At 53.8% G+C, this 277990-nt stretch overlaps 12 protein-coding genes across 27 annotated transcripts; 3 read left to right on the top strand and 9 right to left on the bottom strand.

The window, feature by feature from the left end:
* Nucleotides 1–24450: 24450 nt before the first annotated feature.
* SLC4A3 (solute carrier family 4 member 3) lies at nt 24451–38070 on the bottom strand. Of its 2 annotated transcripts, XM_069466891.1 has the most exons (23): nt 37954–38070; nt 37644–37787; nt 37105–37270; nt 36244–36521; nt 35991–36106; nt 35373–35572; nt 33651–33799; nt 33313–33493; nt 32744–32879; nt 32288–32471; nt 31795–31894; nt 31146–31330; nt 30251–30476; nt 29812–30030; nt 29276–29424; nt 28908–29102; nt 28186–28416; nt 27751–27840; nt 27118–27284; nt 26280–26533; nt 25742–25911; nt 25384–25557; nt 24451–24766 (listed from the first exon to the last, which is right to left on the bottom strand). In XM_069466891.1, the coding sequence occupies exons 2-23, from the start codon at nt 37692–37694 to the stop codon at nt 24689–24691; spliced, it is 3699 nt and encodes a 1232-aa protein (XP_069322992.1). In that variant the 5' UTR covers nt 37695–37787; nt 37954–38070; the 3' UTR covers nt 24451–24688. The 2 variants fall into 2 exon arrangements, with proteins under 2 accessions (XP_069322992.1, XP_069322991.1); XM_069466890.1 differs by lacking the exon at nt 37954–38070 and having other exon boundaries at nt 24551–24766; nt 35373–35653; nt 37644–37694.
* Nucleotides 38071–47003: 8933 nt separating this feature from the next.
* STK11IP (serine/threonine kinase 11 interacting protein) lies at nt 47004–66384 on the bottom strand. The gene is made up of 26 exons (XM_069474733.1): nt 66355–66384; nt 66083–66168; nt 63427–63632; nt 63159–63233; nt 62792–62887; nt 62297–62404; nt 62094–62165; nt 57830–57919; nt 56676–56802; nt 56355–56458; nt 56125–56220; nt 55888–55929; nt 55563–55709; nt 55283–55367; nt 54361–54720; nt 53971–54176; nt 53517–53633; nt 53215–53392; nt 51242–51472; nt 51021–51124; nt 49829–49926; nt 49553–49731; nt 49245–49326; nt 48931–49001; nt 48125–48372; nt 47004–47428 (listed from the first exon to the last, which is right to left on the bottom strand). The coding sequence occupies exons 2-26, from the start codon at nt 66141–66143 to the stop codon at nt 47279–47281; spliced, it is 3333 nt and encodes a 1110-aa protein (XP_069330834.1). The 5' UTR covers nt 66144–66168; nt 66355–66384; the 3' UTR covers nt 47004–47278.
* A 15693-nt stretch (nt 66385–82077) lies between these two features.
* Nucleotides 82078–84814, bottom strand: INHA (inhibin subunit alpha). The gene is made up of 2 exons (XM_069466893.1): nt 84479–84814; nt 82078–83109 (listed from the first exon to the last, which is right to left on the bottom strand). The coding sequence occupies exons 1-2, from the start codon at nt 84747–84749 to the stop codon at nt 82274–82276; spliced, it is 1107 nt and encodes a 368-aa protein (XP_069322994.1). The 5' UTR covers nt 84750–84814; the 3' UTR covers nt 82078–82273.
* A 725-nt stretch (nt 84815–85539) lies between these two features.
* OBSL1 (obscurin like cytoskeletal adaptor 1) lies at nt 85540–104705 on the top strand. 2 transcript variants are annotated; one of them, XM_069466894.1, is made up of 21 exons: nt 85540–86871; nt 88254–88523; nt 88611–88862; nt 89006–89308; nt 89487–89783; nt 90737–91009; nt 92040–92312; nt 93048–93320; nt 96039–96311; nt 97089–97364; nt 97438–97725; nt 97910–98185; nt 98815–99084; nt 99247–99519; nt 100505–100771; nt 101727–101839; nt 102372–102528; nt 102690–102851; nt 103187–103291; nt 103600–103869; nt 104573–104705. In XM_069466894.1, the coding sequence occupies exons 1-21, from the start codon at nt 85854–85856 to the stop codon at nt 104578–104580; spliced, it is 5697 nt and encodes a 1898-aa protein (XP_069322995.1). In that variant the 5' UTR covers nt 85540–85853; the 3' UTR covers nt 104581–104705. The 2 variants fall into 2 exon arrangements, with proteins under 2 accessions (XP_069322995.1, XP_069322996.1); XM_069466895.1 differs by lacking the exons at nt 96039–96311; nt 97089–97364; nt 97438–97725; ... (8 more) ...; nt 103600–103869; nt 104573–104705 and adding an exon at nt 93689–93970.
* A 134-nt stretch (nt 104706–104839) lies between these two features.
* Nucleotides 104840–111778, bottom strand: TMEM198 (transmembrane protein 198). Of its 2 annotated transcripts, XM_069475047.1 has the most exons (6): nt 111429–111778; nt 111063–111294; nt 110540–110709; nt 107389–107964; nt 106079–106281; nt 104840–105728 (listed from the first exon to the last, which is right to left on the bottom strand). In XM_069475047.1, exons 3-6 carry the CDS (start codon nt 110703–110705, stop codon nt 105591–105593), a joined length of 1083 nt encoding a protein of 360 aa, XP_069331148.1. In that variant the 5' UTR covers nt 110706–110709; nt 111063–111294; nt 111429–111778; the 3' UTR covers nt 104840–105590. The 2 variants fall into 2 exon arrangements, with proteins under 2 accessions (XP_069331148.1, XP_069331071.1); XM_069474970.1 differs by having other exon boundaries at nt 110540–110744; nt 111063–111514.
* On the top strand, nt 111631–116874 carry CHPF (chondroitin polymerizing factor). 2 transcript variants are annotated; one of them, XM_069474845.1, is made up of 4 exons: nt 111631–112207; nt 113224–113797; nt 114643–114822; nt 115169–116874. In XM_069474845.1, exons 1-4 carry the CDS (start codon nt 111903–111905, stop codon nt 116426–116428), a joined length of 2319 nt encoding a protein of 772 aa, XP_069330946.1. In that variant the 5' UTR covers nt 111631–111902; the 3' UTR covers nt 116429–116874. The 2 variants fall into 2 exon arrangements, with proteins under 2 accessions (XP_069330946.1, XP_069330969.1); XM_069474868.1 differs by lacking the exon at nt 111631–112207 and adding an exon at nt 112233–112518.
* A 174-nt stretch (nt 116875–117048) lies between these two features.
* Nucleotides 117049–139523, bottom strand: ASIC4 (acid sensing ion channel subunit family member 4). Of its 2 annotated transcripts, XM_069466896.1 has the most exons (10): nt 138698–139523; nt 122804–122948; nt 122578–122705; nt 122225–122387; nt 121693–121749; nt 119715–119868; nt 118570–118661; nt 118404–118483; nt 118032–118136; nt 117049–117882 (listed from the first exon to the last, which is right to left on the bottom strand). In XM_069466896.1, the coding sequence occupies exons 1-10, from the start codon at nt 139277–139279 to the stop codon at nt 117769–117771; spliced, it is 1620 nt and encodes a 539-aa protein (XP_069322997.1). In that variant the 5' UTR covers nt 139280–139523; the 3' UTR covers nt 117049–117768. The 2 variants fall into 2 exon arrangements, with proteins under 2 accessions (XP_069322997.1, XP_069322998.1); XM_069466897.1 differs by lacking the exon at nt 121693–121749.
* A 7298-nt stretch (nt 139524–146821) lies between these two features.
* Nucleotides 146822–154189, bottom strand: GMPPA (GDP-mannose pyrophosphorylase A). Of its 2 annotated transcripts, none has more exons than XM_069466898.1 (13): nt 154147–154189; nt 153245–153305; nt 153042–153139; nt 151711–151814; nt 151260–151446; nt 150874–150933; nt 149622–149752; nt 148473–148607; nt 148238–148335; nt 148024–148070; nt 147735–147827; nt 147373–147541; nt 146822–147109 (listed from the first exon to the last, which is right to left on the bottom strand). In XM_069466898.1, the coding sequence occupies exons 2-13, from the start codon at nt 153282–153284 to the stop codon at nt 147009–147011; spliced, it is 1263 nt and encodes a 420-aa protein (XP_069322999.1). In that variant the 5' UTR covers nt 153285–153305; nt 154147–154189; the 3' UTR covers nt 146822–147008. The 2 variants fall into 2 exon arrangements, with proteins under 2 accessions (XP_069322999.1, XP_069323000.1); XM_069466899.1 differs by lacking the exon at nt 154147–154189 and adding an exon at nt 153847–154140.
* Nucleotides 154190–154885: 696 nt separating this feature from the next.
* On the bottom strand, nt 154886–156623 carry SPEGNB (SPEG neighbor). Its single transcript, XM_069466900.1, is given in 4 exon segments — nt 154886–155025; nt 155213–155353; nt 155883–156190; nt 156496–156623. Coding segments are annotated over 4 exon segments (717 nt in total).
* A 3239-nt stretch (nt 156624–159862) lies between these two features.
* SPEG (striated muscle enriched protein kinase) lies at nt 159863–215446 on the bottom strand. Its single transcript, XM_069466901.1, has 41 exons — nt 215053–215446; nt 206062–206151; nt 205641–205977; nt 201583–202883; nt 199584–199727; nt 199056–199238; nt 190032–190207; nt 189718–189806; nt 188634–188809; nt 185937–186197; nt 184663–184821; nt 184361–184550; nt 184028–184251; nt 181186–181305; nt 180869–180973; nt 180118–180324; nt 179613–179736; nt 179329–179504; nt 176588–176700; nt 176167–176335; nt 175824–175920; nt 175502–175702; nt 174456–174513; nt 173842–173919; nt 173577–173755; nt 172997–173023; nt 171885–172037; nt 171661–171703; nt 170570–170638; nt 168380–170354; nt 168014–168145; nt 164367–164483; nt 164009–164176; nt 163781–163903; nt 163452–163619; nt 162723–163326; nt 162032–162271; nt 161728–161951; nt 160804–160879; nt 160408–160557; nt 159863–160055 (listed from the first exon to the last, which is right to left on the bottom strand). Exons 1-41 carry the CDS (start codon nt 215444–215446, stop codon nt 159863–159865), a joined length of 9813 nt encoding a protein of 3270 aa, XP_069323002.1.
* A 6775-nt stretch (nt 215447–222221) lies between these two features.
* On the bottom strand, nt 222222–229295 carry DES (desmin). 7 transcript variants are annotated; one of them, XM_069466903.1, is made up of 9 exons: nt 228635–229295; nt 227547–227604; nt 227352–227447; nt 227047–227208; nt 226739–226864; nt 226093–226313; nt 224827–224870; nt 223198–223280; nt 222222–222997 (listed from the first exon to the last, which is right to left on the bottom strand). In XM_069466903.1, the coding sequence occupies exons 1-9, from the start codon at nt 229210–229212 to the stop codon at nt 222956–222958; spliced, it is 1410 nt and encodes a 469-aa protein (XP_069323004.1). In that variant the 5' UTR covers nt 229213–229295; the 3' UTR covers nt 222222–222955. The 7 variants fall into 7 exon arrangements, with proteins under 7 accessions (XP_069323004.1, XP_069323016.1, XP_069323009.1 ...); XM_069466915.1 differs by having other exon boundaries at nt 226093–226244; nt 227544–227604; XM_069466908.1 differs by having other exon boundaries at nt 226093–226292; nt 227544–227604.
* Nucleotides 229296–244254: 14959 nt separating this feature from the next.
* On the top strand, nt 244255–262744 carry DNPEP (aspartyl aminopeptidase). Of its 4 annotated transcripts, none has more exons than XM_069475166.1 (15): nt 244255–244314; nt 251841–251934; nt 252022–252110; nt 252225–252338; nt 252556–252681; nt 252869–252999; nt 253287–253362; nt 253478–253585; nt 254305–254382; nt 255376–255459; nt 256430–256590; nt 256964–257003; nt 257125–257226; nt 261962–262129; nt 262431–262744. In XM_069475166.1, the coding sequence occupies exons 1-15, from the start codon at nt 244255–244257 to the stop codon at nt 262479–262481; spliced, it is 1482 nt and encodes a 493-aa protein (XP_069331267.1). In that variant the 3' UTR covers nt 262482–262744. The 4 variants fall into 4 exon arrangements, with proteins under 4 accessions (XP_069331267.1, XP_069331429.1, XP_069331346.1 ...); XM_069475245.1 differs by lacking the exon at nt 244255–244314 and adding an exon at nt 251149–251245; XM_069475328.1 differs by lacking the exon at nt 253478–253585.
* Nucleotides 262745–277990: the final 15246 nt, after the last annotated feature.

The raw sequence follows: 277990 nt of genomic DNA on the forward strand, positions 1-277990 counted from the left end.
TAGGTTTCCTCTATAATCCTGTGTATTATAAAAGATGTCCCTGGGCTCCATCAGACACACAAAGCAGATGAAACTACCTTCTACCCACTCTCTTAGGTGAAAGAGCTATACAATGCTGGAAATTTTATCATCTTTATGCTATTTTACTTTACATGTTTGTGTCTTATTTCCCCCAAATAAATTACCAGTTCTTTAGAGCATAAACTGGGTCATATAGTTCTTTGTTTCCTCCATAGGCCCTTAAAGAGAGTAGTCACTCAACCACTGTTTATTGATTGACTGGCCGATAGAAATCCTTCAAGTTTCAGTGGTTAAACCCAGTATCATATTCAATGACTGGGAAACAAACAATATGGATGAGGAAAGGTCTTGAGATCAGACCTTCAGGATGGTTGGCAAATCTGTGGATGGAGTGCTGGAGCTTGCTTCTTAGAGACTAAGTATAGCTGTAGGAAAAATGGTCCATTGGAATTTTCCATCAAGACTGTTAGGGGAGGTAGGGCAGAGTGCCCAAATGCCATGGGAACCGAAGCAGACTCCAAGCTGGGAAAACAGTCCTGGCCATGATGGCGTCATTTTTGTATGCACTGGAAGCCTTATGAAATAACGTCAGATGGCCTGGGATCCCAGTTTCTTGCAAAGAACTCCACTCCACCCAGAACATCACTCCACTCCTGACTCTCTGGCACTAAGGAGCTAAAGAGAGTTTCAGGACCCTCAGTTATAGTTGATATCAAGGAACTGTTCCTGCCATCTTTGTTGTATAACAAGCACCCAGGATTTTGTGGCATAAAACAAGCACCATTTTATTTTGCTCTCAAATTCTATGGGAATTCAGGCACAGTGGGATGGTTCTTCTCCTCTCTGTGATGTCTTGGGCTTTCAATGTGGCTTCTACACTCACATGTCTGGTACCTGGGCTGAGATGGCTGAAGAACTGGCCAGACCACCTATATTTGGCCTCTCCATGTTGGTTGGGCTTCTCACAAGATGGCAGTTGGATTCCGAGAGAAGGCTGTCTAAGAAGGAGTCTCTGGAGAGCAAGCATTGGAGGACACCAAATGGAAACCACATGGCCTTTTCTGACATAGCTCTTCCACCATACCCTATTGGGCAAAGCAGTCACAATCTGCCCAGAAGTAAGACAAAGGGTCATAGACCCCACCCGTTGATAGGAAGAGTGCCAAAGAATTTTGGAGCCACACTTTACAACCACCACACTGACCAAGTGAGCATTATTGTTTCCAAGCTTGGAGATGATATCTAGGAGGCTAGATATGGGCTGGTCTCTGACCTGGGTGGGAGAAGATGGGGTAGGGGTGGCCCCAGCAAACTCCCTGGGGTTGTCTCTCCGGAATATGTCCACCCTGCCCCACAAGAGGTGCCCCAGAGGAGTCTCAGCCGCTGGCAACCCTCGAAAATTCAGAGAAAATGCAGAGCCCTCTTGTCGCTATTCCTCCCACCCCACCTTCATTGCTATTCCTCCAGAACACCTCTTCACCTCCAAATTACTCTCCAGCAAAAAATCTCAGCATGCTGCTGCATCTCATTGTTCCTCTATTAAGACACATCATTCCAAAACACTACGTTTTTTAAAAGATACCCTCAGCTGTCACTTACATAACAGAACTTGGCAAAAACAGATGGAACACTCCAGCGGCGTCTTTGCCTGGGGCAGTATATGCTAATATCTTGGCACAGGCACCTTGAGCTGCTTTGTTCCCCAGCAAAGTTCCCTCAGCTGGAAAGTTCGAAGGTGTGAGCAAGATCATGGAAAAGTGAGTAGAGGAAGCTGTTCCTTTTTTCTTCCAATGGTTGGAGAAATCTGTAGTTACTCCCTAAAATTACCAAGAGAGAGGAAGCTCAATGCTATCTAAAGAAAGATAACTACGCCCAGAAAGAAAGGACATGCTATCCAGGATGTAGGAGAAAGGGGCATTTCCAAGAGAGGGGATGGCAGGTACAAAGATGGGGAGGCAGGAATCTGTCTTGTTCCCTGAGCATCGAGATAGCTGGTCTACCCTGAGTGAAGAGTCTGGGTTTGGGAGTTGTAGGGGCCATTTGTGATTTTGCCTGTCCAAAACGACACCCCTTTCTCATTTGGGAAACAGCTCCATCCCATTTGGTTCACCATAGCCCTGGGATGGGCAAGTGGCACAGGCCAGGCTGATCCTAGGGACTGTCCCTTTGACATTGGTGACTGGTGCAAGGATAGGCAAATGACCAGGCCAGGGCGACCAGAGCCCACTCTCAGGAATATGTCCAACTGGAGAGGCCGGAGAATGTACAGGGGCTAAGAGACTGAGCTCTTCAGTCAGAATGACTCGAAATCCCAAATCTCTTTCCTGGATTTTCAAGCTTGGGAAGGTTCCTCACCAAGAGCTCCATTTCCTCATCTGTAAAATGGAGATAACCATACCCACCTCATAGGTTCACACTAAGGATTAAATGAGATAAGCAATTCACATGCCTCAAATAATGCCTGGCACTTACGGAGAGCTCAATCGAGGGTTGTTCTTACTTTAAAGACGGCAGTCCAGAGCTGCTGACATCATGGCAACCTCAGGGGACTGGCCAAGCTGAGAGTTCAGTCAGTCCTCAAAGGAAGCAAGGATGAGAGTAAATTGAGCACCAGTAAATTGAACGACAACCCAGCCTTCCTACGGCTTGGTTCTAGGAGTCAATAAATTCTCCTTTTTAAAATTTAAGCTGGCTTAATTTTGATCTCTGTTAATGGCACCTGAAAAGTGCTTGAGCTGCATTTTTTTAAATGCAAAAATATACTTAGACTATATCCATAATGTATTTCCTTAATTATAAAAGCAACCCATTGAAATGATGCTAGAGTTTTTGACCATTTTCTTTTTGTTGTTCCTGTCCCCTAAAATCACTTGCTAAGCTCCCAAGGATGCAAGGCAAGCGGGAGGAGGAGTCAGGATGGGGCAGGGATGTGGGTTGTAGATGTGGAGAGGAGGATTAAGCAGCCACCAGCCTTGTGGGCCCCAAATCCTAAGGACCCCTGTCCCCCCCGACCTCCACTCCCCAGAACCAATGAAAGCCCAACTCAGAATTCGGGTTCCCTATCACAAATCGCCACCAAAACCAGAGGAGCAGAATCCTCATAAGAAACCAAATGGAAAACCCAAGCAGATGAGAAAACGCTTACCCTCACCATTTCTGTGGGAGAACAATGAAAATATTATAATTATTTGCAATTGGTTTCAACTCTACACCTGGAAAACCAAAGAGAATTGAATTAAAACAAAAAAAAAAACCTATTAAAATCAATAGGCAAATTCAATAAGATGGCTGGCTATAAAAATGTATATATGAAAATCAATAGCTTGCTACCTACACACAACCAATTTGAAAATATAATAAAAGAAAAAAATTCCATATAAATAGCAGCTATCCAAAAAAGTAAAAAGAAAAAAAAAAAGCTAAGTATAAACCTAATAAGCAATGTGCAGAACCTATATGAAGAAAAATGTTTAAATTCTAATGAGAGCCTTACATAAATTTTTAAAGGCCCAGATGGTAAGGCAGAGTGGGAGAATAGACATGGTACCAGAGAACAGAGATCAGAGGAACCAGGTAAAAGAGCAGCACGGAAGAGAAGGAAGGCAAAGCCGAGGTTCTGCCCGGGCCAATGAGAGTGTGGCTGCGTGTGCCTTCCTGGGGGCCATGGCCTGGGCACGGGTGGGGAGGCACTGACCTGCGCCTGCTCACCACCCAGCTCTGAGGCACCCCTCCTCCCCTGGGGTCATGCTGCACTCCAGGTTCCCAAGATTTAGGGGCAGACTGGGGACTGAGCAAGCCAGCAAAGATGGACACCGGACAGCACAGGCATCACTGTTAGAAGTGACACCCACCCCGGCCGAATGAAAACCAGAACCCCCATCTCAGCTCCCCAGTGCACAGAGCATTTTCACTTTCATGAGCCTGTATCTTGCTCCCAACTTCCCTGAGAGAGAAGAAACCTGGGCCAAATATCCCTGTGCCCGGTTTCCTGAAGATCAGTTTGGATAAACTAATTACCCAGGTCACAAGTGGCACACTGGGGTGAATCCTTTCAAAGGAATAATTTTATAACTCTCAACCATACACATACTGCTTGAATATCAAGTTGTGTTAAATGTAAGCAAGACAAGAATTCGAATCTTCCGGTCCATGGCAGTTTCTCCTCCACTGCATTCAGTAGATGCCTTGATAAATACATATCTGCTTGTTTGATATGAAGGCTATGAGGAGTAGAGGGGAGGATGATCTCCCATCCTGATCCAGGTGCTGAAAATCTCTGCCTTCTCTGCCTTAGCTCATCCCTTTGGGCTGAAAGCACTGAAGTCCTCCTTTAAAATGCAAATATCATCTAGGAAGGCTGACACATAAATCATTGTCTTTCATTAATCTCACAGACCAGAGCAGTTTATCAATCACTAATTTTTCTCCATGCTATTCAGAAAACGCTAACTCGAGACGTGTCTAGACTAACTGAGTAGGATGAGGGTTGGGGCAGGCAGCACACCTGTGTTCTGGCCTCAGTATTTTCACCTGCAAAGGAAGGAGGGACAGATTTGATTATCTATAAAATCCTGAGGGTCAATACCCCCAATGTGTCCCCCCAAACTTCATGTGTTGAAACTTAATCACCAATGTGACTGTGTTAAGAGGTAGGGCCTGTTTAGGAGGTGACTAAGTCATGAGGGCAGAGCTCTCATGAATGGGATTAGTGCCCTTATGAAAGAGGTATGAGAGAGCTGTTTGCACTTCCCTTGATCTTGGACTTCTCAGCCTCCAGAATGGTGAGAAATAAATTTCTGTTGTTTATAAATTACCCAGCCCAAAGTATTTTTTTGTAGCAGCCCAAAGGTCATAAAAGACCCCCGCTGCCATCAGAGGGTAAACTCTACCTTGGACATGCATCTTTAGAATCCTGGCACAACAGAGTCCCACCCCAGTCCCATCTCTGTTTGGCATTTTAGTCCAAATCTCTTTGTTCTGTTAGGCAGCTGTTTAGGGCTTTTTACTCATTTGACAGGTGGATCTTTTTGAAGTTCTCATTTAAAATAATTTGATATTCAAGCTGTATGTGTGTGGTTGAAAGTCATAAAATTATTCATCAGAAAGACCTCTCCTTTTCTCTCAGATACCAACTGAAGTGTGTAGCAGTTCCCCCGAGCAAAGCTGGCTGCCTGGAAAGCCCTTTTGCAGCAAGGCTCTGCCACCATCACTAAATTGAGTTATTTCAACAGCCTTTGATGCTCTGGGTTTTTTTTTTTTTTTCCTAAGTGTGCATATGAAAGCCGAACAGCAGCATAATTTAATTCTTCAAGATTTACTTTTTAATCACCAGGGTGATTCTTGTGGGGTACAGAGAGTTGACCCCATTTTCTCAAGTTAAAATTGATTTAGGTCAAATAATTCTTAGAATTTGAATTAGGTATTTTTCTCCTTATTGGCATGAACTTCAAGCTTCATCTTCCAGCAGCTGGGAACATCTGTGCTACCTATGAATCACAGATGACTTAAGGAAACTAAATGTGGGCAAAGAAGGTATTCACAACTCACTGAATCCTATCGGCAGAATTCTTCATGATGATCTGAATGACTGTCAAGGTACAATTGTGTTAGGTGTCTGAATTTCTTTTACGAAAGGGAAATGAGATAATTACCAGGGACTAAGAATGTAATCACAATAACACAACCATTTTACTGTTGAATAAGAAATCTTTCTGTAAACACTATGGCATATTATTCCAGAATAGAAATATTTACCACAAGGGGATTCTATTGAAAACTGTGTCATGGAAAGTTAAGAGCCTTCTTCCCCGCAAATCAAATGTGCACCCATAGCATTATTGTCTGATCATTTATTCAATGAGCAAGGAACAAATATATCTATCTACAATAAAGCAGCCCACTTACATCAGTGTATTTATTCACACAGGGATTGAGTTTGAGTACGCAAATATTTCCACATGGTTTGTCAATTACCTTTCATAATAAAAATACCAATTTATGTTCTCCCAATAAAAAAGTATTCTCTGAAAAGCCAACTGATTAAAGAAAGCAAACAGGGGATAGATTAACTTAAAAATCAAAGACCTAAGGCGAAACATCTCTGGTGAGCCAACAGCAGCTCCGCCCCTTGGCTGGCTGTAGACTCAGGCCTTCATTTATTTGAACATCTGGACACTCTGTGAATTAAACTCCATGGCTGCCCAGTTCTCCTCTCATACTCCCACTTTGGGATTCTCTAGGACAGGGAAGGGCTGGGGTGTATGACAGACCTAAGCCCCATGCGGATGTCAGTTTCAGGGAAGTTGGAGTCCAACTGGACCAGGGTCTCAGGAGAGCTGTACTCTCCCCACCAAGCCAATAAAAACATCACCAGTAGGAGAGAAAAGACTGGGACACCCTTATACTAATTCAGTAAACATTTCCTGAGCACCAATGATGTGCCCAGCACTGTGCCTGACCCTACAAGGAACCCAGATCAAGGATTCAGGCTCAGGGGGTGACACAGGTCACGTTCCAACACATGTCAGGCACTTGATATTTATTAAATGAAGAATTGGCTGAAGAGGAGGGCAGTGAGAACACAAAGAATGAACAGAAAGACACTGAACATTTGGGGAGTTAATACCTGGTAAGGCGGAGAAATGAAAGAGAAGGGAAACTGCACCCCCAAAGATTTCTAACCCTGGGACCAATGTAACAGGAATACCATGGATGCAAATAGGGGAGTGGAAGGAAGAAGGACACTCTAGTGGAGACGTCACCTGTCTGTCCGTGGGACTAGTCCAGAGCTGGCACAAACCGCCCAGGATGGATCCCCAAGGCAGCCCCAGGGAAGGATTCTTGAGGTCCAAGGTACAGAATTACAGAAACAGGGTTGAGGGGGTTATTAAAAGCCTTTATTTCAACCACTCATGTGATCCATTAATTTATGGCTCATGTTACCCAGGTCTTCCTTACATGGACCTCGAATCTGCCTTTCTGTAGTAACTCGGTGAGATAGAAACTTCCAGAGTTTGACATTCCCATCTGTTTCAATCTATTTGCCCATGGTGCCTAAAAACCCACGTTCTGCAGGTTTTTCTGCTTCCTCCAACTGCACCCAGTCTCCTCCCTCGGTGGAAACAGCCAAGGATCATTCGCTTTGCCTTCCTGAGACTCGGAGGATCTGCTTTCATTCTCGTGTAGGAGATGTGAGTCTGGAGCCCGGAAAGGGAAGCCGTGGGTTCACCCTAACCAAACTGATCCGAGATCACAATTCTCTAAATGACCTAAACCGATCTAACGTCCTGCGACTTCCCAGATGCCACGCACGGATAGCAGTCTGCCTGTTTCCCCCCGGAACCTCCATCCTGCAGGGAGACAGCTGCGGGATCGGGCGGTGGGCAGGATGTGGGCATGGGATGGGCAGTCGGGACTGACCCAGTCACGCATGCCTGTGGCCGTGCCCAGATGGAAGGGCAGAAGGAAGCCAGGCGGGAGCCAGAGGAAGCTTCTCACTGGCGCTCCCTCAGCTGAGTGTAAAATGCCCAAATGTATCCTCAATCTAAAGATGCCTGTGCGGGAAGTTCCTTCAGGTGGGATCACTAGACTACTGCTTCCCGAACTCCTGCCACCTGTATCCACCCTGAGAATGTTTGTCTTCTTCATTTTGCACTTGTATCTACCATTTTCTTGATATTTTTGCTTAAATCAATTCACATTTTATTTAGATAAAATTACTCTTTTAAAAACAATATGTCACTGTTATAAAGCGAAAACAAGTCTCATTTGCCATATAAGTGTGACATGTGAAGTAACCATAAAATAAACGCAATGAAAAGCAGTGTGATTACACTCTAGCTAGCTCTCAAGAACTAACCCCTGCTCCCTGTTAAAAGGAGATGAGTGAGCGCTAAGAGAGGTTGTTGAAGACACATTAGCACCAAACTGAGACCTTCTCTTCAATAAGTCAGAACCCCTGAAGGCGAATTTGTCACCATAACACGAAACACCTATACAGCACCGTGTGCCAGGCACAGTTCCGTGACAACCCCAAAAGGCAGGTATCGATCACATTACCTTGAAAAATGTGGAAACTGAGGCACAAAGAGATTAAGAAACTTCCCCAAGGTCACGTACCTAGTAAACGGTGAGGCCAGGATTCAAATAGCCAGTCTGACTCTGAACAGAATCCCTTCCTCGTGATGTTGCTGAAGGTTGTGCATCTGTTGCTTAAAACCCCGACCCTCTAGCAGCCAAGAGCGGCCTGAATCAGAAGAGAGACACACCAGGCCACGGTCACACATTTAGAGTCAGGACTAGTTAGTATTCACTACACCGTGACCTTGGTAAAAACAAACCCTCGCTCTTAAGCTCAATCTGCTTTATTAACTTGTTACCTTCAGCAAGTATTTCTTTCACAACTCACTCGTCATTTCCGCTTCTAGGTGAACTCTGCCTGTTGCTCTGCTTCTTGTTCAACTAGCACGGTCCTGCTTAAAAATACTGGACACATTTCAAGAAACTTAAACATTTAACACTTAATGTGACCAGGTGTGGGGGCTCAAACCTGTAATCCCAGAGCTTTGGGAGGCCTAGGCAGGAGGATTGCTTGAGGCCAGGAGTGCAAGACCAGCTTCTGGTAACACAGGGAGCCCCCATCTCTACAAAAAATAAAATAAAATAAATTAACTGGGCATGGTCGTGTGCACCTGTAGTCCCAGCTACTCAGGAGGCTGAGGTGGGAGGATCGCTTGAGCCCAGGAGTTCAAGGTTACAGTGAGCTACGACTGCACCACTGCACTCCAGCATGGGTGACACAGCAAGACCCCGTCTCAAAAAAAAAAAACCACTTATCTTCACTGTTTAAATCTTCAGCTTTACCATATTCAGGCTTCAAACCTTATCACATCAAAGGGGGAGACATCTCACCCAAGCCCCTGCAATTCCTTCAGGAAAAACATGAGAGAGGCAGAAAAAAAGGAAACCCAGCCTCCCAAGCTTGAACTCTGATGAAAGAGGCGGCAGCAGTTCCAACCATTTTAGAATTATTGACTGAAGAGGAGGCTCGGGTAATTGCTCAGGCTGGGGCTGGCAACTTAATATACTCGTGTTTGGATTAGTTAATAGTTCAATTCCAAGAGGTTATGATTGTAAATCCCAGGACTGCTGGCTTAGCGCCAACGTGAAGTTCAGGACTATCTGTGAAGTTGCCATTTACAGTCAATTTTCTCTGAGACAGAGGGAGAAGAAAATGGGAAAAGGGAATACTTGAATATCAAGTGAGTGATTTTAATGGCCTATGTTAGCCCCTGGAGAATCACAGTGAAGTTGACAGTAGACACGCTGGGACCACGTGTCACCACCTTTGGAGAGGCACATTCACTCTTTAGAATCCAGTAGGTCATGACGATAGAAAATACATGCGCCTGATACACCCTCCCCACCCTCAACTCCCCGCATCACCCCTCAACCCCTCGCCCCCAGGTGCCTCCCCCAGCACCTGGTTTGTCTCTGCCCCTCCTGACTGAAGCCATCCTGTCTGACCCTCTCCATTAATGTTTCTAAAGCTACCTTAATGGTGTCCCTCTTTAAGGACAGGCCAAAGCCAGTTTCTGGCATAGCCCTGGTGGCCCAAATGGGGATCTGGGGAAAGATTTGTTTATAGGAGTTCATATTTAGCTTTGCTGCCCACTAAATTACTTACATAAAAGGCCAGATCATGGCTGAGGCTGAAGCCAGGTCACTCCCTGATTGGACTGTGTTTACAAAATTCATGCGGAAACAAGCTAAAATAAGTACAAAGGGGAAGGAGTTGGGTCATCTCCTGCAGGGGATGACAGCCTGTCCCTTGGAGCCCAGCCAGGAAGATGCCAGCTCCTCCTTTGTCAGGCAGTTCACATGTCTCAATTCTCAGTTTAGAGCAGTGGGGTCCTAACTTTGGACTCAAACACTGCAGAGCCCTCTACCCACCACCTTGCATTTAATGGGCCACTGTTTTCCTAAATGAGACACGATGGTGTTTTCTTACCCTTTCCAAGCCGGAGTGATAGAAGGGCCACCCCAAGGCTTTGGTGAGGTGGGAAAAAGAGATTTGAGGACTATATTAATGTGCTTGACTTTTGCTCTAAGTGGGGCTCAGTGTTGGCAACAGAAAGAGACTTGTCTTGTAGACTTTCACGCTGGGATGGCCAGAAAAGCCAGGCCAGGGTTTCTAGGAAGCTAATGAGGCCCCCTCCAAAGCCCTGGGTCTGGGGAGGGTGTGACTCACACGGTCAATGGTTTTGTAAAATTTGCAAAAGTAAGACATTTTTGTATTCTTTTTCCTAAAGAAGTCTCCTAAGATAGTATTAACTTTCAGCCCCACAAAATCCGAATCTACCCCTGCCAGACCTGGGACTATGCCCGTAGCCTCCTGCCCCTATTTGCATAACATGATGCTTTGCCACCAACACTAACTGGCTGACACACTGACCACAGAAACCAGAGGGTAAAGGAGGGAGGGGTGGGCCCCTCCTCACTCACCAAGAGGGCCTCCCAGGGAACAGGTGAGGAGCAAGGCAGAGAACTGCTTCCAAGGTCCTTTGGACTCAGCACAGTAGAGCCTCTCTGGAGTAGTAGAGCAGGCTGCCTAGGTTCCATATAAGCTCCCCCCCTCACTGCTGGGTGACCTTAGGCAAAGTACTTGAACTCTCTGTGCCACAGTCTCCTCCTCAGTCAAATAGTAAGAGTAGCTACTTCACTGGATTGTGAGGATGGAATGAGTGCATGCATGTAAAATGCTTAGACCAGTGTGTGGTATATAGAAAGTGCTAGATGGTGACAATACCGTCCTGCTCTCTCAAACATGGAATGCATAGCTAAGGTATTCTATATGGAATGCCAAGACCACTGGACAATTTGTCACTCCAATCACCTTCCAAACAATAACACGATCCTCCTTAAAATCATCCAGAGACCAGCCCCCTCAGCTACTGAGTGTTTCCTGCACCAGCGTTGGAGACCCGTGCCAGGCAGGGCCACTCCGCCTCCCAGCACCCCCCACTTCCTCTCACACAATGGCCCTCTCTGGCTGGGGGCTGCCCTCTCTCTCCCGAGTCGAGCCCTGCTCCTGCCAGCCTCAAAGCTTTGCTTTCCCCTACCAGGACTACCTTTCACCCTCCTTCCAGATCCCAATCTCTGAACTCCTGTGACACTCACGTATTTCCTTCTCCTTCATTCTTCCACTTAATGATCGCCCTCTGGCTCCACCAAGAAAGCACTGCTTTGTGTTGACGCTCATAATCACCCGAGTTTCCCCCAGAGAATGAGACATAAAAAGAGAACCAGCACTGGAGGGGAGGCAGCTTTTACACATGTCCCCTCATTTATTCAAGCAGTGGTCATCGGGTGCCCACGGCGTGCGTGGGTCCTGTGCGGGGACACAGCGCTGTAGAACAGTGAGCGTCAGAATCCCCTGCGGGCCTGTGAAGACAGACTCCCAGGTGTGGGGCTGACCCCATGAACTGACGTTTCTCACAAGCCCCCTGGCGATGCGATGCTGCTGGTTCAAGACTACACTGTGAGTAGCACTGCCGCAGAAGGCAGCCCCCACTTGGTGACCAATCCGTGAGGATTCACAATGCACGGTCATCTCCGGACAGTACTCACTCACCCATTCATGCGTTCCTGGCTGCATCCGGGTCTCTGCACCTGCTCTTTCCCCCTGTAACACTGCGCAGTCCCTCCCTGCAAGCCGGTCCCTCCAGCATTTCTTACATAGCTTGCTGGTCTGCATCAGAGTCTCCCCGCCCTGATACGCACGCACATACATGCACACGATATTCTCTATTCCACTCCCGATTTGCTTCTTTCATAGAACTTTCCAGAATTTGCATGAGGTATTTGTCTCTACTAGAATAAAAACTCCATTTCTATTTTATTTTTCTATGTATCCCCAGTGTCTAGCACAGAGCCTGGAAAACAGCAGGTGCCCAATAAATGTGTTGATCATTAACTAATTCCTTTGACAATGTTCATTGAGTACCTACTCTGTGCCCAGCACTGTTCCAGATGCTGGGGATGCAAGAGTGGATAAAACTGAGGAAACACCTCTATTCTTGGCGCCCACATTTTCACAGGGTGGCACTGATCGCAATCAATGAGTATAAAAATATATTGTATGATATGCTGTAAGCTGTTCAGTGCCATGGAAAACACTGAGCAGAGTAAGGGAGCAGGAATGTGTGCAGCAGGGGGAGCTGGGTTGTGGGCTGAGATTTTAAACGGAGCGGTCAAAGGGGTCCTTGTGGAGACAGTGACAACTGAGCAAAGACTCAGGAGCTGAGGGAGTTTACCATGTGGCCATTTTTGGAGCAAGCTCTCCAGCCAGTGTAAAGTCCCTAAAGCAGTAGAACTGTACAGTAGAACTTTCTGGGGTAATGGAAATGTATTCTACCTGTGCTGTCCAATACAACAGCCCCTGGCCCCCGGGGTGGGGGATGAGCTCAGAAAGGTAAAATAGGATGGGGAAGGACCTCATTAGGCATCTCCAAGGGCTCCAGCTTTTATTCCGAGTGAGATGGGCACCATTAGAGGGTGCTGAGGAGAGCAGTGATATGACATGTTTTCTGTTTGCAAAGGATTCCCTTAGCTGCTATGTTGAGAGTAAACCGTAGGAGCCAGGGGTAAACACAGAGAGACCAGGTGGGAGGCTGGTGCAGGCAGTCGGGTGAAAGACGACACAGGATCAGACCAGGAGAGTAGCAGTGAAGGAGATGCTAAGTGTCAGGCTCGAGATAGATTTTGAAGGTTGAGCCCACAGGATTTCCTGAAGGGTGCTGATTAAGACATATATTAAGCTCCTAATATATGCCAAGCACTAGCTATGAACTACTTCTGAGCCAGACTTGCCAGAGAAATGTCACCCAGGCTTTGACTGGTATCAGCTATTCCTAAGACAGATTGCACCGCGGGGCATTTCTCACTCTCAGTGTCCTACAATTTGGTCTTCAAACATTGCCTCTTCACATCAGAGCCAATATCGCCTGCTGGCACTGTGGAATTTGTTGTTATTCATATTATTATTCACCCAGCACCACTCCATGGTATCTACATTAAGAAAACAGATGACTCGAGTTCTCCATAAATCCTTCATCCTCCTGTTTTATTTCCCTGTCCATCACCTCCTCATTTATTCTTAATATTCAGGTTTTTGCATTCAAGGCCAGGCCAGCTCTCTCGAGGACTTCCATCTTCCTCCTCGTGCGTCTGCCCTGTCCTCCTGAGACTCACACAGCCTGCGGATGGGAAATGTAGTCATCTGTCTTCTGTAACCATATGGATAAGATGTAGTCATTACCGTTGTCGGCATTGTTGTGCTTTGGAAGCTAATTAAGACAATTAGCTATTAAATACCAAAAACAATTAAGCTAATTGAAATAAACCATATGCACTGTACACCCTTGCGTAGACAAAAAATTAACATGTGGCTGAATGGTGGCACTACAGACATTCTGATGCCAAAATAAATCAGGGAATACGGGAGCCGAAGACGGAGGTGTCTTAACACCCAATCAGTTTACCACCACAAAATGATTCTCAAGAACATTTGGCTTGATTTTTGGAGGTTTCGTCTATACTGAAAAAAAAAGTGAATTCCTGTCCAAATGTTTCTTTCAGGCTATAAAACAGCAGAATTGTGCTGTTACCCTGCCTCTGACTCAACTCCATGGCTGGATGCAGCATCCAAAAGAGCTCAGAGGAGAGAAGCAGCCCTCTCAGGGGACCTCTGAGGCTCATCTTTATGATAACCAGATCTCTAGGCGGAATGGAAGTATGCCATGGTTTCAGGTGGTAACTGGCAATTTTAGACCACATATATAATTTCCAAAATGAAGGATTTATGGAGAACTCAGGCCAGAGGAGGAAAAAGAAGCTGTATAGAGCAGGGGAGGCTCTGTAAGGAAAGGGTGTTTATCTGGAATTTTTTCAGCTGCACGTGCCAAAAAACTCAACTAGAATTTGCTTAAGCCAAAAATGGAATTTGCTAGGAAGGACACGCTGCAGGGACCAGGAGCTCAGGGGCTCCCAGGGACTCAACCCCAAAAGCACTGTCTGCCTGCCTGTCTGTCTGTCTGTCTCTCCTCTCTGCCTAGCTCTGTGTTAGCCACACTCTGGCTGCAGAGAGGCCCTCTCTGTGTGAGAAGGACCACGGATGCTGCCAGAGACAGTTTAGCAACCCTAGTGGATGAAAATAACTCCTTATACCCAATGTCCATGTATCCCCTTGTCTATGCATACCCACAGACAATCCCCACGACTGCAGTACAGGGTAGGATGGCGGTCAGATTCCGTCCAAAGGCCCACATCTTCCCACTCCCACACCATCTGTGGCCAAACAGAGAGGCACCGGAGGGAGCAGCTTACGCAAGAGCGAAGCTAATAGCTGCGTGGTCCCTAGATCAGGGTGCTAAGGAAAGGACGGGAATGTGAAGGGGAGAGAGTAGACACAACAGTGCCTAGGGAAAAGTGTAGCGAGATCTGAGCATCCTTAAGTCTTCATTTGCTTTTGTAGTTTCACCCTCCTACCATTTCTGTGCTGAATATTCAAATAATGAGATTGTAAACAGCCAGGATTCCATTGTCCCAGCGCCTGCCTCAACTGCAGTCCACAACAGCCTTGAATAAGGTGAGAGTAGCTCTAAGATTGAAAGGAAATAGCCTCAGGAAGCGCCAGCTTCTTCCTCCCCTCGTAACTAACCCAAGACCTTATCCATTTTTTGATGAACATTGTTATTGGGGGGTCACCCATTATCTAAACCCACTTCCTATGTTGGCGAACTTCCCTGCCTTGTAAGCAGTGGTGTCCTGGCAAAAGTTTAGCAACCTACTATGAAAGGAGCAGGGATCTAATTTGCAGCGTCTGCTCACTTCTGGGGTGTAAATACTCTCAGTATAGCCAATTTCAGACTGTCAGTGTGATGTCACTGAGTGCAGAAAGGGGAGCACATTATGGTGGAATATTTCCACCACACAGATACAACAGGCATAAATAGTAATAGCTTCAAAAGTACAGACAACAGTAAAAGTAATAAAATAATTGGAATGTAATGAATTTTGTATATTTAATACCTTTGTTTTCAACATGATTTACCTGTGAGTTTATACAATTATGTTTACTTTTTTAAATTAGCATTTTTTATTTATTGGACTATATGGCCCACTATAATTTCTCGGACATATAGTAATTGCATGTTTAGGTTTTTAAGAAATTGCCAAACTGTTTTCCAGAGTGGCTCTCCCATTTTACCTTCCTGCTAGTAACAGATGAGGAATTCAGTTTTTCTACATCCTCACCAGTGTTTGGTGATGTCACTATTTTTTCATTTTTCTTTTTTTTCCTTTTTGTTTTTGCCATCCTGACAGGTGTGTGGTGATATCTCATTGAGGTTTTGTTTTATCTTATTTTATTTTATTTTAAGACAAGGTCTCACTCTGTTGTCCAGGCTACAGTGCAGTGGCACAATCATGGCTCACTGCAACCTCAAGCTCTGGGGCTCAAGGGCTCCTCCTGCCTCAGCCTCCTGAGTAGCTGGAGCTACAGGTGTGCACTCACACCCAGCTCATTTTTGTTTTGTTTGGTAGAGATGAGGTCTCCCTGTTGCTCAGGCTGGTCTTGAACTCCTCCCAAAGTGCTAGGATTATAGGCATGAGCTACCACACCCAGCCTCATTGTGGTTTTAATTTGCATTTCCTTGATGGCTAATTAGGTTGAACATCTTTTCATGTGCTTATTTGCCTCTTCAGTGAAATGTTTCTTCATGCTTTTTGTCTGTTTTTTGACTGGATTGTTTGGTCTTTTGATGTTGAGTTTGGGGAGCTTAGATTATTGGTTTGAGATACTTCCCTTTTCTAATGCATGCATTTAATGCATAAATTTACTGCTTAGCACTGCTTTAGCTGTGTCCCACAAATTTTAACATGTTATATTTTTGTTTTCATTCAGTTCAATAACTTTTATTATTTTCCTTGAGACTTCCTTTTTGATTCATGGATTATTTAAAATATATTGTTTAGATTACAAGTGTTTGAAGATTTTTCTATTATTTTTCTATTGCTGATTTATAGTTTGATTTCATCATGGTCAGAGAACAAACTCTGTATTATTTCAATTCTCTTAAATTTGTTGCAATTTGCTTTATGGCCCAGGATATGATCTATCTTGGTATATGTTTCATGACCACGTGAAAGAATGTGTGCTTTGATGTTTTGGGATTAGTGTTTTATAAATGTCAATTTAATCCTGTTGGTTAATGTTGTTGTTAAATTCTTCTATATCCTTGCTGATTTTACCTATCAATTGTTCTAGCAATTGTTGAGAGGGGGGTATTGAAGTCTCCAGTTATAATTGTAATTTGTTTCTCCTTTCAGTTCAGTCGGTTTTTGCTTCTCATATTTTGCAACCCTACTGTGTGGTACATATACATTTAGTATTGCTATGTCTTCTTGGTGGATTGATTCTTATCAATATACCGTGTCCCGCTCTGTCTCTTACTGCTGAGTAATAGGGAAGTTCAGACTCTCTGCCAGGCCTCCTCTGACACCATCCCATGGGGAGGAGGAAGGCTGCGTCATTACTTCCAGGTGGGGCCAGAAACCCAGGATCTACTTGACCTTCTACAACACCATCCCATCATAAGTGCTGAGCTGCCTTGACACAGTTTCTCAGGGTTGGAAGTCCAGGCTTCCAATTTACCCTCTGTTGGCCTGAAATGGAGATGGGGACACAGTTTTTCTGTGGTGTTTGGTGGTTATCATCTGAGAGTTTTCTGTCTTGCTATGTTGCTTCTTTTCTCCTTTTTTGGCAAGAAAAAGCAGATTTTTGCTGGGGCTTTTGTTGTTGTTGTTGTTGTCTGCACCTATTAGCATTTCTGGGTTGCCAATTTCTTCAGCTCCAAATCTGGGAAATATTTGGCAAGAAGAAAACTCAAGAAACTGACTGATGTGAGTTCCAAGACCCCTGGCTGGTCTGGCTTCTTCTCTCCTCTTTTCAGAGTCTTATGTTTCTTTTATACTTTGCAGAAGGAATAGGAACAAGTACATCTACTGTAATTTACTTTTTAATAATGGCTGTGTTTGACAACCACCTCACAAGTCCCTGAAATTTGTACAAGCAGCTCTGGTAAACTGGCTCCAACACACTACCAGTACGAGTCTCAGAGTCAGAGCCCGCCTCCCACCACAGAAGCTGAAATGCCACACACCTCTTCCGCAGCCTCCCTGGCAGCTTGGGCACAGGCACGTGGCATAGGCTTGGCGAGTCAGGTGCACTCACCTGAGACCTTGAATCAAGCACTAGTGATGGACAGATGCAAAGAAGCAGGATTGTGGAGAATCCTCCTGGTGGCCATTCCACAGGCAGCAGCGGCAATGATACCAGGCAGGGGCGACACCCATCACCAGGGGCTCAGCAGTGGCATCTCATGTTCAGTGGCAACAGCAGCATTCTCGCCAGACTTTCTGTGGCGTACCTTTGACCGTGGTTCTGACCGACATTCCTTCTGGGTTGGATCCTCTTATACCTTCCCAGCGATTCTGTGAGTGGCTTTTCAACAGCCCTGTTTCTGCCTAAATCGGCTAGAGCTGGCTTCTGCTGGGTGCAAATAAAAATTCTGAGTGATACATACTCCTGCTAGCTCTCCGCAGCAAATCCCCCGGGGAAACAAAAACCTCAGCGTCTACCACGGAATGTCCTTATTCTTGCTCAGAGGAAATTATTTGAGGACTAACTAACAGCAAACAGAACAGTAGAACTCAACTTAGAAGGGCTCGCTGAAAGGGACTGCTGAGAGCCCAAAGCCATCACGACTTAACCTGCTCTCTGAGTTGCCAAATGCCCTCCTCAGCAATTCTGACTCTCCCATGCAGTGAGCATGCATTTAATTATAGTCTCTCCTGTGAGATGAGCAATTTGGCACTGGGGAGAAGACACTCTCTAGCCTGACCTTGGGAACAAGACAATCCGACAGCACTAAAATCTTATTTTCCCTCCTCCACGTCCCTCCCTCCTCCTGCACTGCTGAAGACTCTCTGGTTAGGAAAGTGTCTTATGCCCTTGAGGGTGGCTTTTGTGCACTGAAAAGACCATTCTGAGGTTTACTTGGTGTTTGACAACTAGTATTTGATTTATTAAATTTATAGATTTAGAAATGTATAGCTCTTCCTTAAGCTTTTAAAATCAGCTTAGGAATCTTATTATCTTATTTATAAGTCTGGCAAATATTAGCAGTCACTTTGAGAAGGCTTTTGATTAATGCTTAGTCCCATTTACACATTTAGTTAATTAAACCTCTTTACCATTTTAAATGGCATTTTAAAAATTTAATATGTTCGTTGCTTTTTAAGTACTTCATCTGACAAACCTTCCCAAGTACAAAAGTGATTCTTATACATTTAATAAATTCAGCATATAAGACATGGTGAACCTTAAATTCTCTTAAATATCCAAACTATATGTAAACTTAGAAATATTTCAACTTAAAATCACAAATCTCATTCAATTATTCAAGCACAAATATTAATGTTAAAGGTGATCTAGTATTCCAAGAGGCCAAATTGGTTTTTGTTTGTTTGGTTTTTGTTTTTGTTTTTGTTTTTTAAGAAACAAGTTCTCACTCTGTCACTCAGGCTGGAGGACAGTGGCCCGATCATAGCTCACTGTAACTTTGAACTCCTGGGCTCAAGTGATCCTCCTACCTCAGCCTCCTGAGTAACTGGGACTACAGGCATGAGCCACCATGCCCAAATTCTCTTTAAAATTGTGCGTACATAAACTATTATATATATGCACAAATTCTTTAACTTGAAAATATTAAAACTACAGTTTGATTCCCTTAAACAATTGTGTGTTTAATCTTAAATTTTTCCAGAGCTACTAAAATGTCTACCCACAAGGGAGATCATTTCCTTCTCAGCTGAGGTTGCTAACCAGCCAGAGGTCGTGGGTGGGATGCTGACTGGATGGAGATGGCGACCCTATGGCCTGTCAAGCCCTACTTCCAGTCTCCTGACTTTCCAACTTAAAGACAGAGGTGGCCTAGTAGGCCAGTCCCTTGGATGCGGCTGGCTGATTACTAACCGTCAAGCCAGAGTCGAGGCCATGACTCCCACCCAGGCCCTACACCTGATTTTGTGTTGATTTGCTCCTTAAGGCTGCAGCCCCCAACTCCCAGGCCACAGCCTGGTAGGAAACAGGCCTCCCAGCACGGCCTGAGCTCCACACCACCCCCCACCAGCCCACTCCAGCCCCAGTCTGTGGAAAAATTGCCTTCCATGAAACCAGTCGGTCCCTGGCGCCAAAATGGTTGGGGACCGCCACCCTAAAGTATGTAACTATATATTTGTCCATCTGCCTCTAAAGAATCCTGCGTTCTTTTCATATGCTTCTTATCTCATAGCACCACACAACTCGAACAGATGCTAACTGTTTCTCTAGCTGAGTTCTGGTTGATCTCTCACAGCTTTGTCTGAGACCCTGAGATCATTCCCCAAGGTCACTGCTCAGTCCCGCCCCCTCACCCTGCCTACCCCACCGCCTTCTGTGGTCCCTGAATTCCTGATTCCCCCGAGAATGAAAAAGTGGGCTTTCCCAGGATCTATGCTCCCTTCAAACTGGCAAGACTAAAGGAAAAGGTTTCTAAGCCTAGTAACTCTGCCGAGAGGTTGTTAGGGGTTCCCAGGGCACTACAGCCTCTGCCTGCGCTCCTTCCTGAGCAAGCACTGCCATGGCCAAGGTCTGCTGGAAGAACAAGGTCTACGCAGGAGGCACTAGAGCCAGATTCTTAACCCCTCAGAGGATGAGGTGACATAAGCAAAGTAACTGGCTACTGCCTGAGCTGAGACTAGAACCCAAGACTGCTGACTCCCTATCCCCATGTTCTAGCCACTCAACTGCGATGCCATCAACAACAAAACCAGCAGAGCAAGGGAGGCGCTCACAGTCACAGCCCCAACCAACCAGCCCAAACATTAGAATGTGCTGCATACAGCCCTTTCTGTTGCTTGATAAATGGAAACAGGCATGGTTCCTGCCCTCAAGCTTACTTTCTAAAATAAATATGCATACTGTGTATTTGTATTTCCATGCCAAGGAGAAGCAATGATAAGAAATAACTTTCAACTACAGTGGGAATGGTGGTGGAAGTCATCCATGGAAAAGAATATATTGGTTTGGGACAATGGTTTCAACTCTGACTCTATAGTAGAATCTCCAGGGGTTTAAGAGGAAGGTGGAGGGAGGGGATGTTTTTAAAAAAATACCAGTGTGGGCTGGTTAGAGCCCAGGAGTTGGCAATTTCATCAAGTTCCTCAGGTGACTCAAAGCCAGGACATCCCACAAAATGCTGCCCTAGAGCAAGGGGTAGGGCTAGGCCCCCGAAGGCAGAGACTGCAGGAGAGAAGACTGGGCATAAGGACAGCCTCCCCAGACCCCCCACCAAAGTGCCTACAATGCCCTGTACCTGGCAGGCCCTCCAAACATCAAAACAAAGAAGGTGCCCTAGTCCCTCTGTCGTTAGTATTTTAAGGAGCACAGGTGGAGTAGGAACTGGACAGCTAAGATGGACCACGGGACTCTCCTGCTGGCTCGAGCCCCAGAGCCAGCTCTCAGGCAGGGCAGCTCCCCATACACCCCCCCATCTTAACTCCTGCAGTTCCTGGGGTCGATGGTGGCACTGTCTCTTCCCCACACCCCACCGCCACTGTCAACTCATCACCCTGGTATGCAGGATGTAACATTGCCAACACCTCTCCCTCCAGCTGGCCAGGAAAGAAACCAACAACGCCTCTTTGGGTTTTAAGGATATTATTACCAGCAGCCACATAGAAAGTGACAGCTGTGATGGAAACCAATAAACATGAGAATCAAAACGTTTTCAGAATTCTTTAAAAGGTCTACTGGTTGTCACTTTTGGCCTTCACTGGATCCTAAATGGGACAGAGTCTGCAACCTCTGGGTCCTTCCTCCTCTGTCACTGCTCACTCCCACGCCCTCCACACACTCCATGGCCAGGCACCTGGGAGGCACTGGGGTACAAAAGGCTCAGGCAAGGCCTCTGCCCATCTCGGAGCCTAGGCTGGGTGTGCAGCAAGAGAGGGATGTGGCAAGGTATGCTAATGACCCTCGAGTGAACATCTGGTTTGGGCCCTCCTAGGTGCTCCCCCACCGTCCTTCCACCAGCTGTGAGTTCCCAGCCCCACCCCCAACTCCAGCTGTGCCCCACCTCTGTGTCCCACACCTCCCATGGTCCTGAGCCCTGTGCCAGGAACCTTGGTCATTAAGGAGCTCCCAGCTCCTCCTCCACGTCCCCCAAATCCAACCATGACTCATCCACCACCCAGAGAACATCCCAATGGCTGTCTGCTTAGTCGGCACTTAACAAAGCATTGTCCAATAAAAAGACACAGTTGCAACAAAATTAAAAGTAATCCCAGCAGCAGTCTCAAATATTAAATCTTCCTTCCAGAACATAAATTCTACAAATATTGGAATCTGCTCTTTGCACAAGTGGTGAGTCACAACTACATAATTTATTTATCTGGAAACCAAATTCCTCACTTTGCATGTCCTCATTTGCAATATTGGATTCAATCCACCATTCAGTGCTTGCCCAGAACCTGCTTTATTGTTGTTTTCGGCGATAGCTTCCTCGCCAGCTGCACGGACAGTGCCTGGCGCAAGTGCCCTTGAGTTCTGTTTCACCTTTCCTTTGCTGCTCAGAATTCCCTTTGAGAGCTCCAAGTGTCAACAGACATGATCATTATTTGAGTCACCTGATACGATACAAGAAGAGATGTCACACAGGCTGCCAAACGGGACACATTATTGCCACATCCTGTGCCCTAAAGGAGGGGCCCAGGGCAACCCGAGCAGATGGTCTATGAGCTCTGTGACAGCCAGAAGCTGTCATGAGGATATCAGACATCTTGAGTGAGCTAAATCCGCAGCATGAACAAGGAAATGATAGCCGCCCTCTTTGCCCAAAGTAAAAGAATGAGCTAGCACTCCTCTGGGCCTGAAGTGGGCTCCAACTTGTCTGGGGACAATGAAAGCTTTGGGCAGCCATGACCCGGCACAGAAAGCCACAAAGGGAGGGGAAAAAATGGTGATGGGCTGGATGTCTTTATCAGAAGGGTCCCCAGCCACCTTGCACATGCCCACCCCACAAGCCACTTCCAGTTCAGAACGGATGGCAGTGGGCTAGCAGTTCAAAAATATCATGGCCTTTGTCCCCTTTATCGTAATTGTGCTGGCACATCCCCCAGAGCTGTGCCATCAGGGCGGGCAGCTGCTACTGTCTGCTGACTCCTCGAAACACTTTGAAGAAGGCCTTGATCAAGGGGCACAGCCCTCCAAGAGGATAAGGCTAGAGGCCCGGTGAAGAGAAAGCCAGAGGAAACACAGGGGCTACACAGGCTTCAGGACAAACTCTGAATGTCCCCAGACGACATACTCTCTGATCACCAGGCCCCAGGCCAGGCCTGGCTGCCTTTCTATGAGTTTGCTGTGTGTTTTGTCATCCCACCTCTCTTTCCTCTCCTATCCCTCCAGGTACCCATCCTGGCAGCCTTTTGGGTCGCTGCAGCCCCCTGGGTCTTCTCAAACCCTGATCCTCGGGGTGTGTTCTGGGCCAGCTCCGGCTCCCGCACTTCCTAACCCGCAGCTGCCCTTCCTTGGCGGGGGTGATGGTAAAGAGGTTTCTAAAGCTCCAGGCTCTCAGGCCTTGCTCACTTCTCTCCTCACTGGGTGACACGCGTTTTTTTTTCTGGCTCTTTGAGTTTTTTCAACCACTGCTCCGAGGCCTCAGAACCTAGTTTTACTGGAGGCCACGGACCCATCAGCCAGGACCAAAACTCATGCCCTGCTTCAAAAGCCCCCGCCTCTCACACCCACGGTCCTCAGCTATTTGCCAAGCAGAGATGATTGACACAGCCTGCGTCCAATGAAGAGTCAAGCCTTCTGGGCTCAGATTGCCATTTTCTTGCAGGGGCTTGGCAAAGAGCAGGTTCCTTTTTGTGGGGTGTAGCAAACCCCCCGACCAAACAGGGGAGCCCACGACATCGAGGCCCAGAGCGGGAGCAGGGCTCGGGGAAGGAGCCGGGCTCCCACGTGCAAAGCCTCTCAGCCCGCGGGTCTGTGAGCGGCCCCTGCCATCTGTGTTGGGAATCTGCTCTGCACACGTCTCTGTTCTAGGTTTTGCATCTGACTGTGGCTTTGTTTCTTGGCGAAGTCCTTTTGAAATTCCACCCCGCCTTGGCCACTCTAAGGGAAAGGGGATCTTGTCCTCACATAGGCCAGGGGAGTCAGTTAGAGGCCACCATGGCGCCAGAGACCAAGGGGCAGGCTGGAATGAAATGCTGAAACCTGGGTGGTAATCCGGGACAGCTGGAAGGGCTCGTCTCTTCCTTAGGAACACAACAAACAGCCTCACAGTAGTCTGTCCCTTCCCTCCTGACCAGCTTCGGGGCACTAGCTGATGGCCTGACACCTGGGAGAAAAACGGGTAAAAGATAAGGAAGGAGCAGGGCCAGCTGCGGAGGAAACGGCCGATGTGGGGCTGAGGGATCCCCGGCTCGCGGTGTTCAGGCTGCTCAGAGCCGCCCGGGCTGCAGAACAACACGGAACCTCCCGGATCCAGCTTGTCTCCCCAGGAGGGACTGAATGCCCGCGAACGGGAGCTCTGATCGCAGCGGACCCACCAGGTGGCAGTGCTGTTGCTCCTCAGTCGCGACGGAGCCTGCAGGCCGCGGGCGCGGCCACGAGAGGGCAGCACAAGGACGACCAGTTCCACACGCAGCTGGTTGCCTAGCAACTGTGACGCAAGGGGCTCCTTTTTCCACCCTCCTCTAGGCTTCCAGGTTATTTCTAGCAAAACAGAGACTGTTGCACAAGGAGTGGCTCAGGAATCCTAGAACTGCCTCTTTTAAGCCAGGAGAATCTAAAATGGTCCAGGGACCCCAAATCTAGCACCATGCTGGCGTCTAGGGGATTGGGCTGTCTCTGCCCGTCCGAATACCAGGGATCAAGAAAAGAAGTAAAACATTTTCCATTCCCCTCTGTAGCCCCACAACCATTGGAGAAGCTCTGATTTCCCTAGTAGCTAAAATGGAGCAACTTGCCCCCTCTTCCCTCTCCTTTCTAAGCAGGGTCTAGATTAGCTGGCACATGACCTTGAGCAGACCTTGAGTGTCCGGGCCCTGAAGCTGTACTCAAGGGGGTGGGAGGGGCGGTGGATGATAAGGCCCAGCTCTGACCTTCTGTGGTCCTGATTCTCTCTTTCCCCCAAGGACTCTTTCCTTGACTCAAACCTCTCCCTGGTTTTGATGACCCTGAAAATAGAATTCTTCCAATTCCAATGGGTAAGTATGCCCTGAGAAACCAGAGATGGAACCAAGAAAGTGAGGCAGACACACGACAAGGAGTGTGGTTATAATGAGCTGAAAGCCTGTGCCGGTCTGGTCTGTGAAAGGTTAGACGAGGTCAATGCCCGGGGCAGAAGTCAGGGGACCGCTCTAGCCGTGGCATCAGAAGTGGTTCCAGGCACATCTCTGGGTCATGAGGAGCCCCCTGGCCCTGGGGCTGGGCTCTGCCTGGGGCTCAGGAGTTGATCCCTAAGGTGTTGGGGTCTCTAAGGGGCACCATCTTCAAGGATCACACGGGCATGTGCAGTTCGTTGTACTCATCCTGGCCATCCTCATCGAAGTTTGGTTCAGCGTCTTCCGAGTCCAGCTGCAGAAGGGAACAGAACGTTGGCAGTGGCAGGGAAGTGGACTCATCCCCTCCTGTTCCCAGATTCCTCCTCTGACCAGCAGCCCTCCCTGTATGCAGCAACTATGACCCCAGGGGAGCATTTCCCTTGGCCAAAACCTTCAAGTCACCCTCCATACATCTGGCTTAATAATAACATTAATAATGAGCAGCTACCACATATGAAGCTCTTTCCTACAGCAATTTCTAGTTGCTGCGCTACCTTTGTATACCATGTTTGAGTATGGATAAATTGCAAAAAGATGTCTTTTCCCAAGCTGACAAAAACAGGGCTCAGGGTGGGTTTCAGTGCCACCTCACTCCCTTTTGGTCAGGATACAACCTGCACAGCTGTCTGCAGCAGCCCTGTGCTTCCTCTTGTACCACGCCATCACCCTAAGCCCTTTACCTGGATGCGTAATCCCCCCGACACACCTATAAGGTAGAATATATTATTGCCCCCATCATACAAATGAAAATAAGATTTTAGAAGGTGAAATAACTTGCCTAAGGTCACATGACTAGCAGATGGCCCAGCAGAGACTGAAACCCAGTGCCCATCCGCCCCAATCCTGCTGCCACAAGCCACCACCCCTTACCGCCTGCAGCTCCCTGTCCTGGAAGAACCGGGGCAGAAGGCAATGCCTCAGAGGCACAGTGAGCAGCAGCAGGAAGGGAAAGGCGAGTGAGGCCGCCGTGGACTTGACCACCCAGAGCAATGCGATGCAGCCCAGCTGGATGCAGGTGAACAGGTGCATCCGCCACGTCTTCACCTGGGGAAACGGCCACCCAGCCTCACCACACAGCACCCCAGCTCCCACCCACATCTTTGGGACCTTGGCTCCCCAGGTCCCAACTTAATTCTTCATATTCTTCCTGTCCACCTCTGGCCCAGGGACCCCTCTGGGTCCCCTCCCCATTACATCATCACCCCATCTCCATGCTTCCTGGCCTTACCTTGGTCACATAGGGCTGCTCAGGATGGTGTTTTGCTGGCATGAGGATGAGCAACAGACGCTGGGACAGCTGGATCCCAGACAGCGATGTGATCCCCATGTACAGGAAGATCCCAAAGAGCACGGCCAATGGGATCCGACGCAGCACAGCCCCCATGACAATGGACAGGCCTGGAGAGGTGACACAGACCCACCTGAACCCCTGGGCAGCCCCCATGAGGATGGACAGCCCTGGAGGAGGTGACACAGGCCCACCTGCCCCCTCAGGCAGCCTCTGTAAGGATGGACAGGCCTGGTGGTGGGGGGACACGGACCCATCAGACTGATCAGCTTGGCCTCATCCCCATGAACAAGAGAAGAGGGAGCCGGACAGAGCAGGAAAGGGCTCAGGAAAGAAGTAGGTTTGGGGGTCAGAGCGAAAACTAGACCTGACACGCTGGGGGATTCAGAAGGGACCTGGGTCAAGCTTGGGATGGAGAGAGGATCTAGGGCTGTGGGGTCCCAGACACCAGGTGTGCAGCCGGAGGCCGGGCTCTCACCCACGAGGCTGGCAATGAGCACCCCGGTGACCCGTTGCTCCCGCACCTCCTGGATCTGGGGCTTTTCGCCAGGTGCGATGGCAGTGCGCATCACCGTCAGCGCATTGACGTGGGTGACTGAGCGGACAGTGGCGGCTGTGAGCCAGGGCAACCCAAACAGCCCACAGAGCCCCCCCAGGGAGCCAATCAGAAGCAGGTCCAGGTGGAAGCCGGAGCCTTTGAGCAGCCTCCGCGCCTTCTGGCTGACGATGAGCCTGCAGGGATAAGGTGGGTGGTGGGGTGGCCGGCGGCAGGACAGGCACAGGGACAGGCACACATTCGGGGATGGGGTGGTGGGGGCTGGGGGAGGATACCCAGCCAACAGTTCTCCCAGGGCCTGCCAGCTTCCTCTTTTAAGTTCCCAAATTGAAGTTCTCACATTGAAGCAAATTTGAGCCAGATTCTCATACTGTGAATATTTAAAGCACCACAAAAGCCAGATGCCAGATCTCACCACGTTCTTGTGGTTTAACCAAAATGAGACAGACGCATGTGAGCATCCCTGGGTGAGAGAAACACTGCCAGAGAGTTCTGAGGACTGTCAAGAGCCACCCTGCAAACGGTGGCAGCGACAGACATACACCATGTCAACCCAGCACAGGGAGACCATGCCCGTGCCCCACCCCACTGCCCTCCGCTCCTCCCCCAGCTCCTTCCCCAACACACCTATCCTTCCTCAAGGCCTGCAGCAGGCTCCCGCCCACCCAGCACCCCCATACTAATAATGACTTCCCTGCTGTCACCCTGGAACCAAGCCAAGGAGCCAGGGAGCCAGCCTCCCCGCCCCCAGCCCTCTCACGCCGTGATCTGGGTCTCCATGAAGATCAAGATGAGGACCAGGAGGGCAGGGACAGCGGCTGCCACCATCATCCAGGGCGGGAAAGGACGGGCACTGCCCAGGGGTGGGATGAACCATGTGCGCTTATCGGGAGAGGTCACTGAGAGCCCCGTGGGCACTGTCAGCTTCTGCAGGCAGGAAGGAAGACTGGGCTCAGGGACAAAGCCTCCCCACACTAGGGAGCCCCTGCAGCAGCTGCTCCCACCACGCTGTGTCCCCAGGACCAGGACTTTGGGGGATTTGGGTGTGAATAGGTTCGGGAAAAATTAGTTTTGCATCCTTCAAAACCTCACTGTCCCTACAGGGGTCTGATAGAGGGCAGGGAAATGAGCGCCTTCCCCCTGAGCCCCTGAGCTTCAGGGCACCTGTTGCAGGGAGACCTGTCATTCTGCCCCCAGCCCCACACCTGCTCCTCCTGGATTCTTCACTCGGGATCACAGGTGGCTCAGACTCCCAGAGGAGCCCCTCAGCTGGGAACCCCCAGCATGGCCACTCCACTAGGAGAGCCGGATTCCTGCCCTGATCTTGATTTCGTGGGCTCCCGCTTCTGGCCCTGGGGGAAGAACCCGCTGCCACGGGCTTGGGCTCACTCACCTGTGTGTAGGTGTCTGTGATGGAGTAATCCACCAGGACCATCACCAGGATGGAGATGGGGATGCCAAAATCCCCGATGATGCGGCGAGCCTTGAGTGCGCCCGGTCAGGGCAAGGAGGCGAGGTCAGCAGACTCACAGGGGACTTGCCACCCCCAACCCTTCCTGGCCCAAGCTGGAGCCAGAAGGCCCCCCACCAGCCTCTCAAACTGCCCCCCACCAGGGTGCCAGAGCAGCCTGGGAGGGTGTTCTTGTCTTAATTAGACTCTCTAAGCGGAGCGAGAAGACCCTGGGAGGAGGCCTCTCTCCAGTGGGGGCTGCCCAGATGTGGTTCTGGCCCACGGGCTGCCGGGGAGGGAGCAGCCTCTCTGTGAGCAGAGCCGGCAGTGACAGCAGGACTCGGGACCCATGGGGGCTCCACGCCCGGAGCCACGCACCTTGCCACCCAGGAAGCGGCTGTTCCTGAACTTGCGCAGGAAGAAGGCGATGAAGAAGGTCCCGAGCATGAGGATCAGGGACAGCAGAGCCGTATTGGGCTGGTTCCTCGGGCCCCGCGGTCCCTCAGTGGGGGGCAGGGCACTGCCATTCAGCTCCGGACCAGCCTCCAACGCTCCCTCCGGGGCCCCCTCTGGGGGGTAGAACGGCAGCAGTGGGTGCTCTGTGAACACCTGTGTGTGGGTAACAAGGTCGCCTTAGCACTCACCTGGGCAAGTGACCCGACTGCACCATCATCATCGATACGTCTGTGGGGGGGGGGGGTGGCCCTCACATACCTGAACAGGCAACAGTGACACACAGATATCCAGCTACACCACACACACACACACACACACACACACACATAGCCCTCTACGAAAGGTGACCCAAGGACCCCCAACACCAACTCTGACAGTTCAGCACTGACAGCACCCCCAACTCCATCACATACCTGTGCAGGTGTGTCCTCATCTCCACACCTCCACCCAGGTGCCTGGGGCCTTGGCCTGGTGCCCTCTGGGCCTTGACCCCTTCCCTTCAGCTCAGACCTGGCCCGGGCTGTCCCCAACCCCCAACACCCACACCCAGCCAAGCCCCCTCCTTGTCCCCTCCACCCCGATATTCCACACCTCTCCCTCCCAGCCCCCATCTCGCCCACCCCAAGACCCTCTGGACCCTCCACCTTGTAGAGCTTGTGGAAGGTCTCGTAGATGAAAATGAGTGAGATGAGGAAGGCAAAGATCTCCTGGGTGAAAGGCGAGATGTAGCGGACCAGGAAGCTGCCTTCGGCGGCCACCAGGGCAAGGACAAAGACCACCAGCCAGAGGCCAACCCACACCCGGCCAGTGAGGTACTCCAGGTCCTGGGCTCGGCAGAACTGGAGGCGGGGAGGGGGTGGTTACCCACGGGCGGTCTGCCCTGGGGTCCGTGCCCTGTGGGATGGGCAGCGGTGAACTCCGATGGGGAGATGGGTCGGGGGCGACTGCAGGGACCCATCCCCTGGGCAAGGAAGAGCTCAGGGCAGGAGGGCTGGGCAGGGCAGGGCTTCACCTTGAAGAAGGCTTCCTCGAAGACAAGCAGTGGCCCCGAGAAGCCGACCACAAGCAGCGGCTGGGCCCCCAGCAGTGAGAAGAGGACACCGAGCACAGCCGTTGACACGATCAGCTCAGACACGCCCATCAGCCCCTCGGTCTTCTCTCCTGGAGCGGGCAAGCCAGCAGGATGGCTCTATCTGCCCCCTTCCTCATCCTGGGGCCCCCAGTGAGAGCAGAGCAGCCCCCCAGAGCAAGATGGGCCCTCTCCCCACCCTACTCCTCCCAGCCCCTCCCCACTAACCCCCAAGGCGATCACAGGGTCCCCCACCCCTTGCACCTCTCCCACCTCCTCTCACTTGTAGCCCCCCAAAAATGATCCTGAGATCTCCTGCCCCAGCAGCTCCCTGAGTGTTCACACCTTCCCTAGCCCCTCTAACCACTGGCCCCCTGAGGTGATCACCGGGACACCCTCACCCAGAAACTCTGCAGGTGACACTGGGCCCCCAGACTGACCGCAGGAGCCCCTCAACTCCCCGAGCCCTTGCGCCTCACCTAGCAGCCCCCCAAAGGTGATGGCAGGGCTGAGGGCCGCGAAGTAGATGAAGAGTACGGCGGCCACGCACTGGGAGTGCAGGGCGTCCCGCAGGTCGCTGGGGTAGTGCGGGTACCGGCGCCTCACATCCCGCACAAGCCCCCCAAACACTGAGCCCGTCCGCAGCAGGGGGTCATCTTCAGGGGTCGCCTCAGAGCCCCCCAACTCCAAAGACAGCTCTGGGGGAACAAGAGGCTGCTGGAACACGACCCTCCCTACTTCACAGAAGCCCCGGGCTCAGCCCCCTACAGCCTGGGACACGGTGCTGAGACCCAGGGTCAAGGATGCAGCAACACACAAAGGACTTGGGGAGTCAGGACGGGGCCAGGGTCACAGCCTTAGGGCCTGGGATGGGGGAGTGTGTGTGTGTTGGGGGGACTTGGCCCCAAAGGGTCTGACCTTTCCCAGGAGCTGCATAGCCGCCCTGGGTGGTCATCTCAACTTTGGTCTGTTCGCGCTCCCGCCGCTTTCTCAGCAGCTCGCGCTGGAAGGCAGCCACGGAGCGCAGCAGGTCACGGCCCTCCACCTCGGACGGGGGGATCACGATGCTGCCGTCCAGGAACTCGCTGATGGCACTCAGGAGGTCCTGACGGTCATCGGCTTGGTAGGCAGCCTCATGAAACAGCTGGGGGCAACAGAAGGGCCACGACTCTCAGGGATGGAACGAGGGAGGCTCTGGGCAGAGGGCTTCAGGGAGGAGGTGTCGGGTCACAGAGCTAGAGGCAGGGTGGACGTTCAGCCATATATACCGGTGCAGCCCAGCATGATAGGTGGTCAAAATGCTGACACTTTCCTGCAGGCCCACAAGCAGCCACTGTCCTGAACCCCAGGATGCCCTTTGTGCCCCAGAAGACTCCAGACCTTTTCCCATACAGAAACTAAAGGGTAACACCGGGCATAACAGGTGCCTCCAGAACCTTCTGATTGGACAGTGCCCACACCTATAGGTTGATAAATCTTTTGAACATTGCCCCTGGCTAGATGACCCTCCTGTCCAATCCCAGGAGGAGCCACAGCAAAGACCAGCATATCCGGCCCTCCCGTTCAAGTCTTATGTTACATCCAAAGCTTGGGGTCTGGGCTTCTCCACCCCCCATGTCACCCACAGCCCCAGCCCAAGGCTCCCTCTTCTCCCCTGGGCCAACAGCTCCCCACCACCCCCCAGGGCAGGGCCTCCACCCAGAGGGGGTCCCTAGCACCCGCGCCTCCCTGGGCACCACTGTGGGCAATGAGAGGGACAGGGAACAAGCAGGGTGCAGGGAAACAGGCCTAGAGAGCACAGCCCAAGTCCAACCTTGTCAGACATAAGGGTGGCGATGGAGCGGCCGAGCTCGTGATAGTCGGTGCTGGTGTGGCTGGGCCCCAGCATCACGAAGAGGAAGCGGACGGGCACAGGAACCTCAAGCACAGACTCCAAGAGCACAGCCTCACTCAGCCGCACGAAGGCTGCCGCCGGCTGCTCCAAGAAAGGCACACAGCCTGCAGAAAGAGCAAGACATAGGGCACTGGGCACAGGGGAGCAGTCAAGCCAGGCTCTAGAGGACCCCAGGGATGTCTGGGGCTATCATGAACAGTTAAGCAGCTTGTGCACTGCACAAGGAAATCCCTATCTAAAGGGATTTAAGTATGTGTTTATGTACGTATTACAATTTACCAACAGACAGAAATGAAGGGTATTAAAGAAGGATTGCTTTTTTCTAATTCTAGCAATGGTGCTATATGGACTAGCATCAATCCAAGACCACAGAACTCTGGACAGGAAGCAGGCAGGGGACTGGGAAAGAAAGGGCTGGGGATACGACAGGTTGTGAGGGAGAGCAGGGCAAGGCAGGGGCCTGGCTGGAGATGGAAGAGGCAGCCTCCAGGCCAGAGCTCCAGACGAGCAGGCCACCAGCAGAGGCACACACTCCGCAGACCCTGCCCCAGCGCCCGGCCCTCCTCACCCACAAGGACAACGGTGGCCTCGGCATCTTCAGGGATCTTCTCCAGCAGCTTCAGGCTTTTCCCCCGGTGACCGTCTCCCCCCGGCATGTGCAGGGGCTTCTGAGGACGCAGAACTGGAATAGGGCTGGGACCCAGACTGGAGGCCGTGGCAGGCCCTCCCGCCCCTGCTCCAGACCTGGATCGGGCCCTGCTCTCCCCCAGCCTGGTCAGGCTGTCGGTATCGTAGCCCCACATTGGGAGGGACGAGCTCGAGATCTGGACCCCTCCTCTATGCCCCCCACTACCACCTCGGCCTCATCTTGGTGTTTAGATGCCCCACAAGGGTCTGCCCCACCATGGCATTCACACCTCCCCTGTGTCCTATAGGACCCCCACGTGCCCAGCACGTGCCAGGCATCCCACCTTCCAGACCACTGAATAAAGTCATCCAGGACCTTGACTAAAACCGGATGCCCACTCAGTCCCCCGACCCAAGTCAGCAAGGCCACTAACCTCCTTGGCATCGGGGTCATGGGGCCAGAGCGGGGCTGGCTCCCCCAGGTCGTCAGCCATGGTAGGCACCACGCCGTCAGGGCCGTGGCTGGGGGCTGGGTGATGATTCCCCAGGACTGAGTTCACACTGGAGCTCGATGGGTTTCGGGGAAAGAAGCTGTTGTCCTTGTCATCGTTGGGATGGCTAGAGAGGAGAAGAGCAGGGCAAGGTGGGTTAGGAGGAGAGGCCCGTGGTAGATAGAGGTCATGAGGAGGTGACAGTGGAGGGTCAAGACCTCTATCCCTTCTGCTTCAGTGTAAGAAAGAACTTTCTAGTGATCGGAGCTGTTGAAGGTGGGAGAGAAATGAGCCCCCCGTCACTATTGAAGCAGAGGCTGGGAGCCACTCAGCAGAGGTGGTGCTCCTGGAAGGGCAGCTGAACCAGGCAGGCCCCTCCTGGGTGCCCCACCCCGGCACCTGTGTTTCAGTAGCAGGGTACGCAGGACGCTGGCCCTGTCCTCTGGCCGGATCTGGTCGGACACGATCATGGTCTCCACCACGAGGTGCGCGATGCCTGGCAGAGTGGTTTGCTCCAGATCCAGGAGGGCAGCTCCTAGGGGCACAGTCGGGGGAGGGGCACAGTCCTCCATGCTGCCCTGCCCCCCAGGGCCAGGCAAACATGCCGGGTGAGCAAAGCGCCCCAATGCACCAGGCAGATACACGGCTCCCCACTGCCAAGGCCAGCCAGGGAGAGAGGGACGAGAACAGAGCATAGAGCGGGGGCACGGCCCCACCTCGCCAAGGAAGGGGAAGTCATTTGTTCATTTACTCAATGTGTGCTGAGCGCCCACACGTGCCAGGGCCAGTACTAGGTGCCAGTGCACAGCCCTGCCCTTCAGAGCTTCTGGGCTGCTTAGGCAACTGGACTCCACGGTTCCCAGGGGGCGGCTGGATCTGGAATAGTCCCCGGGAGCTGAGCAGCCTGCCACAGGCTGAGCTCTGCGGCCCTGAAGGTGTGCAGCCCAGGCCAGGCCTGAGGGCCCTACCGTGGGCGATGGTCCTCCTGAGCTCAAGAAGGCTGCGGAAGGAGAGCGAGGCCACGTGGGGCTTCCCCCAGCGCTCGGTCTCCTCCTCCACGTCCTCCTCAAACTTGATCCATCGGGCAGTCTCCCGCCAGTGGGGCTCCTGGCTGCGGTCCAGCATCAGCTCGTTCAGCTCCACAAACACCTGCGGTGGGTGCCAAGGGTGAGGGCCTGGGGGGCGCCAGGTGGGACAGGCGGGCGTGGGGGACATTGCAATGGGGCCAGGCTGGGAGGAGGGGAGAAGGGGGCTCCGGGCCAAGGGGTGTGAGGAAGCCACTGGCCCACCCCCCAGCGTCCTGGACCTCGTGAGGCCTCCGGTCCAGCTTCTTCTTCTTCTTCTTCCTGCGCAGGATGGGGGCCAGGCCACTGGGGCTGCTCCTCCCGCCCTGGGTCCGGGACGGCTTCTTCACTAAGTGCCGGCGCACTCCAGGGTTGTCCTCCAGCCGGTGACCTGTGGAGAAGGTGGGCTTGACAGTCCCAGAGGTCTGGTTGGGGCCTCAAGGCCATGGCCCAGCCTCTCCAGCCCCCTGCTCTGCCCAACCTGTCTAACTGGTGATGGCCACAGTCACCAGGGGGCCACACCAATGGGACTGCATAATCCAACATGGCCATTTCATTGACAAGAAGAGTGAATGAAGCTCAGAAAGGGGGACCAGCCCAAAGTCACACAGGGACCACTGGCCAAGATGCAATAAAAAGGCAGAGCCTAACTCAGTCCACAGCCCCAACCAGACCCTCTAGCATCTGCTATGGCCACTGCCCCTGCTCTGGGGCCCATGACTGACACCAAGTCCCCAGGCACTTAGCCTCCAACACTTTCCCTGTGACCCTCTTGGCACCCATGTCCCCATCCCGTGGGTATGCAGCCCAGCAGACTCGGGCAGGGCTTCTCTCCCTTGGCCTGCTGCCCCTCCCCAGGCCGGCAGCTGGGGAAAGGCCGACCCCATTACTCACAAGCTGCTGCCTCTGCTGTGGGGCTCAGCTGGCCCCTGATGGACTCCCACAGGCCCCAGTCCTCAAAGTCCAGCACAAACATCTCCAAGTCCTCTGAGGCCAGCGAGTCTCGAGGGCTGGGGGCTGGATCCCTCCCAGGGCCCTGGCCTTCTGCGTCTCCGGGCCCAGGGCTCAGCGCCCCATTGGGCTCTGTGACCTCCTCCAGCGGGCTCATTCCCGCAATTGCCAAGGCCTCAGCCCCTGCTCCTTCCCACACCCTGGCTCCCCTGCCAGGTGGGAGCCTGGACAGGGGTGGTCTCTGTCCAACCAGAGCTGGAGGTGGCTAGAGGTGGCAGGCCTCCCAGCTGTGATTCCCTAGTCCCCAAGCCTGCTCCCTGCTGCTTCCAGCCCCAACCCTGGGCCTGTAAACACGCCCTCCCCCGACCCCCCCATCCTGCTGCTGCTGCTGCCATCGGATTGTTCCTGTCCCTGTCCTCAGGCCCTGGCAACTTTCCATGACGTACTGAGCTCAAAGCCCTCCCCTCCCCCCACCCCGCCCACACACTGTGGCTCCGAGAAGGAGGAGGGCAGATCAGTGATGCCCCTGGCCTGGGCACAGAGCCCCACGAGTGATGACAGGTGGCATAGAAACCAGGGCACTGATAAGATGGAAGGAATGTGCCGAGATCGCAGCCAGGCCCGGCCAAGGGTGGTGGGACGGGAGTGAGGGGCCCTGACACAGAGAGAAGGCAGGCCTAGAGGAGCAGCTCAGACTCAGGGGCTGGTTTGGGGGTACTAAAGAGCCAGGGGACAAGAAGAGTTTGCCCTGAGAAGAGGGGCCTTCAGGAGGGGGATATAATGACGTGGGAAGTGGAGCTGCCTTATTCTAAGGGTGACTCAGGGGACAGAATCAGGACCCAAGGGTGGAGGTCAGAAAGGAAAATCTCAGCTCTGACAACCAGAGAGGTGGCTTGGTAAGGTAGTGAGTTCCCTGTCACTGGCCACATTCCAGCAGACAGGGATACTGCAAAGGGAACTCAGCCCTGGGTGGGGGAGAGCTCGGAGTGGGCCACAGGGGCTGCCACACTCACTCTTCATGTCGTCCAGGTCCGCAGAGCCCAGCATCTGGGCCTCCGCCTCATCAGTGGGCACCTGCTGCTCCGGACCACCGGGGTGGCCCAGGGCACTGCCAGGGCACAGTCGCTCCCGCAGGTCATAACTGGCCGATGGGCTCCAGGGCCGGCTCTTCTCCCCAGCCACTCGGGAGACCCGGGCCCGGGGGCTGGGGGAGCTGGGGAGGCAACACGGCAGCCTTGGACTTGACAGGCCCAGACTAGAGGGTTCCCTTACCTTCCCCCAGCCGGGGGAGGGCCTGAAGTGGGCCCCTAAGCACAGGACACAGGACCCTCCTGGGCTGTCCCTCCCCATCCTGTCCCACAGGTCCCTCCGTCTGGCCTTCTCCCCTTTCTCCTCTTCAGTCTGCCAGTCTCTCCTGAAAAACTCCTAACTTCTTCACTCTGCGCTCTTTCTCCCCTCGTTCTCTCCTCCTTGTAAATCATGTGGATGGGAAGCCCCCTCCCCCATCCTCTTCTCTCTGGTCAGAGCTGGGGACACTCCTCAGGGTTGGGATCGAGGTGACTGCCGGGAGCCTTGGGCCCCACGGCTATGGGCTGGGCTGGGCCCTGCAGAATGGGTGCTGGGGCTGGTACCTGACCGAGTGCTGGGGGCTCTTGTCAGAGCATGGGCCCACGGAGGGCAGGGGCTTGCTGAAGGCAGCCCTCCCCGCAAGGCCTGGACTGTCATCCTCGTCACTTCCAATGGAGAACTGCAGGTAAACAGAATGTGCCCTAGACCCCAGCCCCGACCTACCACTCAGCCCTTAACCCCCCAACCCAGCCTCATCCAGGCCCCCTCCCACATCCTCCTCTCTCCCCTCTGCACGTCCAAGGCGCAGAGCCCTACCTTTGCTTTCTGTGGGGACCTGGAGGGTGGAGGCTCCACAGGTTCTGCCTCAGATTCCCCTTCCTCTTCCTCCTCTTCCTCCTCCTCTTCATCCGCTCCGGCTCCCCCCTCCTCCTGGATAGGAGGGGTCCCCTCGGAGGGTGGGGCAGAGGTTTTCTCCTTCTTCCTCTTCCTCCTGGTATGCCGGGCAGAGGTGGGGGGCAGCCGCCGCAGCTTGTGGGGTGGAGGCAGGCGCGCCGAGAGCGGGTGGTGGGTGTGGTGGGATGTGTGCCGGTGAACTGAGGGTGCAGGAGAGCCGGTTGGGGCCCCCGCAGCAGAAGGGGGCCCCTCCCTGCCCAAGGGACACACACCTTATTCTAGCTCAAGGCCTCAAACAAGGGCACCCTAGGCCTTCCTCCAGGGCCAGGCCCCCCCCAACACCTGTGTCCACACGCCTGTCATTGGTGAGGCTGGGCAGAGTTGGGGGGAAGTGATGGAGGGGGAAGGTCATGAGAGGGTCTAGGGGGGATGATGTGACACAGCAGGAAAGGGAAAGGCAGAGTTGGAGGAGCTGAGGAGAGCCAAGGTGGCAGAGAAGAGAGAGTGAGCAGGGACAAGGGTGAAGATGAAGGTCACCAAGGGCGGGCCCAGGCCCATCTCCCTAGATCCCCCTGGTCTGGGGCCCGGCTCCCCTGGCAGGCGGACAGGCGATGGGTGAGGGAGGCAGGATGACTTAACATGGCATGGTGGCCCAGCAGAGTCCAGCGCAGTGTCCAGCACAGGACGGCACTGGGTGACCAAGCTGGAAGTGAGCGCAGTGATGGTGGCGATGAAAGTGATGGTAGTGAAGGCGGCCACACTAGGGGTCCCCAGGCTACCCACACTCAAAGTCCCGCTCGCTGTAGCTGCGGCTGGGCTTCTCAGGGTCCCAGGCCGGGGGCTTGCTGATGAGGTCCCCAAACCTGCTCACAGCCAAGGTCTTGCCCAAGTCATCGTCCTCCTCCTCCACGTCTGGACCCAGAGGGGGCTCCTCCAAGGGCACCCGGACCTGCAGGCAGAGACAGCCTCTCCTAAGGACCCCCGACCTGTGAGCACCCCACACCCGTTCCAACCCCAAGCCCTAGCTGGGGGTGGGGACCCAGCAGTCTCCATCATCATCCAGCCCCTTCCTCTGTGCCCCCATCCCAGCCTGGGTCAGCATCCCAGGAACCACCTTCTCTAGGCCCCAGGGCTGGGCAAGGAGAGGAGGCCACAGATCTGAAATATACCAACAGAGACCCCCTCTTTTTCCATGTTCCCCAGCCAAGCTCCATCCCCAAATCTAGGGGTGTCCCAGGGTCGACCAGAGGTCGCCTCTCCCTCCTTAGGGTCACTCCTCCTCCTCTTCCCCCAGATCCTTCACCCCCGCACGCATCAGTCACCTGGGGAAGGGGGGAGGCGCCCCCGGGCGGCGGGATCACTCCGTTGGCCATGGTCGGGGAGGCGGCTTGGGTGGTTCTTGCTCATCAAGGGCCCAGAGCGCCGGATGAGAAGCAGGGGCCGCTGCGGAGGCCTAGCGGGGAGCCCTGGGGGGTGGAGGGAGTGCGGGGTCACGATCCTCGCACTAGCACCCCCCACCCCGGAGCCGATCCCCGCGCTCGGCCCGAGCGCGCTCCGAGGCCCAGCCACGCCCGCCCGGGGCAGCCCGGGGCCCACGCCCTGCCTGGTGCGCCGCGCCCCGCCCCGCGGTACCTCGGGGCTCCGGAGCCTGCGGGGACCGGGTGGGCTGCCGCGCCCCATGTCCTTCCCGGCTCGCTCCGTAGCGCGGCCACCAGGCTCCCGCCCGCCCCTCGTCGCGCAGAGCCCGGCCAGTGGGGCAGACGCAGGCGCCGGAGCCCGCACCCCGCGGCTCCACCTCCTCGCTCCGCACCTCCGCCGCCGCCGCCGCCGGGCCGCACAATGGGAGCGGGCGGGCCGTGACTCACCCCGCCCCGGCCGGCGCGGCCCCCACGCGCGGGCCCCGCAGGACCCCCCCTGCCCACACGCCCCTTCTCCAGGCGCCCCACGCTTTGGGGCGGGTGCATGGCCCTAAGTTCCCACAATCCCACAAATTCACTCACTCCCCCACTCTGCTCTCAGCCTCCCCTCCACTCAAGAGCCGTGGTGGCGACCCCTTCCGCAGACGCAAGCCCCTCTGGCCTTGGGAAGGAAGCTCACAGACACGTGGAAGCCCCCGCCACCTCCCCCTTCAGTTCCAATACAGCTTGTTCCCCTCAGAGGCCTGGCTTCTACTGCCCAGCACCACCCAACATTTGACCTTGGCACATTACCTCCCCTCCCTGGGCCTCAGTTTCCCCATCTGTGGCCAGAGGGGCCTGCAATAGGGGGGTTTCAAAGTTCATCCAACTCTAAGATTCTGTGGCTCAGTTTCCACATTTCCTCCCCCCTCTCCCACCACCACTTGAGGTCACGTCTCATTTTCCAAGGGCAAAGGTCTTTGAGAGGAGCCACTGGACCCCCAATCAGACCCTGCCCTGGTATCACTGAAACTGGGCACCTAGCACAACGCCATGCCCATAACAGCCCCTCCACACACATCTGTTGAAGCCACAGTCCTGAATCCTCAGCACAAACCTAAGAGGCTGAAAGCTGGGGATGGAGCCCATGGGCAGAAGGTGGAATGGGCAGGAGGGGAGGCTAATGCGGGAGAGTGGACAGGAAGGAAGGAGGGACAGGGCCATGTCCTTGGGTACTTTACCCTCTGTGACCTCTGTTCTCAACTGGATGTCAGTTCAAGCCAAAGAAAGATGTCCTACATGCAGAGCCTTGCTAGGAGGGGCCGGGGAGGGAGCTAGGATCTGCTGGACATGCACGGCTGCTTTGTGCTCCCAGCCTGTGCTGGGGGTCTCTCTCTGTGCCTCATCTCAGACATAGTAATGGGGGCAGCTATTATCATGGAGATTCAGGGAGGCCCTTTAACCTGCCTTGGGCACAGCGGGAAGTAGACTGCTGACAGATCTGGGCATCATGATGGGTGTATGGAAGGTGACTGTCTCAGCCACAGCCACTGAACCGCTCCAGGCCTCTTTCACTGAAAGGGGTGTGCTGTCCTCCCAGTCTCACAGGGCGAGTCCCAGCATGGGAGTCAGCTGTTCATAGACAGAGCATGTGACGCATGCCCCAGGACTCAGAATGTGAGACCCATCTGTTAGGGGTTGAATTGTGTTCCCCCAAATTCCTATGTTGAAATCCTGACTGCCCCCCACCTCAGAGCGTGCCCTTATTTGGCAAGAGTATCCTTGCAGATGTTAAGATAAGGCCACAGTGGAGCAAGGTGGAACCCTTATCCAGTACGACTGATGTTCTTACAAAAACACAGAGGCATACACTCAGGGAGGACCCCTTGTGAAGACTAGAGTCATGCTGCCGCAAGGCCTGGAACAAATCCTTCCCTAGTGTCTTCAAAGGCAGCTGGGCTCTGCAGACAGCTTTATGTCAGATTTCCAGAGCTTCCAGAACTATGACATGGTAAATTTGTTGTAAGTCACTCAGTTTGTGGCCCTGTATTGCAGCAGCCCTGGAAAACACACACCATCCCAATCCTGAGCCCGGTGACTTGGTCCCAAGTCTCTACCGTGAGTGATCTTTTCGTGGATCCTTTGCTTCCTTACTGATACACAAGTGCCTTGGAGCCTCTCGCAGTCGGGAGCACTGCAGGAGGGCTCTCTGGTCTTCAGTCTACTCTCTGCGTGGTCTCAGCCCGTCTTCTAGCCTGTAGAGTCAGACAGCAGCTACTTCAATATGGAGACAGCCCAAGGAAATTCTTGCCAACCAGGGACCCCAGTATACTGGGCCCTATACATCCTGTACACTGAGATGCCACAAGGGTATCACAGGACTTGTCCCTCTGAGGCCCCACCCACCCCAGGGAGGATGCTGAGCACAGGTCCTCATCTTCCGGGAGCCCTTGGACTCCCATCCTCTTTCAGTTGGAGGCTTCCCCACCCAGAGTCAGCGGCTTTGGTCTCTACCCTCTCAAGCACCTTCCTCTATCTTCCACCCCTCTGGGATGGTGGAGTAAAATCTCTCCTTGAAGGGCCTTTAGCAACCATGTCCATCTCTCCTTCTAGGGGCAGGGGAAGAGCTGACACCTACCAGTTGTTTCCTACCAGCTCATCCTATTAGGCATAAATGCATGCTGTCATGATGCCCACTCAGACCTCCTGACAGCCTGCCTCCAGCACACCTGTAATTGTCAGTTCCCTACAGCGTGTTCCCGATGGGGTCTTAGTTCCTGTGACAAAAGAGCGCCCCTTGCATGCACAAAGGACAGCCATTCCGGTTGTGTGTCAGCTCCTAGCTCAGAGCCTGTGGACGTTCAAATGGTGACAGCAAAGGTGACAGCAAAGGCAGAAGCCAGCGACAGGCCACCTTGAAGCAGCAGCCACCCCTCATGCCCTTCCCCACAGTCCAGTCTGACTGGAACTTCCCTGCCCTGCATGCCGACACCCCAGGATGTCTGGCACATGCAGCATTGCCACAGCCTGTCCCCCACATCCGAGGGAGCAGGAGCCATCTGCTATGCCACCAGATTTGGAGACACGAGCACACAAGCCAGGAGCCCTCTGGGGTGGATTCCTCTCAAAGTCATTTCCTGGAATCACTGTCTGGGGGTCCCACATGTTGGGAACTAGACCAGTATAGCAGATATGTGTCATCTGTGGCCACCCAAATCTTTGAAAACCCACTTTTACATTTTGGGCATTTCCTACATTGTAAATCCTCTCTTGCCAAGGTAGAAGCCAGAAACTCACATGCCCAGACTCCCTTGCAGCCAGGGCACAGCCACTGACCCGGGTTCCACCAGTCAGACTCGTCTGCACAAGACCTGATTTCAGAAGTGAGCTCTGTGCACAGGAGGCTTGAACTTCTGTGAGCAGTGGAGGGTGGGCAGAACCAAGTGGCTCTTTGAGGGGGCAGCAGTGGCAGAGATTTTGGTGTCATTGATAGCAGTGTTTCTGCTGGAGAAGCTCTCATGTTGTGCCTGGTCATCATTCGCAGCTCTTTTGCTCTCAGAATACTCCCTCATATTCACTATTTTCTTCTTTCCAGCTTAAAGTAGCTGCTGTTTGCAATGAGGTGTCCTAACTGATAGAATCAGGGAAATGGGCTCTGAGTTCGGGTCATGGGTTGAGGAGGCTCCAGACGTTAGTGCTGCCAACATCAGGGAGCTGGCAGACAGGATGTGGCCTGGGTAGCCCCTGCCTTTCTTATGATTACTTTGTCATTCCTCATCATCTACATCCTTTACTCTTAAGGATAACAACAGTGATAACTTCATTACCTTAAATTTAGGAGCTGCCTTCCAGCTTACAAGCCACTTTGGTATTCATAGTCTCATCATTTCCTCACAACAACCCTCTGAGGTAGACCATCTTAATCCCAGTTGACAGGTGAGAAAATGAAGGCTCACAAAATGTAAGCGGCTTGCCCAAGGTCCCAGGCTCCGAGGCAGCCTGGCCAAGCAGTGGCCCAAGGGCTTCCCGCACACCACAGTGTGCCACCCCCTCCCACAGCCATGTCTCATGCCCTCTAGCAGCTGTTAAGCTTTCCATGTCATGTGCACAAACTGCGATATACCCCTAACCTCCCAGACACAGTTTTCAAGGAGACAGCATCTTTGCTACCAAAGTCTGTATAGGGGAGTAGTAAGCGTGAGACTTCCACAGCCAAGTGGCCAGAGTTCACAGCCCAGCTCTTCCACTTGCTAACTGCATGACCTTGAGCAAGTTATTTACCCTCTCTGGGACTCAGATTCCCCATCTGTAAAATGGCGACAAGGTTGTTGAGAGGATGAAATGAGTTCATCCGCAGAAAGCACTTAGAATGGTGACCGGCACATACTAAGTGCTCAACAAATGTTAGCTAGTTTCAATACTACTACAAATCTAAAAGACACAAGTTCCAGAAAGTCCTCAAACACACTCATGAAATGTATACACATGAAGTAAGTGAAAGTTAGCTTATACTTACAAAATTAATAAGTCTTACACCAAATTAAAGATGCCAAACATGTAAACTCAAAGAGGGCGTGGAAATCCACAATGGCTTTTACTCCCACCAAAGTAGATTCTAACACTCCTTGGCCAACGGACCGATCTTTGCCTTGGCAACCCTAACTTATCAGGCTAAAGAGTTTCTGGAATATGGTAGAGTGTGGGCTCCGCTATCCCCAGGTGGTCACTTAGATTCTTACCAGAAGTATCTCCCTACTCTCTAGAGCACAGCACCCACTGTCATTTGCTGTTGACTGGCCTTACGTTGAGTGAGATCTTATTTTTACGTAAGCGGTAATGTAGCACTGAGAAAGAGCCCGGAGTCTGGAGCTACATGTGCCATATGCAAAATTCCAGTTCAATGCTTGGCCCAGAATAGGTGCTCAATAAACATCATTCTTATTATTTACTGTTTTTGTTACTCTGCAGTGTTTTATTCCATCATAATCCACACGTTGCTCAGTAAACCTGGACTCAGTCTCAGGACAGAGCCACTGTCCCTGGCATTTCCCTCACCCCTGCAGAATCCACCTCCCAGCTTCAACTGCCTTATGTGTGGCTCGGACAGCATGTTGAGATATGCATCTGTGCCCTTTCACGCCCCTCCCCAACCCCTACCCGAGCAGGTAGCCTGCTTTGAATCCTGTTGTTTGTGGGGAATGAGTAGGACAGAATGCAGAAATAGCCTACAAGCCTTTCTGCCTTTTGTTCTTCCAGAGCCAAAGCCTTAGGAAACCAAGGGAGATTTGTGAAGGAAGAAAGAGGAGGAGGATTATCAAAAGGGACACAGTATCTTGGCCAGAAGCTGGGAGGGGGTAGAGGACCCTTTGCCCTCCCCACCAGCAAAGCAGGTTCCCAAAGTTGCAGAGGGCAGAGAGAGTGAGGTCAGTGAGTCCTGCCAACCCCATGGGATGGAGGTTTGAAAGAAAAGTTAGGCTGTTTTGCAAATGTTGCAAAATAACATTTCATGCACCAAGTGTGTAAACTGAGACTCACACACGCACTCTACACTCCGTGCCAGGTATAGGGTGTACATTGGTGAAAAGAAACTGGCATGATCCCTGCCCTTGGGCATCTTACAGACAAAAAACAAGCAAACATAATCTATTATGAAACGTGGTACATGTCATGAAGGGAAAGCCCAGTTACAGAGAACATTCAGGAGGCAGGGTAAGAGACATCCTTTGTAAAGAGGTGACATTAAGCAAAGACCTGAAGGATACAACAGAATTAGCCCTGTGGTGCAGGGGAGGTTGGGGAAGTGGGGGAAGGGAGGACATTCCAGGCAGAAGGAAGAGCCCAGGAAAGGCCTTGCAGCAGGAAAGAAAGGACTGCCCAGATATCTGCATGATCTGGTTGGTGCTTCTCTGGAAGGATGTGGTATCCCTGGAAGTTGGTGCCACAAAGGGACACATATAAATGAACTAGAGGGTGAACCAGGGTGGGTGTTCTAGAAGGCCTAAGGGGCAATACGGTTTAGGTGGAAGAGCACAAGTTCTGCAGACAGAGGGCCTGAGTTTGACACCTGGCATCCCCTCGGTGAGAATCCCTGTACTTAACCTGAGCCTCACCTTCCTCCCTGTGAAATGGAGATCGCGCTTTTCCTTCAGGGAGGCCAGACTGAGGGAGATAATGTGAATGAAATGATTAGAGCAAAGATCTGCACGAAGTAGGTGCTCAGAAACTGCCATTATCACAGACCTTCACGACCGGCTCCGAGCGCCCTTCCGCACGCCCTCCCTGGACTGGAAGCTCCCTGAAAGCAGGCGTTTGTCTGACTCATCCTCGTGTCCCTGCGCCCACCCTCTCACAGAGAGCCGGGCACATTTCAAGAGCTCAATAAATGTCTGTGGAATTGAAGGCAAGTGCACAAGTAATTATAGTAACTAATAAACTAAAGAATGTTTCTGTGCAGGATGGAGAAGTCAGAGTCCAAAACTATCCGATGACAAATGGATGGGCCAAAAAAAAAAAAAAAAAAAACAAAAAACATGCCACGGCTCGCTTCTATCCCCGGAAGTATGTGAGGTTCCCTCCGAAGTGCACTGGGGAAGTGTCCACGCATGACACGTGGCAGCAACAGGCAGGCTTTCCCTCTCTGATTACAAAGGGCACTCCCAGCAACAAAGCAGCCTGCAACAGCTAACAGGCAGGTTTCCAAAGCAGCGGGGACGTAGAGCTCTCTAGTTCACATGGCACTGCATATGCATGATGCCCCTCCATCCTGAGAACTAGGTGAGTTACTGATTAGTCTCATGCTCATGCTGTAGATGAGGGAACGAGGAGGAGCTGTTTGCCTGTGGTGAAACAGTGAGCAAAAAACTAAGGCACAATCCTGGCTCTTTCAGATGGAAATCCACTGTGCCTCTTCCCATACCGCAGCCACACCACACCAGCCCCTGACTAGGGGATGTGACATACCGCGTGAGCTCAGGGACAGGCAAAGCACCACACACACGACCGTGGCTCCATTTCCACCCGCAGCTAAGCGATCTGGACAGGGTCTTCCCGGAAGATACCGCAGCATCTTGGCAAGGTGGAGGGGGGATGTCATCCCTCCCCACACGTGAAATGACTCATCAGCAAAGACAGACCCTCTCCTTTCGAGACGGAGAAAGATGGTCCATGGAGCTGGCCTGCCCCCTTCCGAAGTCCTAGGCGTCAGTGTTTCCACCACTCAGCTCGGCTACGGACCCCCACAGGGCCTCATGTGAATTTTTAAATATAATTCTTGAATCTATAGTATATTCAGAGGGTTTTTAATGTTTTTAAAAAGTAAAAAAAAAAATCCCTCAATACCACCCTGGTATCCTTTCTGCTTCATTCTCGCCTTCATCCTCCACCACCGCCTTGTTTATCCCTTGGGATTTATTTGTACAAATACAAGCAAACTTCAATTTATATTCTAGCCTCTCTCACTGGCTTTCTACAGTGAATGTAGCGGTGTTGTGAGGTGGTTTCGGGTGAGCGAATCCTTTCTGTCCATTGCTTTCCAGGAGCTGGGAGGCCTCTGCTCGTCCTTCATGCCCGCAAGGCCAAGGCCAGACAGAGGCCGGGTAATCAATACGCACTTGCTGGAGGGAAAAGCCAGGCTGAATGGAGGAATCGATCTCTGGGAGCAGTCCAGGGTGTGTGTAAGGCAAGTACTTGGCTGACACCTGTGCTGAGCGTCGGTGGCAAAGCAGTCACCTTCACACACAGTGGGTCTGGGCCACCTGCTCCTGGTGGCACAGAGTGAAAGGGCGGATGCCTCCAGGAGCAGCAATGGCCTCACCCTCAACCACACCACTCAACCTGCAGGACACCAGCACCTCTGTCTTCTAGGCCACCAAAGAAAGCCACCTTTGCACAAAGGCTGCAGAGAACTCCACTGCTTTGTTAAAGAAAACAATGTTAAGCACAAAGAAATTAAGAAACTCCTCTTTCAACTTCCCTGGCCTCACACACTTCTTTGCAAATCACTCAGAATGACTGGAGATTATTCTGCAGCCTCTGCACCAGGAGCTGCCCCTGCTCCTGGGGAAGTGCTTGCAAATGGGTCTGGTGGTGAAGGGTAGCTTCTGGCCAGAGGCTAGGAAAGCCTTCCTCAGGACCAGCACTGGCTCCTGCTCGCAGACAGTACAAAATCACTGACCAGGAAGAGGGCATCCACATAGCCAAGAAAGTGGACTAATATTTTTGGGAAGTTTTAATTTGCTTCCATTAAAAATTTAGGGCAGCTCTGAGCAGAACAGAAGTAGGTGAATTTATTTTCTGAGCTCCTGCACAGGCTTTTCTGGGCCCCCCACCCTCTGCAGGCCTGCCACCAGGGGCCACTGCTCTACCCTAGCCAGCCTCCCTCAACTGGCGGTTCCAAGGCTCATACCAGTCCCTCCCCAATCTCTCACCAGACTGGGCCAGGGCCCTGCTAGGGAGAAACTAATCTTAGAAATCAATCTCTCCAGGGAGTTGAGCGGCTTAAATAATTACCCTTTTCTGGGGAATACGTGTACATGAAAGTGTACATGCATTGAAATTTCTGGACAGGAAAACAGGTAAGAATGCTTGACTCAGGGGCTCCAAAGACGTCCCCGGGATTTGGTCCTGCTCTCTCCACCTCCCCTCTGTCTTCCTCTCTCTCACAGCCCCTTTCAGGAAAGCTCTCCCCTCATGCCAGCAGTTCCAGGCTTGTCCTTCCAGCAACCCCAGGGAGGAAGTTGGCCTCTTTCTTGGTTCCTCCAGTCAAAGGCCGGGGCTGGCCTTGGTAGGCCAAACCAGGTCCCATGAGCATTCCCAAAGCAAGCGCCGTGGCTGCAGATGTGTAGACAGGCAAGGGAGTGGGGTCGACGCCCCCCACACCTCCAGGCTGGGTGAGGCAGTGCTGTGAGAGGAGGGCAGGAGCAGAAAGCACCACGTCCTCCACAGCCCAGCTCCAAACACCCTCTGCAGTGGCCTGAGGGCCTCGCTGCTTCCCAACTGAGATTCCACAGGGTGAGAATCTAAGTGGCCTGGCTATTTGCACGGCAGCGATTCCAGGCCAGACCACATCACAGGTCGCTGCCAGCTTGAGGACTGGGTGCCCGTGGGTCAGGAGTCCTATTTGTTCCACAAGCTGGGGCCACAGCAGGTTGGAGACAGGTTCTCACAGTACAAACGAGGCTGCTTGGAGCTGCCCATTCAGGAAGAGCTATGGGCAGGGCATTTCTGTTCAAAGACGTTAGGGGAATGACAGGCCTTGAGTGACACATCTAAATACCACCCACAATATCTGGAATGGAAACAGCTTTATTAATACCTGAGAAAAAGTGCAAGAAACACATTCCTCCTGACCACTTAGCCTGTTCCCTTAGGCCAGGTCATGCAGAGGCCAGACTGTTTCTCTCGCCCTTCCCTTAAGCCATGGGTCATCTGGGGCCTCCCTGGCTAGCGCCCAAAGGCTGGAGGAGTCTGCAGCCAGAGTCTGGAAGCCAGACCCAGAGACCAGGAGAGGGAACATCTGCAGCATGGCCCCCAAGGTCATGGCCAAGGTTGGCGTGGAAGCCTCAACGGTCAAGGTCCAGAGCCTCTTGGGTCACAGTCCGGAGTCCAATGGAAAACAACTCCTCCCAGGGCTCCCGGATCCAGGCCAGCAGGGCTGTCAGCTGCTCCCGACACACAACACGGAGCGCCCAGAAGCTCTCCAGCCGAGACACCTGGCAGACCGAGCAGTTAGCAAGGTGAGGATCACAGGGCCACACCAGGGCATGCACAGGGAGGACTCCGGGGAGGACTCACGGTCCTTCTTGGCTCATCTTCCCTTCCCCTAGCCTGGGCCACTCCCCATTAAAGAGCCTGACTCTGAGCTTTGAAAACAAAATTCAATCAACACTTAGACTGAAAGCCTCCAGCGGCCTTTTATGTTTACTATCTTGTCTCCCTAATCCTCCCTGTCGTATAGAATGGAAGTTCTGGATTCAATTCCTGGCTTTATCTCTTGTGACCTGGGCAAGTTGGTTAACATCCCCAAACCTCAGTTTCCTCATCTGTAAAAGAGCACCAATAATAGTACTTCCTCACTTGGTTGTCATGAAGATCAATGGCTAAACCACAGCGAGCCCAATCCCACCAACTCAAAGCAGCAAGGCACCTCATTAAAGACCACCTGGCCAATAAATGGCCGGGCCCCAAGTCCAGGGTGTTTCCCCTGCCTGCAGCTGCCTCCCTCTCTACTTGCTGCTCTGCCAAACCCAGAGCCCCCAGAGCCCCCCACGTTCCTCCCAGATTAATTCTGTGTTCCTTCATCATGACTGCCCACCCCAAGTTCTTCCCTGTCCTCAATTCCCAGCCTTCCTAGACCCACTTCTACACTACCCTGCCCTCTCCCATCCCCCACACACACGTGCGCGCACCTCGTCATAGAAGACTAGCCGCAAATCCTCCGGGGCCACGCGGTAGAGCAGCACTGAGCTCAGGCTGCTGAGTGGCTGCTGCTCCCGGACACGCACGGAGGGGTCTGGCCTCAAGGGAGGGGCCTTCTCAGAGGCTTCCCCAGATGCTGCCGGAAGAGGGGGCTCTGCCTGGGACCCAGCAGGGTCCTCCTCTAACAGGTACAGGGTAGACAGAGTCAGCAACAGGGACACAGGACAGGTAGAAGGGCCTGGAGGGAAAGAAGCAGGGTGAGGCCCAGAGTGGAAGGCCATGGAGGGGCCCGGACACTGGGGGCCCAGCATCCCAGTGCTGCTTGGGAGAAGAGGCTGAACCACACCCTGAGGTGGGCTACAAAGCAGCTTCTGCTCCAGGGGCCACGAACCTCCCTTCCCCAAACTCCAGGAATCTCTAGCCTCCAAAACCTCTGAGGCCCAAGACAAAGGGAACGACCACCCACCCCACTCAGAAACAAGGACCACCCTCGCATCCTCTGACAGTTCAGGTAGAGCAGACCCAGCGATCCACTCCACTTCAGAGAAAGCCTGGATTCGAAAGCACAGGTCTCTGCACAACTGAGGATCCCAGGCGCCTCCGGACCACACCCAGAGAGGCAGGGAACATGGAGGCTGTCACGTAGGCCCGCGAGTGACAGGAAGCCCAGATTCCAGGAATTGACAGCGCTACTGCAGTGCTACAGTAGCAGTGCAGAGGTGCTGGGGGCCGGGCCAGTGACCTGGGACAAGACAGGGTACAGCGACCGGGGCATGATCTGCAGCAGAGGCCTCACCTTCAACCAGGAACACTCGAAGGTAGAAGAACTGAGGAGCCTCCAAGGATGAGTCTTTTTCCAGCAGTGGCCTGGGGGGAAGAGGCAGACACAGAAAGACCAGCTAGGGCACCGGAGGTGCTTTGCAGGAGGGGAGTGGGAAGAAAGCAGTGCAGGGGTGGCGGGGGGTGTTGGAGGAGACACTGGGGTGTGGGGAGGTACAGGCATGAGGACAGGCAGCAAGCCCGGGGCCTGCCCAGCACAGGGCGGCGTCTGCAGCTCTGCAGGGAGAGGGCCTGGGCACCAGCCCCCAGCCTCGACTCCTATGGACTCACCAGAGCCGGTGCTGCGGGGTCACCGCCTCCTCCGTGGCACGGACACAGTTTTTCCAGGCGGGCGGCAGAGACTGCAAGACATCTGGACAGAGGCAGCAGGGACAGGGAAGCCTCAGAAGGTTCTCTCTCCTCTATCCCACCATTCTACCTCCCAACACCTTCCCAATCCCCACATTTCGAGATTTCAGAAACTTCTACAAGGGATGAGTCCCATTACCTCTCTGTCTCCACTGCTGGGCACCAGACTTGGGGGAGCCCAGCCCTCAGGGGCCCACCCCACCCTCCTGCCTTCGCCTCTCCTCTCTCACCAATGAGCTCCTCTAGGAAGGCCCGGCAACGCCTGGCGTCTCGGGGCAGCAGCATGAAGCTGCCTGCCCCCGCCGCCCACTCCAGCCGCAGGCTCTGCCCTGCCAGGCCCAGCTCTATGCCGCTCAGATCCTGCAGGGGAATGGCCAGGGTCAGCTGGAGCCAGCTAGCCAGAGGCTCACTGTGGAGAGAGGGGACAGAGCGGCAGAAAAGAGTAAGGGTGGAGTGAAAGTGACAGGGGCCCTGCCCCTGCCCTGGCCATGCCCCGGCTCACTCACCGGATCTCCCCTGTCACCTTTAACAGGTAAAGCCTGTGGTCAGACACCACCACAAGGCACGGAAATTCCCCAGCATGGCCTGCCAACACCACTGGCACCTGAGGGGAAGAGGAAGTTGGTGCGAGACCAGAAAAGAAGGCCAGGGATGCAATGCCAGACCGAAAGCCCAGTTACTTGAAACAGCATCCTCAGCCTAACCCTCCCCACCACCCACCTATCGGTCTGCCCACATTCCCCACAGCTTGACGGCCGCTCCACCCACCACCGCACTCCACCCCGCAGGCCCTGCCCCTCAAAGCCTCAGCAGTCTCTCGGCAGGCTCCCCTGCCTGTCACCTTGCCCCTCCAACTCCCCTCCACCCTGCCAGACCAGCTGTTCTGAAGCACAAAACTGACCGTCATTCCCCTGCTTCAAATCCTTCAGTGGCTCCCAGTGGCCCTCAGGACCAAGGCTGAACCCCTTGGCAGACACAGGGGGCTGCTCCTGAACTGGCCTCTGCCTGCCACTCAGACCCTCTTGGGACATGTGCCCTTACCCTGCGCATCCTGGTTGCTCTCGTCCTGGGCGGTTCTCCCAACTGGCGACACTCTCAGGCCTCCATGCATTTGCTGCTTCCTTTACCCACGATTTCCTTTTCCTCCCTACTCCTCAACTCATCCTTCAAGCCTCCACTTAGACATCACCTCCCAGGGCGGCTCCCTTACCCACTGGGGCAGGTTTAGATGCCCCTTCTAGGACCTTAGCCTGATGACGGCACCCACGTACCGCATGATGGCTGCCAGTTCCTCACACCGCACTGTAAGATTGAGGCCAAGACTGACAGACTGTAGAGCCTTTGTGTCTAGCATACAACAGGTGCTCGACAAAGGTCTGTTAACACTGCGTATCTGTAATAATGCCAGGAGGCCCCCTTGCTATGCAACGCCAGGTGCTGCGCCGGCAGCCTACAGACAGCAGCTCTGACTATAAGCCACTCTGTAAGGGAGGTGTCATTATCTCCATCGCAGTGAGGTGACAACTGAGACTCAAATACCAAGGGCCGTGTCCACAGTCACACAGCAGGTAACTGCTGAGTCGAAACTGGAAGCCAGACCTGGCGGTTGTGGAGCGGCTGACCTGACCTGAGTGGCTGTGAAGGAAACCAGTGGGCACCAGGTCAGCTAGGGGCAGGCAGTGCCAGCGCAGCACAGACCTTGAAGCAGCACTGGAACTCCTCCTGGGCATCGCTGAACACCTCGACGTCCAGGAAGAGCCGGAGCCGGTGATCCACAGAGCGCAGGCCATGGTGCTCCGGGGCTGGGAGCAACCAGGGGCGGTCAGCCTGCCCCAGCGGCCCCGGGCTCCGTCTTCCCCTCCCCATCAGTGCCCCTTCCCTCCCCAAAACCCGCCCTGTCTTATTTTGCCTGTACTCACGGGGACTGAGGCTCCAACTATTGTCATCACGGGCAATCGGTGCCTGAGGTGGGATGCTCTCAGCCCTACTGTGGTGGTCATTGAGGCCAGCAGGGTCACAGCCAGGGCTGGTGCATTGAGAGAGAGCTGGCGATTGCTCCCCCTGTTTCTGCTCCCTGTTGGGGGTTCCCCCAGACTGAGCCAGGAGAACCACATGGTCACTACCACAGTTTGGACACACAGCGGGAGATTCTGGAGGGAGAGATGGACACCATGAGCCTCCCCGACACAGCACCACAACCCCCAACCACGCTCATGATGATGATATGAGCCGCCCACTCTCGGGGCGTCCCTGAGCCCACATGTCCAGCTTCATACATGACCACCGTGCCCCACACCCACTCCCACCTCCAGGCACAGCTACTGACTGATCACGCCCCATCCCAGGGAGGGACAAGCTAACCCATGGCCCACACCTCCTCAAAATACACCCCACCTTCTAATTTCAGACCCTCTCATATTAGGCCAAACACAACTAGGCCCTGCTTTGGTCCCCTCCCACAGATTGGGCTGATCAAGTACTTCAGTGCTCGCCTAACAAGGTCTGCGAGACCAAAAGCAACTGACTGGGAAAGGCAGGGAGAACTCTGGCACCGCAGGCAAGTCATCTAAGCTCCCTTGAGCCTGGTTCCTGTCTGTGAAATAGGGATGATGACAGCGTCTGTCTTACTCATCCTCGGCGTCAGGATGACTGAACAGAAGCAGTAAAGAATCTAGAACATGGCTCAGCAATGAGAAGGAGAAACACTACAGTGTTTCCACGTGCTGGGCACGTGCTAGATCCTATACAGCATGATCATATTTCATCCTCACCAAAACTCTCCCTAGCCCATTTTGCAAATGAGGAAAGAAAAGACTAAATAATTTACATACCCTGCCCAACACCCTGTAGCTAAGGGTAACAACAGCAGCTACCATTTACAGGGGACCTTTGCTTTGTGCCTGGCACTATGCCTGGTGCCTCACTGTCACATTTAAATCTCACACAGCAGCACCCTTGAGTGAGTTCATTCTCTTCTTTGTTCAGATGAGGCAACTAAGGCACAGATAAAAGGAGAATGTAGCACACAGTAAGGTTCGTTAATAATGCCACCACAGAAGGGACCCCAGAGGCCACAGGACCCCGGGGACCAGAGCCAGGGTCTGAGAGGGGCTGGCAGCTGCTTCTGTTGCACATGTGCTGCGGGCCTGCAGCCACCTGGACAGGTGCAGGGGAGGGCGGGGAAGGGAGCGGCGCTCCATTTTCTGAATACCATTTAAACCCCTGCTCCAGCTGTGCCAAGAAGAGAAAAGAGGCTAATAAAAATCATGCAATTCCACACGGCTGTTAGCAAGAATATTTTTTTCTTCTTCAATGTCTTCTTCAAAGACATTGTCTTCTGACTGGTCTACAATGGAAAAAAATCTTGTTTTAAAAAAACGGAATATGAAGAGATGCCACGAGGCATCATTTGATATCAGTAGCTTACAAGGCCAGTCAGGGAAGGACAAACCAAGCCAACTCGCAAAGCATCTTACTCAAGAGCTAAACATGCTCAGAGGGGCAGCACCATCACGCGATACTGCAGGGAGCACTCAGGTTTTATGTAGTTCCTGAAATATTAGCCAAAAAAAAAAAAAAAACGAAACCACAAAAAGCCCTCAAGTTATGAAAAAATAATGAGTATATTTAAGCATAGTTGCACAGATTGCATTTCCTGACTTTTAGAGGAAAAGAAAAAAACAGGATATAGTTTCTTCTTCTCTTTTTTTTGTTTTGTTTTCCTTTTTGTAAATGTAGTACACAGGCAGTTTTATTCTTTCTCCGGAATGGCCGGTCCCCACTCCCTTACTCCTTTCTCCCAGGGGTTCCCCTCCACACTCCCCAACTCAAAGCCGCCTTCCCTGCGATGGGAGAGGCCTGTGGGCAGGAAAGCCAAGTGCACGGCTTATACCTGTGTTTTGGAACAGAGGCCTCCAGCCTTCCTCACTGTCCAATCCCAGCCTGGGCTCCTCTGGCTTGAACACACGGCCACAGCGTAGACACTGGAATCTGCCCCCCAGCAGGTCCCTGGCTTCCCCGAGCTGGTGTTGAGCCGCGGTGGTGAACGGGGCCAACACAGCAAGCAGCTCCTGACAGAGGATGGGGCGGAGGCAGCTGTGAACGGACGGCCCCCAGCCCTCAGCTGGAGCTCCTTGCTCTGGCTCTCCCGGTCTCCCACACAGCCTCCCGGGCATCCGCGCGAGGCCCTGTCACCTGGACAGCTGTGTGCGCATCAGGCTCCAGAACCACATAGCGACGCGACTGCCGGTCAGGGCAAAGGTAGGAGAAGCGCAGAACAAGGACAGGGGCTCCAGGGAGCAGTTCTGAGCCCTGTGCAGGAAGAGGGGGACCCGGTGAAAAACAGCAGTGAGAGTAAGGAAGGTGAGAGGGATTAGGGTTACACTAAGAGCATGGAGAAAAACAATAGCTCTGGACCCCGATCAAACACTTGTGCTGACGTCCAAGCTCCAGCAAGCGATCTCCACCTCAGCCAGCCTCCCGAGCTGCCTGTAACCGTGCTCGGCCCCGAGGCCCCCTCCTCATCTCCAAGCGCCAGAGAGAGTGTGGGAAACGCCAGCCCAGTGCCTGGCACACAACAGCCACGTTCTCAGAGCTGGCTCCTGGAAACGCCTAGCACCTCTTCCGGAACCCCCCCACCCACACTCACCTTGGGCACCGGTTCTCTCTGAGTTCGGGTCTCGGGCTCTATCTCAGCTGCCTCCAGACTCTGGAGCTCGAGCCGTTCCAGAGTTCGAGCAGCTTGGAGTTCCACCTCAAACAAGTGGGCCGAAGTGACCCGGAGAAAGCATTCCCTGCCCCGAACGCCCTCAGGCCCCTCCAGGGGACACACCAACATGGGGCGACAGAGCTCCGCTGTGGAGAGACCAAGAGAAGAGCCCTGCAGGGAAGGAAAAGCACCAGGCTCTGTCCTCCCGTGGGGTGTCCTCCACCCAAAGGGAGTCAGCCCCACCCCCAGGTCTGGTCTGGGCCTTCCTTACTCTCCCAGATATTCCAGCCGCACTTGGCCCCAGCTCCCCCAAGGCCACGGCGTGCTCACCTTCCACTTCCTTCTGTTCCTGCTCCTCTTCCTCCTCCTGTTCCTCCTTTCCTCCCTCCTCTCTCTCCTGTTCCTCCAGCTCTTCTTCCTGTGGCTCCGGCTCCACTCCGACCTCCTCTGCCATCTTCTGTGGTGACTCCCCAGGGCCTCTGGCTTCCTCCTCTGGGGGCGAAGGGCTGAGGGGAGCATCCGTGCCCAGAGAGTCCGGAGGAGATGTGCTGACGGCAGGAGTCTTGGAGGTGGCCAAAAGGGGGCTCCCAGAGGTCTCCAGGTGGTTCCTGTACTGCAGCCAGTCACAGCCAAACCGCTCCCGGAAGCTGTTCATGAGCTCAAGTTCCCGATGTTGTTGTACAAACCGTCCTGGGCAAGGAGAGGGGCGCAGAGCTGAGCAAACCCACACCCCCGAGATGGTCCAGCCTCTTTCTATACGTGGTCCCCAGTGTGCAGCAATGGGGTATGTTTGGGGAGAGCCAAGGGAAGAGACTCGTCCCCTCAGCAGCATCCCCAAGTGTGTTCTATGGAAATTGGTCACATGCAATCCAGAACTGCACTTCACATGCTACTTTTGGAAATTAACAATACATGGTAGTACTTTGAAGGTCCAGAGATGGCCTGCAAGGAAGACACCTATTTAACTTTGTATAACCTAGCATTTCCCCAACTTCTCTGGCCACAATCTTTTATTATATGACCTCTTGACACCTAGAGATTAATGTTCCTTGAAAAACTTTGGGAAAGGCTGCCCAGCAGCAGTTTCTGCTTCTTTCTCTAAACTAAAAACAAAGAGAAAAGACTAAGGGACCCTCTACAATGCTCCACCCCACCAAAAAATAAAATTTTCCCTACCAGATCTTCATAATAACTTAAAAGATTAGAGAGAACTGGACTGGCGAGAGGGATGAGTCGGGTGAGGCTGACTCACCAGCTGGGGAGGGGTGCAGAGTTCGGGGCTCCGGGTCTGTATCGCTGGGTTCAGAGATGCTTGCCCGCCTCACACGGACTCGGCTCTGCAGTCAGGTAGAGGGACAAAGTTCTGTGAAAACCAGGGCTTCCTGCCCTGCCATCCATGGCCACCTGCCCAACCTACCAGAAAAAACCCCAACTACAAGCAAGTATAAGGCCATACTATTCCACACCAACAACCCGGAGGCCCCAGAAAGACACCTAACCCCAGGCACAAGGCAGCCAAGGACACCGCTTACCTTAACCTTATGAAGCAGGGGCTGGATCACAGGGCCCCCTGAGGAAAGGCTGTCACTTATGTCAGGGCCACCTGAGGTTTCAGTGGTACTCCCCACTGGCCAGGACAGAGGCGGGGCCATGGGGCCAACTCCCAAGGATGAGGGGATCTGGCATGTGACAATAGGAAAAAGAAAGAGGTCAGAGCCAGAGGAATACCTCTGCCTTGCCCAAGCTAGCCAGGAGGCAGGACTCCACTGTCCACTAGTCAGGAAGACCCTTCTACTGGCCACCCCTCTGACTCCCTTCATGTCTTCCCCCATCCCTGCCCCCCAGCACCACACTGACCTGTAAATCTGTCAGCGACAAGACTTTACCATCAAGAAGGAACTGAGCAAAGACAAAAAGGGAGGGGGAGTGTTCTTGGTAGGGCCCGTCCCCAGTGAATTCCAGGGATTAACAACATAATAAGCAAGGGGTCTAGGTCCTCGACCTCTCGCCCAGGCATGACAAGAGGGTGCAGGGGTGGGTTAGGACTGGGCAGGAAAGAGACACAGAGTGGACACAGGACAATCAATCACTCACACGAGAAGCAGCATCCCTGGCACGGGGTGACAAGTGCTGGGCAGTGGCTGCTCGGTGCGCAGGGTGGAACCACAAAGGGTTCCCCTCCAGGTAGAGCTGAGGGGCAGGAAGAGGAGAATGAGACGGCCCTCAGCCACCTCATTCCAGTGTGAAGAAGGCACTGACCAAATTAGCACAGGATGGTGGGGCACAATGGTGGCTCCCAGGCCCTCAAAGCACCCACGTCTCACTTTGCGGAGCTCTGCCAACAGCCACAGTGGCGACAGCTCCCTGTGTCCTTCCAGCAGGTTATATGCCACGTCCAGGTGCCGCAGGTTCCTCAGCTGCTCCAGGCCTGGGGTGGAGGCAAGAACAGAAGGGTGAGAGCAGGTGGGTGCGAGTGTGATAGTACCTGTGTTGGGGGAGGGTGCGGTAGAAAGACGGACAGGATTGCCTCAGCCCTGCCCATAAGTCCTCATAAGGCTCTAGAGGCACGTGGTCCCAAGGCCACCCCGAGTCTCACACTTCCCCCATTCCCCTCCATGTCTGCCACAACACACGCCCCTACTCACCACGCAAGCTCTGAAGCTCATTGCCTCGCAGTATCAAGACCCCCAGAGCAGCCCCTGAGGGTCCCATCCTCGGCACCAAATGCAGGCGGTTATAGGAAATGTCCAGATGGTAAAGCTCACACAAATCCTGGCGGGGGGCCGGGGGAAGGACAAAGATTCTCTCCTTGACCAAACTCTAGTCAAGGTCCTCTGAGCCCTCTTCAGAACCAGGCCTCAGGCCGGGCGCGGTGGCTCACACCTGTAACCCTAGCACTTTGGGAGGCCAAGGCGGGAGGATCGCTTGAGGTCAGGAGTTCAAGACCAGCCTGAGCAAGAGCCAGACCCCATCTCTACTAAAAAAAATAGAAAGAAATTAGCTGGACAGCTAAAAATATATATAGAAAAAAATTAGCCGGGCATGGTGGCACATGCCTGTAGTCCCAGCTACTCGGGAGTTTGAGGTTGCTGCGAGCTAGGCTGACGCCATGGCACTCTAACCTGGGCAACAGAGCGAGACTCTGTCTCAGGAAAAAAAAAAAAAAAAAAAAAAGAACCAGGCCTCAATCTTGACCTATAAAAACTGCACACTCTCAGCACAAATGATTTTGTCCACATCCACCCCTACCACCATATTAAAAATCTTGAGCAAACATTAGCATAGTTCCCGACGGCTCAAGGTTATATCCCTAGGATGGCAACTTCAGCCCCCTTAAGTTCCTATCTGGGAACACTCAAAGTTGCCTAAGGAATTTATTGTTTGTTTCAACCAACCCCTGAAGATAGGGCCCGTCTCCCAGTCTCTGTGGGAGGACAGGGGCCTAACTTTGATAAGTGCCACTCAGTTAGCAATCCCAGATGAGTTTCACATGGATCAACCTCCACTTCATTTACTTTTTGTAAATTTTCATTTCCCTAACTAAGCTCAAGCCTCCACCGTTCCCCCTGTCCACTCCTTCATTCTCTCTTTACAATGTCCCGTCACCTCTGCACAAAAGTGGAGTTCATGCTAGAACCTCTTCCTTATTGTAATAGTTTATTACAGATTAAAATCTGTCCTTACCGCTCTAAATAGTGTCTGGCTTTACCTGTGACAGCTATCTGGTACTGTGACTCAAGTGGGATCAGATTAATTGGTGGATCCTCTGAACCTCTCACCCAGGACCCCAGGAGTGTACCTTTGATGCCTTTGTCCTCACTCCCAACTGATCAATGGGGAAGCCACTGGTGAGTCTAACTCCCAAACCAGTGCTTGGGACGAACGTCCACTCAAACACAGTTGAGGGCAGATTTTGATTCTTTTGACTCTAAGTATGTGCTGTGAAGCTAGGTTGGAGTCCCACGCTCTGTCTGAAAGGTACTTCCTGGGTTGGAAGTTCTTCTCCTCACTCTTTGCTTCCAGCAGGGATTCACTCCCTGACTCCTGGGCTGGTCTTCTTCCTGGTTCTTTGTTCTGAGTCCTCTCTGTTCTCCTTACTTGATCTGCTCCTTCCATGGGAACTTCCCAGTTGACTGAAATCCTCTTCTCAAACCCCTGCTGACTATATGTGTCACCACTATGACACTAGCTCTGTCCATTTCCTTTCTCATTGGCATGACTTTACTAAGGATAATCTGGAACTTCAATGGCTTCTTTGGGAAACTTAAGATCTCCCTAAACTGGCTCCTCTAAGACCACTCCATTCCCTCCATCCCTGCTCCCCTTCCTCCTTTTACTGCCTTCCATCCTTCCTTCTGCTCCCTCACTCCTCTGATAGGTCCCCTCCCCTCCTTGTCACTCCTGCCAGACCTTTCCCTCCCCACTCCAGTCCCTCAACTACCTACAGTCACTCAAACTTTAGGTCCCTGCCCCCACTGGGGCTCTCAAGGGACACAGAGACCTCCAAAGCTAATTAGAAATAGGCCCATTTAACTCCTTTGTCCTCCACAGAGTTACTGTTTTACCCTGATATCTTCCTAAAAGCTAGAGGCCAGAGTACCTGTCTTAACAAAAAAGAGCTATCACAGAGACTCGTGGAAAATGACCGTGCCAGGCACTCCGGGGCACAGGCTTCTGATGGCATTACTTAAATAACTGTGAGATCATACCACTGGACCAAGTCAGGACTTCCAAAACGCTAAAGAAAAAGCCGATGGATTCATAAAACTGCTAACCCAAGATCAAGGAGAACAAAAAATGAATTATATAAGACTGAATGAACTGCTGAAAAATGATTATGTTTTTTATGGCTTTTGATTAAAATATTGCTGGTTCTTTAATGTTCTATTTCTGGATATGATATAAGGAATCCCTTTCCCTCTTATGCTATCTATATCTCAAAACAATTTAATAAATTAAACATCTATAAACAAAAATGAAACATTTTTCTCCCTGCCTGATCCCCCCAGAATTTGGAAACTTCCACTGAGTGTTCTTATTTACATGGCAATATAATTATCTGCATAGGCTCAATAAGCATTTGCCTTCCTTATAACAGGATGTAATTGTGAAAATTGATTATGTAACCGAGCTTAGCCTGGAATGTCATATTTTAAAATAATGCATAAAATCAGATACGGCCAGACAGTTTTAAGGAACTAAAAAAGCTGACTCTATGGAGCCAATGTTTACAAAACCCTCTTCGAAAAAATGGCATGCTATCTGGCTTACAGGGTTCCCAGCCTTGCATATGAGCGAGAAAGGTTACTTCCCGGCAGGTCCAGAAACCTTAGGATATTTGGGGGAAACCTCAAGAAGAGATGAATTCACCAATCCGCAGGCACCACAGAGGAAGACTGGTGGCAAGCTCTTGGCCTGGCTTCCTGGCCTCAAGAGGCTTTTAAAAGTATTGTCTGAGATTCCTTATAAAAAGTTCCAGCAAAGCAAACTCAAAAAGGCCTATGTGGTCAATTAGTATTCTCACTGCTCTTATGTAAATAAGCAGGCCAAATCTAAGGAGATCAGCCTTATTTTGCAAACAAGAATAATCTTACTTTCATTTTTATTGTCTTTACTCAAAAAGGGAGGGCAGGAGCAACTTTAGAGAAAAATTTTATAATTCAAAGAAAAAACTATTAATACACCATTGTAGATTACCAGATTCTAGTCCTGTTCATCTTCTTTGAGGTTTTATCTACCTGTAAATTGGACTAGGTCCTGCTGTCTTACAAATTTTGTCAGCCCTTACCAAATTCTCAAGTCTTCTAGTTTCCTTCCATATTTGGCCACAATTCTTCAAACTAATGTTTCCAGTTTTTCTCCCTCTCTCCTGACCTGGCATCATTGAGAACTAAAACCTAACTGCCCTGAAACTGGGCATGGTGGCTTGCATCTATAATCCCAGCTCAGGAGGCTGAGACAGGAGTATGGCTAGAAGCCAGGAGTTCGAGACCAGACTGGGCAACACACCGAGCCATTGTTTCTAAAAAAACTTAAAAAATAAAACTCGACTGCTAACTGTCCATATCCTTATCTGAACTCTAGGTTACTTGTAGCTGCCCTTTTCCCCAGGATCTAAAAAAATCCCTGTGAGCTGAAGCTAGACTACTTGATATAATAAAATCCATCATATAACAGTTCATGTATGGACAATCTACATGCCCAGAGCTGCTGGGACATGGGCCACTCAGGAAGTCCACTGATATTCTTGTATCTTCCACGCTCTGCTCTGGGAAATAACCATGACTAGGACACTGATGTCTATGCCATCACCACAAATATTCAAACTACAAATCAAGAAATCCATCAGACTGCCACTGCCATACTCACTCCACTATCTAAAGACACTTAGAGCTCAACATCTAGATATCTTCTCAACTGGCTGCCTTCTGGACTCAGAAAATGGATTTATAGTCTGCTCCAACCATTAATCTTTGTTTTTATTTATGTTTCCATAGAAATACCCCCCACTTCTATGGAAATCACTTGAACCATCCACCAAAAATCCTCTACTACCCAGTCTCAATAGATGGTTCAGTTGGTCCTTAATGAACAAAAGGTGATCAAGGAAGAAATGGGTTTACATTGCTTTGAGAAAATATGAATGTCTCTTCTTTCCTTGAACAAGAGGAGGGACTGACAAAGATTCTCACCTTGACCAAACAAAACTCTAGCCCTCTTTTTGACTAAGCTTCAACCTTGGCCTATAAGAATCGCAGATTATTCAGCACAAGTTCAACAAAATCCAGCACAGATGATTTTTTTTGACTCCCCCATGGCCCACATTAAAAATCTTGATCAGCCAGGTTTGCATAGTAAAAAAATTAAAAATTAAAAAATTAAATTAAATTTAAAAATCCTGGACAAACACTAGCACAGTTCCTAAAAGCTCAAGGCCACATGCCTAAAGTGATGACTCTAGCCCCCTTCAGTTCCTGCCTGGGAAAACTCAAGATTGCCAAAAGAATTTGTTTGTTCCAGCCATCACCTAAAGATAGGGCCCCTGTCTCCCAGTCTGTGTGGGAGGGTAGGAGCCTAACTTTGATAAGTGCCACTTAATTAGCAATCCCAGATGAGTCTCACATGGACCAACCTCCTCTTTATTTACTGTTTGTAAATTTCCATTTCCCTGACTAGGCTCAAGCCTCCACCATTCCCTCTACCTACTCCCCCATTCTCTCTTTACAATGTCCAGTCACCTCTACACAAAAGTGGGGTTCATGCTGGAACCTCTTCCCTATTGCAATAGTTCATTACCGATTAAAATCTGTCCTTCCTTTAACTAGTGTTTGGCTTTGTTTATCTTTCACACAGGGACACGGGAGAAAGGTTCATCATCATCACAAAAGCTACCAGTTTCTGAGGTAGGCACTAGACTAAGTAACACTGGATACTCTTCCTAATCACTTTAATACTAAAAAGCAGGACTGCTATGATTTCTACTTTACAGGTGAAGAAACCAAGAGGAGGCCTGGCGTGGTGGCTGACGCCTGTAATCCTAGCACTTTGGGAGGCTGAGGCGGGAGGACGGTTTGAGCTCAGGAGTTCAAGACCAGCCTAAGCAAGAGCGAGACCCCGTCTCTACTAAAACAATAGGAAGAAATTATCTGGACAACTAAAAACATATAGAAAAAATCAGCCGGGCATGGTGGCACATGTCTGTAATCCCAGCTACTCAGGAGGCTGAGGCAGGAGGATCGCTTGAGCCCAAGAGTTTGAGGTTGCTATGAGCTAAGCTGATGCCACGGCACTCTAGCCTAGGCAACAGAGTGAGACTCTGTCTCAAAAAAAAAAAAAAAGAAACCAAGAGGTTAACTAATTTACTCCAAGTCATACAGGTATCAGAAGTTGAGATTTGAACTCCAGTTTGTCTTACGCTACAGCCCGAGCCCCAAACAGTTCCACCTCCAGGATATGGCTCCACCCAGGTGGCAAGAGCAAGGTGGGAGGAAAAGCAGGCCCAGGAGAAAGGGTGAGCACAGAGCAATCAAAGGCTTGAGATGCCCCAGCCTGCTCATACTCACCATCAGGAAGCCCTTGCAGTCCTGGACTTGATTGTGGCTCAGGTTCAGGAAGCGCAGAGATGACAAGAGGCGCTGAGAGGGATGAGAAGAGGATGCAGAGAGTCGGTCTTTGCTACGAGGATACCTTGTCAACCAGCTGGCCCTCCTCCCTAAAGGCCCATCCCTGCCCTTCTTCAAAACCCTCTTCCCTCTGAGGCACTCACCAGGGAGCTGTCTAAGGAGGTCAGTGTGTTGTAGCTGAAGTCAGCAGAAAGCAGAGCCAGCCAGGGCAGGGCAGAGCAGAGGTCGCCGCCGCAGGCTGAGAGGAGCTCCTGAGAGGACAGATGGATGCTTCATTACTCCACCCTGAACATTTTCCCCATGCCAAGGTCATACTCTAACACTCATTCTATCATTCTTTATACATGGGGCTCCATCTGGAGATACAGACTTAAAAGAAAGCCCAGGTCCCTGTCTCCAAGGAGCTCACTGTGGGGAGAGTGGGGAGGCAGATGCTAAACTATTTAACACAATATGGTAGGTGTGACTATAAATATATGGATAGGTACAGAGTGCTATAGGAGCATGGGGAGTGAGCAAGGACACTGTCTAGAGGGAAGCAGGAAGCAGGGAAGGCTGCAGAGAAGGGAGAAGATCAGAGCTTGGTCCTCTATGTCTCTCAGGTCAAGGCATCCAAGCCCACCCATCACCCTCCTTACCTCTAATGCCTGGATGCTCCTGCTGCAAATCAAGGTCTCCAGCTGGGAATAGATGCCCCGGAGGCCATGCAGGCAGTGGAGGGGGACACCTCGGAGCTAGGGAAAGGAAGATGGAGGAAGGCAGAACTTCACAGAAGACAAAGACCTCATCCCCACCTACCCTGGTGGGGAGGAAGCAGAAGATGAAAAAGCCCAACGATGGTTCAGGGAAGTGTTAAATGGAAGAGATTGGATGATGCATTACTGCAGAACAATGGGTACACTCAGGCCTGGCCTCCCCACCAAAAGAGGCCACGTCTCTTAACCGTTCCAAAGTGGCTGCCTCAAGTTGGGTGTTGTACCCCAACATCCCCCAGTGCCCCCATACCTCCAGCTGCCGAAGGGACTTGAAGGGAAAAATCTTGATGGGCCCTGGGAGACCAGAACCAGGGACATGGACCAGCTAAAAGAAAAACACTCCAGTTATTGAGCATGGCAAATCTCCCTTTCCTCAGCATCCCTTCTTTAGCACAACCTGTATCTCTGACACACTCTGGATCTTGACCCCTGCAGACTTTTTGTACCCCTCCCCCACCCCACCCTCCCTCATTCTCCTGGGCCCTTTGCACATCCTGCTCCATCCCCACCCCCAGAACCTTGAGAGAAAGCGTTTTCTGCAGCACATCGAAGAGGAACTGAAGCTGGAGGATGATGGGGGAGTCGGCGGGGTGGGAAGGCAGAGCCACAAAGCCTGTCTGGCCAGGGCCCCATGGCCCCAGGTGCAGCTCAAATACGTGGTTCAGCTGCTGCAGTGTGCTAGTCAGCAGACTCAGTGTGCTACAGCCAGACAGGACCACATCCCCTGCAGGGAGAAGGGAAGACAGGAGGGAGGACATAATGAAAGCGTTTTTCCCTTTATTCTAAAACTGTGTGACCCCCAAAATACATTCACTCCAAACAATACTGCAAGTCTTCCACTGTAGGATCAAATTTTCTACCTTCTCCTCAACTCAAAAGCTTTCAATGGCTCCTCCCAGCTTCAAAAGAAAGTTGTAACTCTCCAGCCTGACACATGAGACTGCTTCACTACATGACTCCAACCAATTTTTCCAAATTTTCTTTCACCTTGTGCTCAAAAGAACCTGGCCTACTCACAGTGCTGGAAATACAGCCAGCTTGGTTCACAACTCTCCCTGAGACATCCCCTTCCACCACCCAGCTTGAGGCCAGCCTCCTCCAGGAAGCCTTCTCAAGAAGTAACACTGCTGGCTTTCACACTGTAGTCACTCATTTTTACATAAAAGTGAATTGGCTATTTTAACTTTATTTCCTTTTCTGAGTGAAAAAGTAATATGCACATATAGAGAACCTTTCAAACAATACTAAAATGCATGTCATAGAAAGAATAACCATTCACTATAGCACAAAGGTATTGTTATTGCTCTCTATATTAAAACTGCTCTAATGAAACTGTCATCCTTGAGGGCATATTTTAGTCACTTTGGTATTCATGATTGCACCTAAAAAAGTGCAGTTACAAGATAGGCATGGAAGAATATTGTTAAACTTTTTTTATTAAATAAGAATAGAATCAAGGCCGGGCGCGGTGGCTCACGCCTGTAATCCTAACACTCTGGGAGGCCGAGGCGGGTGGATCGCTCGAGGTCAGGAGTTCGAGACCAGCCTGAGCAAGAGCGAGACCCCGTCTCTACTAAAAATAGAAAGAAATTATATGGACAACTAAAAATCTATATAGAAAAAATTAGCCGGGCATAGTGGCGCATGCCTGTAGTCCCAGCTACTCGGGAGGCTGAGACAGGAGGATCGCTTGAGCCCAGGAGTTTGAGGTTGCTGTGAGCTAAGCTGATGCCACGGCACTCACTCTAGCCTGGGCAACAAAGTGAGACTCTGTCTCAACCAAAAAATAAATAAATAAATAAATAAGAATAGAATCAAAAAGAAAAAAGAATATAATCAAAAGATATTGCAGAAATACTACACAGAGATACCCCCTTTTTACCCAGTTTCCTCCAATGGTTACATTTTATATAACTATAGTACAATACCTAAATCAGGAAATTGATATTAGTAGAACATGCGTATATAGTTCTAAGTCATTTATGTAGATTCCTGTAACCACCACCACAATCAAGATGCAAAACTATTCCATCACCAAAAAAGATCTTCCTCCTGCTACCCCTTTATAGTTGCATACTCACATACCCACCATCCCTAATCCCTGGAACCATAGCAGATTTTTGCTGAATAAATTAACAAATCATGCAACGATATGGACATGGTTCAAGGACTCTTCCCATCCTCAAAGAGCTCCCTAGTCTTCTCCTCTCAGAAGAGGAGGTAAGACATTTGCAGTTATTAATATAAGCCACAAAATAAAACTGCTAGAAAGAGAGATTCTACAGATACCATCGATGTGAGTGCAGAGTGATGGAGGGCAACTAACATCAACTGGGTAATATGTGCCAGATGACTGCTACCTCATTTAAACCTCATCAGAATCTCCCAATGAGAAGCACCATTAACCCCATCTTACAGATATGAAAATTAAGGTTCAGTGAAGTTAAGAACCTTGATTGAGATCATATACCCAGTAGGAAGTTGCTATTTCTATATGATCTCAAAGCCAAGGCTTTTTCTACCACAACTAATGCCAACCACATACTGAACAAATACTGTGGCTCCCTCGTGCCTGGCACAGTACCAGGCACTGAGGGAAGCAATTATAACAATAGCTACTGTTGAGCACTTACTATATGTGCAAACATTGTATTAAATGCCTTACATTAATTAAAATTAATCCCTAGAACTACCGTTGAGTAGAATCATTATGCCATTCTGCTTGTGAGGAAAACTGAGGCTCAGGAAACAATCTGGGCCCGTTTGAAAGAGGGTTGAGATTCCAACCCAGGTAAGACTGACTCCAAATCTCATGCTTTTAACTACACCATATTTAGTACTTTGCTATACAACAGTGATTATTATTAATATCAGTTCCTGGTCTCCAGGGGCTTTTAGGCAAGTAATGATCACTTTCCTCTGAAAGTATCAGAGAACGCATGGAACAAGTGGTACTGGAGTTTGGCCTCGATGGATGGCCAGGATTTACACTGTCAAAAGCAAAGGTCACTGATGGCAACAGCACTAGAGCAAACAAACCCGGGAAGAGTAAAAAAATTGAACTCTGACATCTCGTGACCCCACCAGCCGTAACTCGGTGACTCTTAAGGCGTGTCTCCGGAAGGCAGCACCCCCACCTTGCCCGAGGCCGAGTTCAGCCGGAAGTCCACTCACCGGACTCCCGCAGCAGCCCCGCGAGCTTCCACACCAGGGAGTCCTGGGGAGCGGTCGTCATGGCCACGGGACGCTGGAGGCGGAGCCTGAGGAAAAAGGAAGCGGAAGAGCCTCAGGTGGGCGGTAGTGCCAAAAGCCCAGGACGTCGGCGCAAGCAGAGGCGTCGCGTGGAGAAAAGAGCAAGAAAAAGGAGCGAGAAAGAACGTCCTCTTAGGCAGCGAGGAATGTAAGGCCTGATCGGCCATACCGAACCTCCCGACTAGGCCTCTTACCAGCTCCGCAGCCGTGCGCCTATCAGTGATGGACGGGAAGTCCCGCCCCGGAAGGAAGACGAGCTGAGGGACGACCAGAAAGCACGCCTCTGGGGCCTGACGCCACTCCGTAAGCCGTTTAAACGCGTTGCTTGCGGGGCGGGGCGGGCTTGTTCGAGCGGGGCGGTCCCTCCGCAGCTGTGGCTGCTGGGACCAGCCCGGTCCCCGACTTGGACCCCGATCACCCGCCGCTCCGCACAGCCTGGGACTCCCTCTTGGTTTGCGGTGACCCCCCGCTACCCGCCCCGAGCCCACTGAGGAGAACTTGACTCGTTTTTTTGCAGACTGGGCGGGGAAGCAAAGTTTGAAAAAATGGAATTTTCTGTTAGAGAAAATCTCGTCGAAAGCGAGTACTCGTTTTCTGATTAAAGGAGAGCGTGTCCTCCATAGGATGGAATTATCTGTGTGAAAGAGCTGAGGTTCTTCCTTGATTAGATCTCTGTAGTACAGCGTGGCAGGGGCCTGGTTTGGTGAAACATTATTGTTCTTATTTTAAGCAAGTGAAGTTGCAATATGAAATGTGACTGGCTCTTTTTCTATCTAGTTGGAGACTATAGGTGGAGCAGATTGCCATTTTATGATTTTGAACAATCTCCTTTTTGTTGTATAAATAGTAGGAACATTGGGATTCATAGAGGATTCAATATTATTCTGGCTTTATAGCTGTCATGAAAGGGCTCATATGTGTACCCTGTGGGAAGCTGACCGTGAAAGAATGAGTCTGGAATGAGAATTTAGACCTAGTCCTACGTGTAGAGTACGTAAGGCGAGGCTGTCACTTTTGGGGGTCCTTTTGCCTCCTCCTTAGTCTCCCTCCAAACTCACTTATCTTTTTTCCTTCAGCAGTGTCAGGCTCTCACGTTAGCCATTGGTAACACTCCACGTGAACCAAGTCCATTGTTCTTATGTGTTTCGTCTCATGATATCAGAATAGAAAAGTTATCTTGAGTTTGAAAATGAGAAAACAAGGTCACAGAGGCTAGGTTACTTGTGAAGGTCGTTCAGTTAGTAACCAGTAGGTCCAAGACTGCCGAAGTTTCTTGGTTCCGAGTTCTCATTGTAGCTTTCACCAGGCTCCCAGTCTAAGGTTGATGTCAACTACCAAACTAGACTGATAGATTAAGTAAAGAAAAATGCATTTTAACATAATTTCTGGTTTGGGAGGAGGGTTTCTTTTACGAAGTGCCCCTTTCTATAGAGGAAAAATGAATTGTGAGCCAGTTGAGAGTAGGAACAGGGTCGTAGCCATTGTTATCCCAAGTTGCCAAATTTGGAAGATCTTGTTTTCTAAAGACAAAATATTTGAAATGGCAACGTATGCCCCTAACCCACCCAATTTTATATTCATAGCATACTATGTGTGCTCTGAGCCAAAAGCCTAAAAAGTAGCTAGGTGAAATATGTGGAAATACATCATGAACAGTGTTGGGGCTTAGAAAACAATACCCCAAAATAAAGTGCTTTGGCATGGTTATTACTTTGAACTAAAGGAGACTGGAAGACCTCAGAAGTGGTCTCTCTCTGACCTCCTATCTCCCACCCTTCTTTCTCCCCCAGTGCAAGCCATTGAAACCAGACTTCCTCTTCCTCAAGGTAGGGTCATAGACACTAGAACCCCTCTCCCCTAAAAGCCAGCCATAATACCTAAAAATATCATTCTAACCTTCCCCTTCCTTTCTGTGTAAGAGCTGGCTATAAAGAGATTCTGTGACCTCCCTTGAAGTACAGGTTCCCATACTTTAACTTCCAACTCTACCTCTCTTAGGCAAGAAACAGATTCTTTTGAAGTTCCTAACATTGCAATGCCTTGAAATCTGTTTCAAAGGTGCCTCCTTGGCCCAGTTATTTTCTGAGAATTGCTCCATTCATACGAGTAGCCCCATAGCCAAGTTTTTTCTACATCCCCTTGCTTCCCAGAAATGTGAAAGAGGGACAAAGAAAGGGAGAAGCAAAGAAAACTGAACTGCAAAGGGAGAGAAAAATAGATCGCCTCATAGAAGCAGCAACAGGAAACTAGTTCTTGTTTCCATTCCCCTTGCGAGGCCCAATCTCCTTTCTGCCCTTGGCTTGCAGGGGAGGCCCTGGCCACCTTCCAAAGCATTCTCCCCTGCCTTTTTTTTTTTTTTTTTGCCTAAGGTAGTTTGAATGTATTTCTGTAAATCACTACCATAAGAACCTTGACTAAGACAAAACTTTAAAAAAAGATTAAAGTAAAATGGAAAAAAATTCCCATTCACCATAGCAGCCAAAATATATATAGCGCCTAGAACATTTTGAGAAATAAGCCAGATCTATATGAAGAAAACAAGAGAACTTTAAGGACATTAATAATGACATAAACAAGCTAGGTGTGGTAGCTCCTGCCTGTAGTCTCAGCCACTCTGTGGTTGAGGCAGGAGGATCACTGGAGCCCAGAAGTTCAAGGCTGCAGTGCACTCTGGTCCTGCCTGTGAATAGCCACCGCACTACAGCCTGGGCAACATAGTTATTACCGAAAGCTCAGCCATTTGTCCATGAAGCCAAATCAGAAGAACGAGGACAAGCGGTTTGAGGAAGAAGGAAAGAGAGTCTGCTTTGCCAGCAAAGGAGGAAATAACGGTAGACCTTCTCCTCTCAAAATCCCAAATTTCCTGAACACAGGCAGAAATAAAGAGCTTTTAAAGGGAGGGTTCTGGGCTTCCAGCAATTACTGTGGCTAACTATTCTAATGGTCCCAGCTCTGCCAAAAACAAAGCCTGTGAACTCTGCCAGCCGCCCACCTGGGGGGCTGGCGCCACTTGAGAGTTTTAACAAAAGGCTTAACCTGCCTCAGGGATGCAGGCCAGGCTGCAAATTCCCCAAAGAGTGGAGGAAGTTTTAAAGACACAGAACATCTTTTTGCTGATTTTTTTTCCTCAGGCCATTCCCTCTGTTACATATTCCCCATTCTCAATATTTCCTTTCCTTATCTATGGGAGGTGGGTGACATCTTTTGCCCTTTTTTCCCCCAGGCCATTCCTTCTGTTACATAGTGAGACCTTGACTCTAAAATTAAAGAAAAAAAAGGAAGAAAAAAATGAAAAGATACGTTTCTGATGGGAAGATTCAGTATTATAATGATGTCAGTTTAATGCAATTTCAGTCAAAACCCTAATAGGAAGATTTTGGAATTGATGAGTTGATTCTAATAAGGAAAACCCCCCCATCTATTACCTGGCACATCAGCCACCTGAGACCCGGCACCCTTCAGAAGACCCTCATCAACATAATACTAACCTGTTACCTGGCACATTAGCCACCTAAGACCCCACCCCTCGGACCACCCCAACCTAATAAAAGTGGGAAAAATCAAGTAGATGGGGCTCAGAATTTGGTGGTGAGACCCCTCTGAACCTGCTAGCAGATAAACCTTGATTCTCCGACTCTCCATGTGCCGCTCGGTTTGTCCTTGGAACCACCCGCTGTAACACTTGCTGTAACAATTCTAAAATTCATCTGGAAAACTAAACACATGAGCACTGCCAAATTTTGAGGTGGGGGACGGAGAAGCAAGAGGCACTAATAGGGGCTTTGCCCTACCAGATAATAAAATGTCCTATAAAGTCTCAGTAACCATAGCAGCATGGTACTGACAAAGAGAGAGACAAATATTGACAGGTCGATGAATCACATTACGGAAACAACCATGATCACATGGGAATTTTGTTAATATACATGATAAAATTGACTTTAAATTAATGGGATGAATAATGAGTTATTCAATAGTTTGGAACAACTGTAACAGAGTAGTCACCCCTCCTCCCATAGATAGGGAAGGGAAATATTCTTTATTTATATATTTTTTTATTTTCTTTATTTCACAGCACCATCTTCCAGTCTGAAGGAAGGGAAATATTGAGAATGGGGAATATGTAACAAAGGGAATGGCCTGAGAGGAAAAAAAATCGGCAAAAAGATTTTCTGTGTCTTTAAAACTTCCCCCACTCTTTGGGGAACTTGCAGCCTGGCCTGCATCCCTGAGGCAGGTTAAGCCTTTTGTTAAAAACTCCCAGGTGGCGCCAGCCCCCCAGGAGGGCTGGCAGAGTCCACAGGCTTTGCCTTTGGCAGAGATGGGAGGATTAGAGTAGTTAACCGCAGATACTGCCCGAAGCTGAGAACCCTCCCTTTAAAAGCTCTGAATTTCTGCTTATGTTCAGGAAAAATCTGGATTTTGGGATGATAGTCTCCAGTTTTCTTCCCTTTGCCAGCAAAGGAATAAAAATGTCTCTTTCCTTCCTCCTCCCACCACTTGTCCTTGTTCTTCTGATTCAGACTTGTGGACAAGTTACCGAGCTTTCGGTAACACAACTAGCTGTCCATCTGGAAAAAACTAAGTTCCTTTCCCTACACCCTGCACATTAGGTTCCAGAAGGATTAAGGAGCTAAACATTTTTTTTAAAAATTAAGCACTCTTTAAAATTTGAAGTTCAAATTCACTTCTTAAAGAATTGTCTTTATTAAAAAAGCATGCAATGCCGGTTTTTTTAATTTTGTCATTAGAAAGCATAACATGTATGGGCTGCTGGTGCATAATTTCATATGCCCATGAATGAAATTGTTTCTCAAAGAAATGCTTTGATATTACACGCTGAATTTGTAAACACTCTTCTAAGTTTTAATCCCCAGGAGTAACGCTCCACATAAAATCAGATATGTGTTAGCTGGCCCTTCCAAACACATGACCAAGAGCTCCCAGCAGAGCAGTGGGTCTGGTACTAGAGAGGTGCAAGTCATCTGCCTCGGGATCCACCCACATGTTACTGTGTGAAGAGAGAGCTGCTGCTCTTACCTTCCCTGGCACCCCTGAGTTCCCTGTTGTAGCCTCTGCAAAATGCTTATAATAAAAGGGGATAAGGAAAGGTGTGCTGGTTACTAGCTTAGGCTGCAGGGATGAAAAGAAGGGAGAAAAGGGCAACTTCGTATAAGAATGACAAAGTCAGCTACAGGAGAATACAGACCTCAGATACTGATCCAAAGCCTGCTTGTTTCTGATATATTGGACCACAGGGAACTAGAAGTCATAGGTCATGTTTAGGACATGAGCCCCTATCCTGGTCTGGACCTCCCTGCTCTGATGCTACAGCCTCCCACAGCAGATCGGATGACTGAGACCTCAGGATCCCTCCAAAAGGAAAATTTCACACTTGGATTGAGGGTGGTGAATTGGATGATGTATTTGTTTCATTAACTTGGTATCTCAGTGGAGCAGAAAAGGGGGACAGATGGAAGAGAAGGAAGAGGTGTGAATATTATCTCAGAAATAGAGTTTGGGCACAACAGTTTGTACTAGACAGGAGTCCATGTACCTAGCACCCGCAGGATTGAGTGGTCAGAGGTAATTCTTTCCACATAAGTGACCACATTGTGTCCCTTGGTTCTGCTGCCAGACATGGCCACAAAAGAGTTCACCAGAAATTGGCCCAGTCACCGAAGTCAAACATTCAGGACTCATCAGCAGCATTGGAGGAGGTCTGGCATGAGAACTCTGCGTTAGAGCCTGGTTCTGGGAGAGGCTGAACTTGAGGCACACAGAGGAAAAGCCAGAGAAGCAGACGCCAAGTTCACTGCGACATCAGAGAAGCCGGGGCCTGAGAATGGCTGACTGAAAAGAAACAACAAAAGAACAATATTCCAGTGACCCAGCAGCAGCTCTGGTCACCTGCCTGAGCGGACTTTGCAGTTCTGCACAAAATGAACTGAAGGATTCCATGAGTAGCTTCATAGCCAACCTGAGGCAGCCTGAGAGTGCCTTTAATTCTTTTCATTGTTTGTCCTGGAAACCCATGGAATCGGCCAAGAGGGGGGTTAGGAGGGGGTATCAGGAAGACCAGGACTGTGTGCTTGATTCAAGACACAGAAAAGAAAAGGAGGGTTGAAGACTACAGTACCCATCCAGATTGGTATAACCTGCAGAAGGCCCGTTGGCAAAATCAGGTACATATGTGACACATGTTTTGCATCTCAATGCTCCTGCTCACAGGCCCAGAAACAGGTGGGGAGTGGTCCACAGCAAGGGAGGAAACAATACACGCAATTGCAATAAGACCTGCAGCATGAAACATGGGTGAATGGGGAAAAGGAAACAATAGAAAACTGAGATCACAGGGCTTAGGTCTCCAGGGCGGTGGGAAGGGAAAAGGTAAAAGCTGCTTTGGAATCTCAGAGTGCCCGAAGAACCACAGAGTTAGAGCATCTTTCATTCTTTTGTTCATTCAGCAGGTATTTACCGAGCCCTGACTATGTGCCAGATCCTGCATTAGATTCTGGGTAAGTAAGGAGACAAAGGTGTGGCTTTTGTTCTCAAGAAGCTGCGGGATGTAGTGGAAGAGGCAGATGCCATCAATGATGTGACAACATTGTATTAGTTTCCTATTGCTGCTGTAACAAGTTATACCAAATTTTGTTGTTTGAAACAACAAGTGTACTATCTTATAGTTCTGGTCAGAGTCCAAAATGGGTCTCGCTGGGCTAAAATTAAGGTGTCAGACGGGTTATGTTCCTTTCTGGAGGCTCCAGAAGAGAATCTGTATTCTTGCCTTTTCCAGCTTCTAAAGGCTGCTGGCTTCCCTAGCTTGTGGCCTCCTTCCATCTTCAAAGCCACCCGTGGCTGCCTGCTTCTTTCCCCCTCACATCACTCTGATGCTAACTCTTCAACATTTAAAGACCCTTGTAATTACATTGGGCCTACCTAGACAAGCCAGGATAATCTCCCTATTTTAAGGTTAGATGATTAGCAACCTTAATTTCCATCTGCTATCTTAATTCTCCATTGCCATGTAACATAACATATTCACAGGTTCTAGATATTAAGCTGTGGACGCCTTCGGGAAAGAGGGCCATCCTTCTGCCTACCACAAACATGAGGCATGTTATGGCAGAGAGAGCACTATAGGAGATGGTCTCAGTCCAAGACTGCAAACAGAATACATGCTGCAGCTTCTCCCTCGCACCCCAGATGCTTAGAAATACAGTAGTTCTCCCTCGCCCCCAGGGGATAGTTTCTAAGACCCCCCAATGTGTTAGATCCGGTTCCCCTCGGTCCCAGGAACAGAGAGGCAGAGTCACCGAGGCTGCAAAAAGGCAAAGGAGTTTATTGGCTAGTTCGAGCTAGGGTCCAAATTCCAGAGCACCAACGGCAGTGGCCTCTCCATGAACTAGGACCCCGCCCTGGGGTAAAGGTTAAGCTTTTATACTTTTCTGTATGCTAGTTTTCACACGACACATTAGTCTGCACACGACACGTTAGTCTGCACACGACATACTAGTCTGCACATCATCCCCCTTCAGTTTATTTGTTCCTTTTTTTAGAAGTGGCTGATCGCGTTGGCTTCTGGTTTGTTGACTCTAAGCTTCGGGCTTTTCGCTCTGGCACCAGTTGTAGTTAACGTCATCCAGGGGAAGAGGAGGGTCTCCGACGGGGAGGGAGCTATTGTTGCATACCTTCTAGTTTTGGGTTACAAGCGATACTGGGAACACACGCCCTGCACAAGCCGTTCATGCGCTGATCATGTCTTGCCCTTCTTATCTACTTAGTTGGTTGGAGGCCCCTGGACTCTCCAGCCCTTTATCAGGAAGTAACTTGCGGTTACCTCCCCGGGGCTTTGTTTTCCTTTACTCTAGTGAAGCCTGCCATGGCTCCACTTACGCTAAGCACCAAGCCAGCAAGCCATATATACAGAAGCAGAACTAGGCTTCTCACATCCAGGAAGCCTAGCCTATCATGGAGTTACCTTTGCTCTTATCCCTGTTTTTCATTCTGATTAACTATATTTATCAAACAACTAAAAGCAAGCATAGTCACAGAAGCAAATAGCATCAGTTAGAATCAAAGAGAGCACACATTTTCCTACTATCAATTCCTGTTCTTCAAATGGATGCCTGAAACTGGGGCTAGTACTGAACTCTATATATATCATGTTCATTCCTATATACACAGACCTATGATAAAGTCTAATTTATGAATTATTCACAGTAAGAGATTAACAATAATTAATAATAAAATAGAACAATTATAACAATATGCTATAATAAAAGTTATGTGAACGTGGTCTCTCTCTCTCAAAATATCTTATTGTACTGCACTCACCTATTTTCAGACCTCAGTTGACCCTCAGATAACTGAAACCACAGAAAGTGAAACCTCAGATAAGGGGGGACTACTGTAACAGAAAAAGCTATAAATAAATAAATACATAAATTCATAATCACAGCACACAACAAGGAGAGCCATTGATGGATCAGAAATCATGAGGACTCCCTGAAAGATGTACAGCAGATGAGAACTGAAGAAAACCATGGCCCAAAATGTACATGGCAATAGACTGTCCCAAGAGTAGAAAACAGCACCAAGAGTGCTTCATGCCCAAAGCGGTGAATCCTGGGAGAGGAAAGGACGTGAAGCAACCGACAAGGCACGGATTATTCAGGATGCTGTGGCAGGTACCATCAAGCATGTCAACCACTCCACACCCCTCTTCTTGCTGCTTGTTTCTTGCAAGAAACTCCAGTAGGATCATCTGTCTCCAGGCAGGAGCGGTGGATATGAGATCATTAAGTGGAGAGAAAGGACAGTGTTCCTGGTGGCAGGTGACACTTTCAGAAGACCAGCTGCCAAAGTGCCCCACCCAGCAGTATATCCCACCCCTGCTGGACAATTGCAGACCACAGACTGTGACCCGCACCAGTGGCGTAATCTCATACCCCAGTCACTCAGGATTACACAAACAGAGAGGGCAAGCAATCTCACAGAGAATCTCAGATGAAAGATAAGCGTCCAGCCAATAATTACCAAAAATATTTGAGGAAAGTCAACATCTTGAAAGAGAAATATTAAATCCAATATATCGAAGAGTTTTCACCCAATAAAACTGCTCATGGAACATGAACAGCACTTTCGAATGAGTATGAAAGGATATCACATTTATCTTTTAAAAATCAACTGAAAGATCAAACGTGATTTTATTTTTATTTTATTTTTTTATTTTTATTTATTTATTTTTTTTTGAGACAGAGTGTCGCTTTGTTGCCCTGGCTAGAGTGAGTGCCGTGGCGTCAGCCTAGCTCACAGCAACCTCAAACTCCTGGGCTTAAGCGATCCTACTGCCTCAGCCTCCCGAGTAGCTGGGACTACAGGCATGTGCCACCATGCCCGGCTCATTTTTTCTATATATATTTTAGTTGTCCATATAATTTCTTTCTATTTTTAGTAGAGACGGGGTCTCGCTCTTGCTCAGGCTGGTCTCGAACTCCTGACCTTGAGCGATCCACCCACCTCAGCCTCCCAGAGTGCTAGGATTACAGGCGTGAGCCACTGCGCCCGGCCCAAACGTGATTATGAAACAACAAAAGCCCTCAAGAAAATGATCAGAATGGGAACGTTCACATGTGACCTGGAGAACTAAGCAAATACATTTTTCTAGCACATAGCACAAGACAAGATATGGAAAGTGTTCATTAAGGAAAAAAATAGCTAAAATAGAGGATGGACCTAAAACTTTTGATGTCAGCTAGTAAAATTTCTGAAGTAGAAAATAGAATGTGAGAGGGAGTTACATTCAAATAAATAAAAGAAAATATCCCAGAATTGAAGAAAACCATGATTCTTCACTACAAAATGGCCCACCAAATGACAATCAGGATCCACTTTTAAAATTAAAATGGGTAGCTCTGTTGTGCAATTTCAGATACCATCACAGTAAGGCGAAAATCCTGAAAACTTACAAGGAGGGGAAAAAATAGATGAGGTACAAAGGCATGAGAATCATTTTGACACTAAGTCTCTCATTGAAGAACAGGATGCAAAAAAAAAAAGGGAGAGAAGTTTTCAAAATTCAGAGGGAAAATGTGTTTGAATCTAGAATTATACATACAGCTCAACCATGATTCGAATATGAAAATCAAAATTTTTTCAGGGACTCAGAAAATTTGTCACCTATAAACCGACACTGAAATAAATAATAAAAATATGTCAGCCTGAAGAAAAATGAATCCACGAGGAAGAGTAAAAGGCAAAAAGCAGTGGTGAACAAAGTCTTTAGTAAATTTAGTAAGTTAGAATAAGACAAGAATAGGACAAAATAGATCCAAAAAAGGGAGCAGAGAGAAACGCTAAAAGGAGGAGAAATGTCAGAGATTAAAAGTGACTACCATCTCCAGAGCCATCCTGGGGCTGGATGGCCTCCTCAGAGACGGACACAGTGGTTTCGTCTCCTCAGAGAGCGTGCTTGAGGAACAGAGGAGAGGTGATGTGGTATAGCAGTGGATGCAGACTTGAGTCAGACTTCTGGAGTCCAAATCATAGCTCCACCACTTACTTAGGGCTGTGACTCTGTGTAAATTATTTAATCTCTCTGTGCCTTGGTTTCCTCATCTGTGCAATGGGTATAATATCAGTGCCTAACTCATACGGTTGTTACAAAGATTACATGAATTTTAGTTGTACATGTGTCTGGCACATAGAGCTGTTTAAGTGTTTGTTGTATAAATAACAAAATTAACAAAAGAATCTTATTTCTTGGAGGGGAGGGAATGTGATTGCTAAGCAAACAATGTAATAGACCGGAAAATAAAGTCAAAGAAAACTCTTAGAATGTAAAGTAAAATAGTTGCAGCCCAATACATATGCTAGCATTTGTGTAGGGAAAAAGACTTTTTCTGCAAGATACATATATGCAGGTAAACCCAGACACGTCTGGCAGCATTTTACCTCTGTGGAGGGGACGGGAATTGGGAGTTACAATCACGGGGAGCTTCAGCTTTATCTTTAATATTTGAATTTTTGCTGTGAGCATGTGTCTATTTGTTACTTATGAAATCAAAAACAAGTAACTTTTTTTTTTTTTTTTTGAGACAGGGGCTTTCTCTGTTGCCCAGGCTGGAGTGCAGTGGCATCATCATAGCTCACTGCAACCTCAAACTCCTCAGCCGATCCTCCTGTCTCTGCCTCCCAAGTAGCTGGGACTACAAACTTGAGCCACCACATCTGGCTAAATTTTTCTATTTTTTGCAGAGCCTGGGTCTCGCTATGTTGCCCAGACTGGTCTTGAGCTCCTGGCCTCAAGTGATCCTCCCACCTTGGCCTCCCAAAGAGCTGGGATTACCAGCATGAGCCCTGGCCAAAACCAAGTGACATTTTTTTAAAAATAAAAATTAAAAAACAGAGTGCTCAGGAAGCAGTGAAGGAGTGAAAAGTTTTGCCATTTGGGAGTTAGGCAAGAGTCACAGAAAAGATAACATCAGAATTGGATCTTAAAGGCGGCATTGCTAAAGACACGGCAGCTTGAGAAGAACATGCAGGCAGTCCCCGGGTTACAGACAACTCGACTGACGGCGTTCCATACTTACCACGAGGCTCCCCCCATAAGGATAATTTATGATTAAAAATTTAAATTAATAATTTGGGAGCTAGTTTCTTCTGAGCATGTAAACAAACCCACAAGGCGTAAGCAGTTCATTGGGGTAGCACATTTACCTCAGCAGTTAGTCTCATAGATAGAAAAGCAGCTGATAAGAAACACAAGAACATGAAGAATCAGAAGATCTAGAGCCAAGAAAGAATGAGCTGAAGGCTTTCATCTCATTGAAGCAGGATTTGCTACGTTTGAGGAACAAGATCCTAACGTTGAGTGGTTTACAAAGGTTTACCATGCAGCTAGTGAGAACATCAGCTGCTACAAGGCCATTTATGATGAAAAAGTGAAAAAGCCTGTACAAACAACTCTAGATACCTTTTTTAAGAAACTGACTTCAGTGGTCAGCTTCCCTCCTGCAGCAACAGAATCCAATCCTGATCCTCCAGCACCCACTCCCTCCTCTCCGGCACCATCTCTGTCAGCATCTTCTGATTAATGTCAGCTACCTTCTTGCCTCAGAAATGGCCCTTCCAGTAAGCAAGACATTGGTGCAACATTAGGTGAACATTAACCTTTAATGTTCTTTTTTAAAATTTCTCGTCTTTTCTATCTAAACTTTATGAGTTTGCTTTTATGTTGTTTGTTTGAATTAAAAGAAAGCACCATAGTTTCTTTAACTTATTACAGAACAGGAGTATTATTATTTTTACGCTATTACACTGTATTATTATTAGTACATATAAGCCATTATAGTATCATTAGTAGTAGTAGTATTACCATATATGTGCTATTTTTCAGGGATCCGAGTTACATACAAATCAGACCTAAAGAGGTTCTTAGGAATGTATCTGGGGGCCGGACGCGGTAGCTCACGCCTAAAATCCTGGCACTCTGGGAGGCTGAGGCGGGAGGATCCCTCAAGGTCAGGAGTTCGAGACCAGCCTGAGCAAAAGTGAGTCCCTGTCTCTACTAAAAAAAAAAAAAAAATAGAAAGAAATTAGCAGAGCTACTAAAAATATATAGGAAACAAATTAACCAGGCATGGTGGCATATGCCTGTAGTCCCAGCTACTCGAGAAGCTGAGGCAGAAGAATTGCTTGAGCCCAGGAGTTTGAGGTTGCTGTGAGCTAGGCTGACGCCACGGCACTCTAGCCTGGGCAAGAGAGCAAGACTCGGTCTCAAAAAAAAAAAAAAAGGAATGTATCTGGGCCATAGACGGGGGGGGGGGGGGGGGGGGGGGGGGGGGGGGGGCTGCCTGTACTTGAGGAATGACCAGAATTTGTGTCAAGAGAGTTTGGGTGTGTATGGTTGAGTGGGGAGAAGAAAGGAGGAATGGGTAGATCAGGCTGCTAGAATAGTTTTAGGGTCAATTGTCTAGGGCTTTTAGACCATACAAAGAAGGTTGAACTTTGTGTAGACAATTGTTTAAGCCACCCTAAGTAACTTGATCACATCGGAAGGATCCCTTGGCAGCCCTGTGGAGGATGGATGGAAGGTCAGGGAGTGACCGGTTAAGGAGGCTGCTGAATTGCCCAATCAAGAATTGCGAAATAGCATCTATATAGGAAGAGAGAAAGCGGCTTGATTTGAGAGATAATTAGGGGGAAGAACCAACCGTGCTTGCTTCTCAGCACCTACTCTGTCTCTTTGTGTTTGTTAACTGTTCCCTGCTTTGGGGATACCACCTTTTTACACCTTTAGCCTTTGTGCTTTAGGCTCTAGCCTCCAGGCTCCGGGGATAGGACACAGGATCTGGGCTAAGGCGTTAACTCAGGCCACCACTCCTAGAGGAGCATGTGACCTTAATCAGTCCAATCAGGCCATCAAGACTTGTTCTGGGACTTTTGTAAATGAACTCCCACCTGCTGGACCAAGTTATGTGACAATGGGAGCCTGAGGGGCCCAGAGCCACCATGGATGGGGAAGTAGGGCCTATAGATGGATCCTGGTGGCATATTTTGAGACCAGAATTGAGCCATACCTTGTACCCGTGGATTTGTCATGAGCCAAAGAGCCAGTGTTAGTGGGTTTTTAAAAAGTTTTTTTGGTCTAAGCCAGTTTGATTTCGGTTTTCTCTTTCAACTGACTCCAAATTAAGAGTATTTACAGAATGTCCCTGATGGTTAGCACTGGGAACAGGGAGCACCTCTATAGTCCGTTGCTATTGGGTTGGTCTCCTGATGAGGATCGAGGACAAAAAGATGTCCTTGACCACTGTTGGGCCCCTCTTAGGGAGGGGTGGATATTCTTCCTGACTTGCTACATTAGCAGAATCTGAAGTCTTAGAGACCCTGGAAAGGGAGGCCCAGCCCAGTGACTCTCAGACTTTGGGATTTCTCAGATTTCACAGAGCAGCAAAATTCGGAAGAAAAATCTTAGGGTTCAAACTAAAATTGCCAGGTTTTAATTTTGTTAAGTAAAAACTTAACAAATGAAAATTCATTGCCTTCTACCATCTTCATAACATCATGAAAGAAATAACTCTTTCTCACAAACACACACGTATACATAAGCAGAAAGGATAATAACTTCAGAATAAAGGACAGTCCTTTAAAATGGATGTTTGGCTTTGTGAAAGACTCATACTCACTTTTCTCACTTTGTCTCAGACATGTGAAAACTTTTTACTTGCAACACCAATCTGCTAACTGGCCTCATGGAGAATCCTGTGCCTCTCAGTAGACTGTCCCCAGCACTGAGAGCTCAACCACATCCTGGAGACAGGGAACATCTAGATAACACAGGGTCCTAGGGAGCCCCAGCAGGATGAATGAGGAGCTAAGCCTACTAGGAAAACTGAAGATCCCAGGGAAAGGCTTCACTGTTTGGGCAGGGAAGCCAGACAGGGACAGATAGAATACAGGCACCACTGGCCAAGCCCAAGCAGCCCTCTCCCCAGTCTACAGCCTGAGTAGGGACCTGCCGAGCCCTGAGCACAGAGTGGCTCCAATGCCTGATGGAGAAGAAGGTGCTGGCAAAGACTGTGAACAGACAGGTTTCCCCTCCAGGGCAGCGGGAGCCTCCTGGGGGACTCAGTGTCAACAGACTGGGGCTTGTGCAGGAGCCTGTACGTGGGCTCCGAAGGGCTCCTGTGCTGCAGGGAACAGTAGCTCATTCAGTTCAGCTCAAGTCGGGGCAAAGAGCCTTAGCGTAAGTGTGACAGGATGCTGGGGCAGGCGTTTACGCACCCACCCCATCGGGCTGGGCTGGAAGAAGGGTGTCTTTGACAAGTCAGAGACTCTGTTAGGATAAACACATAGTGGAGTTGTGCAGACGATAACAGAAAGTGCTCTCAAGTTTGGTTTGATGGCCTTGAACATTCCAGCCCCACCCCACCCCACCGTTGGAGACTGGATGGAAGAAATAGGGGGAAAGCCAGGAGCCTGGAGTGGGACAGAAGGATAAGGAGACCCAGGGGATAATGAGGAGAGTGAAAAAAGGGGGGAGGAGGTTCAGAGAAGAGGGCTTCCCAATGCCCAATTCTGAAGGCAGAATGGACTGACAGGAAACGCAATGGGAAAAGAAAGGACTGTTTTGCACCATGCCCTGCACACACAAACTCACAAACGAGCACATTTCTTTCTGGCAGTGACTCTGTCCACTGTCCCAACAATGTTAAGCACTGAGTTAAGCAGTTATGTAAATGTATACAGTGGGCATCAAGGGATTTCAGGGACTGGAATCCCAGTACAGCGAAGCCTCACAGAGTCTGCATTGAGACAGATTCAATGAAGTCCCATGGCAAATTGAAATCCTCAGGTTTTCCTTCTGGTCATCTGACCTTAACAGAGCACCAGCTCTCTGCCCTTGTCAACTTCTTTCTGATCCTGCCAACTCATACATCTTTCCCTTATTTCCCAAGAGATCCCAAGATCTGACCAGCTCCAAATGATTATCTCAGTGGAACTCCAAAAGCCAAAATCTCTAGCCAGGGTACAAATTGTTCGACCTTGGGCTAAGTGTCCACCAGCTAGAGCAGAGAATGGCAGGGGAGAGGGCTTACGGCTGCCTTGGATGTAGACACTATGAATGCAGCAGTCTCCTTTACGTGTGGAGGGCAGAAGCCTGAGTGACATGTCAGGTTCCGCCTGCAGGAGGGCTGGTTCCATCTCCAGAGTGTCTGTCTGAGGAGCTTGGAGTACATCTGTGTCATCCCCCAGTGTTGCAGAGTCCCGACAGATATACGTCCAATTACAGCTTTTGACCCCAGATAAACACGGTCAAATGTAGCTGCGTGACCTGAGATCCCACAATCCCATGCTCCCGGGGCCCAGACCTCCCCAAGACCATATCAGAGAAGGCCGAGAATGCATGCCAAGTCATATGCACTGTGTTCTTTATTGTCACATGTTACCCATGGGACAGGGGTGAGATGGGGAGGGGAGCCCTCAGGCAGAAAAGTGGAAAGAGACGGGAATGGGAACCATCTATTTTCCAAGCTCTGCTCTTCCTCCCAGCTGATGATGGTGGGGGCTTGGTCACCGGCCACGGGATAAGGAAGTAGGACCCCCTTAGATACAAGCACAGTGCTGCGTGAGAAGGTTGGGCACCGTCTCATACTTGAAAGAGTAACCTCCATCTGAGGTGGTGCGGACACGTAGGGGCCTCATGGTCCCTGGGAGGGCAGCACAGCAGGGCTGGGCCCCTGGCACCAAGGAAAGGGGCTGGACAGGGGTAGGAGGAGCCCCAGAGATGGGCAGGGGCAAGTCCGGTGGGGCGGGCAGCCCGCAGCCACCGTGACAGTAGTGGAAGATGAAACTGGGAGGATGCACGATCCACCGATCCCAGCCCAACTCCTGGAAGGAAATGTTGAGTGCTGCTCTGTGGCAGTTGGCGTGGGCAGCCAGTTCCTCCGGAGGCCTCTGTAGCAGGCGCAGAGCAGCAGGAGACCAAGGCCAGGGCATCGGGGGAGTTGAGCGCCGGGCTCTGTCCCCTCCACTGGGTGGTCTGGCCCTGGTATGGGCCACCAGGAAGGGTGTGGCCTCAGGCCGTGCTGAGCAGGAACACAGGGGACAGCGCAGCAGCAGCACCAGGACAGGTTGGGCGAGCAGAGGAAGGGCAGAGGCAGCCAGGTGCAGCACGGCCCAGCGAGGGGGGGCCTGGCCCAAGGACATGGGCACAGCCATGGGCCCCCCAGATGACAGTGCCAGAAGGCCTAACAGAGGCCCAGAGCTATTGGAGGCCGCTGCTGTACCCTGCCTGTCCAGCCCTGTATGGAACCACAGCTGGGCTGAAGTCACCTGGCGGCTACGTGTGTGCTGGGATGGCCGGAACACATATGTGAAGAGTCCCTCCTCATCCTCCCGGGCCAGCTTTCCAGCACCTGGCTCGTCCTCACAGCTGGCACCTGCAGGAGACAGAAGGGAAGGAAGAGGGCAGCCCTACTAGCAGGACCTGGGACCCCTCCGCACCAGGAGGGATGTGGCTGCCATTCACGAGCGCTGGTGATGGGCCAGGCACTCAGCTGAGTCCCCTCCCAGACAAGGACTCTCCCGAGTCTTGGGGGGAACTTCCATAGGCTCCCCATTTTTTATTTCATCATTAAAGGGCTTTAAAAAAAGACATTGCCAATTCTCTCTGAAGTGGTTTTACCAATTAATATTCCCGTTAGCAATGTGTAAAAGGCCCTGTCACTCTCCACCCTCAACAACATCAAGAACTGTTAAACGTTTGTTCACCAAATAATGTGAAATGGTATCTTGAATGGTGTGTACATGGGTGTTTATTATATTATTCTTTATATCTTTTAGCATGTCAGGAACATTGTATAATAAATTCTTTAAAATAATTCCATTTAAAAAAGACAGGTTAACACCAAATTAAAAAGAAAAGGGGAGGGGGGAAAAGGAGAAGGAAAAGGAGAAGGAGGAGGAAGAGAAGGAAGAGGGATGTAACTCAGAATAGAAAGCAGTATGGCTGGCGTCCTTACCCTGACATACGCATAGACTATACCAAATAATCATGGACCAGCACGAGTCAAAGGACTGGCAATGGGGGCTATACCATTACATGGCTTCTCTCATTGTAAAGTCACAACTGACCCATTTTGCAGATAATGAAACTGAGGTGAAGTGACATTCAACTCCTAAGTGGCCAGGCTGGGATTCTGCCTGATCCCAAAGCCATACTTTCCACCCACTGTGCTGCAAGGAGGCTGAAGCGAGGGAGGCAGGGGTCCTCTGTAGGAGAAAGGAGGGCCAGATGACAAGCAAGCCCACCCAGAAGAGGGCTTTATTTGTTCTAAGAATGGAATGTGGGGACACACATAAAGGAACTCCAGAGAAGGCAGACTGGTTTCCAGGGAGAGTTTCCCAGCTCGTCTTTTTCCTGCATCCCTGTTATCTTCTCAAGTCTCAGTTACCTGTGGCTAAAGAAACAGGATTTGGGGCAGGGAACAGAGGCAGAGATAGGAGAAAAGATGGCAAGAAGGGGCCCAAGCCCAGACATCTCTCTCTAGAGACCCTTGGTCTCCTAGACGCATACCTCCCAAATGCTTCCTATGTGCCATGAACTCTAAATTCACCGTCTCACTTAATCCTGAGAGGCGGTGTTACAGATGAGGAGACAGAGGCTCAGAGAGGTTTAGTAAGTGGTCTATTGTGGCAAAGTTACTGAGTGGCAGGGCTGGGATTCAAACCCAAGTGTGCCTGGCTCCCGAGCCACGCTGTACCATGCTGCTTCTCAAAGTCACCCTGCCGGTTCCCCACCCTCGTTACCTGTGGCTGGGAAAAGGATGGCCTGGGAAACATCCTCCTCCTTGGGCTCAGAGCCCCTTCGAATGAAGCCCCCTAGGGCATGTCTTCGGGGCAGACGCCTGACTCCAGGATCCCCACCTTCCCCGGTCACTGCCGGGGGCCCCAAGGCATCCAGGAACAGGGCCCTCACCTTGGCCAGGACTAGCTCCCGGTCCAGTTCTGGCTCGTGGCAGCCGGGCCTGCCCTGTGGGGCCAGCAGCAAGAGCAGCAGCAACGGCAGCTCGGGCACCATAGCTCACCTGGCCCTGCCAGCGGGGAACCCACACCCTGCCCTGTACCCCTTCTGTGAGGGTCTGCCCAGGGCCTCCCCACTCTCCCCTCCCCATCCCATACCCGCCCTCTTCTACCCTTCTCACCCGTCTTGCCCAGGCCTTCCCACGCCCCACTGTCTGACTTGCCCCTGCCCATGGCATTGAGACCTCCTATCTCTGACGCAGATGTCTGTGGCCCTGAGCCTTATCTCCCACTCCCGCCAGGAATGCAGGAGAGGGGGCTGAGGAGGGTTTTCACCCCAAATGACCTGACCTACACATACAAACACGCAACCCCCCTCCCCCTACACACACGTGCACATGCACACAGTGTGTGGGTCTCACATCCCAGTACCCAGCACAGAGGTGACATTAGGTGGGACAGGAGCCTGGAAGCTGGGGTCGACCAGCCCCTGAAAGTGTCATTTGTCAGGGAGACAGAGTGCACCAGCCCCTCAGGCCTTCTGGGGCCCCTTTCAGTCAAGCAGCTGCTGGGACAGCCATGGGGGGAAGGGCTGTGGCTGGGGCAAGAACTGGGGCTAGGGCGGGGGGCAGGTGGTCCTGCCTGCTCTATACTTAGCCCAAAGAGCCAGTCTGGGCTCTTGTCCTCCAGCTGTGTCATCAGAGAATATTTTTGGGATTGGCAGCTGCAGGCGCCTCTGCCACTCAGGCCCAAGCCTGGCGGGCGGTTGGGGACCTGGCGGCTGGAGGTGGGAGGGAGGAGGGGAAAGAGGCCCAGGCTGTGGGAGGGGGCTGGGAAGAGAGGCTCCTAAGAGCAGGAAGCTAGGCCACGGGCGGAGGAGGCTGCGGGGCCCCTCACTGCAAAGGCAGACAGGAAGGACTGCCCCCTGGGCTCTAGGCTCCGGCCCGGAAACCGCCGCCGCCACCGCAGAGCTGCGGTTCGGGCCGAGGGTAAGGAGGCGAGCCGGGAGCGGGCGGCCAGGGGAGAGCTCCGCTGGTCCCCGCGCCGGGTCCCCGACGCGCCCCGCCTCAGGGCTCTCGCCGCGGATCCCGGCCTAGGCGCGCCCGCCGCCCGCCCGCCCGCCTTTCCCCCGCGCCGCTGCGGGCCGTGTGCGGCCGCCGCGATGAAGGCGGGCTCGGGGGATCAGGGGAGCCCCCCGTGCTTCCTGCGCTTCCCGCGGCCTGTGCGGGTGGTAAGTGGCGCCGAGGCCGAGCTTAAGTGCGTGGTCCTGGGGGAGCCGCCGCCCACTGTCGTGTGGGAGAAGGGCGGGCAGCAGCTGGCGGCGTCGGAGCGCCTGAGCTTCCCCGCGGATGGCGCCGAGCACGGCCTGCTGCTGAGCGGCGCGCTGCCCACCGATGCGGGGGTCTACGTGTGTCGCGCCCGCAACGCGGCGGGCGAGGCCTACGCGGCGGCCGCAGTCACCGTGCTGGAGCCGCCGCCCCCCGAGCCGGAGCTCCAGCCCGCCGAGCGCCCGCTGCCGCCGCCGCCGCCGGGGGCCGGGGAGGGCGCCCCAGTGTTCCTGACCGGGCCGCGGTCCCAGTGGGTGCTGCGGGGGGAGGAGGTGGTGCTGACGTGCCAGGTGGGGGGCCTCCCTGAGCCCACGCTGTACTGGGAGAAGGACGGGATGGCCCTGGACGAAGTGTGGGACAGCAGCCACTTCGCGCTCGAGCCAGGCCGCGCCGAGGGTGGCCCGGGCGCGAGCCTGGCGCTGCGCATCCTGGCGGCGCGGCTGCCCGACTCGGGCGTCTACGTGTGCCACGCCCGCAACGCGCACGGCCACGCGCAGGCCGGCGCGCTGCTCCAGGTGCACCAGCCCCCCGAGAGCCCGCCCGAGGACCCCGAGGAGGCCCCGGCGCCCGTGGTGGAGCCGCTCAAGTGCGCGCCCAAGACCTTCTGGGTGAACGAGGGCAAACACGCCAAGTTCCGCTGCTATGTGATGGGCAAGCCCGAGCCCGAGATCGAATGGCACTGGGAGGGCCGCCCGCTGCTCCCCGACCGCCGCCGCCTCATGTACCGAGACCGCGATGGCGGCTTCGTGCTCAAGGTGCTCTACTGCCAGGCCAAGGACCGCGGGCTCTACGTGTGCGCGGCGCGCAACTCGGCGGGACAGACGCTCAGTGCAGTGCAGCTGCATGTCAAAGGTACCCCAGCGGCCCAGGTGCCCAGAGGACTGCCCAGAAGACTGGAGGTGGGGAGGGTTTGCAAGAATATTAAAATACCGTTTCTTGCTGCTTCCCACCCTGCAGGGATCCGGATTTAGTAGGTCTCCAAGGTACCAGGAACTTCTTAACAAACTCCCCAAGTGATTCTGAGGGAGATGGTGGAAAACCACTAAGGGAGTGGCTGATACACAAACCTTGAGGGCCCTAGAACTCTTCTCAGTCTTCTCATTGATACTTTAACCCAGCTTCCCCAACTGCATTCACATCTGGAGCCCCAATATATGAGACAGATTTTGTGGGTGTAAATTGCTAAGTCTGAATTGATAACATGCGTACAAAGCTTATCAGTGAGAACGGGGCTGTTTTATTGAATACACACATTTGTAGTGGAGGCTGCATTCATAGCAGGTCTAGTCTTTGAAGCCTGTGGGGAAGGCCCTGCTGCAAACATTACCGTGAGAAACAACTGTTTCACTGGAAAGGCAGACTTGAGGAGAACAAGTGTCCTGCAATTTCTGACTATTCTTTTATTAAGCTGCTCCCCAGATTTGAAAGAAGAGGAAGGTGAAGGAGAGAAAATTTATATTTCAAAGTTGAATCACCAGCAATATCTAATAAATGCTTACATTACTTATAAACAGAAAATTCAAAGAGAAAAAAAATCCCAAACTCACACTAGAAGTTAAAACTCCATAATAGGGATTCATCACAACTCAAGAGATTACACCTTCACTAATTATTACCCAACTTTTCCCTCAGAGAAAAAAGAGTTGGCAATTTCTCCTGAGCCCTGCCTGGCACAAAATCAAACTTGTAGCACCTGGGCTGCAGTGCTGACCTCACTGGTACAGTTCGATTTGCACAAACTGTCCAGGCCACTGCTGAGCTGGAGCCCCATTGGGAAGAAAAGCTCAGCGGACAGGCAAGAGGAGCTTACCAGAGCTCCACAAAAAACTTGCTTCTCCAGCAACCCATGTTAATGTTCTGGTTGTTTCTAACAATTTTTTTTTTTGAAATACAGTTTTGAAAAGAGCTAAAATACTTTCAAATCAACTCAGACCCTTGCAGAATATATGGGGTGCCTCTGAGGGACAGTTTGGAAATCACTGTTCTGCTCCATCCTCTTCCTTCCCTTTCCCCGGTTTACAAGTAAGGAAACTGCGGCCCAGCAGTATTCCAATGGACTTGCTCAAGGTGATGTGCTCAGTGAGTGCAGGGCTAGTTGAGAATTTAGGCCATCTGACTTCCCCTGTGGTGGTTTTCCTGTGATTCCACATGCCTGCTGGCCCTAGGCAAATAGGAGTCCTCCTCCCAGACTGGCCCCTCGACAGAGCCTTCTCTTGTCTCTCCCGTCTCTGCAGAGCCCCGCCTCCGGTTCACGAGGCCCCTGCAGGATGTGGAGGGCAGGGAGCATGGGATTGCTGTGCTGGAGTGTAAAGTACCCAACGCCCGCATCCCCACGGCCTGGTTCCGTGAGGACCAACGGCTGCTGCCCTGCCACAAGTACGAGCAGATTGAAGAGGGCACCGTCCGGCGCCTCATCATCCACAGGCTGAAGGCTGACGACGACGGTGTCTACCTGTGCGAGATGCGGAGCCGGGTGCGCACCGTGGCCAACGTGACGGTCAAAGGTCGGCTGGCCAGTGGAGAGGAGGCCGAGGCCGAGGCTGAGGGAGGTGCTCAGAGTCCCAGCTGATGGATTCCTGTCCACATCTCAGGGCCCATCCTGAAGCGGCTGCCGCGGAAGCTCGACGTCCTGGAGGGAGAGAACGCAGTGCTGCTGGTGGAGACGCGAGAGGCTGGGGTTGAGGGGCACTGGAGCCGAGATGGCGAGGAGCTGCCAGCCACCTGCCAGAGCAGCTCCGGCCACATGCATGCCCTGGTCCTTCCAGGAGTCACCCGAGAAGATGCCGGAGAGGTCACCTTTAGCGTGGGCAACTCCCGTACCACCACCCTACTGAGAGTCAAATGTGAGGGCAGGAAGGCCTCTGGACAGGAGGGTCAGGGTGGGAGGGTGACCGGATGCCAGAGCCGAGTTGGTGAAGTGGATTTAAGGTGGAAGGGCTGTGGAGGCCTGAGCAAGGCTGGAACACAATCCCTGCCTTGGTCTCAGGCGTCAAGCACAGTCCCCCGGGACCCCCCGTGTTGGCAGAGATGTTCAAGGGCCACAAGAACACGGTCCTGTTGACTTGGAAGCCTCCCGAGCCAGCTCCCGAGACCCCTTTCATCTACCGGCTGGAGCGGCAGGAGGTGGGCTCCGAAGACTGGATCCAGTGCTTCAGCATTGAGAAGGCCGGAGCCGTGGAGGTGCCGGGGGACTGTGTGCCCTCTGAGGGTGACTACCGCTTCCGCGTCTGCACGGTCAGCGAACACGGCCGCAGTCCCCACGTTGTGTTCCATGGTTCTGCTCACCTCGGTGAGTCGGCCCCGCCAGACCCTGCCCGTCGGTGGCCACACCCCAAGTTGTGTCCCCCATCACCCCTCTTCCCTTACTGTGCCCTCAGTGCCTGTCTTCTCCTACGCCTTCCATCTGCGAGCCTCTGCCCTCTGCCATCCCTTCTCATTCTGATGGCTACACTCTGTCCCTGCCTCAGTGCCCACAGCTCGCCTGGTGGCAGGTCTGGAGGATGTGCAGGTATACGACGGGGAAGATGCCGTCTTCTCCCTTGATCTCTCCACCATCATCCAGGGCACCTGGTTCCTTAATGGGGAAGAGCTCAAGAGTAATGAGCCAGAGGGCCAGGTGGCCCCTGGGGCCCTGCGGTACCGTGTGGAGCAGAAGGGACTACAGCACAGACTGATCCTACAAGCAGTCAAGCACCAGGACAGTGGGGCCCTGGTGGGCTTCAGCTGCCCTGGTGTGCAGGACTCAGCCGCCCTCACCATCCAAGGTTGGTGCTGGTAGGGACCTGGGTGGGCAGATAGGGTCGCGACACCAAAGTCTGATGCTATTCCTGTTTCTCACATCTGTAAGGAGCATCCATCCTCGATGGGTTCAGATTGAGGGCTCAGGTCCAGAAGGCCGATTTCAACCCCTGTGTACAAGCTTGTCAGCATCGTATCTCAATTCTCTGACGTGCATTGTGGCTTACAGAATTCTGTCACATGTGTCATTTCATTTGAGAGAGACAGACCCTGGCCACTAGTCCCTGACAGCCCACCTGCCCTATTATCTAATAGCTGCCATTGTCATAGCAACTTCCTACATGCCAGGCAGTCCTAATCACTTTACAAAGATTAACACAATCCTCTCAGTAGCCTTGCAAGGTAGGTTGTTTTGTCATCCGCCTTTTCTAGATAGAAAAGTGAGGCACAGAGAGGTTAAGTGTTTTGGCCAAAGTCACAAAGCTAATGAGCAATGGTGCTGGATTATGAACCCAGGCAGTCTGGCTCCAAATCCTATTATGCCACCTGCTGAAACAGGGAAGGAGAGGAAATGAGGCTTCTCTCCGGGACGATGGGGGATGAGGGGCTGAAAGTTCAAGGAACATGCATTTGCCATCTGACCATTGCTGCAGTCTGTAAGGCCAGTCAAGGAATCCGTTGGCGCCCAAGCACAGGGCCCTGAGGTGATAGCTTCCAGCGCTGCAGGCAGAGGGCAACCAGAGCAGCATTCCCAAAATGTGATCTGGGTCCGGACATCAAAATTATGCGGGGAGGGGGTGGGGGGAGGCTGCACGATTGGGGGTCTAAGAATTCTGCATTTTTAGCAGGCTCCCTAGGAATTCTTATGCACAGCAAAACCACTGCTCTTAAGAGTTGGTGCGTAAGCCCAAACCATGCATCCACCACTACACCGAGCACAGCTGGAGAGGGGTGCTTATCTGTGCTTCTCCCCACGCAGAGAGCCCAGTGCACATCCTGAGCCCCCAGGACAAGGTGTCATTGACCTTCACGACCCCGGAGAGGGTGGTGCTGACCTGTGAGCTCTCACGGGCAGACTTCCCAGCCACCTGGTACAAGGATGGGCAGAAGGTGGAGGAAAGCGAGTCACTGGTGCTGAAGGTGGATGGGCGCAAACACCGCCTGATCCTGCCCGAGGCCGAGGTGCGGGACAGCGGCGAGTTTGAGTGCAGAACGGAAGGGGTCTCAGCCTTCTTCGATGTCACCGTCCGAGGTCAGGAACCATGCTAGCCTGGACTCCTCCAGTGGAGGCTGTTTCTGGGGGCCGTGCAAGCCCTACCCCTGGGTCTGCCTGCTGGAGGGGAGGTGCCTTCCAGGGAGAGCCTAGTGAGGCCGGGGACGTGTTTCAGCACCGAAACCTTCTAGCACACTTGCTCTCCACATACCCTCTGCTGGGTTGGGTGGGGAACAAGATGCAATTATGAGGGGGAGAGATGGGAGCTGACATTGCCTGGGCAGCTCCTCTGAGCCAAGTACTAGGCTAAGTATGTCCAATATACACTTTGATTTCATCTTCACAACTAGATGAGGGGCAATATAATTTGCAGTTCACAGATAAAGAAACTGAGGCTCTAAGAGGTTGTGTGACCTCCCACTCATTGTCATACAGCCAGCAAACATCATAGCTCCGAGTCACACCTGGGCTCTTGCTTCTCCAGCTACCCTAGGTGGTCAAATTCAACAGAAGCGTTAAGTGCAGTGGTCCCGTGGTTCTCACGAGACAGACCATGGTATGTTACAAATGCATATGCCCAGGTCACCACCTGGACTGTCCACAGCCAGAATCTCCAGGGTGGAGCCTTGGGGTCCTTGTTCACCAAGTGCCGACTCTGGGAGGGCAGTCTGAGAGCCACGGAGCCCACTCATCTTCTCACTTTGAGTGGAAGTCCTATTTCCAGCACCATTGCCAGGAGGTCTGTGGCCCTACCCGAATTTACCTGGTGACAGGGAACAAACTACATATAGGGAACAGCTGTCCCACTGTTGCCATTTATTAGGTCATTCTCTACCTCCTGCCCATCCTGGGGGCTTCCTTGCAATAGAAGCAGGAAGCATGGCCCTATGTGGCTTGTGATAGTCACCTCCCTTCAGCCCGGACAAACTGTGGCTGCCACTGTACCAATTCTCTGAGCCTCCCTCCCTCCATGTCCCCACCCAGCCACCTGTGATCACACAGCCTATTTGAGCTCATGTCCTGTGTGGGGGGGGGTGTCTCTGTGACCCCACCTCTGCTCCCCACCCAGATCCCCCAGTGCACATTGTGGACCCCCGGGAGCATGTGTTTGTACATGCCATCACCTCTGAGTGCGTCATGCTGACGTGTGAGGTGGACCGAGAGGACGCCCCAGTGCGCTGGTACAAGGACGGGCAGGAGGTGGAGCAGAGCGACTTAATGATGCTGGAAAGTGAAGGGCCCCATCACCGCCTGGTGCTGCCTGCCGCCCAGCCCTCAGACGGGGGCGAGTTCCAGTGCGTCGCTGGAGAGGAGCGTGCCTACTTCACCGTCACCATTACAGGTGGGGGACCAGGCAGGTGGGTCACGGTGGGACAGGGCAACTGTCACAGGCCACAGTGGGACAGACCTACTGGGGCAGCTGTCACACTTTCACTCCTGGGCCACTGCTCCCACTGCTGCCCTTACCCTAGCTGATCGGATCTCCTCTCTTGCTCCTCCACCCAAGATCTAGTCAGACTCAGGAAATGGTTGCCATGAGCACATCGGTCATGGCTACACCTGGGGGGAAGCCCTGCCTTCTCCGCTCCTGAAGACCCCTGCCAAGGGGAACTTCGGAGATGCAAATCTGGTGCAGGGCAGGGTCTAGGGCAGGTGGTACCAGGCATGAGCCGGGTCAGAAGATCTCAGAGGCCTGCAGGAGACCCCAGCTGCACGTGAGGACCCAACTCCTCCCCGGTTTTACCCTTCATACTATCCCTGTCCTAACCCAGAGAATGTGGAGTGTTTCTATAGCTGAGGCTGTCACCATGGTCCCCACTGTGCTGCACAGCACAATGTCTGATGTGCTTTGGTGACTGTGGGTGTGTCTCGCTGGCTGTGACGGCTGTATTCAGGGGACTGTGTGTCTCCAGCTGTAACTGCCTAAGCTGCTGTGAGCCACAGTCCAAAGGAGGTCCCTCTTCTTTAGCACGTAGCCTAGCTTCCATGAGTAGGGACAGGACCTGGATCAGGGAGGGCAGCAGAGCACTGCAGGCCCAGCCCCTCATGCCCAGCAGTGGCTGTCCCTGTCCTCCAGACGTGTCCTCGTGGATCGTGTACCCCAGCGGCAAGGTGTATGTGGCAGCCGTGCGCCTGGAGCGCGTGGTGCTGACCTGCGAGCTGTGCCGGCCGTGGGCTGAGGTGCGCTGGACCAAGGACGGCGAGGAAGTGGTGGAGAGTCCTGCTCTTCTCCTGCAGAAGGAGGACACCGTGCGCCGCCTAGTGCTGCCCGCTGTCCAGCTCGAGGACTCCGGCGAGTACTTGTGTGAAATCGATGATGAGTCGGCCTCCTTCACTGTCACTGTCACAGGTGTGGGTCCACCCGAACTCTTCAGGGTCACCAGAGGACAGCCCCAAGCCCTAGGGGAGCTGGCCACACATCCCCTGCTAGCACACTGGGGAGAGGGCGGTGTGGGCTGTGGGTGCATGTGCCGGGGTTCCTGCCAGGAAGAGCCCAAGGCCCCTCCCTGATGCCCAAGGCCAGGACTGGCCATGTGCCACCAGCTCATTTACTGAGCACTTTCTCTGGGCCAGGCGGTGGGCGTCACTGGTGAGTAACGCAGACAATTCCAGTTCTCAGCTGCCAGTCTAGCGGGGAGGCAGCTGTTAGCCAGGGGTCGCAAACGGGCAGTCCCGGGGCCCCACGCAGCCCGTACATGTGCTTTGTTTGGCCTGCAGAGTCTTACCAAAGTCAGGACAGTTCAAATAACAATCCGGAGTTATGCGTCCTCTTGAAAAAGCCGAAGACCCGGCGGCTCTGGTCACGCTTCCCCCCGTGGCGACGAACGGCTGGCACTGAGTAGCAGCGCCCCGTAACCGGGGCCCACATTCCTCTTCGCGCCTCCCCGCCATTCCTTTATGCCTCACCTCGACCCTTCAGCCACTGACCTGACCGACCTGGTCTCTGCGGGCATTTGAGTTTGCGACCCCTGTGTTAAACTAATAAATGTGCAAATAAATACAGTGACACCTGGTGATAAGTGCTGTGAGGGCAGAGGGCTCAAGAGAGCAGAGCAGGCGGATCAGGGAGGGCCTTGGAGAAAGCCACCATTCCACACACAAGAGCCAGCAGCACGCAGACAGACAGGGTCTCAGGGTGTGGGTTGCTGAGGGCCACCATAGAGAGCCGGAGGCTGGGGGCTGCTGTCCTGGTGGGGCTGAGCAGGAAGTTCCTTCAAAGCTGTTACTGGAGCAGGAGCTGAGCTGAGTGGGGTGGGTGTGGCCAGGAGGTTGGAAGGGAATGTTCAAGGCGGGGGTGGGGGAAAGCACAGGACGACTGCAGAAGTGACTCTGGGGCTAGGGCTTAATGGCGCCAATCTCAGTGTGTGTGTGGGGTCAGGGGTCGTAGGGCCGCCTAGGCAGCTCTGGTGGCACAGAAGATGGCTGCGATGGAGTGCTCATCCTACTGCTGGGACAGACCTGCCATCCTTTTTCCTTCCCTGCCCCAGCCCAGGCTGAGCTGCTTAGGGCTCCCCCTCCCTGCACCCCAGATAGTACAGCCTGGCACACATAAGCCACAATGCCAGAGAGGCCTTCTGCATGTGTTCTGTCCTGTAGCCAGTCACCTTCACCCTCTCCCACCCCCAGTCCTGGCCAGACATCATGGCCACAGCCACACAAATTCCAGCCTATACCAGACTCCTCATAGGGAAGTTCACACAAACACCACCTCTCCTCCAGGCCAGAGCAAACCAAGTCTGATGCCAGGCTGAAGTCCCAGGGCCATGCAGGCACCCAAGCCACCATCACTGCACCCTGTGCTCACCCACCACCCCCTCCCCTCCCCCAATCCTTGGGCAGCTGACTCTGCAATCTCCTGGCCTTGCTGGGCCCTGGAAAACCAGCCTGCATCCTCCAGCCTCTTAGAGCAAGCCCATTTGGGGAAGGTGGGTTGTGTGGGCCCAGGGCAGGAGTCCCCATGAAGGCGGAAGGCTGAGTGCCTGCTTGTGGGTGCATCTGCTCACGCACTCCCTACAAAACCGGGAAGCTAGCAGTTCCTCAGCCCAGCCACAAGGGGGCCAAACGCTAAAGGAGCACTAAAGTCCCCTGGAAACTTGGAAGATTCTGGGGGTCCACTCCAGCATGAGTGTGTGGGCAGGCCTGGGCTAAAGGCACTGGTCACCTCCAATATTGACAACGGCTCCCTTTCTGTGGAGGAGTGAGCAGCACTTGGAGATGAGCTCCCAGAACCAGCATTTAGCATCCCTGGGGAACTCTCAGACAGGTGTTGGCAACTCTCATGCACAGATGCAGAAAGCATTACCGAGTTCCTGCAAACCTTGGCTTAGAATTCCTACCACTGCCTGCAGAGTCTGAGCCTGCCTTTAACAGATGGCAATTCTTCCTCCTGCCCTAGAGTAGATGTAGCCAGCTGCGACCTCAAGGAAGTTAATCACTCTGTGCCTGGGTTCCCTCACCTGGAAAATGGGAGATGACGCAATACCCACCTCCTGGGATTGCTGTGAGGGTTATTAAGTCTAGCGCTTAGGACTGTCTCCTGCAACCTCAGGAAGCAGTGCGTAAATGTTCGCTATTAGAGATCCACCCTCCTGTATCCACAATTCTGAAATTCAAAAAACTCTCAAAATTAAAAAGTTTTTTTTTACAAGTTTGGTATTCAAAGTCATTTCAGGAAAACCTGGGCTTGACCACTGTGTAGCTGTTTCTACTCTTTATCCTGCTTAGGGTGAATAGAGCTCTATCTTTATATGTATAAGATGGACATATCTTTTAATGTATCCTGCCTAGAGTGAATGTAACATGTTATTCCGCAGAAGTGTCAATGTGACCGATGATGGGGGGTACCCCAGTGGGGGCTGAGGGAGGCACGTGGTATATGATAAACGCATCTTTCTGGAATCCAAAGCATTCCAGATTGTGTAACACCTCTGGCCCCAGGGATTTCAGAGAACAGAGTGTGGACCTATTGTTGTTTATTATAATTACACTTTTTACCCTAACTATCATGTGGGTGACAGAAAGGCTGACGGTGAGTTTGTGACAGCCTGTGGTTGCACCCACTCTGCAGAGCCCCCGGTGCGGATCATATACCCCCAGGATGAGGTGACCTTGATTGCCGTGACCTTGGAGTGTGTGGTGCTGATGTGTGAGCTGTCCCGGGAGGATGCTCCTGTGCGCTGGTACAAGGACGGGCTCGAGGTGGAGGAGAGTGAGGCCCTGGTGCTGGAGAGGGACGGGCCACGATGCCGCCTAGTGCTGCCGGCAGCCCTGCCCGAAGATGGGGGCGAGTTTGTGTGTGACGCCGGAGACGACTCAGCCTTCTTCACTGTCACTGTCACAGGTGGGCAGTCTTTGGGGCACCCCAGGGAGGTAGAGAGGCAAGGGGCTGAGGGACAGGCACCCAATTAGCCCTACTCCTCACCCCCACACCCCTTTCCCCTTCTCTAGTCCCCTTATTCTTAGCCTCAGAGAGTCCTGCTTGCCCAAATCAGGTTGGGACAGTGACCAGAGGCCTGGTGGGAGGGGACCCAGCATTTATGACCATTCATTCATTCATTCATTCAGCAAATACTTACTGAGTAACTACTATATGCTTGCAGTGTTCTAGATGCTGGGGATATAGTAGTGAACCAATAAGGCAAAACCTCCTGCCTTCGTGGAACTTGCACTCTAGTGAGGGTGGACAGACAAAAATAAGCAAAATAGATGGTTTGTCAGGAAGTGATAAATGCGTTGCAGGCAAAGCAGGGAAAGGGTATAGGAAGTGGGAGTGGGTGTAGAGTGGGGTTTGCATTGGGTCAAGTGGATCCGGGTGTGAGTCCAGGTCTGCCTCTTTCTGTGTGATCTTGGTAAGTCAATTTCCTCTAAAGAGGCCTCAGGCCCTCATCTGTAAAGTGCAGCTGACGGCTCCACACCTCCTGGGGGGCGGTCGGGGTAAGTGAGAACAGAACTGCAGTGTGCTTAGCACCGTGCCTGGCACACGGCAGGTGCCCCAGGGATTGCACCTGGCACCATTCCCTAGAGCTGTGCTGCAAGGGGAGAGGGCTGAGAATCTGGCAGGTGAGGCAGGAGAGGTCAGCTGGTCGAGCCCATGTGCCCCTCTCTCTGTCCCCACCAGCCCCACCAGAGAGGATTGTGCACCCAGCAGCCCGCTGCCTGGATCTACAGTTCGGGACACCAGGGCGTGTGGAACTGCGCTGTGAGGTGGCTCCAGCTGGGTCCCAGGTGCGCTGGTACAAGGATGGGCTGGAGGTGGAGGCATCAGAAGCCCTGCTGTTGGGTGCTGAGGGGCCCGCCCGCACCTTGACCCTGCCACATGCCCAGCCTGAGGACGCTGGGGAGTATGTGTGTGAGACCCGTGATGAAGCCATCACCTTCAACGTCAGCCTGGCTGGTGAGTGTTCCTGGCCAGCCCAGGGCAGGGAGGCAGGGCAAGCACAGGCTGACACCCTCCTCTCTCTGTCTAGAGTCACCAGTGCACTTCCTTGCCCCAGAGGCAGCCCCTAGCCCACTCTGTGTGGCCCCTGGGGAGCCAGTGGTGCTGAGCTGTGAACTATCCCGGGCTGGTGCCCCTGTGTTCTGGAGCCACAATGGGAGGCCTGTGCAGGAGGGCGAGGGCCTGGAGCTCCACGCTGAGGGCCCTCGCCGTGTCCTCCGCATCCGGGCTGCAGGCCTTGCCCACGCAGGCCTCTACACCTGCCAGTCCGGGGCAGCCCCTGGAGCCCCGAGCGTCAGCTTCACTGTCCAGGTGGCCGGTGAGTATAGTCTGGGCAGAATGCCTGAGAGAAGCACCCCAACACCCATAGGTTTCCCCGCTTTTGAGCACACCTTGTCCAACCCTTGCCCCACCTCCCTCAGTGCCTTCCCCCTTTTGCCTGCCACTGCCCCCTCATAGCCTCCAGCCTCTCCTCCCAGTGACCCCCAGCTCTGACCCCACAGAGCCCCCTGTGCGGGTGGTGGCCCCCGAGGCAGCCCAGACGAGGGTTCGAAGCACCCCAGGCGGGGACCTAGAGCTGGTGGTGCACCTCTCTGGGCCGGGGGGCCCTGTGCGCTGGTACAAGGACGGGGAGCGACTGGCGAGCCAGGGGCGGGTGCAGCTGGAGCAGGCCGGGGCCAGGCAGGTGCTGCGGGTGCGGGGGGCACGGAGCGGGGACGCTGGGGAGTACCTGTGCGACGCACCCCAGGACAGCCGCATCTTCCTCGTCAGCGTGGAAGGTAATAGTGCACCCCTCACACCGTGTGGGTCCTGGCACCCCAGGGGCCACCCCCCACCGTTCTAGGGCCCAGTCATCCTCCACCCCTGCCTCGCTGCCTCTGGTTCCACCCAATGCATGCGTGACTATTACGTGGATGAGGGCTTGGGGGCTCCCTTTTCCAGAAACCCTCAGATAGGAGGAGACATAGCCCACCCAGTGGTTAAAAGCAGGGGCTCTGGAGTCGACCCCCCAGGTTCTAACCTGGATTCTGTGCCCCAGTAGTTGTGTGACACTGGCCAAGTTTTTTCACCTCTCTGAGCCCCAGCTCTGGAATGAGGGGTCGGTGCTGGTCGTATAGGCCCGTCATGACAAGCAAATGCTATAAATAGGGTCCATGGCCAATGATCTGCTATTACTAGGGAGTCAGAGAGGTGGGGTGCCAGGCCAGGGTTGACAGGAGCTGGCCAAAAGGAGTGGCAGGGAGTTGGCATCTTGTGTTTTGAGACACCCCCATGGCTGACGCACAGTAGTTCCTCACGAAAGGGTTGTTAAATAGCTGGGGAATGAGGGCCCATACCCTGAGGAGGGGGTGAAAAGGAGGGAGGGAGACAGACCCAGCCCAGCTCACTGCCTGGCCCCACCCTCCAGAGCCACCACCGGTGAAGCTGGTCTCAGAGCTGACACCACTAACTGTCCATGAGGGCGATGATGCCACATTCCGGTGTGAAGTCTCCCCACCAGATGCCGATGTCACCTGGCTGCGCAGTGGGGCCGTTGTCACTCCAGGGCCCCAGCTGGAGATGGCCCAGAATGGCTCAAGCCGCACCCTGACGTTACGAAGCTGCCAGCTGGGGGACTCGGGGACCGTGACTGTACAGGCTGGGAGCACAGCCACTAGTGCCCGGCTCCACGTTCGAGGTTTGGTCCTGATGAAGACGAAATGCTCTATTCCCTGTACCCGTACTCCCAGCCCTGACTCCAACAGCCTTGCCCTTCTGCTAGGGACAGGCCAATAGGGTGGCGCAGGGGCCAGCCTCCAGCCCCCACCAGGCTCCAAGCCTCCTCCCTCTTCCCCGCCAGAGACGGAGCTGCTGTTCCTGCGGCGGCTGCAGGACGTGCGGGCAGAGGAAGGCCAGGACATCTGCCTCGAGGTGGAGACAGGCCGAGTGGGTGCAGCCGGGGCCGTGCGCTGGGTGCGAGGTGGGGAGCCCCTGCCCCAAGACTCTCGCCTGTCCATGGCCCAGGATGGCCACATCCACCGCCTCTTCATCCACGGTGTCATACTGGCTGACCAGGGCACCTACGGCTGTGAGAGCCACCACGATCGCACCCTGGCCAGGCTCAGCGTGAGGCGTGAGTGCCCTGTCCTGTCCTAACACATCACCTGCCCCACAGCACAGCCCTTCCTGGCTGTCCCAGAGCCCTTCAGACCCCCACCAAAGTGCCCCTCACCACTGAGGAACCTGCAGCAGCCTGCCCAAAGCAAACCTTTTCTTTTTCTAATATTTTCTAGTTACCTTAGAAATCCATGTGGATTTTGCATTCCATTTCATATTTCCAAGTTGGATTTGCTATAAACATAAATATTATATTCCAGAAAGACTTGCCGCACTTATCCTTCAGTCACGTGCCCCAGGGATACACGTGCCCATTTAAGAGCAGGGATGGCTGGCAAATAGCACCCGCACTGCCCGTGCCAAGCTCAAGCCCTCTATTACCTGGATAACCTCGTGCAAGTTACCTAACTTCTCTGGGCCAAGTCTCCTTAAAAATGGGGCTTATCCCTTCCTCGAGGGTCTTTGGGCACATTAACTGTGATAACATGAAAAATGTCTACACAGAGCTTGGTGAAGGGTTGTCATTGGTGATACATATTCTCTCCTAATTTATTTCATTCATGTCATTGTCACGATAAACCCATGTCCCAATGCTATTTACTTTGTACAATTGGGACAACTAGAGCCTAGAGAGGTCAAGCAGTTTGCCAAAGATCACACAGCACACCAACTATGTGGTAGAGCTAGGTTCCAATCCCCGTGTGTCTGACTCCAAATTCCATGCTCCTTCTGGTGTCACAGCACCCCTCACCCAGACTCCAAAACTCCCTAACCATACTCACCCCTTTCCTGTGTCCTCCTCTCCTAACCCCAATATGGCGCCTGCACCAAGTCTGGCTGGCTGTGCTCCCTTCTACCTGCACTCTGGTTCTGAACTCCTTTTGCCAGGGCCTTAGGTGGGGTGTTGGGAAGTGCAGGCAGGGCCGGGGGTGGGTGAGCCCCTGCAGCCTCTGCCGGAGCTAGAGGCCTCATCCTCCCTCTCTCCCACCTCCTCCCACCAGCAAGGCAGCTGAAGGTGCTGCGGCCTCTGGAAGATGTGACTGTCAGTGAGGGGGGCAGTGCCACCTTCCAGCTGGAGCTGTCCCAGGAGGGTGTGACTGGGGAGTGGGCCCGAGGTGGAATCCGGCTGCAGCCGGGACCCAAGTGCCACATTCATGCGGAGGGCCACACTCACTGTCTGGTACTGAATGGACTGGGCTTGGCCGACTCGGGCTGCGTCTCCTTCACGGCGGATTCCCTGCGCTGTGCAGCCAGACTCACTGTGAGAGGTGTGGCCTCGAAGACTACAACCTGCCTGGTGATCCGTGTGGCCCTATTGACCCCCTGGGTGTGACTACTGACCCCTCTACACGTGTGGCCCCCACTGACCATGCTTGTCCCAATGTGGCCCTTACTGACCTCCCTGCAAGAGTGTGGCTCCCCTGACCCTTTGGCCCTGTGTGGCCCCAGACTGCACTGCCTGAGTGTGGTTCCTCTGACCACTCCAGTCCCATGTAGACCCTGACTGCCCCATGCCCTGCAAACCACTGACCATGCCACTGTGAGCATGGCTATGCCAGTGTGGTCTCTACTGTCTACCTGCCTACATGTGGCCCCACCGACCACTCAGTAATCCCATGTGACCCCCCCCCCGCCTGCCTGAGTGTGTCCTGTGACCACTCCGGTCCCTCCAGCCCACTGAGTGTGCCTGTCTAAGGGTGACTACACTAACAACTCTGCCTAACTGTCCCTCATTTTTGTTTTAAGTCCCAGCATGTTCCCCACTGACCATGCCTGCTCTAGGGCCCCCCATGGCTTCCCTGAATTCATTGCGCCCCCCACTGACCAGTGTCTCCTACTGTCCACTCCATCCAAGCATGACTCACTGACCATGCCCACCTGTGGGTGCCTCCACTCACATCTCTGCTCTAGTTTTCCAATTCCCCCCTAGCCTCCAGCATGTCCCCCACTAACCACCTCTAAGTGTGACTTTCAGCTGGCTGCTCCTGCCTCACTGACTCTCTGGCCCTTCTGTGTCCCCCACTGACCAGTATCCTTAGCATCCTTCTTGGATGATTTGTCCCAGCACATCCCTCACTCACAATGGCCTCCACTGATCACCTTGTCTAGATGTGTCCACCATTGACTGCTTGTGCCTAAGTGTGTCCTTGTCCCTGCAAGCTGGGTCCCCATCCTGCCCTTACCCTTGCTTCCTCTGCATTGTCCTCCCTCTCCCACTCCCAGAGGTCCCAGTGACCATTGTGCGGGGGCCGCAGGACCTAGAGGTGACAGAGGGCGACACAGCTACATTTGAGTGGGAGCTTTCCCAAACCTTGGCTGATGTTACCTGGGAGAAGGTCAGAACCCAGCCCAAACCACTTCAGCATAATAACAATAATAATGCCCCAAACAGAAACAACTAACACGCATGGAGTGGATGTGTGCCAAGATTGACGTTACATTTAATCCTTTAATCCTTACAAGCCTAGGAGGCAGGTCTTGTTATCATCTATGAAGAAACTGACGCTCAGTGGGGAGAAGTTACCTGCCCAATGGCAGACAAAAGGGGTAGCCCATATTTGAGTCCAGGTTTGCCTAAGTCCAGAATCCGCGCCCATACCCTGTGTGGTCGGTATCTGGCCCTGGGCTTCCTGAGCCTGTGGTGCCCCTTCGTGGCACTAACGTCCCCAAAGGGTGACATCTTCTCTAAGAAGTTCCTGGGGCGGCCCCAAAGGCGTGGGACAGCTGGACCCAGCCTGGGGAACATGAGACACACATCAATGCGCCTAGAGACCACTTGGTATCAACAGAGGGCGCCGCCGCCTTCCGCGGCCGGGCCGTCTGTGCCCAGCCCGGCTCGCCTCGACCCTCTGCAACTCTCGCCTCTAGGACGGGCGCGCGCTCACCCCCAGCCCTCGGCTCCGGCTCCAGGCCCTCGGCACGCGCCGCCTTCTTCAGCTGCGGCGTTGCAGCCCCTCGGACGCCGGGACCTACAGCTGCGCGGTGGGAACGGCCTGCGTCGGGCCTGTCCGCCTGACAGTGCGCGGTGGGTATGGGGCAATACTGGGGCAGGGCACTGCTTGGGACACCGGAGTCGCGGACCGGTTCTTTCCCGGGGGCTGATCCTGGGTGCTTCCACAGACTGGGGGAGTGGGCGTGGTCTGTCCCGCCCCGCCCCCACCTCAAGCCCCGGACTCCGCCCCCCAGAGCGCGCAGTGGCTGTACTCTCGGAGCTCCGGTCGGTGAGCGCCCGCGAAGGTGACGGCGCCACGTTCGAGTGCACCGTGTCGGATGCCGAGACCACGGGGCGCTGGGAGCTCGGAGGCCGCCCCCTGAGACCTGGAGGCCGCGTCCGCATCCGACAGGAAGGTCTGGCCGCCTTTCCACCACCCTCTCTAGCCCCTTGCTGTCCTGACCCAGGCTCAGACAGACCCCGCCCCACCAGGATAAGCCCCGCCTCCGGCCAGAACGGACCCCGCCCCGCGATCCCCGCCTCCCGGCCCTTCTCCCGCCCCCCGGTCTTTCTCCCGCCCCCAGCTCTGAGTCCTGGACCGCCGCTCTTCCCCCTCCGCATCCCGGTGCCGCCCACCCTAGCGCACATTTAAGGCGTCCGAACCGACCCAGGGGCTTTCTCCGGCACTACCCACATCCCCGAACCCTCCTCAGAGGCGGCTTCAGCCTCGCTAGCGCCCCCCTCACCCCAGGGAAGAAACATATTCTCGTGCTGAGCGAGTTGCGCACGGAGGACGCCGGTGAAGTCCGCTTCCAGGCGGGACCCGCCCAGTCCTTGGCTCTACTGGAGGTGGAGGGTAAGCAACTGGGGTTAAGGCGACAGGGAAGGGGACATCATCTCTTGCCCTGGGACTGACGGACTAGCGGCTGGTCCTAGGAATGCTCCCTCCCTCCCATCCCCTTTCCTCGTGGGACTCTCCTGGGGCAGGTCACGGAGGGCAGCGTGTTTCCTGGGGAAGGGACTTTGGGTTGGGGGTACAGAAAACAGACCGGTGGCATGGAGGGCTGAGGCCAGGAGTGGAGGCCGCAGGGAGGGAAGCTGCGTCTCTCCTCCTGGAGGCCATGAGTGTCCCTATTAACTTAAGCCCCCGCCCCTCATCCCCAGCATTGCCTCTCCAGATGTGCCGCCGCCCCCCTCTCGAGAAGACAGTTCTGGTGGGCCGCCGGGCGGTGCTAGAGGTGACTGTGTCCCGCTTGGGGGGCCACGTGTGCTGGTTGCGGGAGGGGGTTGAGCTGTGCCCAGGAGACAAGTATGAGATGCGCAGCCACGGCCCCACCCACAGCCTGGTCATCCATGACGTGCGACCTGAGGACCAGGGCGCTTACTGCTGCCAGGCCGGCCAGGACAGTGCCCACACACGGCTGCTGGTAGAGGGTGAGTAAAGCCAACTGGGCAGAGGTCAGAGGGGCAGGAGGGGGCGCCTGGGAGCTGGTGGGCTAAGACACACCTATGGGAGGCTTTCCAGGACTTCAGGTAGCAGTCGGTTCTGGGATGTGTTGGGCTGAGGATTGGAGGGGACCCTGAGTTCTCAACAGGAACCTCTTGGTTCAAGTCAGCTGTTCCCACTTTTCCACACCCCTTGCCCCTTCCTGTCTGGGCATCTCACTCCCTGCTGCCTCTGGACCATATTTGTCTCTCCTGAACACCACCATTTCTGTTAGTTCCTCTCCTTCCCACCTATCCATCCCTGGTCTGTGCCCCCCTTCCCCCCCCCCCCACTCCCCACCTCCCATCCCCCACCCTACTCTCTGCTGCGCAACTGGCCTCTGCCCATCTCAGCAAGTTCAACATCAGCCTGGGCAGAGCGCTCCTAAGCTAGTCCCATGTCTTTCCTCTTCCACACAGGAGATGCCCCACCCTTTACCCCAAATCCCTGCATTCCCTTCAGATGCCATGCTTTGCCCCACCCCTAACTGACCCCCATCTTCCTGCCCCCACAGCCCTGACAGAGGCCCAGAAAGGGTAGGGCAGAGGCTAAGGGCCCAACTCTTCCTGTGTGGGTACCCAGGCTCTGCCAGAGGAGAGGAAGGTGGTACCCACTCTCTCCCCAGCCCCACATGGAGTCATTCCTCTGCAGGTAACTAGGAGGATGGAACCAGGCCAGGCAGGTGTCCTTGGACAGCTTGGAAGGCGTGTGCCCTTACCCTGGGCACAGGTGGGGAGACAGGGAAACCAGAAGTGTCAGGAAACAATAAAAGTGCTACAGCTCATTTCCCTGTCTCTCTGTGTGACAGTGGGAGGGCAGACCTTGCCTGGAGCCCCTGTGTAATGAGTGATACAGGAGACCAAGCGTTGCAGTGCTTCCAGCTTGGCTCATGGAAGTGCCAGCCACTGAAGACCACCATTCCTGGCAGAGGCCATGCAGTTTGGCACATTTATAAAAGATGTAAAACAGAGAGTGGGGTTGGGGGAGACAGAAGCATGAGGTGTCCAGAGTGGCATGACAGACACCAGACATGCACCGTGCATTTACGCCCCCCAACCCCCTCCCCAACCCAGCCCAGAGCAGCACCCCCCACCCCCATCCCCTGCCTCTGCCCTCAGGCTGGTGGCTTTGCAGAGGCCAGGGGACCAGGCTGAGGGGTGCTGCGGTTTGCCTCGAGGACTAGGACAAGAAACCTTAGATGAGTCTGGTTGGGAGGTGGAGTGATGGGAGAGGAAGGCAGATCTCCTCCACTTAGACATGCAGGTGAGTGGCCCATGGGACCCCAGCAGTGGGAGAGGAGGTGGGGCCAACCCTGGAGAAGCCCTACCAATCAGAAATCTAAGGCAAGGGTCCTAGTGTCCCCTCCAAGCCTACCCCCCATACACACACACATGAACACACAGGCAACAGACTCACAACCCTGAGCACACTCCAATGGGGCTTATACCCCAAGTCCCTCAGGCCCCCTTTGGAGCTTGGGAGGGGGCTTTCCCCTCAGGCCAGGCCTAGCCTGAGACAGAGCCTCCCTCTAGTGGCTAGGCCAGCCCTCTCCAGGGAGGGGAGAGAGACAGCCAAAGGCCACAGGGCCTAGGGGCTGGGTGGTGACCTGGCAGGCCTCCCCAAGCTGGCAGAGCTGGTGACTGCAGAGTCTAGATAGGCAGGGATACTGCTATACCCGCACAGGGGGGCCTGAGCAGGCTGTCAGTGGCCCCCGGGACCCGTACTCATAGTCCGCGTCTGTGGGCGAGGCCATGAAGGAGCTCAGTGAGCTGCCCGTCTGCCGGTCTCGGAAGCTCTGGATGTAGCTCTGTGCGGGAGTAAATGTAGGTGTGAGAGTTCCATTGCAGACTGCTGCCCTGAAAGCCACCTCTTCCTATACCCCCAAAAGCCTGACACTCCACCAGACTGCCATAGACCTAGGACATCACCACACCCAGCATTTCTACCACATACCACATCCCACTTAAAATTCATACTCAGGACATCTTTCCCCCAATCCCAAAGCTGGGCCCACCGGGCCCCTGGTACAGGGGATCCAGTGGGTGGTCAAACAGGTCTTCTAGATAGTGACCAGCTCCTGGGGAAAGCCCAGCCCTGCTTAGAGGAGTCTGCACTTTCTTCTCCCCCATCTGGGCTGGAGGGGCTCAGGGTGCTCACCGGGGAGAGGACATCCCCATTGAAGCGTTTGATGGGCACTGGCCTGCGCCGATAAGCAGGGTCAGGGGGCCCGGGCCTTGGAGGAGCCCGGGGACCTCTGGGGGGAGCCCGAGGGGGTCTCTTTTTCCGCCGTTTCTCCTTGCGCTCTTCCTGCTGCCGAATCCGCATCAGCTGCACACGTCGTCGCTGCCGGCTGATGACCACTGTGGAAGGATGCACAGAGAAGGGTCTCTGAGGCCCATGTGCCTCATTACCCCCAAGCCCTCCCTCTCTCTTCAAACCTGGGGGCTCTAGGCTTCCAGATTCCCCTTGTCCCTAACCCCTGCCCCCACCCCATCACTTCCTTTCTTGGTCCCCCACCTCTCAGATGGGACTTCCTGCTGTTGTTCTTTTCTTCCAAAGGTCTTTATGGAAGATTCCTAGACTTCTAGGTATCCCCTCCCTGCTGTCACCCCTCTCCCAATCCTGAGCCATAGGTGGCTCACCTAGGCCAGCACCATCATCTTTGCATTGGACAACCACAGCTGCTTCTTCACTGGTTTCCCCCTCTGTGCTAGCCTCCCTCCAGTGCTTTTGACACTCAGCAGCAGAATGAGCACTCCAAGAGCGAAATTACAATCTATCCTCCGCTCCTTTAAACTTTCCAATGGCATCTCATTGTCCTAATAAAATGCAGAGTCCTCATCATGGCCCAGAGGCCCTGCATGATCAGCCTGACTCCCAAACCTCACCTACTGCACTCCAGCCCCACTTCCTCAAACAAGCCAAGCTCATTCCTTCCCAGGGCCCTCCCCTCACTATCCCTCTTCTCTAGCTCTTTGCATGCCTGGCCCCTTATCCTTCAAGTCTCTGCTTACATGTCACCTCCTTCAGCAGCCTTCTTTGGCCACCATAATTATAATAGCCTCCATAGGTCACTCTTTCACATTATACTATGTATCTCTTTCTTATCACTCTGCACAATGAATTACCTTGATTGTTTACGTGTCTTTTATCTGTCTCCTGCCCACCCTGGATGTATACCCATAAGGGCAGGGACCTTTTCCGTTTTATCTCTGCTGTATGTATCCTCAGTGCCTGGAATGAGGTTAGCACAGAGCTCATACATTATTCCATACATTGTTGTGGAATCAATGGTGGAGCTTGGGTCCTATCCTCCCAGACCCTGAACAAGTCAGTTCTCTAACCCCATAGAGGCCTTCTGCTGCTGGTGTGTACAGCTTCTGTCCCCTAATCCCTAGGCTCTCAGCCCCTTACCCACCCCTGGCCATCCACGCCTATCATGCCCACCTTGGCCTCTGTCTTCTCACCTTCTGTGTGGGAGTCCCCCTCGGCCGTCACCCGCCACTGCACCAGAACACCCATCAGGCTGAGCAGGGGCCAGAGTGCGAGCAGGGCCCAGCTCCGCCAGCAGAGGGCGGGGACGGGGGCCGCCCGTAGACGCTCCACCACGTAGCGCCCCAGCAGTAGCAGCTCGGCAAAGTAGTCGGCGGCGGTGGCGATGAGCGCAGCACCAGTCACGGCGGTGGCCAGGGTGGTGAGTGGGCGGGGCCAGCGCAGAGTGAGCAGGGCACAGAGCAGGCCGCCCCCCAGCAGCAGCCCCAGAGGGCCCCACACAGAGCCCGGCTGGTAGTAGGGTGCGGAGCCCAGTAGGGCCGCAGCGGCGAGCAGCAGCCCGAGCAGCAGCCCCACCAGAAAGAGGCCCACGCTGCGCACCAGCATGGCCACCAGCCCGCAGAGCAGCCCGATGCCCAGCGCAATGCCCGCGCTCGCCCCAGCGCTCAGCTGTGTCTCCAGCACCCGCTCTCGGTAGCACAGGAGGAAGATGACCACTGAGCCAAACAGCAACCCAGTGAGGAAGAGCACTGCCTTGAAGCAGCGGTAACCTAGAGGGGAACAGGGGCTAGTGAGGGGCCAAAATGAGGTCATCAGGCTGGAGGGGGGAGGTCAGAGGGGTCAGGGACATAGGATCACAAGGGAACCAAAAACAAGGATACTAAGATCAGAGAATTGGGGGTCACTGGGTCATGAGGGCATTAGTGATAGGGCCACTGAGGTCAGGGGAGGTCAGAGAGATATGGCCATTGGGGGTCACTGGAAAAACAGGCATAATCATGGAGATAATGATTTGGGGTCTTCGAGGATCACAGGAGTCAGGATAGATCATTGGAGTCAAGAGTCAATCAATAATGGAGCATTGGAGTCTTTGAGACCACAGGAGTCACAGGGAGATCAGCAAAAAAGTCGCTGGGAGGCTGGGCATGGTGTCTCATGCCTGTAATCCAAGTGCTTTGGGAGGCTGAGGCAGGAGGATCACTTGAGGCAAGGAGTTTGAGACCAGTCTAGGGAACATAGCAAGACCCTGTCACTGCAAAATATCTTTTAAAATTAGCTGGGTGTGGTGGCACATGCCTGTAATCCCAGCTACTCAGGAGGCTGAGGCAGGAGGATCACTTGAGCCCAGGAGTTTGAGGCTACAATGAGCTATGATTGCACCACTGCACTCCAGCCTGGGTGACAGAGTAAGACCCTGTCTCGAAAGAACAAAAAAAGAGTCATTGGGTACTTTGGGGAGGGATTATTCAGAGACAGGAGGTCTTTGGAAATCAGAAAGAACTTGAGTGATGGAGGTTACACAGATTCAGAAAGATGAGGTGTTTGAGGCATTACAGGGCTTCAGAGATACAGCATCATTGGAAAGTTACAAAAGACAGAGTCGCAGGGTTATTGGGGAGGAGTTCCAGGTCTTTGCAAGTCAGGAGGGTTGACAGAAATGGAATAATTGAGAGTATTAAAGGGTTTCTGAGAGAGAGGAACACTGAGGTAAAAAGAATGGGATTACTGAGATCACAGTATGGGGAGGGGTGATCAGATGATGAGGCAATGGGGATCAGAGATAGGAGTAATAGCGGGAGTCAGAGGAATGGAAGGTAATGAGGTAGTGGGGATCATGGAGGTCACTAGGGCTTAAATGGGGTGATAGGGAATCAAAGAAGGGGAAATAGTGGTTGTGGAGTTTCAGGAATAAGGAAGTTATAGGCCCACTAGGCCCATTAGAGATACCTGAAAGGGTGAGGGAGGTGTAGACCCTGAACAGTTGGGAAGATGGAAGTCAGAGATGGAGGTTCAAGGAGTCAGGGAGAGTCAAAGAGAAAGAAAATAAAGATGAGATTCTGTTCGAGGAATGAGGGGAAGTGTCAGAGTCCAGGAGGCTCTGAGGTAAGAGAGAGGAGTAGGGCATGGACAAGGTCTCAAAGTCTAAGAGCCTGGGAATAGTGGCATCCAAGAGAGGCAGGATGTCAGGCAAGCCCAGGAGAGGAAATATGAGGCTGTACTGAGCAACATGCAGAGAGAGTGGGTATGGATAGTGGAGGGGGTGAGATGATACAGACTCCTTGGAGGCCCAGAACGTGTCCTGAACCCTTGTGGCAGGCACTTCTCTCTGCCTACTCTGCAGTTGTTCAGCTCAGAGTTTGGGGGAGGAATGGGTGGGACCATCTGGTTCCCATCTACCCACCCATTCTAGGGGGAGGTATGGAGGTTGCAGAGCACACATCTTGCACTACCTCTGCCCAGCCTGGAACCCAACCCCCCTGGCCTCCTTTGCCCCACTGATTCCAGTTACCTATAACCCTCCTCCTGGAGGCTTTCCTTGGGCCCCCAGCCCGTAATGCTCCCTTTCCTCTCTGAGGTTCTGTAACTCTTGCTGTAGAGTCAGTGGACACTTACTCCATGCTGCCACTAGCCCATATGACACCTTTGTGCAAATTACAAAAAGGGGTGCCTTTCTCTAGGCAAAGCAGCCTTGTGCCAAGGACTAGAATTTGTCAAGTAGACCATGAGCTGGATTTCAGCCCTCATTTGCCTATTCAACTGAGCTCCCTGTGCAGTACCCATCCTGTACAACAGTTTACAGCAGCCCTTATTACCAGAGCCTTCCTTGTAGGTGATCTCCATATGTGTGACTACCATTCAGCCCACTCTAATATGTCTCATAGGTGTGAATGTTAAGGAGTCTCTCTTCCCCATCAGACAATATGCCCTGTGGTAAGGGACCATGTTTAATAACCCCACTAAGTGTTTTCAGTGCCTACCTAGCACAGGGACCCAACACATCTTCACCACAATAGCTACTATTTATTGAGGGCCTATTAATTCTTATAACAACCCTATGTGAGACAAATATAATTGTTCATATGACAAAACTGAGGTTCAGACAAGTTAATGTACCCAAAGCATCAAAATTAGTAAGTGCAGAGCTAGGTTCAAACACAAGCATGTTTAATTTAAAAACCTGTGTTCTCTAGAATCTAGAGTAAAGATGATCTATGAACATGAATGGGATGAAAAAAGGAGAAAAGAAAGATAGTTATTAATGATGGTGGGGGGTTCAGAGAAGATTTGGGGGGGCCAGAAAAAGAACTTGGGGAGCCCAGGTGAGGGATGAGATGGGGATCTCACCGAAGAAGCAGTAGACGACTCCAAACAAACAGCACATGATGCAGACGAGGGCCGGCAGTGCCTGGTACCTGCGCTCCAGGGGCTGTTCACAAGGTGCACCCCAGAAAGTGTCATCTGGCTCAGGGGGCAGCAGCTGGAACCGCAGTGTTGCCACAGTGCCCGGCATAGTGCTGGGAATGGAAGGGAGTCAACCTCCCAGGTTAACCTGACAGAGGAGAAGTTGGTGTCAAGGAGGAGTCCCGGGTCCTCACCAGGATGGGGGTGGGAGTGGGAGTGGGAGAACTCAGCAAGGACACAGTGGACAAAGGAGTGGTGCCCACATCATGCAGCTCTGGAAGCATCCCTGGGGTGGAGGGCAGAGACAAAGGGAGACAAAAGTGCCTGGCTAGAGGGGCCTGGGATGAAGTTAAAAGGGGCACAGGAAGAGGGGTTGAGGGCAGTGTGTTGCCGGTGAGCCGGTGAGAAGGAGGTAGCCAAGAGACTCATCTGTGGGCGGATAAATCTGGGATTGTCCAAGATTTACCTGGGCTGGAGGCGACCTGAGCTTCTGAGCGAAAGAGGCTGTGCAGGGGCCGGAGGGGCTGGGGTTTTGGGGCTCCAGAGGCTCCAGCTGACTGGGGTCCGGGGAAAGTCCGCCGTGTGGGGAAGGGGGCCGCTGGGCCGGAGAGAACAGTCTCTGCGCGGCGGCGGCGCCGCTCCACCTCCAACACCGACTGGCACTCCAGTCCCGCGGCGTCGGGGGACTCGGACTGGGTCTGGGGAAGGAAAAGGAGCACGAGCAGGGGCTCAGGCCGCCCCAGAGCCGCGGCCCCATGCCCTGAGCCCGCCCGCGGCCTTTGGTGCTGATGGACAGCTCCGGCCTCTGCTTCTGACGTCACTCAGGGCGCACCATCCAGGCAGGGGCGGGCTGCTTCTGACGTCACTCGGGACGCACCAACCACGCCAGGGGGAGGCAGGGGACTCCGCCCCCGGCGTCTCCCTCTCTCGCACTGAGGAGGGGGCACTTCCGGGGGTCCTTCCCCTTTAACCTCCCCCTTCTCCTCCCTCTCCGGTAGCTAGAACCTTAGACCCCACCCCGGGGGCGGGGCCCTCGCAGTGACACGTCGGACAGCGGCGGCAGCGGCTGGGGCTCCGGCGACGAGCGCAGCAACCCCGCACAGTACCGAGCAGCGGCTGGAGGGGGATCCGAGCGCGGCGCAGGGGATTCGGCTCAGGCCGCTGGCTCTACTCGGCTGGGAGGGAGCGGGTCCGCCCGCTGGGCCCGGGCCCTCCGGATCCGCCCCCTCCCCGGTCCCGCCCCCTCGAAGCCTCCTCTGGCTGCTCTGGGGCTTCGCCCGGGCCCGGGGCCCGCGGTCCGGGCGCCATGCGGGCATCGCTGCTGCTGTCTGTGCTACGGCCCGCAGGGCCGGTGGCCGTGGGCATCTCCCTGGGCTTCACTCTGAGCCTGCTCAGTGTCACCTGGGTGGAGGAGCCGTGCGGCCCAGGCCCGCCCCAATCTGGAGACTCTGAGCTGCCGCCGCGCGGCAACACGAACGCGGCGCGCCGGCCCAACTCGGTGCAGCCCGGAGCGGAGCGCGAGAGGCCCGGGGCCGGCGCGGAGAACTGGGAGCCGCGTGTCTTGCCCTACCACCCCGCACAGCCCGGCCAGGCCGCCAAAAAGGCCGTCAGGTAGTGATCCGCTACGCCCCCTCCACCCTCTTGGGCACCGGCCGGGACGCGCGCGCAGGGCGGCTGGAGGCCGGATCGGGCTCCGGAAGGAAGGGGCTGGCAGGCCAGGAAGTCTTTGGGCCGCGATAACTTCCGATGGCCCTGCTTTCCCGGGAGCCGTGGGGCCAATCTGACCTTTTTCTGGACCCCATCCCGGCCTGGGCTGAACTTGCCAGCCTCTGTCCTAAACCAGCTCGATCTGATAGTCCCCCAAAGATCCTCTTAGCTACTTGGCTGGGCCGCTGGGGCTAGAGAAGTGACTGGTATATAGAGTCAGTGTATAGAGAGAGGAAAGGAGAAAGGAAGAACTAGGATTTACCTGTATCTCGTTCCTGAGTGGGTTACAAGCGCCAGCTCAGGGTGCAGTTGGGGAAGGAGGAATGCACTCATCTATGTCTCTGCTGATGACTTGAAATAATTTCTAAGTAACACAGGATTCAAATTCCAGTTTTGCAACTTACCTTCTGCCTGGTAAAGGTAAGTTACTAGAACCCCTGAGTCCCAGTTTGCCTCCCCCAAACATACTCATTCCTATGCCATACATTCTGTTGTATCATGTATGTGAGATATTTGTGACACGGTGGCATATTTATACAGAAATAAGTACATGGTGTGTCAAGCATTTGGCTAGGTGCTTTAAATAGACACAACCAGTCGCATTTTACAGATGGCTCAGGTTAAATAACATGTTCAAGGACACAACTACTAACTAGTGAAACCGGGAATCAGACCCACAATTTCATCTCTCGTATCTGTATGGATAGTGCCATCTTCCAAATGCGAAGCACTGTGTAGGTAAGACCAATATTTCACGTAAATCCTTATGACCCCAGGGAGAGAGGTTTTGTTTTTATCCTATTCATACGTGAGAAAAAAGACTCAGAGAAGACATGACCTGCCGGAGCCGGAATCTGTGTGTGCAGACCCTTGCCCGCCCTGTTTTCTCTTAGATAACCTTGTGCCTTCCTCTCCCCCAGGACCCGCTACATCAGCACGGAGCTGGGCATCAGGCAGAGGCTGCTTGTGGCAGTGCTGACCTCACAGGCCACGTTGCCCACGCTGGGTGTGGCCGTGAACCGCACGCTGGGGCACCGACTAGAGCGTGTGGTGTTCCTGACAGGCGCACGGGGTCGCCGGGCACCACCTGGCATGGCTGTGGTGACCCTGGGCGAGGAGCGTCCCATCGGGCACCTGCACCTGGCGCTGCGCCACCTACTGGAGCAGCACGGCGATGACTTTGACTGGTTCTTCCTGGTACCTGACGCCACCTACACCGAGGCACACGGACTGGCACGCCTAACTGGCCGTCTCAGCCTGGCCTCCGCTGCCCATCTTTATCTGGGCCGGCCCCAGGACTTCATTGGCGGAGAGCCCACGCCAGGCCGTTACTGCCACGGTGGCTTTGGGGTGCTGCTATCGCGCACGCTGCTGCAGCAGCTGCGCCCCCACCTGGAAGGCTGCCGCAACGACATCGTCAGTGCCCACCCCGACGAGTGGCTGGGACGCTGCATTCTGGATGCCACGGGGGTGGGCTGCACTGGCGACCATGAGGTGGGATGATAAGCCACCCCACTGGTGCCTCGTATCTGAGCTTGTGCACTTCCCCCTGAGAGGCAAAGGAGAGGTGGTGGAGTTACAGGCCTGGGTTTCCATGCCAGTTCTGTCATTTTCTATCCCTGTCACCCTGGGTAAATTACTAAATCTCCTGAGCACCAGTGTCCTCATCCATGCCAAAGGAAGTAATTATCGCTCAGAGTTGTTATAAGGATTAGAGAAAATAAGGGAGGCTTACACAGAGTAGGCATTCAATGTTAGTTGTTATTTTATTTGAGTCCCTGGACAGATCTGAAACAGGATGCATGCCATTTCACGGGTGAGCTAGCAGACGCTTGCCCAAGGTCGCACAAACTCACAACTGGTTGAGGTAGACTTTTTTTTTTTTTTGAGACAGAGTCACTCTGTTGCCCAGGCTAGAGTGCCATGGCGTCAGCCTAGCTCACAGCAACCTCAAACTCCTGAGCTCAAGCGATCCTCCTGCCTCAGCCTCCCAAGTAGCTGGGACTACAGGCATGTGCCACTATGCCCAGCAAATTTTTATATATATATATTTTTTGCTGTCCAAATCATTTCTTTCTATTTTTAGTAGAGACGAGGTCTCTCTCTTGCTCAGACTGGTCTCAAACTCCTGACCTCAAGTGATCCTCCCGCTTCGGCCTCCCAGAGTGCTAGGATTACAGGCGTGAGCCACCGCACCCAGCCTGGTTGAGGTAGACTTAAACCTGCAGAAATCTGACTCCCAAGTCCACCACAGGTCATAGGAACAGGAGATACTCACTGTGAGACAAGGGGGAAGGCAATCCCATCCCATTGTGGACCCCTTCCCTTCCTCTCCCCAGGGGGTGCACTATAGCTATCTGGAGCTGAGCCCTGGGGAGCCCGTGCAGGAGGGGGACCCTCGTTTCCGCAGTGCCCTGACAGCCTACCCTGTGCGTGACCCTGTGCACATGTACCAGCTGCACAAGGCTTTTGCCCGAGCTGAGCTGGAACGCACGTACCAGGAGATCCAGGAGTTACAGGTATGGTCTGGGCCTGGGAGTGGGGGGCAGGGAAGAGGTGGTGAGGGGAACAGGATATGAGAGGTCTCAGAGATCCCAGAGAAAGAAAAAAGTTAGTGCCAAAATCACAGGACAAAACGACTTCCCAGCCCCTGTTTCCACATTCTCTGAGGACCCTCCAGAAATTTCCGTTTAACTCTTAGGCTGCCTCCATCTGGGGAAAGGAAGGGTAGGGGGTCTGGGTGGGCAGAGGTTGGCAGGGGACTGGAGACCCATCCTGAGTGGCACCTGGGGCCTACCTCCTCCCCCAGCTGTGTGCTGGCCTCTCTGGTCTCTCCCTTGCTCATGGCCTGTTTCTCTGACCCAGCGGGAGATACAAAACACCAGCCGTCTAGCCGCTGACGGGGAGCGGGCAGCTGCCTGGCCTGTGGGCATCCCGGCACCATCCCGCCCGGCCTCCCGCTTCGAGGTGCTGCGCTGGGACTACTTCACAGAGCAGCATGCTTTCTCCTGCGCTGATGGCTCGCCTCGCTGCCCACTGCGTGGGGCTGACCAGGCTGACGTGGCCGATGTTCTCGGGGCAGCCCTGGAGGAGCTCAACCGCCGCTACCACCCGGCCCTGCGGCTCCAGAAGCAGCAGCTGGTCAATGGGTACCGACGCTTTGATCCAGCCCGCGGTATGGAGTACACGCTGGACCTGCAGCTGGAAGCCCTGACCCCCCAGGGTGGCCGGCGGCCCCTCACCCGCCGGGTGCAGCTGCTCCGGCCGCTGAGCCGCGTGGAGATCTTGCCTGTACCCTATGTCACTGAGGCCTCACGTCTCACTGTGCTGCTGCCTCTGGCTGCTGCTGAGCGTGACCTGGCCCCTGGCTTCCTGGAGGCCTTTGCCACTGCAGCACTAGAGCCAGGTGATGCTGCGGCAGCCCTGACCCTGCTGCTACTGTATGAGCCACGCCAGGCCCAGCGGGCGGCACATGCAGATGTCTTTGCACCTGTCAAAGCCCACGTGGCAGAGCTGGAGCGGCGTTTTCCTGGTGCCCGGGTGCCATGGCTCAGTGTGCAGACAGCCGCACCCTCACCTCTGCGCCTCATGGATCTACTCTCCAAGAAGCACCCGCTGGACACATTGTTCCTGCTGGCCGGGCCAGACACGGTGCTCACGCCTGACTTCCTGAACCGCTGCCGCATGCATGCCATCTCCGGTTGGCAGGCCTTCTTCCCCATGCACTTCCAAGCCTTCCACCCAGCTGTGGCCCCACCACAAGGGCCTGGGCCACCGGAGCTGGGCCGAGACACAGGCCACTTTGATCGCCAGGCGGCCAGCGAGGCCTGCTTCTACAACTCCGACTATGTGGCAGCCCGAGGCCGGCTAGCAGCAGCCTCGGAGCAGGAGGAGGAGCTGCTGGAGAGCCTGGATGTGTATGAGCTGTTCCTGCGCTTCTCTGGCCTGCACGTGCTGCGGGCAGTGGAGCCAGCACTGCTGCAGCGCTACCGGGCCCAGACATGCAGCGCACGGCTCAGTGAGGACTTGTATCACCGCTGCCGCCAGAGCATGCTCGAGGGCCTCGGCTCCCGAACCCAGCTGGCCATGCTGCTCTTTGAGCAGGAGCAGGGCAATAGCACTTGATCCTGCCCTGTGCCCCTGAGCCCTGGCACAGCCACACCCCACCCCACTCCTCCCCAACAACCAGAGCCACTTGCCAGTCTCGCCGGACAGGGCTGGCCATAGCCTCAGCCCCCAGGGCAGCCCACTGGTCCCCTCTTTCTGGCTTTGTGGGTCCTTGGGCTCAGGACAAGCCCTGGGGGAGGCACCCCCAGAACCACCCCCTTTTCACCCCATACCAAATCTCCCTGCCCCCTTGACACTGCTGATTCGGGCTGTGGCCTCCGTATATTTATGCAGTACAGTCTGCCTGACACCAGCCCCGCCTCAGGGGTCGGGCCCTGGGGGCTGGGCTGTAGATGAGTTGTTGAGGAAGGGGGAGCTGAGGGAGGAGGGGGGGCATCTCCCAACTTTTCTGTTCTGGGCCCCTGATGAAGCTGCCTGCCTTTAATAAACCGGCTGAGCGTGGACTAGTGATTGTGAGGCTGTAAAAGTGAGCGTGGTGGAGGGAGGGTCGACTGCGCATGGAGGCTTCCCTTGTCCCTGCTGGGGCCTGCATCTCCTTGCACCCCAGACCAAGTCATGCATGTGCCCAGCCCCTCCCTAGCCCCCGGCACGTCGTGCTTGGTCACACATACACAGAATTCTTTATGCCTCTTTATTCGCAATTTTGTCAGCACTTTATAAAATCAGACTGGAGAGAGAGAGGCCTGAGAAGGTTCCCTTCCCACCCTCCAGCTTAGCCAAGGTCTGAAAGGTCTGCCAGCTCCCTGTGGAGGGACTCTGGGGCCGGGGTTGGTGCAGGGGGAACTGGGAGCTGGGCCAGGCCTGCTGGGCTACCCTCTCCCCCTGCCAAGAGGGGAGCTGGGCTGGAAAGGGGCAGGAAGTAGGACCAGCCCAGCACTCCTGAGTCCTGGGGGCTCCCCGTCTCCTGCTGACATTTGGGCTAGGACCCTGGCTGTGCCTGAATCACCCACCCTTGTAGCCCCACCCACCTTCTACATCAGTATCCCACCCCCACCCAGTCCTCCCTAAATATATACAAATGTACAGAGGGTCCCACCCCTGCTAGGGTGGACTCTATCCTCCACCTCCTCTCTCCTTCCCTCCCTTCCCCTCCACAGGGAACCATGGTCTGGTCTCCAGCCCTCCCTGGGCACCAGCCTGGGGGTGGGGGATAACAAGAAGGACCCTTGTGCAAAGCAGCTGACACCAGGGTAGGATGAGAGCAGAAACTGAGTCCTGGCCCTCCCAGGGAGCACCGCCTCCTCCCCTCAGCCTCTGTCTCAGGAGCAGGAGGAGAATTTGCTGGGGATCTGGGGAGGGGTCCCAGATTCCTGGGTCCTCTCGGACACAGCACCATTCTAGCAAGCGAAGTCTTCAAAGAGGCCTCCTGGGGGGCCGTGGGGGTGGTGGTGGTTGGGGAGCAGGCTGCTGGCCCCCCCGCCCTCAGCACAGCCCCGGCCTGGGCAGGGACTCTGCAAGATGAAGGGAGAGCTCAGCCAGCCTTTCCTTGACCCCAGGGCAGAGGCTCCTGGAGCCCCTGGAGACCTAGTCCGGAAACAATGGGGTTACCCTGCCCCAGGGAGAGGGTGCTGGCTCCACACTCCGCAGAGCTTGTCCTCACCTGCTCCTTCAGCTCCTGCAGCCCCAAGGTGGAGATGCCCCCAGCCGAGGTCCGCAGGGGGGTCTTGGGTCGCCGCCATGCCCGCTTCAGTCTGTCCCAGGACACCTTGGGTTCAGAGTGAGGGACAGCAGTGGGCTCAGGAAATTTGATTGAGAAGGAAGGGCCTTCCCAGGCCCAGCTCAGAGGACTCGCTACCACAGCAAACCCCCAGTAACCCTCCTGCCTGCTCATCCCCTTCTGGCTCCTCAGGGCCCTCAGGCCTTCCCAGCAGTCAGGGCAGCCAGACCAGCCCCAGCAGGGTGCCCATGCCGCCCCCTCAGCCGCCCCCCTCTGCTTCTCCCACAGCCCCACCCCCCTGGCTGGAGCCCTTGCCTCATAGATGTAGTCAAGGATCTCCAACAGCGTGAGGACGCTGGCCCCGATGAACAGCCCCATCTGTCCCCCGAGGTCTCCTGGGGACAGGAGAGCAGGGTCAGAGGAAGCAGGCCAGGCCGGCCCACCCCGCACACGCTGCAGGCAGGCAGGGTCCGTGTCTCACCCAGCAGGGCCGACAGGCCATAGGCTGCTCGCTGCTCCACGGCTTCAGAGGTTAGGGCCTCGAAAAAGACGTCTAGCACCAAGAAGTTCTCCCTGTGGAGACAGGAAGCAGTATATCCCTGTGGGGCTGCTCGGGGCGCTCCTCCTAGGAGGCAGCTGGTGGGCATCCTGATCTGAGACCCCCTGCCCTGAGAAGCTGTGGCCACGCCCTGGGTTCCCAAGGCTGTGAAGGGAGGCAGTCCCGGGTGTGTGTTGGCTTCATATTTTGAGGGGTAGGTAGCAAAGGGCCTGGACAGCAAAATGGAACTCCTGAAGGATTCCCTCCTGCCACCACTGAAGCAGCAGATAGTGTTCACTTTGCCTCATCCTTATGCCTCTCTAGAACCTTCAGTGGCTCCCCATTGCCCATCAGTCCACTCCAAAATTCCTCACTTTCAAAGCCACCTGTGACCTGTCCCACTGTGCCATCTTATCCAAGCTGCTTTCTTTCTTGCCACTCTCCAACGACCTCCTGCCCAGACTGCACCATCCCACAGGTCTCTAACTGGGATGCTTCCCCTGTCTCCTCCTCTTAGGGGCCCAAACCCAGGGTCCTCAGAGGCCCAGCCCACGCTCCCCTTGTTTGTGCTCCCTGACCATGGCCTGAGAATCTGTATTGCACCATCAAACGTGGGCTCATTCACAAATCGTGCTGTGGGTTTTGTGTTGTAATCATCTGTCTCCATGGGATCCAGCACTGGGCTCTGTTGAATGGCTGCAAGGTGTCAGACCAAGGCTCAGCATGCCCCCTCCTGCCTCCGCCTGCAGGACCGGTGCCCCTCCCACCCCATCCTGTGCCTTCCCTCCACACCGCACACTCACTACCAAACATTTAATGGCTCCCAGGTTGCTGGGGAGAAAGACACATAAACAAAGGCATCTAAAACAATGGGGCATATGGAGTGACAGAGATATATACAGGGTGCTGTGGGAACTCAGATGAGGTGTTTAGACTGGGAAGTGCTCTCTGGAGGTGGAGACACAGGATGTGACTTGAACGATGGGTGGGGGTTAGTTAGAAGAAAGGAGTGCAGAAAGCTCATCCTGAACAAAGATGCAGCTCAATTCCAGTCTCCACCATGCCCAGGCACGCGAGCACACACACACCGTATGTAGGTCTCGTTGCGGTTGTACTTCCTTGCCAGGTACCGGGCTGAGCCTCTGTTGGGGATCTTGACCATGGAGATTTCCTTCCCGTAGCGTGTCAGGTTGCAGGGGGTAGGGCAGAAACACGGGCCTTCGGAGCCCCCACCCAGGGAGTCTGCAACACAGAGGCACCAACTGCAGTGGGAATAGGGCGGGGGGGGGGGCGTCCAAAGGCCCAGGAGCTTCAGGGAGGAGGCACAGGCACGTCCACACAAAGGCCTTTATTGGCCAGCCATAGCACTTCCTAGAGGAGACTGGCTGGAGGTCCCCTCCTGGATCAGCTTCAGACAACCCAAAAAAGCAGATGTAGGCAGAACTCCCCAGCCCCCTCCCAGTCCCCTAGGACAAGGAGGTCCTCATGGCTCAGAGGGAAGGCAGAGCCCATGCACTGGAGCTAATCGACTACATGAAGCCTCAGACACACAAGGAGGCGTGGAAAGGATGCTGGGATGGATGGGTGGATGGACAGATCGATGAGCAAATGGACAGAAGAACAAATGGACAGACAGGATTCACATGCTTGGTGTGCTAGGTTTTCTCTGCTTGCCCCTTCAGATTCACTCTGCTCCCTCCTCCATCTTGCTCTGGGCCCCAGATCAGGAGCCCGATCTCTGCCAAGTGCATCATCTAGACTCCCTTGTCCTCTGGCTTTGGGTCAGGTTTGGGAGACCCCAGCAGGATCAGAGGGTGGCAGGGGAAAGACGCCAGAATATTTCTTCCCTCAGCTTCCTCACTGCATTCCTCCAGCCATGCTGCTGTTAGCTGGCCCTCTCAGATGCCACAGGTCTCTCTTTGGGTTGCACAGAGCCCCCCTTCTCTACCCCTGCAGGCCTGGGGGCACAGGGGTGAAGGATCCCTGGTGTTGCTAGCTCTGTGGACTCTCACCATGCTCTGTGGTCCCCATACCCTTGTTCACATCCATTCCCTCATTCAACACTCTTCAATCACTTCTCTGACAGATGCAGGTGGCACGGGAAACAGAGAAGGTCTGGATGTGGGATTCTGCTTCCCAGTTTCTCAAACCCATCCCAGGGCCCCAGCACATCTGGATTACTGCAGTGAGCACCCGGCCAGTCCCCGGCTTCAAGTCCTCCTTCCCTCCTATACCATTCCCCACCTCTCATCAGACTCACTTTCTTGCCTGAGGCCCCTCCTCCACTCTTTCCACTCCCTCCCTGTTCTCTGCCCTCCAGCCACACTGACCTATCAGTGCCCCAGACCCAGCACACTCTCTCTGGCCACAAAGTCTTTAGCACATGTCCTCCTTTGCACCTGGCTGACTCTTATGCACCCTTCAAGCCTCAGCTAGTATGTCACTTCCTCTGGGAATCTTCCCTGCTCTCCCAGGTTGGGGTCTTGTAGCACCCCTGAGGTTCCCCTATCCAAGAGCTGACACACTGTGTCATAATGCCTGTCCACAGCCCTGCTGCGCTGTGAGCTCTGCAAGGGTAGCACTCTTGCTCCCACTCTCACCTTCTCACCTCCAGCACCCAGCACAGGCTGCAAAGGTCTGGATGAACGAGTCAATGAATGGATGGAAGGATGGATGAATTGGAGATCGGGTGAGACCTGTGGGCAGATGGGGTTTGCCTTACCCACACCCATAGCCACCAATGCATTTTTCCTGAGACCAAGAGAGAAGTCATTTCATTCTTTCTGCAAGGGTGAGCTCATTAGCTGAACCAAGATGAGCAGCCCAGCCCTTCACTCCCAGTCCTGGCTTCTCTGCAATCCCCCACCCTGCTATCTCCACTTACCCATTGTCTGCACCTGCAGAAGTCCTCAGACCACCCCCCTACTGAAGTATGGGATAAGGCTCAACCCCCAGGAAGAACCCTCCAGGGAGAGATTGGGAGGAGAGGAGCCAAGAGAGCAAGGAGGTGGACAGAGACAGGCAGAGGGCGCTGGAGAGGCAGGGAAGGGGGAGGGCAGCACGGACCCAGGATGTGGTCGGCACACTCGATGTAGATATTTGGCGGGCAGATGGTCTCATTGCCTGAAAGGAGAGAAAATTATTCCTGGAATCTACAATCCTTTCTCTCTCCTCCACCACGTACCCAATGCACACAAATATGCATGTTTGCACATACAGATGAATTTATACACACTCATATATATATAAGCATGAAAATGCATATATGCACAAAAACATATGCACACTTGTATGCACACACACGTTTGTATACATGTGTTTGAGCAAATGCACACAAAGCCTGACAAATATACAAGCACAGATGCACATGAGCACATGCACACACAAACACATATTAACATGCACACAAGCATATGCGTGCCTGCATTCCCAATGCATATGTGAAAACATATAAAATCCCAAACACTCACACAGATGTAGACACACACGCATGTTGTACACATGCACCCTGCCTGTGCACATGAGCAGCGCCCTGCCTCTGGAGGCTCTGGAGTCTGGCAGGGTGGCACGGAGAGCTGGCTGGGGGTGGGGTGCCCACCTGGCATGTGCACCATCCGGCAGTGGCAGCGCTGAAGTACGGCCTCCTTCTCACAGCGCAGCCGGCAGGCAGACACACTGTAGGCCGAGTAGCCCTGAAGCTCGGGCTCCCTGAGTTCGCTCTCTGCCCGGCAGTTGCCCCAGGGCTGGGGCAGATAGGTCAGCTGCAGAGGTGGGGCACGATGAGGTCAGGCCCAGGAGTCCCGCCCAGCCCTTCAGTGTCCGCAGCCCCAGCAAAGTCCACGCAGCTAGCTGGTGGGCTGTGAGCTTCTGGGGGCAGGTCTGGTCAGCATCCCCTCTGAGCCCTAAGGCGCGGCTCTGTGCCCAACCCAGGGTCCAGCTGGAGGTGCTCACCCGCTGTTCCTGGCAGGACACAAAGGTCTGGAAGCCTGGGGATACCCCAAATCCCAGCTGGTGGATGTAGGGTGGCTCCTCCTGGCTGTGGATCTGCACCCGGATGCCTGCCTCGAACGACGTCTCATCTGCACAGCAGAGATGAGGACCTTTGAAAACCCATCCTGGGCAGAGGGCCCAGGCCGGAGTCCCCAGGTTGGCCCTTGTCCCTTTCCCGCCTGCGTACTTGTCTCCCTCCAGATGGGCAGGTATTCCTCCTGCTGAATGTCCAGCATGATCTCCAGGCCACTGCCCATGCCTCCCGCCCGGCTGGGCAGCGGACTCTGCGGGTCGGCGTTGAAGGTGTAACACTTCCCATAACGAGTATAGACCTGGGGTGGGAGTGAGAGCAGGAGGGGAGATGGAAGGAGAGGCTAAGACAACTCCAAGTTTTCCTGTCCTCCCTGAGGGCCACTGAACCTGCCTGGACATCCTTGTCCCATATCCCAGCAACCAATTTACAGCCCTACCTCTCCCCTGAGTTCCATCTTTTCTACTGACATCCTCCCTTAGACGATGCAAAGCCATCTCCGACTGAACAACACACCAATAGCAGAACTCTTGATACCCATCCAAATTATGTCCCCCCACCCCTGCCACCATTCTCCTCCTCTGAGTAAAGTGTCTACCCCGTTTCTCAAGTCAGAATCCCTGAAATCTCCCTCTTCCTCACCCCACATCCAATCCAATAGCTAGTCCTGGGCTAATTCTGAAATACATTTAGACTCCACCCCCTTTCCTCAAGCCTCCATCGAGCCCCCTCTCACCATCACCTCCTCCTAAGGGTCCCCAGTCCTCCCCCTCCCCCCACAGCAGTCGCAGTGCTTAGAGACAATCATGCCATTCCCCTGGCTTAAAACCCAACAATGGCTTCCTATTTCCCCGAGAATGAAGTCATACTCCTTCCCTAGCCTGAAAGTCGCCCTGTGACGTGACCCTTGCCTGCCTTTCCTGCCACACCCCCCACCCTGCCTTCCAAATCTGTGACAAATTGAAACATCTGGACTCCTTTTCTCCTCGGGCTCCTATTGCTGTTGTACCCTCTTCTGGAAGGCCCCCCTTCACACACAAGCTCTTGGCATGGATAGCTGTCCATTTTTGTAGCCACAGCTTAAGTGTTACACTCATGCACCACACACCCACGTTCACAGTGTCACCCTCCACCCCCCCCCCACGTGTTTACTGGTTTGCTCAAAGTACTTATCAAGACCTGAGATGATCTTGACCATCTACGTGCCTCCTGTCCATTGTCCCTCTTCCCCCACCAGAGTGTCTGCTGCACAGGAGCAGTCAGTGAGCCTGTCTGGCGTCCCCAGCACCTGGCCCAGTGTGGGGCACAAGCTGAAGCCCAGTGCCCCTTCCTCTGCAGGGAGTTCCCTGCGTGGACAGCAGATGGCGCTGAAGCCCCGGAGGTGGAAGCCGAGGCTCTGGCCGGGGATTTAGCGGCCACCAGGAGTTGCGCAGCGGCAGGGGTGGGGAAGAGGTTGCGGGAGAGGCGGGTTCTAGTTCCCCCCTACCAGGCTCACCCCACAGAGACGAGCCCCCGGGTCAAACCCATCACAGGCAGCACCTTCCCTGGGGGCGCGGGGTCGGCGCACTCAATCACTCTCGCGCGCTCCCCCGCCCCTCTCCTTGGGAACATTTCCACACTGGTAAAAGCTGGGCGAGATGGCTTGAGGCGGTGTTAAAGGGAAAAGATATCCTGGCTGCCTGGCTTCGGAGGGATCGTGTGGCAGGGAGAGGCCGGGTTGAGGGTAGCGAACGTGCAGAGTTCTGAGAGCCCAGGGTCCTCCTGAGACATCTGATGGAACAAGGTTCAGTCCGCTGTCGCCTTCTGGGTTGACCATCCTGCCGCAGTGCTCCAGGGACTGCAGCCCTGATCCTTCCCTCACACAGTTCTTCTGTCACCCAACTACCCTGCCTTGGAATCCTAAGACAAAGACACGTGCATAACAAAGAAAGTACCTTGGAGTTTACAGAACCGGGGGCATCTGCTACCCCATTTCATCCACTCAGCAACTCAGGTATCAGGTAGGTTTAGTTACCCCAGTTATTAAAAAAGAGGAAACTGCAACTCAGAGAGGTGAAGTAACTTACCCAAAGTCACACAGCTAGGGAGTGGGAGAGGTGGAACTCTTCCAGATGCAAGGTTCAAGCTGTTCCCACCACCCATGGCTGGCATCCCCCACCCCAAGCCTACCCCACCTCAGGACCCAGCTGTCACCCCAGCCCGGCCCAGATGAAATGAGACAGGAATGTACTCCAGTCCCTTTCTTTTCCCCTATTTCTCCTTCCCTTTTGCTCCATTTCTCTGTGCCTTCCTTTCCCTTCCTTCTCTATATCTGCTGCCTATTTTTTTGTTGTTGTTGGTTTGTTTGTTTTTTAATTTTTTTGAGACAGGACCTCACTCTGTTGCCTGGCTGGAGTACAGTGGCATGATCTTAGCTCATTACAGCCTCAGACTCCTGAGCTCAAGTGATCCTCCTGCCTCAGCCTCCCCAGTAGCTGGGACTATAGGTGCACACCACCATGCCCAGCTATTTTTTGTAAGTTTTCGTAGAGATAGAGACTCACTATGTTGCCCAGGCTGGTCTCAAACTCCTGGCCTCAAGTGAACCTCCTACCTTGGCCTCCCAAAGTGCTGGGATTACAGGTATAAACCACCGCACCTGGCCATCTATTGCCTCTTAACTCCTCATCTGTCCCTTCCCTCCTCTCCTTCCCCCCACACCTCCCACCTGTCTGTATTACCCCTGCCCCACTCCCTGCTGTGTGCACATCTCTGGAGCAGGAGTGGGTGCTACCTACAGTTCAGAAGCACTCAATATGCCCCAGGCACTGCTTAACATGCTCTATCTAGTCAATCCTCACAACTACCCTATGAGGTAGGTTTTATTATCTCCCCATTCTACAGATGAGGAAATTGAGGTTCAGAGATTTCGGCTGATTTGCCAAGGTCTCCAAGATCAGAGCTTCTCAAACTTTAATGTACACACATTAAAGTTAAAAGATGAGGGCCGGGCGCGGTGGCTCACGCCTGTAATCCTAGCACTCTGGGAGGCCGAGGCGGGTGGATTGCTCAAGGTCAGGAGTTCGAGACCAGCCTGAGCGAGACCCCGTCTCTACTAAAAATAGAAAGACATTATATGGACAACTAAAAATCTATATAGAAAAAATTAGCCGGGCATAGTGGCGCATGCCTGTAGTCCCAGCTACTTGGGAGGCTGAGGCAGTAGGATCGCTTAAGCCCAGGAGTCTGAGGTTGCTGTGAGCTAAGCTGACGCCACGGCACTCACTCTAGCCTGGGCAACAAAGTGAGACTCTGTCTCAACAAAAAAAAAAAAAAAAAAAAAAAAAAAAAAAAAAGATGAGGGACTTTTTAAAGAAAAGATTCTGATTTAATAGATGCAGGTGGCGGGGCGGGGGTGGACAGGGTTGAGAGCCTGTGTTTCTAACTATCTGCTGGTCCTTGGACCACTTTGAGTAGAAAGATGCTAGATGCAGGGGCAAGAGTCCCGCAAGACAGCCTGATTCTAGACCCGTGCTGTGATATGCCACTGGAAGTGGGGGAACCCTGAAGTGGGCTGGGTGCAAAATTCCTGGGTCCCCGGTGGTGTGGGAAAGGCAGATAGGAGGAATGTATAAGTATTTGCAGAAATCTGAAAGTACCCAACCTTTTCCTATTTCGAGCCAAGAAGATGCTGGAATCAGCTCTTGCTGACGCAGCCAGTTTTGCGTGTACGCTCTAGTTGAGAGGCTAAACAAGGCCTGGGCTGCATGGGGGGCCGGGTTATGAGATGCTCACTCGTGTACCTCAGCACCACCTCGGCAGAGCCCTGACTGCCAGGCAGCGTCATGAGACTGTGAACTCCCTGAGGCTGGGAGTCCTGTTTCCCTCTAGGCACCCCCAGAACCCAGCGAGACGTGCAGAAGGAGGCGTGCGGTGGGGGGAAGGAGAGTGAACACTAACAAACGTCCCCACTTTGTACCAAGTCTGTGATCGGTGCTTTTGATCTCCTTTCTCCTTTGAGCCTCCAAGAAACCCACATGAGGTAAGTATTGTTTTCCCCATCTAATGATGAGATAATGGAAGTTCAGAGAAGAAAAGTGACTTGGCTAAGGGCACCCAGCAAGTAAATGACAGCCGAGATTCAAACAGAACTGAGCCCCATGTCAAAGCACAGAAGGTGCTTATAAAACACTAGGTGGGTGTTTAGTGAACAGCTGACTCTTGGCGGCTCCTGACCCTGGGGGGGCTGGGGCAACCTCCCTACCTGGCACCTCTAACATACAAACACAGACACGTGCTGCATGGCCTTGAGCCCAGCCCCATACAGGACAAAGTGAATACCTGGCTGGGGAGGGAGGGATTACCTGGCACTCAAGTCCTTGAAGTGGTTGTGCAGAGTGGGGGTGACGAAGGGAGGTAGGTGGTGGAATTGTCCGGGTCTGACGGATACGCTGCAGAGAAAGGACAGGCCACACTGGCAGAACCTGGCTACCTGCACAGCCCGGGTCAGGCCCAACTGCTGGGCAGAGCACAGTGTTGCCCAGGAGACGGTCCTTGGGCCAAGCAGCTCCTAAGTGGCAGAACTCCGGTGTCGGCACAGCCTAGAGCTTCTTCCATGGAGACGGCACGGCAGCTCAGCCACAAGGTCCCACTGGCCAGCCACTGCTCCTTCCCCACGGACTGGCCCAGAAGGAGGGTGTGTGCACAGGAGTTGGGAGTCCAGGACCCAGTCAAGGAAAAGGGAAGGTCCTGGGCCAAGGAGTGCCCTGATGGCAGAAGGGCTATCTCCAGATCCCCCACCACTGGCCCTGTCCCCGTCTCAAACCTCCTCCTTTGGTCTGGCCCTCGCTCACTCTCCGCCTGAGCTCTCAGGCCCACCCTCCCAGCCCTTGCCAGACCATGGGGCCTGCGGAGCCCCTGTGGACCCTAGCTGGCCAGCTCCAAGATAGGACCACATACTGCATGCAGACCCTCGGACCCCTCCACCACTTTCTTTCTGGCCAGCCTCTGCCCGTCCTGCTCTGACCACCTCCCCTGTAGTGTTGGCCTGGACCCCGGCCTGGGTCTATCTGGCTCCCTCACCTCTGCTTGCTGATCTCAGTGCTTCTCTCAAGTTCTCCTGCACCTCCCTGGCCTATCTGCCCCTAGCACCTGCTCAACTGCCCACTGGACTCTGTTTCTCTGTCCCCTGCCCTCTGTCAGCCCATCCATCCCCTGGCCAGTCTTTCTCGCCTGTAGGCCTGAAAGCCCCCTGGCCTTTCTGACCCTCACCCTCTGCGTCTCTATCCATTTGCTTTCTTCTCCGGCCACCCCTTCATCTGGCTGTCATCTTTGTCTCTTGCCCTCCTCCTAGACTTTTCCCTGGGCCTAAGATCCCCACCACCACCAGCCACTGTGTCAGGAACCCCTCTCCAGGTACCCTCCTCCCTCCTTCTCCCTGGCGTCTCTCTGGGTGTGCATGAGACCCTGATCAATGGTCAGGAGACATCTGTCCAGAGCTTGCTCCTCTGAGTGGGCAGCACTGGTTTCTCTCAGACCTCAAAGCTCCATCTATCCACAGCAACCATTTCTCCAGAAAGCTCTCCCTGGCTGGCTGGCTTGCATTTTCCCCCAGCTCTCCCCACCCCTTCATCCTCCCTGCGCTCACAGAGCCCACAGGGTTAACAGGCAATTAGCAGGGCCAGGGCTCAGAGCTGTGGGGGGAGATGGCCCTGGGCCTCTAGGAGATAAGAAAGCAGCCAGGAGCTGCGAGGCCAAGCTAATCCCAGAGCTAATCTGCGGCCTGGGTGTTATCTCCACTGCCTTCTGGGCACCCTGCCTCTGGTCCTGGCACCTCCCCCCTCAACTTTTCCATTGTTGCTCCATCCCCCAGATTCCAACAGCCCTCCCCTTTGGGGTCCATCTCTCACTTGGGCACCCCCCAATGAACTCCTCTTAACCCCTGCAGTGCCCTGGGGTCCAGAGTGGGGAGTGGAAGGGGTGCATATTCATCTACGCTGGACTGTGATTATCGGCCTGCTGGAACAGCTCCCAGGCCCTGGTTTTATTCAGGGGTGGCCCAGTATTCAGGTTCAAGGCCTCCTCCTCCTCCACTATCCTCTCCAGGGGCAGAGAAAGAAAGATGGCATCAACCCAAAACACCAGGGGTGTCTGTGCTGGTCAGAACTTCAAGGTCACAGTCGAACCCCTCATTGTACAAAGGCAGAGACACAAGGTACATATCCGAGGGCACATAGAAAACGGGCAAATTCAGAAGTGGAACCCAGCTGGGTTCACTAGCCTCCGTCACCTCCCTGGGCGTCAGTAGATGGTAGTCTCAGCTCCAGCTCCACCACTGACAGCCTGTGTGACTTTGGTTAGCAAAGTGATTTATCAACTTCTCTGGACCTCAGTTTCCTCATCTGTCAAGTAGGGACAGAAATTCCTGCCTGACTTATTTCACAGGGTACCTGTAAGTCTCAAAAGAGATGAAGTATGTGAAAGGCATTTACAAAGTGAAATCATTACACGAGGCCTCCATATTAGCAATAAAGGTGTTGTGGAGACTGACATGAACCAAGCTAGGGCAGAGATTGTTGTATGTGGTGCTAGAAATGGATACACAGAAGCCCCATAACATGGGGAAAGGGGCATGTATTTTGGAGCCTGACAGGGTTCAAATCCCGCCTCTTCCACCAGCCTTGGACAAACAACCTTGGGCATGTATGTGATTTAAACTCTCTGAGCCTTGGTTTGCTCTCCGTAAAAGGGAACTGATAATGCCTCCTGCTAAGGGTATGTGTGAGGATTAGAGATAAGTTCAGAGTGATGCATGGTAGGTGATCAGAGAGCAGGGAGGCCACTGGAGCAATGGAGCTTCTTGCCAAGATGGTGCAGCTGCTTCAAGGATGGAGCTGTCAGAGCGAACCCCTCAGGCTCTCCCACCAGATGGAAAGCCCAACCTAGTTTACGTCCCGGCCTTGCCCTTAGTTAAGTCTGTGGGATTCAGATTTAGTCAATTAACCTCTCTGATGCTCCATTTTTCATCTGTAAAACGGAAATAACAACAGGCGCCCTTCAGAGTGTTATGAGGAAAGAGATACTGTGCATGACAGCACCAGCTAACATTTACTTACTCCACGCCAGGCACAGTTCTAAGCACTTTATATAAATTAACTCCTTAATCCCCACAAAAATCCTCTACTGGAGGTACTCCTATCATCCCCATTTTACAGATAGGATAATGGAGGCACAGGGAGGGTAAGGAACCTGCCAGGGACCAGGCAGTCTGGCCTAGAGTCTGTATGCAGCCACCGTGTGATACACACCTGGCACACAGCACCTTCAAATAGTAGGTGCTCAAGAACTGATGGATGTTCAGACAACACTTATTTGTTCAACACTGTTTGTTGAGCCTATACGATGTATCAGGCTCTGTGCTTGGTGCTGGGGATGCAACAGAACAAAACCGTCTCTGCCCTCAAGCAGTTTGCTGTCTCCTTGTGTGTGCTGAGCACCTACACCAGGCACCAGGCATGTCCTAAGTGTCAGGTCTACAGCAGGGAAAAAAACACACAAATCCAACAATCGCAGGAATAGAGATCATTACTAATTGTGATCCATTATAACGGGGTGACCCAGCCAAGGCCACAATGGTAGAATAGGAGTTCAATTTGGCTTGGAGGGTCAGGGAAAATGCCTTTGATCAAGCCAACTGTCCCACCCAGGAAGGGCATCAGATCACGTCACAGCCAAGACAGAGGAGGGGGAGTACACTATCCCCCTCAGCAGGCCTGGCTTTACACCTGCGTGCAGGGGCCCGCTCCCCTACCATGTGGTCAACACACCTCCACTGTCTCCACTGCCACCGGAGGCTTTTCAGGGCCGCTTCCTCCTCAAGGTGGATCCGGGAGGCAACACTCCATAGTGTTTGTACCAATGTAAATGTGTGAGCAGAGGTGAAAGGGAAGGGGGCTGAGGCCCAGCCCCCGAAGCCAGGGAGGGCTAGGGGCCCGGGAAGAGCGCTGTGGTCCCAGGTGTGCGCCGCGTTTCCACAGGACAGAAAGCAGGCCTCCAGGACCCAGGTAAACCGTCAAACCTGTTTTTCAGCCAGCGGCCGCTTAGGCCTTAAAACCTAGAAAGTCAATTTTGCAGGCGGCGATATTTTTAATTGGTAACTAAGTCCTTCCCTGACATTCCCGCCCCTCGATGCAGTTATTCGTTAAGAGTTTTGCTTACCCCGTGGAGCACACACCCACGGCCGGGCGGGAGTTGAGGCGACCAGGCTGAGAAGGCAGGGTGGGGCGGAGGGCGGGTGGGTGCGCGCCCGCCAGGATCCCCGGCCCCGGCCCCGCCCCCTCCCGCACACGCAGCTTGGCCGCCCAGGCCTGGCCCACCCGCACTCAGGGGCCGCACCCACCGGCTCGCGCGCCTCGCCGCCCCCCGCTCCCTCCCGCGGGGCAGGCATCCATCACGGCGCCCGAGCGCCCTCCCCGCCGTCTCCTCCGGGCTCCTCCGCTCTCCTCCCTGGGTTTGCCTCATTTGCATTCCCTCGGCTCCCGGCTCCTCGGCAAAGTGACCTCCGCACACAGCAGCGCCAGAGGCTTCCACCGCGGAGGGAGACACCGCCGCCCGCCGCTGCCGTGGAGGGGGACGAGGGGGGCGGGAGCCGGACAGCCGGGCGGGGGTCCCGGGGAGACGGCTGCGGAGCCAGGGTGGCTGGCGGGCCTGAGGCAGCTTAAAGGCCTGGTGCCCAGGGCCGCTGAGTGGGATTTGAACCCGCGACCTCAGATCCCCAGCCGAGCGGGAGTGAGACGTGGAGATCAGCACGAGGCCCAGGAAGCTGCGCCCCAGAAACGGAACACTCTTGCTGGGAACCCGGGGCTCCAAAGACCCCGTTTCCCTCCCCGGCTCACCCCCGCTGTGGAGGAACCAGCCCCACTGGGCAGTTGCCCAGGGGTCCCCAGCCCTCCCAGGGGGCCTGCCCAGCCCCCCGTCCCCGCTCACCCCCGCTCCCCTGGCCCGCCGAGCGCCTCCCCTCCCCCCGTTTGGTATTTACACCTTTCACACATTTGTAAGCTATTATCCTGTCCACGCTTAGTCACCGCTGAGCCAAGCGCCACGGATTTAGCTCCTTTAATCTTTCCTCCTAAATCAATCCTCCATTTCCCCTTAATCATCCCGTGGCTCCTCTCTGAACTCTCGCTGCTGCCTCGGCTGCTGCAGACTCTGCCTATCTCTCTGGAACTGCTCCCCCTCCACCCCAACACCAACGGTGTCCCAAGGGCATGGTGAACATTTGGGGGGTGGGTTGGATTTCCAGCACTGCCAGCCCCCAGCCTGGGAGCCAAGGGAGGAAGCACAGAGATCCCCCCCCCTTCCTGGAAAACACACAGCGTCTGAACCTTTCTGTCTCCACTGTCAGGCTTGTCCCTGTCCTCTTTCCTCCCTCTCCCCCAATCTAGGATGGCTCTGCAGACCCTGTCTCCAACACGATTTGCCCCCCAAAACCCTGAAACCCTGGCAGGTCTTCTCCCCTCAGGCCTCCTGCCCCTGGTACTGGCTGTCCCCACCTTCTCTGCCCAGCTGCCCGAAAGAGGTGGGGTGCAGGGAGAGCGTGGAATGGCAGGGAGCACTGATAATGCGCCAGCCTGAGCCTGCCCTCTCATCCCCTCCTCCAGAGTGGCTGCCCCTCTCTCCGTGACCACCCTCAGGCTCCACCCCCCATTCACTCCCTACCAACTGCCCAGTAGGATCCACTGACTCAGGGGCCTCAACCTGAGAAGCCGTGAGGTTCGGCATTGCCAGTGCTCCTGGCGTGCTCCTGCCCGCGCGTTCCTGATCCTTTCTGCCCCAGACTGGACCTCGCAGAGGCAGCCCTGCCGCCAGCCACAAGAGGGAGCAGATTCCTTCCAGGAAGCAGAAGGGCAGGGGTGGGGGCTCAGAAAGCAGCACGGGTTGGGGAGAAAGAGGGAGGATCGGAGGGGGACAGGACGAGGGGCCATTTCTTCAAATGCTAATCAGCATCTTCCGGCAGTGCCATGAGAAGCTGAGCTGATAATGAGCCCAGCTCGGGGCTGATTCCTGATTAATGAAGAGGCCACAGGGCTGCTGAGTGGGGCTGGGTGGGGCACGTCCCTCATGCCCTCCCCACTGCCTTTGCAGACCAGCCCCCTGTGACAGTAACAGTCCCTGCCCATCCCTGCTGGGCCAAGCCATTTAAATTCCCTTTTATTAACTCCACCGCCAAAGCAGCCAGGCCGAGAGCGCCCCCTCCAGGAGGGCCTGGGGGGCAGCAGCCAGTGTCCGGGAGGGAGGTGGGGACCACGGGTACACCAGGTTCTGCAATCTGTGAGTTGTAAGCAGTCTCCAGTATTTTTAAAATCAGTTAAAGTTTTCTTAAAGTAATCAACATTTGGAGCTTCTTTTGACAAAAGGCAACAGGGCTGCTTTTGCCAGGTCCAGGCTGGGGGGCATAAAGGATCAGGAATGGGGAGCTGCTTTTGACAAAACCCACCAACACTGACTCCCTCGCATAGGGCGACAGGTAGCTGGAGCCGCACAGCGGCTGCCCCCTGCAAGCCTGAGTGATCCTCAGTTCCCCTCGCACCCTACTGTGTGCCCTCGCTGACCTGACCCACCCACTCCTGAAGGCAGGATCAACCCTGAACTAGATGTTGAACTAAATGTGCTTGAGAATCATGCCTCAGGAGAAGATGGGACCAGAGGGGACACAGGGCCGGACAGGGGGTGGGGGCCAGAGTTAAGCTCATCCGGTAGATAAGAGGCTTGGACCAACCCCTTTCCTTCCAGAGCCAAGGGGGCAAGGGGCAGCCTTAGACCCTCTGACCCAGTGGCAAAGGTATGGAGTTGGGCTGGAGTGTGGAGCAGCTCTTCCCATGGCCAAGGGCAGGGGGTGGAGGGTCAGAGACTGTCGGTGTTGGCCTGACCACACCAGGGAAGAGAAAGGGCTAAGGAGAAAACTGGGATGGAAGGAGGGGGTGCTGGGGCCCCCAGATTAAGGGCCGGGACAGCCAAAGAGTGATAGAGGGCTTGCATGCTGTTCCCCTTGCCTGGGAGCTGTCCTGGCTGACGGCTGGGTGGAGCTGGCAGAGGAGGGAGGAGGGCAGGGAGGGGGACTGCCCAGCTGGAAGAGGCCTTGTCTAATTGTGCCTGATTAGTAGAGAGGAAGAGAACAGGGCGAGTGATTAATAGTCACGGCAGTCACCAGCGTGTGGGGAAGAAGGGTCGGGAGGGGGAGGGAAGCCTGAGAGCCCAGAGGGGATGTGAGGCACCCACAGGGCCCTCCAGGGGCTGTCTGGACCCTTGAGGACCCCATGGAGAGCGGCTGGGTCCTACCCCAGCCTCTTCAGGGATTCTCCACCTCCCCCATGCCTCAAGTTTACAGACAGTAGAATATAAACAACCAAGGTCATGTCCTGCACCTGGAAAGAAAGGTACCATTGCTCACATGGTGTTTCCAGACACCCCAGTGACCCCAGCCCCCAGACTCAGGCCCTGACCTCAGCTCAACCTGAGACCTCAGGCCCGAGAGTAGACAGCCTGACTTCTAATCACAGCCTGCAGCCATCATCTTATATCCTTTGGTCCCCGTTGTAATTCCCAGCCTGGCCCTACCCAGGCAGTCTAAACCTCATTCCTAGGGCTATGGAGAGCTGTGCTGTCCAAGACAGCAGCCTCTAGCCACACGTGGCTATTTGAATTACAATTCATTTCCTGTCACACTAATCACATTTCAGTCGCTCACTAGCCACAGCCACATGTGGCTAGTGACTACCATGCTGGACAGCACAGACACAGAGCACTTCTGTCATCACAGAGTATTCTCTTGGCCAGCACTGACCTAGACCGTGTGTACACACTCCTGCACCTGTACACACGTGTGTGCATATTTGGGCGGGCTGAATAGAATGGGGATGCTAGAACAGGGCAGAGGAGGGTGTGGGCCAGAGGGTCAAAAGCAGGGGAAGACTAGGTGACAGATGGTAGCAGTAATGCCAGTGCATGGGTCAGAAACCAGTAGGTAGTGCTGGGGACTGTCAGGTTAAAGACAGCCAGGAGTTGAGGTAGTGGCTTTTTTTTTTTTTTTTTGAGACAGAGTCTTGCTCTGTTGCCTAGGCTAGAGTGCCATGGCGTCAGCCTAGCTCACAGCAACCTCAAACTCCTGGGCTCAAGCGATCCTCCTGCCTCAGCCTCCCAAGTAGCTGGGACTACAGGCGTGCACCACCACGCCCGTCTAATTTTTTCTATTTTTAGTAGTTTCTAGCTAATTATTTCTACTTTTAGTAGAGACGGGGTCTTGCTCGTACTCGGGCTGGGCTCGAACTCCTGACCTCAAGCGATCCTCCTGCCTTGGCCTCCAGAGTGCTAGGATTACAGGCGTGAGCCACTGCGCCCGGCCAGGGTGCTGGCATTCTAACAGCTGACACTTACAGGGTGCGTACCGTGTGCGCGCCAAGCAGTGTGCTAAGGTCTTTGCAAGCATCTCTTGATTCCTCACAACAACCCCAAATTTTTAGTTTCTAATATCCTATTTAACAAATACACAGACATGCTCATGGAGGTTTTTTTTTGCTTCCCCAAGGCCACATAGCTTAATGGGCAGAATGGAGGTTCAAATCTAGGGGGTCAGGCGGCTCCAGAACCCACACAGTGGGCCACTCCAGCGTACAGTCCCTAGCTGAGAGATGCTGAATGTGAGAACCACACTTGCATTTTACAGCTCAAGAAACAAGCCTAAGGAGAAAGTGCTTTCTGCCTCCTAGTAAGAGGGCAGGCTAAGCGCAAGCTACAGTGGGGAGATTATGGCTGAGCTTGGAGCATGGGGGTGAGGGGGCAGACGGTGGTAGGAAACAGGGAGGAAGGGAGAGCCAGCTACAAGGCTGGGGTGGGGGACAGAGAGGTGGTGGTAAAAGTAGGAGGCATAGGTGGGAGTGGCTCCGTATGAGACTGAGTAAGAAGGGGAGAGGGAAAGGGAAGGGCTGAGGTGAGCTAGCTGGAGCTAGCAGGGGTGGAGAGGGAGACACCGCCCCCCACCATCACCCAGGGCCCTCTCCCCTCTTCCGTCCCCTCCTCTGCTGACTGTCTCATCCCTTAGGCCTTTCCAGCGCACCTCAGCCCAGAGTGTCCTCTCTCTCTGAACTTGGGCTCTTCCTATCCCTGCACCTTGTCTGGCAATTGATCCTGACACCTGATGACACTGCTTGCATGGCTGATTAACTCTTGCATGGTTGCTTAAGCTTTTGAGTGTCCCTGTGCCCGCACCACCACAAGACTATAGGCTGCTTGAGGACAGGGACTGAGGACAGGGCTTCCCTTCTTCGCTGTCCCCCACAGCTCCGAGCAGGGAGCCCAACACACAGTAGGCACACAGAACCCCATGTGGATCGATCGGCTGACTGATTGGGAGTAGACGAGGGGATATTAGTGAGCATGGGGGGAAAGCGATTGCAGTGGTAACAGAAGCAAGAGCAGCAGCAGAGGGGACTGGGGGAGGGTGCATTACCCGGAGTAAAAATAGGCTGGAAAATGTGACATTTATTAACTTGGATTCCGGAGGAAAGGTCACAGCGGAGTGGGGAGTGGGAGGGAGGAAACAGGGAAAGCAACAGAAAACACAAACCAGCCCCTTACTGAAGCCTGGCCTATCACTGACCATCTCACCACCCTGGTGGGCTCCCACCAACTGGTTCACGTACCCATCTCCCCACCGTAGACCCCATCATGGACTCCATGTCCTCACTACAGTGGATTATGGACCTCAAGTCCTCATGAGAGACCCCATGTGTTCATCTGCATGCCCCTTCTCCGCCTTGCCCCACAATACACCCCACTTTCCCCATTGCCATGGATCACGGGCCCCCATCCCAACCCATAATTCCAGACCCTGGTGAATTTGCTGCAGACTTAGCCCGAGAATGCCAGGCACAAGGGAGCATTCCACTCAGCAGATGGGGAAGGTGTGGACAGAGGTACCAGACTGGGCTGGGGACGTGGAGAGCAGGGACCCCGCAGGGGAATTCGTGCCTCTGGTGCTGGCTTTGCCCTCCTCCCCTCACTGTCCTGCCCTAGCCGAGCTGTGAGCCACAGCCTTCTACACTCCTCCTCTCTCCAGCCCCAGGGTACCCAAGGTACTGTGGGAAATCCACCCTCACTCCTCCCAGCCATCCCCAGGATTCCAAGGGACTCCCTGTTCTTGTATCTTGCAGGTCCCTCCTGCTCTCCTGGAGGCCAGGGAACGCTTTGCCTCCCCCTGTACTTCCGCACCCCTTCATCCCTTCCTCCCCTTCCCTCTCACTCAGGTCACATCACCCTTCCCCTTTCCTGCCCACCCCCAACCAGGGCCTGAGACACAAACTCTCACTCAGGGACACAAAGGCCCCATTGATGTCTGCCCCAACAGCACCTGCTGAGACTGGGCTCTGCCCAGCCCCCAATACAAGTAGGACAGAGGAGCCCCATGGATCCCAAAGGCCACACTCAGACCCCACATCCCACCTCCTTCTTGGGGACTCTCTCAACCCTGGCTTTGGGGAGCAGTGATTTTTTCCTAGGAGGAGTACATCTGGACAATAGACCAATGCCCTCTGGGACTCTTGTCCCTGGACAATCCTCTCCTCCCTGTCCCTGTATTTCTAACTAACTCCTCCACCCAATGGCAGGAAGCCCCAGACACTGCAGGCATGGTGGGGGCCTGGAGCCTAGTTGGAGCATGTTCCCTGGTGACACTGAGGTGGCACGGGAGTGAGAACCTGGCAGGGTTCCCCATCACTGGGGCTGGCTGCTGCAGGCTGGGCTGGAGTGGGGCACCATGTTGACACCGTGCATTTGCATATGCACTGGGCAGTGGTAACAAGGATGAAAACACACACACACACACACACACACACACACAATGCTGGGAGCAGACCGTGGATGGGGGGCAGGTGTCTCAAGCACCATGAACACTAGATACCCTGTGACTGTGGGTGAATGGAGCGCTGACAGACAGACAGACAGCATACAAGACCCACCCACCCCCCTCACACACCTGACCGTGGGAGGCGTGTGCTAAGGGTGTGTTTGCGTTCACACGTAGGTGAGAGATGGCGAGATGGCGCCAGCAGTCCGCACATGGGGAGCAGCAACTGAGATAGATGGGGGCGGGGGTGTCACCAGAGGGGATGGCAGCCACAGCGGGACCCTGTCCTTGGCAGCTAAGCAAGAGCTGGGATATGGGCAAGGAGATGAGTAGCTCTCTGGGTGTGTGGGGGTGCAGGTGTGCAGGTGAATGTCGTGACAGGGACACCGAGTGTGTGTGCGGGAGACCGTCTCCCCGAGCAGTAGATGTGTGTGTGCGCGCGTGCCAGGGCAGCAGTGAGGGTGAGTTATGCACATGAGAGTGCACCCGCGATTCCCAGTGCCAGAGCCAGGGCTGGGCAGGGGAGCGGAGGGGGCCTGGCCTGCGGGAGAGCTGGAGGGGCAGAATGAAAGAGGGATGTGTGAGGGAGTCTGTGAAGGGGGTGTGTGAGAGACACACAGGGCCAGAGAAGAGACACTGGCACCCAGTGTGCATGAGGACCGGCTCTCTCCAGCCTGCCTGCCGGGCCAGCTCCCCAGGAGGCAGCCCTAAGTTCTTGCCTAGCCGGAGCCCCCCAAACACCCCCTCCGCATCACCTTCATTTGGTGGGGAGAAGAATCCAGTAGCCTCAGAAGAAAAGGGGAACAAGAGAAAAGTGGGAGTCAGTTGATTCGGCCTTGGGATGGTGAGTCCCTTCCCTGCATGCTGACCAGCTCCAGGACACCTGGGCCCGCCCCCAGGACACCCTGCCCCAGAGCTGGACACTGCAGCTGCAGCCAAACCAGGAAGAGGAGCCGCAGCCCTGGGGGTAACCCCCTGTGCGTCCGTCCACTGCTCCACGGCTGGGAAGCCAGCGGGAAACGCCAGGCTCGGGGGAGACACGAGGCCAGCCTCTGGTGGCGGAAGGAAGGGAAGCCCTGTTGAGGATGCCCCTGCACACCACTGCCACTGCTCCTCCCCACCCCCTGGCCTCTGGCTACCCCAGGCTAGGCGGCCCAGCTGGCAGAACTTACCACGGAGAAGTTGCTGGCGGAGCAGTGATGCCCACTGAAGTTGCAGCTCTTGAGCATGTCGGCGAGCTGGTGGCCAGTGCGGTTGAGGATGTCTACCATATCGGGCTCCGGGTAGCGAAGGCCGGCTGCACGGTGCCCATCCCTGTCTTTGGGGGGCAGCCCTGTCAGATTGGCCAGGTGGAAGATGTCAGCATCGCTGAGTGCCGAATGTCGGAAGCGGTTGATGTTGCAGAGGGTGACAGCTGGGAAGCCTGCCACTGGGGCTGGGGCAGCAGGGTCCATTGCCACCAGGTGAGGCCGGGTCAGGTAGCCCCGGGCCAGGCCAGCCGCCTGGTAGAGGAAGGCAGCCAGTGAGGTGAGTAGGGCCAGTGCCCACAGGGTCCTGCGCAGTCCGTGGGGGCCTGGGCCACAGGCCCGGCCCAGCCCGTGCAGAGTGCTGGTGCTGGCAAAGGTGGCCAGGTCCCGGGGGGCTGCTGCCCCCCGAGCAGCCCCCAGGAGGCTCTGCTCATCCCCTGCCTCCTTCTCCTTGGGTTTCGCATCCTCCTCAGCAAATTTGATTTTGCACACAATCTCGATCGGCATCTGTCCCCGGCTGTTGGGACTGGCCAGAGCCTCCCTGCCCCTGTCTCTCCCTAGCCAGCAGCCCCGGTGCCCTCCGGAGTGGCGGTGGTGGCAGCGGCTGCTCTTCTAAACTCAGGGCAAGCGGGAGGAGGACGGGGACAGGGTGGGGGCCCGAGGTGGGGGAGTCACTCCCACTCCCAGCAGCTCCGCAGCCCTGGTGCTGCCTCTGCCGCTGCTGCCTCTGCTGCCGCTTGTCTCTCTCCTCGATCGTCTCCTTGTGGCTTCCCTTATCAGCACCAGCACAGCTGTCAGCCCCTGCGTGTGTCCCTGCAAGCGAGAGAGTGAGCGAGGGAGCGAGCGCTGCTCCGCCACGCCGCGCAACCCCAGCCGCTCCGCTCAGCATGTGCTCCGGAGCCCACCCCGTGCTTAATAATTCAGGACATGTCAACAGCGTTTCACCGGCAGCATGGGCGGCAGGAGCCAAGCCAGGGGAGGGGGCAGCCCCCAGCCCAGGACAGGGATCCCAGGATGGGGCTGCCACCTAAACTCTTGCTACACCCTAGCCACTCTTGGGGTCCCCAGATGTCCCCACTCTCTGGCCACCCAGGGAAGAGTGCTGCACCCAGTCCTCAGCTCACTCTTTGCCACTTTTCTGGACCACACCCCAGAAGGGGACAGCCAACTCTGTCCCCTACCTCCTGGTCTCCCTGACTCCAGCACCCAGCCACCACCTGATCCCACTACCCTATTCACTGCAGCTTCCAGAAACTCCTTGAGAGAGCCACTTGTTTGAATGAGGGAGGGGAGGGGAAGGGAGAAGAGGGAGCCAAGACAGACCAAGGGACAACCATGAGTCCAAGATTCTCTGGCTTCCCTAGAGCTTTGCTCCCAACTTCAGCACCCACCATGCCCCTGCCCCTCTGGGAGAATGGCTGCCCTCTCCCTCGCTGTGCCAGCAACCCCAGCCTCAGTCACTCATGCATCTGGGACAGAGTGCCCTGGCTGACTTTCACATCTGTGGCCACTTTGCTTCCCCAAATGTTCCCCAAATCCCCGGCCACAACCAGGCTTGGGGAGAGGGGTGCTGGGTAAACAGGCTGGGGAGCACAGGGGAGGTATGATGTCAGGGGCTCTCATGTGCAGGGAGAGCAGGTGTGCCGTGCAGGGGCAGGAAGAGCCCTGTGGGGGTGTGGAAGGGAGCGGGGAGATGCGCTGGGTTCCAGTGGGAGGGAGTGCTGTCCTGACAAGGCAGATGCAAGGGGTGCCCGGCCACCTGGCAGTGTGGGGCGGGGCACGGGGGGGCTGCTGTGTTCCTGTGGAGGGGAAGCAGGCATGTGGGCAGTCATCACAGCAGGGCTGGGAGCCTCCACGGGCTGGCCGGGGGGAAGCATCAGTCGGTGCCCCCAAGGTGGGGGTGGCAAGGATGAGCCGCTTATGCTCTGGGGGCCATGTGAGAGCGTGAGCCCTCACGGGGGAGGAAGCACTTGTCCCCTGGAGGAAAGGGGGGCTGATTAATCGGGGCGCTAATGAGCAGCAGGGAGAGGAAGCTCAGAAGGGCGGAGGGAGGCGGCTCCATCGATCCAAGCCGCGGAACCAGCAGCTGAAAAAAAAGTGAGAAGGGAATCGATCTGAGGGAAACGGCAGCTGCTGGGGATTAGAGCCCGAGGTCCACCCGCTGCCCAATGGCCACCCCGCCCCCTGCGGCCACCCCGCCACCTGCGGCAGGCCTGGCCCCAGGGGAGAGACCCAGGGATAGCTCCCTTGCTGGCAGGGAGCCACTTTGCCCACGCTGGCTGCAAGGCCAGGTCAGGCCCTATCAGGGTTGCCCCAGCATGGAGCCTGCCCCATACCCAGTCCTGGCCATGTGTGATGCCCCGCCTAGGTTGTCCCTAGCCTTTCAGCAGAGTGGCTTCCTCAGGAGCCCCACACCTGGGTGTCCCCACAGGCCTGGATGAGTCTGGGTCAGCTGACTCCCTAGGACAGGCAGATAAGACCCCTGGGGTCAGGTGCTGCATCTGCCTGGGACACAGAGTCCCAGAGGGGAGAGGGGGTTGGCATTGGAAGCAGCTGCTGAGTTGGCGCTAAGGGTGTCCAAGTGACCACAGACAGCCCCCCTCTCTCTGCCCCATGCCCAGACAGCCCCCTCCCATGCTCTTCCCTCCCTGGTAGACTTCCAGACCTTTCCAGAGCTCTCCCCACTGTTCTTCCCCATCCTTCTCTCTCTTCCCCTTTCTCCCAATATTGATTTTTCTTTACTGGGTTTTTTTTTAAAAGGTGATTTAATTGCTTTTTTAAGGTTATTTCAGTCTGGGGCTCTGCCAAGAAAGCGGGGAGCTGCCCCCCAGGCTCCCCCCAGCACCCGCTGCTGCCCTGGATTCTGTACACATCCCTGAATTCCCTGCCATCCATTGAGATCTCGGGGTCACACTCTCCCTACAACATACTGGCCTTCATCATGGCTCAAATCACACCCTCTTTCCTCCCGAGGGATGGCGGGAAGCCTTCAACCTCTATAAGGAATGAAGCTGGGTGGTAACTGGGTATGGGGGAGCAGGGGGTGGGGGTGTGTGAGGGGAGCCCCAGGCTGCTGGGATGTGGAGCGGTTAGCCACACGCACACCCCACCATTGCCCCACAGCCAGCTGTCTCCAATTGTCCCTAAGTCCCCATCACCCAGCCTCACAGACCTCCAGGAATGTGGTTATGCTCAGTGGGCGCCCCCCATCCTTCCAGCTCATCTCTTGACCTTTTCCTCCTCTCCAGTCTCTTCCGGCCCCCTCCCGGTCCCTCTGTACCCTCTTCGCCTCTGGCCCGTCCCCTCTCCCCTCCCTCTCCCCGCTTCCCTGCCTGCCTCCCTCTCTGCCCGGCTGCAGTTGGGTGATAATCTCCCTCATTTAGCCTCCCGGCTGCTTCCCCGGCTCATTGCCCAGCTGGTCCCTGGGGCCCGGCCCAGCTTCTTCCCCACCCCCACCCCAGCCCTGCGCCCAAGCTCCCCCTCCCCTCCCTGCTGCCCCCACCCACTCCCGGGGGACCAGCTGCCCCTTGCAGTGAAGCATCAGGGCCAAACGTGGTCCACCAGGACCTGAGCTGGGTGTGGGCAAGGGGGGCTGGGAGTGCAGGGAGGGCATGTTGCATGGTCAGAACACGAAGCCCCAGCCAGGGCTCCTGAACCCTCCCACTGTCCCCATTCCCCAGGTTTGTTCCCGGTCCAATCTCCACCCACCTCCACCCCCCAGGGAATGAACTAGGCTTCCCGCTGCGAGAAGGAAAGTGGTAGATGGGCTGGCAGGCGGAGGTTGGAGTGACTAGGCAGGGCACCGGGAATAGGGGGCAGAGGCTGAGGGGGCGACTGGGAGAGCAGGACTCCTTGGCTTAGGGGCCTGGGAGGAGGCAAAATGCCGCCAAGGGATACCTGAAGACCTCCCAGGATCCAACTTGGGGGGCTCCAAGGAAGCCTCTTCTCAGCACAGGGACCCCCAAGCTGGCCCCCAGACTCCCTGCCTGGCTGGCCTTACTCATAAACTACACGACCCCCGAACTCCTAGACAGCGTTCTCCTAGACAGTCCCCAGCCTCCCCTGCTCTCAGGGACACCCCCTGGTCACCCTCCCCAGCGCAGACACCTGGTCCTGGTGCGGATCAAGGGATGAACCAGTGTGGGACAGACGTGGGTGGGAAGGGACAAGGATGGGGGGGCCGGGCCGGGGCCGCGCCAGGCCTGGCTGGTGAGCGAGCAGCGGTGACAAACGGGCTGTGCGGGGGCCGAGGGGCGGGGGGCGGACGGCGGCTGATTTATCTGGGTTATTTATGCTGTGGACGAGGCAGGAGAAGCGGTTAATGAGAGTCCCAGCGAAGGGGGTGGGGAGGCCCGAACGTGATCTGAGGCGACTGAAGAGGGTTAGCGTCCCACTACCAGGCCCTGCCCCCACTGTGGGCCAGTATCTCTGCAGCCCCCTCCTGCCCCCATCCTCCTAGGGCGAGCGGCCCAGCACCCTCTCCTGTGTCTCGCACCAACACCTCCATCCCCTTTCAGATGCTCCCAACCTGAGGCCATGGGTCACCAGGACTGCAGGGGACCAGGTCCTGGATGGTGGGGTGGGTAGCAGGAAAGGGAGGGCAGGAAGAAGAGAAATGAAAACTCCTGGCTGGCCAGAAACTAGCAAAGTCTGTGCGGCCTGCGGGGAGGGTTGGGATGGAAGAGGCACGGTGGGAGTGGGTAGGCAGCTGAGGCTGGAGAGAGGAGAGGGCAAAGGGCATTGGGGTGCAGATCTGGGGTCAGCCAGGAGCCACAGTGGGGGCCTGAGTGGCAGAGACAGGCTGGCCAGGAAGGGGGTGCTGGCCAGAGAGCAGAGAGAGCCGGGAAAGGAGGGGGAGATCTGGAGAAGGAGGGGGAGAGGGCTTTGCAGCAGCGAAAGCTGCTGGGAGCAGATAAGGCTGCACAGCAGCAGGAGGGATTAAAGCTCTGAGGGGCCTAGGGGGGCGGTGCGGGATGGGGGGGCAGGGAGGAGAGGGGTGAGGGCAAGACACCAGGGCCAAGGAGATGAATGGGAAAAGTGAAGGCTGCAAAGGGGGCAGGATTTAATCAGGGGCTAAGAGGTGGTCATCGACTGGGAAAGGAGGAAGGAAGGAACTCCTGATCGTCTGTTCTGGGGAGGGGGCCTTTCTGCCTTGGATGGGGCCCCCACACCCTACGCATGTCAGGGGCAGCAGAGCTAAGCGGAGAGAGGTGCCTGCTGAGGGTAGGGTACTGGCGGATTATGGGGGGGAGTGGCAGGGGCCAGCCCTGGGAGCCGCTGAGCTGATGGCTGGAGAGACTGAGGGCACAGAGCGCCTCCTTGAGGCAGCCAATGGAACACAAGAGTGCCACAGGGAACTGTCGGGGCACAGAGACCCCATCGTGCCCAGGCTGCGGCAAGGACGAGTTTCGGAGGAGGCTTCTTTGTGGGGAGGGGATGGGCTTGGAGGAGGGCAGGTGGCTTCCCAGGGTTCATGCCTCAGACCCAGACGCCCCTCACCACCCCCTGCCCTCCCGCTCTCTGAGCCGCCCCCAGCTCCCTCCAGATTAGAGCCCAGGGCAGCTCCAAGGTGGCCGTGGTGGCGGAGGGGAGCCCCGGGGGAAGGAAGGGGAAGAGGAGGGGTTGGGGGACGGGAGCGGGGGTGGCGGGCGGGGCTGGGTAATTGCGTGTTTGCCAGTTCTCCCGTCTCTGCACACGAGGGAGCGTGTGTCGGTGGGTGTAGCTTCGCCTCAAGGAGTATGTGTCTGTTGGCAGAGGTGTCAGTGTGTCTGTCTGAGGGGTCTGGGCTCTCCTTGGCCCCCACCCATCCCCTTTGTGTTTTGGGGAGCGAGGCTCTGGGCACACCCAGCTGTGCTCCGTGCTGAAGCGGCACATGTGGCGGGGCCCAGCTGTGCCTGCTTCCCGGAGAGGGGGAGGGGGCTGCAATCTGCTCCCCCGATAATGGCTGCTAAGTGCTGGGGGAGGGGAGGAGATGGTGGTGGGACTGGGGCCCCCGGCAGCCTGGCCAAAGAGACAGCCCTGCCCTGCCTGCCCCGCCCCAGCCTGGCCCAGCCAGCCTCCCCGGTCTGTGTTCTTGGCTCAGCCTCTCCCCTCGGCTGGCTCCTGAAGCCCATCCAAATTTCTCTCCACTCAGTCCCTGTCCCCAGCTCTCCTCCCCTGTCGCCCCATCCAGCTTGGTGCCAGGGACCCACCCCCCTCCACGGCCCCCAGCTTGCTCCCCCTCGCTGATTTTACAGAATAATCTTTTTATGGAAACCGAAAAAAGCGCTAATGGCAGGAGCACACCCCTCCCCCGCATCCCTCCCCCCCGTTCACCCCCCACTTCCCACCCATTCCCTCCTGTTTCTCCCTCCTCAATCCCTCCCTGGGGCTGGCACCCTCCTACCCCAATAGGGCCAATAAAGGCTGGGTGCAGGGTCCCAGAGGTGGTGGAAGAGGGCACCCTGCTCCCTGGCCAGAGGCAGGGTGCTCCCACACCTTAGGCCCCTCCCTGCACAGAAGAGGGCTGGAGGGGAGGGAGGGCATTACAACCTCGGTCCTTAGACCCCCCCCCAGCAGTGGCTCCCCCAGTCTAGGGGGGCAAGTTACAACGATTCGGCTTCACTACCTGCCCCCCCTTCAAACACTGACCCTGTTCCACACCTCTCCCCACCATGTCCCCACCCCCACTGGGTCTAGGAGGGGGATCCCGGGGGCCAGGGCCTGACACAGACTTATTGGATTTCACGGTGTTTTGCTGAGAAAATAATTAAATTATCATATTTATGATGGAGCTGCCACGGCCTCTGCCAACCACTCGGAACAGAAGGGTCAGGACTGGGGGGAGGAGAGGGAAGGGACCCAGACCCCGGCCCCAGGGCCCATCCCTCTCCCAGTCCCTTCCTTGACCCCAGGCCCAGAGTGGGGACCTACAGTCTCCTCCCAGCTCCACGCAGAGGGATGACGAAGGTCTCGGATGGAGGCAAGGATCAGACAGAGGCAGGTTACAGGTCAGGGCTGTCAGAACCCGAGGCACACCCCACATGCTCCCCACAGCCCTCAGGGCCTGAGAGGGCCTGGAGGTCACATCCAGCCCAATCCCCACCCTCGGCCCAACTCCAGAGGAAGCACATCTTCCTAACTGCCCAGCTATGAAGCCACGAAATCCTGGGCTCTGTCCCAGACGCTGGTGCTGACAACAAGGCCCCGGCACCCTGCCGCCTGCCACCCTGCCTGCTGCCAGGACACCCTCCTCCCGCCTCCCACGCCCTGCCCCCCCCCATTCTCTTCGGGTAATTAGATTCCTCTCAATTAGCAGATTACGATCATTACCAGCTCATCTGGCAACTCGGCTCCGCACCCACAGCTGGGGAAAGGGGGGCACCGAGAGGGGCGCACGGGGGTCATGGGCAAACGGGAGAGATGGTTGGGAGAGGAGGGCGGAGACCTCCCAAAGGGCAGAGCCAGGGTGATGGAAGGTGGCCTGGCCCCTCCCAGAACAGGGGGCCTCCCACTGAGCTTCCGGAGCGAATGGCGCTGGCTCAGGCGGGCAGCCAGGGGAGCAGGAGACTTAGATTCGAGGCCTCAGGCGGGGGCGGAAACCCCCACCCCGCCAAAAGCCAGGCTGGGAGCAGATGGTGCTGGCAAAGTGGAAAAAAGGCCATGAATGGGGCTCGGCAGGAACCGAGCAGCGTGGGCTGCCAGGATCAGCTTCGGGGACTGTGGCCCCTGCGCCCGGGCCCACCGCCCAGCTGAAATCCTTCGTCCTGCCCTGCGGGACCCCTACACCTGGGAGCCTGAGCCAGGCCCAGTGAGGAGGGACAGGGAGGCAGGCAAGCGGGGCGAAGGGGGGCCAGGCGGGCTGGGAGCCTAGAGGCCCTTCCTCCCCAGCAGTGCAGGAGGCTGAGGCTGAGGCGGTGGGAGGGGGAGATTTACCAGGGCTCCAGATTCATTATTCATGAGCCCACAGCTAGGACTCCAATTTAAATGCTAATGTGGGGGGGCCTGACTCAGCTGCCCTGCTTCCGCCCCCACCCCCAGCCCAGGCACAGGCGGAGTCCATGCTGGCTCCAAGGTTCACGGGGTTTATTAGGGAGTTGGGAGGGAGGCCAGGAGTCCTGGGCCACCCACACTGCTCCCGGCATGTGAAGGTCCTGCCTGGCTTCCTCTGGTCCTTTCTGGACAGAGGCTGGCCAAGCAAGCAGCAGCCTCCGGGGGAGCGGGTGGGAGTTGTGGGGGGGCCTTCTGGCAGCCCCCCTCAGAGGATGATCTGGTTGGTGAAGCTGCGGCTCAGCTCCTTGTGTGGCAGAACAATCGAGTTCAGGATGAGCACCTCGGCAGGGATCCGGACTCGGCAGCCTGCAGTGTGGACCGGGCACCAGAGGGAGGTCACACAGCACCTGGGGGAGCTGGGGGCCACTGCCAGCAGGGAGGGATCCCTCCCTGCCCATCTGTGCCCCTGGCCTCATGCCCCCCGTGACTCACCCAGGGCCTGCCACACAGCAGGCACTTGCTGTTTGCTAAAAGAAGAAACTCACGCACAGAGGAACAAATGCTCCCCATCGACCGCTGGCCATCACCTGTGGGGGTTCTCACAGCCCCAGGCCCCCGGGAAGCCATACCCAGGATGGTGATGGCAGGCAGCAGCTTCCCGTCCTTGAAGAGGCTCTCACTGTCCATGCGGGCCCGGGGGTCGTTGGGGTTGGGGTCATTGGCGGTACCTTCCACGCGCGCCCAGCGCCCCACAGTGCTCCCCCAGCCCACGATGCTGTGCAGAACACACGTGTGCTCCTGTCCAACAGGATGGTGAGAGGTGATGGGGGAGGCAGCAGGAACAGGTGGGGGATGGGTGGGTACCTCAGATGTGGCCAGATGCAGAGCCCATGGGGTTCACCCTTCTTCTCTGCTCCGGGGGGCGGGTACCTGGGCCCTCCCCTCAGCCCCTTGGGGTGCCACACGCTGCTGTGTATACCGTGGTTCCTACCTGTAACGTGGCTCCGTGGAGGACAATGCTCTCCCGGAGACGCACACCCTCTCCCACTGTCACCCCCTTCCCAATGGAGACGTTGGGGCCCAGCTGTGGGGAGGAACATACACCGTAAGCCCTGGGGGGACTCGGAGGATCCCCAGGTCCAATCCCCTCCTGGAACAGATGAGGGAGAAGCGACCTGCTCGAGGCCACACAACAGGTTATGACCAAGTGGAGACACCTGTGCTACCCACCCACCCTGACTGCCACCCGCCATCTCCCAGGGTCTGGGCCCAGTGCTTACCACAGCTGATGGGGCCACCTTAGCCGTTGGGTGGATGTAAACATTTCCTAGAAGCAGAAGAGAGGCCCTGGGGGCAAATACCCCAAACCATATCTGGATGGGAAGGGGCAGGGATTGAGACTTCAACTCTGGACTGAGGTCACGAGTCCTGGCTCAGAGGGCAGAGGGGGCTGCGGTGGAGCATGAAGGTTAACAGTTGGGGCAGGGTGGGTACCTCGGATTTGTGGACCTCCTGGCGTGTGCTTGGCCAGCCGTTCTGGGTGAGTGAACTCGTAGCGGCCCAGATAAAGGCGGGAGGCGTAGAGTGCTGAACTGGGGGTCACGACATGGGGGCAGGGGCTCAGGGGCCAGCAGGGCCTGTGCCTACCACCCCAAAGTCTCAACACCCAGGTGACCCAGTCTCCCCATCAGAGCCACAGAACCCTCCACCCTACCCCGGCCTCTCATACCCTGCAGACTTGATCTGGCTCCAGATCCCGTCAGTGAGGTAAACATATATCTGGCCTTGCCCTGCCAGGGCCGAGAACACATCCTGTTCCAGGCGGATGGTACCTGCCCCCGGCCACAAGCCCGGAGAGTCCTCCCTGGCGGAGAGGAAGGACGCTGACATCAGTTCCCCAGCTGAGCCCGCCTGTGGGGCCAACGCAGTCCCTCAGGGACAGGAGTCGGAGGGATTCCCACCACCTCTCCAAGCTCCTCCCCAGGTCTAATCAGGTCCTCTCTAAAGTGCTGCTCTCATCCCGGGAACCTCTCCCACCCAGCCCCAGTTCACTGAGTGCTACCACAAGGGAACCTCAGGCACAGACCCGCCTCCCATCCCTGCCCCGTGTCCCCATGTCCAGAAGGAGTTCCCCCCATTTGCACATTCTCCCCCCATTCGGCCCTCTACCCACCCCCAAGTCACCCTCCCCTTGACTGGATGGAATGAAACACAGACAGACTCACCCCAGAGCAAGGCAGCTGGTGAGGGCAGAGACAGTCACAGACAGAGAGGGAGAGAGAGATGGTAGAGATGCCAGCTCAGCAGAAACAGAGACAGAGAGGCCAGGAGAGGTGGAGAGAGAAGCAGAGACACGGGTGGGAGTGAGAAATGGCCGTGCGTGAACAAGGCATGAGATGGGGCGACGGGCAGGGGAGGAGCAAAGGCAAAGGTCCCTAGAAGGGAACAGCTTTCGTGCCCAGGAGGGCCAACCCGAGACCGTGGTGAGCAGGGCTCTGGGTGCTACATTCCCAGGGGAGCCTCAGCCTGAGAGTAAGTGTGTGTGCACACGTGTGTGTCTGCACCGAGTGCGCGTGCACCCAACTGTGTGTTGCCGTCTGTTCTGAAAGACATCTCTGGGACACGCAGGGCTTGAGAGAAATGGACCAGAAGGGGAGTGGGCAGGCAGTGACAGAGGAGGAACTGGGATGGATAAGGAAGAGGGACAGAATGAGGTTAGAAGGGGAGGGGCTCGGAGGCTCAGCTGGAGATGACAGGTGGAGAAGGGAGGAGGGAGGAGGAAGGTGAGCAGGTTGACATGGAGCCTGCAGAGACTGGTGTGTGTCGGGGTCCGGGACTGGGAGTACTTGGGGTCACAGGGCCATGGGGCCTGCCTCACAGTTGCCTATCCTGCTGATTCCGCTGAAAGACATCCCGAAGAGGCTTCAGGGCTTCCGGGGAGAAGAGATAGATGCCACAGTTGATGATGTCACTGATAAATGTGCTGGGTTTCTCAACATAGTGCAGGACCTGAGGACAGAGCGAGCTGGGTTCAGTAGAGGAAGGGACCACCGCCACAGTCCCCTGAGACCCTCTGATCGCCAGGCCCTCCCTGCCCCTACCCCCTTGCTGCCAGAGTGGTCTTCCTAAAATGCAGCCCACGTTCTGCCACTGCCTGGCTTTAAACCCTGCAACAACTGCCATCACCTGATCCACCTTCAGCTAAGTCCAAACTCCATGCTTTTCCCTGCCGACCCTCCCTACCCCCAGCACTCCCAGAACACAACTGCATGCCACTGCACGCCTGCGCCTGGAATGACCTTTCCCATCTCTTCATCTGGAAATCACACCTTTCCAAACCCAGGTGACACTGTCACTCTCTGTGAGTCCTCTCTTGCCAGCGTCAGAGTTAGCGATTCATGCCTTTGGGCACCCTGGGCCTGTGGCCACACCTCACCCTTGACACTGTGTCATTTGCAAAGGTTGGCTTCAACTTGTCTCTCCCACTAGACTGAGGGGGCCTGAGAGGTGGGGACTGCACCCTTTTGGCCGTGTTTCTCTTGCACCTACCTGGTGTCTGGCACAAACTATGTATGTGCGTGTCTGCATGTGTGTTTACAAGTATGTTTGAAATTAAAGGATGAAGAAATAAAAGGAGTGTGTGACAGTCAATTAGGCTCAGGGCAGGGAGTTTCACAAACAGGGTCGAAACCTCCTGCCTTGCCTATTAGGCCCCCTCTTCAAAACTAAGGAGGCAATTATGCCATTTCCTGCCTCCATGCCTTCGCACATGCTGTTCCCTCTGCCTGCAATGCCTTCCTTTCTCCTTCATCTAAACAAATGTAACCCAGCTCAGATCTGCTTCCTCCAGGAAGCCCTCCCCACCCCATGCAGGCAAGGCTGGGTTGGGCCCTTCCTTTTGTGTTCCCACAGCACCTTCTGCCTATGTTTATTAGAGCACTACACCCACAGAAGTGAACTGTGACCCCTTTCCCCCAGCCAACTCCTCTCAAAGGGATATAAGATGATTAATCTAATCTACGGGGGACAAGACTGGGAGCTCCGCCCCAAAGCATTCCAGCATCTCTAGAGGCATGGAGTGGGGGGTGACATACAGAGTGGACACCCACCCAGCTCCTCTCTGCTCTCACCTCGTGCGTCTGTGGATTCTCAACGATGCAGCCATAGTTGAGGGACTGCGTCCTGTTAGCCTGAAAGACAGACACACCCGAGACAGTGACCTGTCTGCTGCGGGGCCGCCAGGTCTGTTTTCTCTTCCTTTTTTTCTCTCCCCTATAGCACCTGGCACGCAGCTCCGCCACTGACAGGCCTTCAGCAAGGGTGAGAACTGACAGCCGCCCTCCCCCTCCCTACTTCTGAACAGCGGAAGGGCTCGGGGTCTCCACTGACACCTCCACTCCTGCTGCGGCAGTACATCTGATGCCAGCTCCCACTGCAACCCCCAGGGCTGCTGCTGCCTCCCTGACACCCAGCATCCCAGGAAGCTCTTTGGATCACGCCTTCCCAGTCCCCTCACCGTGGTGCCGAGGAGTAAGAAAGGGTGACGCTGGCGTCTGTGGGCATCCAACATAGCATTCAAGGGGAAGTCGGAGCAGACGTCAGCATTGAGCACGAAGAAAGCCTCGGGGCCTCCAGCCAGGATCTGGTCCCGAAAATGGTAGAGACCACCCCCTGTGCCCAGGGGGGCAAATTCCTGAAGGTACCTGTTCCCAGGGACCCCAGAGCCAGTTCAGTGGATCCAAGGAGACAGATACTATGAGCCAGGGCAGCTGACCCCACCCCGCTCCGAGGAGTACTCCTGCCCAAGGCCCACAGAGAAACTCCATATATTCAAGGATTCAGAGATGCCCAAGTAACGATCCTTCTAGTATATGAGGGTGAATTCTGGCAAATGCTGATTACCCACTCCTAAGAACTCAGAGGCCTACGGCACCCCCAACCCCATATATGTATGTGTGCACACACACCTGACTGGAAGGTTAAACTCCTGCTGGGCAGTTTCTAGGAACTGGGTAAGGGGCTCATCTGGTTGGTAGAAGCCAATAAGCAGAATCTCCTGCATCCCAGGGACCTGAGAACAAGAGAAGAGGTTGGCAGAAAAAAATATCCGATAAGAAGGAATTATGAGGCCGGGCGCGGTGGCTCACGCCTGTAATCCTAGCACTCTGGGAGGCAGAGGTGGGCGGATCGTTTGAGCTCAGGAGTTCGAGACCAGCCTGAGCAAGAGCGAGACCCCACCTCTACTAAAAATAGAAAGAAATTATATGGACAGCTAAAATATATATATAGAAAAAATTAGCCGGGCATGGTGGCGCATGCCTGTAGTCCCAGCTACTCGGGAGGCTGAGACAGGAGGATCGCTTGAGCTTAGGAGTTTGAGGTTGCTGTGAGCTAGGCTGACGCCACGGCACTCACTCTAGCCTGGGCAACAGAGTGAGACTCTGTCTCAAAAAAAAAAAAAAAAAAGAAGGAATTATGGGAAAATTCCTGGTGGTGGGACCACAGCCCCTGGGCACTCACTTTACCACTCTGGCCTGTTTTCTCCTCTGGACAATGAGGAAGTTAGAGAAAGTCTCAGGCCTGATCTTCCAATCTTTTTTTATTACCCTCACCCACCTGAACTGGGGCCCACTCTAGGAAAGATTTTGCCTACCAAGCTGTGTTAAAGGATAATCCATTCATTCCCTCCATTTTCATTATCTGTCAGCCCAAGCTTGAGATCAGCATATGAGGTAAGGGTATCACTTACCAAAGGTCTGCATTGTACTAGGCACTTTACAAACATCATTTCTAAGCTTCACCACCCCATAAAATAGGTCTCATCACCCCCACTTTACAGATAAGGAAATAGGCTCAGAGAGGGTATGAAATTTGCTTTAGGCCTCACAGCAGGCAGAGACTGAATTCAAACCAAAACCTTGCTTGTCCCAATACCAAAAGCAATAAAGAAATGAGCTCCCTGGTGATCAGGGTATGAATCTTGTGCTTGGTTTTCATTAAAGGTCCCCAAGCCATGGCTTTAAATTGTTTCTAAGATCCCTGCCTGATCTCACATTCCATACTTTAAAAATAGGAGTGAAATCGGAGCAGGAAGAGGCCAGATGAGAGACTAGATGAGGGGAGGACAACAGGGCAGCGGTACTGCACAACTTGAGGGGGCGCCATTCACACTGTCACATATGAATGATAGTCTTGGAGTTATGTCTGGTGGGAAGAGATCATGGTTGGGAAAGGGGGAAATAGGGAATGAAGGAGATGAGCAGGAAGTGAGGTTAGAGAGGGCAGCCTATGGGATTACCTGGGCACAGGCCTCAATATGGTGCTGGATCATAGGGACCCCAGCCACAGGAAACAGTGGTTTGGGCACCTCAAAAGACAAAGGCCTGAAGCGAGTCCCTGCGAGTGGAGAAAGGAGAACATTTCAGCCTCCTGCCTTCCTCTGCCTCCACCGTACCAACCACTCCAGCCCAACCTCCTCCCCCCACTCCCCTGGCACCTCACCCTTCTGAGGGCCTCCAATCAGGATCACAGCTTTGAGCATGATGGTGACTGCCACTTAAACCTCAAATTCCAACAGAGAAATCAAGCTTAGATCTCACACCCCAACCAAACCCCAAATAGCAACATTTAGCCCATTCCCAAGATGTAAACCCAAAGTTTAATGTACTCCCTCCCTGGACACAACATCCACAAATCCTACACATCTAAAATCCCAACTCAGATTCCAGTAGGCCTTCAAACCTCACAGTGATTCCTCCCAAATTATGAAATTCATATCCCACAATTGGATCTCTAACAGACTTCCCTCTGGCCATGAGCAAATTCTGAAAATTCAGAAACTTGGCAAAGACCCCCTTCTCAGACCCAGAACCTCAAAAAACAGAAACCTCAAGCCCAATGCTCCCCAAATTGTTGCAGACTTGTTCTGGATCTTAAGCCTGAATCCCAGTTGCAACCCCTGAATATTGAACTGCAAACCCCGAGTGAGCCCCAGATAGTTAACTTCAATCCTAAGCATAAACGCCAAGTATTGAACTGACACTGATTTGCATTTGATGAAACCCCAATCCTAGCAAAAACTGAACAGGAATCCTAAAACTAACCTCTATATCTTAAACCGCGAATCAAAAGACAGGTTCCCTTGGCATCCTAAACACTGAACCCACCAACCCCCTGAGTGCTAATACTGATGATCGGTGCCAAATCTCTGGATTCGGAGGATTGACTGCCAACCCTCGGAACCCCACACTGACTGTCCAATAAACCCTAGCCTCTAGCTGCCAGGGGTTGCGGACCAACACAGGCGTGGACGCGCGGAGAACCAGCCTGGTCCTCCGAGCCCGCCCTCCGCGCAGGGGGCCGGGCCCTGCCCCTCCTGCCGCCCCTCCACCAGCTCCCTTTACCACTAGCTCTCTTTCTGCCAGCTCTGCCGCCCGCTACTGCTCGCTCCTTCCGCGCACGTGTCTTCTCGCAACTCGCGATAACTACTTCGCAGGGTCTGCTGGGAATTGTAGTTCTGAAGGTTCCCTCCTCCCCAGCTTCGGCCGTGAACCCCAGGGGCGTGGCCCAGGGATCCAGGGGACGGGATTAAGGAGAAGAAGGGTGGAGCCTGAGAAGCAGAGGCTAGAGCCTAAGACTGGGAGCCCAGCCATAGGGGAATGGGCCCGGGGGCAGCAGCCTAAGTGGAGAACTAACTCGGTCACAGGGAGAAGCGGGACTGGAGACCACAGGGACGCAGGGGGCTTGGAAGGGGCGGGGCCAGGGCGCAAACTGCCGCGGGAGGTGGCTTCAGGCACACGAAAGAAGGCAAGGCGGAGTGCTAGGCTCCACGGCATGTCCGGCTGGCAAATGACGGAGCGTCCAACGGCGAAAAAAACGCTATCTCAGATTAGCTTTCTGTAAAATGAAGCACTGGGCTGGGAGCTCTCCAGGCTTCCCTCTGACTCCGACATCCTGTGACCTTGGTGTGCGGGTCTGGAATAAGTGTGCGCGCGGGTGCGGGGGACAGGGAATGCCGGCGCTACAGAACAGAATGGACGCGAAGGGTCAGAGAGAGCCACTTTATTAAGCCAGATGAACGAGGGTTGTCGGTCCCATCCGCCCCCGGGCTTGGAGCCGGGACGAAAGATCGGACGGTCCTTTTCAGGCCAAGTCCACGCAAGCGACGCTCTCGTCCATGCCCAGGCTGTTCTCTACGTACACCTCGTACTTGCCGCTGTCCTCGGGCGTGGCCCGGCGAATGGTCAGCGTCGTGGTGGTGCTGCGGACCTCGAAGAACACCCAAGGGAGCGTGCAGCGGAGGAGGGCGGAGCCGCGGGTCAGTTTACGCGCGAACCGGGCCAGGCTACTTAGCCAGCTCTGCCCTTCCCAGTTCCCCGCCCTCGACCCACTCCCGCCGCGTTTGTGGGCTCAGTCCCGCCCAGGTTACAGCCCCAGGCCCTGCCCTTGCCGCAGGTCCCGACTCTCGCCTGTCGTCCTCCTCGATGTCCTCCCCGTCCTTGGTCCAGCCCACGTCGGGCGCAGGCTCGCCCATGATCTCCGCGGTCAGAGTCACCGTGGTGCCTTTGCGCGCCTTGGTGTTGTCCGGTCCCTTTTGAACCTTCGCCGGCACTAGAGGAAGGGAAGGGAAAGGCGACCCAGTGAGGGACCTGGAGATGAGGCAGGGCAAGCGCATCACCTCCCCAGCTAATATCAGGCCCTAAGTGGTATGCAGTATGACGTTAGGCAGATCATTAGCCTCTCTGATTTCATCTCCTTAGCGTTAAACGTGACTTATCCCTGCCCCTCCTTTGTAGCCGGGTCGAATAGAGGATCAAAAGAGATAAATCGAGTAAAAGTCCCAAAATATTCACACATCTTGCGGAGCCTCAGAAACAGCTCTGAGCAGTGGAAATTGCCCAGGGTTGGGAGCCAGGAAATCTGTCTCTAACCCTGGCTCTGCCTCTGGCTCTCTGTGGGACCTCGAGGTCCTGGCGTAGCGTGATCTAAGCCCACAACGGACTGCTCAGACTATGTGGGGCCAGATCCCGAATTAGGGGCTGGGCCGGCCAGGACCCTATGGCCAGGCCCAGCGGTAAATGCGCTCCGCTAGCCAGGGCTGCGGGTGCCCGCAGGGTGGGGCGTTCTGCGGCGCGCATACCTTCTACGAGGATGCGCGCTGAGTCGGAGCACTGGCCAAAGGGGTTGGTTACGTTGATGCTGTACTGGCCCAGGTCTGCCAACTCGCCATCGCTCACTACCAGTGCCACTACCTAGGGGTCCTCGAAGACGTAGCGGTACTTGGGCCTGTCGCGCAGCTCCTTGCCATCCTTGCTCCAGCGGATGAACGGGTCCGGGAAAGCCGAAATGCGGCAAGTCAGCTTGGCAACGCTGCCCTCAATCAGCACCACGTCCTTCAGCGGCTCCAGCACCCGCGGTGGCCCCTTCTCGCGCAGCTCCTTCCGGGACCTACCCGCGGGCGGGGTCAGGGCCCAGCGTTCCCAAGACAGGGCTGTCGAAGCGCTGGCCTTGGGCACACTGTTTCCTGCCCATCCCCTCAGCCCACCAGACCCCTAAACGTAGAGGTTGGTAGGGAAGGGGACTGCTCCTGAACTGCTACCCTGATTAAATGATCCACTCTTGCTGGCCACCGTTCCATACCTCAGTAACGGCTCTCCCCTAGTGGTTCGTGGCACTGTGCCCTCCACACCTCCATTCAGGAATGTGCGTTCTGCAGCTCCCTTCCTCTGCAGAGCTCCAGGGCTCCTTCTCACCTGTGGCCCCGGTAAGAGGCCTGAATGCGAATGGCAGCGCTCTGCACCTGGGGGTCATTGATATCCAGGGTACATCCAGGAGGTGGGGCCGCAGCCGCTGGTTTCTTGGCAGGAGCTGCTTTGGACATCTGCGGAGCAGACAGCAAACATGGGGGTCCAGTCTGTGACAGAGGCTCTCACACATTGGTCCTTTTCCCACTTGTTCAGAACATTTCCCGGGGGTGGGAGTGTCTGGGGCTTCTCTGAGAATCAGACTCACCCTGGAGGCGTTGACGCGGACTTGAGCCGACTGTCTGGGTTGCAGGAGGCACAGAACCCTTCCAGATGGCACAGTGGGGGCACAGGCAGGTGCTCAGCCCCTGGGCTTGGTTTTATACATCTCTCCCCTCCTTGCCTTGTTTGGCGTGGTTGCCCAAGCCCCCCGGGACCCCATCCCCGCCCCCCTTACCCAAGTGGTCTCCTTATTTAGCCGGAGGATGTTTGGGATGCTGGCTCAGCCACTGGGGCAGACCAGGGTGGGGGGTGGGGGAAACCCGAGTGGCTCTGGGGTGCACTGTGTGTCAGCACCTGGACAGCTGGACAGCTGGACGTGGCCCCATCCTCTCCCAGGGCAAGGAGTAGCCATCCCAACCCTGGGAGGACCAGCCGTGGCCCGTAGCTGACAAGAGATTCAGCTCACTGCTGGACCAGCTTCATACTCAGGTCAGTCTCAGGACACCGTTAGGGGGGTTCGAGTGTTTGTGGGGGTGTCCCTGAATAAAGCCATAGTAGCCGCGCTCCTCATGGTCCATACAGCTAATCACAGCAGGGCCACGTAGTTGTCAAGACCAATCCGTAAGCGCCTGACTCTTCCCCCACCCCCGCCTCCGCCCCGCCCTGCCCCAGGAGTCTAGGTTTGTCATTTCCACACTGTGCCCCCTGGCGGCAAACTGAGATATACCGAGAGGGGACAGGAAAGATTTTTGAGAGTAGCAGCCCCTCCATGCCATCACCATCCCCGCTCACTCCCCTTGATGTGACATGGTAGGGTCTGGCTGGACTGCACTGTCCCTGGAGATTAGCACCACTGCTGGCTCCCCACCCGACGTCTGCTCAGGCCCTTTTGGGGCCATAAACTGGCAAATAGGGGTATCAAACTGCCTGGGGCAAAGGGGTTCAGTTAACCCCTCTGGGGCTTGCCTGGAATCCAGTCTGCCCAGGGCAGAGCTCTGGGAGGAGGGAGGAGCATTGCTTCCATTCATTATAACTACCCGCCCAGGTGTGGGGCACTGTCACCTTTTGATCAGAGCAATTTTGACACAGCTCTGCTGACATAAATTACCTTTGCTCCTCCGGGTTTGGAACAAGCAGTTCACATGCCATTTCCAATGGAGATGGGAAGGGAGCTTAAGATCAGAGGGGGGACGGGAGAGGAATTTTACCACTTATCAAAATATGAGTTCAGGCACCTCATTTTTATACAAAACACTTGCAATGTGTAGGGGATTGGAGATTCTCACAGGCTAACTGTATATCTTCATTGCTAAAATGACAGGTAGGCAAGGCGTCTCTCTGGTCCCTTCCAGCTGGCTTTAACATCCTGTTATTTTATGATGATGGGACTTGCCACTTCCCTGGGGTCCTGGGAAGCCAGAGAGGCTGGGCTGGGCTGGGCAAAAGGGCTGTTTGAGCTGGAGCCAAGGGGCCCTCAGCCTCAATCAGCAACACACCAGCGCCAACTCTCTGCTCACTGTTGGAGGCTTTGTTCTTTTCACTTTGCCAAGAACAGAGTTTTCAAGGTAAGGAGGCCTAGTTCTCCCCCTCCCCACCATGCGAGGGCAAGGTAGCTCAGTTCTAGGACCAGTGACCATTCTGTGGCACTGCAGGGGAGCAGCTAGGATCAGGGTGCCTTAGCACCCAGCAGACCCCCCTAACTTGCTGTGGGGACAAGAAGGTCCAGGCTATGCCCCTCCGCCCTAGGAAAATTCTAGACATGACAAACCCGAGCATTCCCAGCTGGTGCTCCATGTGCTCTGACCTGGAGAGTGTGGGGTGTGGACCTGTCCTGGTTTCTTCTGCAGCTCCTCACGCCACCTGCTCTTGCCACCACTGGGACACTGGGATGAAACCCACTCTGCTCCAGGGGTCAGGACCACAGCTGGCCTGTCTTTTGGGCAGAGTGAAGGAGGCGGAACCAGGACTGGGCTGTGGGCTGGCCCATCCCCTAGAGCCCAGCATCCCCCAAGTCGTGATGAGGGAACATGTGACAAAAGGTGGAGGCTACCAGATTCTGATCTGGTGGGGGGAATCCAGTGGGTCTACCAGCATTCTAGAAACTGCAGGAGGAGAAGCAGACCACAGATTCCCTTCCCTCTAGGAATAAGGAGAGGTGAGGGGCCGGGAGGGTCAGGGGAAGGGGTCAGAAGGTCCCAAGGTGCTAGCTGTATACCCCTGAATGTGTTGAGGAATCCTCAGCTCTCTCTGGCCCAAAGAAGGTTGAATGCTCCTGTCCTAAGACTCACTCCCCTCCCCACGGTCCCTCCCCATAGACCACACACAGGTCCTGCTGCTTGCCATTTTTATTTTCCTTGTGACAGACAGACAGACAGCTGCACAGACAGCTGGATGGCTGGGGGGATGGTCAGGACAACATGGGCAATAGGGATTGAATGGAAGGGAAAACTTCATAAAAGTCAATAAATAAATAAATATGCATGGGAAGAAGGACAAAGGCCATGGAGGGGTGGTGGGGACATCCTCGGGCCAGCACAGAGTGCCCAGAGCTGCATCCAGTGGCCAGGAGATCCAGCTCTCCACGCTTCTCCAGGATGGCAGCGGCTGGCCCGCCCCCTCCACCTGAGGCCATCTTCTCTCCCTCCCACGCCTCCTCGCTGCCCTTGCTCACGTCCTGGCTCTGTCTCCCTGGCACTATCTCCGTGTCCTGCCCCTGCTTCACTGACACTCCCAGCCCACTGCCCTGACACCCTGGTTCCTTCCTCTTCCTTCTCACCAGCCGCACTCACCCGCTGTCATGCTCTCCCTGAGATGCACCCCCCCCACCCCAGAACCTTCCTAGAGTCTCCTCTCCCTGTCCCTTGGCTTCTTTTCCTCTTCACTTCCCTATTCCCTTCTTGCCCTTCTGCCTGTTCCCACCCTTGCCCAGCCTGGCCAATGAGTCTCCTGCTCTGCCTCCGGCCTGGGGTGGCATCAGGCCAAAGCCTCAGGGCCTCTGTCCCCGCAGGTCCATGAAGTAAGAGCCCCGCCAGATGTTGCTGCTGGTGGTATCTGAAGCCCCCGGCCCACCTGGCTCAGCGTGGGCCCTGGAATGTCCCACGGCATCACTGGGAACCCCCAGTCAAAGCCCAAGGCTGGGCTGTGGTCCATGCCACTAGGGGCCGCCAGGGTAGGAGCGCAGAAGCACCTTGTGGCGGGTGGCGGCCTCTGCCCGCCGCCGCCGCTGTTCACCCAGGAACTCCTTGAGCCGGTTGGTGGTGAAGGTGAGAGTCTGGCGGCGCAGCTTCATCAGGTAGGCGTCCTGCAGCCAGGGGTGGGCCAGGCAGTCCTGCAGGGAGGGCCGGCTCCTGCCAGGCCAAGCCAGGACCCATGAGCCTGGAGGGGTGGCTCCTGGAGTGGGCAGGGCTCTGTCCTCCCACAGACCCATGTCCCAATCCTGAATTCTCAACTAGGCATGTGATTTTGGGCAACTCTGGGGCTCAGCTTCCCAATCTCTGGAATGGAGGCAGTGACTCTGCCTCTCACAGGGCTGTTATGGGTTTTAAATAGTAGGTAGTATGGCCATTTAGTAGAAGTAGCTGAAGCAATATATTATCAGGGGCAGGAGAGGAGCTGGGGGACCTTCAGCACAGGCTGGGCCAAGGCAGTCTGAGGCCAGGACAGCTAATGCTTGGGGTTGGCAGGGTGGCACGCACTCACCAGGGATGTACTGAGAGGACCTTTCGCAAGAAGAGGGTGGCGCTCTGGGAAGTATTGGGGTATAGCTGGAAGGCATCAAAGCGGCCCCCTACAATCCGAGCCTCTGTTTCCTGGGGGTCTGGCTCATAAAATGGGGAGCGTCCACTGAGCCTGTTGCAGAAGACAGTACGGTTGACACACATGGACTGAAGGTCTGCTCCCAGGCCCGGGGGACATGAGTCTAGGGGTTCTGAGGTACACAGTGCTCAAGGACAGTGCCAACCCGTCCTGGGGGTGTGTGTGCAGGTGTGCATGTGTGTGCCGGGGAGGCAGGGCATGAGGAGATGGGGGAGGCAGAAGGTAGTCCCGGAGCTCACAGTGTGGGCAGAGGGCGTGGGGTGGGGCCGGGGCACTCACATGATGTAGGTGAGCACACCGGCTCCCCAGATGTCCGTGGCAGAGCCGATAGGTTCTCCCTTCACCATCTCAGGAGCTGACAGGAGACAGAGGCCAAGCTGACCCAGCTTCCTGGTAGCAGGGGAGCGGGGAGAGGCAGGGCAGGCCCCTGGGGGCTTGAGGAGCAGGATAAGGCCAGGTCACTAGGCCATGGGAATGACCAGAGCAGCAGGCCCTGAAGGCCAGCAGGCAGGACAGAGGTGGGGGCAGCAGCCAGGAGAGATGTGGGACACCTGAGGGAGTAGCCTGGGCGCTGAATGGTGGGGGTACCCGGAACTCCAGGGGAGCTGAGAAGCAGGGTCACTGGCTCCCTCGGGTCAGCTCCGAGGTAGGGCTCCCATTCAGTGTGTGCCAACACTAAGATTAGGAGCCTTTAAAATCAGCCTGGCTGGCTCCAACCCCAGGTCTGCGCCTTCTAGGGGACCCGGGGCGATTTACTACAACTGTCTGGCTCGCCATTGCCTCATCTGTGAAATGTGGCTTGTGGAGTGCCCTGAGGAATAGCGACAATGCACATCAAGCATTTAGCAGGTAGCTAAATGGTAGCTGGTTTTCCTCATTTAAATAAAATAAAAATTGATTCTCCTGTCTTTCCAGCTTTAGCAAATCCTAACTCTGCCATTTATAACTGTCTGATTGGACAAAAACTTAACTTCAGTGTGCTTCTATTTCCTCATCTGTAAAAAGGGGCAATATTATGCCAAATTCCAGGGCTATTGTGAAGATCAGTTGGAAAAAAATCCACGTAAAGGACTTAGTTCATTGCTTGCATACAGTAAGCACTCAATAAATGGCACAAATGTGGATGAAGTGGGGTGAGCCCTGGCTGCTGCCCCTCTGGCAGTACTCCCACCCCCCACCCTGGCTGGCAGCTGGTCCCCTCACCCATGAACTCCAGTGTGCCCGTGCGGTGGCCAAGGGGCCGCAGGGCCTGAGGGTTGTAGGGCTGGGCACTGCCGAAGTCCACGATCTTGAGGCTGTTGTCAGGGGCCAGCAGCAGGTTGTCCGGCTTGATGTCTAGGTGTAGCACATGGCGGCCGTGGAGGTAGTCCAGGCCTTGTAGCAGCTGTCCCACGTAGGTGGCCACGTCATCCTCTGAATACCGGAACCTAGGGGCAGGGGCGGAGCAGTGATCTCCCAGCCCAGCCTCCCCCACTCCCGCTCCCCACTCCCCACAACACCCAGCTACCTGTCGCTGAGCCCACAGAGGAGTTCCCGGTTGCCGCAGCTCTCAGCAATGAGCACAAGGTAACGGGGGGTGATGTAGGCCTCGTGCAGGGACATGAGCCGCTCGTGGTGCAGCGTCCGCAGCACTTCGTATTCCTGCAGGACTTGCCGCTTGCCCTCAGCCGCATAGGGCACGATCTTGGCCACGAACGTTCGCCCTGTGGCATTCTCCCGGCATGCTCGCACAACACCAAAGCGGCCCCTGTGAGTGTTGTGGGGGGACACCACAGGCTCAGACAAGAGGAGGGGACACTTCCATAGTGAGGGCTAAAGCGGGGGGACAAGAATGCAGTAGTACCAGTGTGGCCTCCAGAGTTCAATCCTCGAAACCAGGCTTTGAGTCCCAGCTCTGCCACTCACTGGCTCTATACCTTAGGCAGATCTCATCACTTCTCTAACCTCAGTTTTCCCATCCATGAAATGGGAGATGATAATGATGCAGTATGCAACTCCCTTTCAGAGTTGTGCAGATGAAATGAACTCATATAGCTAAAGCACTCAGTACAGTGCCTGGCACATTTGAACCCAATAGTCCTAGGGACCCAGATCTCAGCACCTTCCCCAACCCCAGCCAGGACAGTCTGGTCTTCTGTGTCCCCTATGTTCACCCCACTCCTCCCTCTGTCCTCCTTCCCTTCCCCAGCCCTGCTTGCCTGGCCTTCTCCTCCAGGAAGGTGTAGGGTTTCTGAGGGAGGCCCTGTCGAAGAGTGGTACTCTCTGGCCTGGGAGAGCTGCGGGGACTGCTCCCAGGGGTGCTGACTACCTCCTGCGCTGGGCTGAGGCTCCGCACAGTCACCTTGGTGGGCTCAGGAGGGGGCTCAGGGGCTGGGGGCTCGGGGGCGGGTGGTGCAGATACAAAGGAAGTCACCATATACAGGGGAGTAGAGGAAGGCGCTGGTTTAACCCCTTGAGGGGCGGAGGCCGGGGTTGGGATCCCAGTGTCAGGGACAAAAGACTTGGGCTCATTTGGGGTGACCCGGGCACTGGGTGGGGTGGGCTCTGCTTGCCGGGCAGCCTGCAGGCCCCTGTGCTTTCGTGGGGGGGTTTGGGGTGGTGGACCCACAGCCTTGAGTGAGGACAAGGCCTGGCTGGGGGGCATGGGGGGAGATGAGGGGCTGAGAGTGACCAACGGGGGGGCTGGGGGAGCAGGAGCTGGGGGCAGGGCCAGTGAGGTAGGAGAGTCAGGAGGTGGGGCCCTGGCTGGCCCTGAGGTAACAGGGGCCTCTTGGTGAGCAGCAGATGGCAGAGCTGAAGAATCTAAGACACAAAGAAAATCGTCACCATGCTGCCCTGGGGGCAAAGCCGTGGTGCTCTAAGGATGTAGTGGACCCTGGGATGAGGGTCCCCTTCCTTCTCCCACCACCTCCCCCTATCCCACTGACCTTGAGCGCCCCTGATGAGGACCTTCTCAGAAGGGTTGCTGAAGGGCCCCTGCCCAGCACGGTTGGCACAGGCCACACGGAACCTCACGGTCACACCAATTGGCAGGTCGGTCACGTTGTAGTAGCAGTCGGGGATGCCTGAGCTCACAGGGTGCCAGACAGATTCCCCTGTAGGCACAGGGGGGGGGAGTGCTGAGGCCACACCCAAGCTCCCAGTGCCATCTGTGAAGAGCCCGGGGAGGACCTCTGTCCAGGGAGGGCACTTGCCTTCCCAGCCTCCTCTACCTTCCACCTGCCACGCTCCCCACTCCGTCTGCCCTGTCCCTCACCATCCACCCGCCGCTCCAGTGTGTACGTGCAAGGTGCCCGGCTGTCTCCCGGCTTCCACAGCACCAGCGCCGTGTCCTGGTAGGTCTGGGGCACCTCGGGAGGAGCTAGCTTTCCTGGGATTCCTGGCAAGAGGCAGGGAGTCCCAGTGAGCCCCTATGCCCCAGCTAAGAGCCCATCAAGTCCCCCCATCCCCATCACTACACCCCTGGGCCCTGCCACAGGCTCACGGGCCACAGCCACGGTACAGGAGCTGGTGATGCTGCCTAGGACATTGGTAGCTGAACACTCATAGAGCCCGGCATGCCGCTTGCCCGCCCGGGGGATACTCAGCAGCTGCCGCCCGTCTTTGCAGGACATGATGATCACCGAGGGCTCTGACCGAAGGGACTGCTTGTCTGGGGATGGGGAGGAGCAGGAGCAGCAGCTGAGTGAGGCAGCACGTGTCCAGGCTGCCTTCACTAGCTCCCCCCACCCAGCATCCCCAAACCATGCTCACCCCAAGACCTGGCCTCTCCCATCCCCTGGGCTTGGGGACACTTGCTGCCCCCCACTCCCTACCGCACGTGGGAGACATAATCTTCTTACCTTTCGTCCAGGAGATGTGCGGTGCAGGGCAGGCCGCCGGCAGGCAGAGCAGCGTGGCTGCCTCCCCCTCCAGCAGCACCTGGTCCTTGAGTTTGATGTGGAAGACTGGGGGGAAGTCTGGAGGGAGAGCAGAGACAGCCATGTCTGTGGGGACCCTGGCCCACTTACCGCTGAGGGAGGGGAGGATGTGAGCACTGGCAGCAGGCAGGGAACAGAGTGAAAAGTTGTCTCTTCCCAGCCAGAAGTGGGAAGTAGAACCCCACGCCATCCCTTCGAGAATTTTCTTTGAGGCGAGCTTCACCTTCCCCAGGCCCTCACTGTGTGCAGAACTTCCTTTTCCTTGCACTGACTATTGACTATGCTCCCTATCCCATGTTTGTAAATCATTTAGAGCAGAGCCTGGTGCTAAGTAAGTGCCCTATAAGCGTTTGTTAAAGAAAACAAATAGGCCAGGTGTGGTAGCTCACACCTGTAATCCTAGCCTAGCACTTCGGGAAGCTGGGGCAGAAGGATCACTTCAGACCAGCAGTTTGAGACCAGCCAGCAACATAGTGAGACCCTGTCTCTACAAAAAATAGAAAAATTAGCCAGGCGTGGTATTGTGAGCCTGTAGTCTCAGCTACTCGGGAAGATGAGGCAGGAAGATTGCTTGAGCCCAAGCGTTCGAGGTTGTAGTGAGCTATGATGACACCACTGTACTCTAGCCTGGGCGACTGAGTGAGGCCCTGTTTCAAAAAAAAATAAAATAAATGCATGAATGAATAAATAAATAAAAATAAAAGAATTAGCCAGGTATGATGGTGTATGCCTGTTATTCCAGCTACCCAAGAGGCTGAGGTAGGAGGATTGCTTAAGCCCAGGAGTTTGAGACTGTAGTGAGCTATGATAATGCCACTGTACTCTAGCCCAGGCAAGAGAGAAAGATCCTGTCTCAAAAAGTAAAAATAAAAAATAAAAACAAATATTGAAAAACAATAATGGGCCGGGCATGGTGGCTCACGCCTGTAATCCTAGCACTCTGGGAGGCCGAGGCGGGTGGATCGCTCAAGGTCAGGAGTTCGAGACCAGCCTGAGCAAGAGTGAGACCCCGTCTCTACTAAAAATAGAAGAAAATTATATGGACAACTAAAAATATATATAGAAAAATTAGCCAGGCATAGTGGCACATGCCTGTAGTCCCAGCTACTTGGGAGGCTGAAGCAGTAGGATCGCTTAAGCCGAGGAGTCTGAGGTTGCTGTGAGCTAAGCTGACGCCACGGCACTCACTCTAGCCTGGGCAACAAAGTGAGACTCTGTCTCAAAAAAAAAAAAAAAAGAAAAACAATAATGGTTAAGATCCTGCAATACCCACTCTCTCTGGGGCACGACAGGGCAGTTGAGAAGAGAGGTGAGATGAGTTAGCAACCTGAGCCGAGATGGGACTGAATGTAGAACGTTCAATCAGAATGTGCAGTCTTAAAAAATCCGACATCTAGGAAACCATGGGCAGATCTGGAAGTGTGTCAGCTGCCTTGTCCCTCTTCCCACCTGTGGTCCTGGGACAGGGTCCTAGGCCTTCTACATACTCCTTCAGGTCAACTAAGTGGTGAGAGCTTTTAAAGGGGCAAGAGACAGTATCTGTATGACCACGGGCAAGTCATTTACCCTCTCAGAAGCCCTATTTCTTATCTATAAATTGAGGAAAATAATAATACCAAGCTCAGAAGATTACTGTGAGAATTAAGAGGCATGTAAAATGCTTAGCATTTATCTAGCATGTAGTAAGCACCCATAAATATTAGCTTCTCTTGTTGTTATTATCTCTTTAATATGCCCCATAGAGAAGCCAGGAGGAGACCCCCAGAGAAAGCAGCTGTTTCAGCAAAGCAGAGAAACTGCCTTCACAGCTGGCTGGTGATTGTGCCCATGGTGGGGCCAGGGATGAGACTAGGGTCTTTGCTCCAGTGTAGCCAGCCTGTGGCTCCTCAGTACCCTGAGGATTTTAGTTCATGATCCCTGGAAATGTCCCCCTAGAAGAATCCCAGTCTGGCCAGGGATGGGGAGACTTGGGCAGGGGTATGGAGGGGTCTTCACCTGGGCAGAGAGAGCTGAGGACTCCTGGGAGCCCCAGCTGCTGCCTGTCTGAAGAACCAGGAGGGGCTGAGAGTGGGGATGAGCTGGATGGGAGAGGATGGTCAGGTCAGCAGTGTGTCCCCCCTTCCCACTGAACCCCACTGTTCCCCACGGAGGGGTCCCACACGGAGGCTCCGACAACACGATGTGAAGTTTCAATATTGCCTCCAGGCCAAGTGAGGGTACTGGGTAGGGGGGAGAGAGAGGGAGGCCCAGAGGAGAGGTGAAAGGTGACCTGGGCCCAGCTCTGCCAGCCCCACCCCATTCCCCAGGGCCCAGCCCTAGTTGGTAGAGTGGACTGGGACAGTCTTCTTCCCGTGGAGAGCAGAGCTGATGAGGTCAGGGGACACTGCCTCGGCAGGAAATCAGCTGCACAAGCAAAACGGAGTGGGAGGGAGTCCCCAGGTGGGAAGTGATCAGCTGTCCCCAGTCCTCACTGCTGACTCTTTCCTTTCCCTCCTTCTCTACCCTCCCCGACCAGCTGGCCTTTCCTACCTCCTCTTCATTCACTGTAGCCGCCACTGCCCCGGCCAAGGCCAGACACAATCCCTTCAAGCCCAGCTGAGGCAGGGCTGAAACCATTCTGAGGAGTTATGCCAGGAAACAGGAAAAAACAGAACTGGTAGCTTATAAAGATCCTGTGCACAGCCTGGCTTGGTGGCCGCCTCCTTTCCTGCACACTAGTCTGGAAAGCCCAGCTTCCCAAAGCCTTTCTTGTAGTCCTTGAGTGATGCCCCTTTTCAGGTGGGGATAGGGTGACCCTAGGTGGAGAATGCCTCTCTTCCTGCAGCCCCAAGACGCTTGGGCAGAGAAACTGAACAGGGCACAGCCCCAGCCCCGGTCCCCCCAGCAGAGAGCCCTGAAGGCTGCTTTTCTGTGCAGAAGTGCCTTTTGTGGGGCAAAGGAGTCAGGGAGGGGCAGTTGGGTGTTCAGAGCTGTAGAAAGATGGAGACTTGGGGGCACAATCCAGATTGTGGTCCTCTAGGCTGGAGAGAAAGTGAGAGGCTTTGGGCACATACTCAAGCACACCCCCATCTGAAGGGGGCTGTGGAGCAGGGGAGCCTTATCCTACCACAGCCAAATACAGAAACCTTCTAGGGTCCCCTGGGAGAGAGGCGGCCACTCATAGAAAGGTGTAAGTGTGGTGTCCCGAAGCTGCTTCTGGGACCCGGCTGTGGGAGGTCACACAGTCCAACTCTGGCTGCTCCACTTCCTAGCCCTGAGACTTGGATAAGATCCTTAGCATCACTAAGCCTGTTTCCTCACCTGTAAAATAGAGATGATGACAATAACAGTTCCCAGAACAATGTTGCAGGATTGGATGAAGCAGGCTTGTAAAGTGCTTACTAGAACACTAGGCTTTGCTAATGAATGGCAGCTTCTGCTACTATTAGGCTTCTATTATTGCTTTCCTGACTGGGCCCCTTCCACCCTGCCCAGGCTGCCTCGGGTGGCCCAGCTCCCACCCAGCAACAGCCTCCCAGCGGTGGGGGGCAGGGAATGGGGAGGTACTCACCAGGCAGCCCTCTTATTACCTGACTCACTGCGCACATACTGGTGACCCAAGTCCTCCTGGACGCTGGCAGAGAGGTTTGGTTGTGATAACCCCTTGTCCTTCCGCAGCCGAGAGAGGCCCCAGCGTAGCCGGCTTCGGCTTTCCCCTGGAGCTGTGAAGCCAAGGCCGGTGAGCACTCACCCCCGGCAGGTACCAGCAAGCTCCCACCCCACTGCAGCCTCAGGCCACTCGTGGAAAAGAACGTCTAGCTCCACCCTCAGGGCCTCCAGCACCTGCACGACCTCTCTCTCTCTGGTGATGTCCCCGGCCCTGTTCCTCCCGCAGCCTCTTTCCAGCGCACCCCATCCTCCTCCACACTCTGCACCTGCCCCCTGCTCCTCCTCACCTGAGGAGCCCGAGGTGCCGCTGGCCTCGGAGCCCAAAGACTCCGCGGAAGGAGTGGTGGCGCCCGGCTGTGCGGCCAGCTGGTTGTGCGGGATGTCGAGGCGCCGCAGACTCTCACTTTCGGACGTGGCCCTGCGCAGCCGTCCGAACAGGGGCGTGCTGCGACCCGACCCGCCCCCCGAGTCCTCGCTGCTGCCGCTGCGCTGCAACCGGCTGGACAGCCGCTCCAGCGTGGAGCTGAGCCTCCTGCGCACCGTCAGCACCGGGGAGCCCCGCGCTGAGCTCCCGCCCTCCGAGCTCTCCCCGTCCCCGCCTCGGGCCTCCCAGGCTGGGTGCCGCTGCGCGGGCGGGGTCCGCCGCAGCCGCTGGGACAGCGACAGCGAGAGGCGGCGGACGAGGCCGGGCTCCCCGACCGCCCTGAGGTCCTGCACAGAGCGCGAGCGCTCGGGCCGTCGCACCAGCTCCAGCGGGGTTCCCGCCGGGCTGGGCCGGTACATGCCGTCCTCCTCCGTAGCCCCGCGGAAGGGGCCGCGCTCCTCCGAGCGCGAGCGGCTCAGCAGTCGCAGCCCCCGCGACAGGGGCGACTGCCGGCTGCGCTTGAATTTGGCCTCAAACAGGGCCTCAGACTCCAGGTTCTCGATGCTGCTGCTGAGGCTGCTGCCCGGCCTGGCGGGCACCGTGGGGACCCGGGCTTTCTCAGCTAGCACTGGGGGAGCCGCCGCAGAGGGCAGGCGCTTCTCCGGGGCTCCCGGAGGCGGTGAGGCCACCCTGGCGAACACAGCTGCGTGGGGCTTGGGCTCTGACGGAGGCGCAGCAGGGCCCTGCTGGGCACCCTGGGCGTGGCCCGACAGCTGAAGCGACTGCATGATCTGGGCATAGGGTGTGAGGGGCAGCGCTGGGGTTTGCAGGGCCAAGGGGGACTGTGCGGGCTTGGAGGCTCGCCCTGGCTGTGGTGTGGGCTCTGGGGCCTTGTCTTGGGCAGGCTGGGGTGCTGGGGGCTGCGGAGCATCACCGGGTGTGGTGGAAGAAGGCTCGGCAGACTTGGGGGCACTGGGTTTGGGGATGCTGGGCCGCACAGGGCTGGACGGCTGGGCCTCGCTGAGGGCAGATAGGGAGGGAGACTCCTGTAGCTTGCGGGCCCCAAGCCTGGCCACGGGGATCTCAAGGGGCGCCCCAGCGCGGCGGTGCCGGCCCCGGGGCTCCGCCTCACCCTGTGAGAAGCTGCTGCTCTTTTGCAGGCCCCGAGTCTCGGGTGGGGGCTGGTGGTGGGGCGCTGCCTCGCTGGAGGCAGCTCGTGCCATCCGCGGGTCCCGGGCACGGCCCCCCAGGCTCTCCAGCAGGGGGCCCCTGAGGCCGCTGACCTTGCCATCCTCAGGGCCTCCCCGCAGCAGCCGCTGTCGCAGGGCCTGCAGCCTCTGGGCGTACTCGCCCTCGCCCAGGCCTCCCCGGGCCAGGCGGGTGGCCCCCGGGCTGGGGCTCCGGCGCTGCGGCAGCTCCACAGACGCTGCCTTGTGCAGGCCCCGGCCCGGCTCCCGCGGCCCGGCCCGGGGCAGGGCGCTCTCGGCAGAGCTGCCCCTGCGGAGCTCTCCCCGCCTGGGGCTGGGCCCAGCTGGGGGCTCCTGGCCTGGAGAGGGGAGGGCCTGAGGGCTGGGAGGCTCCTGATCCTGAGAGGGAACCCTTCCCTGTTCTTGCCAGTCCATGGGGGTGGAAGCGCCAGCCTCTGGGGTCCCCAGGGCCTCATCCTCAGTGGGAATGTCGGTGAGGGACACCCGGGAGCCAGAGAACTCGGGCTGCAGCGGGCGGGGCACTGAGGGCAGCTCTTCAAGCTCTTCCTCTTCAGAATCCGAGGAGGATGAGAGCCCTCCGCTCGGGGGTGATCTTCTGGGCATAGTCACCCACACCCGCTCTGGAGGGGCGCGCAGCAGCTCGGGGATGGGGCGCAGCACCAGGTGGCACTTGTAGCTGATCTGGGAGCGCTGGAGAGAGAGTACTAGAGTCAGACCTGAGGGACTCCCAGGGCAGGATTGGCCCACCCAGGCCCCCTTCAGCCCTGGGGAAGAAGGCCTAAGAGGCAGAGGGTGCAGACAGGAAGTGGGAGGACAGGTGAGCAGAAGGTGAGGGCAGACAACAGAAAAAGGGCAGTGTTAGAGAATGAGAAGGTGGAAAGGACAGAGGCAGGGCCCAAACTCACCTGCCACCTCCGCCTGGACAGGAACAGCTTTAGGTGATCTGTGCTCACCTCTGCGCCCTTTGCCTGAGTCTGCAAACCCAGGAAAGAGGGCCTGAGGGAAAGCTCTCTGTCAGCCTAGACCCTCAAGGTTTGGCAATGGAGAGACAAAGTCCACAGAGGAACAGTGGACCAAGCAGCACTGAGTCTAGGCTCCTGGGGGTCCCCTTCCCCTTGGGTCTGTCAGGACAACTCTTACAGCCAAGGTGCACACCTGTACACAAATCCTCTGAGCCTAAGGGGAGAGGCAAAAACTGGTGGCTTCCAGGGGACACTTCTGAGCCTGCAACAGGGCTCAAGGCCCTGTCCTGGTATACCAGCTGCCCTGGGAGGCCTGGGCCCTGGCTCCCCAGTTCCCATGTGTCTCCAGGTAAGGCCAGCACCCCAACATCTGAAGCCGTGGTGGTCCAGACCCAGAGAGATGCTTCCCGCAGCCACCCACCCAGGTGTTCTCTTCTGGAGCTTGTTTCTGGTCTAAGAGAAGAAGCTTCTTCAAGGACTGATACCAGGATGACCTCAGCCTTCCAGTGACCCAGCACAACCCTCAATGAACCCAAGAGCTTACTCAGGTGCTCTTTCTGGACTCGTTTTCTGAACTCCCCTCCCCCATGCCTGGCACTGTGCTCTGAGGTGCTGGGGTTTGAAGATGGATGAGTGAGAACCTGCCCACACGGGGCTCATAACTGAGGGGCGGAGCCAGCCAGGCTACCTGCCAACTCAATGTGGGACCCGTGCAGGACACAGGTGGGCACATACAAGTGAGCAAGACCAGGGTCTGGTCTCATATGACAGTGAGAACCCCAATAAGGACCCCCAAGATGGGGGGATCCAGACCTCTGCCTTGATCACTGATTTGAGCCTCAATTTCCTTATCAACAAAATGGAAGTAATGATACCTTCCTTTGCAGAAGAGCTATTGTGAGGCTAATAAAGCATATATGTATAAAATGCCTAACATAGTTACTGCATACAGTAGGTACTCAATAAATGGAGCTGTTAGTAACGTTCTCTCTCCTTCCACCTCTTGTAGCACCATTTTGCAGGACTAGACTCACTTTGAACCAAGGATGTTCTAGGGTCTCCTTTGCGGTAGGTCTCCTGTAAAGGAACAAGCATTAAGATGGGATTTTTATCATTCAGTGAGTAAACAAATGTTTGAGAAAACAGGGCCCTTAAGGAGTGGAAACTTGCATGTCTAAGGACAGAGGCTTGGTAGGAATGGGTGGGGGGCATGAGGGTGACCCTGCTGGTAGGGGGCCTCCCAGGGCCTGGTACTCACAGCCGGTCCTGCACCAGCACTTTGATGAGGAAGCCCCGGGCCTCCCTGCTCAGGCTCAGGAACGTGTTCTCCTCAAAGGCCACGTTGTAGTTTCGGATGTTCATCAATGTTGTCCGATCGTTTTCCCCAACAAACGGGGAGATTCCCGTCAGACTGCAGGGGTAGAGAGGGTTGTCGTGAGGGGGAGGCAGGGCCTTGGGGCTGAGACAGGGATGAAATGGGATGCCAGTGGGGGCACAGGGCCGGGCACAGGGCCAGGGACAGGTGGAGGCTCCAGGTGTGGAGATGGCAGAGGCTGGGCGAATCTGGGCTAGAAGCCAAGGCTTGCAGACTCTTGCCCATCCGGCATGGTCAGGGAGGCAGTACTGCCTTGGGGCCTGGTTGCCCATGCTTTAGAGCAGTGGTCCCCAACCTTTTTGACACCAGGGACCGGTTTCATGGAAGACAATTTTTCCATAGACCAGGGGGCATTAGAGTCTCATAAAGAGTGCGCAACTTAGATCCCTCGCATGCGCAGTTTACAGTAGGGTTCGTGCTCCTATGAGAATCTAATGCTGCCGTTGATCTGACAGGAGGCGGAGCTCAGGCAGTGATGCGAGCGATGGGGAGCAGCTGTAAATACAGGTGAGGCTTTGCTCCATCGCCTCGCCTCGCAGTTCACCTCCTGCTGTGCGGCCTGGTTCCTAACAGGCCATGGACTGGTACTGGCCTCCAGCCCCGGGGTTGGGGACCGCAGCTTTAGAGGACCTGTTCTTTAGAGGCTTTAGAGAAGAGTGTGGCCTCTCCATGAGGTGAGGAGTCTGTGCCAAGGGGACATCCCACCTTAGCCTGAGCTCTACCCCCTTCTAGTCCAGGTTCTGGATGCTTAGGACCAAGTAGTTCCGTGCCTAAATGGCACTGAGCCTGCACTGGCCTCTCTCCATCCTCTGCGCCCACCTCTTACAGAGGGGCACGGTGGACATGCAGACCAGGGTGTCTACCTTCATGTACACAAGGCCCCTTGCAGAGCAGGAGGGAGCAGGGGTGTGGAAGAGAAGTGGGTGGGCTGCAGCCCTGCAAATGTTAGGGGTAGGCCTGCCAGAAAATGGGTAGGAGACTGCAGGGGTCCTTACCAGAGGAAGGCAACGACGCCCACGGGCCTGCAGGGAAAGGAGAGTGGATGGGTAAGAGGACAGCCCAACTTGCCCTGGAAGGCAGCATTCCTCTGCTACCATTAAGCTGAGTGAGAAATGTCCTCCCTAGGAACACTGCCGTGGACAAATGGGCATAGGAGTGCCTCCTTCAGGGAGAAGCCTGAACCCAGAGTTCCAGACATGCCTGGAGAAGTTAAGAGTCACAGCAGGGCTGGCCCAGGAAGCCCAGAAAAGTCCAGGGACCAAGGGGACCAGGGACCAAGAGGATCAGGCCTGCCTTACTGGCGAAGTTACAGTGGCTACTGAGGGGAAGGCCTAGGCCCCCAGGGAGCCATGGGCCAAGGACTGACAGGGCCGGGGCACTCATGATGCGGTCAGCCCTGACTGATGAGGGGTGGGGAGTAACACGGGCAGGAGACCCTGCAAGCAATGCCACCAGCCTCCCATCAGAGGAGGAATCCAGGCTTCATAAAGCTCCTCTCTGCCAGTGAGCCAGGGCCAGCATGGCACTGAGGGCAGCTGCTCTGGCCCCCCCAGCAGCCCAGCACGCCAGTGTTACCAGATGTCAGTGACTCCCGACACGGGGCTCTGGTTGACAATCTCAGGTGCCACAAACTCAGGTGTGCCATATTGGCAGTACTGAGGCTCTCCTGGAGTCAGCTCCTGGGCATTCCCAAAGTCGCAGATCCGCACCTGCTCTTCACCCCCTGCACCATCCCACACCAGCAGGTTCTCGGGCTGAAAGACACAGGGCAAAGTGTGGGAGCTGAATGAAGATAGGACACCCCATTTCCTGGCTTCCTGCTCTCCACCCCCCACCTCACCTTGACATCGAGGTGCAGCACATGGCTCTGGTGCAGGTAGTGTATTCCCTCTAGTATCTGCCGCACATAGACCCGGATCTGTGGAAACAGGGGGCCCAGAGTCCGTGGGGTAGTGTGGGGTACTATGTTTGATCACCTCCAGGGTTATGGCAAGAGGTCAGGCCATGCCTGCAGAGTAGCTTTCAGATGGCTTGCGATGGGGGTTGAAACACAGGTTGCCAGATCCAGGGCTACTATGTGCACAGGTTGTGCACAGCACAAGCACAGGAAGGAGTCATTTACATTGTAATACATAGTATTGCAGTGCACAACTTGTATAGCTCTACATGGCAGGACTGCAGTGAGATCAATAGACTCTAAGAGGGGGCCCTTCTGGGAGAAATGTTTGGGGATGTTTATGTGAGGAAGACTGGGAAACAACAGTTGGGGGCTGGGGTGGGTTTGCTGAGACTTCGAGAGGACAGTGGAGTCCCAGTGCAAGTGTCACAGGCAGGGGGCTCTGCTGCCTGCCTAACCATGTTCTCCACTACTACCCAAGTTTCTTGTGGCGACAGATGGCATGCCCAGGACCCAACTGTCGGTTCTCAGAGCCCCCTGCCACCCACTGCCCTCACCTCAGACTCACACACGGTGGGTTTCCTGGCCATTCGCTCCAGCAGCTCCTCTGTGCAGCTGCATCCCAGGTCAAGGAGAACAGTGCCTGGCACCGACAGCCTGGCCCACCCCCAGAGCCCAGGGCAGGTCCCAGCTCAGCACAGGTTTCCCCTTCCTCTTAGAGCACATCCGATACCAGTCAGAGACTGTCTTCACCCTTCCTCCGTCATCTGGGTCTGCAGATGATGGGGCCACCTTGCTTGAACGCACACTCCCTGTGGGGTCTCAGGCAATGTGCTTAAACTCCCTGAGCCTAGGTTTCCTCAGGAGTAAAATGGGGGTCACGTTTCCTCCCCTACCTTAAGAAGTATTTCTAGGGATCAAATTACAGCAGAATTTTTGTGTCGACTGTGGATGGAACTTCTTGAGAATGACCCAGAAGGTACACGACACGGAATAATTTGTCATTTTGCTGAGGTTTGGATTCCAACAGTGCAGACTGGGAAGCTGATGTGCCCTGCTCCCTGGAGTGACAAGCCGACCACCCAGGGAGGCATCCTTCCCTCAATGTGTCTTTGTTGAACCCTAGCTTCATGAAAAGGTAAAATCTGTCATTTGGGAAACCAGCCTCCCATACAAAGCCAAGTCTCGACGCTCATCTGAAATGTGGTAAATCCAAATGTGCAGATATACTGTACTGCATTTTGTGATTAAAAAGCCTATGCCATTTGTCAGCTCTGCGACCTCAGGCAAGTTATTTAACCTCTCAGTGCCTGTTTCATCATCTGTAAGACGGGGATAATAAAATTCCATGAGGTAGGTATATATGAGGATTAAATAGGTTAATATTTATAAAACTCTTAGAACACTGTCAGGCACAAATTAAATGTTATATAAGTTTAAGCTAAAAAGTGGGCTAAAAAACAGTTTTCACAGACTTCTCCAGACTCATCCCTCCCCATTGTCAACGGGACCACTTACTGTAAAATACACTGCAAATTGGCTGTTACAAGAACCAGTCATTTAGGCATGGGTTCCCCCACCCCCTCAGCCTGTCCCAGGATACAGCTCGGTGACAATGACCAGTCCCCGGCGCCTCTCGAAGGCCTCATGGAAGTAGAGGACACAGTCGTGCTGGAGCCGGGCCAGCAGCCGGGCCTCCCGCCATGCTGATGCCTTTGGCTTGGCCTGGCTGGGGATGAACTTGGCCGCAAACTCCAGGCTGGAACTCCGCTCCACCACACGCCGCAGGTAGGAGAAGGCACCCCTGGGTCACACAGGGAGGGAGACAGGGCTCAGCCATCGCTGCAGCCCTCTACCCCTTCCTAGCCCTCAGACCCGGCAGTCTTTCTTGAACCCCAACACTGGCTCCCCTCCTATCCACACACCTGCCAATCTCCTGGTGGATGTCATAGAAGTCGCTGAGTCTCCTTCCTCGATGCTCCTCGTCCTCCCTGACCCCCTCGACTTCCATAGCTGTCTGAGCTGGGACAGAGATGTCCTGGTGTTAGGAGGGGAGGGCAAGAAAGGGAGCAGGCCAGAGACTGGGATAGGCGGGCGGATACCAGAGACAGAAGAAGGGCAAGAATGTCGGGGCCTGAGGCGGGGGCCCTGGGCTGGAGGGTGCGGTGGTTGGGAGTCCAGGGCCAGGTGCTTCCTGGGCAGGGTGGGGCTCACATCAGATTTCTAGGGGTGGACACTCTGCCCTTCTCCCCTTGAACTGCAGCCCACCTGAATGCACAGCCAGCTCTGCTTTGCAGGAGACCTCGCCCGCCAGGTTCCGGGCCGTGCAGGTGTAGACGCCTCCATCCTGGGCCCCTGTGCTCAGCACCACCAGGGAGCACTCGTTCTCCTCATACACGAAGCTCACATGGCTGCTCTCGGTCAGCAGCACCTCATCCTGCGGAGTTGGCTGTCACCTCCAGCCCAGCCCTGGCCTCACCTCCACCGGGGACCCAGCTGCCCCTCCATGCCAGAGACTCAGTTTCACCTCTACTCAGGGCAGCGGCTTCTGCACTGACAGCCCTGTACCCCCAGCCAGCCAGGCCCCTGGGGCCCACTTCCTCCTCCTAACCACGCCTCTGCCCAGGCTCCCCCTCTAAGGCCTCCCAGGACCCCTCCCCTAGACTCCTGGCCGTCCCCAGGCTTGTACCTTATACCACATGATGTCTGGCAGTGGCTTCCCCTCAACCACCACAGCAAAGCGGGCAGTTTCCCCAGCCCCCACCTCCACATCCTCCATGATGGACTCAAACCGAGGGGCCTCTGAAAGGAAACACACAGGGACCGGAGTGGGGACGGGAGGGAGCAGGATGTTGGCGTCCCTCTCCACGTCCCCATCAGCAACTGGCTCAGTTAGAATGCCAGATCCCCCCCCTCCCAGCACCTCCCAGCCCCAAACTCAGCCCCTCGGCACACCAGAGTTCCCTGCCTGCACCCACGTGACATGCTGATCCTCTCCGGGAACCTGACACGAGGTGCAGGCTGGCTTTGCTTGGCCTTCAGTGTTCACGCGCCAGCTTTGAAATCAGGAGATTTTCACACACAAAGAAAATCTGGATTTCTTGCCTCTCTTTTTTTTTTTTTTTTTTTTGTTGAGACAGAGTCTCACTTTGTTGCCCAGGCTAGAGTGAGTGCCGTGGCGTCAGCTTAGCTCACAGCAACCTCAGACTCCTCGGCTTAAGCGATCCTACTGCCTCAGCCTCCCGAGTAGCTGGGACTACAGGCATGCGCCACTATGCCCGGCTAATTTTTTCTATATAGATTTTTAGTTGTCTATATAATGTCTTTCCATTTTTAGTAGAGACGGGGTCTCGCTCAGGCTGGTCTCGAACTCCTGACCTTGAGCAATCCACCCGCCTCGGCCTCCCAGAGTGCTAGGATTACAGGCGTGAGCCACCGCGCCCCGCCCGGCCTTTCTTGCCTCTCTTGACAAATCAAGACTGGCCATTCGGAGCTGCTCCCCTCACTGCAGGAATCCACTAGCGAGGAGCGGCTCAATGCTGCCCCCTGTGGGTGGCTGCCCTTGTTCGCAGAGCCACCCCAACGCTTCTCTAACTTCACTTCACCTGCATCTGCCACCCTGAACTAAACTCGTGGATAGCACTGCCTCTGATTTGAAGCTTTTCTCTCTGAGTCTTATTTAAATGTTTACAGTGCCTTCTACCACTGTGGGGATGACAAGATGCACAAAAAAGTAATCCCAAATATTAACCGAACAATCTAGAAACTGACTCTCAGCTTAGTTCTTCCACATGTGGCTGTGATTTCATTCTCCACACATATCGTCACATGGTCATATGATTTCCTGGTAAATGGCTTCTAATTCTCACGATGGAATTAAATACACACAGCAATGTGCTTTGCAAAGGAGCCTGTGACTTCCAGGTTTCCCCCTGTCCCAAGCATGTTTGAGGGTCTGAGCTTTAAGGGGAGTGGGAGTGATCCAGGCAGGCAGAGAAAAGCAGGGTTGCTGGGTATAGATGGGCACCCTTCACAGGCACACAGATCACAGGGGAGGCCGTCCTGGGCGAGGGGAAGACACTGCAGTGGGGCTGACGTGGAGGAAAGTGAGCCACCGCTCCGCCTGTCCTGCCTGGGCAGTGGTGGGGTGGGGCCTAGTGGAATGGGGGTGTTCAGTGCAAGCCCGGCCCATTTCAGCTTGGCTGGCTGGAACGCAGTCTCCATCAGTCACTGCCCCAGCTAGGCTGGGCTGCAGGGTTCTCAGGGCCAGGGCCTCTGGTCCCCAGGGCTCCTCCTCGATCTGGGAGGATGGCTAAGGTGCGCAGACGGTACTGTCTAGGAGCGAAGTGGTGACTGAGGAGGGTGTGGGGCGGGGCTGGGCAGGGAGCCCACCCCATCCACCACCCTCACAGCCGGACTGGCCATCTCCTCCTCGCACACCCTGCTGCCACTTCTCTTCCACTTCAAAGACACCTCCCTTCCCCTCTAGGAATTGGTCCCCACTCAGCAGGCGGGTGGCAGGGCCAGTCTATGAAGGTCAAAGCACAGGAAGGTTTCAAGTCAGTTTCAATGATTTTTTAAAAAGCAACAGAAAACGTCCATTTACTCATGATAATGTTGCCTATGCTAACTAAAATGTCACTTTCTTTGCTTTTGGTTGGAATTTTATCTACTCAGCAGGTGACACTCTTTAGCCCACGTTGATCAGAAATTCTGAGTGGCAGTTACGTATGTTTAGAGTTAATTAACAGACTGGAAAACAAAACAGTTACTACCTAAGGTGAGCTACGGTTTGAGAGACTGAATCTTTAAAGGACAAATTATAAAAAGGGTCCTTGCTGCAAAGGTTGGCAGACTCCGCAAACAGGCTTGTGCAGAAGGGCATCTCCAGAGCTGGGAGTGTGGTATAAGATGCGCTCCTGAGCTTTTTCTTTTTTTAATCAACTTGGTCTTCCTACACTTGTTGTATTTCAGATGGTATTTCCTGTTGGGTCTAACGCATGAGCTAGGAGCACTCACTGGCTTTGGAGTCATGCAGCCAGACTTGAATCCAGATCCTGTATTTATTAGGTTGTGTGAACTTGGGCCAGTTACTTAGCACATTCTTTGAGCCTCAGTTTCCTCATCTGTAAAATGCGGATAATAAACCAACTCCATCTCATAAGGTTGATGTAAATATTAACTGAGGTGATACATGTAAAGTGCTTAGTACTGAGCTTGGCACGTACTAGGTGCTCAATAAATATCTTATTGGTACCATTATTGTTGTTATTACTAGTACTGGTATTATTGCAGCCATTAGAGGGACAGGCTTGCAAGGGAAGACATGGGATTTGATCCCCAGCAGTGGCAGGTGGGTTGTGTACATAGGGGTGTGAGGAGAGAGCTGTGGGCCTCAGAGGGAGGACAAAAAGGCCAGCTGTCACCCACCTGCCAGCTCCAGTGTGACTGAACAGGTCTGCGTGCCATGGCGGTTTCGAGCAGTGCAGGTGAGGGCCCCCATGTCCCGGCGGCTCACCCGGCAGATCCGAAGGCAGTACTGGTCGTCATCCGGCTGGCTCAGCTCGTACACACCTGCCCGTGCCTCTAGGAGGGCCCCTCGGCAGCTAAGGGACACACAGTAGGGAGGTCACCCAGGATCTTGTCCTAGGAAGGTATGGCCAGACTGGGCCAGAACTGGACTGCCTCATGTGGGGATTGAGCAGGGGGCCCACCTCCTCCAGACGACTTGGGCCTCCACATGGTTGAAGGTGACAGTGACACTGGCAGGCTGTCCCTCTACCACATACACGATGTCCGGTTTGTCCAGCACAGTAGGGGCCTCCTCCAGGGGCGGGCCTGGGAGGAGGAGAGCGCAGGCTCTGTACTGGGTCCTTAGCACCTGCCCCCGCTTTAATATCCCTAATAGCCACTCGCGCTCCATTTTTACAGGTGAGGAGCTGAGGCTCAGAGAGGTTTAGAAACCTGTCCAGGAAACACAGCGAGGAAGTAGCAAAGCTGGGGTTAGACCCCAACATGTCTGACCCCAAAGCCTCAGCTTCGCCCACTGTGCCCTGCTGCTCTCAGGAAAGAGAAGGAAGCACATTGGTGGGTCGGGGCCCGCCCAGCCAGGCTGCTCCCGCCAGTCATGGTGTCCAGGCCAGCCCTGGAACCCCCACCACAGGCCCCTGTTCCCCAGCCCAGCAGCTCCCACCCCACCCACAGGAGCACCCCACTCACCACGCTCCAGCAGCTGCACGGGCTCAGAGGCGGGCGAGGGCTTGCTGCTGCTCTTGACGGTGGTGGTGAGGACACGGAACGTGTGCTGGAGCCCCTTCCGCAGCCCTGTGGCCACCCAGCCAGGCTCCCGCAGGCCTGTGGCCAGCACTGTCCACTGGTCCGAGCCCAGCACCTGGTGCTGCACCGTGTACGTGAGGGAGTCCGGGTCTGGCAGGGGAAGAGCTGCTAGAACCTGATGTTGCCTGGGCGGCACACCCCCCCTCCAGCTGGCTCGGGACCCTGAAGCTCATCATTAGTCTGCTCTGAGGACGTGCCTCAGTTTCTCCTGCTGCTTCCTGCCTGTCCCCAACCCCCATATGATCTTGTCCAACCACTGCCCTGGCCAGGCTTAGAGCCAGCAAGGCATCAGTTACAGGCATGGAGGGGCTGGACTTGCACTCCAATTCCTTGCTACCTGAGGTAGGGAAACTGAGGCACAGAGTGGGATGAGATCCTGGACAAGGGGAGGAGAAGGAATCCCATGATCACAACCCAGGCACCTAGTCCCTCTGAGAAACGGAGGGGAACATGGTGGTGCCCCACAGCTCCTCTCCTGACCTAGAGCAAGGACCTCAACCACCCTGGAGAGAAGATGGGCAAAGCCGCTCCTGCCCTGCCTGTATGCTTCGGGGGCCTGGCTCCTTTGGTGCTGCCCGAGCCTGCCCTGTCCATGCCCTGCCCCCACCCACAGCCCTGCATGGCCCTGACCCACCAATGGCCATGTCCAGACTTCTGGGGGGGTTCCACGTGAGCGTGACCATCCTCCCAGTCACAGCTACCACCTGCGGGACGCCATCTGGGGGGCCTGGAACCACATCTGAAAGCCACAGGTTGGATGAGTCCTTTAGGGCCTGACAGCTCTGCAGGATCACCAAGCCTCAGGGCAGCAGGCTGGGGGCAGGGGCTCAGCCACAGGGGCAGGGGAGTGAGGGGAAGGGAGCTGGCATGAACGCCCCCTCTCCCCCAGCCCCCAGGTCGTGCCAGAGGCCAGGCTGTGGGCACAGCTGACCAGGAAGGTGCCTGTCTCACCTGTGACGTACAGGTGGGCATAGCAGGCAGCTTTGCCAAGCTTGTTGGCGATGACACTCTTGTAGACACCGGCGTGCTGAGGCCCCACAGCAGGGAACACCAAGCGATGTACATCCCTGTCTGGTGGGGGAGGGTCAGTGACACTGGGCCTGAGCTAGGAGGATACTCTGAGGGGTGGACCCATGCCCCCTGGGCCTGGCCTCTCACCCCCACTCACTGCAGGGAGGACACAAGGGCAGGCAGCAGCAAGTGTGTCCATCACGTAGCAAACTCTGGGTCCAGTCTGGGGCTTCCAGATTGACAACTGCAGCCCTGACCCCTATGACCTGTCCCTCCAGCGCCACATCAGGCCCAGCAACTTATCACCTCCTCCCACACTGGGCCACCCTCTGGGGTTCCTACCCCTGCTGACCGACCCCTCACCTCTACCCTTCTGCAGGGTCACAGTCTCCATGTCAAGGCTCTGACAAGGCTTTGTTCCTAAGACCTGCCCCCCCCTCCTCCTCCTCTCACCCCCACATTGCTGCCACCCGTCCCCAGCAGAGCCCCAGGAAAGCCCTGCACGAGCACAGCCAAATCCCTCAACCCAACCCCTTCCAGCCAGTCTGCTGCTCTCCTGCACGTCTTGACTCTGACAAACCACCAGGGCCCCGAACAAGCCGTGCGAGTTCCAGCTCCAGGTCTCTGCTTACAAGACTCCTCCCTTCTGGAATGTTCTCCTCCTCACCTATGGCTTCCTTCTCCTTCAAGATGTAGTTTGTGAGTGCAGCCCTGTGAATGCCCCCCTGCCAGGCCCCAGGCCCCTCTGACTCTAACCCTCCCCGCTGCGCATCACTGGGCACCAGCCCAGCTGCTTTGCTGGCGGTGAGGGGTGTGTTTCTTCCCCTTTACTTGCATGAGCCACAGCTCCTGACCCAGCCTGCAAGCTCCTTAAAGGGAGGGCTGACTTTGTCAGATCGGCTTGTCCCAACAGACCCAGGAGCTCGTGTGCAGTAAGCGCCAAATATATTAAAAATGATAAAAGTTGCCTGTGCCCGGCCTGTGCCAGGTACTTGACACGGTTCCCCCCACACAATCCTTTCAGCAATCCGACAAAATGATCCCCATTTTACCAATGAGGTCAGAGACATTAATGGACTTGACCAAGGTCACACAGCTAATAAATGATGAAGCCGTGGCTTGAACTTGGTTCCATCTGATTCCAAAGCTCTTGCTTTCTACCCTGCTCCCTGAATGATAAGGAGGCTGTCTCTGGCGAGGACACAGAGAGGAGGCCCGCACTGTCCTCCTTCACATTCGGGCTGTCGCAAAACACCCCTCCCTTCTCTTAGCGGTTATCTCTGCATAGAACAGTCACCCATTCATTTATCTCTGCTGACACTATTTATAAGGGAAGAGAAGCCAAGGACTGCTAGTGACCCCAGATACAGATAGGAGCAGAGACGCCAGCTCACATGCCGAGACAGAAACCCACCCAGGGCCTCAGCGCAGATGGGGAGACAGGGAGGCCTGTGGCTGAGCAAAGACAGCCCAGAGGGGACAGGAGGCTGAGGGCAAGGGTCAGAGCCATGGCGGTGGGTGAGGTAGGGAAAATGGGACATGGGTGACAGGGGCATCCTGGTTAGGAGATGGGTATCAGGCCAGGCGTGGTGGCTCATGCCTGTAATCCTAGCACTCTGGGGGGCTGAGGCAGGCAGATCCCTTGAACTCAGGAGCTGGAGACCAGCCTGAGCAAGAGGGAGACCCTGTCTCTTCTAAAAATAGAAAAAATTAGCTGGGCGTGGTGGCGCATGCCTATAGTCCCAGCTACTCGGGAGGCTGCGGCAGAGGATCGCTTGAGCCCAGGAGTTTGAGGTTGCTGTGAGCTAGGCTGACGCCACGGCACTCTAGCCCAGGCAACAGAGTAAAACTCTGTCTCAAAAAAAAAAAAGAAAAAAAAGGAGATGGGCACCAGACTCAGACAGCCCATGCTTGCCTTTAGGCAAGTTCCTGTACCTCTGCGAGCCTCAGTTTCCCCATTGTAAACAGGGCTAATAATACCTGATTACAGGCCTGCGGCAAGGTAAGATGGTTCACAATAGGCCTTTCGCACTCAGGACCTGGCACTTAGAAAACACTTAACAAAGGTGACCTTTTGTCACACTGCAGTCGTAAGAGGAAACCATCACAGGTCACAGTGCGGGCATTGTGGGGAGGCAGGCAGACCGTCTCACAAGAGACAGATTCCTTCAAGGATGGAACCGAGACGCCCGCAGGAGAAGGTATCCTAGGCCGAGAGGACACCAAGCCCCACTCCTTTATTTGCTATCAATCATCAGCTCTGGCCCAAGCGTCTTTTCCATGCCGGATGCTGCCCACACCTGCTTTCTCGCTGAAACGTCTCCAGGAGCAGCACTGTGTTACACACAGCGGTGGCACCAACAGGGATAACAGCAGGATTGAACATTCCTTGACCAGGACTGTTTGCCAGGCCCTGCTCTAAGTGCTTTGTATGTATTAACTGATTTAATCTTAGAACAACTCAGCTATTGATGAGGAAACTGAGGCACTGAGGGGTTCTGTAACGTGCTCACAGGCCCGATGCTGGTCAGCAGCAGGGTGTTCTGCCTGTCCAGTGAGTGCCCACAGGGCCACCAAGGGGTGACGCAGCAGATGAGTACCGTGTGGGCTCAGCAGGAGGCCCTGACCTCCCGGCCCCTCTGGGCTCCCTCCCCCGGGTGCCACATCCCTGACCAAGGCACAGAGGGAAGGCCCTGAGGGAAGCCGGGGAGAGGGGTGGTGCACTACAAGCCAAGAGGGAGCTGGAGGGGACGCTCCCAAGGGTCCCTTCTTGGGCACGTACACTGTGTCATGCGCCGGTCGTCACTGCTCTGGATGCGGTGGCCATTGTGGAACCAGCTGATGGTGGGGTAGGGCAGGCCAGTCACCTGGCACTCCAGCATGGCCTCCTTGGCCAGGCCCACCTCCAGGTCCTGCAGTGGCCGCAGGAAGTCAGGAATGGACAGCCGCTCCAGCTCGCCCTGCTCCGGTTCCTCGGGGATGGACGGCATCTTCTCCAGCTTCGAGCTGTAAGAACCACAGGGCTGCCCAGAGGCCTGGGCCGCGCCTCCCACCGCGGGGCTGGGCTGGCCCTCTCAGCGGCAGCCCAGGCGGCACCTGGGGCCCTGGGCGGTACCTGGGGCCTGAGGCTGCTGTCCGGGGCTCCTCCACGTAGAGCTGGGCTGAGCAGTGGGCCTGGCCATGGGTGTTGGTGGCACTGACCTCGTAGAGCCCCTCGTCCTCACTGCCCACATGGGCGATATGCAGTGAGTGCAGACCCCCGTCCTGCCGCAGCCGCAAGTTCTCGCTCTCCTCCACGGGGTGGCCTGGGGGAGGGAGGGGTGCGGATGCAGAGCACAGCAGGGGCCCTGCCATCAGCACACCCATCCTGGCCTAGGCCCTTGGGGGTCCTCCAGCACCGCACGGCGGGGGTCATACCAAAGTGAGTCCAGGTAACCGAGGGGGGCGGGGTGCCACTGATCTTGCAGTCGAAGTGGGCGGCTCGGCCCTCCAGCACCTCCATGTCTTCCAGCAGCCGTGTGAACAGGGGCGCCAGCGAGGGCCGCACGGTCAGCCGGGCGCTGCAGGTCAGCTCATCTGGGGGCGGGGGACAGGGGACAGTGCAGAGACAGGGAAGGCCAAGAAGGCCCAGGGACCCCTTCCTGCCAGTCCTGCCCTAAGGCCGGGCAGGAAGCAGGAGGCTGGGCAGGGCCCAGCAAAGGCTCTCAGCACCAGAGGTGACCTTCTCAGGGGGTGGAAGTTCACAAGCGTGGCCAGTAGGCCACCATGGCAGGCTGGGAACTCCATAGCAGCCCAGGGCCTGGCCCGGCTCTCCCCTCCTCACTGCACCTGCCCACTCAGGAGGAAGCACAGCCCAGCTCTGGGAGGGTTCCAGAAGCCAAGCCCATTCCCTCTCCCATGCCCCTCCTTGGAAGTCTCCTCTGTGCCCGGGTCATGCCCACACTCCTGCCTGCCCCAGACCCAGAGCAGATGCCCCTCTACCACCCTACAAAGAGGAGACCACAGTCCCTTATGCTGACCCCATGCCTCTTCCTGCTTACAAAGCCCCACCAGCTTCACCTCAGATGCCATCACCTACAACCTGGTAAGGTTCCCTCATGGGAACAGCCAGCGCTGACGCAGCACTCCCTTTGTGCCAGGCACCAGTCTAAGTGCTCACTGTACCGAGGCAGGGTGCTGTCCTATCTCCCATCCTGCCCTTCACATGAGGAGAGGACCAGGTCAGAGATGTCATCAGCAACAATAATGGCTGGCATTTATTAGGTGCCACCTTTCGACAGGCGCTGTGCTTTGTTCTTTCCATATGTTATCTGATTAATCCTACTAATCCCCCTACGGAGTAGGTATTATCGTGATTCCTTTCTACAGATGAAGAGTCGAAAGCTCAGAGAGATGAAGTGACTTGGAAGTGTACAGGGCAGGAGCTGGAACCCGAGTCAAGGTTTGCCTGCTATACCTCAGCAGATTTGCTCCCTCATGGGAACAGCTAGCCCTGATGCAGCACTCTCTTTGTGCCAGGTACCAGTTTAAGTGCTCATTGTACTGAGGCAGGGGTGCTGTCCTATCTCCCACCCCTTGCACCTCCCCCAAGAGACAGAGCCTCATTTCCCAGGAGGGTTTCTGCACCCTCAGTCCCCTCCCTCCATCTCTCAGGCACCCACAGCAGCCCTAGGGCCTGAGTGGGCAGTTACCTTTGGCCGTGCTGAGCTTGCAGGTGTAGACACCACTGTCGTCCTCGTGCACAGAGGTGAGCAGCAGCTTGCACTTGTGGCCATCGAAATGCATCTTGCATTTGAGCAGCGCAGGCTGCAGCAGGCGGCCGCGGCACAGCCAGTCCACCTCCACATCGGTGGGACCCGCCACCAGGCACTCAAACAGCGCCATCTCCCCGGCCCCCACGTCCACGTCCTGCAGGGGGGCCAGCACGGCCAAGGACCGGCTTTCAGGGTGTGCTGGGGGGAAAGCAGCCACGGGGGCCACACACAGAGCAGAGACACACAGGGTGAGGGAGACACACACACGCACAGAGACAGACAGACACAGAGAGAGAGATGCATTTTGTTCCACTGGAGACAGGGAAAGCCCACCCGCCTGGCCAGGACAGCAAGGAGTGCCTAGACCTGGCTTCAAGATGGCAACCCAGGCTGGGCCAGGGAGGGTGACTCATGGGAGGCGAGGGTGCACTGGGGGAGGGGAAACTGAGAGGGCCACGTGGTGGTGGAGACGGCGGCGGAAAAAAAAAAAACACAGCACACCAGCTGGGTACAAACTGGACTTTATTTGAACTAAGAAATAGGTGTTTCTGACGTCGCCACACCCAGGACAGCAGCCCCGGCCCTGCACCAAGCCTGGCCAACTCCCTCCTGCCCAGGCAGAGCATCCCGGGCCCTGACAGTGAAGGAGGGAGCCCCACACGGACCCTAAACCGGCCAGGGCCAGGGCTCAGCCCTGGGCCTCTGGCTTTTGGTCTCTTGTGGAATAGAAAGTGTTGTGCCATTGGAAACCTATTTCAGGAATGATCAGTACCCTGCCCCCCTCCCAATGAGACCCTTGTCAATGGCCTCTGCCCCTCTGGGCCCTCCCATACTGCGGATGCCATGCCCTGTCCTCTCCTGCTCTGTCGCACCCACCCCAGCTCAGAGGCATCCTTTCCTGACTGTCACAGACACACAGACAGACAAACAGATAGACAGACAGGCCTGTAGCAGCGGTAGCACATGCGCTCGCTCGATGCTCCCCTGTGGGGAGAGACTGGGGGGCTTGATCCCCGCATGGCTGCCCCTTCCCAGCACTCAGTCCATGTGGCGGCCTCCTGGCCTGCACAGCCATGTGTCCACTTGGGTAGGGAGCGTCCACAGGGGCCCATGTGCTATCCCAGGGTGCTGCGTGGGGTGGGGAGGGGAGGCTGGGACGGGTCCGGGCCGGCAGGCCTGGGTCTGTGGGCAGGAGGCAGTGAGACACAGCGAGGTCCGAGAGGTGCCTGAGACAGGGGCGCGGCTCGGAGGGTAGCGGGGGGAGCGCAGGTGCCCCCTGAGCTCACTCGCCTGTGTACAGACAAAAACCTCAGTCAGCAAGCGGCAGGTTAGTGCAGCACACGCACACGCGCACACACACGCACATACGCACGCACAGGCACACGGACCTGGCTAGGGCCCTTCTGGATGGAGGGCTGCCTCTCAGCTCCCCCCAGTCCCCCAAGACCAGCTCTGGGCCAAGAGGGCCAGCGGCTGGCCAGAGGCTGGGTCCCCGGGGATCCTGGGCAGGCAGAGACCCTGGGCCCCCAGGGCAGAGGCATTCACAGGCATGAGGAGCACCCCACAGCCTGGGGGATGTTGGGAGGAATGCCAAAGAGAGAGAAGCACCAAGACACGGGTTAACACAGAGAAGCGAGGCAGAGGCAGAGCCAGAGCCTGGAGAAGGAGCAGGCCAGAGATGGGGGCTGAAGAATCTGGGAACCAGGGAGGGGACAACCATAGGGATAGGAGGCACAGGGGAGGGTCACTGAGGCAGGTGGGACCCTGCAGAGACACTAAGACCTCTTAGGGTCCGGGCCCCCTCAGGTACCTTAGGGGTATCTTGGGAAGTTCTCAGAGCTGGCCTCCACCGGGCATGAAAGGACTGAGCCTTGTGGGAGGCAGGGAGGGCAGAGGGCTGAAGGAGGAGCTAGAAGAGGTCCCTGGCCCTGAGCCATCATGGGGAAGGCTGACGTGGAAGACAAGGCAATGGCCAGCCCTCGGGGAGAAAAACCCACCAGCCCTCGGAGGACAGCCTAGATAGGGCTGGTCATCCCTGCTGCCAGACAGGGCCCCTGCCCTTGTGCCCCCAACTCCGGGGGCCCAGCCCTGTCCATATCTCACAGCTGTGCTTATCCTGGCCCCCTGGGGTCCCTGCGCTGCTCCATGTCCAAGTCACCCCAAGGGCCCCTCCGAACGGGTCCAGCCACCACTCACCCACTGCTACCCCAACCACAAAAGCTTCTGCACAGCAATGGGATGGGCAGGGTGGGCAACAGGGCAAGAGGAGGGGCGGTGTGGGAGTGAGGGAGGGGCCTGGGCAGAACAGGTGACAAAGGCTCAGAACAGTGTGCAGAGAGGATGGCTGGTGGTGGGCGCCGGGTCTCTGGCTGCTGCTGGGGCTGCGTGATGGAGCATGGGGGAGGCAGCACTGTGTAGTAAGCTGAGCACGGAGCAATCTGCTGTGCACCCCAGGCAAGTCGCTTCCTCTCTCTGGGCCGCGGCTTACTCAACTGCAATATAAGCAGCTGGACCAGAGAACCCCTAAGGCCCTTTCAGTGGTGGTGTCCTGTAACTGAGGCTGTGTGAGAGCTGTCAGAGGGGGAGCCAGGGCCGGGGTGAGGTGGAGGCTCACGGAGTGTGGGAGGTACTCACCTCGGACCTCCAGGCGGGCCTCGCACTGCCGAGCGCCATACTCGTTGACCGCCTTGCACGTGTAGAAGCCGGCATCACCGCGCTCAGCAGCCAGGATCCGCAGCCGGCACAGCCCGCCCTCCGCCTCCTCTGCGAAGCGCCGCTGGTCCGGGCGCACGGGCTGGCGGTTTCTCAGCCTGTCAGAGGGGTGAGAACTCAGTCCTGGCCCTGGGCTTGACCTGCGGGCGCAGGGAGGTAGGGCTGCGGAGCCACGTGGGCCTCTCTTCCCCTCTGCAGCTCGCCCAGGCCCCACATCAGCCCCACTGGCCTCGGGTGCCAGAGCTAGGTCTTCACCCTGACTCTGCCATCCCACCCCCTCCAGGAACTTCCAGGCCACCTCTGCCCCCTGGATCTCTGTCTTTGCAGAACCCACCACGCTCAGAATAGAGACATGCTATTTAGCTCTTCATAGTTCTTAAACTTCCTCATGTCTCATTTTTGTTTATTCATAATGGAGAGATAGCTTTCCTACTTCCCAAAAGGGATATGAAAGAATTTACAATGTTAAAAAAAAAATCACAGCAGGGACCAGATAATCAATTAAAAATAAAAACCAGAACCTGAACCAATAAAAAACAAGCAAGCTGAGTGATCGATGTTCCAGGCACCTGGCTGAGCAAGGCACCGTGGCCGAGACCCACATTTAACTCCGGGCTTCTGGCAGCTCAGAAACAAATTGTTAAGACTGGGCCTAGCGCAGAGCTGGGCACAGAGCTGGGCATCGAGCAGGCCTCGGAAGTCACCCTGCTGTCAACTGATGGGGAGGGGCGGGTGGGCAGCCTTCTCCAGGACCGTCATGTGGACAGACATGAGACCATTTATTGCCCAAACCCCTCCCCGGAAGGAGAAGTCCTGAATAAGCCTGGAACAGCAGGGTGAGGGGCAAGGGTGTTGGGGAGTGGCACTGCTATCCCTGGGATGAGGCTTCCTGAGGCAGCTCACAGGGAAGTCCACACAGGGTCCACTCCTTCCACCCACAGCCAGCCTGGCAGGGCCAAGCCGGGGGCCGGGGAGCTGGGGGGTGGTGTGAGCAGCTGCTACTCACCAGGAGACCACAGGCTTGGGCTCCCCCTGCACACGGATGCTCATGATGACGTCTTGGCCTTCTCTTACTGACTGGTCCATAAGTGAGACCTGCAGGGGGACCCCAAAGTGTCAGGGGAGACGGCACAGCCTTGGCTCCTGGGGGCTGGGGGATCTGGGTCAGGGTCCTCTTCCACCCAGCCCCGCAGAGGCTGGCTCTGGGTAAGAAGGGTTAATTAGGGGCAAAGTTCCAGGTCTTGCTAGAGCCTAAGCATGGCCCTAAGAACAAGGAATGGGAGTACAGGGGGGGCCTGGCACCAGCCTCAGGGCTCTGACCTTGAAGGTGGGGGGTGCCTTGGAGCCAGTGTCAGAAGAACGGCGGTTCTGGCTGGGACTGAGCTTCATGGTGGGGGTTTGGGGCCAGGTCTCTCCAGGCTCCGGGAAATCCTCTGGGGGGCTCAGGTACTCCTCGTCCGAGGTGATGGGGCTGCTGAAAGGGGACGAGGATCCACCTGGAGGAGAGACAGAGGAAGATGCCAGGGGAGGAAGGGGGCCGGCTGGAATGCTGCACAGAGCCCAGGAGTTGAGGCAGCTGCCCGAAGGCCGGCCCTGCCCTGACCTCACCTCCTGGGCTCCCCCTTGCTTGCTGCATGGTCTTGCCCAAGTGCCTGCTCTCCCTGAACCCCTGAATCCTCCTCTGCCACGGACTCTGCAACATTGACCCTGCTGACCCCCTGGGAGGGGACACCATAAGGAATGGCCTGGGGCAAAGAACTTGGGCAGCAGAAGGGCCCCTCCTGGGCCTTGTGGGAGACCCAGAATTCCACTGGAGCAGGAATCCCATGTTCTTGGCACGAAGTGGGGGCCCAAACTACCAATCACCAGCTCCAAAAGCAAGTGGGGCACATCTCTGGGACCCCAGAGTGGTACAGCCAGGACGCTCGTTTCTTGAGTGAGCTGGGCCTGGTGCAGAGGAACACACTCCTCAGAGCAGCCCCATCCTGTCCTCAGACAGGGGCCAATGGGGCGGCACTGTCCAGCCTGCCCTTCCCCCTCTCCCTTCTCAGCTTCCTGCCACAGAAAGCCCAGGGGCACCTGTTGGCCCCAGCCCTCCAGCATGGACCCCAAAACTCTCAGGGGATAGGAAAGCAGAGCTGGAGTCATCCAGAGAACAGGGCAGCTCAGCCTGGGGAGAAGGAGGGGGGCACCAGAGTCCGCCTTGGGGGAGGGGTGTCCCCAGGGCCCTGACGCCCTCCCCCGCAACTGGCCAGGGGCCCAGCCTCGCTGAGCTGGCTCCTATCCGACTGCCAAATACAGACATGAATCTCACAGCCCCCGGCCCCTCCTCCAGTTTCCCCACCCCAAGCCCCCATCAAGACTGCACCCCAACTCACCCGAGACTCTGCACACCGACCCCAGCCTGCGCCTGTCCCAAAGCTCTGCCCTGGCACCAGGCCCTCCTGCTGTCTGCCCTCTGCCCACCCCACCTGGCTCCCCAGGGAGCAGGAGCCCAGGAGCCCAGGAGCCCAGCCCCAGCTCAGCTCAGTGGGCTGGCTGACCCAGCTGACAGCCCACACTGAGAAGGCCCCGGGAGGGGGAAGGAGGTGAGGGCTGGCCAGGGGAGAGGCTGGGTGGCAGGCCGGCAGCTGGCTGGGAAGGTAGTGCCTGCTGAGACCGCAGGCAGCCTGGGCCCTGGAGTGGAGGGGAGGAGCGGGGAGGGGCAGAGCACAGCAAGGCTGAATTTAGCCACCCTGCTCATTCCCCAGCAGCGGCAGCGGGATCTGCCTTTTCTCTCCTTACAGCTTCTGGACCCTGACAAGAGCAAAACCCCCTTGGCGGTGCCTTGACTCAAGGTGTGGGAGCCTCAGTCCCCAGAGCCAGAAGGGGAGGGGAGGCACTGCACCATGGCATTGAAGACACTCGCCCTCATGAGCTCTGACACGTCCCCACGGCAAGTGGCCCCCCTGTTGCCGTCATCCTGACCGAACCACCAAGAACCCCAACCTGGGAATGCACTGACCAGCCTCAAATACTACAGAGCCAGGCTGCACTGTTTACCCCACGCTGAGACTCCGACCTGTCCGGACCTTCGCCCTCCTTCCCAGAGCTGCCCCCCTCAACCTGAGGGAGCCCAGATCCCACCTGTGCCTCCCAGGGCGCTAGGCCTGCACCCAACCCTCCTGCCGGCTCTGCTGGGGCACCTGTTGGCAACTTGCCTTCATCCATTGGCCCCACCAGGGCCAACAGTGGGGAGAACAGGGGCTGCTTCCCCCAGATGACCGCCTGTAACTAGCACCCATTTGTATCTAGGCTTGGGAAGGGGTTTGGAAACAGCCAGCGAGAAGGGGGTATTGAGCAGGGGTCACATGTCCTTCCTCCTCCTCCCACCACCTCAGCCCCGCCCAGGGCCGCATTCCCAAGCTGTGACCTATGTTTCCCGGCATTGCAGTGAGGAAGGAGGGGTGGGGGCCAGGAGGAGGAGGGGCCCACCACTCAGGCTGGAGGTCTAGAGGTAGGGGTGGGAAGGGAAGTCAGAATGGCACTTGGTGCTGGAGGCATGGCCCCTAGCTGACGCTGAGATCACAGGCATGGCCCCTGGAGGTGGGTGCCCCCTCCCGTCCGTGGAGCCTGGAGCCCTGCTCCAGGGTCACCTCCAGGCTGAGCGGTGCTGAGGCGCCCCAGACCCAGGGAGGGAGAGCGGGGATTCATGCTGGATTGGCAAGGTTTGCAGGGAGTCTGGGCGACCCCTGGTGGTGGTTGGGGGAACAGCACCTTGGGGCATCCAGCCACCAAGCAAGCCTGTCCTCAAGCCCCTCAGAGAGAAGGACAGTCAGAGCAGCCCACGCAGGAGGCTCAGGCTCCAGAGGGGGCAGAACGAGGCCTCTCTGAGACAAGACATTGGTCCCTGCCCCTCCATACCCCTAAAACTGCGTGGCCAAGGAGGCTGATCAAGGATCCCCGGAGCTCCACATCAGGCTCTGGTACCACCTAGGTTTCCCTGGCCCCATAGCCAAAACCACCCTTGTAGCCAGTCCCTGACATCCTGGCCCTCCCCCATCCACAAGCCTGGCTCTCACTGTGGACAACACATTTTCACCGGCCAGGAAGCTGGGAGCAGGTGCCCCCTAAACCTAAGAGGTACACACACTCACCACCCCTGGACAACTTACCATGGAAGTGCCACCCCTTCACACTTGCCGGCCACCTCCCATGCTGACCCTGTGCACGTGTCTGTTCTTTCAACATTGCTCCCAGGTCAAACACACTTAATGAAAATACTGGAACCTGGGAGCCCATGGGAAATCCTTTTTCCCCAGACCAGCACATCCAGCTGGTCCCAACTGTTTCCAACGTCCCCTGAGGTGTTCGCACAACAGATATAGTTGCAGCCACCACTGCTACTATCTAGCACGAGAAAGGTGTTGCACAAGGCTCTGTGCAGCAGGGCTTTTCGGAATGATCCTTGAACTAGCCACAGCAGCACCACCTGGGGCTGACTTAAAATACAGACTCCTCAGCCTTACTCCAGCCTGCAGAATTAGATTTCCTGAAATGGGAAGTCAGGAAACTGCATTTTCAAAAAGCAGCCCAGGTGACTCTTATGCACATGAAAGTTTAGGGACCACTACTGATCCTCATGGGAGAAGGACACCCCTAAGAGGTGGTATCACTGAGTCTTACCTCACTGGGCCATTAAACTTCAAAGCAGGGCTTTGGACCTAGGAGGTCTGGCTCCACAGTCCATGTGCTCCCCACGGCACCCTCTGTCCTCCCATCTTGGGCAAGGTCTCTAACTATGGCCATGGTTCTCAAAGTTTCCTGTGCATCAAATCACCTGGATGGCTCCTTAGACCACAGATTGCTGGGCCGCACCCCCAGAGTTTCTGATTCGGCAGGCCTGGGCTGGAGCCAATAATCTGTATTTCTGACACATTCCCCAGGTGATGCTGATGCTGCTGGTCTGGGGACCACACTCTGAGGACCACTGCTCCAGAGTCTTCTCTCCTGTCCTACCCACACTATTAGGCAGAGCTTCAACACCCTTGAAGCTGCATGTCCTGCCCAGCCTCTGTGTGTTACCCAGGTTGTGCCACGGGCTTGGAAAGCCACAGGGACCTCTGTCCACCCACTGCCATCTCACACACAGCCTCTGACTGTTCAGGAGGGCCCCCAGGCATGGCTGCGAGGGCTAAGGAGTGGCAAAGACGTGGTAGCAACCTCAGGAGCCTCTGGCTGGTGGGGAAGACAAGTCGGATACACAAACCACTACAATAGCAAGCACAAATGATAAGGTAGCAAGAGAGAAGCAGATAAGGGCCACGGGGTACAGAGAGCAGGAGATGACTTTTGGCTCAGGGAGGAAGAGGGAACAGAGAGAAGAGGCAGTATTGAAATTAGAGTTGGGTTTAACTAAGAAAAATTTAAAAGCATTCTAGGAAGAGGAAACTGCACAAGCAAACGTTTGAGGCAAAAAGCACATGTGCAGAGGGCTGTGGCTCCACAGTCTGGCTGTAGAACTGGGTAAAGAAGTCAGGAGTGGGGCATTCCAGCGTTAGAGCAGGTGCCTCCCACTGCCACCAAGGGTCAGCCTCTGGGTCCAGACAGTAGAGGCCAGCTGAAGGCGTGTGGCCTTTACTCTGGAGGCAAAGGGGACTCTGGATTTTTGAGGAAGGCAGTGACATGCTGCAGGTTAACCAGCATTTCTCTGTGGTTTGGCCCCTCCCAGGCTGCCCTCCACACGCACTGTCTTGACAGGCTCCCCACAGGCATCTCTGTAAATTGCCTGCTGCAGTGATCCCACTGTGGAAAGCGAGAGAAAAGGCAGACGTGGCCTGGCCGGGCATCCCACAGGGGGCCTCCCCTTGGACAAGGAGAAGAGCTGTGCTGAGAAGGTTCCAGGTTTTGTTGAAAATGCACCAGGCCCCAGAGCGAATTTCACACGGTCAGCCTGACCTAGCCCCAGCAGTGTTTAATTGCTTCCGCGTGACTATGTGGGTTGCTGCAGGTTAGAGACAGCATTAGTACCGATAGTAAATTAGCTCCCCACTCTGACAGGCCAAGAGTGATGATGTCCCACTCCAGGTAACAGCCTCGGGTAGCCAACCTGTCAGGCAGACCTGTTTCTGGCAGACAGGAGCGGGGAGGGAGGGCTGAGTCTGGGCAAGGGGACCATTCCCTGCTGCTTTTCCAGATGTTGTCCAAACCCCACCAAGGGCTGACAACAGGGGCCACATGGCATTGCCCCCCATCGGCAGCCACTGCCATCACGAGGGACAACCTGCAGCTATGCAGCAGGCAGCTAGGGACCAGGGGCAGGAGAAGAGGGTGCAGACGTTGGTCCTATGGTTTTCTTCCTTTCCTTCTGCATTCATGACCCCCAATAAACAAGTTCTTTTTTGCTGTGACAGTGTGACAAGAAAACTGTGCCAGCTAAGGTACAGTGAAGAGGCCAAGGTCTTCGATGGAAAGTGCCAGAATCTTGGGCTCAACTACATGACACCTATGCGGGATGGAGGTTCAGGCCCCTGGGGCCTCCTATATCCCCCTTCCTCCTGACCAGTGCCCAGAGGGCCTCCTGTCAGAGCCCCCCAGTGCTTACCCAGGCATGCAAGGAAACAAATGGGACCACAGCCACAGTGGAGGTGGGGAGTCAACACAGGAAGGAGAGAAAAACCCCCGATGTCACCCACCCACAGGGGGCACCAGGAGTCCCCTCCCAGTCAGCTTGAGCACAACTCCACCTCAACCTCAAACTCTTTCAGAGTGGCAGGAAAGGGGACAGGGTAGTGTAGTGCTACGGTCCCCAACCCCCAGGCTGTGGCCCATTACTGGTCCGTGGCCTGTTAGGAAATGGACTGCACACCACCACCTGAGCTCGGCAACACCCCCAAGACACCCCACCCCCTCATCCCCAGTCTGTGGAAAAATTGCCTTCCATGAAACTGGTCCCTGGTGCCAAAAAGGTTGGGGATCACTGGTGTAGTGGTTAGGCCTGTAGGCTTGGGAGAGACTCAGAGACAGGGCTTCAAAGCATGACTCCAGCCGCCAACTGGCCCTGTGCTCCTAGACCCGAGTATCCCAACAGGGCAGTCACCAGCCACCTGAGACCATTTAAATGCACAGTTATTAAAATGAAATGAAATTAAAAATGCAGTTCCTCAGTCACTGTAGCCACATTCCAAGTGCTCAATAGCCACAGGTGGTTAACAACTACCATACTGGACAGTGCACCTATAGAAAACTTCCATCATCACGGAAAGTTCTATTGATCAATGCTGCTTTAGAGCAATTTGCTAAAGCTTTCCAAGTCTCAGTGTTCTCCTCTGTAACATGGGCATAATAATAGAACCTACCTCACAGGGCTGGACTAAATGTGACAACCCAATCAACATGGGGCCCATACAGAGGAAGCACTCACCGGATGTTAACTAATCACGTGATTTTTATCTGCTACCCACACTAAGTTTACTTGCTTCATGGGGGCTTGTTTCTATCACCCTAAATCACCTGCTGCTTATAACATGCGTAGGCAGACTGCAGGTGCTCAATAAAGGCTGCTGGCCTGGCGCCAGCCCTACATCATTTACTCTCCACATTTTTGTCTTCCCATCTATAAAATGGGAATATCACCACCTGTCCCATGTCCCTTAAGGGATATATTAAACATGGCACAATGTAGCTCAAGGAAAGAGAAGTGAAAGGGATTGGAAAAAGTATGTGGCACCGTCCAAACAGAAGAAACTGTTTAGAGAGATGTAGCACTTGGCACCAGGTTGGCACTCAATAAATGCTTGTGTGATGGATGCGGGCAGCTTTGCTTCGGTTAAGCATACTTCTCACACTCCGCAGCCACCCGCCCCGATCCACACACCTCCTCTGGGAGAAGGGCTGTGGTCTCAGGAGAGTTATTCAGTGGGGTGGGAGGGAGCTGGTGAGGACCAGGTTCTGCCAGCACAGGCCCTGCCCCCAAACCACAGCAGCCAGGGCTGCATTCTCTAGACACCCATTCCCTGGTTGCTGAGGAATTGAGATCTGTGGGCTTCCAAAAGCAGGCGCTGTTGGGTGGGCACCCCAAGAGGGTGCTGGGCAGCCAGCCCTGGTTACCATGGCACTGGGGGGGTGCAGGGCAGGGAGGGAGAGGAGCAAGAGAGGGCGGTGGCTGCACATAGGCCTCTTCCCACAAGCCACTGCCCACTGCCTCCCTCCACCTGCTCCCCACCTCGCCCACAGCAACACTGCTGGACACCCTCCCCTGGCCACACCCCTCACTCCCTGTACACTCCAGGCCTGGGACCCCCACCCCCATGTCCTTGCCAAATGTCTGTGCCACCCCCTGGTTCCGCCTACTCCTGCTGCTCTCCAGGTCCACTGGCCCCTGTCCAGCCACTCTGGACCAAACAGTGCCTTGTAGGGTAAGAAAGTCAGCTTGCTCCACCACAGTCAGAGCTGAGTCTAGACCCATGTGCCTGCCCCTCAGGCCCTTGAGCCAGCCTGACTTATGGGGGCTGCTGTCTTGCTGCAAGTCCTGATGCAACCGACTAACGTGATGAAGGCTTTCTGGCTCCCCAGAGATACCACGATGGGCAGAGGACATGAGGCTGGGAAAGATGGAGGGCCTGGGGGCTGTGGGCCTTGCCAGGGCAGGTGTGGAGTCCCCAAGGCACAGAGAGTGTGAAGAAAAGGGCAGAGAAGGATAAAGCGCTTCCCAGATCCTCATGGAAACCTGAGCACAACATCACCCCTTAATAACGCTAACAACTAACATTTGTCTACAGCTTTACAGTTCATAAAGCTTGTTCACACATTCACTTTCAGCCGTGAGGATGGTATAATTATCTCTGGTTTACAATGAGAAAACCAAAGCTCAGGGAGAGTCAACGTAGCAAACACAGAACTCCCAGTCAAGGGCTGACAGCTGCCTTACCCCAAGCTGCCTTCCCAATCTTAAAAGGCTCCCAAATGGCCCTGAGCCAGGATCAGGGCACCCCCCACGTGCCCCTCGCCAATTCTCAGCCCAAGCCAACTATTGACCGGAGTCCTGGGACCAGGCCTGAGCCCCCTACGGGGAGCTGGGAGCTGAGTCAGAGGCCAGATCCCAGAGGTGATGGAAGGACGGAAGCACGCAGCGGAGGGGCGGGTATGATTCAGCGCAGTGGGAGGGGTGAGAAGGAGAAAGCCTAAAACATGGGCTCCTGGGAGGGATATGCAAAGTAAAGAAGATGGAGACCTGCCGTTCCACAAGCCAGACAGTGCAACCAAAGGCTCTAATGTAGCACGAGACCAAGACCGGACACCATCAAGACCTCCCCAGCCATGCAGGTGCTGAGGCCCTGGGACCACAGCACGCAGGCTCTGCCATCCTGTGTCCTGCAGCACTCAGTGGAAGAAAGGGACAGAACAGCGTGTGCTGTTCCCCTCCTGGCATGTCCCACCCCTCCCCGTGCCAGTCTGAATCCCAGCCTCCTTCAGGGTGCAGGCGTCCCACAACACTGACCACCTGTTTGACTTTCCTCAGCACTGGATTCATCTGCCTGGCACTGTCCCCCAACCTAGATCCCCTGATCCAGGTCTGGTCACCCAGTGGCAAACTCCTGGAGGGTTGAATCTTTCTTGTCCTCCTGTAACGCCCCTTCCCCACACTCACCTCCTCCACCCCTACAGCCCAGGGTCATTGCATTGTCCGGCCCAGCAACCCTGAATGAGCTGCACTGGCCATACACGCTGACACTGGCCCAGCTCTGCCAGAACCAGAAAGAAACTGGGCTGAAACCCAAAGAAAGCAGTCCGACACCAAGTAAGGGCTTTCATAAAAATGGAAAACAAGGCGGCCTCAGCACTGTCCTCTCCGGAGAGGTGCTCTCAGCTGTACCCTCTATACGGCTTTGGGTTCAACATTAGCAGGGGGAGGTGGGTTGTAGCACTTGAAAGCATCCTTCACTGGGAGGGAGGGCTGTCCTCGGAAGGCTCATGGTGGCTCGTAAAGCCCTTTGAGCTGAGAGATACTTTTTTGTGGACACTCAAGGGCAATTTGCTCCCCCCACAGGACCCTGTTCAGGGAAATGCCCTGGGAGGATGGCATTTAGAGGATGTCTAAAGACAAATTTCTCTGACTTCATGAATTGGCCAACCTTGTGTGTGCCTTGGGAATTCGGCCCCTGCCCTAAGGCCAGGGCCATTTAAAATGCTGCCACCAAAGCTGCCGGCACCCAGAACGGGCTGTGCATGGATTGTGCATGCTGGCTGAGAGCCCGCACTCTCGGCTGGGAGTGGGAAGGGGGCCTGGGCCCACGGCCTCCCTCAGAACTACTGGAACTGTTACAGCTCTCCCCCACCCAGCCCTGGGCTCGATGGGCTCCCTACCAGGTCTCACGGCCAGTGAGGCGGCACAGCTGGCCTGGCCCAGCTCGTTGGTGGCGGTGGCCATATAGCTCCCGGCGTCAGTCGCCCTGGCCTCCCTGAGCAGCAGGGTGTGCCGCTCACCCTCGGCCCGGACGAGGAGGCGGCCCTCGCTGAGCAGCGCTGACCCATCCTTGTACCAGGACACTGTGGGGAAGCACAGGGGAACCAGCTTGTCACAGTCTGTGGGCACCCACTAGAAAAATCACACCTTGCCCACACACACCCCACAGGAGCCCAAACCACTCTTCTCGCCACCCCAGGGAATCGGGAGGAATCTGCCCTCACTCAGGGAAGCCCAGGTTGTCCTCCCATTTCAGAGGAGGGGGGTCCTGGAAAATCTCCCTTAACACACGCACACACACACACAAGTCAGGGCAGCCGCCCTGGGGGGGATAACTGCCCTCCTCCCTCGCCCCTCCCTTCCCAGTCTCGAATTCCTATCCCCCACCACTCCTCCAGCCTCAGCCTGGCCCAGCCCTGGGAGCTCACCTTGCGGTGGGGGATTAGCAGTGATGATACATTTGAGCAGCACGTCGGCCCCTGGTGCCGCCACCACATTCTGCAGAGGGATCTCAAACACGGGGGCCTCCAGGGGGTCCTCTCCGGCGGACACATAGGAATCATCCGAAGACTCTGCTGGACATAGGGGTGACAGGGTAAGGGGACAACTCAGGGGGAGACAGAGCATTGGCAGCCTGCATCCTAGAAAGTCATGCCCAAAGAGAGGGGCTTCTAGAAGGCAGAGGCTGGGGAAGCCAAGGGTCTCTCTCCTGAACGTCCTGAGACAGGGGAAAAGGAAGCCAAGAAGAGGGTGCTCCAGCGGAACAGGGCAGCCTTGACTCCAGTCAGTTTGGCTGTTCCTCAGCTTCATCCACAATTAGAGTGTTGGTTGCCGGAGGAAGCCAGGGGCCACGCTCTGTATGTCTCCACATAAATCAGTCATCACACGTGGTGTACCAGGCCCTATGCAAGGTACTCTGAGAGGTGCAAGATGGTACAAGCTGCTAAACGGTCAGAGGACAAGCTAACAGCATCCCAAGACTTAAGCAACAAGAGGCAACATGTCACAGGGCAACATATGGTAAACTATCAAATTCGTGATGCCACCAGCTTCAAAAGAGGGAATGGCAGGGGTCTCTGAGAGGCCTATGAGGATCAGCTTTGAATCTGTCCACTCACCAACAGTGACCCTGCACTTGCTGCGTATTGAGCACCGTACGGGTACAGGGACACTGCAGGAAATAAGATGCAGCCTGGCTTACAAGAAGCTCATACAGACAAAGAGATAATGAAACTCTATTGTCGCAGATCTCTCTGGGTATTCTCCAACTGTGACATTCTATAAGCTAATAAAGGACAATGTAGGTAGCCAAAAGAGCAGCGAGAGTCCCAATTCTGCTGTTTTCCAGCTACGTAACCCGTGGGCAAATTAGATAACCTCTCTGAGCCTCAGTTTTGTTATCTGTAAGATGGAGGAGATAACACTCGACACTCTGTAGAGCTGGCACACAGATGAAACAAGATAACATCCTTAAGGTTCTTGTTAACACTGCGCTGGGATGAGGTTGTGGGTGTGCAATAACGGTGGCCAGCGGGACAATTGACAGGAACCTAATCATCTCTTAAGATTCTGAGGTGGTGATACTTAAATGCAAAACAATTTTGATGCAGAAAAATACAGAGTGGTAAGGGCAATGAAAGAGACACAGGCAGGGTCTCCAGAGAGCAGTGGGGAGAGGCATCTAGCCTGGGGGAGCAGTGGAAGGGAGTCAAGGATGGCTTCCTCTGTCTCTCTCCAGGAGTGGGCCCCCAGCTGATATTCCGGATGAGCATTAGGGCGGGGCATTCTCCTGTTGGTGATGTTGGTCATCACCCCTGGGAAGATTGGGAGACCACACAAAGGCAGGCAAGTGCAGGGACCACAGCTTAGCCATGCAATGTGCAAGGACAGGAACGAGGAGGCTGGAAGGGGAGGCCGGGTCAGATCTCAGTGGCTACAGATGGTTCGGGAATGGTGCTGGGATGGGAAGGGCAGAGTAGAGATGGCTGGCCTAAAGTTTGCCTGTAACAGAGACTTAGCAAATTATTTGAGACCATCTATACCATCTCTTCTATACAGAGGGTTGGGGGCTTTGGTGAGGCTCCTTAGGTTCCCACCAGTGCATTCCCCCATTATTGGTCCTTGAGCCAACAGCCTAGCAGGCCACTGGACCCAGGGACCTATGGCAGGCATTGGGGCACGTGTCCCTAATCACACCTCAGCCCCACCCAGCTTCTAACGAAACAGTGCGCCTCACCAGCGACAGGTTCTAGCACAAGGACCTTCACAATCCTTCACTCAAACTCAGCCTGTGTTCACCCCTCCTCTGGCAAACCCGCCCTCACTGCCCACTAGCAGCTTCAAGCCAGACAGCAGAGCAGTCTTGCTCTCCCCAAACCCTCTCCCACCCGTGTCCAGGCACCTTCTCGGCCCTCCCCGCGGCCTTACCGAGCTCAGGGGAGGTGGGCCGGGCCCGGCGACCTTTGCCCTGGCTGCGGGTCCCTCTGCGGTCCCAGGCCCCCCAGGGACCGTCCTCCTCCGGCCCTCTGCGCAGCCTCTTCTCGGCCTCAGGCCCCGCCCTGTTCTTCTCCAAGGTCTGGGGCACAGTAACGCCCTCCAGGCCCGGTGTGGCCCAGGGCAGGAAGCGCACAGCCTGCGCTGGGGGCTCCCGCTTTCGTCCCGGGGGGACTTTCGTCCTGGCCTCTGGAGGATCGGCGGCGGGGGGTGGCACGGGGCTCCTGCACTCCTGGATAGCTCTGCCCCGGGTCAGCGGGAACTGGTCTCGACGCCTAACCTCTTGCTGCGGTCCGTCCCCCAGCTCCGTCCGGCCCACCGGCCCTCGGCTCCTGGGCCTTCCTGGCTCGTCCCCAGGCCTCCCCACGACGCTCGAAGGGGCCGGCTGGGCTGCGGCGGGGCTCACGGCCCGCGGGGTCTTGGGGGTGGAGGGCCGGGGGAAGAGCGGGGGCTCGCCGGGCTCTCGAGGGGACGGGGCGCGATGCAGCGTGGCGCGCAGGGACTCGTGAGAGCGCACCAGCTCCTCCCGCGACGTGGAGCGGCGGATGCGGCCCAGCTCTTGGGCGAAGCGCAGCTCGAGGTCGGAGGCCGGGCTGCGCTGCCGTGTGCGCTCGTCCAGCGAGGCCGCCTTCTGCTGGAACAGGCGGCGCCGCTCCGCCACGCTGCCCGGCGGCGACCGCAGCTCCTCCTGTGAGGCCCCGGGCGTGCCCCACGGCGCGCCGCCCTCCGACTTGGGCTGCTCCAGAGAGCGGGCCTTGCGCAGTGGCACCCAGGGCCGCAGGGGTGCCGGCGGCGAGTCGCTGCGCTCCAGGCTGCGCCGTCGCTCCTCGAAGAACTGCAGCTTGTCCAGGATGCGGGAGCCGGCGCGCACCAGCCTCGGCGAGCGGCCGAGCGCCGACAGGCGGCCCGAAGCCTCGCTCAGGGGCGTCTGAGGACGGGACTCTGCCGTGCCTGCCAGCGAGGGCCCCGACGACTTGGACTTTTTCCCTCGCTTCTCTTCGGCGGTGGCGTCCTCGGGTAGCACCAGCTCCTGAGTGCGCCGGTGGGGTGATGTAGGGGTCGCCGCGGGCTGGGCGCTGGGTCCCGGCGGGGACCGCTTACCCACCCGAGGGGACGGTGGGGGGAGCAGCGCGGATTTGGAGGGTGGTGGAGGGGCCGGGCGACGCGGGGCTTCGCTGGCCAGCTGAGGCTGAAGGTCGGGCTCCTCCCTGCGCAATCCGCTCTGAGGGACGCTGCTGCAGAACCAACACGGAGAGGGGTAGAGGATTCAGGGGGCCTCCCCTCCTAGACCCTTAGCTTGTGACAGGAATTGGGCAGTGGGACATGCTGGGCAGGCTTGTGAGTGACATGGGCCAGACCCTCCCGTCCCCACCCCCACCCCCAAGAGAAGGGCACAGCCAGAGCAGGTGCTGGGGAGAGGCTGGCGGCTCTGGCACCAGATTGGGCTAGTGGCTGGGTCCAGGTACAGACCCTGCCCCAGGGACTTTGGCCAGCCCCCTCCCCCCAGCCCCAGAAGCTGGGAAACAGCCGAAACAGAACTGAGCATGAGGGAGAGAAAAGAATGAGGCTTACAACTCAAAGGATGAAGTGGTGTGGGAAGACAGGAGGGTTGGGTGGGGAGGGGCCCTCTCAGGAATGCAGCCTCCCACTCATTCCTGTCTCCAGCTGGCCCCACACCCCTGCCCATTCTCAGCAGGACACACCCCATTCACAGTGGCCCCTAGAAGAGCACTAGCCGCCTCCTGGACCAGGCACGGGCCTTCAGGGGGCAGTGCCCCATCCCTGAGATCACCATGCAGACCTGAGCCATCCCTAACACCATCACCAGTGCTGATAGGACACAGCAGGTGGCAATGGGATACCCACGCCCCCCCCCCATTAGAACTTTGACTTTGCTCTGCCCCTGGGAAAGGTATCTTGGGTACTTGGAAACGCCCCTGAGAAGCACAGAACCCCCCCCCCCCAAGGAGTATGCTCAGAAATAACTCAGCTCAGAAATAACTACCAAGTGGGCCTGAATAGGGGGTGTGGGCAAAGAGGAGGAGGGAAAGTGCCTGTCACCCCAGAGTACCTCTCTCACTTAACAGAGCTTTGATGCCCAAGAGCTAGCCCTCAGTTTCCCCCATCTGGACCCTTGGGGGATACATCAAGCATAAAGATTAGCAAGAAAAGGAATTAGCTATTATAATACCTGACACATGAGAAAAAGCTCAATAAAAACTTAGGAAATGGCTAATTGAATACTTACTGTGTGCCAGGCATGTACTAAGTGCTTAAAATGCATTGAGTCATTTAATCTGCACAACAGTACTGTGAGGTAGGAACTGTTATTATCCCCATTTACAGATGAAGAAACTGAGGCTTAAAAGAGGTTAAGTGCTTTCCTTGCCAAGGTGACAGAGCTAGGAAATGGTGCTGGAACTGAAATCCAGGAAGTCTGAATCCTGAGCCCTATTCCATCTAAAATGTCTGAGTTTCCAGGGGCACAGAAGAGAGGATAAATAGTAGGGTACTGGCCATGAGCAGAAGTATTAGGGGTTCCCAAGTATAAGGATGTTTTAGCCTTCCTGGGATGTTGTAGCCACCCACACTACAGACCCAACTCTGGCTAAGGGGAAGGGGGAAGCTGGCAAGCCAGACTGCCCCAGGGGAGAAAAATCTCAGCCAGCCACCTGCAGGGAGGCACAGTCTACTCTGGGGGAGGGGCAGCTGAGTCCCTGAGGAATGGCCTCTGGGAACTGAGTGAGGCCTGGAGAGAAACTGGGGACAGCAGAGGAGGCCTCTTGCTGGCAGCTCTGCACTCTAGGCCAGACTCTGTACCACAGACATCACTAAGGAAATGGGTTCCTCCGAAGTTGCCATAGCAACTCCAGGCTCCGGCTGGGGCCTGGTAAAGAAAGGCAGGGAAGGAAAGGCGAGTCCAGGGCACTGGAGCACCTGGTAAGGCCAATAGGATAAGCCAAGGGAGCCTCCCCTGCCCCTGCCCCTGCCCCCACCCTGACTCTCTCCCCCACCCACCACTAGCCACTCCAATCACCCTCAAAATAGCCTCCCCTACAGGACCCTTCTTTTTCTTCCATGACAGTACCTGCCCCCCAAACCCATGCCCATCATAACCCAGGTCCCCCAGCCTCAGCTCCCCAGATGCCCCCAATACCTCTATCATCAGACACTCCCCTCTTGCTGTAGACTCCTTCTTGTATCTGGCAGCCCCACATCTCCAAAAATGGCTCCAATGTCTCACTCCAACACCTCCGCTCGGTACCACCCCCTACCAGGACAACCTTGAACCCCACCCTGGGGATTTCCCATGAGAGAGATCACTGCATGCCCCTGCCACCTTCACTCCCGGCCCTCCACCTCCACCCCAGCCCAGTCTCTAGCCCCCGCTCCCTGGCCCCCTCCCCCAGCCCCACAGCCTCCACAGTCTCCTGCCCTGGCCCCAGCTGCCCCTGGCCACCTCGCTCTCTTCTCTCTCTCTCGGTTGCTCACTTGCTCCCCTGCTCTCTCCTGCTCTCCCGGGAGCTGCCGTGCAGAAAGGTTCTGTTCCTCCCAGAAAAAGGCCCACATGGGAACAGGAATGTGCAGAGAGATGAAAAGGCAGCAGCTGCTGAGACAGCAGGCACGGAGGGGGCCCCCGAGGGGGGGGATCCTGGGGACAACTGGAGCCCGAATGGGTGAGGTGGGAGAGGGCCCCTGAGAAACTGGAGATCTTGGAGGAACCAAGGAGGGGACAGAGGGGTCCACGAGACCATGGAGAAGGCACAGTGAGCCAGGACAGGTGGGAGCAGGAGGACGTGGGTGGTGACAGCACAGGAGGAGGAGAAAGCAGTGTGGGAAGACAGAGTGAAAGGGGATGAGGAGTGCACAGGGAAATGGATGGGGCAGGGTGACGGTGGAAGGTGACGGTGGAGGCTGATGGAGCAGTGAGGGCAGTGCAGGACAGCATGGTGAGATGGGGCAGTGCAGGCCCAGGTGAGGCCATTACTTACACGTGGATCGAGAGCGCCCGTCCTCTGTACAGACTGAACGCGCTGCCATACAGGTCACTGGCCACCGAAAGGCTATCCTCTGACCCCCAGCTTGCGCCCACCAGATTAGCTCGAGATGCCCGCACCAGCGGCTCCACCCCCAGGTGCCGTGGCCCGGCCCCGGTTGCCTGTGCTTGCCTTGGGCTGCCCGGGAGGCGGCGGGTGCCACCCCCACTGCCCGCTTCCTGCTCCAGGACCGTCTGCCCGCTGCCCCACCAGCTCACTTGCTCCTCCGAGGTGCCTGTCACGGAGGTCGGGGGTGTGTCCAGGGAGGTGCCCACCAGGGTGTCAGAGCCCCCTAGAGAAAGAAGCACTGTGAGACCCGAAGCACCCCTGGTGGGAAACCCGCCTCCTTGCTCTTTGATCACCCCAGAGAGCTCACCCGTGGGGGTGCTGAAGGCCCCGTCATCCCGAAGCTCCAGGCGCTGGGTCCCCTGTACATCGCTGATGTCATCCTCAGCCGTCTCCGAGTCTGGAGAAGAAGGGGTCTGTGTGGGCAGGGCCCTCCTCCCTCTGCCTCCACCTCTTCCCTGTGTCGCCTCCTGCCTCCCCCACACAGGCTCCATCTCATCACTGGTAGGGCTGCCAGCACCCTGTCTTCTCCCCGCTTTTGCTCCCCACATCCCCCTGCCCAGCCTGGGCAGGATAACCTCACCGATGCAAGTGCCCTGGTTCCATCTCTGGGCCCCAGTTACTCACCCTTGCCTCTGTGAGGTCCTCAAAACTGCCATGCCCTCTCCCAACCACTTAATGGATTACCAGGGCCTCATCCCCTCTCCCTCTTCCCCTTGTCAGTGATAGCTTAAGTTCCTGTGCAGGCCCCAAAATAGCAAGGTCCTAGGTTCCAAGGCTCTAAAGTCTGGGTTCCAGTACCCCAGGAACAAAGGGGAGTCACCTCAGAGTCGTACTGTCAGGGTACTCGACCAACCGCAGGCCAGCCTGTCCTCTACCCCAAACCAGCTGGAAGGCATCAGGGTGCAGCTGAGGCAGGGTGAGGAGAGGCCGGGGCCAGGTGGGGAAGAGGGAGAAGTGGGGGGCTAGGGCAGGAGCCAGTTTCCTACCGTAACTTTGCTTTCTGCAGGAGCGGAAAACTTCGCTTCCATAGGAGCAGCAGGAGAGAGACAGGGACAGACTGTTATCAGAGCGTTTGTGGGGTAGGGCATGGAGGGCAGGCAGGACAGAGGGAGGCAGGAGGTACCCAGTGCCCTGAGATGCCCTGTGGGAATGGGTATGGGGATGGCTGGGGGGACGGAGACACCTGGAATGTGCCCAGCACTGGGAACCCCCATGCTTGGGCTAGGTATTCCAGCTGCCTGGGTGATTCTGGTACCCTTGGCACTTGTTGGTGTTGCCACTGGCCACACACACACCTGCTTGTGCTGAGCCCAGCTGCAGACCCAGGCTTCCCATTAGGGGTCAGGCCCACTCTCTATTACATCTGCATCCTGCTTTGACCTCTCCCTGCAAGCCAACCCCCCATCATGCTGTGACAGGCACCTTCCTCAAGATCCCTCTTCTACTGTCGAATGGTCCTTAAAAACACCCATTAGCTAGGTTAGGAGCAAAGTTTCCTGGGCTAATTTTTCAACTTTCCCAGACTCTATCAAGTCTGTGCCTCAGTTTCCTTCTAGATGCCATGACAAGAGGAGCCATGTACTGGTTGCCAAAGCATGGCACTGAGCTCTTCCCCACTTGGCCCCACAGATGGAGAACAGGGAGCCCAGCTCATGGCGGGGTGTGCTAGTGAGCCCCCTCCCCACTGCTGTACTCTCTCAGCTGCTGGGCATAGAGGGCCTTCTTGGGTGGATGAGTAGGTGAGTGTGGGGGTGTGAAGGGAGGTCCCACATCTCATGAGCTGTCTTCAGGGCCTCGATGCCTCATGAAGGGACATGGACCAAGAGGAGTGGGCATGGGCTAGAGCAGGGATGCCCATAGTCCACGCACCATGGGTGAGTCGGCCAAAGGCCCGGCGGGAATGGCCGGTTTTCTGAAAGAGAAAAGCCAGAATGAATAGTTGGGGGGGGCGGGGAGGCTTGTTCCTGAGGTCCCTATGCTTCCCAACCAAACCTGCTATATCCGGCAGAAACTCATTCCAGGGGCCAGTGTGTGTGAGGGTGGTAGGGGGAACAGAGACCCAGAGTGACCACTTCCCCAGTAGGGAATGTCTCCGCTCTGCCCTCTTCCAAGCTACCCGGCTGGGCTCCCAGGAGGAGCAGGGAAAGAAGGAGAGGACAGCAGGCTTTGGGTGGTACGCTGGGACTCCCCACTGGACAGAGGCTCACAGCTTGGGATCCGAGCAACACCCGAGACAGGGGACAGAAGACAAGGTAGTCAGGCTGACTGAGGAGAAGGAGAAAGAGGAGAAGATTGGGGGGGGGGGGGTTGTGCTTGAATGACTGGGAGATGGAGGGACCAGGACACAGATTTCTGCTGGGGGGAGGGCAGATACCTGGATAGGTGTCGAGCGGGTTGGGGAGGGGTGATGGGGGCAGGGGGTAAGGTCTCCGAAGGGCTGGAGCCTCGCGAATGCAGAAAGGAGGCCCGGGTACGCAAAGGACAGGGCAGGGCTCGGGGAATTATTCAGCTCAGCGCGGATCCTTGTGCGTTGCTTTCAGGAGCTCCGGAAGGCTCCAGAGTGGGGGGCTGGGGAAGGCCGGGCGGGGGCCGGGGCCAGGGATGGACAGAGGCGAGGGAAGACAAGGTAGCAAAGAAGCAACTGGGCGCTCCACGCCGAAGCCTGCGGAGGGGACCCCCCAGGTGGTCGCGGGAATTGCGGACGATTGCGGGAAGGGTCTGCCCTTCAGCGCAGGGAGGGGCCTGCGCGCTCGGGGCGCAGGTTGGGGCGCCCCCTGAAAAGCGCCTGGCCCGCCGCCCACGGCGGGGATGGGGTGGGGCAGGCGCCGCTCCAGCGCCCCCTCCCCCGGGGCCTGGCCGCGATGACCCGCCCTCCCTTCGGGGCGCCCAGCCCTCCCTGCCCCCTCCCGGCGCCGCCCGCCCCCGGAGCCCTCACCTGGAAACGCTTCTTCACCCACAGCTTCTTCATGGCGGGGGAGGGGGCCGGGCCGGAGACCGGGCGAGGAGGGGACGGGCGGGGGCGGGGCGGAGTCGGAGGCGGGGCCGGGGGCGAGCCGGGGAGCGGGCGGGAGCCGGCGCGGGTGGCGGAAGGAGCCTGGGGCCTCGGGATCCCGGGAGGGGGTAAGGCGGTAGCGGCGGCGGCGCCCGAGCCCGCCCCTCCCCTGCCAGCCTGCACCCCACCAGGCGCCCCTTCCCTTTCCTGTTCCCCTGCGTCTCCCGGGGCGGCCCTCACCTGCCTCCCGGCACGACCACCGGGCCCCCCCGGGGCTGAGAGCCGTGCGCCCCCACCCTGCATCTGCCTCCCGCTCCCTGGGCACATGGGGAAACTGAGGCACAGAAAGAGGTGCAGGGCTCCTAGTTCAGGCCATTCTCTCATTGGCAGCCCAATGCAGCCTTTTTCGCCACCCCCAGCTCCTCCCGCGGGGCCACTCTGGAAGGTCAGCAGCATCTTGACTTGCTCACTCCACAAACATGCGCACATGTACACTGTGCCAGGCAGTACCCAACCGGCCGCAGAGCAAGGCGCCAGATGGGGGCGCCCAGCTTAAACGCAGGGCAGGGGTCCTTGAGGAAGGGGGCTCCGTGCTGACATGGACCCAGACTGTGAACACCCCCAGGCTCCTCAGGAAAGCCAAAAAGGGCTTGACCTCGAGTTTCTTGATGTCCCCGCACCGCCCCTAACCCCCTGTACATTCACACACACAAGCTAGGATGCTCTGAGTTACTCCTATCATCCACAGGAGTCTACCCATGTTCTCACACACAGATGAGCGCATCACCATTTTTTGTGTGTTCCTCCCCACCCGGCCACCACTGCCCTATTCAGCACCATGCACACTTTGCTCACACAAAATTCTGTCCCCCCACCCCCATAATCATTATAGCTAAGTTTCTTTAGCAGTCACTAAGTGCCAGGCCCTTTACAAATGTTACCTCATTCACAACAACCAGGTCAGCTTGAAAGCTATATACCCATTTAACTGACAAGCGACTGAGTCTCAGAGAAGTACTACACTTAGCCAAAGCCATACAGGTTCTGGGACTCCATTTGTCCCCCAGATAGGAATTCCCATCCCAGCATGCACAAGTAGTGCCATTCCTGATTCCTAAGTGACTATGAACACTTACTGCATGCTTGGTATGTACCAGGCATTGTGCTAAGCACTTTTATGAATAAACTCATTTAATCTTCACAAGGGGGGAGACTGAGACAGAGAGTTTATTTGCCCAACGTCACACAGTCAATACATTCAGGGAGCCAGGATTTTAACCCAGGCACTATGACAGGGTTCTTGGTCGCTATGCCATAAAGCCTCACATGCTGATGGGTCAGTGGGTCCCCCTAACCTTATTTCTTTAAATCCTGGGTCTAAAATAAATACAAGAACAGACCAGTGAGTTTTGTTCAGCCTCTGCAATGTTTGGGAAGCATGCTGACAACAGCACCTCCCTCATTTTCAGTTTCTACTTGGCCCCTGAGGTTATGTGAGTTTGTAGACTCTTTATTTTAAAGTTTAAGGTCATGCCTTGAACATTCTGCGTGCATGCAGGTGTTGTTTCCCAGACCACCAGAGGCAAATGTTCCACATACAGACACATGAATGGGGACAAGCACTGAGAGGGTACACGTGTGTGTCTATACTAGTTCCTGTGAGGGGACCCTGCACAGCCACACGCACTTTCCCTGTCCACCCCCAAACACACCCACTCACAGATGAGGGAGCCGAGTTGGGGAGAGGGGGTAACTTGAGCCCCTGTTCGCCAGGAGAATCCGAGGGGCTGGCACATTCCTTAGCAAAAATAACCAATGGGCAGCAGGCGTGAGTGACGGGACAGCTGGGCCCAAGAGGGGCCGACAGGATTCTGTGTTCCTGCCCTGAGCCAGCAATGCTCACCCTTGAAGGGCTGGCCTGGGACATGCTCTCAGGATGGGCCTCCTTAGCTGGCCCCAGATTGCCCCATTTTCCCCCATGACTGGGCAGCCATGCCCCCCTGCCACTCCCCAAACCCAGACTTCCAATTTCTGCACTGCCAGCATTTCTGCTTAACCAAAGAAAATCCAAGTCCTCGTGCCTTGCCTGATCGCTCACACAGACCCTTCTCTGAGCCACACACACCTGCTCTCCTCCCCTTTGCCTCCTCTCTGTCCATCCTGAGTTCAGTTTCTCTCTCCTTCCCCTCACTTACTACCCTGCTCTGTATTTCTGAAATACTGTATAATTTACCTATTTGCTATATTTTTTGCATATTGTCTATCTTCCCTCACTAGAAAGTAATCTCCTGGAGGACATGAATTTTGGTCCTTTCCCCCCACTCATGTATCCCAAGCATCTAGAACAGTAACTGGCACATAGTAGGCACTCAATAAATATGGAGGGGGTCGATCTGCAGGTAGAGAGTGTGAGGAATGGTGGGGATGAGGACAGTAAATCTTCCTGGAACTGTTCCACCCACCCAGCCTTTCCCCTTCTCTGTCCTGACCCTTTCCCAAGAAAGAACTGGAGAAGTGACCATCTCCCATTCTACCCAGGATTTTCCTGGGAGGACCTGCCCTGATTCAGGAAGATGTTTCCTGCACCGGCTTTGGCTGACTTGGGGAGGGAGGTGGCCCTTTGGGCTCCCCTCTCCCTTTCCTCCCAGAGTTCCCTCTGCTCCATGGCCCATCCTCCTCTCCCTGATTGGCACTTGGGCATGAATGGATGTGGACACTCTCCATACCCATTCCCAACTCCATGCTAGTTTCCGCCTAACTTTTTATTCAGACATTCCAAATTCCAGGTGAAAAAGATGATAACTGCAGAATATTCCTCAATGCAGGTTCTGGTACGTTATTTCACACCTTTCCCTTGCCTAAATTGGCCCTCTCTCCCATCTCTAACCTCTTCCCTCCATGCCTTCAAGTCCCCAGGATGATTCACTACCATCTGTTGACCTTTGGCCCTTCTGATTGACACTAGAATCTTCCAGATCCTGGCTATGAGACTCCAGCTAACACGCAGTGTGAGCATCATCATGTTGCCCCTTCTCTTGACTGAGCTTCTTGGCTGCCCTTCTTACCCACTGCCCTTTAGTACAGGTCTCCCCTTCAGCCACACATGCCCCAAGCTTTGAGGGTAGCACTTGCTCTGGTCATGTGATTTGCACATGGTTCCTCAGCCTATGCATGTGGGAGCCTGATATTTTGAAAGAGAAGAATGCCTATCTTGGAGACTGGGCCAGAAGATGGGTTTGGGGCTATTGACAGGAAAAGGATGGTGATGATGACAAATCCTTGACTTAGTCTTCTTCGCACACTTCTCTTTCTGTGGACAGGCAGTGTGGACCCAGACCCAGACACCCAGCCTTCAGACCCAGCTCTGCCACCTTGCTAGCCACGGGACCCTGAGTAAATTTCCTCTTTGAACCCCAGTTTTCTTATATGAATAATGGTCATAGTAGTAACCTAGGGTTTGAGATTAAATAATTAAATGAGATAGGGTGCCTTACACATGTTAAGGCTTCTACAAGTATCCTGCACTTCTGCCATCTTCATCTCCTTTGTTTCCTATCCTTTCCTCCTTTCTACACCCCCAAATCCCAGCACCATCACCCCAGTTTCCCATCCTCCAAACTCTCCAGCCCATAACCCACTCATTTCCTCGGGGCCCCAACCTTCCAGAACCATGCCACTATCCCCGCATCCTTGAGCTAACAACTCAGGCTTCAGGAGTGCCAGGAGCCTTAGCATCAGCCTGTCATGCCGAGCCAGAGCAACCCCAGCCAGGAAACTGCGTCCTTCCCTCTGCAGCCAGATCCTTGCTTGGCTTCCTCGAGTACCCTGAAGTCCTCCTGCTGTTGCTTCCAACCAAGAAAGTTTTCCATGAGTAAGTCTGAGCAATGCCCAGCAGCTTGCCCAGCTGCCCAGACCAGGAGCTGTCACTGGGCAGGGGCTGGCGGGGGATGGGCAAAAGAAGGGGGAGGAAGCCAGACTCACCCAGTCAGTCCCCCAACATCACCAAAGCAAAGCCCCTCCCTCCCCCAAATCAAGTGGGAGAGGCGTAATAGTTATGCATGTGGTTCTGGACAGTGGGACAGACTGAGGCTTCCAGCAGTCTTGCCACCTTCTATCTGTACAACATGTTCTCAAATGTGACTTGCTGCAGCCCAATCCTCTTCCTATTCTAACATGAATGTCAAAAGACCCCAGATCCAGCCCCACAGCATCCAGGGCCCTTTTCTCATCCCAAGCCTCTCAAGCCTGCTGTTCCACCAGAGCAGCCCAGCCTGGACACTGTCCTCCTGGGCTCTGTCTGGGTATGCCCAGCAAGGGCTCCGCTTAGCTGACCATACCACAGAGGACCTGAGGAAACAGTCCTGCTGGGGGGCTCATCACTCCCTCCTTATCACTCATCACTCCCCCCATTTTGAGGGACCAGGGCAGACTAGGAGGCTCCCATCTCCAGAAATGCCAGGCCTGGGCCAATCATGTAGTGGCTACTCCCCAAATACTGAACAGCTCTTCCTCCCTCTCTTTTCCTCTCTCCCCACCCTCCAGAATTTCTCTAGTACTACAGAGCCCCCAGGGCCAAAACCAGGACTGGGTTCTTAGCTCTGGGATGGTCACATCTAGCTCCGCCTATAACTAGACAGTATGTCTTGGGCAGATTTCCCTCTCCTCTGGTCCACAGTGTCCTCACCTGTAAAAGGAGGTGTTTGGGGCTACAGTTCTCTGTGGTCCTTTCCAACTTCAAACATTATGATCACTACTCTCCTTCTCGGCCCTTTCTTTCCCTTCCCTAATATCTCTCTCCCCTAGTCTTATTCTCATCAATTTATCTATCTTGCCCTTTGATTTATGTTCTGTTTTCTGTCCTTTTCCCCCTGAAGGGACCAGAGCTGAGGTCCCCAAGGAGTCTACTCCTTTCCCAGCTCAGAAGTATGCCAGGACACACCCCATCCCCTGACCCCAGGCTGGAGAAGCCTATACCTGGCCAGGTGCTAAACCAACCAAGAGAAGCCAGCCTTGGCCCTTGCTGGCCCAGACCTGGCCACAGAGACTCAGGGAGGGTAGGCCTGGGGGAGAGGGGTGGAGGGAGTCTGGCCCTGCTCCCTCTCCTGACTCGGCTGCACCCCAGCACCTTCTTTCCCCTCTGGCTGCTGAGGGCCTTCATCCCTGTGCCTCCTTCCCAGCCTCCGAGGATTTACCCCTCCATGATACCGGCCCCCTGGAGTAATGCGTCCCTCTTAAAAATGCACAGGACAACTGTAGCCTATTTCCTCTGAATTCAGTTTCTCAAGGCTCAGCCTGCTGAGGCTCTGTCTTTGGCCTAGAGAAGAACTATTTGGTTAACTCAGGGGCTAAGGAAATAAAAAAGGAAGCCCAAAAACTGACACAGGAAGGATAGCCCTGGCTTGGCATCCATGCCAACTCCAGCAGAACCATGAGCACAGAGCCCAGGCTCCTGCCCCTCCCCTTCTGCCTTGGACCCTCAGCCGTTCCTTCACACTCCACCCTGGAATCTACCCCGTGTGGGCAGGGGCTTGAGCACTGGCCTGGAACATCGCTCTTCTAAGTGCTCTGAACATCGGAACCTCAGGTAGACATGGTTCATGGGCTTTCCAGCCAACTCCACATACCCTGTCCCTCATCTGCTTGTACCATACACAGTCCAGAGCCCGCTGCAGTGTGCACAGGCTGCTCGTGGTTCTCAAGCACCCACCTCCATTCATGCCCACAAGGCCCTGGCTCTGGCTCTGCCCCCTGATGTCTTGGATCCTGTTCATACATGTCCACTCACTGGCCTCTTCCACTAGGCCTGATGCTGACCACACCAGCTCTGCCATGGCAATGGTGTGTGCGGAGCTCTGGCCCATCCTTCAACAGCACAGCCTGGACCAGGGGAGAGGGCCTCCTCCCCCAGACACACACAGGCCTGTAAGGGGCTGTTGAGGGGAGATGTCTCAAATTTAAATTGTTGGAGCTGAAGACCATTTTCCCCAGAAGGCTTCTCTCTACAGGGGAAGGAGGAGGATTTCCACCAGGGAATTACCCAAGAGGCCTGAGTGGGTCTTGGGCTTGGCTTACAACGGCTGCCCCTTGACCTCTGACCTTCCTGTGGAGAGCCTCTCTGCCTTGACACCCTGTTCTCGGTGCTTTGCTCTTGATCTGCACTTCTGGGTCATTGCAGCTGCTAAGCCAGGACACCGGGAAGAAGGTGGTGGAGGAACCGGTAAGTACCTCGTCCACGTGGCCCCGGGCAGCCTTTCCCTACCTCGGAGCAGCCCACCCCGCCGGGCGCGGCCCCCACCTCCCCATTACCTCCGACCTCCAGCACCGTGAGAACAGCCTCACAGGAGGCCTGGCCCCGCTCGTTCTGGGCCCTGCAGCTGTACACGCCGGCGTCCTGCGCCCCGCAGCTCCGCAGCCACAGGCAGCTGGGCTCAGGGGTCGGCGCGGGCAGGGGCTGCCCATCCCGAAACCAGCTGAGGCTGGGCCGGGGCGTCCCGCTCACCACCACCCGCAGCCGCACGTCGCTGCCCGCGCACACCGCCGCGTTCTTCAAGGGCCGCAGGAAGACAGGCGCCCCGGTCACGGCCACGGCCGCCGGGGCCCCGCCGCCGGCCCCCACCTTGGCCCTCTTCGGGGGCACCCCGGGGCTGGGGGGTGCCCTCGTGCCCACGTCCTCGCCTCGCGTGCCCCGGGCTTTCTGCATGGCCTCTGCGAGCTGGGCTGGGGGACACCGGAACTGGGCGGCCACGGGGGCACCCGCGGGATGGTGCCCTGGGAGATGAGTCTGGGGGGCCGGCGGCCTGCCTTCCTGCTGCCCGCCCGCCTTCGGCCTGTGCTACCCAGAAGGTCACCAGGGCGGCCGGCGGTTGCGCCTGGGGGCTATTTTTAGGCCCCCCGGCTCGGGTTGCGAGGGAGCTGTGGAGGGAGGGGGCAGCAGAGGAGGGACTTGACTCTGTTGGGCTCCTTCTCTGCCTTCAGGAGCCCCCATCGCCAGCCCAGGCTTAAATGAACCCCTGGGGATTTGTCCCAGGCCCCTCCCCCATAGTGTTGCAGCACCCCAGCCCACCCACGGGGGGGAGTCGAGTTACCCCTGGGCTCAATCCCATTTTCCTTGCTCCCTCCTCTCAGGCCCCAGATCCCAGCTCAGGCGGCTGGGGGAGAGGAAGAGGAACGGGCCTGGTGAGGTGCCTGAGAGGTGGATGGGCAGGCAGGCCCAAGTGGAGGTGAGTGGACAGCCCCAAAACAGGGACGAGTGGCCTTGCCCAGCGGCTCCATTACAGCTGGTGAACAGTAAGACCAGGAGCCTGGGAGTCAGGTGGATTCGGGCTCCCAGATGGTCCTGCCCTTACTTGCTGGGTGACACCAAACCTCTCTCAACCTCCGAGTCCTCATCTATAAAAATGAGTAGTTGAATGGGGTTGCAGCAGGCGGAAAAGAGTCGGCAGGACATTCCAGGCGGAAGTAACACCATGAGCAAAATGAGCATGATGAAAGCAGACCGTGCGGTCTGGGAATCAGAGCAGTTTGGCGGGATGGAACCACAGTGGGTGGGGTGAGTGGAGAAAAGGGAGGTGGGGTTTGACGGAGAAGGCTTTGGTTGCTAAGGGCTCTATCTGGAAATTAGGGGGCGCCACCAGGGTTTTAAGCAGGAGAATAACACCTTGGGAGGGGTGTTTTAGGAGGATCCCTTTGTGGAGGGTGGAGAGGGACAAAAGCCAGTTACAGCCTGGTTCTCCAAGGCTGGTGCCTGTTAAAATTCCAGATTCCCTGTCCCACTCCCAAAGACGCTGGTTCAGCCAGGTGGGCTGGGAGGGTCCAGGAAACTGCACGTTTAACAAATGGCCCAGCTGACTCTCATATGTCTAAGGGTTGCACTTTGGGAAACATCAGTATAGGACCTTACTGCTTTTAAAAGTCCAGATGAGACCTTTGTGATAGAACAGTTCTGTATCTTGACAGTGGTGGGGGTCGCACGAATCTACACAAGTGATAAAAGTGCATAGAACTAACACACACACACACACACACACACACTAAAGAATGCATGTAAATTGGTAAAATCGGAAGCAGGTGGGTGGACTGTACCAATGTCACTTTCCTAGTTGTGATGCTGTACTATAGTTATACAAGATGTTATTACCATGGGGGGAAACCAGGTGAAGAGTATACAGGATCTTTCTGTATTACTTCTTATAACCACAAGTGAATCTACAGTTATCTCAAGTTAAGAAGTTAAAAAAAAAAAAAAAGAAAGCCAGAGTGCAGTGACTCACACATGTAATCCCAGCACTTTGGGAGGCCAAGGCAGGAGGATCACTTGAGGCCAGAAGTTTGAGACCAGCCTGAGCAACATAGCAAGACCTGGACAAAAAAAAAAAAAAAAAAAAGCTAATAGTTCTAGTTCCTTGGGAGGCTGAGGCAGGAGGATTGCTTGACCACAGGAGTTCAAGGCTGCAGTGAGCTATGATCCCGCCACTGCGTTCCAGCCTGAGCAACAGAGCAAGACTCCATTATAAAAAAAAAAAAAAAAGTCCAGATGGGAGACCCAAGCCTGACCTTGAGCTCTGAGGAATGAAGCCTGCTGAAAGGAACAGTGACAGAGAAGAGTACCTTGAACCTTGCCTCCTCATCCCCCATCCTCATTCTGGGATACTGAAGTCAATGTGTGTGTGTGTGTTTGGAGAGGGTACAGAAGATACAATTTAAACACTGAATTATATATAGAGAAATTAAGAGCCTTGAGGAATATTTTTTCCTAGTTTGCATACATTAAAGCTTACCCTTTGTGATGTGCAGTTCTCCGGGTTTTGACAAATGCATAGAATCATGCATCCTGGGACCATACAGAGCAATTCCATCACCCTAAATATTCTCTTGTGCATCCCCTTTGTAGTCAACCACACCCTTTTCCACCAACCCCTGGCAACCACTGATGATGAATTGAATTCTAAAATGTAAATTGAATTTTAAAAGGTAAAAATGTGGAGGAAGGCATTGCAAACAGATGATACATCAAGAACAAAAGAATAGAGACTTTTTAAAAGCTAAGAACCCAAAGCCACCCAACATTGTGTCTAACAAATTTGCATGGAATGCAGTGGGTAGTCTGTAAATGTTGGCTGGTTAGTTGGTTGGTTGAATAAATTAACCATGTGATCTTAAGCAAGTCAATTAATGTCTCTAAGCCTCAGTTTCCTCATCTATAGAATTTGGGTAGCCCAATTCAGGGTTTATTTATTCATTCATTCAACAAACATTTTTGAGGCCCTGCTATGTGCCTGGCACTGTAGTAGGGACTAGAGATGTAGCAGTGAACAAAACAGACAAGGATTCCTGCCCCCGTGTTGCTTATATTTGGGAAGAGAGACAAACACCAAATATAAAGAAATAAAGAAATTGTAAAGATTTTCAAAGGAGATAAGTACTGTGGACAGAGCTTCGCAGGGTAAAGCTGATGCAGGTGGGTGGGAGATTGCGCTTTCAAATAGGGTGGCTGGAGTTGGCCTCGCCGGGAACATTTGAGCCAATCTGTGGTAAGGAAGGAAATAGTGCAAGCCACTGGCGAGGACCGCTTCAGACAGAGGTGGAAATACGCCTCCGAGAAGAGACAGAAGGCCAGTGAGGCTGGAGGGAGCGAGGGAGAGTGGAGGGAAATGGGTCAGACAGGTAGCAGGGGCCAGATGGCCTAGCGTCTTGCGGGTCATAACGCTTTTATTCCCAGTGAAATGGGAAGTCATCTCAGAGTTTTGAACATAAGAATTACATGATCTGACTTACATTGTTGTAGTGGCATTAAATTATTATATTAAATATTAAAATGAATATTAACTATTTAAAAGGGCCTGGCACACAGCCTGGAACACGGCTTGTCTTCTGCCTTCCTAGATTCGTAATTGGGCCATTCATTGATTTGCACTCGGGGGTCTGTGGGCCTGGGTAGGGAGGGCACAGGCCCATGCAGGTCACTGGCGCCCTCTCCTGGGAGGAGCCCCCACTAGCTGTGACAGCTGGAAGCAGTTAGGCTCTGGCCAGGCTGGTCACCCAGGGCAGCTGGCTGCAAGACACTTGTCTATCCCTTAGCATGGGCCCCACAGTGCCCTCAGGCTGGCGCCAGGCTGGGTGTATGTGCTGCCAGTCTCCCCTGCCTTTCGATCACAAGCCTATGCTGTCATGGAAAGAGATCCTGGCTCCTGAGGCCAAGGAGCCTGAGGGCCCGTCTTCCTTTGCTACAGACTGCTGTGTGACCTTGGCAGGTCACCCCACCTCTCTGGGCCATGGGGCATTTCTTCTAAGCCATAAGGATGTACCATTTGCCTGGCACATGGGAAAATCTCAGCAAATGTTCATTAAGACAGTGAATAAAGTGGAGGCCATCAGCTCTTTCTGGTGAATATTTAATTTAGAGAAAAGTAAGTAAAAGTGCCTAGTAGGTATTCATTTAGCAAGTATTTCTGTATTTAATGTGTACCTACTATTCTTCTGGGTACTCCTCTGGGCATGGAGGATAGAGTAGTGAATAAAATGGATAAAAACCCTACACTTGGGTAGCTGACATTTTAGGTGTTAAATCAAAGGTCACTGATGCATTTGCATATGTGCTCTAGGTGAGAGTTTTTAGTGAAAGGAAGAAGGGAGGAGGTGCATGGGTAGAATGGAGCAGGGGTGTCAAGGGACAGGGGGTGGGAAGGTAGCCAGAGTGGGCAGACAGGGTAGGAAAATGCCCCCTGAGCCCTCAGTTCCTGACATACGGACCCATCTCCCTCCACAATCCTTCCTGCCCCCTACCCAGTGGAGCCAGAGCTGGTCTGGGCCTGGTCCCTTGGGTCCAGTGGGAAGCTGGTAAGTCCTCTGAGCCCTCTTATTTCCCAGTGCTCAGAGTCTTGAAGGAGAAGACACTAGAGCATCTCAAGGAGCGGGGAGAGGTTTTGCCATGGAGGCAATGGGGGGATTGTGGTGGGAGGGGTGCACTGAAGATCTGGTTGTGTGTATATGACCACATGAGACCCAGATCTCCTTTGGTGTTTGTTTTGGTTTGTTTTTGTCCATTCCCTGGGTTCCTTGGGTCACTGTCCAGCTCCCAAGGAGACAAGCAAAGCTTACAACCAGAATTTCTAGTTCTAGGAAGGCTTTGCTCAGAAAATACCTCCCCCTGAGGGACAGAGGGTGGCTCTGGGCCTTCTTCTTTGAGGACAAGTGGGTAGCAGTCACAGGAGACAGGTCTGTTGATAAGGAAAGGCTTTCTTTCAGAGTTGTCCCCAGCTGAAAGGGGCCACCATAAAAGTAGTGAGCCCTCTGACACTGGTGACATTGAGGCAGTTTGATGAATGCTCATCAAGGATGTTGGGGCAAGACCGAGAAGGGGATTTCTTTTCTTTTTTCTTTCTTTTTTCTCTCTCTTTTTTTTTTTTTGAGACAGAGTCTTGCTCTGTCACCCCCAGGTAGAGTGCAGTGGCCTCATCATATTAATAGCTCACTGCAGCCTCAAATTCCTGGACTCAAGCAATCCTGCCTCAGCCTCCCAAGTAGCTGGGACTACAGGTGCATGCCACGACACTGGCTAATTTTTCTATTTTTAGTAGAGACGGGGTCTCACTCTTGCTCAGGCTGGGCTCAAACTCCTGAGCTCAAGTGATCCTCCTGCCTCGGCCTCCCAAAGTGCTAGGATTATAGGCGTGAACCACCACCCCCAACCCTGGGAAGGGGATTTCTGCACTGCAACAGTCATTTCCTGGGAGACTTCTGAGGTCTGACTCTGAGAGTCTAAGATTCTTACATTCCCTCCACCTTAGTGACTAGTCTGTACCGAAGCATTTTTTTTTCAGGGGGCAGCTGCTGCCTCCAAAACCTTCCCTCACCTACGTGTCCCTTTATCCCTTGTGGGACAGATGAGTGCTCTTAATTCATTCAGGGGAAAGAGGAGGGAGCCAAGAACTCCAGAAACTACTCACAGATACACACCACCTCTTATTCACCTGGCCCGGCCCCGCCCAGGTGTCTCCCTCACAGACAGGCCAGCTCAGGCCCAGGACCCCGAACAGGCACAAAGAAAAGCCCCTTACTCATCCCTTCCCCTCCATCCCAGCGTGAAGACACCGGAAATGCTACTTCCAATTTCATTTTCTGTGAGGGACATTATGGAGCTTCTCTACAGGTGGACTGGGGTGGTTCTGGGGCCTGTTTACCCCATTTGAGCACCAGTGACTCACCAGTGGTGGGGTGGGGGTACCTGTCCTGTAGCCCCCAGGTCTTCCCAGGGCAAAAATAAGAATACCATGGAGAGGGGCCCTTCTCAGAGCGAGGGGCACCTTGTGAGCGAGGGTTGCATCGAAGGAGGCAGAGAAAGAGACACCAGAAAGGCTTTTGGAAGTTTCTTGAAAAGCCAGTTTGGAATGTCAGAGGAGGGACTTTAAGACTAAAATTCTATTAGGTTTATTTCACCTACAGACTGAGTTTATTGTCCTTGTGATCTCTACCCTCTTCCTGTCTCCTTTAAAGGATAATCCCTTAAATCTGGAAGGAGCAATTTGAAGGCTGAGGCCTACTTGGACCCATCAAGTTTCCTAAATCTTTGGTCTACTAGAATATATGTTTTAGAAGGAGTAAAAAGAGAGACAGCCTTCACTCCTGCCCCCACCCCCCCCTTGGCTACCAATTGCCCCCCAAACCCTATATTGAATTATTAAGGTTTTCCTACAGATTTGAAATGCTTCCTTTAATGTATGTGTATCTCATATGTATATGAGTCTTGCTCTAAACACTCTGTTTTTTCCATTAATATTTATATATTTCTTCTTCATTAACAAATCTGTCTTAGTTATCATCTCATAATATATTTACTGTTTTATCCTGTGATTCCTAATTTTTTTGTATGTCCTATACATCCACCCCCCCATCTTCCCCAGTTCTCTTAACATTTTCCTTTGGTATTTTAACTGAGATTGCATTGCACTGAAATTATAAAGGAACGGAGGATGAATTGACACCTTTAGAGTATTGAGCCTTCCTATCCAAGCACAAAATACAGCTTTCCCTTTTTTTAAATATTATTTTTCCTGAATTGGCCCCTGTGCATAAGAGGGTCTCAGGAAGGGTTAATGGAATGAGGCCATTGGCCTTTTGGAGAAGGGACTGAGGGAGCCCAACTTCAGAGCCAGTAGGTAGGGAGCGGCATGTTCTTAGGAAAGAACAGCAGGTGGTGTCCCTGGCCCTGCTGATCTGAAGGTGGGGTCAGGAGCATAAGGGGGCAGTCCAGGAATTGGGGCCTACCAGGAGGTATTTGTGGTTTCCCAACAAAAACCCTTGTCCAGCCCTCCCTGCCCCGTGTGCTACAGGCATTCAGCAAGGCTGGGCGGCTCTGGGAACAGAAGCTGGTGCAAGGCCCTGGGGGACAGTCCATCTCAGGGTGATGGGTGGCACGACAGGGCCCTGGGGTCCCCAGAGGAGACCCAGCAGTCCAGACAGCAGGGGCATGCTTGGCTTGTGCTTATGTCTTTATTGTTTCTGTCCAGAGCCCCTGCAGCGGGGGAGGGCAGGCATGGGGAGGTGGGCGCCCCTCCCGCCAGCCTGAGACCGCTCTCTGCCTCTCTCCTCTTCTCTCCAGCATATCACCCACCCTCTCTCCTTCTCAGTCTCCTACTCCCACATCCGGCACCTTCGGGGGTTCCCTCTTGCAGCCCCTGCTTTCTAAGCCCACCCTGGGCTGGAGGAAGGAAAATAAGGGACCATGGGGACAATTTCAAGCCCCCCAGTGTCCACAGGGTCCAGTCCATGGCTTCCTGCCCAGCTTGCTGAGGAGGATGCCCTTTCTCTCTCCCAGGCTGGGGGTTGGGGAGGTCCACGGGGCTCAGTCCTGACCCTGCGGTGTCCCAACACCTTGCTCTGGGGCCCTCTCCAAAGCCAGAGGCTAGTGCCTGAGGTCACGGAGGTGGGAGGGGCAGGGTCACTGCTCTAGCCTGGGCTCCGTCCAGCACAAGAGCCAGGCTCACTCACTTCCAACAGCCAGGACTCATGGCTGGGGTCTGCAGAGGCGGCTGGGGTGCTTTCTGCGGCCAGGCAGGGATGGGCCATGTCCCCTGTGGGGACCATGAGGGATGGTAAGTGAGGAGGGGTCAGAGGCAGTGAGGGGAGGTGTCCTAGGCTGGAAGGAGGCTGGCTTCAGGAGGCAGTGAGGACAGGGGTGAGGACGGTCTCTGGCGGCAGCAGGTCTCTGGCTTTAGAGCACCTCGTGTTGCTGCTGTGTGGCCTCACTGACGACCTAGTGAGGAAGAGAAGCCCAGTCAAGCCGGTGCTGGCCAGAGGACGGAGCCTTAGCCCTGAGCCGCCCCCACCCCAGGGCAGCAGGACCCCTCTCACCCCCCAGCCAGGGGCCCGAACCAGCACAGCTGGTGGAAGACAGTACCCCCAGATACATCCAACGCCCCCACCAAAGTTAAGGGGACCAGATGGACCACTCACCTCCCCATCTCGGGTCTCGATGGTCTTGATCATCACCGTCTTCTTGGTATGGACCTCAGAACCCCTTTGCTCAGGGCTGGTTTCTGTAATAGAGCCATCGTGTGCTCAGCCTGACCAAGTCCAGGCAGGGCTGCACCAGAGACTGGGACTCCATCCCTGGCCACATTGGGCAGAACCCTGGCAGACTCCCACCCCCTCAAGATGGGCTTGATACTTCTTCAACAAGACTTTAGCACCTCTCCATGAGCTCAGCACCCAGCAGGTGGCTCTGCAGTCTCTGGGACTCAGGAACCAACAGATTTGCTCTGTGTGTGTGCGCGGGGGCTGGCACAGGAGGGCAGAGGAGACCCACACCTCCTTGCTTGCTCTCCACCTCTGGGCTCCAGGAAACCCCTGCACGGATGTATATTCTGGGGCTCCCCTCCTCCAAGCAGAACCCCAAAGCCCAGTCTCAAGACATTCTTTTGGAAGACCTTATAGTACCTGTCCCTCTTTAAGACTTTGGATGAGCGACTTGATATCTTAATGAAAATGAGACGGAGCAGAGGCCAGCCACTGATTCATTGTGCTGATGGTCAGCCACTGGACCTCTCTGCCTCAGTTTCCCCAGTGGGGAAACTGGGTGAAATGGCAACAATGGTGCTTGCCCTATCATAGCCACAGAGCTATTGATTTGAAAAACTCAGTGCGCAGGTTTTTTTCTTTTCTTATCTTCTCTCTCTCTCTTTTTTTTGCACTATGCAGTTTTAAATGCAAGACTCACACTTGGTGTCTACATAAACAACTAACAGAAAATAGAGGTTCTGAGTTTTATAGGCAGGGTCAAATTTAGGTCTTTGGTATTATGAGTTTGGTGTTCACGAATCTCCTTAGCAAGCAACTAGCCTCTGATAAATGTTGCAACTTGGTGAAGCACAGCGTGTATTTTTTCCTGATGGAAATGAACATCGAAGATATAAAAGATTTGTTCTAGGAAAGGAGAAGCTGCCAAGGACTCCGACTTGCTTTCCTAATGCATCATTATCATGTGTTTCTCTGCTCTCTGGGGTTGGAAAGCCACTCGATCTGCATATTACTAATGTCAGGGTGGCAGAATGCCCTAAGATCTCACTCTTTTCATTGTTTGGCTTTGCTAAGATTTGGCTTCATTTTTTCAAACCTGCATCCAACATCTTGCTCCAGCAAACTGGAGGTGTTCAACAAACAGCCGGGGGGAGGGGGGTGCCTGGCAACCTGCCAAACAGACAATGGGTAGTGGGTGCCTTCTACCCCAGGGAGTTTGAGATGCACCTACGGCCAGGCCTCCAAGGACATCCCTGCTACTTTCAGAGTTTGGGATTCAGAACAGAGGCTGCTTCCTGAAGCCCAGTATTCCCAGAAGGCGCAGGAGATGTGGTAAATAAAATACAACACAAAACAATCAAATAAAAAGCTCTGTCAGAAGGTGCCTCCTCTGCCTCTATCTAAACTGCTCCACCCACCCGCAGTGGCCCCCTCTCTCTTCCCCAGTCCCCAGACCTGGCCCTGTCTCCATGGTCCCATCTTCTCCTCCTGGCTGGCCTTGGGCAGTGCCCATGCTGGACTCTCGGCCCCTGTGACCCCAACCTCCACCTCCTAGCACACACTCACCTCGGAAGTTGAGGGTAGAGAAGGTCTGGATGGGGAGGTTGATCCTGAAAAGGGAGAGACCAAGCCCCCAAAGAGTTAAGGACCCCCTCATCTCTCCCTGTGACCACCCATTAAGGCTAGCCCTGGTCCTCCCTAAACACTACCTCAGCTGTCCCAGTCCCACTGACCCCAACACTCCCACTGCCCGCACTGCTCAGGAAATAGGGTCAAAGACCAACTGCAGCTGCCCAGGAGTAGTCCCTTCTGGAAGGATCATCTATTTTCAACTCTGGCCTGCTGGCATGACACTAGGATGCCCAGTCCTACCACACCCTCCAGTTCACCAAGGTTTCCTTCTTGCTCCTGGCACTGCAGAATGTAACAGTAGCAGCTGTGGGTGACATACATTGTGTGTGCCCACACTCCAGCTGTCCGGGAGCTGATCATCTATGCTAAGGCTGGGAAAATACAACATTCCTTTAGCTACCTTCAAAGGCCATGCATATGTAGATGTCATTCTAGGACATCTGAAATTTTCCTTTAGGTGTAACCCTATATCTGAAAATGTCTGCTGCTTTTTAAATTTTTCAGATATTATTATTTTTATGAGTATCAAGGGGTACCAGTTTTTGGAGTAACTGACATTTTAAATTGGGGTTAAGTCTACATATAGTGAAATGCACAGATCTTTAATGTATAATTCAATGAGTTTTCATCAGCGTCTACATCCACGTAAATATCAATCCTAATCAAGATATAGAACATATCTATCAACCCAGAAGGATCGTGTGCCCTTCCGGTTGTTTTCTGTGTCTATAGGTGGGTTGCTATGAGCGTGTTATCTGTGTGTTCCCCTCTGAGCATGTGTGTTTGTGCATGCACCCTCCCTGTGTGCGTCTCTTCCCCCTCTTTGGGCCCATCCACGAGCAAGGCTTTCTCTCTCCCCCTCTGTCTCATTTGTCTCCATCTCCTCCTCCCCTTTCCTTTATCATTCCCCATTCTGCTTTCATCTCTCCCTTGACTGGCTGTGATATTTTATTACTGGTTGCTGAATATGGTTTTATGCTGCTGGTTCTTAATTCTGAAGGTGGATAAGGGAATACTTTCTATTTCTCTTTTTATAAACGCTGTTAATTAAATTGCTTTTTACTCAGGTGGCCTTGGTTAATTCTCTGCAATTAGCAGAGTGGCGCCCTCTTGTATAAAATTGTTTCCAGGTCTTGTTGAGGTGAATCTGAGCCCCCGGGGGCAGAAATGGGCCCCCAGCACCCCTGCCTTGCCCCTCACCGGCTCTCCTCGCCCTCCAGCAGCTTCCGGTAGGTGGCAATCTCCACATCCAGAGCCATCTTCACATTGAGCAGGTCCTGGTACTCGCGCAGGTGGCGGGCCATCTCATCCTTGAGGTGCCGGATCTCCTCCTCCAGGCGCGCGATGTTGTCCTGGTAGCCGCTGGCCTCACTGGCAAAGCGGTCCTCCAACTCCCGCATCTGCCTCATCAGGGAATCGTTCTGCAGTGGAGAGGGGGAAGCCGGGTCAAGGACAGGCTGTCCTGGGAGAAGGACACCAGGGGCCCAAGACAGAGACATAGCCGTGGAGCTGGGAGGCAACTCCAGATGGTCAGATCCAGGAGTTGCCAAAGGCTTCTTAGCCAGGGAACCCTGAGCCCAAATGAAGTCTATATGTGGACACTCAGAGAATCAAACAGATAAAAAGAAGCATGTATATTCAGTCTCCCTGTTCCCACACAGGGAGATGCCCCAGGAACCCTCTGACTCCTTAGTACCCAACTGGAATCCACACATTTGGCATCTGGTTTTACCCCTGTTGTAGATTTGAGATAAATGCACAGAGAGGGTCTGTGATGTGTCCAAGGTCAGAGTGAGGGTGTGAGCTGCAGGCAGGAAGGGGCTGGGCCTAGTGGGCAGGGACTCACAGTGCCCTTGAGGGCATCAATCTCGCAAGTGTAGGACTGGATCTGGTGTCGGTATTCCATCATCTCCTGCTTGGCTTGGCGGAGCGCATCGTTGTTCTTGTTGGCTGCCTGGGTCAGGTCAGACACCTGAGGGCAGAGAGAGGGTCTCTAAGACAAGCAGGATGCAGGACGCAGGATGCAGGTAGCATGAGCAAGGGAGCGTAGAGATTCCGGGATCACTCTCCTCCCCATGAATGGAGCCAGACAGCACCTCCGAACTGGTATTGAGGGGGAGAGAGGTGCCAGAGTCCCTGGGCCAGGCCACCCACCTTCGACTTGTACCACTCCTCAGCTTCAGAGATGTTCTTAGCCGCGATGGTCTCGTACTGAGCCCGGATGTCCCTGAGGGCGGCGGTGAGGTCTGGCTTGGACATGTCCATCTCCACCTGGACCTGCTGTTCCTGAAGCTGGGCCTGCAACTCACGAATCTCCTGCAGGGTGTGGCTGGGCTTCAGTCCCTTCTCAGGGCCCACATAGCACCCTCACACCCCTATTCCCAGAGCCTTGCCTTCCCCCACTTTCCAGCTGCTTTCCCATGGCCCAAGGACCCTGAGACAGAGTGACTGAGGCGTACCTCTTCGTGCACTTTCTTAAGGAACGCGATCTCCTCGTTGAGAGATTCGATCCTGCGCTCAAGGTCAATTCGAGCTAGAGTGGCTGCATCCACATCCTGGGAGAGGTCAAGCAAGAAGGACAGGGTCACCAACCACCCAGGCGGGGCAGAGGGAGACCAGGAGCCATGCAGGGGGTACAGAAGTGGGCTCACCGCTCGGAATGCAGCCAAATTGTTCTCTGCTTCTTCTTTCAGCTGGATCTCCTCCTGCAGCCTAGCCAAGACAGACAGAAGGACAGACAGTTGGAGAGGATAAAGCTGGCAGGGGAGATGACTGGCTGGGGGCCGACCAGGGAGTGGGCCCAGGGCAGAGGGGGAAAGCCTGTCTGCTGGGTAGCAACAGGGGCCCAGAAAGGCAATGGCAGAGGCCCCGCCCATCCAGGGAGGGCACACCACGTGGCCCAGTCTCTGCCCTGGAGCCACACCCTTGCAGTCTATGTCCCCACCAGACTGTGACCTCCTTGGGATTAGAAACTGTCTATTTTATCCACTTCTGTGTTCCCAGCTCCAGCCTGGCCCATATAGCTGATCAATTAATGTTTGTGATTTTGGTGGCAGGAGGGTAACTGGTCACTTGTCCTATCAGAAGCAGGACCCTTGAATACTCCTATACTCACTGCCCTTTTCACACTGGGAGCCTGGTGGAGCCTTCCATTCAGCCCTCCCAAGCTTTCTGAGGGCTGCAGCCCCCCACCCACTCTCTTTTTCTCTAGCTGGGCCATTCTCCTTGTGAAATGACACAGCCTCAGTAGGCCCAGGAGCCGAGCTCTCTCCTCCCCCACCCAGGGCCTCAACGCAGCTGAGCTGAGAGCTACTGCTTGGCCTCCTGCCCCCTGCCCTTCCCAGCCTGCCCAGCTTTCCCTGTCACCTATCAGCCTCCCCGACCCTCAGACTACACTACACTTGGGGCCTCCTCCAGCCTCCCCTCCACCCATGCGCCTGCCTCACCCCATCAACATCACCCCAGCATCTTAAGATGCTTTTAAATGAGGCTGCTCACAGGGTCCGGGGTCCTCCAAGGTCTCCCATTTCCACCCCATGATCTATACCCCCAAGAAAACTCCTCCTGTGTAGTGTGGGGGCACAAGGGAGAGACCTGGAGTCCATCTCCCCGTGAAGGACACAGGTGGATGACCCTCTCCAACCCCGGGGAGAAGAACCCTAACCCCAGCCCCCAGGCCTCCACCCTCCCGCCCTCCGCTTCCTCCGCCCTTCCCGCAGAAACGCAGCGCAGGGGCCCTCACTTGGCCTTGAGCCGCTGCAGGTCGTCGAGCAGGTTGTCGCGCTCGACGTCGACGCGGGCGCGCTGGTTGGTGAGCACCTCCACCTGGCGCCGCAGCTCGCGCAGCTCCTCCTCGTAGAGCTCGGCGACACGCGTGGGCTCGCGGCCCTTGAGCCGGTTCACCTCGGCGGCGAGCGCCGCGTTCTGCTGCTCCAGGAAGCGCACCTTCTCGATGTAGTTGGCGAAGCGGTCATTGAGCTCCTGCAGCTCCACCTTCTCGTTGGTGCGCGTGGTCAGGAACTCCTGGTTCACGGCGTCGGCCAGCGAGAAGTCCAGCAGCTCGCCCGCGCCGTAGGAGGAGGGCGTGCGGGTCGCCCCCAGCCGGCTGGCCCGCAGCGACCCCAGGCCCCCAGCCCCGCCCGACGTGCGCGACACCTGGTACACGCGGGACGTCACCGAGCTCGAGGAGCCCTTGCTGCCGAAGCCCGCGCGTGGGAACACGGGCGAGCTCAGCGGGGAGCCGAGCGGAAAGGCCGGGGCCCCGCCGAAGGTGCGGCGGTAGGAGGACACGCGCTGGCTGGACGAGTAGGCCTGGCTCATGGTGGCGGCGCGGGCGAGGCTGGGCGGGTGCACGGAGGAGGCGGCGGGCAGCGGCCGGCCGGAGAGTGGATGCGAGGGGAGACAGGGCCCCCAGCCGTCGGCACTATTTGTATCCCTCCTGACATCAGCCCCCGCCACCCCTCCCCTGACAGCTGCAGGATCCCGCTGTCCTGCCAGGAAAGGGCGGCCGCTGGGCTGGCCGTGGGGGCGGGGAGGCCAGCTCCCCCTCAGGAGGAGCGCCCCTGAGCCGGCGGGTGTGGGGCCTCGGAGGGGCTGACCCACTCAGGAGAGCAGGAGACAGGCCTGCCAACTGCTTCACCGGGGCAGCAAGCATGTTTGGAGCCCCCAGGCAGGCCCCTTTCACCCCTTGGGTGCTTGCCTTGTCTTGGGGGTGCTAAGGGGAGAGGGCAGGATAGAGGCGTCCTTTTATTTTGAGGGTCCCACTTTTGCTCCCAGGAGAGACTTTGGGTCATTTCCTAAAGGCTCAAGGCCTGTTCCCAGGAAAGGCCCTAGATCACCTTATTTCTAAAGATTCCTTTGAAGGTGCAGAGGTTTGGGAGGGCTCAGGCAAAGACCAGCCAGGCCATAGGGGGTCTCTAGGCAGGCAGGGAGGGTGGGAGGGCAACTGGCAGGCAGAGCAATTCTGGCCAGAACCTGCCTGCCCATGTATGTCCACTGGCACTGCCTTCTAGCTCTGAGCCTCAGTTTCCCTCTGGACTAGCGCAGCCTTCTTCCTCCCCCCTAAGCCTGAGGGCAGGGCCTCAAGTTTATAAACAGCAGGGTGACTTCCAGAAAGGGTGTGATGAGCTTTCAGTTTCCAATTGCTATGTACACCCCTACCCCCATACCAGCTTCCCCTGGCTCCTGCCCCTGGGTCCCCCCACCCCTCCCTGATTCATCCCCCTACTCACACCACCCACACCCACACACCAGGGGCTTGTGTTTTGTCAGGAGCCGCACGTCAACCCAGCCATCTCCCTGGCAGCAACAGCTGCCAACCCGAAATACCAGAGTTGGTATTTATAGAGGAGAATGCATCGGTCCGGGAAACAAGGCACAGGAGAGGAGCTCCGGGGTGGGGGCCGGGTACCTGAGGAGGCACAGGCAGGCGTCAGATGGTTAAGGAAGGCTGGGGGTGACAGTCCCAGTCACCTTCCACCCCCATAATGCTCCAGGTCCCCCAGTAGGAAGGGAGCCCCATGGAGCCCATCCCTTCACAGCCACCTCTTTAGCACAAGGCACTCACTGACCCCTAAGGGCACCCACACTGCTCCATGAACACTGGCTGTGTCTCTACACCTCCACCTGGCACTCCACAGACCCCTCTTAGGCCTGACCCTTTTGGAATGCAAACCCTGGAAATGGAGCTCTGGCTTAGGAGCCCATGGCTGGTCCTGCCCCAGCCCTGCCATCGCCAGCAGGAGTAGTTACTAGTAGGTGAGTCCTTTACCTCTCTGAGTCCCAGCTATAAAGTGGGGATGATCAGCCTTGCCATGCCTACCCTCTAGGCCCTAGGGGTTTGAAGAGGCCCCAGTATGACTAATGCATATAATAAAATAGTAACACCTCATATGTACTGACCACCTGGTGTGTGCCAATCAGCTGAGCACTCCACACCCACGGTCCCCAATTCTCCAGCAACTCTAGGAGGGAGGGACTAGCAATGTGTCCATTTTATAGCTCAGAAAGCTGAGGCAGTCTGACCCCAGAGCCTGTGATGTGGCCCCAGGTGGGGTGTGAATGTGCCAGGTGAACTATAAAGGGTTCTGTCCCTGCTGTCTTTTCAAAGCCCTTTCACATTAGTCATCTAATTTTCATCTGAGAGACAAGTGTATGAGGTGGATGGGGGAGTGCCAGATATTCTTATCCAGTCTTCGAGTCAGTGCAAGCTGTCGTGTTCTGGTTATTTTTGTGTCTCATCGCCCAAACTAGACCGTGCGCTCCTGGAGGATTTGGGAGACTATGAATCCTTAAGGCATCCCAAGCGGCACCATCCCCGTCATCCACTGTGCGTGTGGGAGACTACATCCATTTCCATAGGGCTACTGAGGACAGCATTTCTGGGGCTCTTGTCTGTGAATGATCTCCAGACCACATAAGGAAATTGGCCTTTGGACCAGCCCGAGGCCTCAGTTCCTTGGTGAAATGAGGCAGAGAACAAATAAATAAATGATGCTATCTATTCTCTAGTCAAAAGCAACAACTACCAGACTTGGCTCTGAACCACTTGGGACGGTTTCCAAAATTCAGTTCCACCCCTGAGGATTTGCTACCATGGAGGGCAGCAAAACAACACCCTGGGGCTTGGAAGGCAGGTGAAAGAGGAGCGCTCCAAAACATGCTCTGAGCTGGGCAGCATTGCTGGGTTAAGAGTTTAGCTCCCAAGGGGATTACTGCGACTTGGACACACTAAAAATAATAATAATTTCTCTGCCTGGGTAGTGTCCGTGGTACAGACTTCAAGGCATAAAGTGAAAAGAAAGTCTCCTTCCCATTTTTAACACCCAGCCACCCCATACCCCTCTTCAGAGACAACCAGTTTTAGGTGGTTGCAGTCGTTTTTGTCGCCTTTCGGAGATACTTTATGCATATATATCCACATTTGTATATGGGGAACCCCACTTCTGGATCCAGCTCTTTTCAATGAACATATATCTTATAGATTGTTCCATTTTAGTACGTTGACAGCTGAGTCATTTTAAAAATTGTGATAAAATACACATAACATAAAATTCACCATTTTAGCCATTTTTAAGTATACAGTTTGGTGGCATTGAGTAAATTCACACTGTCGTGTAATCATTACCACCATCCATCTCCAGAACTTTTTAATCTTCCCAGACTGAAACTCCATCCCCATTAAAAATAACTCCCCACTCTCCCTTCTTCAGTCTACTTTTTGTTTCTGTGACTTTGACTCCTGGTACCTCGTGTTAGTGGAATCATACCATATTTGTCCTTTTGTGACTGGCTTACTTCACTTAGCATAATGTCAAGGTTCATCCATGTTATAACATGTGTCAGAATTTTAAGGCTGAATAATATTCCATTGTGTGTGTATAAATATATACCACACTTTGTTTACCCATTTTTCCATCAATGAATATTTGAGTTGTTTCCACCTTTTGGTTATTGTGAACAATGCTGCTATGAACTGTAGCGTACAAATATCTGTTCAAATCCCTGCTTTCAATTTTTTTCAGAAGTACTCAGAAGTGGAAGTGCTATATTATATGGTAATTCTGTGTCTACATATTTGAGGAATTGCCATACCGTTTTACACAGCAACCATACCATTTTACATTTCCACCAGCAATGCACATGAGTTCCATTTTCTTCACATCCTTGCTAACACTTGTTATTTTCTACTTTTTGCTTGTTTGTTTTATAATAACCATCCCAATGGGTTTGAGGCGATACCTCATTGTGGTTTTGATTTGCATTGCCCTAATGATCAGTAATGTTGAGCATTTTTTCATGTGCTTATTGGTCATCTGTACATCTTCTTTGGAGAAATGTCTATTCAGATCCCTTGCCCATTTTTGAATTGGGTTGCTTGTTTTGTTGTTGAGTTAATATATTCTGGATATTAATCCCTTATCAGATATATGATTTGCAAATATTTTCTCCCATTCTGTGGTTTGCTTTTCCACTCTATTGATAGTGTCCTTTGATGCACAAAAGTTTTTAATTCTGATGAAGTCTAATTTATCTATTTTTTCTTTTATTGCCTGTGCTTTTCATGTCATATCCAAGAAATCATTGCCAAATCCAACGTCACAAAGCTTTTCTCTATGTTTTCTTCTAAGTTTTATAGTTTTAGCACTTACGTTTAAGTATTTGATCCATTTTGAGTTAATTGCTGTATATGATATAAGGTAAGGGTCCAGCTTCATTTTTGCATATGGATATCTGTCTTCTCAGCACCACTTGTTGAAAAGACTGTCCTTTCCCCATTGAATGGTCTTGGCACCTTGGTTGAAAATTATTTAACCATATGTGTGAGAATTTATTTCTGGACTCTCTATTCTATTTCATTAATCTATCTCTCTTTATTCTGGTATCACACTATTTTGATAACTGTACTCATGTAGTAAATTTTGAAATCAGAAAGGGTGAGTTCTCCAACTTTGTTCTTTCTCAAGATTTTTTGGCCATTTGAGGTTTCTTGAGATTCCTTATGAATTTTAGGATGGGTTTTTCTAATTCTGCAAAAAAACATTGGTGGGATTTTGATGGAGATTGTACTGAATCTGTATATCACTTTGGGTAGTATTGGTATCTTAATAATATTATCCTCCAGTCCATGAACGTGGGAAGTCTTTCCATTTATTTTTATCTTTAATTTATTTCAGCAATGTTTTATAGTTTTCAGTGTAAGAGTCTTATGCATCCTTGGTTATGTTTATTGCTAAATATTTTGTTATTTTTGATTCTATTATAAATGCAGTTGTTTTCATTTATCATTAATTTAGATGATCATGTAGGTTTTTTCCCCTCTTTCTGTTAATGTGATATATTATACTGATTGATTTTTATATGTTGAACTATCCTTGTATTCCAGGAATAAATTCCACTTGGTCAAGGCATATAATCCTTTTAATTTGCTGCTGAATTCAGTTTGCTAGTATTTTGTTGAGACTTTTTACATTAATATTCATAAGGGATATTGGTCTGTAATTTTCTTTTTTTGTAGTGGTAGTGTCTTTGTCTGGTTTTGGTACTAGGGTAATGCTGGCCTCATAGAATGAGTTAGGAAGTATTCCCTCCTCTTCTAATTTTTAGAAGAGTTTGTGGAGGACTGGTGTTAATTCATTAAATGTTTGGTAGAACTCACCAGTGAAGCCATCTGGTCCTGCACTTTTCTTTGTTATGAGGTTTTGAGTCATTCTTCTTAATATCTTCATTTGTATCTCACTACATAGATTTAGATACTTAATTTGATCAGTGCCTTATAGATGAACATTTATATTGTTTCCAATCTTTTTGCTATTATAAATAATGCTGCTGTGAACATCTTCAGGACACACTTATAAATGTATACATTTTGGTCCTTTTTTTAATATGACAGTCACATTATTTTATGGTCATGCCTCTTCCTTTAGCTATTATATATTGTAAATGGGAAGGTCCACCAAGACAGACCATTTCATTCAGCATTTGCAGAAAAAAGGGACAAGTCATAAATTTGTGTATGCGGTATGGTGCCTTGCACAGTGGGTACTGGCAATAAAGTTTATTAAATGAATTAAAGAAGGAATTTAGTCCTGTTGTCTGAAATCTTTCCAGATTACTCAAATCTCATAGAGTCTTAGAAACGTACCATTGGACCTCACAGGTCACAAGGCTTACCAGTCCCATGCTCCCATTTCTCATTTAAGTCTTAAATCCTCTACTGTGACTCCAGCAAGCACTTGTCCAGCTTGAATCCTTCTACTGCCTGGGAACTCGCTGCCTCCAGGCAGCCCATTCCATCCCACAAAGAGACACTGAGTTCCTTGCATGTCTCCGGCTCTGCTGTTAGAAGATGTTTCCTTATATTCAAAGCCAGATGATGTGTCTCTGCTATGCTACTTATTCTCACCTGACAGGCAAACAGAACAAGAAGAACTCCCCTTTCATGGGTCTGCCCTGCAAATATTTGGGGGCAATGCTCATGCCTTTTGGAACATCTGCTTCACCATTCCTAGCTTCTCTCCTTTCTCTGAAGTACTGAACCAGCAAGTCCCAAACTCGTTGAGGACTCCAATGCCCCACAGGACTGGCCCTGCCCACTGTGCCAACCTCAGTTCACTCATCTCTCCTTCACGCTTCCCTCACTTCAGCCTCTCTTATGTTGGGTGAGGCTGCCAAGCTCTTCCCAGCCTCCAGACCTCCGCATTTGCTGTCTCCTGCTGTCCCCTAAGCACAATATCTAGAGGGTTATGGACACCCTGGCAGATGTCTGAACCTCACAGAGGGCTCTCTGGAAGATAAGTGCCCTGGCTAGCCATAGGACCCCCCAGATTCCATGGACGGCACACAGTGGGGGCAGGTGGCTGGTATGGGTGGACAGCTGAAGTGGGTATATCAGCCTGGCCAGCACAGGGCATCTGGATTAGGAAAAACAAAGAGCTCACAAAGGAGAGAGAACTGGACATTTGCCCCGTTAGGGAGAACCTCACCTGCTCCAGGATCCCAGGTATGAGACACTGCTGGTCCCTCCCTCCACTGACTGACACTCCAGCTCCAAGGTTGCCCTTGGCTCCCTTCCCCAGGGTCCATCTTCTCCTCTTGCTATTTCCCAGCCAAGGATCTCCTGCTTCTGTCCCGAGCTGGGTTGTTTCAGCGTGAGCCTTGTGGAACATGGCAGGCGTGACCTCTGTGTGCAGAGGCTCTCCTCATCAGCTCTAGGCCGTGGTCGGGGTGGTAGGAGGCACAAACTTCAGGGTGGGGTGGGGTGGGGTGATCAACCAGAGGCTAAAATATAGGTGCACATCCTAGGGGTTCACCAATGACCATCTGTGCAACCTGGACAAATGCTGGCTCCTCTCTGGCCCTGTCATGACCGCCGTGTGAGAGAGGGGATCAGGCCTGGTCATCTCTGGGGGTACTCTCAGCTTCTGGCATCCTGAGTGTCTGGGCCCCAACAGGGGGTGGGGACAGCAAGTGGTTCCAGCAGGGGGTAGGGACAGCAAGTGGTCCCAGCCCAGTCCTTCCTGGGGACTCACTCTCTGAGTCCCCTGGCCTCCCTGCCTGACAGCACCCCCAACAACCCTCTCCCTTGCTCCCACCCCATCCACCTTCCCCTCAGCTGCAGCAGCTGCTCACCCTCCACAGGCTGCCCTGCCCAGGAGCTGGAAGTGACTGTAAAAGGGAAGGAATGCCCAGAGGCAATTGTTTCTTCCTGATATCACGAGGGGGAGGCTGCAGAGTTGGGGGGCCCAGCCAGAATGGCGTCAAGATTCTCCCTGGAGCTCATCTCTCCCGCTGCACTGCCCCCTCTTCCCCAGGCCCCTCCCATCGGCCAACCTCTGCATCCTCTTGGCTTGAGACCTTGGGCCACAGCCTCCCTCTCCCAACTGTCTCCGCCTCCTGCCCCCAGACCCTCTTTGGGTCCCCTCCCTCACTGGCACCCCCACCCCAATTCTCATAAGCCTCCCTCCTCCACCTCGCCCTCATCACCCCCACCCCCGGCCTTGCTCCCTCTCTGGGGAGGGCCCTGAATGCAGCCTTGGCTCCTGCCCTCTCCTGCCCCGTGCTCCTTTTACAGACATGGAGCGCTGCGGGGGTTTTCTGCCAAAGTAGGAGAAGTCTGAGGCTCATCTCACCTCCTCCCCAGCCCCCAAGCCCTCCCACGGAATGGGACAGCTCTTCCCAGTGAAGGAGCTTAGCAGCTGACCTCAAGGGGGAGGAGCTCACAAGATGATGAAGGTGAAAGTGCTGTGGCTTCAGCTGTACCCTGTAAATTTCAGGTGTCATTCACCCAGAAAGAGAGGAAGGGCAGGGGAGGAGGGGAGGGAGGGGCTTTGGTAGCATTAATGAAGGTGGGGGAAGGCTTCCTGTGGCATTGGGAGCATGTTGCTGGGGATTGGGGGCAGAGGGAAGGCCAGAGTCCTGGGCCAGCACTGGGACAAGCTGTGTGACGTTAGATTGGTCACTTCCCCACTCTGGGTCTCAGTTTCTCCTTGCTTAAAGTGAAATATCCTTGGATACACCTCCCTACTGTGGCCACATGGAGAGGAGGAGAGAGGCCTGTTTCTTATGGGAGCTTTGGGGCCTCCACTAGGCAGCCTTGTCCCAAGCCACCATGCCCCACCCGGTCTCGCAATAAGACAGGACCCAGATCCTGGGCACAGCCCCCAGATAGACCCAGGCCCACGATTCATTGATGAGACGTGGCTGTACTAGCCAGCAGAAATGAAATTAACTTCCTCCTTAGACGCTGATGTTCTCTCTTCCTTTTCCCCAGGCCTCAACTCCTATCTAAGCCATTGGTCCTCCTCCACGACACAAACGCGAACCCCACCCCCTTAGAAGTTCTCAGAGTCTCAGATGTCCCCACCACACCTCTTGCCCCCCACAATCCCAGCAGTCTGCAGGGGATGCCCTGAACATCCCCCCTCATCCTCCACTCTCCTAATCCCACCAGCCCAGAGCCTTTCCTGGACAGACAGAGCCAGGCAGAGGAGCCCCTTCCTCTACACAGCCGCGCACCCTCCCTGCAGCTGCAGCCCACTAGGGAGAAAGGGGGAAACCTCTGTGTCCAGACTGGGGTATCAGGTTTTAAGGGTGGAAGAGGGGAGGGGGTGTCCGAGAACCGAGTGCGAGGGCAGAGTGAGTGGACAGCAGACTCTGTAGGGTGGCAGAGGTGGAGAGTGCCGTGCTCATGGACAGAGAGGTTCCACTGGCTCCTTCACCCACCCACACGCTCTCGCCCTAGGCAGCCCGCAAGGCCCAACTCTAATGGCCTCCTGCTTTCTTGCACCTTAACCTAGATGGAGAAAAGCGGCTTCATCCCTTCCCTGGAATTCTCTGTTGGGATCTTGGTGCCATCACTCTGCTCTCTCTTCTCCCTGATTCATTCCCATTCCTTTCATCTTTCCTCACTGTTTTTTTTTGGTTTCAGCCCCTCCAGTTTGGTCATATCCCTGACGTCCTGGGCCCTTTCCAGGTTTCCTACATCCCTTTGAGGCTGTGGAGTGCTTTAAACAGGGCCTGAGCAGGCTGGCAATGACCTCATAGGGCCACTATGCACAGTTGCTATTTATAGCCTTATAGGATCATCCTCTTCTTCCTCCAACCAGCTGAGTCACTGTCAGCTTGGGGTCCACTCAGACCCCAGGGCATTCTCTGCCACTCCAGACCCATAGCCCACCCCAGTGTCCTGAACTATTTTTGCTGCTGGGTGGGATGCTTTATTCTCCTAACCATCCAAGTACACAATGAAAGTGAGTCTTGGGTTACAGAGGATACCCTTTCCTGGGCCCTCCAAGTGATATTTTCTTATAACCCCAGGCTTTCATTTTCTATCTCATCACACCTGCCAGATAGTCAGCCGGTGGCCTAAACTCCATTTGACTCAGCAGAGGTATAGGCAAGGGGAGGAATTTGGGAAGCAGCTGGTGGGCCACTGCTTGAGTTCAAAGCCTGGATCTACCACCTCTCTGGGCCTGTTTCCTCATCTGTAAAATGATAATAACAGCATAGGGTTGAGGGGAAGATTAAATGAGAAATTGTCTGCAAAGCACTCAGCACAGTGCCTGGCACACTGTGGCCACTCAGGAAGTGCCAGCCCTTAACTACTATTTTATCCCCTTTTGACCAATAAGGAAACTGGTTCAGGGAGGTCTAGGGACTTGCTTGAGTCCTTGCCTAAGTTCAGCAGGTACAGGGCCAAGATTCATGGCCAGGGCCACGTGACTCCAAAGCTCTTGCTCTTCCCCATGGGCTCTAGTGCCTCTGATAATAACATAGCTGCCGCTGACTGAGCACCTACTGTGTACGAGGCACAGTATTATGGACAGCTGCCATATAAAATCACTGTATCGCTAATCCTCACCACACTGTGAGACAACTATAATTATCCCTATTTTACAGCTGCGGATACCAGGCTCGGAGAGATTGGGTAAGTTCCCTAAGGTTTGGTTTGAACCTAGATTTGAACCCTAGTCAGTGGCCCCTAGAAGTCCTGCTGCTTTTTCTGCATGGTCTCCAAGGCCTTTCCCAGACTGATCCTGTGGGCACAGCCCTGGGCTCTTCCCCTTTTGACTTGGCCCTAGCAGGGGCTCTCCACAGAAAAAGCCCCTTGTCCAGTATTGGGCAAGTCTCCCCAACATTCTGCCCTGCTCTGCTCCTCTCCCCAGCCCCGCTGACCCCCAGAGCGGCTGGGCTTGGAGGGGGAGCTTGTCCGGAAGTCAGGCCCCAATTAGCAGCAGAGTCTGACCATTCCACAGGAAAGTGGGGGGGGGGGGTGGGAACTGAAAATTTCCCACCTGGGGAATAAAGAAGCCAGTGGGGGCTGCTCTGCCCTCTGCCACCCACAGGCCAGCTGGGCACTGGGGCTCCCCTACCGGCTGCAGAGGCTCCCCAAGTGCACCCTGGCCCCAGACTGCCCCCAACTGGCCTGGGAGCGGCCGCAGGCAGCAGCCTCCACACTTCCATCCTGGAGAGGCTGCCTGGAGGACTGGGACTAGTAGCCAGGCTTGGTCCTGCCACCTCAAGGTTCCAAAGAGACTCTGGGGTCCACTGCCAGCTGCTGGGGGTTCCCACTGCTCCAGCTCCCCAGTGCCAGATACTCCAAAAAGGTCCCTTCCCAGTTAAAGATCCTAAGAGTTATAATTTTCAGAAAACAGAGCACTGGAGTTTTTTCTCCCTGCCCACACCCTATACCCCAACCATGCCAAAGTGCCCACCTGATGCCCCCTCCCCATCCAGCCTCAAAGAGATGGGGGGGCCCACCCCCAGGCTGCCCTCCCCCAGGCTCCCCAGCCACCCTGGGCACCAGAATAGACCACTGACCGCCTGCCCTTGGGGCTGGGAGGGGCCCCAGCCGGTGCTGCCACTCAGGCTGGGGGAGGGGTTGGGAAGAGAGGAGGGGCAGCCTGGGGGCTGGGCCTGCGGGAGGACGCTGGCAGGCCCAGGCTGTTTCTAGATTCCGCTCTGTGCCCTGCAGAGAGCTCCCCACCGACACCCTACAAGCAATGGTGCCTCCTACTTCCCAGCCAAGACAAGGCTTGGAGGTCCAGACATCTTAGGTTGGGGCTGTGTCTGCACCCCAACTTTTCCCTCTGTCAGTCTCTGCTTTGCCCAACCTCTCGTCTTCTCTGGGTCTCTGCTCCCACCCCACCCCCAGCTCTATCTAAGTGAGGATGCCCTTGCTTGCTGACCCCACATTCCAGCCTTATTGGGGTCGAGAGGGCTTCCGGCCTGGTGGCCTGGTGTGGGATCCCTTCCCCCACCCTTATGTCCCAGGCAGCTTCGAGTTGCTGGCCCTATGTAGTTTCCTTCTTAGACACCTCCCCCCAGCCCCAGGCCCAATTTAGCTCCTTTAATCTTCCCTGTAATCCAATCTGGCCATTTCCTGAGCACACGCTGCACTTCCCAAATGGCCCTTCCCTGGAGAGTGGCCGGGCAGGGTGGCCTCAGCTCTTCCCTGGACTGAAGCACCCCCCTACACCCCAGGCCCTCCCCCTGTACCCCTCTTCTTTTCTCCACCCCTAGGAGGCCCCAAGGAGCTCTGCCTGTGCAGGCCTCTGTTGTGCAGTCCTGGCTCTAAGTAGCCCAGGCCTGAGCCTGACTCCACCTCCTGCTTTCTGCCTCGGGGCCTTTGCCAGTGCTGTTCCTCTGCCTGGAATAACCTCGCCTCCAGCATGCATTTCCTCCGGTGCAACTTCCCCGTCTCCCTCTCAAGGCCAGCGAGAGCCTGACCTCCCAAATTCTTCCCTTCTCAGAGCTCAGACTGGAGCCAGACGACCTGGGTCCCTAATCCCAGCTCCTCCTCTTGCTATGTGACCTTGGGCAAGTGGCTTCCCTCTCTGTGTCTCCATTTGTGTCATGGTAACCCCCGTGGCTCACAGGGTGGCTGTGAAGATTAATTGAGCTACTTTCTGTAAAGTGCTTAGAATAGTTCTGGGGCCATAGTAAGTGCTATTTAAATGTTAAATGAAAATTAACTTTTCCTGCCCTGTATTACTATGATTTTATTTCCTCCAAGTTAAGATACCATGACTTGTGAGACACTTCATTTATTTAATAACATCATTTCAGGGGAAAAAAGGAACATTACCATATGAGACGTACAAATTGTCTGTAAGCCATCTTCCAATTTCAGAACGTGTAAATTGTTCAGTAACAATAATATTTGTGTAGCGTATGTCTCTCCCTGCTTCTATGCAGTGTCCCCTTTTCAGCATCGTGTGCATTCATTATTTATGGTCGGTGCCCAAGGGGCTTGGGTTCAAGTCCTTACTCTCAAATCTATTTGGCTAAGCGACCTTAGGTAAGTTCTTTGACTTCTTTATGCCTTTGTTTTTCCCTAAATAGCCAAAGTAACTCACAACAATTGTAGTGAACATTAAACGAGTTAATATATATAGAAGGCATTTAGCACCATATTGGAGCTATCATTACTGTGATGGTTTTGAAACGGTTGTTGAATGGAATCACGGCTCTCCAAAGACCTGGGAGGTGGAAGAGAGCTGGTATTTCATGGTCCAAGTGCCCTCCAGTGGCCATCAGGAGAAAATGCAGGCTCCCTGATGAGCTGGGAGCCCTTCCCTAGCTGGTCTAGGAAGTAATTCAGCGCCCGCCACCCCCATGCCGGGCTTATCCAACCCTCATGGAATTCTTCACATTATCTTTCCTTTTACAGAGGTCTCAGGGGCCTTCTAAAAAGTACTTAATAGGATGAGAGACTAGGGGGCCGAGCTTTAGCCCAGGGAGGCCACAGCCTGGCCATATACTCACTCTCAAAGCCTGCGGGCAGGGAGTTGGGATGCTGGAATGCAATGTGCTGAGCACCAGTTCCCCTCTGACCCAGACTCTGTGGGTGCTGGACAGTGAGAGACCCCTCTTGCTGCCCACATCCAAAAATCTAGCATAGAACAAGATTAGCCCATTCCAAGAAACTGCGTCTGTGCTTTGACAGATCTGTCCTTTGTTCACCCGTGCACTCCTTCACGCACCCATCCATCAATGTTTATTGACCACTGAGTTTGGTGGCCTCACGTCCTAGGTGCTGGGGGTTAAAAAGATCAATTTAACTCAGACACAAACACAGCCACCAAGGGTTGTTCACAATGTCCCAGACACCACACGCAGAGTTAATCCTTGTATTCGAGTGTTTACAGCTTCTCTGCGTGGCTGAGGGGGAGGGCATAGACGGAGAAACAAACATCAGATCCAGGCTGCCTGATTGCCCCTGACAAACGTGTCCGTGGTTCAAGCTTTGTCTGGCTAGGTTAGGGGGCCTGCTTCCTCCTCCCGGGCCACACTGCTCCTCTGAGAAGTCCTCCCCGATCTCAAACATTGACTGAACTCCCAGCCCCATCTGCACTGGAACCCCTGATTGCTCCTTCCCCACCACTGCCCTTTACCCAGAGCCCAGAGCTCAGAATCGGGAAAGAGGGATGTATTTTTAACTCACCCTTGCAATGGAAGGCCTGGCTAAGGGTTTTACTTAGCATGACTTAGCATCCAACCCCAGCTTACTGGCCATCTGTGGCCCACTCCCCCTTGTCCAGGACTGAAGTGAAGGAGCCCTACTCCAGAGCTATTGTGTGAGAGGGTGACTGAAGCTGCCCAGGGTCTGTCTTCTTGGAAGACGGCAGGAGGGGTGGAAGAGCTGGCGAGTGTCTATTACTGATGTGTGCATTGTGCCTGGGACCCCGTGGCTCCTGGAACTGCTCTCCTCTCTCCTTCCCTCCATGATCAAACTTCTCAAATGTCCTCCCCACACCCTTCTTCAGTTCCGCCTTGCTGGCTCCTAATTGTCCTATTTTCCCAGAATTCTTCACAGCTGTAGTGGCACTGGCTATCTGTCCCCTACAGGGTCCTCTCCACTCCCTGCCAGTGTTGTCTAACAGGAACACAATGGCAACCACATTTGTCATTTTAAATGTTCTAGAAGCTGCATTTGAAAACATACAAAAAACAGGTGAAATTAATTTTGACAATATAATATATGTAACCCAATGTATCCAAAATATTATCATTTCAACATGTAATCAATATTTAAAAATTGAGATATTTCATACATTTTGCTCATAATCCCACGTGTACGTTATTTTATGTGTCCAGCACCTCTTGGTGTGAGAGGTACTTCAGTCATATCCACATGTGGCTTGCTGGTGGCTACTGTGGTGGACAGCACAGCTCTGGAGCCTTCATTCACTACTTGGAGTCCATACTTTCACTAAGTGCGGTTAATCATCCCATCCCCAGGTGTCCTGCCTTGCTAGGGAGATTGGAAGGCCACTCCCCCTCCCCCACCCAGGGGCAGAGTCCTTTTATCATCCTTCTTTCTCCCGGCACCTTAAAACCATGCCCCACACCCAGGAGGCCCTCAAAGCATGTTTGCTAATGGGAGTGAGCGTTGGGGATTGATTTTTGTGGTTCAGTTATGGCTGTAAATGGTGTGGTATAGATTGCTTCTATAGCAGCACCCTGCTGCAATATTAGCAGAAACAAGCAGCCGTGGTTGTCAGCACAGGCAGAGGCCTCTGGGCAGATGGGGCTCCCTGAATCAGGCGGGGGAAATCCTCCCAGACAAGACACCATTTCTCTGGTTTAAGAGCCTGTCATTGCCACAGCGTGCTCTTCCAAGCAACCCCATCTCCGTTAGACCTCGGAGATAGCCCTTGTCAGGATGCATTACACAAAGGATGTGTCTTCACATCCCGCCACCAGGCTGGGAGCTCCTCGGGGTGGAAAAAGAGTTATTCAGGTCGACAAGAGCTTGGCCCACAGCAGATGCACAAAGCATGCTTGTTGAGTGAATAAATGACGGGATGACTGAAGCCAGTGAGGCCTCTCATTCATGTCTTCCTGCACCAAAAAGTCTTTATTGAGGACTTACTACATCGGACACTGTGCCAGGCACTGGGACCCAGCAGTGCACAAGGTAGACATGGGCTGATAGGGAAATGGACAGTAAACAAGTAAACGCATACAAATGAAATACTTACCGCACTGACTGGCCAGAAGGAAACAAAGGGGCCAAGATAGAGAATGAGGGAGGAAAGAAGTAAGTAAAGAAGAAAGTCTCTGTCTACAGCCTCCTGGAATATAGGATTCCACTTCCGCAAGGTCAGGTGTCATGATTTAGACACTGGCCACAGTAGGTCAGCCTGAGGCTGGGGTGCTGGGGGATGTTACTGCTTCCAGTTGCACTGGTGATGTCATAATGGACTCTGTGCAATGACTGAGGACCCTGCAAGTTGGGGCAGAGGGGCCTGAGGCAGGGGAAGGAGCCGGCAAAACAAAGGGAGTTGGTCCAGGCCGTGTCCTCTCTGCCCCTGACAGACCCAGCCCCCGGCCTCAGGAGGAGGTGGGCAGGTCACCATGGCACTCAGCCTCTCCACCACATCTATCCCCAACAGCTGGCTCACTGGCTACCACGAGGTAACCTGGGCCTGTTTCTAGTTCTGTGTTCAGCGGGAGTGTCAGACAAAGCCACCTGTCCCTGACTGCCAACTTTCTGTGAGCCACCCACTGTCCTAGGCATTATGGGGATAAAGAGATTAATGAAATATGGTTCCTGCCCTCAATCTGCTAACAAATTAAACCTTCAGCAAGTGGCTTAACAGAATAATGCTCACCATCATCTTGGGTAACTTTGGAGGAGCAGTGTGCTAAATGATTATTTAATCATTCCAAACAACGCTGTTTGGTTCCTGAGCTTCTCTGCATGTGGCCCAACGACATGGCAGCAAGTTCAAGGGCAGCCCATCCATGGGCACAAGTGTTTTTGAGAATGTAATTAGTGTTTCTCAGGGTGGTCTAAAGATAGCGGAATTACTTGCAGCACCTGTTAAAGATGGAGATTGCTGGGCCTCAGCCCAAATCTTCCAAATCAGGATTTTCAGGTTGGTGCTCATGAATCTGCCTTTGCACTCTGGGTAATTCGTACCCTAAGCACTGCCCTGGAGTTTAAACACCTACCCCGGTTTCCAAGCCCCATGTCCGGCTGACCAGGGTGGGTTGGTTTCTCTGTTTGAAATGGGTGTTGGCTTTTGATATTTTTATTACTGATGAAAAGCCATGATTCATAGGCTGCTGGTGGCAAGCTGTCAGCTTGGAAAGGAGTCAGAGGCCACTGAGAACAGAATTCCCTATCTTTTCCACCGATCCATAAAATGCTTACCTGAGCAGACAGTGTTTAAAGGCCATTAAAATAGCAGACACAGAATCACCCAGTCGCTGGAACTTTATAGACATATTTACTCAAACCCAAGTGCTTGCAAAGAGTAAATAAAACAGAAGCAAAATGAGTAAGCATCCCTAGAAATACGAACTGAAAGTAAACAGCCCTGTTCACAAAAATAAACAGGACAAATCCAGCGAGGATTAAATGACCTCTAGTCAGTCAGGCTCAGAGCCAGAAAATGCCCATCTTGGCTGCCGGAGGGAGGAGAGTTGAGGCTCATCCCCACGAGCTGGAGGGAGTGCACCGGGAGCCCCTTTCCTTGGGAGGTCAGGGCTGGGCCTGCAAGGACAGGTATTACCATGGGGTGGTGGGAGTGCATCCCAGACCCTCTTGGCAGTCTGCCACAGGGCCTGAAGACCCCTGTGATTCCAGATTAAGACGTATGTCCTAAAAGGCCTCTGAGATCATGCAGATTTTCTTTTCTTTCTTTTCTGTTTTTTTAAGACAGAGTCTCTCTATGTTGCCCAGGCTAGAGTACTGTGGCGTCAGCCCAGCTCACAGCAGTCTCAAACTTCTGGGCTCAAGCAATCCTCCAACCCCTGGGCTCAAGCAATCCTCCTGTCTCAGCCACTTGAGTAGCTGGGACTACAAGCACATGCCGCCATGCCCGGCTAATTTTTTCTATTTTTAGTTTCCTGGTTAATTTTTTCCTCTATTTTTAGTAGAGACAGGGTCTTGCTCTTGCTCAGGCTGGTCTTCAAACTTCTGAGCTCAAGCGATCCTCCAGCCTCGGCCTCCCAGCATGCAGATTTTCTAGAGGCATATTACCCTAAGTTATTATTATTTGCCATTTATTCACTAATTTAGCAAACATGTATGTAGCACTTGCTCTATGTCAGGCCAGTCACTAAAGATTTTGAGATGAGTATGGCATAGACTTGCCCTCAAGTTGCTCACAGTTTAATATGAGAACTAACACCAGCTAACATTTATTTCTCACTATTTGACAAACTTAGTGACAAGCACACTACATGCATTATCCCATTTAATGCTTATAACTTTATGAGGTTATTACTATCTTCCCCTATTTTACAGATAAGGAAACTGAGGCTCCAAGTCTGTGGTGTGATGGTAGATGTTTAACAAGTAGCTCTCTGGAAGAAAAAAGAAAAGGCCCTGATTTGTAGTATTTGCCAATCTCGGTAGTGTAAATACTCCCAGGCCCGTTTCAAGCTTCCGGCCTGATGTCACTGAATGTGCAGCAGGAAAGAGACAGGTGTGGGCTGGCTCCAGGACACCATGGCAACCATGGCCCATGGCTAATAAATGGAGGAGCCAGAATTTGAACCAGGTGTGTCTGATCCTGAGCCCATGCTCCTAACTACTTTATGATACCATCATTAACTACACAAGATCATTGACCTTTGAGAAGGATACACCTTAAGACCGTTGTGAAGTGCCAGTTTTACCGTGCTCCATAAAACTCCCAAGGTTAGCAACCAGCACTTTCCTATACCTCCGTGTTTTCATCACCAACAAGGAGCAGTTGGTTTTCTTTTGAGGGCCATTCATAAAACCTTTGTATTTGTAAGTAATTATACATTCACAGGAGATTGCAAAAACAGTATGGAGAGGACCCATGTACCCTCCGCTCAATTTCCTCTAACAGTTACCATGAATACATCTTACATTACCATAGCACAGTACCACAACCAGGAAAGTGACTGGTAAAATGTGTGTGCATGTAGTTCTACGGCATTTTTTTCCAGGATTGCCAGATTTAGCATATAAAAATACAGGACACTCAGTTAAATTTTGTTTTTAGTATAAGTATATCCCATGCAATATTTGGGACATACCTATACTTAAAAAAATTATTCCTTGTTTATCTTAAATTCAAATTAAACTAGGCATCCTGTATTTCATCTGGCAACCCTAATTTCATCGAAACCACTACCACAATCAAGATATAGAATTATCCATCACCATAAAGTTGTGCTACCCCTTTATAGTCACACCCATTCCCCCCGCCCCCCAGCCCTTGGCAACCACCAATCTGTTCTCCATCTCTAGTTTTGTCATTTTTTCCCACGCAGCTTAATGCCTGTAAGGTCCATCCAAGTTGTTGCCTTTACCATTAGTTTGTTCCTTTTTATTGCTAGGGAGTATCGATGGGGCCCTTTTTCACAAAGAACAATTATTTTTTAAAAGTTTTCATTCAGTAAATATTTACTGTATATCCACTATGTGCCAGGCACTGAGGATCACAGCAGCAAGGTACAAATGATTACATGTCATTGGCCTGCAGGTTACTCCGAGTTGACAAATACTGAGACTTCTTCCTGTAGAACCTAACACAGGAATGACACTGGTGCTAGGAGGGGAGGACAAAGGACCGTAGCACCTCTCTCTGGAGATGCTAGGGAGGGCTTTGTGAAGGAGCCAGGGATGGCAGGATGTGCTGATGTATGGGACATGAGGTGTGATATAAAAAAGTGCCAAGGATGACACTGAGGGTTTTGACCTGAAACTGGAAGGACAGAGTTGCCACTTACTTAGATGGGAAGAATGTGGTTGGAATAGGTTCAGGGAACACGGAGTTCAGATTTAGACATATTACATTTGAGATTCCTATTAGGCACACACGTGGAGATTATGTACAAACAATTGGATATATGAGACTATATGTAGTTCAGAAGAGATGTCTAGGCTAGAGATTTGTAAATTTGGGAATCGTCAGGGTATAGGCACTATTTAAAGCCATGAAATTGGAGAAGGTCAGCAACGGAGTGAGTGTGGATAGATTTCTAAGAATGAGCCCCCAGGCACTGCATTCAAAGATGGGGAAATGGGAAAGAACCAGAAGAGGAAATGCAAAGGAGTGGTCAGTAAGTGTAGTGTCCTGGGAGCCAAGCGAAGAGTGTTTCCAGGAGAGGGAGCAGTTGTCAAATATGCGCACTCTCAAGTGCACACAGAGATCCCCTTCTCTTCCTTGCACCATTGCTTTGTTCTTCTGTATCCCAAATCACTCTTAACAATTACGTGACAAATTGCTACTAAGGAAGCTTCCCTCATAAACAGATGGATCAGGACATACATATTATATTAACTCACACTGAACTGTGCCTAACCTATCGCTATGTTAACTCAAAGACATTTGCATTTTAATATTGTTAAACCAAAAACATGAATGAATAATGGTGGCATTGTAAACACCAGCTAAGGGCTGGTGGGGAAGATTTTCTCAGAAGGCTGAGAACAAGAATGATTCTTAGAAACTTTTTTTGATTCCTTAGTCATGCCCTACCTCCTCACCCCACTCCATGCCCAATGCTATTTCCTTATCCAGAGGTGACCATTCTCTTTCCAAACCTGTTTCTCTGCTTTTACGTATATATTTGTATAACATTTAGAAATTTAGCTCATTGTGTGAGTTTTGCCTAAATGCCCTTGTCCTGTAAACATTCTGGAAATTGCTTTCTTTTTTTTTTACTCAACAATATATTTAGAAATTTTTTCTGCCATAACACATAAAAATTGACCTCACCATATTTTTTTACTGCTATATGGTACTCTAAAACACTGTCTCAAACTTTAACATGTATTCAAATCATCCAGGGATCTTGCTAACATGCAGATTCTGATTTGGTAGGTCTGGAGTAAACTGTAAGATTGTGCATGTCTAAAAAGCTTCCAGATATTGTTATTGTTGTTCAACAGCAGCAAAGATGTAGAGTATAGGTGCAATAGTGTGCTGCAGCCAACTCGGACCAGCTCACGAACTGATTGTCAAATTTCCAGGAATTTGGTGAGCCTGTTGTTAAACACAGGAATCATTAAACTATTAAATTATATAAACTTACAATTAAACTATATTACAGACAGATAACAAAAACTCAAAACCCATTTCCTTCCCAATTATTTTACTGCATTCTTAAGTCTACATTCTATTTCCACCTGTGCGGTGGAAATCTATACAATGGCATGTTTCCACACATCTCTTCCCATCTCTGTGTTCAGTGACAGCATGTTGGCAGCTTATAATCTGCCATGGGGAATATTCACACCACACAAATTTGGGTATAAAGGCATGCATTACCCCAAACCTTCTCTAACACTCGATATTACCAATCTTTCTCATTTTTGTAATTCTGATAAATCAGAAATGGTATCTCATTTTTAACTTTCATTTCCCTGGTTAAAGTGAGATCTGGTGTCTCATATGCTCATGCCTAGGAATTTAACACTATTGTATGCTCTTGGGAACAGAACCTTTTTATTTTTATATTTTATAGTTGATTATCATACAGGAAAGCCAATGGTGGTTAAAGTTGGCCACCTCTTCTTCCAGTTCTAATAGCTTGACAGTTTATTTTCTTGGGGATTCTAGGTAATCATATCATATACAAATGATGACCAGTTTTACTTTTCCATATGTAATGGTTTATTTTGCTTTGTGACACTGGCTCTGACTGTAGGTGCACAATGACTACCGGCAGTTATAGCTCATCAGTGTCTGCCTTTGATTTGAATAGGAGTGTGTCTGTATTTCCCCACTAATGTTTGCTGTAGATTTCTGGTAGATGTCCTTTATCTCTTCTCTACCTGGTTTCCTAGAGGATTTTTTTTTTTTTTTAATCAAGAATGGAGGTTCAGGCCAGGCACCTGGCTCACGCCTGTAATCCTAGCACTTTGGGAGGCTGAGGCAGGAGGATTGCTTTAGGCCAGGAGTTCAAGACTAGCCTGGGCAACATATCAAGACTCTGTCTCTACAAAAAAGAAAAAAAAAAATTTAAAAAGAATGGAGGTTCAATTTATCAAACATTTACTTTCACTTTCTAAGTTATGCATTTTGGTGATGTTTGAATTTCTGAAACAAGCATTTACTTTTTTTTTGTGATCAGAAAGAACATTAGTCTTTATGTTGTCTCCTTCCCATATACATTGTAGCCCTGTTTCAGGTCTAAAGTCACTGTCCTTAGAGGATTAGCATGTTCTATGTTCTGCTCAGCATTGAACTTTACACCTAACGGTATTGAAACAAATGGTTAAGGAATGCCATGAATTGAACCTATCACCTAGTGAGTGTATTCTCGAAAACTCCCCTGCCATATCTAACTCAGTTGAGCGAGGGCTGCAGGATCTTTCCAATCTCTCCACACCCTTCCATCACTCCCACCCCATCAATGGCAGAGGGCTCCATGGACCCCTGGAATATCGATTACACTTCTAGTAGCTGGGTCCTATTTTGGAACTGGAGGCTACCAAGAATCTTGATCAGGAGCTACAATGAGGCAGATGCATGGAGGTTAAAATTGCTACTCACCAGTCTTTACATAAGAATACTGGAATTGCTCCAAGAACATTTGGAATTTGGTTTTTTCTGTCGTTTTAAGAAGTGGAAAAAGCACAGATATCAGAGTCAAATCCCAGATCCACTCAAACAGCTGTGTGATCCTGGCCAAGTCATTAACTTCTGTGTCCCTCAGGGACCTCCCTCTCTTGTAACTTAACCAAAGTGTATAGAACAAGCCCCAGAAAAAGATCTAACAGAAGCCACTGCAATCAAATTGATGGTGTTCAAACCCCACCTCTGCCATTTACTATCTCGGAGAGGTTACTCGTCTCTGTGTTTCAGCTTGTTCGTGTACAGAATGGGGACAGTGAAAGTACAAAGTTGATGGGGCAGTTGTGAAGATTAAATAACACAGCACGTTAAGCTTTATCATTAAGCTACAGCTGATCGTGAGTGAAGATCAGCCGTGTTGCTTTTATTATCACAAGGGTTGCTGTGGCGAGAGAGAGCACTTTGTACCGTACCCGGCGGACTCGGTGAGCTGGCGGGGGCGAGTTTTTTCTCTGAATCGTCGCCTGGAGGGAGGGGTTGCGGGCGGTTCGCTGCTGTCCTAGCACCTCCGGGACGGCAGGGGGCCCTGGCGGTGGCCGCGCGCTGCGTGGGGGGGGGTGGGGGGGCGGGGCCGGTGTCGTGGAGGGCGCGGAGAGGGCAACGCGGCCCAACGAGGGGCGGGGCGGACGGGGGGCGGGGCCTGGCTGGGGGCGGGGCAGCCTGGCGAGGGGCGGGGCGGACCGAGAGGGGCCGCGGGATTCGGAGGCCTGACGTCCCGCGGGGTCGGCTCCGAGCACCGCGAGATGAGCGGACACAGTCCCACCCGCGAGGCCATGCAGGTAGGTGGCCGCCGGCGGCCCTGCTTGATTTTTCCATCCCCGACCCGGCCCGGCGTCTTCCTGGGCCCAAGCTTAGCGCCGAGATAGCAGGGGATCGCCCGACCCAAAACGAAACGGAAAGCCCAACTGCAGGCGACCTCACCTTCCTGGGGTCAGAAGGGGGTGTCCTGCGAGAGACTGAGTTGGTGGAGGAGAGGTGGGGTATTCCTTGGGGAACGGGGTTTTGGCTCCGGGATGTGGTTGTGCACGTGATGCAGGCCAGCTCAGAGTTAGGGGCCCGCTTGGGATCTCGGAGTTTGGGAACAGATCAGGATTTCCTAGCTGGTCAGGGACATAGGGGTGGGACTTAGGGAGCCGGCTAAACTCGGATTAGGGGGCGGAACAGGGTCGTGGTCCTTTGGCGGAAGGGCTGAAGTTTTCGGCAGAGAGAAGTTTGATCCAGGATTTGGGTCTGTCGGCGGGGAAAGGGGCGGAAGCAGAGGTGTGTGCTTTGGAGCCGTCATTTCTAGGGATGGGGATGGAGGAGTCCTCAGGGCCCAGATGAGAGGCCAGGGGTCCCAGACCTCGTAGGAGTCTGAGCGCCCCCCTTCCCTAGGTGGCCATGACCGGTAGGGCCCGCAAAGAGGCGGTGCAGGCAGCGGCCCGGGAACTCCTCAAGTTCGTGAACCGGAGTCCCTCTCCTTTCCACGGTAACTGACCTGGGCAAGGGAGGAGGGTGAGGGCTTGGTGTGTCCCCCACCAGCATCCACCTCTGTGAGAGGATCCTTCTTCTACAGCTGTGGCCGAGTGCCGCAACCGCCTCCTCCAGGCTGGCTTCCATGAACTCAAGGAGACGGAGAGCTGGGATATCAAGCCCCAGAGCAAGGTACTAGGGGTGGGGTGGGGCGGAGAGGCAGGTCCCTAGGCTGGATCTCAAAGTCATGTGCCTTGGCTGGCTAATGCAACTCACACCCCTGTCTTTCCTCCCCCTCCCCCGTAGTACTTCATGACCAGGAACTCCTCCACCATCATTGCTTTTGCTGTGGGGGGCCAGTATGTTCCTGGCAATGGCTTCAGCCTCATTGGGGCCCACACGGACAGCCCCTGCCTCCGGGTAAGGAACTGGGGCTGTGCTGGTGTGGGAGGAGGTGTCGGGGGAGTATGGGGCAAAAGAGCCAGGAAGTATAATTGGGGGGCTCTATCCCCAGGAGCACTTGGGGCCTTTCCTCTGGCACTAATATTCAATCCATGTTACTTGTGAATGGTTTAAGCCTCATCTCCAAATCTTGTCTTTGAGCCTTTTCTGCCTTCCCCTCCATCTTTATGCTCAGGTGAAACGTCGGTCTCGCCGCAGCCAGGTGGGCTTCCAGCAGGTTGGTGTGGAGACCTATGGTGGTGGGATCTGGAGCACCTGGTTTGACCGAGACCTGACCTTGGCTGGACGAGTCATTGTCAAGGTGAGAACCCAGGCCTGGGTAGGCTCTTGGCCTCCCTGGAAGATTGACTGCCACATTCCTCCAGGATCCCCCTGGGGAAGAGGGGTAGGGGCCATCCAGGTCAGAGAACCACCTTGGTTAATCTGAGTGAAGTGAGAATTTTAACCAACCGAGGCTGGGAGGGCTGACCTGGCCTGCTTGGCCACAGTGCCCTACCTCAGGTCGGCTGGAGCAGCGGCTGGTGAACGTGGAGCGGCCCATTCTGCGCATCCCACACCTGGCCATCCATCTGCAGCGAAATATCAACGAGAACTTTGGGCCCAACACAGAGATGCACCTGTGAGACTGTGGCAGGGGCTGTGGTGGCTGGGGTGGGGGGAGATGGCAAATGGCACCAGGTGATGGAAGGGGCCCCAGAGGGACCTGGAGACCATTACCTAATGGTAGTGGTCAAGTTCTTCCCTTGGGACCCATCGATGTCCAAGTGTCCTCATAGCTCTGCTATTTGGGGAGTGGGCTGGGAATTGAAGGGCAAGGGCAATTGCCCACCAGGAGTCACGTGAACTCACGGGTGCTCTGCCCTGCTGTGTCCTCCCTACACCCGCTTCTCACACATCTCCCCACAGAGTCCCCATTCTTGCCACAGCAGCCCAGGAGGAGCTAGAGAAGGGGACTCCTGAGCCAGGGCCTCTCAATTCTACAGTAAGAGGGTCCCCTGCTCACAGGGAAGGTGGTGGAGGGGAAACAGACCAGTCCCCTGAGACGGGGAGATGAGAGGAGGCGAAAACCCTCCTCCCAGCATCCTTCTGCCTTGCAGGAGGAGCGGCACCACTCCGTCCTCATGTCCCTGCTCTGTGCTCATCTGGGGCTGAGCCCTGAGGACATAGTGGAGATGGAGCTCTGCCTTGCAGACACCCAGCCTGCGGTGAGGAACAGCTGCAGGAACTTGTGGGGGGGGCGTCTCCAGGAGCCCAGCCAGCCCTAGTGTGTCTCCTGAAGCACTCTTCACCTCCACCAACCCCTCAGTTACTCTCATCCCCGTTCTTCCCAGTAGACACATCCCCCTCTGTTTCTAGGGCAGTGGTTCTCAAAAAGGCAAGGTCCCCACCCAGACCTGCCACTAGGTCTATCTGGGGATGGAGCCTGGGAATCAGCCCTTTTCACAGACTCCCCAGGAGTCTCTCCCGCAGGTGGGCCCTGTCTGCTCTGACCCACCCCGGCTCTGAACCTCTGAGGGCAAGAGGCCTAGACATGGCCGGCTGTTCTCCCTGCCAGTTGCTCACAGCAGGAGATGGCTATGTCTTTGGATACTCTGTCCTGCTCCAACACGTACTAGATTTTTGTTTCTCGACTTGTCACCTCTGTTTACTCCCTTTGTCTTTTCAGTGACTGTTCAGCCCTTCCTTTTCCTATGCCACAGGAATAGGCCTCACTCCACCTTCCTGTCCCTCAGCGCCAGCCCAGCCCCATTCTCTGCCGAGTCCTGCACAGCAGAGACAATAATAGTGCCCCAAGGCAGGGGTCAGGGAGAGATTGCGCAAGAAACCTGGGAGGCTTGCTTGAGCTCAGCCCCTTGGGAGCGGGAGCAGCAGGGGAGTGGCAGTGGGAGGGTTGAAGATCGGGCTGACTGTCCTGTCTTTCTAGGTCCTGGGTGGTGCCTACGATGAGTTCATCTTTGCTCCTCGGCTGGACAATCTGCACAGCTGCTTCTGTGCCCTGCAGGTGAGGAGCTGGGGCATGACACCCGGGTAGCAGCATCACCAGGAGAGGTGGGCTGTTGGGAGAGGGGGGAACTGCCTCGAGCCCCAGCAGGTGTGAGAGGGCCACTGGCCACCCCCTCAGTCTGCTGGTGCTGGGTGGACCATGGGGAGGGGCCCGAGTGCTGTGGCCTCTGTCCTCACCCTGGCCAGAGGCTGAGGTAAGAGGAAGGCTGAGAAGTTGTTTAGGGCGCCACAGTGTCTTGTCCTAACCCTGCTCCTGCCACTTTTCCTTAAGTTGACAAACTTTGCCTCAAAAGAAAGGCTTTGTCATCCCACACGGCAGTACTGTCCACCTCCCTCTGCTCCCCCAACCCCACCCCAGACTTAAACCCACCCAGCCTTCTCCCTGTTCCTGGGGATCTCAGTGGGGCAGCCTGTCCCCTAGTCACTTGATATTCCCCACCTTTCCACCCTAGTCAGCTCCTGTTCTTTCTCTCCCCTTGCCTTGACCCTCCTGCTTTCTTCTACCTTTCTTTGCCTGCCGTCCTGTGGCTGGAGACAGGCTTTGGGCTGCAGTTGAGAGCCACACCTGGGACCTGCATCTGCTTCTGCAGCCAGCCAGCCAGTCATGTCACCTTGATGGGGTCATGGTCACCTCTTTGGACTTCAGTCTTTTTACTGAGGTCAATCAGTTTACATGATCACTGTGATGTTTTGTCTTTCCAAGATTCGAAGCTCCTTTTTCTGTCTTCTACCTCCTCTTTCTGCCTTTTGATGGGAGGTGTAGGAAAAGAACATCCGAAGGATGATTTCTCCCATCCCAGTTGTAAAGGTCCCCACCACGCCCTCTGCCCGGCAGTGCCCTAAGAGGTGAAGGCCAGTGAAGGCCCAGCCCACTTCAGTCTGGCCGTGACGATGGAAGGCGGACGGGGAAGGGTGCGCCTTGAGGTGCTGGTGGCTAAGACAGAGAAGAAGGAGGGTGGGGTTGATGCTCTTGTCTCCCTCCTCGCTCCAGGCCTTGATTGATTCCTGCGCAGCCCCTGCCTCCCTGGCCATGGAGCCTCACGTGCGCATGATCACACTCTATGACAACGAAGAGGTACGGAGAGGGCTCTGGGGAGGGTCCTCTCTGTTCAGTCTTCTGCATCTAACTTGTGCCAGGCACCCACCGTGAGCCAGGGCTCTTCTGGAGGCCCCAAAGATGGGGGCGATGCCGCCTGTGCTTCCTTAGCACTGGGTGTCCCCTCCAGCTCAGCATAAATCTGCTTCTTCCAGGGTGATATCTCCCCTTTGTATGCCACATGGTGAGCTCTTTTCTAAAGGACCGGGACACCCTGCCCAGTTCATCCTTGTGGCCCCAGGGCTCAGCACGTATTGCACACGTATGTTAGGCTGCAGTCTGAGTCTCTGTAGTGGAGCTTGAGCAGACAGATAGAGCTCTCTCACGTAACTAGCAGGTCAGAGTTAGCAGTTCAGCGTGGGTCTCTCCTGAGCACATGACTTCCATTTCAGGATCCCAGGTAAGCTGTTCCAGCTCTGGCCGTCATGTCTACCCCAAGTTAGTGGGAAGGGAGCAGAGGACAGAGGGGGAGTGGATGCCCGTGCCTTTAAGGGTGGGATCCAAAAGTTCTGTAGAACTTAGCATGGCCATGTTTAGCTGCAAGGGAGGCCGGGAATGTCACCTCTAGCTGGGTAATAACATGCTTAGCTGCAACTCGGGTGTTCTGTTATAAAAGATACCAAGGATAGTTAGCAATCTATGCCACACACATAAAAAGGAAATTGACCAGTGTGTTGGGGCACCTCTCCTGAACCCCAGATGTGAGGGTTAGGGAGAAGGAAGGAGAGCAGTACAAGAAACCCACCAGTAGGTGCTATTTCTGCCCCAGAAAGGACTGTGAATTAGTTTGGCCCCTGTCCATCAGCAGGTGTTTAGCAATGACCTTGGGTTGGGGGTGTTGCCAAGAACACCCCTCATTTCCCTCCCAGTGACTCACTGAGGTTCTAGACCAATTAGGGCATCGGGCCCCTCTCGCTGGCCTCCAGAGTCGGGTCTCTGCTGTTGCCAGGTGGGCTCTGAGAGCGCCCAGGGAGCACAGTCACTGCTGACGGAGCTGGTGCTACGACGGATCTCAGCCTCCTCCCAACACCTGACAGCCTTCGAGGAAGCCATCCCCAAGTCATTCATGATCAGCGCAGACATGGCCCATGCTGTGCACCCCAACTACCTGTGAGTCTCCCATGCCAGACCCACAAAGTCCTCACATCGCTGGGGACACAAGCATAACCCACCTTGAGCCTCGGCCCTGGCCTGGGCCCGGCCTCTTCCCTTCCCCTTCCCTTGTTTCGTCGGGAGGTTCTGTGGACACTTCGTTTTGACTGCTCCAGGCCCAGTGTGGTCAGAGTCATGCGGTGCCTACAAACTTATTTCCATCTATTGCCAGAGGCTGCCTGGAACGCTGTGTTTAGAATGACTCTGAAGTCCTGTTGGGCTGGGCAGGAAAGAATGCCATGACCATTAGTGACGTCTGCTATGGAGGGGTGGTGGGTGCTGACAGGCCTGCTGCTCCCGTTTGCCATCCCGGCCCTTGTCTGTCTCACAGGGACAAGCACGAGGAGAACCACCGGCCCTTATTCCACAAGGTGAGATGTGCCGTTTCTCCCCGGAGACGGGGAGGCCTGGCTGGTACCGGGCACCGTCCCGTTCCCTCTGGGCCTGTCACCGCTCTGCCTCACCGTCGCCCTCACCCTCGCCTCTCCCCAGGGCCCTGTGATCAAGGTGAACAGCAAGCAGCGCTATGCTTCGAATGCGGTTTCAGAAGCCCTGATCCGAGAGGTGGCCAACAATGTTGGGGTGCCCCTGCAGGTGAGGGCGGGCCCTGCCCAGGAAGGTGGGCGGAGGAAGCACCGTGGGGGCACAAACAGACGAATGGGGAGCCTGGTAGATGGCCTTTAGTGAAGAAGGTCCCAGGAGAGTGAGGAGAACAAGGATTTGGGGTACAGACAGCTGCATTCAGTGCTGCTTCCGCTGTGGTGCTCGCTGTGTGAGCTTGGACTAGTTTCTTGACCTTTCTGAATCTTCAGTTTCTACAGCTGTGGGACGGGGGTGGTAAGGATGCCCACTTTGCTGGATTTCTTTGAGGATTACAGTACAGTGTGCTCCTGGCACGTGGTGGGGTAGTCCTGCCGCAGCACCCGCTTCCCCTGTGTCTCTTACACACCCTCAGGCTTCCACAAGGCAAGTTCAGGTCTGGGGAGCGTGGAACCCCAACTACCCATTTTCCCTCTTGGTGAGAAATCATCCACCTAGTCCTTTCCCCTCAGCAAGTGTGCGTGTGTGTGTGTGTGTGTGTGTGTGTATACATATATACACACATATACACACACGTTTACAGTCACGTGTTGTTCAATGATGGGGATATGTTCTAAGAAATGCGTCGTTAGGTGATTTTGTCGTCGTGTGAGCATCAGGGCGTGTACGTACACAAACCTAGGTGGCATAGCTTACTACACACCTAGGCCATGTGGTGTAGCCTGTTGCTCCTAGGCTACAAGCCTGCACAGCGTGTTACTGTGCTGAATACCATAGGAAATTGTAACATCATAGTGTTTGTGTATCTAAACATAGAAAAGGCACAGTAAACCCATGGTATAGAAGATAAAAATGACACACCTGTATAGGGCACTTATGATTGGAGCTTACGGGACTGGAAGCTGCGCTGGGTGAGTCAGCGAGTGAGCGGTGAGTGAATGTGAGGGCCCAGGACATTACCGTACACGACTGTAGGCTTTACAAACAGGGTACACATAGGCTACACTAAACAAAAAATTTCTTTCTTAAATATTAAATTAACCTTAGTATCCTGTAACTTCTTTACTTTATAGAAAAAACTTTTTTTCTTTCTGAGACAGGGCTAGAATGCAGTGGCGTCATCATAGCTCACTGCAACCTCAGATTCCCGGGCTCAAGCGATTCTCCTGGCTCAGCCTCCCGAGTAGCCGGGACTACAGGCGTGCGCCACCACACCTGGCTAATTTTTCTATTTTTGGTAGAGACGGGGTCTCGCTCTTGCTCAGGCTGGTCTCGAACTCGTGCCCTCAAGTGATCCTCCCGCCTCAGCCTTCCAAATGCTGGGATTACAGGTGTGAGCCACCGTGCCTGGCCTTTTAAAACTTTTTGACCCTCTTATTATAACACCTGGTTTAAAACATAAACACATTGTATAGCTATACAAAAATATTTTCTTTTTTTCTATCCTTAGTCTATAAGCCTCTTTCTATTTTTAAAATTTTTAATTTTTTTTTTTTTTTTACTTTTTAAGCTTTTTCATGAAAAACTCAGATACAAACACACACGTTAGCCTAGGCCTATACGGGTCAGGATTATCAATATCACTGTCTCCACCTCCACATCTCGTCCCACTGGAAGGTCTTCAGGGACACTAACAGGCATGGAACTGTCATTTCCTGTGATGACAATGCCTTCTTCTGGAATATCTCCTGAGGGACCTGCCTGAGACTGTTTTATAGTTAATTCTTTTTTTAATAAGTAGAAGGAATGCACTCTAAAATAGCAATAAAAACTATAGTATAGTAAGTACATACACCAGTAGCAGTCATTTATCATAATCAAGTTTGATGTGCTATACATAACTATAGGTACTATACATTTTTACAGTACAGTAGGTTTGTCTATACCAGCATCACCAGAAACACTTCAGTAATGTGTTATGCTACAACATTACAATGGCTGTGATGTCACTGGGCAATAGGAATTTTTCAGCTCCGTTATAATCTTATGGGACCGCTGTCATATGTTGTTGACCAAACATCATTATGCGGTGTATGACTGTGTATGTCTGTATTTATCTATCTACCTATCTATATCAGGGACTGGGGCCCAGCCGGTTCCAGTGACAAACATAGCAGGCAAGTTCTGATGGAGTCAGGACTAGGACCCTGGCACCTGGACTCCCATCTCAGGGTTCTTTCTGGTACACAGTCCCTGCCCTGCCCCATGCAAGCTGAGTTGTTCCACGCTCAGGAGGGCCTCTCCGAGGAGGTGATATTTGAGCTGAGACCTACCCACTGAGAAGGAAGCAGCTTGCGAGTGTCTGGGGGAAGAGCACTTCAGCTAGAGGGAACAAGTAGAAAGGCCCCAGGGAAGCAGGAGTGAGTTTGTCTATTAGGAGGAGAGAAAGCCAGGAAGCAGAGCCAGGGTGACAGCCAGACAGTGGGGAGAAGGCCACCTGAGTGAATCATGAGGACTTCCTAGGCCCTGGAAGGGCATTTGGATTTTATTCTAAGGCAGTGGGAAGACACTGAAGGATTTTTCCTTAATAACTTGGGCAGAAGCAGGACTTGTATACTTTAGAAAATTAGAAAATACAGACAGAAATGAGAAAATAAAACATTAATCCCCAGAGATTTATGTATATTCTTGCAGATTTCCTTCTATGCATATATTTAACATACACTTTTAAAAAATGAAATCATATTGGATATATGTCTTGTTACCTCTTTTCATCCCGTCATCTCCACCTTTTTATTTCAGTACATTTGTGTCTCACCTAATGAACAGATTGCTTTCAACTTTGCCTGGTTATCCCCAAAATATTCTTTACAGTTTTTTGTCCCATGTTCGTATCCAATTCATGACCAGGCGTTATATCTGGCTGGTATGTTGTTTAAATGTCTTCTAATCTAGCACAGCCCACCCCCTTTTTAATAACAATGGCTTGTTCAAGAAACCAGGCTGGTTGGCCGGGGCGCAGTGGCTCACGCCTGTAATCCTAGCACTCTGGGAGGCCGAGGCGGGCGGATAATTTGAGTTCAGGAGTTTGAGACCAGCCTGAGCAAGAGTGAGACTCCGTCTCTACTAAAAATAGAAAGAAATTATATGGACAACTAAAAATATATATAGAAAAAATTAGCCGGGCATGGTGGCGCATGCCTGTAGTCCCAGCTACTCAGGAGGCTGAGGCAGGAGGATCGCTTGAGCCCAGGAGTTTGAGGTTGCTGTGAGCTAGGCTGACGCCACAGCACTCACTCTAGCCTGGGCAACAGAGTGAGAATCTGTCTCAAAAAAAAAAAAAAGAAAGAAAGAAACCAGGCTGATCATGTCATATAATGTCTCACTCTCCGGATTTGTTTGGTTGCTTCCTCGTGGTGTCATTTAGCTGTGTCTCTAGCCCTTGTATGTCCTATAAATGAATTTATATCTAAAGACTTGAAGGATTCAAGTTAAAGATTTTTGGCCAGGAGACATCACGGTGGTGTGTCCTTTTGTTGCATCACACACAATAACTGAGAGATCCACTCTAGGCGATGCCAAGATGGGCCCTGGAACGGGACTGCCCTCCACTCCCCCCTCAGTTGGTGTTTTCCCCCTGTGATCTGACAGTAACCCGTACAAGTGATGAGTTCCCCATCACCCAGACACCTGATAGTTTTAACACTAATTGATAATCCTTGCCTAAATCAATTTCATTAGAATTTACTGAAAAACGCTCCCCCCCCCCGCCCCCCACCTTGCATCGTTTCATCTTTTCCATTCTTCTGTCAAGCGGGACTTTCCCCCAGTCAAGTAGGCTTTGGTTATCATGAAATACAATTCCTACTGAAAAGCAGGATAAATGCTAATTTTTTACTTAACCACTTTTCAAGATAAGGTGTCATCTCAATTGTCACCATCTCAAATGGCTTTTTCCTTTCTTTGACTATCATATAGTCATGGATTTTCATTGACTCACTGTGATCTAGTTCTCTACAATTATTATATTTGATGCTCAAATTATCATAACTCTCACCAGTGGGAGCCCTTTTCAGCACAACTGCTGTGCCCTTGACTTAACTCTTGAATGTTTCCTTGCTTTTTGGCACAAGAAATCACAGGCTCATCCTGTTCATTTCCCTCCCCAGACTTGCTCGCCTTTGGTGGACAATGGCGTTAGACTGTGGTCTGGCACTGCAAGTGTTCATTGCTGTTGGGGGGACAGTGCTTTGGGGCCATTTCCATGAACATAGGTAGAAAAAATATATATGTATTTTTAAAATCATGAATTAATACTATAATCCGTATTCAAAAAATAAGAATAGTTATCACTTAGTTTATTTGATTTTATAATTCTCTTTTATACTGAAAATCTTGATATTTACCATCATATTATGATTTTCTTAAATATAAAGAAAATAGTTTCAAAATGCCAATAGCAATATTTTTTAAAACACTAAAACCACTGAATGATTTTTCTGTGGGTGTGGGTGTGAGTATTAAGCAAGAGGGTGACAAAAAAGGATAGATGTTTTAAAAATCCCCCTGCCTGTTATGTGGAGAATGGATTAGGGTGATTAGATGACAGTAGCTGGAACTAGGGTGGTGTCAGTGCCCATAGAGAGCATGGGACCAATACAGAATATATTGTCCTTTGGGGTCTGCCATTTAGTGTTGGCTTTGGGATTTTATGTTGGTCATTTCCATGCTCTGAGGGGGTGGAAATGAACCATCTCCCAGGCCTGTCCTGGCCTGCAGTTCTGAAGGGGCTTCCTGCTGTGCTGTCTCGAGCACGCACTGCATACTGCTCACGGCTCTCCCTCCCCAGGATCTCATGGTCCGGAATGACTCCCCCTGTGGTACCACCATTGGGCCTATCTTGGCTTCTCGGCTGGGGTTGCGGGTGCTGGACTTAGGCAGCCCCCAGCTGGCCATGCACTCTATCCGGGAGACAGCCTGCACCACGGGAGTCCTGCAGACCCTCACCCTCTTCAAGGTAAGTCCCACTCCAGCCCTCTCCATGATGGCTAGGCTCTTTCCCAGTGGCTGGCCTGGGTGATGGGGACTCGTTGTCATAGCGTGACCATGTAGGAAAACAAGGGTCCCCATTCTTCTCAAGGCTCAGGGGCCCTGACCAGCTGCCAAAGGAAAATGAGGGGGTGCAGGGGCCTCAGGACTAAGACTGGGGCAGTTGTCAAGCACTGGTGATTTCTGTGCTTCTTTTGCTGGGGCCTGTGCTGGCAGGACCCCATCTGGTCACTCACTAATTCCAAATCCCACGTTGCCTCCCATTTTAGGGCTTCTTTGAGCTGTTCCCTTCTCTGAGTCGTAACCTCTTAGTGGATTGAGGCCTCTTGGAAAGACTTCTCTTCCACCCTATGCACATGAGAGGGAAGTTCTCAGCTGAGCTGAAGCTGGCTTATTAAAGTGGATTTTTCACTCAAACTCTCCCTGCTGTGCTTATTTGGAGACTGGAGGGGTGGGAGGTGAGCCTGGCTTGAACTTTGGAACCAGAAGGTGGGAGGCGGCGGGAGGTTGGGGCACAGTAGAGGAGGTCACACACAGCTCCTGGGAGCTGATGGAAGCCTTGTTTTCCATCTCTTTTCTCATTCCCTCCAGAGCAGCCAGGGCTGTTTCCCACCCTCCCCCAAGCCCTCCCCAGCCCCTCTCAGGAGCTGCAAAGAGAACAGCACAGTCTGTGTTTTCACTCTTCACCCACTTCTCAGAAGTCCCTGCCATTACTTGACTGTTAATGTATTATCAGGAAAAAAGATTATCACAGAAAAAATTAAAATAGGAAAAGTCCAAGTCTGCTTATAAACCAACCCTTCTCCTTCCACCAAACTAATTGTGCTAACTGATATTCTTCCAATTTTTTTGATACTTACATAAAAATTAATTTCTGGCCAGGCGCGGTGGCTCACGCCTGTAATCCTGACACTCTGGGAGGCTGAGGCAGGAGGATCCCTTGAGCTAAGGAGTTCAAGAATAGCCTGAGCAACATTGAGACCCCGTTTCTACTAAAAAAAAAAAAAATAGAAAAAATTAACCAAGCATCATGGTGTGCGCCTATAGTCCCAGCTACTCGAGAGGCTGAGGCAGGAGGATCTCTTGAGGAGATGGAGGTTGCAGTGGGTTATGGTGATGCCACTGCATACTAGCCAGGGTGACAGAGCAAGACTCTGTCTCCAGAAACATTAAATAAATAATAATTTCTATATAAATATAGCCACTTAAGCTTTCTAAAAAATTTAGTCTAGAGATATTTATATATCAATACATATGAATTTAATTTAGCAATGGCAAAAAATTAAAATCCACATAAAGATTTCTCAGTAAAGGCATGACCAAATATACTATGAAATGTCCATATTATGCAGTTGCTGAGAAAAAGGTAAAATGTATATTGTAAGAGATTACAAAGGCATTGTGGAGTGTAAAAGACAAGTTGCAGAACTGGACATGGGGTATAAGCAATTTGTGCAAAATCCATATATCTGCAAAACATGGTTTTATGCTTATGTAAATATACATGTAGATATATACATGTATACAAAAAAGCCTAAAAAAATGCACGTCAAACTTTAACAGTGATTTTCTGAATTAGAAGTGATAAAGGGGCCATACCCTTTTTGTAATAGTTTTCTTTTGTACAAGAGAATGTATTCATGTATTACTTTTCACCTTAAAACTATGTTCTTACAATTGCTGTACAGTGTTTTATGACGTATACGTTCCTATATTTATTCAGCCCCTTAAAAATGGACATTTCATTTTTTTCTCCACTTGACCATTCTAAACAACACTGAGATAAATATCTTTATACATATATCATTGTATACTTGCCTTATTTTTTCCCTTGGGATAAATTCTAGAAAATGCAAACTAATCTATAGTGACAGAAAGTATACCAGTGGTTACTGGAAGGTCAAGGGTGGAGAAAGAGACTGATTACAGAGGGGTACAAGGAAACTTTGGGGGAGGTGATGGAAATGTACCCCAGAGGTGGAAGAAAATCCACATATAAGTGGACACATGCAGTTCAAACTCATCCACTTACATGCAGATTTTTTTCAATCAAAGTTATACTGAGGGTGCCCACCTCTCCTGCCTCCCCACCTCTCCTGCCTCCCCACCTTCCACTCCCCCCACCTCTTCTGTCTCTGCCACCCCTGAGACAGCAAGACCAGCCCCTCTTCCTCCTCCTCCTCAGCCTACTCAGCTTGAAGGAAGATGAAGGCCTTCATGATGATCCACTTTCACTTAGTGAAGAATAAATATATTTTCTCTTATGGTTTTCTTAACATTTCCTTTTCTCTAGCTTACTTTATTGTAGTAATACAGTATATAATCTATATAACATACAAAATACATGTTGACTGTTCATGTTATCAGTAAGGCTTCTAGTCCACAGTAGGCTGTTAGTAGTTAATACTAGCCGGACATGGTATCTCGCCCCTGTAGTCCTATCTACTTGGGAGGCTGAGGCGGGAAGATCACTTGAGCACAGGAGTTCGAGGCTTCAGTGAGCTATGATTGCACCATGCACTCCAGCCTGGGTGACAAAGCGAGACCCCCATCTCTTAAAAAAGTTATGCAAATTTTGACTGTGTGAGGTTCTGCACCACTAACCCCTACATTGTTCAAGGGTTAACTGTGTGTGTGTGTGTGTGTGTGTGTGTATTTACATATATATATATGTATATATATATATGTTTGTATGTATATGTATGTATATACACATACACAAAGGATTTATGTTCTGAATGTATGTGTATGTACATATCTATACAAGTCCTTTGTCTGTGGCTAGTGAGGGCAATTGATTTTTTAAATATTTAAAAACTTTATTGACATATAAATACTTAAAGTGTACAATTCTATGACTTTTTTTTTTTTTTGAGACAGCGTCTCTCGCTCTCTTGCTCAGGCTAGAGTGCCATGGCTTCAGCCTAGCTCACAGCAACCTCAAACTCCTGGGCTCAAGCAATCCTTCTGCCTCAGCCTCCTGAGTAGCTGGGACTACAGGTATGCACCACCATGCCCAGCTAATTTTTTCTGTATATTTTTAGTTGTCCAGCTAATTTCTTTCTATTTTTAGTGCAGACAGGGTCTTGCTCTTGCTCAGAGCTGGTCTCGAACTCCTGACCTCAAGCAATCCTCCCGCCTCAGCCTCCCAGAGTGCTAGGATTACAAGCATGAGCCACTGTGCCCAATTCTATGACTTTTGACAGATATACTGCAGACACCTGGGAAACCATGAACACAATCAAGATTCAGAGCCTTTCTATCATCACACAAAAGTTTCCTTGTACCCCTTTGCAATCAATCACTCTCTCCCCACCCCTGACCTCCAAGCAACCACTGATCTGCTTTCTGTCACTATAGATTAGTTTGCATTTTCTAGAATTTTCTATAAATGGAATCATGTTTTTGTGATTGTTTCTTCGTAGTCATAATAACATGGAGAATTATGCCGATGCATTTTCCTAATATCAAACCATCCTTGCAATCCTAAAATAAGTCCCACTTGGTCATGTCATATTATTTTTAATGAGTCCTTGATTATGTTTAATAACATTTTATTTCAGATTTTTGCATCTATATTCATAAATAAGATTTATTTTCAGTTTTCTTTTTTGTGCTATCAGGTTCAAGTATCATTGTTACTCTTGCTTCATAAAAATAATTCTGAAGCTTTCCTGCTTTTTTCTTTATGCTCTGGAAAATTTAGATAACTTTGGGATTATCTGACTCTTGAAAATCGGTAGAATTCCTCTAAGAAACCATATGGATTTGATGCTTTTTTGTGAAGACGTTCTTTTATAACTTTGTCATATGAAAACTGATGTGCTTAAGCTTTCTACCTCTAATGGGATCACAACTTTTGTAAATTTTATTTTTAGAAATCATTCATCTTATCTAGGGGTTCACATTTATTTGCACAGTTCTCTAAAGTAGTCACTTATCATTAAAATGTTTTCCTTTAAGAATTTCCTCTTGTCATTTCTCTCCTTTCTGCCCTCCCTCCCTTTCCTTTTTACTTCTTCCTCTTTCTATTTTTCTTTTCCTCCTCCTCCTCCTCCTCTCTCTACTCTTTCTTCTTCTTCTTGTACTTGTTCATTCTCCTTTTTTCCTTAACTTAGCTAGGAGTTTGTCTATTTTGTGTGTTTTTTCTAAGTACCAGCATTCTTGTTTATTTATTAGTGCCACGTGCGGTGGTGATAAACCCTGCGTGCTGCAGTGTGACAACTGCTAAGACTTTCACCTACTGGTGGCTGTCCTTTGTGTGTCAGGGTTGATGATAGGGAACACAGCTACAGAACCGAGCTCCCAGTGTTAATGGTGACAGTAGGATTTCATAGCAGCAGAGGCCAGGTGGCAGCACTTTACCACTAGAGTTTGTCGTAGTCTCTGCCTCCTGATTATGCTGTAAGTGTGGTTTACGTGTATTTTTTCTCTTTCTCTATTGACTGATTTTTGAAGTGTGTATAGAGAGATTTGGAATTACATAGCTTATATTATTCTATGGGGACTGCAAATGTTGTCTGTAGTAACAGAATGTTGAAGGTGTTTGCAGAAGACGCTGTTGGTAACCTACTGGTGTCCCTCACTTTTACCACTTCAGTGTACACAGTCCTACTTCCAGCTGCACTTCTTTGCACTTATCTGCACTTCTTTGCCTCAGGGCTTCCTTTTGCTGCTCGACTACAGTTTTCCACTCACATGGCAGTTGGAAGTGCCAGGGAATTCATGCTCCATTCCCAGAGCCGCTCTAACCAATAACTGGCAAGACTTCGTGTCTGAATACCCCAGCTCCCTCACATCTGTGGCGAGATGACTCCGAGGTGCGTAGTTCGCACTGGCTGCCAGAGTCTCTCCAGCAGGATTAAGTTCCAGAATTAAGCCTGATGACACACCCCTTTATTGGCTGTGTTCCCTTCCTTGTCTCACTTGCCCCCTTCCCTACCCGTGTTTTCCTTCACCTCCCAATAGCCTCCTTGTACTCAGATCCTTGTCTCAAGGTGCTGCTTCTGGGGAAACCTAAACATGTTAGAATTCTTTGCCATTGAGAGTTAGACAAGGCTGTCTGCTATTCTGTTACTATTCACATTGTACCATAGGTCCTTAGCTGCATACTAAAGCAAGAAAAGGATTGAAAGATAGAAGGGGTGGGAAGGGAGGAGCAAAACTTCCTTTTGATATGATTTGTTATATAGAAAACACCAAAGTTATACTATTTGAATTAATATGAGTTTATCAAGATAGCTGGCTAGAAAATCAATATACAAAAATCAATTCTATTTCTATATACCAACAATAAATGGGTAGAAAATGAAATTTTAAAAATGTACTTCTACAAAGTATGAAAATCAAGTATCTATGAATAAATAGAAAAGATATTTAAGATCTCTACAGAGAAAATTTTATAAAAGTCTAAATAATTTGGAAAATATGTCTTATTTGTGGATGTGAAATTCAATATTGTAAAAATATCAAACTGATACATAGATTCAATGCAATCCTAATAAAAATGTCAACAGGTTCTCTCCGCCTTGCATTTCTTTTTCTTTTGTGGGAGTTGTCAAGCTGATTCTAGTTTATAGCCAGGATTTGAACAAGACAACTGCCCTACCAGTTGTCAAATCTTATTATAAAGCTATAGTAATTACGATAGCATATTATTGGTTCAAGGATAGACTGGCCAATCGAACAGAGTAGAGACAAATGAATATGTGATACTTGGTTTATGAGGAAAGTGGCAATTCAGATGGTCTTTTCATAGACTGTGCGACAAAAATTGGATATCCATATGGGAAAATGAAATTAGAACCCTACCCCCTGTAATACACAAAATCAATTGCAAGTGGATTTTAGACTTAAATATAAATGGCAAAACAATAAAACTTTTAGAAAATATTAGAGAATAACTTTATGACCTTGGTTAGGAGAAATTTTAAACAGGTAAAAAAACACTAAGCATAGAGGCAAATATTGGCAATATGACCTCATTAAAATTAAGACATCATTAAGAGAATTAGCAGACAAGTCACAATGTGAAACAAGGTATTTGCAACATATATAACTGACATAGGGCACATATTCAAAGTATGTATAGACCTACAAATCAATAAGAAAAGTCAGATACCTAAAGGAACAATGGGCAAAAGTACTTGAATAGGCATTTCACAAAAGATGAAATCCAAATGGCCATTAAATGTATAAAACTGTTCTTAACATCATTAGTCATCAGGGAAATATTAGGCTGAGTCATGTGAAATTGACCATGTTTGCCCATTTTGATACAAAATGGCAATTTCATATGATTTAACTTAATAAAAATTAAAATCGTGATAGACACCACTCCATACCCATCACAAAAGCTAAAATTGTAAAGCCTGACAATAACACGTGTTGATGAGGATGTGGAACAATGGAAACTCTCATACAGTGTTAATGGAGCATAGGTTGGCAACAGCGTAGGAGATCAGGTGGACATTATACTCACTGACCCAGCCATCGTTCTCTAGGTGTACACCCTCAGTAACACATTTGCACGTGCACCAGGAGACATGTGCAAGAATGTTCATAGCAGCACTGTTCGTGAGAGTCCCAAACTGGAAACAACCCAAGTGTCCATAAACAATATAATGGATGCTTGGGAAGATGCCAGTTTTGTTGGGCCTGAAAAATAGACAATTTGGGTACTTTCTTTAAGTAGAAGAATACAAAATTAAGTAGCTAACATTTCAGTAGTTTATCTTACTTAGAAGTGGTCCAAATATTTAATGAATATCTATTACTTAAGTTAGCATAGTGTACGTGCTCCTAAAGTGAGCACTAACTCAGCATAACTTTAGGGTTGCGAGTTACCAAAAAAGACTTTGGAAACTAGTTAAGGCAAACATACTATAACACCATAAAAGGCTAGCCATCATCTCAAGTTATTTTTCTTATTGACAAATCAGGCAAGTATCAAAAATATCATAGAAAAAATTAAATATATGGTTCTTTCCTCTTTTTTAACTGCTATTTTTGACATGCATCAAGCAATTTATTTTTATTGTATATTATTTTCTTAGTTTGGATTTGTAGTTCTATAATCTTAAACATCTGGTGGAGATAACATACACTTGTTTGACTAGTAAATCCAGATAGAATAAAATGTTATATCTGCATTATACTTAACACTGACAACTCTGGAGATCTGAGTTGTCGGTGTGTGTCAGTTATTTATTTTTTTAAGAGACAGTGTTTCACTCTGTCACCCAGGCTGGTCTCAAACTCCTGGCCTTAAGTGATCCCCCCACCTCAGCCTTCCAAAGCTCTGGGATTACAGGCATACGCCACTGTATCAGGCCCACCAATAATCTTAAAATGAGCTTTATTTACCCCAGATTTTCCTAGGTCACATGAACTCAAAACATTTGGGTTAGTTTCTATATTTCTGAGAGTTTTAGGAGTACTTAATTTATATAAATGCTCACTTATTTCTAAGCTAATCTGAATAGAACTCCTTCAAGGGATTTTATAAATTAATTTGGTAATATCACCTGGGGATAGAAAACTTCACATGTACATAACATATATTATACAGAAACATATAGACAGAGGAAACGGAGATCTTATAGCTTTTATTTTTGTATAATTTTAGCCATGAGTCAGTATAATATAGTAATATAAACTCACTGGTTTATATCCATTTTATATTTAATATATTTATATTTAAATATATTTCAGATATATTTCAAATATATTCAGATAATTTTTATCTGAATTGTGTTTCTGGCAAATGGCACAAGTTGACATTGCCTACTCAATATAAAAACTAATGTGCTTTACCAGTATTTGTGAAAGATTTTAAGATTTTCATTAGTTCTGACATGTATTCTATGGAGGCTGTGGAACAAACTTTAGCTGAGTAACTGAGAAGACATCGAGCAGCTGTCCGAATGCCTCTAATTCCATCTGAGTGGATAAAGTATCCAATCTATTTCCAGTTAGTCTTCTTCCTTTTCATCTTCAAGTAGTTGCTTGTGGGGGACCCTGAGTGTCTTGAGAGCAGGAAGGCTAAGTGCAAGTGGAGGGGGGGAGGCTAGAGTGGAGAGAGGTCTGGCAGGGGAGGACAGAGTGATGCAGGAGGACCATAGGGCTTGAAGGGGGACCTATCAAAGGACTCAGGGAACTGATTGGAAGGTGGAAGGTGGCAAAGGAGGAGCAGGAGCGATGGGAAGAGAGAGGTCCCAAAGAGGCCAGTGAAGTTCCAAAGTAGTCTCAGCAGAATCATGCCAACAGGAAGGAATTGGACAGAGCTGGCCAAGCATATGGTCATCAGGGGTTCAAGAAGGAAGGTTCCATTGGCTGAGAAGTCCCCATGGGAGCATCAGCATCAAACAGAACAGAGAGCCCTTTTAAAAATCACTGGGCTCTGAATTTCCACTTCTATTTAGGCCTACTTCTGATCTCATGATCAGAGCTTGATCTCATGAAGCTCTTTTTACAAAATCCTTTCAAATATATTTGATTATTGGGTTTCAGCTGGGACAATACTATTGACAATATTGAACTCCTTTTTAAAATTTTAATTTTTCTTTTAAACCAAAAGTATTTATCAAGTGACCCCAAACCAAAACCAGTAAGCCTTCTTATCACTTGACCATGAAAGCAAGAAGCATTCCCAAAGAGGGTGCAAAAGATGTAGACCTCCCATGATCTGGAAGCACTCCTAGAGACAGTCAAAAGAAAGAAAGACTTAGATACCACCAGCAGCACACTCTCCTGCTCCATGGGACAGCCGGCAACAGTCAGTAGGATGCCAATTACAAACGGGGTACAACCCTAATTTCTGTCATATCTGGAGGGCCCCCAACCTAATGGTTGGCTACTTGTACATGCAAGAACCAACAAGTTGCACACCTCAACAGGTGGAAACCAAGCCAAGCTCTCTGGACATAAAATGAGACAAACAGGAAAGCAATAGCTGTCCCTGGGAGGGAAAGGATCAATAATCAGTGGGTATCTCAAAACCAAATTGAACCAGTCACAATCCAAAGAATTAATTTTTACAGGTGTTTTTCACCTGCTAATCTGAATTAAGAAAGGAAGAGACAAGGAGAAGTTTTTACCTTCCTCTCTTAGCTGGGCACTGGGAGAACTGGCTTTGGTGAGAATTCTTACCTTTGTTGGCTTTTGTCAGTTTTCCCAGGATCCCATCTGCAGGCTCCAGAGGGAGTGGCATGTCCCAGCTGTCCCTACATGGTTGCCAGAAACTGTAGGGGACGAGAAATGTCTTTTCCTTCTACCAACCTTAGGTTCATTGGCTGGAGCCCCTGTAACAAAAGACAGATGAACAAGAGAAAAGCATACGGATTTATTTAACATAAGTTTTATGTGACACAGGAGCCTTCAGAAGGAAATGAAGACCTGAAGAAAGTTAAACCTCAGTGTATTTATAGTAGGTTTGATGAGGAATGGAGAGTCATGAAAATATGATAGGGAAAAAAAAAAAAAAGTATGAGTAATAGACTGGGAGATTGTTCAGGTTCCTCCCTGTGTCCCCGTGTCTCTGGAGATAAGGACGCTCCTTTCCTCTAGGTATAAGAAGGGCTCCTCTCACATGAGGGTCTTATGACCTGCTTCCCGCGACAAGGGTGACAGAAGGTCACAGAGACTGCTCTGCACAGGCTGCTTCAGAGATTCCTTCAGGTTAAAATAGTCAGCGTGGCAGGGCGCTATGTTCGGGGGTAGCACATACTGAACCCTGTCCCTGGATAGTATGACATGGTTGTCCCCTTTAATCATCTGTTGAGCTGTACCTTTACTATTATTCCATCCACTTTTGTTCACCTGTATTACTTTTCACAATCAAAAAGTAAATATAGTTTTTGAAAAAGGAAAAAACATAAAGGCCTCTAATCACAAAAGTTGACCTCAGAGATATTTTAAGAGGAATGGCAGCCGAGCATAGTGGCTCATGCCTGTAATCCTAGCACTCTGGGAGGCCGAGGAGGGCGGATCGTTTGAGCTCAGGAGTTCAAGACCAGCCTGAGCAAGAGCGAGACCTCGTCTCTACTAAAAAAAATAGAAAGAAATGATCTGGACAACTAAAAATATATAGAAAAAATTAGCCGAGCATGGTGGCACATGCCTGTAGTCCCAGCTACTCGGGAGGCTGAGGCAGGAGGATCGCTTGAGCCCGGGAGTCTGAGGTTGCTGTGAGCTAGGCTGACGCCACGGCACTCTAGCCTGGGCAGTAGAGTGAGACTCTGTCTCAAAAAAAAGAGGAATGGCTTCTCAGGTGAATGGACTATTAGAAGCAGAGAGCGCCTCCTTCCTATCGGATAAACCCCAGAGTCCAAGATTGGCCCCTGGGGACCAAGCGAGGACGGGGTGGGCGGGCTCGCCCCACGGAAATCTTTCCCTGGCCGCACGCCCTTCTTGTCCCCAGGCCTGCCACAAGGGGGCGCTGCTCTCCACCAAACTCTCAACTTCCAGGCAAAGGAGACAGCCCTTCTTCCTCTGCCTTATTGCACAGCTTAGAAAAGAACGACATGTTCAAATAAAAACGAACAACAAAAGGCCTGGACAACGGAGAGCCAAATGCAGAGGACCATGGATCCACATACCCTGGATGCAAGGAGAGTTTGTTTTCCAGACTCTAGATCCTTTCCATCCCTGTGCTACCCCAGAAAGAAGAGGGACTCCTCCCTGGGCTCCTGACTCCTGGCTCCAGGGTTTCCTCCACACAGCAGGTGACGTTTCTAAACTCTCGTGTGCGTGCCAGCACACATTTATACACACAAACACAACATGTACATGCTCATGCACACACATCTTCATATACCTACACACATACACATCTCACACACATACATAAACATAACGCACACACAAACACACAAATACGTATAGAACCACACACAGACACACACATAAACATACATGCACACACAACACAAGGCACACATACATGCATGCACACATATACACAATGTTTGCAAACATATATTCATACAGCCACACACATATATGCACATATACATTCACACACACAAACACATATGCTCACATGCACACATACATACAAGCACATACACACATAGATGTAGGCATAATACATACATGTATTCTTCCCATGTGCACAAAAGTAAGCACACACATGCACACACTCAAATGCACGTATACATACCTATGTAAATGCACACACAAATGCAAATAATACACAAATATGTACACACACTACACAAACATACCTATATATACCCATCCATATATACCCATATATATGCATACAAAATATGCATATAAATACACATGTATATACACACATGCACAAACACACACACACATGCACATACTGCACATGATAGTCATCCTCCAAGATGGCCCATAGTGACCTTCCCTCCTGGCACTCCTGCCTTTGTGTAGTTCTCTCCCACAGCATATCCAGGTTGGTCTGTGTGGCCAATAGAATATGGTGGAAACGATGGTATGTGACTTCCAAGACTAGGTTATAAAAACGTTGTGATTTTTACCTTGTTCTCTCTCTCTGTCAGGTCACTCACTCTGGAGGAAGCCAGTGGCTCTGTCACAAGGACCCTCAAGCAGCCATATGGAGAGGTTGACTTGGCAAGGAACTGAGACCTCCTGCCAACAGCCAGCACCATCTTGCCAGGAGGGTGAGTGAGTCATCTCGGAAGCGGATCCTCCCACCCCAGGCAAGCCTTCAGATGACTATAGCCAACCAGGTAACGTCTTGACTGCAACCTCATGAGAGACCCTGAACCACAAATACCCAGCTGAGCCTCTCTCAGATTCCCAATCCACAGAAACCGTGAGATAGGCGTTTCTTGTTTTAAGTTACTAAACTTTGGGGTAATTTGCTATGCAGCAATAGAGCAATAGAGAGTGAGTACAAATACATTATGCATACACATATACATACATGCACACACCCATGTACTCACATGCAGTTGCCCCTCACTATCCATGGGAAATTGGTTCCAGGACCCCCAGGGATACTAAAATCCAAGAATGCTCAAGTCCCTTATGTAAAATGACGTAGTGTTAAACTACACACATCCTCCCATATACTTTAAACCATCTCTAGAGTACTTATTATAAACACCTAATACAATGTAAATGCTATATAAATAGTTGTTGTATTGTGTTTTATTTGTATTATTTGTATTTTTTTTCCAAATATTTTCAATCCGACGTTGGTTGAATCCACAGATGTGGAAGCTGCAGGTGTGGAGGGCTGACTACGCAAACACACAAATACATCCCCCCACGTACACACAGTGTATCCGGGTATACATGTGAACATGCACACACACACATGCACACAATACCTGTTGATACATATAAACACATGTACACACTTGCAAACACACACACACACACACACACACGGACACATGCACATGGCCCAGGAGCCCACTGTGGAAAGTCCTTAGGCTCTTCCACACCCATGTGCCCACCTTGTGCTCCCCTCACGGTTCTGATCCACGGTTCTGAGACACCTCTGAGGGTGTCTCTGTTCAGGAGCTTCTCACCAGGGGTGATCGTGTCCTTGAGGGAAGACCTTGTTCCCTGTCAAAGAGTGGTGACCTGGGTCTTGCAGACCTCAACACAATGATAGCATCTCCCCTGTTGGATGTCCAAGGCGACCCCCAGACACAAAGCTCCTGAGCAGCCTCTGAGGCTCCATCAGGGTGAGCAGCCTCTGTCCCCTGGGACGAGGTGGGCACGCTCTCTCTCTCTCTCTCTCTCTCTCTTTCACTTCTTCTCCTTCATGGGCTGTGACGTGGGTCTCCTGGGTTCTGCCCCTGATTCTCCATCAGACCCGGCCTCTGCCCTTCTGGGTTTCATGGTCTTCCACCCACTCCTGGGGCATGGGCTGAGGTTTGAGAGTCCCAGGGAGGCTGAAGCTGAAGGGAAGCAGAATTAGACTCACAACATATTTGTACAGCATGAGGCTGTCTTCACATCCATCATTTCATTTCATTTTCACAGTCACCCTCATGAGGTGCCCATTTAACAGATGAGAGCACCGAGGCAGAGATGTTTCATATGTGTCTCATGACCCAAAGTCTATTTCATTTATTCAACAACTACTTACTGAGCATCCACACTGAGATAGGTCCTGAGCCAGACACTGAGGGCGTGACAGTATGTGAAATAGACATGTCCTCTACCCGCTTATTACAGCCCAACTGGGTTCATTGCCCGCTGCCCAAGAGGAAGCCAATACACTGAGACAGCAGGGGTTATAGCAGAGAAAGTTTAATATTGCAGGCACCATGCAAGGAAATGGGAGAAAGTTCTCAAATCCATCTCTCTGAAAATTTGGGAGAAAGAGATTTTAAGATAGTTTGGCAGGCAAACGTCTAGGTAATTGGGTCAGCTAATTGGCTAGGTTGAGGGCTGAACCATAGGTGTATAGAAATTGTCTTTTTGCTGAGTTGGTTCTTGGGTGGGGGTTGCAAGGCCAGTTGAGTCAGTTCCTTGGTATGGGCCACCGGTCTAGGTGGGTCAGCCATTCCACTGGAATGCAGGCTGGACGATATCTCAAAAACTAGCCTTAGGTTTCACAAGGGTGGTGCTATCTATCTATGGGAGCAATGAAGAAAGCCAAGAATCTTTATGACCATCAGCTACGTGACTCCTGAGTAGTGAGCAATTATAGGAAAGCAAGCTAGGGAACAGTACCTCGTTATATATATTACTATATTTCCCCTGCCACAGTTCCCACTTGTGGCCCTTTAATAATTTTATTAATATTAAAGGGCAGTTTCACTCTTGGAGCTTACACTTCAGTGGGGAGACACAAATAAACAAGTAACCAGAGGAATAAGTCATTACAAACAGTGATAAGTGTCAGGAAGATAATGAAATGATAGTGATTCCTAGGGACAGAAAGGACGTGAGGAAGTGGAATTTATACTGGAACAAAGGGATAACAATGAAGGGTGGTGAGAAGAGGAAAAGGTCTTTGAGAGGGGCTCAGGTGTTCAAAAAATGGAAGAAGGCTGGAAACACCGGGAAGAAGAGCAGAGAAGGGAATTCAGTTGGAGAAGGTAAGGCTTCTCCAGGCCAGAGTCAGGGGTATAGCATTAATCAAAGTGTTATGGAGATGATCCATTGGAAAGCGCTAAGCAAGGGAATGACATGCTTTAATTTATATTTTAGAAAGATTCCCCTGGTGCTTATTAAGAGTTTATTGGGAAACAAAAGTGGAACAACAAATATTCAACAAGTATTTATGGAGCACCTACAGTGTCCCAGACACTATTCTAGGCTCCTGGAACACACCCCAAGTTACTAGCTATTCCAAGCCCCTAAACAAGGTGCAATCTCAGTAATGGATGAAAGACGATGGTTGTTCAAACAAGGGTGGTGGCATTGGGTCTGGAAAAAATATGGACTGTTTGGAGAAAAATTTTGCAGGGAGAAACCATAACAATGCATAGCCGGTGCCAGTGATATAGAAAGGGACAGTCCAAGAGAACAGGAATAGCTGATGCTGAGTGCTTACTGTGTGCCGCTCAGTCGTATTTCTAAGTACTTCATAGGCATTAAACGCACTGATACTTCTAAGAACACTGAACTAGATGCTATTATCACCCTCATCTTACCGATGAGGGAACTGGGGCACAGAGAATGAATTGAAAAGCTGCTGGCAGGGACTTGGATTTGACGCCAGGCAATCTCACCCCAGCACACAGTCTGAATAAGTGAGGGACACTACTTCTCAAGAATGACACACAGTGCCATTTGCCAACATGCAATTCTGGATTTTATCAAGCCCCCACCCCACCCCCGCATCTTTAATCCTTGGTAATAAGAGCGGAGGCAGAGGCAAAGCGCGCGCGCGCGCGCGTGTGTGTGTGTGTGTGTGTGTGTGTGTTGGGCGGCAGGGGATTGTCCAGTTGGGATTCTAGAAAGGGATCGACTATATTCAGACGACAGCCCACTCTTAAAAGCAGGACTCTGACGCCAAGACAGGGAAGAGCCGGGGTTGGGGGCCTTGTTACGGCGGCACGCGACTGGCCACGCTGCGGCGGAGGGGCGAGCAGTCCGCCTGTCTCTCCGTCCCGCCGCCGAAGCTGCGGTGCCCGCGGTGCAGCGCGCCCAGCAAGACGCAGCGGCCCCAGCTGGCCGGGGCGTGGGGGAGGGGGGCGGCCGGTCCAGGGACCCGCGGGGATGCGTCTGATTCTTTGCTTTATGCTGCTGGGCAGCAGCCCGGGGGCCTGCGATGCCATTAGTCCCCACGATCGGGAGAAAAGCCGGGGAAGAGCGTGGGGCCGGGGGAGCCGGCAGGAGGGGTTGTGGGATGGTCGGTGCACGATGGGAAATGTGTGGCGCGGGGAACGCTAGAGGGCGTCTTGGAGGCAGGGGTTTAAAAATCGAAGTTGGTGTTGAGAACTAAGAGAATTGGGCTCAAGCGAAGATTGGGGGTTCAGCAGCAGGGATGGAGGGAGACCTCCGAGTGAGCCGAGGGACTTAGAGCCGGGCCAAGGCCCTAGAGAAACAAGACACGCAAAGGAACCATGGCGAGGTGCCCGGGGCCGGGGCGGGGGCGGGGGTTGGTGTCTTCGGGCAAAAGGAGCCCGGACCGCGGGCACCCAGTCCCGATCTCGGGAAGAGCCCAGTCCCCAACCCGGGGGAGGTGGGTTGGGACGCTGCAATCTCCTTGAGAGGAGGTGGCTGGGGGAGGGCGCAGCAGAGGATGGGGGAGGAACCCTAGTCTTCGCTGCAGGGCCCCCGCCCCCGCCCCGCCGTATCGGTTCCTCCGCCTGGTCCTCGACCTGGGACACCGACGCGGAGTGCTCAGGGTGCGGGGTGGGCGTGA

The sequence above is a fragment of the Eulemur rufifrons genome, chromosome 1, assembly GCF_041146395.1.
Source record: "Eulemur rufifrons isolate Redbay chromosome 1, OSU_ERuf_1, whole genome shotgun sequence".
Classification (NCBI taxonomy): Eukaryota; Metazoa; Chordata; class Mammalia; order Primates; family Lemuridae; genus Eulemur; species Eulemur rufifrons.

Bases quoted from the DNA above. Each gene is read 5' to 3' on its own strand.
- INHA (XM_069466893.1), bottom strand. From the start codon at position 84,749: ATGGTGCCCGAGCTGCCGTTGCTGCTGCTCTTGCTGCTGGCCCCACAG. The intron at 83,110-84,478 runs GTAACGAGGGTG...TGTCTCCTGCAG, and splicing joins CATCCTTTTCCCAGCCACAG to GTGCCAGCTGTGAGGACGAG.
- SPEG (XM_069466901.1), bottom strand. From the start codon at position 215,446: ATGCAGAAAGCCCGGGGCACGCGAGGCGAGGACGTGGGCACGAGGGCA. The intron at 199,728-201,582 runs GTAAGGCCGCGG...TATGTCCAGCAG, and splicing joins GCCCACCTCCCCTGAGCTCG to AGTCTTCGGATGATTCCTAT. The intron at 188,810-189,717 runs GTGAGTAGCAGC...CCCCTCTGACAG, and splicing joins CCCAAGCCTGTGGTCTCCTG to GCTGAGAAACCGCCAGCCCG.
- SLC4A3 (XM_069466890.1), bottom strand. From the start codon at position 37,694: ATGGCCAACGGAGTGATCCCGCCGCCCGGGGGCGCCTCCCCCCTTCCC. The intron at 33,494-33,650 runs GTCCAGGACGCT...CACCCACCGCAG, and splicing joins TGGACCGGAGGCCTCACGAG to GTGTTTGTGGAGCTGAACGA. The intron at 29,103-29,275 runs GTGAAGCCCTGC...CCCCGCCTCCAG, and splicing joins TCGAGGAAGCCTTCTTCAAG to TTCTGCCGAGCCCAGGACCT.
- ASIC4 (XM_069466896.1), bottom strand. From the start codon at position 139,279: ATGCCGATCGAGATTGTGTGCAAAATCAAATTTGCTGAGGAGGATGCG. The intron at 122,949-138,697 runs GTAAGTTCTGCC...CTCCCACCCCAG, and splicing joins CCGCCAGCAACTTCTCCGTG to GTCTATACTCGTTATGGGAA. The intron at 122,706-122,803 runs GTACGCAGGCGG...TCTGCTGTGCAG, and splicing joins GCCCATCTGGAGGGAGACAA to ATGAGACGTCGTTCGAGGCA.
- STK11IP (XM_069474733.1), bottom strand. From the start codon at position 66,143: ATGACGACCGCTCCCCAGGACTCCCTGGTGTGGAAGCTCGCGGGGCTG. The intron at 56,459-56,675 runs GTGAGTAGGGGC...CCTCCACCCCAG, and splicing joins TGAGCTTCAGAGCTTGCGTG to GCCTGGAGCAGCTGAGGAAC. The intron at 55,710-55,887 runs GTCAGTGTGGTG...GTCACATGCCAG, and splicing joins TGTCGCTGACAGATTTACAG to ATCCCCTCATCCTTGGGAGT.
- OBSL1 (XM_069466894.1), top strand. From the start codon at position 85,854: ATGAAGGCGGGCTCGGGGGATCAGGGGAGCCCCCCGTGCTTCCTGCGC. The intron at 92,313-93,047 runs GTGGGGGACCAG...CCTGTCCTCCAG, and splicing joins CTTCACCGTCACCATTACAG to ACGTGTCCTCGTGGATCGTG. The intron at 103,292-103,599 runs GTAAGCAACTGG...CCTCATCCCCAG, and splicing joins GGCTCTACTGGAGGTGGAGG to CATTGCCTCTCCAGATGTGC.
- TMEM198 (XM_069475047.1), bottom strand. From the start codon at position 110,705: ATGCCGGGCACTGTGGCAACACTGCGGTTCCAGCTGCTGCCCCCTGAG. The intron at 106,282-107,388 runs GTGAGAAGACAG...ATCCTTCCACAG, and splicing joins GGGGGACTCCCACACAGAAG to TGGTCATCAGCCGGCAGCGA. The intron at 105,729-106,078 runs GTGAGCACCCTG...ACTCCCGCACAG, and splicing joins ATGGGGATGTCCTCTCCCCG to AGCTACATCCAGAGCTTCCG.
- CHPF (XM_069474845.1), top strand. From the start codon at position 111,903: ATGCGGGCATCGCTGCTGCTGTCTGTGCTACGGCCCGCAGGGCCGGTG. The intron at 112,208-113,223 runs GTAGTGATCCGC...CCTCTCCCCCAG, and splicing joins GCCGCCAAAAAGGCCGTCAG to GACCCGCTACATCAGCACGG. The intron at 113,798-114,642 runs GTGGGATGATAA...TCCTCTCCCCAG, and splicing joins GCTGCACTGGCGACCATGAG to GGGGTGCACTATAGCTATCT.
- DNPEP (XM_069475166.1), top strand. From the start codon at position 244,255: ATGGCACTCAGCCTCTCCACCACATCTATCCCCAACAGCTGGCTCACT. The intron at 253,363-253,477 runs GTAAGAGGGTCC...TCTGCCTTGCAG, and splicing joins CAGGGCCTCTCAATTCTACA to GAGGAGCGGCACCACTCCGT. The intron at 262,130-262,430 runs GTAAGTCCCACT...CTCCCATTTTAG, and splicing joins AGACCCTCACCCTCTTCAAG to GGCTTCTTTGAGCTGTTCCC.
- GMPPA (XM_069466898.1), bottom strand. From the start codon at position 153,284: ATGCTCAAAGCTGTGATCCTGATTGGAGGCCCTCAGAAGG. The intron at 151,447-151,710 runs GTGTGTGTGCAC...CCCTGGGAACAG, and splicing joins GAGTTTAACCTTCCAGTCAG to GTACCTTCAGGAATTTGCCC. The intron at 147,110-147,372 runs GTATGGCTTCCC...TCCACACTGCAG, and splicing joins GCCTGCCATCACCATCCTGG to GCTGCCGAGTCCGGATCCCT.
- DES (XM_069466902.1), bottom strand. From the start codon at position 229,212: ATGAGCCAGGCCTACTCGTCCAGCCAGCGCGTGTCCTCCTACCGCCGC. The intron at 227,448-227,543 runs GTGAGCCCACTT...GACCTCTCCCAG, and splicing joins ATTTGGCTGCATTCCGAGCG to GATGTGGATGCAGCCACTCT. The intron at 224,871-226,092 runs GTGAGGGGCAAG...CTCCCTTTTCAG, and splicing joins CTGGAGGGCGAGGAGAGCCG to GATCAACCTCCCCATCCAGA.